Consider the following 288358-nt stretch of genomic DNA (forward strand, 5'->3'; position numbering starts at 1 on the left):
GAAAATCTGAGGTTGAAAACCCCGAATTTTATTAGTTTGATTTGGTGTATAAATTTAAAAACCCAACGCAATTGATTTAGTTTAGTGTTTAAAATATCCGAACCAACCTGGTCCATGTATACCCCTAACTCCATTCAATACTTCTATTTCTAACATTCGAAACTAATAACTCCATTAGCTTAGGGGTGGATTTATGTTAATGCTGAATAAATTTTGTCAAGACTCTATAGATATTAAGAAAATTCACTAAATATTGTATTGTAAACCTAATTATTATTATATAGTATGTAGGAACCATAAACTTTAAATTCTAATATGTTGATTGTCTAAAAAGAGAAAATATACGAGGAGAGAAGATGTGGAAAAGGAAATAAAGGAAAAATTAGGTCTCTCATCTCATCATTTGTCAAAAGCAAACATTTGAAATTGACAGCAACATATAACCGGTATCAATCAGTGGTCGAGGGTATATTTGTACTATTTTTGTTACGGCAAGAGCATACATGTATTACTTTTTTTAACGAGGGATATATCTATTAGTTGAGGAGTATAATTGCACCTATTCCCAAAAAATTTAAAATCAACCCATTTGAAGGACAAAAATCAAACTTCAGCCTATTTGAAGGGCAAACCGTGCAATTAATTAAATGAAAAGAAAGTTAAAACACCTGTAAGAAGTTGGAAATTAACCCTAAGCAGGAAACCAAAAGCTTAACCCAGCTCAAAAAAGCAAAAGATGAAAAACCCATTAATCAACAAGTAGTAAGGTGATTTGAGAGTACAATCAAGATGAAAAAGATAAAGTTACCTTGATCAAAGCTTGACCCATATCCGAAAATTTACTGCTATGTACAGTACGTTCTCTCTTCTCTTTATTTTTCTTTGTTTCAATTCTCCATACAATTTTCTTTGTTTAGAGATATGCTTGTAGCTCCTACCTGGTCGGTTGTTGAGACATTTGTTTGGTTTTGAAATAATAGTCTCCTTTTTTTTTGTTTGGTTTTGAAATAATAGTGTTCATGGAATAAGTCTAAATTTTACTGAAAATGACTGGGTGACCTTCTTGGAATTGAGTATTCCAAAGCTACAGAAGTAAATTTTTCTTTACTTTCTGCTATATATAACTCAATATTATTGAATAGAGGAACTCAGCAAAAAATTCTTGATTTCTTCTCTACCAACTTAATTTTTATAATTTTAGTGCAGAAATGGGTTATCAAAAACTTGCATTGTTTCTGCTATATATAGGCTTTCTCTGTCAACTTGTTTCCTCTTCATCCTTACCTCATTTATGCCCCAATGATCAAGCCCTTGCTCTTCTTCAATTCAAGCTCATGTTTATCATAAATCTTAATGCTTCTTATGGTTGTTTCGAATATACAAGCCGCCAAATGATTAATTCATATCCGAAAACACTATCATGGAACAAGAGCACAGATTGTTGCTCCTGGGATGGAGTTTATTGTGAGGAGACGACTGGACAAGTGATTGAGCTTGACCTCAGTTGCAGCCAACTTCAAGGCAAGTTTGATTCTAACAATAGCCTCTTCCAACTCGCCAATCTGAAAAAGCTTGATTTGTCTTTTAATAATTTTTCTGGGTCGCTCATTTCACCTAAATTTGGTGAGTTTTCTAGTTTGACACATCTTCAGTTGTCGGATTCAGGTTTTTCTGGTCAAATCCCTTCTGAAATCTCTCATCTTTCAAAATTGCGGGTTCTTCGTCTCTATTCTAATTATGATCTTAGATTAGGACCTCACAATTTTGAACTGCTTCTTAAGAACTTGACCCAATTAAGAGTGCTTGACCTTCAAAATGTGAACATCTCTTCCACCATTCCTCTAAATTTCTCTTCTTTTTTAACAAATCTATGGCTTCCAAACACACAGTTATTTGGTATATTGCCCGAACGAGTTTTCCACCTTTCCAACTTGGAATCTCTTCATTTATCATACAATCCCCAGCTCACTGTTAGGTTTCCCACAACCAAATGGAATAGCAGTGCATCTCTCATATGTTTAATTCTTAGCGGCGTGAATTTTACCGGTAGGATACCTGAATCATTTAGCTATCTAACTTCACTAAAAATGTTGGTCATGAGGTCTTCAAATCTCTCAGGGACCTTTCCTAAACCTATATGGAATCTCACCAGCATAGCAATTCTAGATCTGGGAAGTAATAATTTGGAGGGATCAATCCCCCAATGCTTGGGTGAGATGAGTGAGCTTTCGGTTTTGGATTTAAGCAACAATAGTCTAAGTGGGACAATTAATACAACTTTTAGAATTGGAAACCAACTCAACATCATTAAATTGGAGGCGAATAAGTTACAGGGAAAAGTCCCACCATCTTTGATCAATTGCAAATCTTTGGAAGTTCTTGATTTAGGGAACAATGAGTTAAATGACACATTTCCAAATTGGTTGGGAGCCCTACCTTATTTGCAGATTCTGAGGTTGAGATCAAATAAGTTGCATGGCACCATTCAAGCTTCAAGGAATGAAAAATTATTTGCTCAACTTCGAATCATAGATCTCTTTTCCAATGGATTTCATGGGAATTTACCCGTGAACCTTTTTGAGAATTTTGAAGCTATGAAATTAATTGATGAGAAAAACGGAACCCCAAGATATGTAGGAGATAGAAATCGTTACTATGATTGTTCTTTGATGATTACAACAAAGGGATCGTATCGTGAATTTGTTCGAGTTTTGACCTCAAACATAGTTATCGATCTCTCAAAGAATAGATTTGAAGGTCATATTCCAAGCATTATTGGAGATCTCAGTGGGCTTCGTACGTTGAACTTATCTCATAATGGCTTGGAAGGTGTTATACCAACATCACTGCAACATTTATCTGTACTTGAATCATTGGATCTCTCATTCAACAAAATTGGAGGAGAAATTCCCCAACAGCTTGCGTCTCTCACATCACTTGCAGTGTTAAATCTCTCTCACAATCATCTTGTTGGATGCATCCCTAAAGGAAACCAATTTGCTACATTTGAGAACAGTTCATACCAAGGAAATGATGGTTTACGTGGATTTCCGCTCTCAAAAGATTGTGGCGTTGATGATGGGGTACCACAAGCGACAACTTCAGTGGATCAAGGAGAGGAAGGAGATTCAGCAATAATCAGTTGGCAGGCGTTTCTCATGGGTTATGGATGTGGTCTAATTTTTGTACTCTCTGTAATATACATAATGCTGGCAACCCAAAGTCCAGCATGGTTTTCGAGGATGGTTGAAGAATTGGAACACAAAAGTATTGCTAGAATGAAAAACACAAGAAAAGATATTAGTGTGTAACATCTAGGTATTAACTTGATCTTTATCTTTCAGGTGATTATTTTTATATATTGATGTATTTGCTATCTCCTTCATCCTTAAAGCTCTAAACGTTATTTCTTCATCTTTGAAAATTGCAAGATTCAAGTCTAATACGTTGTTGGTGATGCAAATAAAAGCTATTACTTTCCTAGTTTGTGATGTTTCATGAAGTATTTGTTACCCTATGAATAAGTTTGTTACCTATGCGGCCTATTAGTTAGCTAATTGGATTCGACTGTAAAGTTCAGTTAATGAATTTATGAAGTTATCTTATCTTTTTCTTAATTACATTAATTAATTTCAATAGCAAGGCAAACCCTTACCTATTAAGTTTGTCCTTGAAGATGGGATTAATTGGCTTAAATATCCTTATGGTGTTAACTCGATGCAATAAAGATTGCTTTGGTTCAAGCATATTACTTCTAGATATGAGCATTTAACCCAAAATCTTAAGGCAATCAAGAAAGTAACTTAGGACTAATAAATCTCTATTAACTGATTTCATTGTTTATGACCCAACAAAGGCCCATAACTGATGGCCCAAAATCTTCAGCCGCGTCAGATTACACATCACAAGTTAAGGTTTTTGTAAAAAGCAAATTTATGTCTTCTATTCTAATTTAGAGCATGCTTAGCAGCGGTTAAAAAGATCAACAGCCGCTCTTGTGTGGATAAAATGTTGGTCTTTAATTGAACTCTACTACTGCCTGTTCATGATGGTTTTGCCTTCTATGTGGTCCGCACACTTGGTGGTGCTGTCTTTGTAACGATTTTATGTCTTCTATTCTAATTTAAAATGCAATTTCAGGAATGTTTTGCTCTGATTTATGTTGAGGTTCATGACAGTGCCAATTTATGGATCTTTGTTTTTTTAAAGCTTGTCTTCTTTTACAGAAGTTTGTAATTTTCTAGACTTCAAAATTGGTTGAAAGGAAGGTAACCTTTTTATTTGTCTATTTCAATTTTGGCTGGATTATGAATATAATATAGCTGGATATCTTTTAACTTGAAGGATTGGATTAGGAGATGTGTATTAAATGATCAGATTCTCTTAACATTCCAAGTTTTGCAAATTAGCCTTTCTTCCTCACTTTTTTTCTTCCAACAGTTGTTGCCCAGTAGCTGTTTTAGTGCCAGTATTATTTGTTTGACAAGAAAAATAATGGCATCATCTTGAATTTCTTTGAGTAATTGATTAGTGATTTTAGTAATTTTCAATTTGGTCGCCGCAGGAGGTTCTTAGCAGTTTGGTGTTAAAGTAAGACTCTTATGAGCTAATGCAGTAAAATTTATGTGTAGTTTCATACATATAACTTAAACCTTCTCACAAGGCACTCCTTTCTTTTTCTTCTTTGATTCTTATTTGTCTCTCAAAATTTCATTTACAGATATTTGTCAGTGCTCACTATGACCCAAAATTTGGACAAGCTGAGCCATGGACGAAAGTCTTTGGACCAGTTTTGTATATCTTAAATCTGTCGTTGGTGGAGAGGATCATCTTACTCTCAGATACGATGCCAGACAACAGTTGTTCTTATCATGACTTTCACCTACTATACAACATTTTTTGAAATTAATTGAATGCAATATGCCTATATTATCTAATTAACAACCATTTGAAGAGGTAAACAGAAATTTCAGCGCGGAAAACATGAAAGGGAGTAGAGGTTAATAAGCAGTCAACCACGTTTAGATGAGTTTGACCAGAAAATATGTAACTAACTTTATCCCTAACCCATGACCCATGGCTTCTAAAAACAAAAACTTACAGTTGCAATCACATCTTCTGATGAAAAATTACCACACACTCAAATATTTGAAGAACTTGATAAATCCACGTGAAATGTATATGGCATTCAAGCTGTTGATCATTGGTTGTGAGATTGTTCAAGAAGAAGTCCAGTGGGAAAAGAATCAGATCGAGATTTTTAACTATCGTAAGATTAACCTCTTCATGAGTAAATTCAAGCCATAAAGGTAAAATTCATGCTAGATTTTAAGTTTATGTATCATATCTGTGTTTCAAGGTACTAACTAGACGAAGCTGGTATAAGTGGCACCTATACATTGCTTCCATGCTGGATCTGCCAATTATTCGTAGATGCTGATTCTATGGTGAATTTCACAATTTCAAAATGGTTAAAGCAAAGCTTATTTTTTTAGGTGATAATTTGCAGCGACAATGACGAGAACAGAGGTGACTGAAGTTTCTGGAATTTAAGCACAAACGGTGCCAGTGAAGTACAAAAGGAATGAAGTGATGGTCAAATGCTTTATGTGAGTGTTGCGAACTGACAGGGTGGAAAACTGTGGTTTTATATTGATCGTCCGGGTGAGAAACCAAGTTGAGGGAGGAGTGAACAGTATCGTTCTTCTCTATTGGTGCTACAGAATGAAAAGACAAGGTAAATTTTCATCGGAAACCAATTGTCAAAAATGAATTGAGCATTTAAGCTACTGGCCAGGACACCTACTAAATGTTGTGTATTACTAATTTTCTTTGGCAGTATTGTGACGAATACGCAGATCTATATAGGATTTATACTAAAGAAGAATGGAGGAAATTACTCTTCCTATTAACACCAAGAATTGTGGATATGAACTTGGATACATATAGGAGGCAGGTTCAATTTTATGCCTATCATCCAGACTAGAATTTATCCTTTTACTTTATGCTCCTAGAGAATTTCATTATTGTGAAAGTCTGATAATAAAACGTATTTAAAACCTGAGGCTGTGTATGTTTACAAGGAAAATTGTGACAGAGTTACCATGGGCGGTGGTTTTAATGGGTTGCAGCGTCAACGCAACCCAATAGGTAGAGACTAATTTAGAATTTAAACCTAATGGAAGAACCAAGTGAAGTTGCATTTACTATTACCAAGCTCCATGCAGTGTGAATAGAGTTTCCTTCAATTCATTTTTCCCAGCTATAATTGTTTTACCTATCTTTCTCTCCCAAAAAAAAAAAAAGAAGGTTACCTATCTGTTCTTGATCTTTCGTGAAATAGTCGTCTTCCAACTATTGGTTGCATCTCGCTGCCTGAAATTTAAACTACAATAGAGAAGGGGTTTGTCTGAAAAGTAAGAGCTTGAGTAATATCTTCGGGAATTAGAGACTGAGTAAGACAATTGGACAAGTCATTTAGACGAGCAATATGTTGAACCGTAGAAATATTCCTCGTGGTTTTTAAAATTCAAAGAATGTGTTAGTCCATTGAAACTCGCTAAACGTCATTTTTCATGTCAAACTGTAACTCCATACAACAATTAAAGATTGTATATGCTCCGTAGTGTGAGTATCTTCTAAGTACTATTCAAGATTTGCAACTAGCCGTTCTTCTTTGTTTTGTCATTACTTTTTCTCGCCATGATTAAGATGTTAATTTGAATTCACATGTATCAAATGATTATGATCAGAAAATCAAAGGATATTGATGAGGAAAAAGTTGTTATTGCAGAAGAAGATGATAAACTCCGATTGTCAAGAACTATGGTTTGCTTAATGTTGCTTCAACTTCTTGGCCTGAGGCTTGATTTCTGACACCCATGGAGGAAAGAATAATGAATGTGAATTATGTCTTTGTATTTTAGGAACTTTAAGAACAAGTGCATAGACCTCTGGATCCTTCTAATCCCTTAGGATAAAAAGAGTGAGTTTCTGTTCCGTCATATTTGCTTTTGAAGTGACGTGTTAATGCGTTCATTAAGCTGGTGAATTACACTCACATCATGCCGACACGTTACACACTGGATGTGGATCTGAAGGATTTGGTGGATGTTGATGTTCTTTGGGCACGTGATAAGAAGTTTACTGCTGTAAGGAGACTAAGGGTAGGCTTGAGGAGAGGTTCAAGAATGGCAAAAATAGCTGGTTCTTCACTAAGCTTAGGTTCTAAGCGAAGGATGGTAATTTTGGTTTCGTTTTGTTAAGATTGAATCAAATTTTGATGAAATGGTAATGTTCATAGTATTGAAGAATTGACGGATTATGTTTTTACTGTTAAGATACTATTAGTATGCTTTTGTTGTTGAACATTTTTATTGATGGATAAGTAGACTTTCTCGCTTTCTCGCTTTCGTCATTTCTTAGTTTCATATTGTTTTCGATATGCTTGGTTCTATCTGACCTTTGTCACTGAAGACATTATCAGGCTTTGTATGAGTATCTTAGAGTTCAAGCATTTGATCAAATTGGATACACACACTGTTTGATACAAGTATAAAAATTTAGGCATGAAGCTTTTGTTTCTTTTCCAAACTACTTTAACCCCCTTCATGGTGTTGTCATTCATGTAGTCTTTGCTTTTATTTATTCTTTATTTGTGAATATTAGTATCAGCATGTAATATGAGGACAACATGATCGGTAGCAGAAATAATTTAGGGGATTTGGAAATAGGTTGCTTCAGTGCCCAAATTAGACTCTGAATGTTAATAAAAGGATATGTTGGGAGATTATGACCAGTATTCCTCGGACATGTTATCATTAAGGACCTCCTCACTAATGCTAAATGGTTATGGTATAGGTCTTACATTCTTGGTGAACCATTTCATTGGATTTAACAAGAAGTCTATACTTTTCAGATTCTTTAGTAGCTAGCTCTTTATCCAAAATATTGATACATATCTGTTTATGCATTTTCTACACATGTCCTAATGTTATAGGTTATTGAAGTGCAATATTTGGCTCGTGAAGAAATTGAAGTAAAATAGTATGTTAAGGTCGACTTTAACTTGGTAAACTTATAAGATTTTTTTTAGCTCTTTTTTTCATAATATTGATGCATATTTGCTCATATATTCTCTATACATGTCCTAATTTTATAGGTTATTGAAGTACACTTGGCTGTTGAAGAAATTGAAGTAAATTGAACCAGTATGTTAAGGCCAACTTTAATTGAATGACATTGTAACTGTGAAACAGTGCTATTTCTTGATTTGGGTTCATCTGGCTGTAACACATTACCATCTTCCATGTTTTCCTTCTAACTAAATGAAGAGTGAGTTGGTTGCAGCCCAAATATGGATCTGTTATACCTTTGCGATTTTACCTAATATCTTCCGCTGTTGCATGCAGTGCCCTTTGAGGAGGATGACAGGGATCCAATTATCTCCAAGTATCTGGTTTCTTGACCATAACTATCATGGTATGCTAATGGAAAAATTTAGTGCTTAGTAAAACTAATGTGTATATCAAGTACTGGCTGCACCAAGATTTGGAGTTGGATTTAAAGATTAAATTTGAGGTGAGTTTTGGGATTTTATTATTTGGGTGTGTTCTTGTTTTTTTCTGTTTTTTATCCATGGAAGAAGATGAAGCTAAAGCTTAATGGTGATGATAGGCAGGTCGGGCGGGGCGGGTCAACAAAAAAAGTGGTAATTTTTTTTGAAATTGGGTAATTTGAGAGGATTTGGGAATTTCCATCCAAATAGGGGCATAAGTGTGAAGTTTGAAGGCAGCAGGGGTATTTTTGTTAACGTTCACTAACAAAGGGTATATTTAACTAATAAAACAAAGTAGAGGGGTATATTTGACCCTTTTCCCTTGAAATATATTCTACCCTAATAAGTTTACAACAATATCAAATATTTTAATATAAGAATATCACTTATTATAAAGGTACTAATGTCATCTAGAACTGCACTTCGTGCAGCCACTTCAATATTGTAGCACTGGATGATATATTTATTTCCTCTAAACAAAATAAGTTTTAAATATTTTGTTAAAATATTATGGTTTAATATACTCTAAAAATAGAATTAAAAATTATAACCTAAAGAAAGAAATCAGTTGTTGAAGTAACTTACTACAGTGATTGATAACTGAGTGTAGATATTAAGGTTGCCTATAATGGTAAAAAATTATTCATATCCAGTATTTACACTAAATTATACTAATTTACTGTGTTAAGTTATAAATTAAACGGAAAATAGGTAACTAGTTAATGATTAGTGATAACAATGTATATAAATAGGTGCCAACTAATTTATTAGTTTGGTGTAAACATGGATAAATTCTGACCATCTGCTGTTTGTAACTCTTTTAGTTATGAGATACGTTGGCTAGGAACAAATTTCTATTTCCAATTTTATTAAAATAATTAGATTAATATGCTCAGACGAATAAGATAATAATTTTGACGACTAATTTCTTTTGAAATCAACAGCGCATTGCGCGGGTAAAAATACTAGTGTATATCTGCTATCATTATCAAAAAAAAAAAATACTAGTATATATAGAAAAATACTTTATTATCCCGACAGCAGTAGTTGGGAAGTTAAAAATAACTAAAAAGGGTATTGGGAATAGTGTTAGGTCTTTCAAAAATTTCACTTCACTTCCTCTTCGATCAAACCACCAAATTGATGGTTAGAGCTTTGTTTCACTCTCTTCGGTATATTTGATTCTATTTGTTTTGGTTGAATTCATTTTTATTAGTACGGTAATGATTTTGCTTCTTCAAATCTTTAAGGCGAAAAAAAAATAGCTTCATTTTTATTAGTACTGTTATAGTTGTTTGGTTGAATTCTTAGGTTCTATAGTATTGTGTTTGCAAGCAGGTGCAGCTAATAAAATAGCAATTTGCTGTAAACCACTACTCGTACGCCCTACAAACATAACATTGAGGAGGCATCCCACTGCAGTTCCAAATTTGCGGAAATCTGAATCTGGAAAAGTAATTAACAAACATTGAAGTGCTTCATGATCTATTTAGTTTTCCAGCTTTCAAAATATGACATTAAATTAATAATAACACAGCAATTGAGCACAAATCTATTCTCCCTTTGTTTATCCTAAATTCTGATTTTTTTGACCTAGTCATAACTTTTACTATTTTAATAAACATTTGAATTGAGCTTGATATTTTCATTGGAATACTCTCATTCTTTTGTTAAAACTTTGAATTTGCTAACAAACACCAGGTGACATGCTTACCTGTATATATCCTGAGGAGAGAAGAAGTTGGAGAAAAAAAAATAAAGTGATTCTAGATTGTGAACAGAAAGCAAAGTAGAAATTGTCATCTCTCTCTTATTGTGTGTGTGTGTGTCTGTGTAATGGAAGGGGAAAGTACTTGTTGACACCCAATTTTGTCCCGCCTCTCCTCCGAAATACCTATTTGCGCTTCTAATATTTTGGAAAAATAATAATAAAAAAATAATATATATTATTTTACTATAATTACTAGCCTCTTATCAATACCGACGTTTCATTATTCTATTACAGTTACTAGCCATTATTATTATTATTATTATTATTTATTATTATTATTATTATTATTATTATTATTATTATTATTATTATGTTACCAATATTATTATAATTCACAATTTTTATCATTTCGGTATTTAGTAATGAAAATGTGCATTTTGATAGGTAACTGTGGAATAATATACTCTCTTGTTTTATAGATTTCCCATTAAAATTTAAATTAACTGGATAAATTTGAAGTACTTTCTCAACGGGAATATATGTTTTCATTAAGTTTATTGCCTCCTTGGTTATTTGAAACAAAGGTGTTAATTAATAAGCCACATGCTAACATGAACATGATTAAGACTTTAAGCAATTGTTCCTTTTTTAAAAAAAACCTTAATCAGTCACTAGATTTAATTACTTCTTAACTGAACACTCTTTTCTTCATTCTCTTTCAATTGTGTCCTCTAGGTACTGTATGGATAAGAGTGTATTGTTGTGTTTTCTCCCTGATTAGAACGGTTATGAGGTTCCATCACTTCTTCTACACTGAATATGGAAAAGATAAAAGCTTGTCTACAGTGAGATATGATTTGTTTTATAGTAAATATCCATGACAGTGATTTGTGTGTTTTTTTGTAATTTTTGAATCAGATTACTTCCTTTTTACTGGAATTACCTATCCATGTTAAAATAGGAACTCATTTCCAATGTTGCATTTTCCTTTCAACTCTGTCTTGGATATCGGTTGGATGCATTTTTATTTTATTTTCAAATTCGGTATATCCCAACATTTTTGATTGAATTCAGGAAGGATTAAGGAAGTACCTCAAAGATAAAATCATGTCTTTTGTCTAGGTTTCCTTCTACACTATGTTGATGTAATCTTATCATGTTTAGCCATTTTTTATTATGCTTTCAATCAGTTCTTCTATGGATCTTTCCATTATCTTTTCCTTCTCAAAGAACTCCCTGTCTATTCAGATGGCTTTAATTTAATTAGATTAATCCATATAGGGCATGGGGTTTAATTTTCTTATGAAGAGCTCTGTATGATTTGATGGTGTGCTATTTGTATAAGAATGAATAATATCTCTGGAGCATAAGCAAAGAGCTTAAAGGATTTCCTTGTTTTCATGGAAATGTTGGTCTGAATATGAGTTAACCTTGGTTTCTTGCTAAGTAGTTTAACTACTCAAGTTTACAGCAGTTGTTTATTGAAGCATAACACTTTCTTCCTCCCAAACTATATTTGAATGCTAATATGTTTCCTTGGTTCTGATCTTTGTCGTTAGCGCATTATCATGTGAGCTTTGGGACTCTAATGAATAAAGGTGACCTTGCATGAATTAGCCGTAAAAAAAAAAACAGTAATACGTTTGAGAGTCTTAAGGCAATTGTGCTATGCTTCCTTTCATTTAAATTGATTTGAGCCCATCTGAGAACTAAAAGAGCTGATACATCTAATGTATACTTGACTGTTGTTGTGTGCCTCCTACATGAAATTGTGAGCTTCTGTTCGCTACGGCTGTTGGGCATAATCTTTGCCTTAGCATATTTTTGTCTGCGTGACTGCTGTATGGTTGGATATAGTGAATATACTTAGTCCATATTATGTGCATCTTCATGGGGGCGAAACATGTGTTGGCAGATCCCTAATACAGTCCATTGCCAATACAGTGTTTAAATTTGTGCATTGTTGCGAGCATACTTCATTCGAAGTATGTATATAAGTATGCTTAAATATACCTAGTATATATTGTCTACTGGGCTGTTTTCAGTTTGTATTTCTTTTGTTTAACCTTATTGATTGTATACTAATCTTTTACTTTCATTTTTTGCATGAACTCCGCCTACGAGTCCAAGGGATTCGTCTCCTTTCCCACATTCGGGGTTGGGCTAAAAGCCCAACATAATATTCTCGAGTCATTTTCCCATCAGGCCTATCCGCAGCAAAGAAAACAAAAATATTTGGGCCTTGGCCCGTACAACAGCAAATAGGTCCAGCAGTTCCCAAATGGGCTGGCCCATTCAATATTTTTTTTACCTCTTTTATTTTATTTTGTGCATTTAACTTGTGTTATGTAACTAATCCTTTATCCCGCTCTATTTTCTTAAATTAGCTGAACTTTAGTGTATTAGTGGGCTTAGTTTAGTAATGGGTAATTTAGTTTAAGAAAGACTAACAATTCATCCCATTAGTTTATTTCTCTTCTTTTTCATGCTAAATGTCTAATATTTTTCATTTGAGAATGATTGATTGGCAAAATGACATGACTATATATTTTAAGTAAAAGGAATCATACTTTCATCATAAACGTTTCCAAACGTCACTAATACGTAAATATAAACTAAGTATATTCATAAATAACTCTTCAAGTTCGAATCAATCATGCATTTAATTAAACATATCACATTATCTTATTCAAAGTTCAAATTTGCGAAGTCTTATATTAAAACTATTACTCATATGCAAATTATCTCTTACAAGTTTTATTTATTTTTTTATATTTTGAAATAGTATTAGCATTTAAAATCATATCAACATATCTTTAAGTGTTATTTAGCATTTCAAATCTTCTTTTGCTAAGCGGCATTTGAAATTTCCTTTCTATATAAATTATCATATTTTCTATCAGTCTTATTCTAGCTAATATTTCTCATTTAAAGCCTTAGTAATATCTCTAAGCATTATTTTAAATAGCATTACTATATTTTTATCCTTTTTAAACCTTAGTAATAATTTACAAAATTATTTTCTCAAATATTATATACGCATTTAATTTAATTAATTAACCTAAGTTGGTCGGATAACCGTAAGTTAACGGATTCTAAAGGATGCCTAACCCCTTCCCTTTAGGATAATATAGAGCCCTTACTTAGAATCACACTGGTTAAGCAGACTATTAATTGAGGTTCAGTTTTAACTTTGCCTTAGTTAACCTCTAGGTGTCCTAATTCACCGTTAAATTAATTAGGTGGCGACTCCTTAAATTAAACAAATAGGAATCACCAATACGTCATACCCCTAATTTTGACTCCGGTTAAAATGGGGTGTGACAGCTTGGCGACTCTGCTGGGGACTTTAGGTTCTTAACCATAACAACTTAGGTTAATAGTTAATTTGTTGGATATTTTGTTTGTTTTCTTTTTTTGCCTTTATTATTGCTTTTTCCTTATATGCTTTTGGTTGTTTTTATTTTATTCCTTATGTAAATTTTCTATGTAATATGTATGTTATTGCTTTCCTTAAATTGGCATTCCGCTCATATTTCTTCCACTCCTGGAAAACTCACACATATTCACACACTTAAAGCGGCTTCGCAGTTTGCGCCCGTGCACTACTAAATTACCCTTTAGTTGGATCGATCTTGTGGATTTAGTCGATCGGCGGTGCAGTCGACGGCCACGGACTTTTCACTCCCAAGTTGTCCGCTTGGGGGAGCCTTGTGTCATAGGAAAACCACTCTTAGTCTACCTAGGTAGAGCGAAAAACAAAACCTTGTAAGGACATGCATCATTTTAAACCTAGGAGGCTTAATACCCTTGGTGTATTAAGTTCATTAGCCAACCTTACCAAATGTCCAAATGAGTCTATGACTCTAAGTGACACTATTCACTATTTATGTGCATTATTTGAAGGACAAATATGTGGAATATGTGGATCTAATACTCTATAGATAAATATTTCAAGGAAACTGACATTTTGTTGCAGGTTGCCGTGGAGCATTAAATTAATGCCGGAGGTTGAAGATAACCAAAGGAAATTAGTGAAGTTGAAGTATTAGATATCTTAGGTTGATTTTGAGATGTATTATTGGCATGTAATAATTTTTATTCTTGCAAATTTAGTTTTAGGAAGAGTTATGGAATGAAACATAAAAGACATGTTTGTCCTTCAAATGTTCGTTAGGCCTACCTCTGGTATAAAAAGGTCTCTTGCATTATAGAACGCGATTTATTATGTGCAATAATGTATTTATGCAATATTATGTCCTTACCGTATACTGACTCGTTTTCTTTTTTCTTATTTTATCTTTTTTCTTTTAAACTTATTTTCAAAATTAAAAAGGTTGACTTGTGCTGAAGGGGAACTGACGGAGTATCCATATTTCACACGATCTAAAGCCAAGAAATCAAACTCTGACTCATCACTAATCACCTGGTTAACCAAAAGACTCGTTCTAAAATGAAGAAAAGTTTGATCAATGCAACCATTTCATCTGAGCCATCTCTTAGTTTACCGATCATAAGTAAGCCCACATCGGGTTCGGCCATTTTTTCAAAATATTTCAGTGTTTTGTTGTATGGGTGGAACTACGTGTGGCCTGATTTCCTTTTGGATACGTAGGCAACCCATATCGGGTTCGGCCCTCACTTTTATTAAAAACAAAAACTGAAAAGTTCTTATTTTGCTCACGAACTACGTCTGGCCTGATTCCTTTGGGATATGTAGGCAACCCGAGGCGGGTTCGGCCCTTTTATTTTGAAATTTTTAATATCTTCGGTTTGTCCAACCATTTTGGTTCCTATAAAATACATAAGGATTTTTATATAAGATTTTGGCCTTCCTACTTTTTAAATTCATATGTCCTAGTATCTTGAAACTGGGACAAATTTTTGAAATCGGTCAAATCACTTTAAAAAATTTTCATTACAACTTTCTCACTTTTCGATTGTTTAGAACCAAGTGCCTCCAGGACTTGAAACTGGGACAAAATTTTGAAATCGGTGAAATCGCTTCCAAAAACTTTCATTATAAGTGCTTACTTTTCAATTGTCCAGAATCAAGCGTCTCCAGGACTGAAACTGCGATAAATTTTTAGAAGTAGCATAAAAGTGGTCTTAAATGTTTAACCATTTTAAATAAAAATTCATTCATATTTCTAAAATGCGAATAAATTCAAAAAATCGAGTCTTCCTAATCATTTTACAGATTAGAGCCACTAAGTATTTCCTTTCGAAGTCACCCAAAACTCATTACTTTTATTTTTTCAAAATACACTTTGTATAACTGAAACTCCCCGGCAAAGCAAAACATGTGATGAAAATTGAAGAACGAGGGACGCGACCGAGTCAAAAATCAATTCAAGGGCCAAGTTCCCCGACATGCACAAGTCAATCAATTTTCTTTTAAACTCACAATTTTTCTTTGATGAGACAGGTTCGTATTTGGCTCCTCTTAGAATTTTAATTATGGACACGATCAAAGAGTTGACCTTCTTCAAAAGACAAATATTCTTCAACAGGGATGCAAAGGTAGCTTGCGCTAAACGGTGGACGTCGTGCCACTCGTCATGAAATTTCGATCACAGCAGTGGACACAAATTTATCTTCTCAACCAAGGGCTGTGAGCATAATTCTTTCAAACCCAGCTATTTACATATTCTTATCACTAACAGTTGTTTTAGCTCGTGGCATTTCTCGATGGATCAAGTGCACATAATCGTGGATTTAACCTTCTTCAAAGTGGATACTGACATTGGACACCTGTTATTGGTTTGAATTCCTCAACTTTGTCATCACTTTGTACATTTTTATTTATTTCAAGTCGCTAACAAGTTCTTTCAGAATGTGGTATTTTAATAAGATAACAAGATTGAAATCTTGCGTCGTATATTAAATTGTGGGGATAATTATGGATTTAACTTCCCTCACAAACGTAACACGGATTAAGATGTGGATATAAATGTGGATACCTTTCTACAATACTATTTTTTTTTTAGTGGACGTGGATTTACATTGTGGATGTGGACGTGGAAGTAGAAGTAGATTTATATCGTGGGAAAGAATGTGGATTCATATGAACATTGTGGACGTGGAAGTGGATTTATTTTTAAAGTTTGTGAAAGTGGATGTGGATTTACATTTTTGTACCGTGAAATGCGGACGTGGATTTATATTTTTGCACTGTGGAAGTGGACGTGGATTTATTTTTTCTGCACTGTGGAAGTGGATGTGGATTTACATTTTTTGTACCGCGAAATGCGGACGTGGATTTATATTTTTTGCACTGTGGAAGTGGACGTGGATTTATTTTTCTGCACTGTGGAAGTGGATGTGGATTTACATTTTTTGTACCGTGAAATGCGGACGTGGATTTATTTTTCTACACTGTGGAAGTGGATGTGGATTTACATATTTGTACCGTGAAATGCGGACGTGGATTTATATTTTTGCACTGTGGAAGTGGACGTGGATTTATTTTTCTGCACTGTGGAAGTGGATGTGGATTTACATTTTTGTACCGTGAAATGCGGACGTGGATTTATATTTTTGAACTGTGGAAGTGGACGTGGATTTATTTTCTGCACTGTGGAAGTGGATGTGGATTTACATTTTTGTACCGTGGAAGTGGACGTGGATTTATATTTCAGTTCAGGCGCCCACCTCCGAATGCGGGTATTTTATATTTCAGTTCAGGCACCCACCTCCGAATGCGGGTATTTTATATTTCAGTTCAGGCACCCACCTCCGAATGCGGGTATTTTATATTTCAGTTCAGGCCCCCACCTCCGAATGCGGGTATTCTATATTTCAGTTCAGGCGCCCACCTCCGAATGCGGGTATTCTATATTTCAGTTCAGGCGCCCACCTCCGAATGCGGGTATTTTATATATCAGTTCAGGCACCCACCTCCGAATGCAGGCACCCACCTCCGAATGCGGGTATTTTATATTTCAGTTCAGGCACCCACCTCCGAATGTGGATTCAACTTTCAAAACAGGGGTTGCAAGTGTAACTTCTCCAACCTCGTCTTATTTACACATATATATATTTTTTTATGGCTAACATTTGTTTTAGCTGGTGGCTTTGACCAATATCGAAGTTGGCATCACACATCAAATCGTGGAACTTTTTCTTCGGCAGCGAACTGGGGCAATTTGTTGGGAAGGATAATCAGACTTCCCGACATGGGTCAAAGATCTACCTCGAACACTCGTCTATTCCAGCAATTCAATTTTCAAGAATTCTCAAGTTTCTATCATAATACCCAGTGTTATCATAATTCAACACTGGGACAATATTTCGCAAGTTTCGCGCCAATCGGGGTTCATTAGTCATTCAGATGTCATAATTGTCCCAGAACTACACTCGACCTGATTCTCGTACAACCCGAGATATGTAGGCAACTCAGAGACCGGAGTTCGGTCATAATCCTCTCAAGTTTCCTTTAGCCGGGACAAAATAGGCTATTGAGTCAACGTCTTTGCCCGGCAACTCTTTTCATCATTACCGGGCAAAGAGGGACAAGTTGTTGACACCCAATTTTGTCCCGCCTCTCCTCCGAAATACCTATTTGCGCTTCTAATATTTTGGAAAAATAATAATAAAAAAATAATATATATTATTTTACTATAATTACTAGCCTCTTATCAATACCGACGTTTCATTATTCTATTACAGTTACTAGCCATTATTATTATTATTATTATTATTATTATTATTATTATTATTATTATTATTATTATTATTATGTTACCAATATTATTATAATTCACAATTTTTATCATTTCGGTATTTTACCAGCTTACGCACACACATCGCATTTATCTTTGCATAATTAAATAATAGTGTTTATTTACTGTGGATTTTCGAAATATTATTGCACGGCTATTACAACGCCATTTTTTATCTGAGCACTAATAATTGCATATTTTATGTTACGTAATATTTTAACGCAAGTTATTTAAGTAGGTCTTTATTTAAACGCAGTAGCCCAATCAACCCATACTATTTTCGGACCAATTCATAAATCAGTCCACATTTTAATTTACCAGCCCAATTTAATTCATCCTAGCCCAAATAATTAACCAACACTTCGGATCAGCCCATTCATTTAATACCCAGCCCAAAAATTGATCCAGCCCATTACCCACGTTACCCGACCCGGTCCAACCCCATTTCCTTATTCTTTTACCCTAAAACCCTTTCCTTCTCTTTCTTTCCCCTTCACCCTCATCGCCGCCTCCTTCGCCTCTCTCTCTCTCCTTCCCTTTCTTCCCTCTTCTCCGCTTCCCCCCACTCGTTCCTGTTCCCCACCACCGCCGCCCACACCCGCTCCCACTTCTCTCTGTTCCCCACTTTCCCTTGTCTCCCCCCCGCTCCTCTCTCTTTTCGTCACAAGAAACCCTAAATCGCTTTATAAATATCCATCTCCAAATCAGTTGAAAGGGGGGGATTTTTCGGGTTCACGAAGTTACCTCAAGAAGTAAAGGATTTTTTGGTGAAACCCCCTAAGAATCAAAGCTTTAGAAACGGAGAAATCCCCTGGAAATAGAGCTCTCCGAGTCATCCGAAATCCCCCTAAAAATAACAAATTTGCAGTGGTTGTGCTAATTTGAAAACATCGAGTCCAAAATATTAGAATATTTGTTTCCTGTTTTTTGTCTTCTTTGTTTGTTGTTGTGAATTCGAGCATCGCAAACTCTGGCTCAATAGTCTTCGAGGTAGATATCGAAACCTTCGCCTCATTTCGCTGCACTCGAAGAAGGTAATTCTCTATTTTTTTTATTTTCGCATTCGTTGTTGCTCTGTGTTATTTTGGTTGTTATTCTGGGATTAGAATATTTTAGTTTAGTTAAGCTAATTTTGTTAGACAAACAAGTTGGTTTGCAGGTTTTCTGTGTTGATCTGTTTGTATGGTTAAGTATGACAATTTGGTTTAGTTTGGCTTAAGTATGTGAGCAAATTTTCTTTGGTCAATTAATTTTGGTCTCATAGCTCAGTAGGTGTTGATGTATTCATTCAAGATTGTCGTCTCAGTTGGCTTGTGTTCTGTTTAGCTTAATTTAGTAGCGTTACACATATTCCTATTTTAATTAGTTTAGTTTCGTTTTAGTAGTGAAAATGTTTAAATATTCATGTTCAATGTGGGTTAGTTTCCAGTCTAAGTAGTAACAGAACCTATCTGTTCATGCCTTAATTCAGTTTCAGCTAATTTTAGTTTTATTAGCATGTTTGTGTCTGTATGTAGTTCATGTGAATATATTGAATGTTCATGCCTCTGTATAATTGAACCCTTATGCAGTATTGTATTTCTGTTCTCCTTTAACTTTGTTGAGCATATGAAGCCATGAGTTTAGAAAACTAAATCGTTTTATTTTTTCCTCTCCTTGTTCCCTAATTAGAATCAGAAAAAATATGATTGTGTGTTTTTTTTTGTTTGGTCTCAACATATGTTGCCTATTTGTCTATTTTAGAAAAAATAGAAGAAGGGTTAAGTGTGCTAATATCCAAATGTTAGAGTCTTTACTTGAATAGAAAATATGGGTTTGTTAGATGCTTTTTATTTAGTAATGAAAATGTGCATTTTGATAGGTAACTGTGGAATAATATACTCTCTTGTTTTATAGATTTCCCATTAAAATTTAAATTAACTGGATAAATTTGAAGTACTTTCTCAACGGGAATATATGTTTTCATTAAGTTTATTGCCTCCTTGGTTATTTGAAACAAAGGTGTTAATTAATAAGCCACATGCTAACATGAACATGATTAAGACTTTAAGCAATTGTTCCTTTTTTTAAAAAAACCTTAATCAGTCACTAGATTTAATTACTTCTTAACTGAACACTCTTTTCTTCATTCTCTTTCAATTGTGTCCTCTAGGTACTGTATGGATAAGAGTGTATTGTTGTGTTTTCTCCCTGATTAGAACGGTTATGAGGTTCCATCACTTCTTCTACACTGAATATGGAAAAGATAAAAGCTTGTCTACAGTGAGATATGATTTGTTTTATAGTAAATATCCATGACAGTGATTTGTGTGTTTTTTTGTAATTTTTGAATCAGATTACTTCCTTTTTACTGGAATTACCTATCCATGTTAAAATAGGAACTCATTTCCAATGTTGCATTTTCCTTTCAACTCTGTCTTGGATATCGGTTGGATGCATTTTTATTTTATTTTCAAATTCGGTATATCCCAACATTTTTGATTGAATTCAGGAAGGATTAAGGAAGTACCTCAAAGATAAAATCATGTCTTTTGTCTAGGTTTCCTTCTACACTATGTTGATGTAATCTTATCATGTTTAGCCATTTTTTATTATGCTTTCAATCAGTTCTTCTATGGATCTTTCCATTATCTTTTCCTTCTCAAAGAACTCCCTGTCTATTCAGATGGCTTTAATTTAATTAGATTAATCCATATAGGGCATGGGGTTTAATTTTCTTATGAAGAGCTCTGTATGATTTGATGGTGTGCTATTTGTATAAGAATGAATAATATCTCTGGAGCATAAGCAAAGAGCTTAAAGGATTTCCTTGTTTTCATGGAAATGTTGGTCTGAATATGAGTTAACCTTGGTTTCTTGCTAAGTAGTTTAACTACTCAAGTTTACAGCAGTTGTTTATTGAAGCATAACACTTTCTTCCTCCCAAACTATATTTGAATGCTAATATGTTTCCTTGGTTCTGATCTTTGTCGTTAGCGCATTATCATGTGAGCTTTGGGACTCTAATGAATAAAGGTGACCTTGCATGAATTAGCCGTAAAAAAAAAAACAGTAATACGTTTGAGAGTCTTAAGGCAATTGTGCTATGCTTCCTTTCATTTAAATTGATTTGAGCCCATCTGAGAACTAAAAGAGCTGATACATCTAATGTATACTTGACTGTTGTTGTGTGCCTCCTACATGAAATTGTGAGCTTCTGTTCGCTACGGCTGTTGGGCATAATCTTTGCCTTAGCATATTTTTGTCTGCGTGACTGCTGTATGGTTGGATATAGTGAATATACTTAGTCCATATTATGTGCATCTTCATGGGGGCGAAACATGTGTTGGCAGATCCCTAATACAGTCCATTGCCAATACAGTGTTTAAATTTGTGCATTGTTGCGAGCATACTTCATTCGAAGTATGTATATAAGTATGCTTAAATATACCTAGTATATATTGTCTACTGGGCTGTTTTCAGTTTGTATTTCTTTTGTTTAACCTTATTGATTGTATACTAATCTTTTACTTTCATTTTTTGCATGAACTCCGCCTACGAGTCCAAGGGATTCGTCTCCTTTCCCACATTCGGGGTTGGGCTAAAAGCCCAACATAATATTCTCGAGTCATTTTCCCATCAGGCCTATCCGCAGCAAAGAAAACAAAAATATTTGGGCCTTGGCCCGTACAACAGCAAATAGGTCCAGCAGTTCCCAAATGGGCTGGCCCATTCGATATTTTTTTTACCTCTTTTATTTTATTTTGTGCATTTAACTTGTGTTATGTAACTAATCCTTTATCCCGCTCTATTTTCTTAAATTAGCTGAACTTTAGTGTATTAGTGGGCTTAGTTTAGTAATGGGTAATTTAGTTTAAGAAAGACTAACAATTCATCCCATTAGTTTATTTCTCTTCTTTTTCATGCTAAATGTCTAATATTTTTCATTTGAGAATGATTGATTGGCAAAATGACATGACTATATATTTTAAGTAAAAGGAATCATACTTTCATCATAAACGTTTCCAAACGTCACTAATACGTAAATATAAACTAAGTATATTCATAAATAACTCTTCAAGTTCGAATCAATCATGCATTTAATTAAACATATCACATTATCTTATTCAAAGTTCAAATTTGCGAAGTCTTATATTAAAACTATTACTCATATGCAAATTATCTCTTACAAGTTTTATTTATTTTTTTATATTTTGAAATAGTATTAGCATTTAAAATCATATCAACATATCTTTAAGTGTTATTTAGCATTTCAAATCTTCTTTTGCTAAGCGGCATTTGAAATTTCCTTTCTATATAAATTATCATATTTTCTATCAGTCTTATTCTAGCTAATATTTCTCATTTAAAGCCTTAGTAATATCTCTAAGCATTATTTTAAATAGCATTACTATATTTTTATCCTTTTTAAACCTTAGTAATAATTTACAAAATTATTTTCTCAAATATTATATACGCATTTAATTTAATTAATTAACCTAAGTTGGTCGGATAACCGTAAGTTAACGGATTCTAAAGGATGCCTAACCCCTTCCCTTTAGGATAATATAGAGCCCTTACTTAGAATCACACTGGTTAAGCAGACTATTAATTGAGGTTCAGTTTTAACTTTGCCTTAGTTAACCTCTAGGTGTCCTAATTCACCGTTAAATTAATTAGGTGGCGACTCCTTAAATTAAACAAATAGGAATCACCAATACGTCATACCCCTAATTTTGACTCCGGTTAAAATGGGGTGTGACAGTACTCTCTCTGTGTGGCGTGTGTGTAGTGGGGTTGTTAAGAAAGCCAAAACAAATACCTTTTTGGTGATATCTTTGTTAAGGTATCAAACAAGATGCATGTGTTATTGTTGCTCCCAAACGCACACGTAAGTATACGTGGTTACAGGATTTTAAAGTCCAGATATTGTACTCACAGAGACTTAGATTTTATATCGTTCAACTAATTCAAATTCCGTTGTAACTATTCAAGAAAGTGATGATCAACGTTTTTTTTTTTAATACTAAACTACTAACTGCAAAAAACAAATAAAGACGATTGTTTTGTGATTGAGACACTTATAACGAAGATTATAAGGTTTATCATATGAGAGAAAGTTCCAGGGTCATGTCTTTCGACAATCCAGTTAGTCTTCTGACAATTCTACCTATCTTATTTCCTAAGTTAGTAGTTGACGAGTTAATTGTAACTTTATGAGTATCTTCCGAGTTGCTCACAAAAAAGTAACAAAAACGCATTTACTTCTACGTACTCAACTAAGCAAGGCTAAAGGGTATATTTCTATCCTCATTAGCGAAACGATTATATCGAACAAGCCCTATTTATTCTTATTACATATGCGAATTCCCTATCTCTAATTCAATTCACACACCATAGATAGTGTCTAATTAGAGATCAAGCAATTAAACAATTAAGTACAAGAATAAATATGCAACCCAAAAGATGAAAATTTAATAGATAATAATTGTCGCCAAACCAATTATCATGGCTTTTGCCACAACCCTAGAATTAAAGAGTTTAGCTCCACATAGATATGAAGGAAAAAATAACAAATCATTCGAATAAAAACGTAAAAATGAGTATTACAGAGGAGAAGATAAAACACTATAACTATAGCCTCTACGGCGGCTTCAAGCTCTCTCTAGATCTAAAGTTATAAACTTCGAGTTTCAAATTATCCAAAGATATATAAAAACCCTGTTTTATGGACTATTTATAGGTGTATTAAAACGAATTGGGAAATATTGTCTACCGCGTCAACATTTGACGCGTACCGTGATGCACATGCCCAGATAAGTCTCTTTCTTCATTGTCAATTTCAATTGTTTCCCTTTTTTCATTTGTTGTTTTCTTCTTCCATCATTATACTTTTATACTTTAATTCCTCCATCAGTATGTCTCCATTTTGTCTCCCCTCACCTTCTTTATTCTTTTCTTTTCTCACTTTTTATTCAATTTTGTTCTGAATTCTTTTATCGTCACACCGTTTTATTTCTACACAATAAAATATAATATTAAGCATAAAGTTATATAATAGAATTCAAAAGACAATTAAAAATATTAAGATGTGAGGAAAAAAAAAATATGTACATTTTTGGTTGAAAATCAATTATTACAAGTGTTAGGACTTTGTGTTGTACCTTTGATTTAAATCTTTCTATGCATTGACTTAAGAATATGAACAACTGATGGTTTCCTGCATTAATTTGAATTACGGTGCAAAGACTTGAGAAAGATTAAAAAGTCTTTACATATTGTGTGACACATTGAGATGGCTATAGTAATTTTTTCATGATAACAACTTCACTAGAAAATAAGCATATGTAATTGACAACTCTAAAAGTTTCCTCCACTAGCAACTTGACACAAACCTGTTGAATACAAGTAATTGTCTTCCGGTGAAGAGAAAGAGTGTTAATTTCTTAATAAGGGCAAAGCATCATAGTGAAATTATTTATCTTCCAACTTTACAAAACTTAAAGATAGTAATTCCTTTCTGACCAGTTGATCTTATCGCAACTTTCATCTAATAATGATAGTGCGTTAAAGTGAAAATATACAAGGAGAGAAGATGTGGAAAAGGAAATAAAGGAAAAATTATTGTTGGGAAAGTGATCAAGAAAAGTAAAGCAAAGGGGTGAATTACTGGAAAGTAGTCTCTCATCTCATCATTTGTCAAAAGCAAACCTTTGGAATTGACAGCAACATATAACCGGTATCAATCAGTGCCGGAGGGTATATTTGCACTATTTTTATTGCGTCAAGGATATACAGATATTACTTTTTTTAACAAGAGATATATCTATTAATTGAGGAGTATATTTGCACCTATTCCCAAAAAATTAAAAATCAACCCATTTGAAGGACAAAAATCAAACTTCAGCCCAGGGCAAACCATGCAATTAATTAAATGAAAAGAAAGTTAAACATCTGTCCAATTTTTGACAAAGTCAATAGACCCAAATAAAGAAGTTGGAAATTAACCCTAAGCAGCAAAATAAAAACTTAACCTAGCTTTATATTATATACAGATGCCCCTTTGCTTGTTTAAATTCACAACATGTTTTTGTATTTGTTCTTTGCTTGATGCTTTTGTTTCATACGAAATTTATGGTTGATCCAATTCTTTTTGTTTCGGGTCAGTGTTAAAACAGGTGGTTTGCAAGGGCGGAGTTAAGATTTTGAGTTTGTGGGTTCTCGTTGTAAATTAAATTACTTTGACATATTTAATGTTCAAAAAGTATATGAACTATCACTTTTTTCGAGTTTCACTTGCGATTTAGAGCAGATATACTCTCGTTAAAAAATAGTGCATATATGCCCCTGGCGCTACACAAATGGAGCAAATATACTCATTTTGCTGCCAGATTAAAAAAAGTCATTTAGCTTATCCTTTAATTAAGAAATATCATGTGACTTTAAAAAAATAAGTATATCTATTTTTATATTGGACTTATTTTCTAAAGCCACGAGATAATTTTTTTTATTAGTGGGTTGTCTCGTTCGTTTAAAAAAAAATATCTTCTTGACTTTAAATAAAAATAAGTCTATTTATTTTTTTAAATGAACTAAATCCGACGACTAGAAAAAAATTATGTCACGACTTTAAAAATCACAGTCCAGCCCATCTGAAGGGCAAACCGTGCAATAATTTGGGATCTTTTCCCATTTGAAGGTGTAATTTTGACCCATATCCGTAAAAGAAGGTTTTCTCCACAGAATTTGCAGAATGAAACAAAGTAGGTTCTCTCCTAATTTGTTTGTTTCAATTCTCCACACAATTTTCTTTGTTTAGCACTGTATTTGAATCTTACAAAATGGAACCTTGCAATAATACTGTGTGTGTGCTGATGGAAAATATTAACAACCTTCTCTGAACTTGCTTGAGTTTTTTGATTATTCTGTAAGTCAAGGTCTATACCCCCAACTTACACTCTCATCTTAACCGCTCAAAATTTTAAACCTGAAAATGACTAGGTGGCCTTCCTCGTATTGACTACTCCAAAGCTACAGTTGTAAAGCTCAGTATTATTGAATAGAGGAGCAGAGCAAAAAAATTCTTGATATCTTCTCTACCAACTTAATTTGTATAATTTTTAGTGCAGAAATGGGTTATCAAAAACTTGCATTGTTTCTGCTATATGTAGCCTTTCTCTGTCAACTTGTTTCCTCTTCATCCTTACCTCATTTGTGCCCCAATGATCAAGCCCTTGCTCTTCTTCAATTCAAGCACATGTTTACCATAAATCCTAATGTTTCTCTTTATTCTGAATGTTTCAACTACGCAATAGACCAATGGATATATGATTCATATCCGAAAACACTATCATGGAACAAGAGCACAGATTGTTGCTCATGGGATGGAGTTTATTGTGAGGAGTCGACTGGACAAGTGATTGAGCTTAACCTCTGTGGCAGCCAACTACAAGGCAAGTTTGATTCTAACAGTAGCCTCTTCCAACTCTCCAATCTCAAAAGGCTTGATTTGTCTTTTAATGATTTTTCCGGGTCGCTCATTTCGCCTAAATTTGGTGAGTTTTCTAGTTTGACATATCTTGATTTGTCGAATTCAGATTTTTCTGGTCTAATCCCTTCTGAAATCTCTCATCTTTCTAAATTACACGTTCTTTATATATGGCATACCGATCCATCTGGGCTTAGATTAGGACCTCACAATTTTGAACGGCTCCTTAGGAACTTGACCCAACTAAGAGCGCTTGACCTTACCTATGTGAACATCTCTTCCATCATTCCTCTAAATTTCTCTTCTTTTTTAACAACTCTACACGTTGTGGACACACAGTTATTTGGTATATTGCCCGAAAGAGTTTTCCACCTTTCCTACTTGGAATCTCTTTATTTATCATCCAATCCCCAGCTCATTATTGGGTTTCCCACAACCAAATGGAATAGCAGTGCATCTCTCATACAGTTATCTCTTTGCGGCGTGAATTTTATTGGTAGGATACCTGAATCATTTAGCTATCTAACTTCTCTGCGATGGTTGTACATGACTAATACCAATCTCACAGGGCCTATTTCTAAACCTATATGGAATCTCACCAGCATACAATGGTTAGATTTGAGCAATAACAGTTTCACTGGCAAAATTCAGGATTTCAAGTCCAAAACATTGTATTCAATTTTTTTAAATCACAATCAGCTGCAAGGTCCTATTCCAAAGTCACTTCTAAACCAGCAGCACCTACGAAATCTTTTTCTTTCTCAAAATAATCTCAGTGGACAAATTGATTCAACAATTTGCAATCTGAAAAAATTGATACTACTAGATTTGGGAAGTAATAATTTGGAGGGATCAATCCCCCAATGTTTGGGTGAGATGAGTAGGCTTCAGGCTTTGGATGTGAGCTACAATAGTCTAAGTGGGACAATTAATACAAGTTTTAGAATTGGAAACACACTCCAAATCATTAAATTGGATGGGAATAAGCTACAGGGGAAACTGCCACGGTCTTTGATCAATTGTAAAAACTTGACACTACTTGGTTTAGGTAATAATGAGTTGAATGACACATTTCCAAATTGGTTGGGAACCTTAACTTATTTGAAGATTTTAAGATTGAGATCGAATAAGTTGCATGGCCCTATAAAAGATTCAAGGGCTGAAAACTTGTTTGCTCAAATTCGAATAATAGATCTCTCATCCAATGGATTTAGTGGAGAATTACCGGTGAGCCTTTTTGAGAATTTCCGAGCTATGAAAACAATTGATGAGAACAATGGAACCCGAGAGTATGTAGCAAAAACTGGTTTTTACACAAGTTCTTTGATAGTGACAACAAAGGGATTGGATATTGAACTTCCTCGAGTTTTGACTACAAACATAATCATCAATCTCTCTAGCAATAGGTTTGGAGGTTATATTCCAAGTATTATTGGAGACCTCATTGGGCTTCGTACATTGAACTTATCTCACAACGGCTTGGAAGGTCATATACCAGCATCATTGCAACATCTCTCTGTACTTGAATCGTTGGATCTCTCATCTAACAAAATTGGCGGAGAAATTCCGCAACAGCTTGCATCCCTCACATCACTTGAAGTCTTAAATCTCTCTCACAATCATCTTGTTGGATGCATCCCCAAAGGAAAACAATTTGATACGTTTGAGAACAGTTCGTACCAAGGGAATGATAGATTACAAGGATTTCCACTCTCAAGAGATTGTGGCGGTGTTGGTGGAGTACCACAAGCGATAACTCTAGTCGAGCTAGATCAAGGAGAAGAAGGAGATTCAGCAATGATCAGTTGGCAGACGTTTCTCATGGGTTACGGTTGTGGTCTAATTGTTGTACTCTCCCTAATATACATAATGTTGGCAACCCAAAATCCAACATGGTTTTCGAGGATGGTTGAAGAATGGGAAGACAAGATTATTACAAGAATGCAAAAGCACAAGAAAAGGAAATAGTGTGTTACCTTGAGGTATTCAACTTGATCTTTATCCTTCAGAAGTTTTTTTTTCCCTTCAAAATCAATGTATATATTCTACCTGCTTCATCCTTAAAGCTCTTAACTTTAATTCTTCATTTTTGGAAATTGCAGGATTCAAGTCTACTGAGTTTCTGGGATGCAAATGAGAACTTTTACTTTCCTAGTTTGTGATGTTTCATAACGTGTTTGTTACGCTGTGAACAAAGAGATGAGTTTTCATTTATGAATGGTTTGTTACATATTCAGCCTATATTATTAGTTAGCTAATTGGAGTCAACTGTAACGTTCAGTTAATATGAAGTTATCTTATCTTTTTCTTAATTGCATTAAGTAATGTCAACAGCATGCTGAACGCTTAACTTTTAAAACTATCCTTGATGATATGATTGATTGGCTTAAATATCCTTATGTGTTAACTCAATGGATAGGATTGCTCTAAAGTAACTCAGGACTAATAAATCTGTATGCATAGGAATGTTCAAGTTTTGGAGCTTTGCACTTAACAAAGTACGTTCTCTCTTCTCTTTTATCTCTCTATTTATTTTTGTGTGCCCCTTTGTTTGTTTCAATTCTCCACAGAGTTTTCTTTGATTTAAATGGAACAATATCAAGTTAAATGGAACCTTGCAATAATACTGTGTGCTGATGGAAAATAAATTAAGATATGGCTTACACCTTGTGGTAAACATATTAGGAGCAACTGCAGAATTAGGCTCCTTCCCCGAACTTGATTGAGATTCTTGATTGTATAGAGAAAGCAGACTAAAAAGATTCAAAATTTGGAATATCTTGATCTATATTTAGGTGTCAAAGTCTTTAGCCTAGCTTTATACAAGATACAATTTCTTGGCGACTGAAATAGATCTGATCTATAATTTGGCAACCTATCTGGCTGAGACTGTGGTATCTGATTGCAAACCCATTGTTTACATCCAAGTAGATTGACAATGGATCCAGAAGGTGATGTTAAGTTTAGTTCTTGAAAGGAACAAATAAATACTCCACCTTTAGCTTGTTTATGCACAATTGCTCTTCAGATTGGCGTGATGATATCAGTTCTTGTCATTTTCCAATTTGGGTTTGGTGTTTTGATCAGTTAATTTGTCTGTGATGTTCCACTACCTTGTGCTCTGTGTCACTATCAGGTTGAAATGTTTGTAGTAATTTGTCAAGAACTGAACTTTAATGCTTTACAATTGTTTCTATTGAAATGCAGAAGTTGTTAGAATGTTTAGATCTTTGATGTGAAGCTTAATTTAGAATTGTTTTACTAAGCTTGAGTAGAAGTAGTTTGTCTGATCTTGTATGATATGAGATTGTAGCTTGCATCATAATTTAGCAAGCTTAAATATAAGTCCGGAAGTCTGTCTGACTGTGCTGATTTGTTTGCATAGGGAAAGACCTTAGGTGTTCAACTATGTCAGATCTGTGGTGATGGTGTTGGCACTAATGTGAATGGCTTGTCATTTGTTGCTTGCGATGTCTGTGCCTTCCCTCTTTGTAGGGCATGCTATGAATACGAGAGGAAGGCCTGGAATCAATCTTGCCTACAGTGCAAGACCAGATACAAGAAGTTATGGATGATTCTGATTTGAGCAATTGAGTTGAGGATCTAATAGATCAGTCAAGACTTGTTGGCCAAGAGAAGTAAGAGCCCTTAAGTTTTTGAATCTGGTGCATGATTTGTATATGCTGACAGGCAACTTTTTATATAAGGTGATAAGCTGGCTTTGCTAAAATAATTATTTCCCTTCAAGAGATTATGCTTGCAGTTAACTTGCCTTGATCCTAAGTGACAAAGAACACACTATAAGAGAGAGAAAAAAAAAAGGAGCTGCATCTTCCTAATTTACTGAATGATTTGAACGGCAATTAACTACATTAAGTCCTATACTATACTGATTGGAGATCTTAACGTGCTGTATTATTTCCAGACCCCACTTGTGGGATTACACTGGGTGTGTTGTTGTAATGTGTCGTATTAATTTGATTGTTATAGGAAGTCCTGCTATTAGTTGTGAAAGTGTAGAAGATGGTGATGCTGATGATGGTGCCAGTGATCGTAATTACTCTTGTGAAAACCTGAATGAGAAGCAAAAATTGGCTGACCGTATGTTGAGCTGGCACGCGACTTACGGGCCGAGTAAGGAGACTGGTGCTCCAAAGTATGATAAAGAGGTCTCCCACAATCATATTCCTCTGCTTGCAAATGGAACAGATGTATGATTTACAGGTGCTAGTTTTTCATATTATTATCTTCCCCCTTTCCTTGATTGTCTTGCCTGGTATAAGTAATTTATTCAGTGACTGAATGCTTGTTGGTGTCTTACCTTTAGGTTTCTGGGGAACTGTCTGCAGCATCAGCAGAATGCTGTTCAATGGCGTCTCCTGGACCTGCTGGTGGTGCAAAACTCATCCATCCACTTACATATTCAACAGACGCTAACCAATCACGTAAGTTCCTCGTTTGTTCTACAAGTGCTTACAGAATTATCTGTTCTTCACTTCTGGTCTAGATTTTTGAGGCATTACTTTGCTTATTTTGGCAGCTAACATCAGGGTTGTGGATCCAGTAAAGGAGTTTGAATCCCCTGGACTTGGCAATGTTGCTTGGAAAGAAAGAGTTGATGGCTGGGAAATGAAGCAGGATAAGAATGTCGTGCCGATGACCACTAGCCATCCTCGTTCTGCTCCTCCTTTGGAACGAGGAGTTGGAGATATTAATGCTAGTACTGACATTCTGGTGGATGACTCTTTACTGTGAGTTTTTTTTAAATCTTTTAGCTATGTTGATGTATTTTCTGGTTTCTAAGTGTTTGTTTTGGTAGATCATCTCTGATATCTCTCTTTACAAAGAAAAAGGAGGAGAAGAAAACAGAGTATCTGTATTCATGATATGTGCTGAATCAGCATTCTGATGGAATGTTGAAGTGGTTGTTGAAGCATTCGAATTTTGTGTTGTCCTTGAACGTAGCTCGGGTTTCTTCTAATGGTACATCTTTGTTGGTGCAGCAATGATGAGGCTAGACAACCTCTTTCAAGGAAGGTGTCTATTCCATCATCTAGGATAAATCCTTACAGGATGGTCACTATCCTCCGGCTTGTCTCTGTATTTTCTTGCACTATTAACGAACCCAGTGCCCAATGCATTTGCATCATGGTTGTTATCTGTAATATGCGACATTTGGTTTGCAATATCGTGGATTTTGGATCAGTTCCCCAAGTGGCTTCCAGCCAACCGCGAGACATATCTTGATAGGCTTGCTCTTAGGTTAGAGCTTGATAGTTTTCTCTTTGATTTTTCCCTTTTTTGTTTTGCGCGTTTCCATTTTATCTGTTATACTCAGTTTTAGTCATGATGTATGGTAGGTATGATCGTGAAGGAGAGCCATCACAATTAGTTGCTGTTGACATATTTGTTAGTACTGTGGATCCTTTGAAGGAGCCTCCTCTTGTTACAGCAAATACTGTCCTGCCCGTTCTTGCAGTTGATTATCCCATTGATAAGGTGTCCTGTTATATGTCTGATGATGGTGCTGCCATGTTGACATTTGAAGCCCTATCTGAAACAGCAGAGTTTGCAAGGAAATGGGTTCCTTTCTCTAAGAAGTACGCATAGAACCACGAGCTCCAGAGTGGTACTTTTCTCAGAAGGTTGACTACTAGAAGCATAAAGTTCAAACATCATTTGTAAAAGAACGTAGGGCAATGAAGGTCAGTTTTAGTTTTTGCAGTGTCTTTTGTTGTTTTACGTTTGTTGTGTGCTCATAATGTTTCTTGGAATCATAGAGGGAGTATGAAGAGTTCAAAATTCGCACCAATGCCCTTGTTGCAAAAGCTCAAAAGGTCCCTGAAGAAGGATGGATAATGCAAGATGGCACACCATGGTCTGGGGATAACACCAGGGATCATCCTGGGATGATTCAGGTAACTTTTAGTTCTTCTTTGTTGGATGTGATTTTTAGGACAAACGATATCAGTGTTGCTCAATAACTCTTAACTTGCAGAGGATTGGATCTTACTTTAGTCCACTAGTTTTGACATTGGTCTTGCGCACTTCTAATTAGCTTTCTCTGAAAATTCTAATTTCTGTTAACTGCATTGTCTCTGTTATTTATAGGTTTTGTTGGGACAAAGTGGAGATCTTGACTTTAAGTTTGGACATCCTCATCATATACAATGACTGTGCAGGTTCGCGTGTCAGCGGTTCTCACTAATGGACCTTTTATGCTCAATCTGGACTGTGATCACTACATAAACAAAACAAAGGCGTTGAGAGAGGCAATGTGCTTTTTAATGGATCCTAACCTTGGAAAATATGTCTGCTATGTTCGATTCCCTCAGAGATTCGATGGTATTGATAGGAACGATCGATATGCCAATAGGAATACAGTTTTTTTCGATTTAAGTTTGAACTTCAGTAACAGCGAGTGATTTATACTCAGTCAGAGGCTAGAACAGTGTTTATTTCAGTTCATGCACTTTTATGCTCAGATTAATTCATGTGGATCTTGATGTGAAATCACTGTTGTTTGTTGAACCAGATTAACTTGAGAGGTTTGGATGGAATTCAAGGCCCAGTGTATGTGGGTACTGGATGTGTATTTAATAGAACAACTTTATATGGTAATGAACCTCCTATTACGCCAAAGCATAAGAAAGCAGGGTTCCTCTCTTCCTGCTTCGGTGGATCAAGAAAGAAGAGTTCTAAATCAAGTCAAAAAGGCTCAGACAAGAAGAAATCTAGTAAGAATGTTGATCCCACTTTGCCAATATTCAATCTGGAGGATATAGAGGAGAGAGTTGAAGGTATAGTTTAAATTACTAATCTTTTCAGTTCATGCTTATTAATGTTATCTTTGTCTAAGTATTCGCCAATTCCAGAATGATCATTCTGATGCTTATCCTGTCACACCTTGCGCAGCAACTCCTTTTTTAGTAAGTTAATTGGCAAATCTATTGCATCAGGGAAAAAAAGAAGGAAAATTGCAATTTGCTAAATGTCTCTTGGATTTAGATACCAGTATTTTTTTTTTCCTTCTTAAAAAAATATCTACCCTGTTGTTCATTACTTCATATTTCCTCAAATATTCTTTATGAAATTACTTCTGAACTGGAAATAGAAGATAAACCCTATCTTTAGTCAGTAGTACTTGTAGAGTACTCGGAACACACCAGGTAATGGTTGATCAACACTGAGAACTTTGTCCTATATTATTTTGCTGTCTTTAAGAGTGAACAGTGTGTCTTTTCCTGCCTTCTGGAATCAGGTTTGCTGTTGTCCAATAAAGGAAGTCAAAATTGAACTTGTAGAACTGTTACATATAGACAAAATTGTCGTTTCTATTGTGTTGGACTTGCCTCTGCAAAGAGAAATATAGATAGGCTTGGAAATTTCTCCTTAACCTTTTTAAAATGGACCTAAGTTGAGACATGTTGAAAAGAGGAGATGCACATGGAAATTCTTTACACTGTTGACTAACTTGTAGAAGATTAATCAAACCAATTGTACTCTTAACCTTTATAATAAACAAAAGGTCAATCAACCAATTGTGCTTCAATCCATAGTGTTGCTATAGGTATTCTCCATATTGCTTTGAATTTCTTGGCCTTATCTGACCTCTTTTTATGCTTTCTATTGAGCCAAGGGTCTTTTGGAAACAGTCGTCCTACCTTGGTAGGAGTAAGGTCTGCGTACACTCTACCCTCCCCAGACCCCACGTTGTGGGATTTCACTGGGTTGTTGTTGTTGTTGATGAATATGTTTTTGTAAAATTTGTAACTCCTAATTGACACACATACTACAAGAAGCCAAGAAGTATTCTAGGTACACATACTACAAGAAGCCAAGAAGTATTCTAGGTACATGTACACTTACGTGATTTCTGTTGCTTGCCCTCACTATTTTCTTACTAATTAATAAAGCAGGAAAAAAATTGGTATGCAATATCTTTGTAAATGTAACCCATCTTCTTAAAAGTAAATGCTTGTGAAGAGTTGAGCTTTTAATTGCTCCTTGATTAGCATGCTAAAATTGTAAGCAAGAAATGCAACTCATCCTAGGCAGTTAGACACCAGTGAGACCTGAAAATGACTAGGTGACGTTCCTGGAATTTGATAGTAATCGCTAACAGGAACTTTCCTCACCTGTTTTGCCTGTTGAGAGGGCTAGATGTTAGCTATATCGTGAGTTCAGGATACAGGTTAGAAAATTTGATAGTTCTGTTTGGAACGAATGTTGTGAATTTGGTTTTTCTCATTGTGACGAATTGATTTTCATGCTTTGGTAGCCAATTAGCTCTCAGAGTCACAACTGTTTGGCACTGTTTATATGGCTATGCAATTGTTCTCTTCATGCTTATCCACACTTTTAACTTGTGTTTATCAATTGAATTGAGTTTTTTGTTACATTTTTCTATTTTTATATCAGTGATAAATATAATATCGCTTGCTAATCTCTGTAATGATTTGTATGTTTAATCATTCGGAATTGTTTTTGTTGCATGAAACAATATGGTAATCACAAAATTGAAGATTCCACTCGCTCTGTACATTTATGTGTATGTGGTGGTGGATAAGCCATTTGCAAGGGATTAGCAGAGAGTTTTTGAGAACCAATGTATATGAAAAGGTGGTCTTTAGTTGATTATAGGTTTTTTTTTTATTTCTTATATTTTCTATTTGTTTATTTAATATGTAAGAAATTATTTTCACAGTGGAGTACACAGTACCACTTATAAGGCGAGAATTAGGCTTTGCTTTTGTCTGATAAGAATGTGTCCTTGTTGGTTGTTGCTACAGGCTGTGTCAATGTTGCAGTGACTGTAATTTTCGTTTCTAACGTATCTTCTTTTGTATTAGGTTCTAACTCTTGTGGATGATCTAATATTGGTGTACCTCGATTGGAGCTCAAGATCAACAGAATGGTGACTTTAGCTCCAACTTAATTACCAGTTATGCTTGATCTTGAAGACCAAGCCAAGCAACAAGATCTAAGCCTTGGAGAAGGGCAAGTTCATTATATTCTCATTCTCTCTGATTTTTTGTTAAACCACGGATAAATATTGTACTACCTTAGCAAAATTCCTGTCGAAGCTTCATTTTTAAAGTGGGATGGGTCTGAGGTGGCCGAGAACAAGAAGTTGTCCTACTCTTTGTGAACTACGCATATATAAACCTTTATATTTTAATCTTTCTCGCCTTCTGTTAGTTGTAGAAGTCTAAATAGTGACATAAGAAATAAGGGCGCATTTCCTTTCAGGCAAGTTTTTGCGGCTGTAGGATTTATGTCGCCGGCTTCTTGTGGTTCACCTATCACTGGCATGCTTTTTTCCTACATGTTCTTAGGGATTAATGCTAGATATGTTGTTGTTTGGCTTTTGAAGACAATAAATTGTTATGACACCAGGGGATGGTGCGCTATTTCCTGAAAAGTTTCCTGCCTTTTCCGTGGAATTGCGTGTCTCATATCGACCATTTGGAATTTCCTCTTATTGGGACATCATAGTGCTGCTGCAATTCCTTTCTCTACACACATAATCTTGATGTTACTCTGATTTTTTTCATATCAGGTATGTCTTTTGCTCATAGGTGGACTAATCGGGACAAAGGCTCCACATCCATATTCACAATAATCAAATTCCTCGCAAAAGTGCAGCGAATGGATTCCCGACTTGGTTGCTGGCGATTGGAGCAGGAACCCTCCCTTTAGGAATTCTCCTCATTGAGCTATTCTTCATCACGTCTAGCGAATGGCTCGGTCGTGTTTACTATGTTCTTGGGTTTCTCTTGGTATTATTGATCCTATTGATAGCTGTCCGTGCTGAAGTATCTTTGGTCCTGACCTATATGCATCTTTGTGTTGGAGATTGGAGATGGCATAATAGTTTAAATTCATTTCAAAAGGTTGTATAATTGTTCCAATTTTCATGTTTCCTTGCAAATGCTTAATTATTTTCCCGTGTGTGGATTAGTTTCAGGGATCTGACAATGAATTTCGAAGTGAAGAATACGAATTCCTAAAGATGGGGGGATGGATGAATGATTCTTTTAGAGTTCTTCAGGATTACATTGAAAGACCTGAACTTCTCGGATTAATATAAATTGCATTGTAGCAGTCGTTGAATTTAAATTTTTAGCTTCGTCTATGCGAAACAACCTTTTGAGCCTTTTTAACGGCATAGAATGAAGATTATGATAATGACATTGGTTGTGGCTACCAAGATTGGCTAATTATGATAATGACATTGGTTGTGGCTACCAAGATTGGCTATAATTGTCGGGTTGATAATGATCTGCAGTTTCATGTAAATGTACTCTCTTTAATATATATACTTCCTTGGCAATTTGATTTTACAATGAAAAGTTATAATTTTATTTATCATTTTCCTTATGTGAATTGTTCCCTTGGAAGGAAATCGGTTCCTTCTTCCATTTGAATAGTACCAAACAGGCGAGGATGATTTTTGAAAAAAAAAAAAAAAGTACTCAACAGTTTTAATGACTTAAAAACGGTGTAACTATCAATTCATTTCCTAGGGAAGTGGAACTTCGTCCAACAAGCATGAAGATTTGTTTCCCTTTTGCACTGTTATTTTGGTGTTTAATCTATATATTTTCTAAATTTATAGCTTTTGAATTTAAATCCAAGTCCATCGATTATTCTTAAATATCAACTTATTTTGACTTGAGTTATTTACATTTCTTTATTAACTTTTGGAGAATTGAACCAGTTGTATTGAACTAGGAAGAGAATGAAATTGATTCCGAACACTAAGCTTGTATTTGAAATATGTAGCCACTGCTACGTTATCAAATATAATATGTGGTTTAGTTCTCTTGAATAAGATAAACTATTTACTTACACCCTCTTCCAACCCTTTATATCCATTAATGAAAACTTCAAAAAGTGCAACGAAACAGGGTGTTGCATTAACCCCAGAAGGCTATCTTGACATTGGCAAAATACGATTAATCGAATTTATCTTGGAATAAGTTTGCTTCTATTCACAGTTTTATTGCACCACTGATTTTCCTTTTTCTTTTTCTCTTTATTGGATAATGATTCAATAACTATGCATTATTCTTGCTAAGATGGTTAGCATAGGATATTACTAACCATCAAATATCTTTTGAATTTTAGGGGATTCATGTATCACAAGCTTGGAAATTTTTTAGTTGAACATTTTTTTTTCCTTAAGGACTGCACGAAGCGCGAGTTAATTTCCTAGTATGAAAGTAAAAGGAGTGAATTACTTGAACAAGTGGTCTCTCATCTTATCATTTGTCAAAAGCAAATCTTTGAAACCGATCAATCAGTGGCGGTGAGGATTTTCACCAGTAAGGTTCATCATCTACTATACATATATATTTACAGAAAAAATGATCACGTATATTAAGTGTGATTTTCTGGCAAAGGGGTTCGAATGAACGCCCCTCTAGCTCCGCCACTAGTAGCAATTGTTAAATGAAAATTGCTCCATAACAACATGAACGTCCAACAGTCACTAAAGTAACAAATGAAAAAGAATTGGTTAATATGTTAAGTACATGTGTTGATTCTCCTTTCAATCCACATATATATCACAAATCCATGCTGCTATATAAGATTGCAATACAAAATCGAAATTTTGATAACAGTATTAATGGAAAAAAATCGCCATCTCCAGCAATATCAATAAACCTTGACAGCTTGATCATCAGCACCTTCGTCTTCATCTACAGCTTTAGCAAATGGATTCCCCCCGATATTTACATAATGGCTCCCCAAACGACCCTATTTCCTTGTAGTTCTGAGGGCACTCCATTCTCAAGTTTTGTATAAGGAAATGATCTAAAAGGAGCTCATCATCGGAGAGAAGATCCTGATAAACCAACATGTTTGCATATGAGTTTTCTCTGTTTCTACCTCTGAAGAACTTGCTTAAGAAAAACGCAGTAAAGTGCACCCGCTTTTTTTCCAGCTTTCTAACAACTTCCTTTATTAGGATGTTGAGCAGGACCACCAGTTGCACGACTTTATGCAAAATAGCCGCTTTGATTCACTCGTCTCTCTTAATTTATTGACAACAAACCTGAGCTGAGAGAAATTAAAATTTCGTTGAATGATAAGGCCGACATTTGCACCATCACAGGATCTAATGGACCATGCTTCTAAAGTCACTCTTGAAATTGCACAAAAGTAGCCTTTATTTCTCTTTCACAAGTCAATTTTGCTAAGAAATTAGCAAAGTTCTCTATTCATAAAGTTCAAACAAATTGAAACGGAGGGAGTAATAGTTAACTATCTCCTATGGCCTATTCAACTGATAAACAGAAATTGGACGCAACTTGAATCTTTAGATCATTCCATCAAAAGATCGACAACACATCAAGAAACCATGGACCAAAGCAGCAGCAAATTGCCCAATCAACTTATCACGAAAAAAAGACTATGATCTCAGAAATGGGAATCTTCAGATCCGTAACTCAAAAAATCTAGTATCTAACAGAGCCTCATGGTCTCAGAAGGATAATCTTCTGTTACTATAATCAATAAATTTAACATTACAAGCCTCTCGTGATACCAGACTATAATATGGAGCAAAAGGTGTCACAAAATTAAACACTTACATGCCGCAACTATGAAGATAAAGCATCGCAACTTTTCATCAATAACGTCCGTACTAGAAAGAGGTTGATAAGGCCATTTGAGGCCACCACAAACTAGAAAGATGCCATCTTTGCCAAACACCCAGGCTTTTGGTTCACTGATAAGAGCACACCTGATATTTAAACGGAGAAGGGAAAATCGATAAGTCCATTATACAGAGAGTTTGAAACTTGTGTTGGCTGGCTCTCGTGAATTTCTAGGTTATTTAAAAAAAATACTATCAGAATCAAGGCATTGATAATCCTGAAGATAGATTTGTCGTCATGTTCTGCCACCGCATTTTCCTCATTTTTGTTCCTCGTGTCCTGGAAATCTTGTGCATGTTATAAGATACAATTTCATGTTATATTACTTGATGACATGAAAGAAAAAGAGCAACAGAGACATGCAACACAGTGATAAATCCAGACAGCACTAAAATATTTGCAGAATCCCATTCCAACGATTTTTTTTTTTTTAAACAATATCAAGGTGATACTGTTAAAAGTACACAAGAAGGCACTGGACTTGGTTACATTAAATAGCTAAGCTGTCTAGAAAGTCCAACAAATTATGCAAATTATGGGTTGCTCATAGCGCTTTGTGTCATTTAAATACCTAAAGAAGAACTTGAGAGTAAACTGGTAGAATTCTTGTCACGACCCAATTTCTGATCAAGCAGTGACTGGTACTCGGTGCCTTAACTTGACCGAGCAGATCATCTCGGCTTTCTAAAATGTTCTTATTTAAGAAAAATGTGTGACTCAATGCAATTCTCAATAAAATAAATAATATATTTGAGTCTCACGTTCAAGTAAACATTTTGAAAATTTATATAGATTTGTTTATACACTTTCTTATCATTGTACAACATAATGCATAATGTGAATACATAACTCAATTCTAAGACTATCGATGAAGCCTCTAAACTGAAGATAGTGACTACATAAAAGAACTAACTGAATAGGAATATGTGTCCCCACCGAAAGGAAGAAGTGGAGCTACCAAAAGCACGGGAGGTGAGGGATCTCTAGCCTATAGTCTGCTCGTTTGCAAAATTGGTCCCTACGTTGTACTGCAGACCAACGTAGGTTCCCAAATGAGAATGTCAGTATAATCCACCGTACTCACTGAGTCTCAACATCCCCCTCACTAAAGTTAAAACACAATTTAAACAAACATGTATGTAATAACATAAACTCTGAAAGAGAACGATTCATATAAACTCATCATGTAAATAATATATCACATTTAAGCTACCACTAATAAGCATTTCTTAGTTAAGTACATTCTTTCATTTTGTAGCTTTTAAATAGTTCCAGTCGACTGAACAACAATTAGTAACCCTTTATACGACTACCATTCATGTTGTACCTCATTATAGAAACTTAGCAACCCTTTATACGGTTACTCATAGCCCTTTATACAGCCACCAAGTCTTTTGTGTCTTATTATGAAAAATTAGTAACCCTTTGTATGGTTACTCATAACCCTTTATACGGTCACCACTATATTCATGTTGTGCCTCATTATGGCAAAATCAGTAACCCTTTATACGGCTACTTCTAACCCTTTATACGGTTACCATATGTTCATGTTGTGCCCTTGTTATGGCAATATTAGCAACCCCTTATACGGTTACCATTATATTCATGTTGTGTCTTATTATGGCAAATTTAGTTACCCTTTGTACGGTTACTCATAGCCCTTTATGCGGCCACCAAATCTTTTGTACTTCTTTATGCAATACTAGCAACTCTTTGTACGGTTGCTCGTAACCCTTTATATGGTTACCATTTAACTTCAACCTTAGTAACCCTTTATACGGTTACCATTTCATTAAATAGTGGATTAAATATTCAAGCTTTCAGCTTTAACAATGTTATAGTACTTAAAGCACATCATGGCGTTCTTTACTTCAGAGAGAAAAAAATGGAAAAAATATCAAATTGTTACACATTTCATAATTAGTGTAAAGAAACTTCAAATTTACATAATGTCATCAACAAATATGAACATGAGGTCATGGTTTTGAAAGCTTAAAAGAATACTTCTTTCATTAAGGATAACATGTAACGCTTAACTTAAATAATCATGGATGTTATGAGCTTACTCACTCTAATTAAACTCACATTATCATTCAAAACATTTAATCAAACACCTTATGGGCCGAACTTTCATGAGAAAAGAACTTTAGTAAAGGCAAGTCTTAACTCACCTCAAGATTCTTCCTTCCTAGCCTGTTAACTTCTACGCGTGCCAACAACAATCAACCATTCAATCTACATAATAACCAGGGATCAACGCAATCAATATTCTTAATTCGTCGTAGTAACTAATTGAAGCTGCAACCAGCATTTATTCGGCAGGTAATTAACATTGTTGCTGCTTTTGGACAATGATATCATCGCCTTCTTAATTGTTCTTTGCCGACATCTCTTAGCAGGTCATTGAAAGATTTTATTTCTATCAAATTTTGCCTCCTCATATTTGCACTACCCTAGTTTACTTGTTTTTCTCTTTTTCCATTCCCCAAAACCATCTGTCACATGAGGCATTGAAAGATGGGGCCTTGGCCCACTTAATCTTTAAAATTGTCATCCAAGACCATTTTGATCCATATATTATATGTAATGTGTTCATTAGCCACTTTAATTAATTCTTCAACTCTTACCATGAACACATTGATATATTCCTAACACTTTAGGCCTTGTGGGTCCTTATACCTCTCGGGTGCATCAATTATGTCATTAACTCGTTGTTACTAAAATTTAAGCATAGGAAATCTTACGGAGCTTTACAATTCTACTCGTTGATAATAAAATCTTTAGGGATCACGTACAACACACAAACACATGATCATAGTAAAACATGTGAAACTTGCAAGAAAATTGGAATAACAGTTGAAAGCACATTAAAATTCCTAAAACATTTCCAAAATCTTGTGTACTTTGAAATAGAGAAAGTATTCATCGATATTGGTCAACCTACAATAACTGGAATAGCGACGATCACAATGGAGGTGGTATAGCAATTGAAAAGTTGGAGAAACAACCTCGGATACTAAGACTCAAATACAAGCAGAGGTGAAACTAGATATCACTATTATACGGCAACAACTATATCTTAGTCCCAAACAATAACTTGCATACTGATAAATACAAAATCTGGGAGTGCAAGTAATGTTCAAAGCCCAAAATAAGATAGACACCGACACAATTGAGTGATGGAATTGCTAGTTACCGAAATCCATATGGATTTGACACTTCATTTAGGAAGAAATCAAGCAGAACAGTATCGTTGATCAACTATTGTTCAGTTTAATTGATTAGCAGACCGCTCCATAAATTCAAAATTTCGGGCCAAAGAAAAAGACTACGGAAGTAGAAAACAAAAAGAGATACCTCGTCAAACAGAATTGGGAACCATGCAACTTCACAAAAATCTACAATTTTGACTGCAGCTTTCTTTAAGCGGTGCTTCAACCTCTGTGCAAAAATCTATATGCAGTATTGCTGATTTTAATGAGTCGAGCTAGATTTCATCACCAAGCAGACTAATGGACAATTTTGCAAATAAAACTGTGGGCTGGAACCTTGTGTATTCCATCATATAACATTGCTTTTCTCAAGGCAGCAGCATGGTCCAACCTCTCAACGCCAGCATAAATGCTAGAGAGTTGCACATATCACCTAGAATGACTCGGTTGCGACTTAAGCAACAGTTGCAGTCTGCTATCTTAACTTTTTTACTGCAGCAGCAGTAGATTGCCCAATCAACATATCATGAGAAAGAGACTATGATCTCAGAAATGGGAATCTTCAGATCCGGAACTCAGAAAATCTAGTATCTAACACGGCCCATGGTACTATAATCAATAAATTTAGCATTACACGCCTCTCATGATACCAGACTATAATATGGAGCAAAAGGTATCACAAAATTAAACACTTACATGCCACAACTATGAAGATAAAGCATCACAATTTTTCATCAATAATTTCCATACTAGAAAGAGGTCGATAATGACATTTGAGGCCACCACAAACTAGAAGGATACCATCTTTGCCAAATGCCCGGGCTTTTATAAGTACGCGCCTGATATTTGAATCGAGAAGGGAAAATGGGTAGGTCCATTATACATAGAGTTTGAAACTTGTGTTGGCTGGCTCTCGAGAATTTCTGAGTTGTTTAAAAAAAAAAATACTATCAGAATCAAGGCATTGATAATTCTGAAGACAGATTTATCGTCATGTTCTATCACCTCATCCTCCTCATTTTTGTTCCTTGTGTCCTGGATATCTTCGTGCATGCTATACTACTTTATCACATGAAAGAAAAAGAGCAACATAGATATGTAACACAGTGATAATTACAGACAACACTAAGGCTGGCAGTTTATCTAATACTTTTACAGAATTTCATAATCCAACGATGTTAATAATGAGGTATATTAGCGAAATTCGTATGCTGGGTTGCTCATAGTACTTTGTGTCATTTAAGTACCTAAAAAAGAACTTGAGTGTAAATAAGATGAATTGGTAGAATTATACTGGTTGATAATAAAATCTTTAGGGATCATGTACAACACACAAGCACATGATCATAGTAAAACATGAGAAATTTACTAGAAAATCAGAATAACAGTAGAAAGCACATTAAAATTCCTAAAACAGTTCAAAATTCTCGTGTACTTTGAAATAGAGAAAGTATTCATCAATATTGATCAACACAACTTGAAGAGCGAAGATCACAATGGAGGTGGTATAGCAATTGAATAGTTGGAAAATCAACCTCGGATACTAAGGTTCAAATACAAGCAGAGGTGAAACTAGAGATCACTATTATACGATGACAACTACATCTCAGTCTCAAACAATAACTTGCATAATGATAAATGCAAAATCTCGGAATGTGGGTAATGTTCAAGCAGAACGGTATCATTGATCAACTATTGTGCAGTTTAACTGATTAGCAGACAGCTCCATAACTTCAAAATTTCAGGCCAAAGAAAAAGATTATGAAATTAGAAAACAAAAAGAAATACCTCATCAAACAGACTTGGGAACCATGTTTGCCGTGCATTTTCAGAAAAATCTACCATTTCTTTAATTTTTATCTGCTATGACTACAGCTTTCTTTAAGCAGTACTTCAATCTCTGTGCAAAAATCCATATGCAGCATCCTTTTAGCTGATTTTGATGAGTCGAGCTAGATTTCATCACCAAGCAGACTAACAGACAATTTTGCAAATAAAACTATGGACTGGAACCTTGTGCATTCCAACATCTAACATTGCTTTTCTCACAGCAGCAGCATGGTCCCACCTCTCTACCCCAACATAAATGCTTGAAAGTTGCACATATCGCCCAGAATGATTTGGTTGCGACTAAGCAATAGTTTTGATACTTCATTTCCTAACTCAATAGCTCCATGAAGTCTACAAGTACCCATTAAAGCACCCAATACAGCGGCATCAGTTTCAAAAGGCATCTTTTTTATGAAGTCGTAAGCCTCCTGTAGTAGCCCAGCTCTCCCTACGAGATCAACCACACAACCATAATATTCCATTTTAGGTAAAAGTCCAAATTCATGTAACAGTTTTTCAAACAATACCCAAATCGACGAGCTTGGCATGCACACAAGCTGATAGAACTGCCACGAAGGTAATCTCATTTGGTTGCACCCCCTTTGCTCTCGTCTTCTCATACATTGTTAATTGCCTGCTCCTCTCTACTGTTAAAGCTAGGGAAGAAATCATAGCATTCCAAGGGCAAACATTCTTGAAAACCATTGCAGCAAATACCCTCGAAGCATATACCAAACAACCATCTTCCCGTAAAATGCGATCAATGCGGTCATCATGAAAATGCTCAACTCATTCTTTACCATGTAAGCATGTACTTTCCTCCCTAGATATAACGCCACACCGACATTCAAAAACGTGCAAGAAGAAAGAATACTAACAAAAGTACCCTCATTCAGCTTCAATAAACCGCACTTTAGATCCTCGTGCACCATCATTTTCTCGAAAAAACTTAACAGCAAGTCAGCAACCTCAGAGCACCCGTTCTTCACTGCATTCCAACAGACTAAACATTGTCAGCACCTAAGATAATTGGGAAATAATTAATAAGCAGTCAAAAGACTTTTTTTTTTTTTTTGGAAAATGGTAATTGGTATTCTTCAGCATCTCCATAGATGCTGGGGACCTTCAAAAGAAAAACAACGAGAGAAATACTTACAGAGATCCTAATAATTCTACCAACTGTTCTGTTTCCTCTATATCTTTTTCTTTACACCAGAAATAAAAAGATACAATATAATTCCACTTAACCTTCTGAATGGAATTGGACCTATCTACAAAATTTCTACTTTTCTTTTCTTTCCACACTGTCCACCATATGCAGTGTGGGATTATCCTCCACCATGCCTTCTGACTCTTAGTCCCCCCTCTTCTAATCCAACAACTTAGCAGATCTGCAGTATGTTCAGGCATGGCCCACTTTGTTTCTGTAAGACTAAGAAAGATGGCCCAAATTTGTGTTGTGAAGCTGCAATGCAAAAATAAATGGTTGTTGGTCTCTTCTATTTTCCCACATAATGAACACCAAGATACTACAATCATTCCTTTTTTCTTCAGAACTTCATGTGTCAAGTAAGCCCTCCTAGCAACCAACCATGTAAAGCATTTTACTTTGGTTGGTGCTAAGTTTCTCCACAAGCTTTTGCGTTTGTTGTTTTGCTGGTTGCTTTCCATTTTGTAAGCCCTGCTAACAGTGAAAGCCCCATCTTCACTATGTTTCCATCTCAATGAGTCAGGTGCATTGTTGGTGCCAGGAAACAACCCTATTTCTTCTGGCAATTTGGCCACTCTCTCCACTTCCCAATCATTTAGTAGCCTCCTAAAAGATAAAAGAGAACTGAAAAACCTATCCGTATCCGATGATTATACCAGGCCAATAGATGCATGAAATGTGTTTGTACACAAATTAGCATTTAATCATGGTTTGACCAGGTATTCAACTTATATGAGTACGTCTGGATTCGACTGCAAAGTTCAGTTAATAAATTTCTCGTCTTTTTTCTGAATTATATCAAGTAATTTCAATAGCAAGATGAACATTATCCTGTTAACACTATCTTTGATATGCTAGATCACTGACCAATAGATTGAAAGTCAATTACAAGAGCTTGAGCTTCACTCAGTGAGCATTTCTTCAACTTATCCTCCAAATTTCTCTTCTTATGTAACAATGTAAACACACAGTTATATCATATATGGGATATTACCTGAAAGAGTTTTTCACCTTTCAATGACCAAACGGAACAGTAATATATCTATCTACCTATAAATCTGAGTACATCCTACACTCCCAGACCCCACTTGTGGGATTACACTGGGTACGTTGTCGTTGTTGCATGCATTTATATCTCTCTGTTATGAATTTTACAGAAATATACGAACCAAGTGACTATCCCCTACACCTATTTGACTGATAAACAGAAATTTTACATAACTTGAATTCCTAGACCTTTCATTCAATTCCCTAGCTGGTCCAATTACTTCCAATGTTAGTGGACTATAATTATATGATACACACTGGATATCCTCCCTATGATCACTAAATTATTTAGACTCGAGGACAAACAACAACAACATAACCAATGTAATTCCATGAAGTGGGGTCTCGGCAGGTCGAGTGTACTCAGATCTTAGCCCTACCCCAATGGCGGAGCCACAGCCTAGTAATTACAGATATAAATTACATATTGAACACCCTTAAAATATATGTTATATAAATTCGAACAACCTTGACAAATTTTCTAGCTCCGCTACTGCCCTACCTAGGAGGTAGAGAGGGTATTTCTGATAGACCCTCGGCTCGAAGAATCCTGGATATCCTCCCTCCGATCACTAAATTATTTATGTGACGACAAAAATAGTTTTGTTGTTGGCCTGTTATAGTAGGTAATATTTAGTTTGTTTAATGCAAAAAAAAAAAAAGTGACTTTACTGTTAATTATAGTGGACTCGACCCTATTTTTTTAACCCTACTTTTTAGATGTATTACAACAACAAGTGAGGTCCATGGAGGAGGGTAAGATGCGTGCAGATCTTACCCCTACCTTTGTGGGGTAGAGAGGTTGTTTCCAATAGACCCTCGATATTTAGAATCGAGGAAAAATAATTAATTTCATTGGCTAAGTTGAGGAATTCACGTCCAAAACATAGTCTTGGATTGATTTAGGGCAAAAAAAATCAGTTGCAACATCTTATTCCAAAATCCCTCCTAAACCCCACCAAACCAAAAAGTTCCAAACTTTGAAACTTTTGCCCCATAAAGTTCCAGACTTTTCAATTTCACATTCAATACTTCAAAAAATCTCATTATAAGTAAGGAATGAAGCACTGAAGAAGAAAAAAAAGTTTACCTTTAAGCTGCAAATTCTTGAATTTTATCCAAATGGGGTTTCTATACTATGCTTTTTTAAACTAAAAAAAAAAAATTAAAAAAAAAATCCCTTTTTGGTCCACTGATTTCATTGATGAAATTGGTTCAGTTAGGGCTCCACTATTCACTCGGGTTATGGGTAATCTGTTTATTATGATGTAATTTAAAATGCTGAATAGGTCCTTTGTCTTTTCTTTATGTGAACTTTGACCTTTGATATATCTAAGAATTGTAGTGGAGTAAATTTTAAGTACGGTTAAAGTCCAAATATGTCCTTAACCTTTGCAAAATTGTACACATTTTCCCTTCATTAAAAGGTTGGTGCAAAGATGCCCCTAACGTTTTTTTTTTTGTCATACATGCCCTTGAATTAACGGAAAATATTAGAGGGCATATTTGTTCAGTTTCGCAAACATTAGGGGCATATTTGAGCCTTTGAAATTCCTGAATATTAGGGCACAAATAGTTCTCAGATTTTTTTGTAGTGCTTTTTAAGCTAGCCAATAATTTATTACAACTGCATTTTAAAACTCTACACTTATCGTACAACCCCTCACTTTTCTCTCTTATTCTTTCACTTGTTTATGAAATGTCGGAAGCTTCGAGTTCTTCAAATAGTTGTGGAAGGGTTTGTGGATGTGGAGTTGTGGAAGGGTTTGTGGACGTGTAGTTACTTCACTCTATCTCACTTGTGGACTTCAAATCATTCTACTAAATTTCGGTTATGCGTGAAATTCACGAAAGAGCCAAACCACATTGAATGTTATATAAGAAACTATATAAATGCTTAAAATGTGATACTCTTTCTATTATTATTATTATCAAAATTTTGAGCATCGCGGGATATATTTTTTCATATGTCATAAGTCTAATATAAGTTATCTCCTTTTTTATGTTTACGTTTTATTGCGGTAATTGTTGCATCCATTATTGTGTAGATATTGGGACTGAGAAGACAAAAAATATCCAGAAAGAACAACAAATTGAAAAATAAAAATGGTATTATCATTAGTAAAAAAAATCTTTTGAAAAGGGAAGATGATGTTCTTGTTGTGAAAACAGTATTTAAAAGATGTTTGTAATTGCATCTGCTCTTTTAGTTGTATAATTTTGATGTAATACAATGGTGGATGGATTATAATTACAAATATTTTTTTATGTTTTGGAATGCAATGATATTTTGTGCCATAATATTCAAGAATTTCAAAGGCTCAAATATGCTCCTAACGTTTGCAAAACTGAACAAATATGTCCTCCAATATTTTCCGTTAACTCAAGGGCATGTATGGCAAAAAAAAAACGTTACGGGCATCTTTGCACCAACCTTTTAACGACGGACAAATGTGTAAAATTTCACAAAGGTTAGGGGCATATTTGAGCCTTTGCCGTTTTAAGTATTTTACTTAATTTTCTTCTAATGAGTAAACTTATATAGTAAAATCACTTATTTTGTTTTTATACATACATTTTTTCCCTACAAAGTAACTTTCACCGGAGAAATTATTTTATCGAAAAATTGATTTGGACGGCCCCAAGAAGTAAAAGAAATTTCTAAGAGAGCCAGCAAGCAGGTCAAGCTGACATAGGCGAGAGTTTAAACCCTTTTGAATTAAAGGGCCGGGTCAAAAGGATTGAAGTCAACCGAAATTGATCTCGAATTGGAGTTGGTAGACTTTCATTTATCGAAGTTGCGATCCAACATCGCCAAATGATCAATATGAATGGTGTTATATTCACCTGGAGTCTACCATAAATTTTAAATTGGGAAAGTGTTAGATAGAAATGCCTGCCTATTACTTCCTCTATGTCAAATTATCTGTCGTGCTTTTTAAAAATAATTGTCTCAAAGTATTTGTTATTTTAGAAGTTCAAGACAAAATTTATTATTCTTTTCCCATTTTACCCCGGGTAGTTATTGTTTTTGAAAACTACATATACCTTAATTATGGAGAGATGATAAATAGAGTAAATATTAAATGAAGAGAGATTATATTGTAAGATATAAATAAGTGTAAAATAGTCAAAATTGCTCTTAATTACCCCCTCTGTCGCAATTTATGTGATAAATTTTCCTTTTTAGTCTATAAAAAAATGATATATTTCTGCATTTAGAAATAATTTAACTTAAAAATTTACAATTTACCCTTAATGAAATGATTTACATCCACGCAATATTTATGACTTATTTTACACCAAAAGTTCAAAAGTTTTCCTCCTTTCTTAAACTCCACGCATACTTAAACTATATCACATAAATTGGGATAGAGAAAGTAGTAATTAAGGACCATTTCCATTTAGGAGTGCGTATATCAAAGGGCAATTTGCATGATTGTCCTTATTCGGGGGTGGTCTTTAAATTTTGTCCCTCAAATTGTGGGTCTTTAATTTTTACCCTTCACCTAAAATACCCCGGCTTAGTCAAAAAAAATCGCAAGGTAGAGTTCGCTATAAAATTAGGCCTATTCGGGTAATTCCAACAGAGTTTTTATTTTTTTCCTTAAGGCAAACCTAGAATTTTAAACAAATTTTGCTTTATGAGGCAGACATTTCGCGAAGTCTTACCTTGTGAAATTATTATTCTTTTGACTAAATGGGGGATCGAACCTAGAACCTCGGGGTACTTTCTGCTACTTTTTTAAGCGAAGAACAAAAATTACAGACTAGCAATTTGAGGGGCAAAAAATAAAATCAGTGCCTTTGAAGGACAATCCATGCAAAAAAAACGTATATCAAGGACCAAAAGTCAAGCCCAATATATTAAGGACCATTTTCTCATTTCTTAAACATTTGCCCAATATCTACGTAACCCACCCATTAACTTTGATCCACACCCGCAAAAAAATGGGTCTAAGTATGCTTCCTTTAAAATTAATTATCAAGGACCATCAAATTATATTGTTGCACAAGGCGAAAATGACGCCACTTTGAATAAAACACAAAGACCACTTAACAAAATCAATAGTACTTTTCTGCAAAATACGTTCTCTCTTCTCTTTTATCTCTCTACTTATTTTATTTATTTTTCTTGTTTATTTGAATGAAACACAGGGCCCCTTTTCTTGTTTCATTTCACCATAGATTTTGTGTTTGTTCTTTGCTTGATGCTTTTGTTTCGTATGAAATTTATAGTTAGGATTTTGAGTTTATGGGTTATCTTTGTATCGGGTCAGTGTTAAAATGGGTGGTTTGCAGAGGCAGAGTTACGATTTTGAATTTAGGATTTCTGTTTATAAATTAAATTATTTTGGCATATTAGAATTAAATGGTCAAAAACATATCTAAACTATCACTTTTCTGCGAGTTTCATACTCCAGTTAATAGTTGTTCCCTTTTCCTAGCTACCTAAACTATCGCTCGTCTATGTATTAAAACAGATCTCGAAGCTGTCCAGGTTAACTATCGGCTATTCCTTTTTCCTATCTGAACTATCAGGGAGGTGTATTTTAATATATAAATGGTAATAGAAAGGGAAAGTTTCGTGTATGTGTGTGTGGTGGTGAGGGGGTGTTAAGAGAACCGAAACAAAGACCTATGTTGTGACATCTTTGTCCCATAAGGTATCAAACAAAATGTATGTGATAGAACTTTGTGTTGTAGCTTTCATTTAAATATTAATTTCTATGCGTTCACTTAAGAATGTGAACTTTGGATTTTTTTTCAGCATTCATTTGAATTCGGCGCAATGACTTGAGAGATAAGAATAAATAGTCTTCGCATATTGTGCGACACATTGCATGTGATATGTAATTTACAACACTATATTTGACTGAAAATGACTATGTCACCTTCCTGGAATTGTTTACTCCAAAGCAACAACAGTAAACTTTCTTTGCTTTTTGCTATATATAACTCAATATTATTTAATAAAGGGATAGAGCAAAAATTTCTTGAAATCTTCTCTACTAAGTGCTTAGTTTTGATATTTAGAGTACAAAAATGGTTTATCAAAAATTTGGATTGTTTTGCTATATATAACCTTTCTCTATCAACTTGTTTTCTCTTCATCCTTGCCTCATTTGTTTCCCAAAGATCAAGTTCATACTTTGCTACAATTCAAGCACATGTTTACCATAAATCCCAACAACAACAACATACCCAGTAAAATCCACCAAGTGAGATCCGGGGAGGTTAGAGTATACGCAGACCTTACTCCTAACTTTTGACTGGTAAGGAGGCTGTTTGCGATAGACCTCCGACTCAAAGAAAGATGAAACGGTATCAGTAACAATAAGCAGTAATAATAAGCAGTAATAACTCAAGATAATAGGACGACATAGTAAAAAAGAACAAGCAATCCAAAGTAGTATAACAAGACAGGGCAAGCTACTATTAAACACAAGGGCCTACAAGTGTAATACTACAACAACCAGTTTGCAAGGATAAGCAGAAAAACACTTAACTACTAACTAACCCTGTACCCTAATACGTGACCTCCATAATCTCCTATCTAAGATCATGTTTACCATAAATCCAATGGTTCTAAATATTGTGATTTTTCTCATCCAAAAATAGTTACGTGGAATAAAAGCACAAATTACTGCACATGGAATAAAGTTAACTGTGACGAGACTACATGCCAAGTGATTGAGCTTGATCTTAGTTGCAGTGGACTTCAAGGCAAGTTTCATTCCAATAATAGCCTCTTCTGACTCTCCAATCTCAAACGACTTGATTTGTCAAGTTATAACATTTCCGGGTCATTCATTTTGCCTAAATTTGGAGAGTTTTCTATTTTGATGCACCTTGATTTGTCGAATTCAGGTTTTTCTGGTCTAATCCCTTTTGAAATCTCTCGTCTTTCAAAATTATACGTTTTTGAAAGCTGTAATTTTTCCCCATATGAGCTTAGAATTGAACCTCACAATTTTGAACTGCTCCTTAAGAATTTGACCCAGTTAAGAGAGCTTGACCTTACCTTTGTGAACGTCTCTTCCACCATTCCTCTAAATTTCTCTTCTTATTTAACAACTCTACACCTTCAATACACACAGTTATTTGGTACATTGCCCGAAAGAGTTTTCCAACTTGAAACTTCTTGCTTTATCAAATAATACCAAGCTCACTGTTGGGTTTCCAATGATCAAATGGAATAGCAGTGCATCTCTCATGGAGTTATATCTTAGTGGTGTGAATTTTACTAGTGAGATACCTAAATCATTTAGATATTTAACTTCATTGTAAACATTGTACATGAGTTCTTCAAATCTCTCATGGCCCATTCCTAAACCTATGTGGAATGTCACCAGCGTAACAAGCTTATATCTTGGGAAAAACAACTTGAATAACAAAATTGAGTGCTTATCAAAGCTGGTCCAACTAGAGCAGCTAGATTTTCATCCAAGTCCCTAACTGGTCTAATACCTTCTTATATATTCTCCCTGCTATCTCTAAAAGAGTTAGATTTGAGCGATAACAATTTCAATGGAAAAATTCCAGAGTTTAATTCCAAAACATTATTTTCTGTTATTCTAAAACAAAATTAGCTGGAAGGTCTTATTCCAAAGTGTCACGCCCCGAACCTGGGCCTGGACGTAACACGGCACCCGGTGCCTAACTGCATGTGACCGAGCGAACCAACTGGCTGGCTGAATCAACATGTGATACCAAAACATAACTGACTTATAAAATAAAACTAACACATGCTGAATAACTGAAAGTCTGACTGAAATATCATAATGCGGAAATACTTAGACAATCTGAAGATATCTGTAAGTAGCCAACATGGCTAAACCAAAACAACTGAGGATAACTGTCAACAAGACTATCATAACAAATATGTGACTGTCTGAACTGTATCTATGAAGCATCTAAGAATACCGAATAATGTAACTGTCTAAAAACTGAAATAACTGGATAGCTGATAACGCCCCGAAGGAATTTGGGGCTTACCAGTAGTTGATACGTGCACTCCTAAATAGCTGAGTCGTCAACCTGTATATCATCGCCTGCATCGCGAGATGCAGGCCCCCAAGCAATAAAAAAGGGACATCAGCACATTTGAATTGTACCGATATGTAAAGCAACTGAAGCAATAAAGTCCTAAAACTGAAACTGAAACTAATAACTGAAATAGAAGGAAGTAGAGATATGAATACTCCCTGCTTTGTGTCTGAATCTATATTATCTGTGTTTGTATATGTGGGGCCTTGGCCCAATAATAAATGCACACTATGGCCTCGGCCTAGCAGTGCATCAGTCAATGGCCTCGGTCATGTATACATATACACAAGACTGTACCCTTAGGCAAAATCACATATGTTTAACTATGGTTAATTAATAAGGACTGAGACTATAATAACAATGAACAATGCTGAACTGAAATAGACATGATGGATTGAATGAAAAACACTAACTGTTTTTTATCATACTGAATTTCTAGACTGAGACTCATGTGGTAACAATACATAAGTCTATAAAGATTACGTACTGAGTTCATGATATTCAAATGGACAATCATGAACGAATTATCTAACTGCAACCCTAGAAGATAACAGTTCTACAACATATCATGAAACTAGGGCTAAACTGTATTTTGAGTCAAATTACTGACAAGTATGAAGAATAAGCCGTAAGGAGAATTATGAACATTCCCTAACGTAGATAGTTAGTCTCACATACCTTAATTCTAGCCTTTGAGTGTAATACAATGTTCGTCAATATTTTCAACTTTGATCTATATCAATACACGTCAAAGGGATTCTATATTAGCAATAATATCGATGCTTTGGTCATCCAAGCATTTTATAAAACTCTTGGTGGGCATAAAGCTCCACAATCTCCATTAATGGTGTTTTCCTCACCCAATTCCCATTCTATTACTTCGAGGTGATTCTACAATCTCAATTAGGTGTAATTAACATCATTTTCCATCACCCATATGATTATAACAATACCAAGTCAACAACCCAAAACCCTACTATAGTTCGCGTAATTCTCTTTACTAAACTCATTTACTATTCCCCCAAGAACTCATCAATTCACTATTATGAATGATTAGAGTGCAGAAGCATTACGTTTTCGATGTTCAATTCTCTTGAATTCGAGTTCAAGGGTTTCCACGCACAACAATAATGTTCCACTCACAATTTTATCGATTAGAAGGGTTTACTCAAGTTAGAAAGGGATTAGGGACTTGAATTCAACCTAGAATTATGATAAAACTTACCTTGAGGGTTCTTGAGGCTTGGAACTTGTTCCCTCTTATTTTAGGGTGATTTTTCGTGACTGTTAGGGAAATAAACCCCAAACATAAATATAACTTAAAACGCGAAATCTCGACTTTTGACCTGAAACCCGACCTTATACGCGATGGGCCAGCGACGAACATACAGTGCACAACCCTCTGCAGGTCAGTATTCATAGAGGGTGTTTTCGTGCGATCAACCCGCGACGCGGGGCCATCGCACGCGCCCTCACAAGCGACCTGTGTTGGCTCTGCACAATATTCGGTAAAATGGGCATAACTTCTTGTACATAGCTCTATTCAGGATCCATAATATACCATTGGAAAGATATTTCAAAGGGCTACAACTTTCATGTTTTAAATTTCCTCAAATTATCAATGGATTTGCACGAAATTGGACTGGAAGGCAGACGTATCGAAAACTTCGCTGATTTTATCGAATCTGAGCACCCCTCTCTTAGCCATTTTGAGACGATCATATCTCTTTGATCCGGACCCCGATTGGCCTGATACTTATATGCCTGGAAAGGTATTTCTACATACTACAACTTTTATTAAGGGTACTTTCCCAAATTCCTAACTAATAAAGGGTTTATGGTTTCCCAAAGTAGGCATGTCCACCATTTTCGGAAAACGTTCAAACCTTCGGTTTTTCCACTAGAACTCTAACGATACGGGGTGTTACACAAAGTCTCTCCTAAACTAGTAGAGACTAGAATTTCTTCTCCTTTCTTAGAATAAACTCAGTGGACAAATTGATTCAACTATCTGCAATCTGAAAACAGTGGAAGTGCTAGATTTGGGAAGTAATAATTTGGAGGTCTCAATCCCGCAATGTTTGGGTGAGATGAGTGAACTTTGGGCTTTGGATTTAAGCAACAATAATCTAAGTGGGACAACTAATACAGCTTTTAGAATTGGAAACCAACTCAACACGATTTAATTGGATGGGAATAAGTTACAGGGGAAACTCCCACCATCTTTGTTCAATTGCAAATATTTGGAACTCCTTGATTTAGGTAACAGTGAGTTGATTGACACATTTCCAAATTGGTTGGAAGCCCTACCTCATTTGCAGATTCTAAGCTTGAGATCAAATAGGTTACTTGGCTCCATTCACGCTTCAAGGAATGAAAAATTATTTGCTCATCTTCGAGTCATAGATCTCTCTTCCAATGGATATAGCGGGAATTTACCCGTGAAACTTTTTGAGAATTTTGAAGCTTTGAAATTAGTTTATGAGAAAAACGGAACCCCAAGATATGTAGCAGATAGAAATCTTTACTACAAGTATTCTTTGATGTTTTTTATTACACAAGGGGATTGCATCTTGAATTTGTTCGAGTTTCGACCTCAAACAAAATTATCGATCTCTCAAGGAATAGATTTGAAGGTCATATTCCAAGCATTTTGGAGATCTCATTGGGCTTTGTACGTTGAACTTATCTCATAATGGCTTGGAAGGTGTTATACCAACATCACTGCAATATTTATCTGTACTTGAATCGTTGGATCTTTCATTCAACAAAATTGGTGGAGATATTCCGTAACAACTTGCGTCTCTTATATCGCTTGAAGTCTTATATCTCTCTCACAATCATCTTGTTGGATGAATCCCCAAAGGAAAACAATTTGATACATTTGAGAACAGTTCATACCAAGGGAATGATGGGCTACGTGGATTTCCACTCTCAAAAGATTGTGGTGGTGATGATGGGGTACCACAAAGGACAACTCCAGTTGAGCTAGACCAAGGAGAAGAAGAAGATTCAGCATTGATCAGTTGGCACACGTTTCTCATGGGTTACAATTGTGGTCTAATTGTTGTACTGTGTGTAATATACATGATGCTGGCAACCCAAAATCCGGCGTGGTTTTCAAGGATGGTTGAAGAATTGGAACACAAAATTATTACTAGAATGAAAAAACACAAGAAAAGATATTAGAGTGTAAAATCCAGGTCTTCAACTCAATCTTTATCTTTTAGGAGATTGCTACCTCCTTCATCCTTAAAGCTCTTAATCTTAGTTCTTTTTTTTTTGTTGAAAATTGCAGGATTCAAGTCTAATATGTTGCTGGTGATGCATATAAAGGCTATTGTATTACTTTCCTAGTTTGTGATGTTTCGTGAAGTATTCATTACCCTATGCATAAAGACATGAGTTTTCGTATACTAATAGTTTGTTACATATTCAGCATAATTATTAGTTAGCTAATTGGATTCGACCGCAAAGTTTAGTTAATAAATTTATGAATTTATCTTATCTATTAAGTATGTCCTTGATGATATGATTCATTGTCTAAAGTATTCTTATGGTGTTAACTCAATGGATAAAGATTACTCTAAAGTTCAAGCATTTAACTTCTAAACGTGAAAACATTTGAGCATTTAACCCACAATCTTGAGGCAATCGAGAAAGTAGCTCAAGACTGATAAATCTCTATGCATAGGAATGTTCAAGTTTTCTTGAATTACACTTGGGGCTAAGTTTCAATGCAAGGCATTGATACGCTGGATCAAATTCCAAAGAAAAAATATGTTCTAGTATCGTTCAAAACTCAACTCTGGCGGAAATCAAAAAGAGAAAAAAATCATATCGTGATGATTAATACTTCTATTACTAAATAATTATTACTCCATGTGAGTCAAAAATTGCACTTGGCTATATTTTGCTAATTTTCCCTGTAAAAAGAATCGAAGATTTGTCCCTCTATTTTTTGTATTTTCCAATTTCTTAATAAATTTCAAATGGTTCTTTTAGAAAAACATCAAATATGCTCTTTTTGGTCGGCCACTTTCACTTGATCATGAAACAAATGCAAAACTAATAACTCCATTTCTTCTTTTGTTCAACGTGTCCTGCTTTTTGAATATTTCTGCTAGTTCAATGCACTTGAGTTCAGGTTTGCATCAAGCAAAGTTAATTTATAATGTTCACACCACTAATCGATTCTCAAGGATGGATTTATAGCATTCGTTATGGGTTTATGTGAACTCAGTAGCTTTTACCCGAACCATGTATATATATTAAAAAATTTAATATCTGGAAAGATTTAATTATAAATCTAATGATTTATATATTATTAACTTGATATCATTGTAGGAACTCATAAACATAAAAATTATGGATCTCCCGATTGTCTCAAAAGTAAAATGATACGAGAATAGAAGACGTGGAAAAGGACATCAAGGAAAAATTATTGTTGGAAAAGGATCAAGAGATGTAAAATAAGTTGAGAATAAAATGATCATGGTTCACGTACAATAATGAAATATACGATTAACCAATCTTTATCAAATTTGAAAAAGAGTCGGAAGAAATGGTTCAAGCCTCTTATTTTGATTTCTCGAATGGAGAGATCTATGAATCGGGATAAATTGTCCAAGGAGAGAATGAGTGAAAAGAACAGCAAAGGGGTGAATTATTGGAACAAGTACCAATCATCATTTTTTCCTTTTTTTTTTTAGCGAAAATTGCTCCACAACAACACGAACGTCGGTGCCAATCTAGTATCACTACTAAAAAGACAGTTAGTCGATAGCTGAAGCAAAACTTTGTCATAGCTCTACGACTAGTCACTAATGTAACAAATGGAAAATAATTGGCTAACATCATAAGCATATGTGCTGATTCTTCAACCAATCCACTTAAAGCACACAAACTCAAGCTGCTATTTAAATTTGCAGTACAGAACTGAACTTAAGATGACTAGTATTAATGGTACTAATCGTCATGCTCTCACCAATATCAACAACCTTGACTGCTTGATCATCAACACAATCTTCATCCGTACCTTCAACAGATGGATTCTTCCCGATATGAATTTGTGAGGAGCTCATCACCAAAGAGAAAATTCTGATAAACCAATATGTTTGCGCAGATAATTTTTCTCCCCCCCCCCCCCCCCCCCCAAGAACTTGCTTAACAACAACGCAGTAAAGTGCACCCGCTTTTATCCAGTTATCTAACAACTTCTTATTATTAGGATGTTGAGCAGGACCAACAATTGTACAATTTTTGTGCAAAATTAACTGCTTCGATTCACCCATCTGTCTTAATTTATTGATAAGAGATCTGAGCTGTGAGAAATTAACCCGTTTGGCCATGAGAATTTTTCACTTTTTTCGGAAAATATTATCACGCTATTTGGAAATCAACGTTTGGCCATGAAAATTCCAAATACAACTTCAGAATTTGAAAAACACCTAAAACCTTATTTTCACTTTTTTCACTTCACTACGTTCAAACAACCAAATATTCCTTGCAAAAACTATAACCAAACACAACTCCATCTTCAACTCCAACTTCGAAATTCCAAAAAAGTTGAAAAATATTTGGTTTTCATGGCCAAGCGCCTACTAAAATTTCGTCGAGTGATAAGGCCTACATTTGCATAATCCATCACTGCATCAAAAGGACCATGCATGCTTCTGAATTCACTCTTGAAATTGCACAAAATTAGTCTTAATAACTTCTCTTTTCACAAGCCAATTTTGTTAAGAAATTAGCAAACTTCTCTGTTTATGAAGTTCAATAGTCCAACTCAGTCCAACCCTTCAAATTTTTTGGGCATTTGAAATGCTAGTACATATCATAAAGTAGAAGGGAAATATAAGTAATGTCACTTCTATGGTGACAAGTAGTTTTTGGCATAAATCTTTTGGACAAGATCCGACACAATCATCCATCTATTCACATATGGGAAAAAAATAGAAGAAAAATTGATATTCAGGATAAAACAAAAATATTGGTACTAGTAATTATATAGAATGGAAAAATACAAATCATTTAAATGTATGCACTTGCTTCCCCAGATATAACGCCACACTGACATCCAAAAACGTGAAATAAGAAAGAATAATAACAAATGTAGCTTTGTTCGGCTTCAATATAATAAACCGTGCTTCACATCCTCATGTACCATCATTTTCTCGAAAAACTTAACAACAAGCTCAGAGCACCCGCTCTTCATGTACCCATGAATCATACCAGTCCATGAATAAACATCTATAACTGATATGATCCTAAGAAGATCATGATCGATTATGAGAGCTAAAATCCATGTTAGAGCTTTGGAAGCACATTTCCATGTCACACGCCCTTTGATGATGAAGATAGGTCCTTTGGAGGCCATGGAAGGACAATCCACAAGGGCATACATGGTGTGGATGATTTCTTGGAAGAGACATGAAGATGAGGGCCCAATGTTAGAAGCCACAAAAGTGGCTAAGAGTGCAATCGGACAGGTGAAGGCCCAATGTTGGGTTATTTCCGCAAAGGCCACTTTTGGACCTTTGTTATAATAGGAATAGCCTTTAAAAGCCATATGTGGCTAGAAGTTAAATAATTGTGGTATGGATGTAAAGGAAAAACTATATAAGTTTGCCTTAGCCTATTTTCATTCCTTAGTTGTTGATTGTTGAAAAAACTCATTGAAAGTAGTTTTCTCCTTGTATGGAGTTAGGTTAAGCTAGGATTAGCTAGTTTAGGTATTATGGTGGATTTTCTTAACTCTTATCTTGATCTCTCTTAGATAATCTAGGATTAGGTTTACATGTATGAGTTAAATCTCTTCTCACTTGGATTAATTTATCTTTTGGTTGTTGTATTAGTCACAATTTGAGTGAATGGATCCTTTCTTTCTTCTATTCTCATCTATTGATTTCTTGCTATCTTTAATTTCCGCATTTGTGGTTTGATTTGGTGTTTTTCTCAAGTCGAATCTTATCAATAATGCATATGAGAAAACATCAAGAACCCCAAACCCATATCCCCATTTCCCCCACAAGTATCAAATATAGTATTATACGATACGACACACGGTTCAGGCATTTCATCAAACACCTTGCGTTCGCTCTCCAATACAGCCTAATAAAAGACGTATACATATACGGGTCACTCAAGACCCCTCTTCTCATGACTTGAGAGTGAATCCCTTATGTTTGAGGTAGCTTCAAAATAGTCTCTTAAGTATGAACTTAACAGTTTTTGTCCCTAAGGTTTGCCAAAAGTTAGCACTTCTAGTCTCCGTCAAATATTTACTGAACTTTGTCTATTGGATTAAGCAGGAACTATGAAAATAGGAAATTAGCAGAATTTCACATTTAGAGGTAGAATTTTTATAGTTTCTACAGTTTAATCTATAAGTTCGTTAAATATTTTACAGAAACTAAAAGTATTAACTTTTGGCAAACTTAAAGTACCAAAATTGTTAAATCCATATTTAAGGGACTATTGTAAACCTACCCTCAAACATAAGGAACCTCTTCTGAAGACTTGATAATGAAGGTTCTTGCCTATATATGAAGCCAAACGGGGCGGGAAATACATGACAACTTTGCTAAGGGAAAGGAAAGTATGGCTATTAAGTTGACCTTGATGGAAGAGCATTTGGGTGAAAAGGATAAGAGTTGTTTGAGGCTGAGAAATATTGAGGTAAGCTCTGATGAGAGTCTTGTAAAGAAGTGTGTTGATCCATTGAGAGGTAAAGAGAAGAGGGCCACTGGTTGTGAGAAGTGAATGTATTTGTTTAATTTGGTTTGACTGTTTGATGAAATGCTCCAGAAGTTGAAGCATATGTTCAGGTTTTTCCGGCTTCGGCATTCTAACTTACTATAAGCAGTGGCGGAGCTAGGATTTGTTGGCAAATCTGTGTTCAGAAAACTAGAAATCAAAAATTGGAAAAATGATTAAATGCAGAAAGCCAGAAACTGGAAAATATCTGAGACCACAGAATTCACTGTGTGTCCTTAAAGAATTTAATCCCCTCATTGTACCACAGGTTAAGGATTACTTCCTTCTAGGATAAAACGGATATACATATTGATGGCGTTACAGTACCTCAAACCCCACCATCTTCGACAGACGCAAATTTGGCAACAAATCACACAAAAACTCGATATTTTGTTCTCACCCAAGCACTTAAGGGTCTTTAAAGCCCAACAAGATTTTCATTAGGGGTGTCAAAAAAGTACAAGCAGGGTCACACTCATGATCTTAAGGAATTTCACAACCCCTTAACCATTGCGTTGAAGCTTTAGCTTGTGTCAAGAGGTGTACAATGGTATATATACTTCTAAACAAAAATTTGGCCTATCTACACAATGTAATTTTTCGGCGAAAGGGTGTCGCTTGATACCCCTCCGGCAAGGGTAGCTCCGCCCCTATCTATAAGGCATGCAAGAAAACATCAAAAAATCCAAAACCTATAATCCCATTTTTCCCACAGGCATCAAGCATTGCATTATAAAAGACAATACACGGATCAGGAATTTCATCAGACACCTTACATGCACTCCCTAGTTCACCAGCGTGCAAGTGTAACCCAATAAAAGATTGTATTTATTTGATTTGGTTTGAGTGTTTGATAATATGTTGTAGAAGTTGAAGCATATGTTCTGGTTTTTTCGGGTTCGACATTCCAACAGACTAAACATTGTCAGAATTTGCAGTCAAATACATTTTTCATTGTCCAACGAAATAAAAGAGAACTTCTGAACAACCATGATTTTCACTAACCCCCTGTTTGGATGGTTGTTTCCTATGGTTCATTATTGTATTGTTTTCACTGATACCATCATTGTTGTAAAATATATTGTATGGTTTTGTAAACCCGTAATTCCGTTAGTATATAACCATGAAAAAGCTCAATATTTGTAACCATGGATTTGGTGGTTTTTGCGTGGTTACTATAAAAATGTTATTGAACTACAACAAACAATACAATCTGGCAAAACATTGCACAGTACAATACAATACGATACCAAGTCAAGGTCTACGTATTCTTTCTCTTCCTCCTCCTTTCCATGATTGAAATTTGGTATAAATATTAGATTGATCTTCTTACATATGATCTAATATTCATGTGAAGATTGATTTTAAAGTTCATGCTACAAGAGCTTGAAGAAGTTATGGAAAAACTGTATATGTTATTGTATGGTTGAATGAGCTTAAATACATTTTGTTCCTGAGAAGACTATTCTAACTAAAAGATCTCTAGAAACTAAAGGATAAAGCTAAGAGATAAGCATAAACGACATAAAGGATAAATATAAAAGACTCCTAACAATGATGAACAACATCTATATAATGATGTTCCAACACATGTATTGTAGTGCGAACTTTAGATTAATGAACTGAAATTTAGTTGCATTTCTTGGTTCATGCTAGAAAATTCTTGTAGAGATCAATTTCTCATGAGTCACTTGACAATTCTTCTAAGGAATTGTAGTCGGTGTTTTGCAACATTACAACATTTCCAAATAAATAGTTAAATAAGTTTTTTTATTTCTCATTCAGTATTTCATGCACAACAAAAAAAGTAAAAGGTACAAAAAAGGATATCTAGATCTTCATGACGCTATGCAATGAAACATATAAAACTGAATTGATATCAAGTATATTCGATGTGTTTAATGAGCATCATAGGTTTTCTATTCTTCTTGCTCAGTACTTTATGATATACAACTTAATCTAAAATATTTTTATTTTAGAAGGAAATTATATATGTTACGATAATATTCTATATGCTTAATGAAAAGGTAAGAGCTCCACAGTGAATTATGTAACCTTTGCAAAAGCTCCTTGAAATCGTAATGGAAAATATTTTGGACGATCAAACTAAAGTTTTAGAACAAAGTGAACTACCTATTACTCTCCCCATCCCAATAATGTGGCACCATTTGACTTGACACGGATTTTAAGAACGAAAAGAAGACTTTTGAAATTTGTTGTGCAAAACAAACATTAAATATTTGTGTGGTTGTAAATCATCTCATAGGTTTCTAAATATAGAAATGTGACATTTTTTCTGGGACAGATTAAAAAGAAAAGTGTCTCACATAAATTGAGGCGAGCAAGTATTTGTTTCTCCAAGCGCTTAGGCTATATTTAGGCTATACGTGAAAATCCTTTTAAAAAAGAGACAAAATAGACGGAGTGCCAGTGGCCAAAGAAAAAGGCTATTTAAGAAAATCAACCACATATTCAGCCAAATAATTGCGTGGTTTTCCTTCAAATAGGCTAGTCTTCAATTTTCGATCTTCAAAATTGAACTTATGCCTAGCGAGGCATAAGTTCATTAAAGGCGCGGGACATAACTTATCGGATATTATGATATGAAAATATAAATTTATTTCCCGCTAAAATATTATTTGCCTTAAAGACCAGCACAATGGACAAAAATGGAAATGACCCGTATTCAGTTCCACTAAGTTTTAGGGCCTAGTCCAACCTAAAGTGGGTTATTTGCACTTTTGATCATATTTTGTGCTGGTCTTTAATTTTTTCCTTCAAATGAGTTGGTCTTTCGTTTTGTCCTTCAAAATTGAATTTCTGATCATAAATTACACATCATAATAATCACAAGTTAACAAGTTATGAAGGACAGAAGTTAAAGACTAGCCCATTTGAAGGGACTAAAACTAAAGACCAGCCAATTTGAAGGCCACACCGTGCAATCATTTTTTTGCGTAGATTGTTCTTTTTTCGGGTGGTCTGTAATTTTGTACCCCAGATTGCTAGCCTTTATTTTTTTTCCCTTAGCTTAAAAAGGTAGCCGACAATACCTCGAGGTTCTGGGTTCGAACTCCCACTCAATTAAAAAAAAATGCAAGGTAATGCTTTGCAAAAAGTTTGCCGTCTCCGACAGATTTTTAGTTATCCCTAAGGCAAAGTCTGTCGTATAATGTAGATTTTTTGCAAAGCTTTGCCTTGCGATGTTTTATTTTATGACTAAGTCGGGGTTCAAACCCAGAACCTCGGGGTGTTTTAAGCGAAGGATAAAAATTAAAGACTAGCAATTTGAGGGACAAAAATTAAAGACTACTCCAACGAAGAACAATCGTGCAAATTGTTCTCCCTGCAATTTCTTCAGATTACCCTAAAAGATGGGCCTCTGAGCCCATTATTATCTTTTTCAAAATGAAAATCAAAATCAACATCTATTAACGGCGTGTTTGGCTAAAAAGAGATTTTACTGCTCTCTATTTCTCTTGGAGAACAAGTTTTTTCTTCCTTTCTTCTTTGTATTTCAATTTTCAAGCAATGAATGTAATAAAATCACAACAAATATCTTCAAAACCAATCGAAAAAGTGATAGTACATTCACTTGTAATATTAAGTATCATTGATCATTACAATAGAGTTGCGAGAGATGCAAGAAAACGTGTGGTTGGGGTTTAGAAATTATTCCTACTCTAATGCATTTATTCAATACTATTTAGAAATTGTGCAATGCATGTTACATAATAAAAAACGGTCAATAAAAAAATAATTCAACATAATTAATCTCAGCATTACTAATATATCATTTTAGTAATATTTAGAAATTATGCATAGAATATTATTTAATACAACAACCAAACAGTCATAAAAAGTAATCCAATATAACTAATATCAATATTATTAATCTCAGCATTATTAATACATCCTATTCAGCACTATTCTTTATAATCCCTACCAAATGACCCTTTAGGCTATATTGACAAGTTCTTTATAACATGGACACAAAATAGAAAGAATGGCCTTTGAAAAAGGCTATTTAAGAAAACCAGTCATATATTCAGCTCCATTACGTTTTAGGGCCCTTAGTCGAGCCTACTCCAAACAATGGCCTCTAAGCCCATTTATTCTCTCTTTCAAAATCAATATCAACATATATTAACGACGTGTTTGGCTAAAAAGAGATTTTACTCTTCTCTGTTTTCCTTGGAGAACAAGTTTTTTCTCCCTTTCTTCTTTGTATTTCAGTAAGTTAGCTTTAGTATAGATTTCGATAATAGTATGACATTAGGAAAAAACAATATCTGATATAGGAGATTGTGGGAGTTGTGGGGTTGTGGCTTGACCTATTTTTGTTTTTTTTTTGTTTTTGTTTTTTTGAGAAGGTAACATTAGTATGTATTTGACTAAATCAATACATAGGTTGTACTGAAACTATATTTTTACATCATAGCAGAATAAGAAAACTGGTCCAAATCATATTTAGACTTCAATTTTCATGATCTATTTGTGAACTTGCTTCGTTTAAATAGCTTTTTTGATTCGCTAAATGAGCAAGTAGGTTATTCTCATTTCCTTCTCTTTTTGTTGAATGTGTTTAGGAACAAGAATATTCAACTAAATACTATACATTAGATGTTTCAGTTCTTGAGGTATTTTTAGCCTTACTCAGGAAAGGCACTGCAGTTCTGAGTGAAAGACAGTTTCTTGACAGGTATGACAGTCTTTCTGTGTTCTTTTATGAGTTTGACATATGCTCCAAAGTCCAAAGGAAGAAAAAAATGGCCGCCAACAAGGTGTGAGTAATAGGTATATAAACAGCAAATAATTCTAAGCTACCGCAAGTCAAGCCCCAAATTGGAATTCTTTCTAGGATTCAGTGTATCCCTATCATGACGGGGTTATAAAATATACTTTTCAATTGTGGAAATTTGTACCATCCAGATGCATGTTTCTTTTAAAGTTTACCAAAATTTGGTATCATACACTGTTTTACAATATGAATATATTATTTATAGCTAGCAGATGCATTATATATACATATGAATAATAGTGCATAAGGGTAAATGTCACCATCAGGTGATGTATAGTCATTGTATAAACAATATATATTCAATGTGTGTGTGAGTATGTATGTATGTATATATATACTAGACGGCCTATGCCCGTGCTGCGCACGGGCCCAACATATTAGATTATAGTGCATCTATGTGTATGTAGTTGTCTTTGAATAGTGATTATATATATATATATATATATATATATATATATATATATATATATATATATATATATATATATATATATATATATATATATATATATTATGTTTAAAACACGATTAATATAATATTATAGTTTGTGCTCCGTATCTAAAATTTTATTATATTAATGTTTGCTACGAATACAAAATCGGCAAATTTATTAATATTTCTTAAAAGAAAAGACTTGTTTAAAAGGAAACTATTTTCTTCTCTTTGAGATAAAATAATAGCAATATTTAAGCATCAGTTATGTTGTCTTTTGCATGGGTTTTTAAGAAAACGTCGATTAGAATTATAATTTGAGTAATTTACCTTATTCATTATTTGAACTCCATTTGATTTTTTTTACGACATTAATCTCTTTTCACATTTATTAGAGTAAGAATAAAAATAAAAAAGTAATTAAATTCTATCTTATTTTAAAATATAAATATTTTAAGTATATTTATTTTAGCGAAGATAACAAATAAATGACATGGCGGAATAGCAAATACAACAGTTTAATATCTAGATTAGATCTAAGGCTATATAAAAAAAAACTGTATGGTTTGACTACTTAACTTTTTGAAGAAAAGCAATTTCATTTGCTCCCACTAATGGATTATTATGCACGTGGCAATGAATCCATCATTATTGACTTAATGAGATACCTTGAAAATTACATGAATATTTGATTATAATATGAGGTTCACTTTTTTTATAATATGGGGTTCATTTTTTTTTTATATTGCTTGATTTTGTTAATATGGGGTCCATTTTTTTTATAATGAGTTTGGAGATGGTGGGTTCTACATATATTTATTTTTATTTTTATTTTTATATTGCTTGATGTTGTTTAGTATGAGGTCCACCCTTTATGGGGTGCACTTTTTTTTTTTTTGACATTATTAGTTTGTACTATTTTATGCATATAATATATATACATATACTATGTTCAAAACACAATTAATATAACATTGTAGTTTGTGCTCCGTATCTAAAACTTTATTATATTAGTGTTTGCTACGAATACAAAGCCAACACTTTTTTTTAACACTATATTTTTTTTAATATGGGGTTCACCCTTTTTTTTTTATATTGCTTGATTTTGATAATATAGGGTCCACTTTTTTTTCCCATGAGTTTGGAGATGGTGAGTTCCATTTTTTTTTCTTTTTTTTATTACTCGGTGTTATTTAGTATGGGGCCCACCCTTTTTTTTAAGAGACAACGGACGGCGAAGCATGGGTCTAAACCCATGCTTTATATAGTTTCTTTTTTTTTTTTTTTTTTTTATATTGCTTGGTGTTGTTTAGTATGGGGCCCACCATTTTGGACATTATTAGTTTGCACTGTTTTTATGCATAATATATATATATATATATATATATATATATATATATATATATATATATATATATATTATATTCAAAACACGATTGATATAACATTGTAATTTGTGCTCCGTATCTAAAACTTTATTATATTAGTGTTTGCTGCGAATACAAAATCTACACCTTTTTTTTTACATTATTTATTTTTTTAATATGAGATTCACTTTTTTTTTTAATATATTGCTTTATTTTGTCAATATGGGATACTATCAAAACACGATTAATATAATATTATAATTTGTGATCCGTATTTAAAACTTTATTATATTAATTATTATCTAAATGGGGCTCACAATTTTTTTTATTATTAAATACGGACGACGAGAAAGTGAGCTTTAACTCACTCTTCTTAATAGTACTAGATGGCCTATGCTCGTGCTGCGCACGGGCCCAACACTTTGGATTATAGTGTATCTATATATATGTAATTGTGTTTAAATAATATATATATATATATATATATATTATATTCAAAATACGATTAATATAACATTGTAGTTTGTGTTCCGTATCTAAAACTTTATTTTATTCGTGTTTGCTATGAAAATTTATTAATACTTTTTAAAAGAGAAGACTTGTTTAAAAGAAAATTATTTTGCTCTCTTTGTGATAAAATAATAGCAATATTTAAGCATCAGTTGATATTTTCAATTTTAATTCGATTAATTTAAAAGTGTAAAATACTTATTATTTTTATCAAATTTTGATTTGGATGATTCTAATTCACATTATTAAATTAATTTTACATGTTTGAAACGAAACAAAGTAGAAATTAATTTTCTATTTAAACGAAGAAATGCTATTTTTTAATTTTTAGTAAATATTTTCGGTTTAACTCATTTTACTTGTCATGTTGTCTTTTGCATGGTTTTTTAAGGAAACGTGAATTAGAATTATAATTTGACTAATTTATCTTATTCATTATTTGATCTTCATTTGATATTAATCTCTTTTCACATTTATTAGAGTAAGAATAAAAATAAAGAAGTAATTAGATTGTATCTTATTTTTTAAATATATATATTTTAGGTATATTTATTTTAGTAAATATAATAAATAAATGACATGGCGGAATAGCAAATACAATAATTAAATATTTTGAAGAAAAGTAATAATATGAGGTTCATGTTTTTTGCTGTGCAATAATTTCATTTGCTCTCATTAATGTGTTAATATGCATGTGACAATGAATCAATTATTATTGACTTGATGGGGATACTTTGGGAATTACATGAATATTATTTGATTTTTTAGTATACAGGGTGCACATTTTTTTTTTGACTTTGCCTTTTTTTTTTTTTTTAAATATGGGTCCATTTTTTTTATATGAGTATTTTAAGTATGTTGTTGTACAATAATCTCATTTGCTCCCACTAATGGGTTGATACGCATGTGACAATAAGTCCTTCATTATTGATTTAATTGTTTGATTTTCTAAGCATTTGTTTTTTAACATTGTTTGTTTTATTAATATAGGATTCACTTTTTTTTTTAAATATTGCTTGATTCTGTTAATGTGGGGTCCACTTTTTTTTCCCGTGAGTTTGGATGTGGTGAGTTTCACTTTTTTTCTTCCTTTTTTTTATTGCTCGGTGCTATTTAGTATGGGGCCTACCTTTTTGGACATTATTAGTTTGCACTATTTTTATGCATAATATATATATATATATATATATATATATATATATATATATATATATATATATATATATATATATATATTATGTTCAAAACACGATTGATATAACATTGTAATTTATGCTCCGTATCTAAAACTTTATTATATTAGTGTTTGCTAAGAATACAAAGTCTGCACTTTTTTTTTTGACATTGTTTATTTTTTTAATATGGGATTCACTTTTTTTTTTGTATATATTGCTTGATTTTGTCAATATGGGATACTATGTTCAAAACACGATTAATATAACATTGTAGTTTGTGCTTCGTGTTTAAAACTTTATTATATTAATATTTGCTACGAATATACATGATGTTTAATATAGAGCCCACAATTTTTTCACATTCATTGAAGTAAGGAAAAAATAAAATAAAAAATAAATTCTATCTTATTCACTTGATTTGCAATGAAATTTGGAGTACAGATTACAAGGAAAACTTAAAATATAAAGTAATTAGTCACAAAAAGAAGTTTTAGGTGGGAGGGGCCCCACAACGGACACGAAGGAGCCCCAACCCATGCTTCTTAATAGTAGAAATATATATATATATATATATATATATATATATATATATATATTCAATATTGTGAAACTAAACATAAAAATAATAAAAAATACATGTGGAATATGTTTGTACAGCCTTTGAAAATGTAAACTTGAAATTGGCAAACGTTAAAAGGTAAGGTTAAAAGTGACAGCACTTCTTTTCAGCAATTTGGCTATTTCAAGTGCAAACATTTTTGGGCTATGCTAACAGTAAACTGTTTATTTGAACCGTAAATCTTCTTAAGAACCCTCTAAAACAAGTTAAAAAAATTTGTGTGGTTATAAATCATCTCGTTAAATATAAAAGGTAAAATTTATAGTTAAATTATTTTTAAATAAGAAAGTAATGTCATTCCTTTTTGAATTGAGTAAAAAGAAAAATGTGTCGTATAAATTGGGACAGAGAAAATACGTACCTTAAGGACCAGGACAAAATAGGGGAAGAAGCGCAAATCACCCATGTCAGTTTCAGTTAAATTTAAGGGCCTTAGTCTAAAAAATGGGGGGCAATTCGCAGAATTGTCCTTTTTTTGGGGTGGTATTTAAATTTTGCCCCTCATATTTGTGGTCTTTAAATTTTGCCCTTCGATTAAAGCCCATAGGTTCCGGGTTCAAATCCTCGCTCAGTCAAAAATTTAAAAAACATTTGCAAAGCAGAGTTTAAATTTCGCGATGCCCCTTCCGGCAGACTTTGCCTTGAAGCATATATATGTATTTTTTTTTTAACTTTTCAAGGTAAACTTTTAGTAATGCCTTAACTAAAAGTGTGTCCCATAAAACATAACTAAAAGCATGCCCCATAAAGCGTAAGTTTTCCTTAAGTCATAACTAAAAGTTTGTCTTATAAGGTAAAGTTTAAATTTTGCTATACCCCTTAGGGCAGACTTTTAGTTATATTTAATTAAAAGTCTGTCGGAGGGGGCAAACTTTGCCTTGAGACATATTTATATTTATATATATATATATATATATATATATATATATATATATATATATATATATATATATATATATATTTATTTTTCAAGATAAACTTTTACTTATGCCTTAACTAAAAAGTGTGTCTCAAAGACATAACTAAAAGTATACCCATAAGGCGAAATTTTTCCTTAAGACATAACTTAAACTTTGCCTTATAAGGCAAAGTCAATGCCTTAAGAAAAGTTCTTGCCTTATGGGGCATAATTTTGTTATGCCTTAACTAAAATTTTATCCCATAAGGCATAACTAAATTATGTCTTAGGAAAAATTCTGCCTTATGCGACAGACTTTTAGTTATGCCTGATCCAGCATAACTTTAGCTTTTCCTTAAAGATTATATGCTGGATTCGGCATACACTCCCCCAGTCCTGCCTTTCGAATTTTTTTATTTATTTTATGTCCGAGCGAGGGTTCGAACCCAGAACTTTATGTATTCACTCACCTTTCTAAGCAAAAAACAAAACTTAAAAGACCATAAATATGAAGTTAAAATTTAAAGACCATAAATTTGAGGGTCAAAATTTCAAGACCACCCCAAAACAAGGGCAATCCGCGCAAAAATAAAAAATAAAAAAAAAACATGGGCCTCTAAGCCCATTTATTACCTCTTTCAAAATCAAAATCAAAATCAACATATATTAACGGCGTGTTTGGCTAAAAAGAGGTTTTCACTTGGAGAACAAGTTTTTCTGTTTTCACTTTCAGATTTCATCAAATCGCTCAACGAAAATGGATGTAATAAAATCACAACAAATATCTTCAAAACCAATCGAGAAAGTGATAGTACATCCACTTGTACTGTTGAGTATTGTAGATCATTACAATAGAGTTGCGAGAGATACAAGGAAACGTGTTGTTGGAGTATTGCTTGGAACTTCATTTAAAGGCACTGTTGATGTTACTAATAGTTATGCAGGTAATCATTAATCACAAACACTTCTCAGATCTACGCAAATTTTGCTTCGTTTTTAGTTTTTTTTTGTTGATGGAATTTGGAGTTTTTTAGGTTTTTTATGAACTAATTTACGATTGGAACTGTGAATACGTAACGAATGTGCTGTGAAATTGTCAATTTTGCTTCGTTATGAGTTAATTTTTATTTATTTTGCTTTTTGATGGAATTTTGAAGTTTTTAGGGTTTGTATGAGCTAATTTATGATTTGAACTGTGAATAGGTATCTAATGTGCTCGGAAAATGTCAATTTTGCTTCGTCATGAGTTTATTTGTTTTTATTTATTTTGCTTTTTGATGGAATTTAGGGTTTGTTAGGTTATGTATGAGTTAATTTATGATTTGAACTGTGAATAGGTAGCTAATGTGCTCGGAAAATGTCAATTTTCCTTCGTTTTGAGTTAATTTTTATTTATTTTGCGGTTGGATGGAATTTTGAAGTTTTTTAGGTTTGTATGAGCTAATTTATGAGTTGAACTGGGAATAGGTATCTAATGTGCTCGGAAAATGTCAATTTTGTTTCGCTATGAGTTAATTTTTATTTATTTTGCGTTTTGATGGAATTTTGAAGTTTTTTAGGGTTTGTATAACCTAATTTATGATAGGAACTGTGAATTCGTAACGAATGTGCTCGGAAAATCTCAATTTTGCTTCGTTTTGAGTTTATTTTATATATATTTTTTTTTTTTGCTTTTTGATGTAATTTGAAGTTTTTTAGGGTTTTGTTTAAAAAAAAAAGTTTTTTAGGGTTTGTATATTTCTGATTGGAACTGTAAGTACGTAACTTATGTGCTCGGAAATTGTCAAGTTTGCTTCGTTTTGAGTTTTTTTTTTTGTTTTTTTTTAATGGAATTTAAGGTTTGTATGACCTAATTTATGATTGGAACTGTGAATAGGTATCTAATGTGCTGTGAAATTGTACAATAGTTTGCCTTTATTTATGGAATTTAAAGCTTATTATGTTTCATATGAGCTAAATTTATGATTGGAGCTGCGGATAAGTACCTAAGGTGCTGGGAAATTGTAAAATAGCAATCAGTTTGCCTTTATTTAAGGGATTTTTGATGGAATTTAAAGGTTGTTAGATCTTGTATGAGCTTATTTTAGGGCAAAATTTGAAGGAAAAAAAAATAAAAATAAAAAAATAATTAAAAAAAATCAGTAAGTGAGATGGAAAAAAAGTGAACATGTTTTGAGGTTTTTCATGGCCAAACGCTGATTTTCAAATAAACTGAAAAAAAAAATCCGGGAAAAAGTCCTTTCAAGGTCTCAAGTTCGAAACCCATTGGGTGCAAACAATTTCTGAGGGCCATCGGACTGGGTAAAACCTGAATTAACCGTGGTGCACTTGCGGGAAACTCCTTGCCGAGGGCCTGTGCACCCCCGGGATTAGTCGGGGCTCTAAGAGACCCGGACACCCGGTGCTTAATCAAAAAAAAAAAATCCGGGAAAAAGTGAGTAATTCTCATGGCCAAATGGCTCGTAACATTGGGACTGGAAATAGGTATCTAATGGGTTGGAAATTGTAAATTAGCAATCAATTTACAATCAAGCTACAACATTTTTCCTTGTATATTCGAAACCAATCGAAAAGGTGATAGTACATCCACTTGTACTATTGAGTATTGTAGACCATTACAATAGAGTTGCAAGAGATACAAGGAACGTGTAGTTGGAGTTTTGCTTGGAACTTCATTTAAAGGCATTGTTGATGTTACTAATAGCTATGCAGGTATCATAGTTACAAATCCTATTCAGATCTGTTCAATTTATGCTTCATAGGGTTTTGAGTTTTATTTTTTTGTTATTTTGCTTTTTGATGGAAAGGTAGAGCTAAGGTCCGTGTACACTCTACCCTCCCTAGACCCCACTTTGTGGGATTACACTGGGTATGTTGTTGTTGTTGGTTCGTCTTAATGTTCGTCTTAATGTTCTGGTTTCTCGCTATTTGCTCGTTATGTTACTGTGTGGATCTGTACTTACAAAATGTTAGTTACATTGTTAAATGAAAGTTACAAATGATCACCCCCTATTTTATTTAGTACATGTGTATTTGTTCTTCACTACTCGATGGTTATAAACTTATGATACATATATTCAAATTTTGCTAAATAAGGTTTTGAGTTTTTTTTTTTTGATGGAATTTAAAGTTGTTAGGTGATGTATGAGCTAAATATAAGATTGGAACTGGGAATAGGTATCTAATGTGCGGGGATATTGTAAAATAGAACCTTTATTTAAGGGTTTTTGTCTTAAAAAAGTTCTATTTGCTTTTGATGGAATTTAAAGTTTGTTAGGTTTCTTTTGAGCTAAATTTTAAGATTGGAACTGGGAATAGGTATTTAATGTGCTGGGAAATTGTAAAGCAATCAAATTGTCTTCATTTAAGGGATTAATTGGGTTGCTTTTGTACCTTTTGTTCTTGCCTTCTGATGGAATTTAAAGTTTGTTAGGTTTCTTATGAGCTAAATTTCAGATTGGAACTGTGAATAGGTATCTAATGTGCTGAGAAATTGTAAAATAGTAGGAGTAATCAGTTAGCCTTTATTTATGACATTAATTAGGTTGATTTTTGTTCTTGCCTTTTTATTTGGTTGGAATTGATCTGAGTAGAGTGGAATGGACACGAAGATCATATAGCTGATCTCAACTAGTCGATTGATATTGTCTTTTTGTCTTCTGATCAAAATAAAAGTTAGTTGGGTTTCATTTGAACTAAGTTTGTGATAGATAATGGGTAAAGTTCTTTGCTTTTTTAAAAAATAGAAAGATAATGACTGAACGTCTTGCTTTGAAGTAGGTTTAAATCTCGGGGAAATTGTAAAATAACACTTAATCTGCCCTTTTTTTTGGGTGAATTGTCCCTAGGGCTAGAGGCTTTGTTTGGTGGTCAATGTTGAATTGAAGATTAGATGTATGCTTGGAATTTAGAGAAAGAAATGGTTTTTGAAGTGTATCTGCTTTTTCTTTCTGTTGGAAAGCCGTGCCTGAAGCTGAAAAAAGCAGTAAGTTTTTTGGGTCCAGAAGGGGGAACGCGTAGCTAGATTTCAAGTGGATATTTTTGTTAGTTTTAATGTTTCACATGGATTATCGTACATTTCTGGAGGGAGGAATTGGTGTGCTCTTTGTTCTGATTATTCCTTAGATTTGTCACTTTATTGGAAGATGCTCTTGCTTCTTTGTTAAGCTTGTCAAGGAAGGAAAGAATACTCATGATGAAAGGTTATGAATCTGTTGGCTTTATTTTGTAAATCATATTCCAGAAAATTGAGAAAATCTATGCTGCTTTGGGAAAGATAAGTGTACGGCTAAATACCTGTCAACTCCTCAAAATTATTCTCACTGAAGTGAATGGAACTAAGAAACTTGGAACATACTCTTGTCACCAACAACAGTTAAGTGTTAATTGCTGAATTTTGAGGAAAGGACTGACATCTAGCTTTTCTGTGGAGATATATAGCAGTATCAATTAGACGGCCTAAATAAACTCATACTTAATTGAATGACATTGTAACTGTGAAACCTGTGCTATTTCTTGATATGGGTTCATCTGGCTGTAACACTTTACCATCTTCCATGTTTTCCTTCTAACTAAATGAAGAGTTGGTGCAGCCCAAAGATGGATCTGTTATACCTTTGTGATTTTACCTAATATCTTCTGCTGTTGCATGCAGTGCCCTTTGAGGAGGATGACAGGGATCCAAGTATCTGGTTTCTTGACCATAACTATCATGAGTCTATGTTTTCCATGTTCCGAAGGATAAACGGTATCATTATTCTTTACTTGCGTGATTTGTGATTCATGAATTTTTTAGAAGTACCGTCACTTGTTTGAATGTTCATACTTACTTTGACTTAATTGTATCAGCCAAGGAGCATGTTGTTGGTTGGTATAGCACTGGTCCAAAGCTTCGGGAAAATGACCTCAACATTCATGGGCTTTTTAATGAGTAAGGACATTAGTTATGTATTGTTTGTTTTCTTTCATTCAGAGATCCTATTTGGCATCCTTAGTTTGGCAATTTTTGGTGATTGTTTAGTGAAGTAATTAAATTTTATTAGAATGGCATCGAGAAATGCAGATGTTATAACTCAACATACTGCTGCTGCAAACAAGAATTAACATGAAGAACTTTTGGTGATTGATTATGCCTGGATGGTTTTCTCAAGCTACAAGTTTTCCTTGTCAAATGAATCTGTTAGAGAGAGAGAGGGAATCGGAAAAAGAGAAATTGGGGAGAGAGTTGTTTACAGGACTAATGAGGGGTATAGACAAATGGTTGAAATGCACAAGTGAAACAAGTTTATTTCCCTCTTGTTCTTTTACTAGTCACTCAACAGAACAACTTTCCATGTTGACCTCTCAAGCCATTAAGGCAATTTTAAATAGCATTTCATGGATGTACAAAAATTTCAACTCAAACAACTTTTCTTTTGACGTTAAATTTCTTGGTAGTAAATCACCTTCTGATGCCGAACTCAAAACGACTTATACGTGACAATTTTCTAATAAATTTCAGTAAGTTAGCTTTAGTATAGATTTTGATAATAGTATGACATTAGGAAAAGTGATGTCTGATATAGGAGATTGTGGGAGTTGTGGGCTTGTGGCTTGACCTGTTCCAATATATATTTTTTTTTTGAAAAGGTTACATTAGTATGTATTTGACTAAATCAGTACATAGTTTGTACTGAAACCATATTTACATCATAGCAGAATAAGAAAACTGGTCCAAACTTCTGAAATTCTAACAAGAACCTAGGATATCTATTATGGACTCCGTATCCTCTAGATAAATCTGCTTGCACCAAAAACAAAAAAGCTTAATGCAGTTCAATTTGATCTTCTATACTTCACTGCTACAGTCTTCAAAGCACCTGGAATTCCTCTCTTTCCATATTGTCCACCAAATGCAAGCTGGTACAATCCTCCATCTATCTCTGTCTTGAAGCTCCTTTTCCCGCCTCCTCCCAACTATAAAGTAGTTGAGTAATCTTTTTTGGCATTACCCAAACAGTGCCCCTAGACCTGTTCCTATTTGCTAGTTCATTTTAAGGAACAACTTATATGCAAAAGTTTAAGTTGGTCATTTATTTAAGTCTTGCACTTTTTATTAGCTTTGACTACATTTGTAAGGACTGTTTGATTTGGTTTGAGAAAAATTTATAAAATAGCCGTAGGCATCATGCTTAGTGAACTTTATTAAAAAATCAAAACCCCTAAATGCCCGTTAAGGCCTGGGGGAGTTGCTCAGCCCCTGACCGCCACGAGGGGTACTCTCCTTGGGTTAGGTCGTTAAAATAATGAAAAAATATAAACCTAAACTCGAAAGAACCCCGAAACCCTGTCGTCTCTTGAGAGCTTCTCTCTCATGCGATCATAAACCTTATGACCAAACCAAGCTTTTCTGGCCTTCCATGGCCACTCCGGCCACTGGGCAACCTCCTCCTGAGGTTGCTCAACCCAAACCACCTGTATATTACTCAAAAATCCTACTTTCATCCTTGCAAAACCCTAGCAGTTCTAACACTGTCCCATTGATTCCAATGCCAATCAAATCTATCGTCTATTTGCATGGTGAACTAACTATGCAATGAAGCATGGAGGAGATTGAACGCATGATTATTCAAGAAAACCTTCAATATGCCGTGGTTGGCAAATTTAGTTATGGTTTGCCCGAAATTCAAGTTGTACCTAAACAATATGAGCTTAAAGGAGACTATACCATTGGTTTTCTTTGCGATCGTCATGTTTTGATTGGGTGTAGTTTGCTTGAAGACTATGTTACACTCATCTCGAAGCCTGCTTATTGGATTAAGGAGAAATAGTGGTATTATTAAGAACCCTAAAATGGGATCCATGGTTCATATCGGAGGAAGAAATGAGTATTGCGCTTGCATGGATCTCTTCCCTACGTTAGCTCCCAATTATTTTCGTCAATCACAACTTTTCTCAATGGTTTCAGCAGTAGGAGCCATTAGCACTAGTGTGGCAACTACGGATAAAACTAGACCTAGTTGTGCTCGTGTGAAGGTGGAGGTAGATTTGCTTGTTGAACATCCTAAGCGTGTGCAAATTCAAGCAGTTGATGCTACTGGGGAGATTAAAACAAGATGGGTGAAGATTCAATATGATTTTATGCCAAAGTATTGCAAAGAGCGTAGTTTACAACTAGTTGAAGCTACTAACTTTAAATGTTACGTTTGAACAATAACTTTAGTTGGAGCTATGTTACGTTTGGACAATAACTTTAAATGCTACTAGTTGTAAACTACACTCGTTGCAATACTTTGGCATAAAATCATATTGAATCTTCACCCATCTCGTTTTAATCTCCCCAGTAGCGTCAACTGCTTGAATTTGCACGATGTTCAACAAGCAAATCCACCTCCACCTTCACTCGAGCATAACTAGGTCTAGCTTTATTCTTAGTTGCCACATCTAGTGTTAATGGCTTCCCCACTGCTGAAGCCATTGAGAAAAGTTAATAATTGGGAGCTAACGTAGGGAAGAGTCCATGCAAGCGCAATACTCGTTTCTTCCTCCGGTGTGAACCATGGATCCCATTTTAGGGTTCTCATTGGATAATACCATTGTTTCTCCTTAATCCAATAAGTAGGCTTCGACATGAGTGTAACATAGTCTTCAAGCAAATTACGCCCAATCAAAACATGATGATCGCAAAGTAAACCAACGGTACAGTCTCCTTTAAGCTCACATTGTTTAGGTGTAACTTGAATTTCGGGCAAACCATAACTAAATTTGCCAACCACGGCATATTGAAGGTTTTCTTGAATAATCCTGCATGCAATCTCCTCTATGCTCCATGCAAATAGACGATAGGTTGATTGGTATCAATGGGGCAGTGTTGGAATTGATAGGGTTTTGCGAGGATGGAAGTAGGATTTTTGAGTAATCTAGGGGTGGTTTGGGTTGAGCATCCTCAGGAGGAGTTTTGCTCGGGTTTATGGTCGTGTGAGAGAGAAGCCCTCAAGTGACGATGGGGTTTTGGTTTTTCTTTTTTAACGACCTAACCCATGGAGAGAGCGACCCTCTTGGCAGTCAGGGGTTGAGCATCACCCCTAGGCCTTACAGGGGTTCGTTTTTTTTTTTTTTTAAAATAAAGTTCACTAGGGCTGATATTTCTCAATCCAACTCAAAGAGTCCTTACAAATGTAGTCAAGGCTAATAAAAAGTGCAAGAATTAAGCTAATGACCAAGTTATATGCAAAAGTTGGGTAGACGTCTCCATTGAGAGATCTCTAAGAAACGGTTCTCAATATTTGAGGGTAGGTATGAGTTCCATTGTGCCGAGGGTCTTTCGGAAACAGCCGTCCTACCTTGGTAGGAGTAAGGTCTGCGTACACTCTACCCTCCCCAGACCCCACATTGTGGGATTCCACTGGGTTGTTGTTGTTGTATGAGTTCCATTGCATATACAATTTTTTGAATCCCCTGAGCAAGTACATTGCAAAATCAACCTGGCCAAACCAAAATTTCAGCTATGCTGGCATTTACAACTGAACTGAACTAACCATGAGATACAGACTATTGTGTAAGTACATGTGTGTGTGTGTATCAAAACTGGATAATAAATGTATGTAAAGCACATGGTACAAATTAGAGTGTGATTGAAATTGTTCCTCCTTTTCAAGAGAGTAAATTTCTTTAACTTGTGGCTACAATGTTTTAAGCTTTACATCGTTTGTGCTATAAGGTTTTGCATCCAAATATGCTCTTAATATTTTTGGTGTCATTGCAGCTATGTCCCTACTCCAGTCTTGGTTATAATTGATGTCCAGCCTAAGGAGCTAGGAATACCAACTAAGGCATACTATGCAGTTGAGGAAGTTAAAGAGGTAACAACTAGTAGTTGATTGTCTAGAAGGGTGTGGTGCTTGTTGATATTCTTAAGCTGTTTTTGCAATGTACTTGATGTGCTGGATGGTGGGTATACTTGCAGAATGCAACTCAAAAAAGCCAGAATGTGTTTGTGCATGTACCTTCAGAGATTGCTGCTCACGAAGTTGAAGAAATTGGTACAACTCCAAGATTGATTTTTTACTCTTTAGTTAACCGTTGTTTTACACACAAAATTTCAACTTATTCTCTTGCTTGAATTGTTAGCAGCTTCCAATCTCCTCCATTGCAATTGACATTTTCACTGCTTGTATTCGCATTGAAAATTTAAGTACCATTTATTCTTATTGACAGGCGTTGAGCACTTGCTAAGGGATGTGAAAGATACTACAATCAGTACCCTTGCAACTGAGGTTTCTTTCAGAACCTTCTTAATGACCTTTCAGTTATAGAAAATTGATAATGATAGGTTTGGCTTCTTAGCAAGTAGAGGGCAGTAAGAACTTTGAACACTTCCAATCCAGGTAACTGGGAAACTGGCAGCTTTGAAGGGATTGGATGCTCGACTTCAAGAAATTCGGGGTTATCTAGATCTTGTCATTGATGGGAAGCTTCCATTGAACCATGAGATTCTATACCATTTGCAGGTTAGCATTAATATCAACTTTCCTTCTCTTTTTCAGACTTTATAATCAGTCTTTCAGCTGCCAACTTCTATTTTCTGAAGGAGGTTAATGTTTGTAGGGAATTCTTTAAGTAAAAAAATTCTAACAAATTTGTAGGTGTAGTTCTTGCAGCTTCTCTGCTTAAGGACCTTATCTTGTACAAAAAATAAGCTGTTAGATTATAGGAATATCTCGTCCTTGGCTAGAGGTGGTGACGTTTTTCTTTAAAGAATTTTCTGAATGGCAGTTTGGTTGCAGACAGCGATTGCTTGTTCCAATCTTCTGAAATCATCATTGTGATTTTTGTTTTGATAAGATGTTGGAAATCACTTTAATGTTTGTAGGGAATTCTTTAAGTAAAAAAGTCTAACAAATTTGTAGGTGTAGTTCTTGCAGCTTCTCTGCTTAAGGACCTTATCTTGTACAAAAATTAAGCTGTTAGATTATAGGAATATCTCGTCCTTGGCTAGAGGTGGTGATGTTTTTCTTTAAAGAATTTTCTGAATGGCAGTTTGGTTGCAGACAGCGATTGCTTGTTCCAATCTTCTGAAATCATCATTTGTGATTTTTGTTTTGATAAGATGTTGGAAATCACTTTCTGTTACCATTCAAATCTAATACATACACATGATTTTGACATAAAATGCTGAAATGACTCCTATTCTGCATTCATCAGTTGATCCGCCAACTGCTGCCACTGTTTTCTTCGTTTTGATGTGGATAGGCTGATTTTTGATAGACTCTTCGTCCAATTCACAGATGCTAACATGTTGAACTTTAAAAATAATAAAATTTCGTGCAGGATGTCTTCAACCTATTGCCAAATCTAAATGTTGCTGAATTAGTTAAATCGTTTTCAGGTAAATTAAGCTGCAATTTCATCTCTGTTTCAATTAGAGAATCTCCCACCACATTATATTGTCTTTCAACCTTTTGAATGCCTTGTTGCAGTGAAAACAAATGATATGATGTTGGTCATTTATCTATCTTCACTTATCCGAAGTGTGATTGCTCTCCATAACTTGATTAACAACAAGGTACTATTTAGTTTCACTTGTTTGTTTGTCGTTATGTTTGGAATAACTCTGTTTTCTGAGATAGCACTGATCTAAATGAGTGTTCAATGACTTATCACAAGAAAAAAAAAGATAGTTAAATGATGAATTCCAGCGACTTGTTCAGTTGGTTAGTGTCAATGCTTTTAATTTTACTACAACTGAACATGGTTAGCAACCTCTTGTTTACCTTTTAGTCTAGTAGATACAGCAGTCCTTTCACCGGGTCCTGGCTCTGCAACTTTCCCTGCTTATATTCCAAGAATTTTAATGATGTTTCTTGGCAACCCTCTAGCGTGACTCTGAATCTTGTGACATCCATTTCAGATGCTTAACAAGGAACACGAGAAGGCTGAGGACTCGAAGCCTCTTGCAGTGCCAACTGCAGCTGGAAGCTAAGTTCCCGGTTCCCCCCTCTCCCCACCCCCACCTCTCTTGGTCGCCAGCACTTGCAGCTAGTTGCAGTTGGAACTTGAATCTGCCTTGTGACAATCTCGCACGTGGAGGAACTCTTCATGTTTTCTCATCTGTTATGTTAGCATTGTTACTCGAGATTTTAGAAGTTCTTGTCCAGTGGGATTTAGATCGATTGATAGACAACAGATCTTTTTCCTTTGTATTAACGGATCAAACGTCTTCCTTTATATTCCTTCCTGAATTCTGTTAAAACATAGGATCGACAAGAAGGTACATGTTGCCTGTGTTGTGTATGAATCCATCACTAAGTACCTAAAATAGATGAATGTGACCTCTCTTTAATTGCACTCAGCGGGTGTTTTGGTGTTTGGAGTGGCAATTATGTGCATGCACTTTTCCCATTTAACGTGCTATGGTCTCAACGCCTTACAAGGTAGTAAATGAGATTCACACGCTCTAAGCCCGACCTGTGAGGCAGGTTGATGCAAGCTTAGCTTTTTCTATTTATAGTCTGCTAACATACCCGCAAGATCATGTGTCTAATTTTCCTCAATTCACCCATTTGAACCTTAGTATGTTTATTTTGGCATATTTATTACCAATCGTGAATGAGAGATCATTATGCAACAGTATGCCCAATTCTTGTGTTTTCTGTTTAAAGCTCCACAACTCTGCTTACCCACGCTTGGATAGCGAAATTGAGCAAATATTAATGCATAACAAGAAAACCTTGTTCTTTGTTAGTGGCTATTATTTACTTTTTAGGTGAATCTGGCTGTGTCAGGAATGTAATGCTTATACATTTGAGACTTCTTCATTGGCTAGTTGCGAATGGCCTCAAGACTGTGAACATAGAATAATCACGGACAAGCCCCGTGAATTAATGGCGATTTTTTTTAAATCTTAGATCTTGGACACAGAATGATGCATTAGTGGTGATTTTTTTAATCTCATAATAGAATGTGATAATGAGAAGAAATGTGATAGAACAAAATAGATCACAAGTAAACTGGGCAAAGCGAGTTCCTTTATTTTGGATGAAGGAATTAAGAACCAAACCCCCACCACCCAGGGGATCAATATTCGTTGCTTCGTCATGATTTATGTCACTTTTTTTTTTTTTGGCATTTAGGGGTCACGAAACAAGAGTCTGGAATCACTTCAACTTTCTAATGGTGTTAACCCATGAATCTTGCGGGATTTTTTCGACTGATTACGTTTGGACCCAAACTCGCCTGGTCCATCCGAAACGACATGGTGTGAGATCACATTGACTTTTCATGTGTGTTAGCCCATGAATCTTGCGGAACATTTTCGACCGACTCCATTTGGACCCAAACTTGATGGGTCTATCCGAAATGACCTAGGTACCAATACTCGTTACTTCATCATGACCAACATCACTTTTTTTGGGGGGCAGGGGTGGGGCGTTCAGGATTACGAAACAGGAATTTGGGATCACCTTAGCTTTTTGTGTGTGTTAGCTCCTGGATCTTGCGAAATTTTTCAACCGCCTCCGTTTAGAACCAAACTTGGTGGATCCATCTGAAATGTCCTAGAGACAAATACTCATTGGTTCATCATGACTAACGTAGCTTTTTTAGCGTTTCAGGGTCACTAAACAGGATTTTGGGATTACCTGAACTTTTCGTGTGTATTAGCCCATGAATCGTGCAAAATATTTTTGACCGACTCCGTTTGGATCCAAACTTGGTGCGTCCATCCGAAACATCCTGGGGACTAATACTGGTTGGTTCATCATGACTGACGTAGCTTTTTGGCGTTTCGGAGTCACGAAATAGGAATTCGGGATTACCTCAACTTTTCGTGTGCATTAGCCTATAGATCTTTTGAAATTTTTTCGACCGACTCCATTTGGACCCAAACTTCGTTGGCCATCTGAAATGTCATGGATACTAATACTCGTCGGTTCGTCATGACCGACATCGCTTTTTTGAGTTCGGAATCACAAAACAGGAATTTAGGATCACCTCAGCTTTTCGTGTGTGTTGGCCCATGGATCTTGCGGAATTTTTTCGATTGACTATGTTTGGACCCAAACTTGATGGGTCCATCCGAAGCATCCTGGAGATTAAAACTCATTGGTTCATCATGATTGACATAGCTTTTCTTGGCGTTTCGGGGTCACGAAACAGGATTTTGGGATACTTTAACTTTTCGTGTGTATTAGCCCATGAATTGTGCAGAATATTTTTGACTGACTCTGTTTGGATCCAAACTTGCTCGGTCCATCCAAAGCATCCTGGAGACTAATACAGCTTGGTTCATCATGACTGACGTAGCTTTTTGGCGTTTCGGAGTCACGAAATAGGAATTCAGGATTACCTCAACTTTTCGTGTGTGTAAGCCCATAGATCTATCGAATTTTTTTTCGATCGACTCCGTTTGGACCCAAACTTCGTTGGCTATCCGAAACATCATGGATACTAATACTCATTGGTTCGTCATGACCGACATCGCTTTTTTGGTGCGGAATCACAAAACAGGAATTTGGGATCACCTCAGCTTTTCGTGTGTGTTTGCCCATGGATCTTGCAGAATTTTTTCGATCTACTCTATTTGGACCCAAACTTGGTGGGTCCATCCGAAACATCATGGAGACTAATACTCGCTGGTTCATCATGATTGATGCCGAAATAGGATTTTGGGATTACCTCAACTTTTCGTGTTTAGCCCATGAATCGTGCAGAATATTTTTGACTAACTCCGTTTGGATCCAAACTTGGTGGGTCCATCCGAAACATCCCGGAGACTAATATTGGTTGGTTCATCATGACTGACGTAGCCTTTGTCACGAAATAGGAATGCGGGATTACCTCAGCTTTTCGTGTGCGTTAGCCAATAGATCTTTCGAAATTTTTTCGACTGACTCCGTTTGGACCCAAACTTCGTTGGCCATCCGAAACGTCATGGATACTAATACTCGTTGGTTCGTCATGATCGACATCTTTTTTTTGTGTTCGGAATCACAAAACAGGAATTTGGGATCACCTTAGCTTTTCATGGATCTTGCGGAATTTTTTTAATCGACTCTGTTTGGACCCAAACTTGGTGGGTCCATCCGAAACATTCCGGAGACTAATACTCGCTGGTTCATCATGATTGACGTAGCCTTGGCGTTTCGGGGTAACGAAATATGATTTTGGGATTTACCTCAACTTTTGGTGTGTATTAGCCCATGAATCATGCAGAATTATTTTGACTGACTCCGTTTGGATCCAAAGCTGTCAGGTCCATCCGAAACATCCCGGAGACTAATAATGGTTGGTTCATCATGACTGACGTAGCATTTTGGCATTTCGGAGTCACAAAATAGGAATTCGGGATTACCTCAACTTTTCGTGTGCGTTAGCCTATGGATCTTTAGAAATTTTTTCGACCGACTACGTTTGGACCCAAACATCGTTGGTTATCCGAAACTTTATGGATACTAATACTCGTTGGTTTATCATGATCGACATCGTTTTTTTGCGTTCGGAATCACAAAACAGGAATTTGGGATCACCTCACCTTTTCGTGTGTGTTAGCTCATGGATCTTGTAGAATTTTTTCGATCGACTTTGTTTGGACCCAAACTTGGTGGGTCCATCCGAAACTTTTTGGAGACTAATACTCGTTGGTTCATCATGATTGACGTAGCCGTTTTTGGCGTTTCGGGATCACGAAACAAGATTTTGGGATTACCTTAACTTTTCGTGTGTTAATCCCATGAATCGTGATATTTTGACCGACTCCATTTGGATCCAAACTTGGTAGATCCATCGAAACATCCCAGAGGCTAATATTGGTTGGTTCATCATGACTAATGTAGCCTTTTGGTGTTTTGGAGTCACGAAATATGAATTCGGGATTACCTGAACTTTTCGTGTCCGTTAGCCCATAGATCTTTCGAATTTTTTTTGACCGACTCCGTTTGGACCCAAACTTCATTGGCCATCCGAAATGTCATGGATACTAATACTCGTTGGTTCATCATGACCGACATCGCTTTTTTGCGTTCGGAATCACAAACAGGAATTTGGGATCACCTTAGCTTTTCGTGTGTGTTAGCCCATGAATCTTGCGGAGTTTTTTTGATCGACTTTGTTTGGACCCAAACGTGGTGGGTCCATCCAAAACATCCTAGAGACTAATACTCACTGGTTCATCATGATTGACGTAGCTGTTTTTGGCGTTTCGGGGTCACAAAATAGAAAATTGAGATCACCTCAGCCCACGGATAAAAAAATTGCCAGTTTATTTACTGACTCAAAAATTATAGATTCCACTGTCATTGCTTATAACATTCATCCAGAGGTTTTAACTGTAGACATTACAATGACTAATCTGTGAGAGTTTCTATATGATGAGCTTACTATTAGTGATGACTTTAGAATAGCTAAAAAAATTAGGTAATAAAGCTTGGGTATTGTTTTCAGATTTTAATCGACGTTTATATTTGTTTTTCTTCATGAAATGTCTAGAAAAAAAAAATGAGCCAACATACTAACTTCAAATTAGTTGAATGATAATTTCAATAAAGGTCAAAATATCCATAGCGATAAAGGAAAATATAGAAGAATTTGTAATAGGAAAACACACACGAATATTTGTAATTAAATGATTAGCTCGTAAATAGACTCCTACTTAGTCTCCTAATTAGTGATGCATCGTTTCGTTGCACATCTTGCATACATAATGTCACTTCTCCACTATAAATAAATCATAGTATTTTACTTATTTAATATTGAAAATTATATTAGCATTTCTTGAATACCAAAATATCTTTCAGCAATACGTTGGCCAACCAATATTTGTTTAATTCCAAAAAAAATTGAGTGAACTAATCTCACATATAGTAATTACTGAACATTATATTTTCCAAAAAATCATGGCTTAGTCGCTTTCATAATTTTCATTTCCATTTCGTTTTGAATTTCTTCGCCTTATCTAACCTCTTTTTATGCTTTCTATTGAGCTGAAGGTCTTTCGAAAACAGACATCCTACCTTGATGGGAGTAAAGTCTGCGCACAATCTACCCTCCCCAAACCCCACATTGTGAGATTTCACTGGGTTGTTGTATATTTTCCAAAAAAGCAAAATAAAAAGAACAACTTTTATATCATGCATCTGTATCTGCTTCTTAAATAAGAAAATAGTTCTTCTTTTAACTTCCAAAATTTTTTGTATGATTTTAAACTTTAGGAGTTTGCATAAAAATAACTACTATTTCAATGACTCACTGTCACAAATAATAGACCAAAAGGTAATTAAAAGTTTTAACTTTTAATATTGGTTTGGGCCTAGTGCCACTAGTAGGGAGGAAAAGGGGGAAAACAACAACCCACAAAAAGAGAAGATTTAGTGGTGTTTGTTTCAAGTATATTGCCAAAACTGAGTTTGCAAACTCCATTTTTGAGTTTTTGCCAGAACTGCAAACAAACAGTTTCCACAGAAAGAAAACAAATAATTCATACTCTAAAGTCTTTTCAAACTTTAAAACAAATGCCACCTTAAAACCATCAAAAGAGACTGGACCACTGTGAAATTCTAGCACAAGAGACAGTATTAACTAGTCAGGAAAAAAGTTCAAACAAACTTAAAAATCAAGTTGGGAAAAGTAACTCTGCCCATTTCCAATCTGAAGGGAAAAGGCAAAAACAAAAAAATTACCAAATGTTTATCCAACCAGAAAATGGGACATCCCAAAACTAACACAAGTCCCCAGCCCTATAATGCCACAAATCTTGGGAATTGAAACAAATTCGGCAATCTAAGAACACTGGATAAGTGCATTCCCAATTCAAGTGGAGAATATATAGTTCAAAAAGGAATGGAATGTGGAAAGACATTGTAGTGCATCTCAACAAGAAGTAAAATCTGCACAAGAAGTTCCAAGCTAGGATTTCCGTCTTTATGCAGAAACTCACAGAAAACAAGTTAACCAAACTCAGTTAGAATCCAATACCAATACATATCAATATGCTCTGGCACAAAACGACCTTAGAAATAGAGCCAAATGCAGAGCCAATAAACCATCTGTTTAGTTCAAACCAAACTGCAATAGAAGTTTGTTGCAGTTTGGAAGTATTCCTTTGCAGATCTACTAGCATTCAAACAAGACAAAATATTGTAGAATGTTGCAAATCTTGGATCCCAAAACAAACAAAACGACCTAGCAATTTTCATCATCTACCATATAAGGAAATCTATTTGGAAAAATAGAGTTCATGACATCCTAGGACATGGTCTACATTTTCCAACATCTTCAATGGACTTTGGAAAAAGAGAAACGACCTTTATATCACCATCTATCATATGCTTATGCTACATCAAAAAAAAATAAAAAAAAATTCCACAGCAAACTAGGACCGGGGAATATCCCTCCATGCACTCCAGCATGGATCTAACATCATTTAAAAACTCTAATTCCCAAATATTGCATTTTCAGTTTCCGAAAGAAGAAAAAAGTCTATAATAGAAAAACTCTTTAATTTAATTTTCCTATTGTACCCTTAATTGCATGCTCTTATAGGATTGACATATCATGTTAAAAACAAGATTTAAGGATACTTTTGATAATTTTTATACATTTAGCTTATGTGTCAAAGCCTTTCCTTCTTTCTTGTTCTTCGTACTTAGTCAAACAACGTCATATAAATGAAATGGAGTGAGCAGCATGTACATCGTATTCAGAGAAAAAAGAGAGACATCCGAACATTAATCCAACTGTTTTTCACTTCTGCTACTATAGCTCAAAACTGGAATTGAGACATTCTCATTATTGTTGTTAACAACATACATTGTTATGCAAGATATAAGCAAGTTTTACTTGCATGAGATTACCCTATTCAAATTAAGGAGGATTACCCTATTCAAATTAAGGAGGATTACGCTATTCAAATTAAGGAGGCCAACAAAGCCTTCATCAACTCCCAAAAAGTATCACAGGTTAGATATTCTATTAAAACGTGGGGGGAAATCATATATAATCTTGTTTTCATGTTGAAACTTCCATAAAGACCCTAGAATTGTTTTAATGATAAAGGTTCAACTCAATCATGAGCCAAAATCATAACTACGTTCAGGTGGAAGTCAGACAACGTGACAAACCAATTAAATCAGCATCCCAGCTCTCCTTAACTACAGATAAAAATTCAGAATGATCTAGCCAAAGATTAAGGACAGGCTTCATGGCTACAAAGTGTCTGCAAAGCTCATGCTTGTTGAGCAACCACTACCTTCATTAGCATATACGAAGGATTGTAATCAGTGTATCGTGCTATTGTAATTGAATTATCTAACAATCTCCTCTTGTCGGCTATTAAAGGAGCAATATATCTAGATATAGGTATTCTAAAAAAAAGATATCTAGATATGTGTCTATGGTCTTCACTGTCAAAATAGAAGATCAGGATATCGGCAAAAGATGCTAACAAAGTTACTGGTATTAAACTTGTCGGGAAACCCATCTTCGCAAGCAGCCACTTGCTGCGACTTAAAACAATCCAGAAATGCCTTTTAACAACGAATGTGTGGAAGCCCAAGGTACAAGTCGCCCACACAAACAAACGGATTTGTCAAAAAGAGCATGAACATAGCATTACATACACAAAGAAACCACACAGTAAATGCACTCGTCATAAGATATTAAGGTAACTACAGCAAGGAGGAAAGACAAAAAAACATCATGATATAGGTAGAAACATCTGACAACATACAATCATCTCAAAAGCTATCCATTACAAACTTCCGAAAAGATAAAGCACTAGAAACTACTCTTTCTGATATTTTGGGGGCCAGGGCACGTTTGATCAGTTTCCACAAAAGGTGATGCACGCCTTGCTAAGACTGGCTCAATTTACATAATTAAGGAAAGAAAACAGTAAGAGAAGTTTCCCTATCACTTATCTTTGGGAATACCATACTTTTCCTGAAGCTTCGTTATCTCATCCTCCTTCTTCTTCTGGTCAAATTTCTTACTCATCTTCGCTTGCTGGTAATACAGAACTATCAAGTATCTGCCAAATAACAGAAACACCAAATATAGATCAGGATAAGTATGTCGTAAAGAGCCCCCAATATTTCTGGAAAAATAAGTCCAAATATAGCAGAATAACAGCACAAGTGACATCCATATAACTAATACTAACTAGTTCAGAATCTACACCAAAGATACTTAAAATAAGTAGGGTGGTACCTCTAGTTTCAGAAAACTCCTGGTTTATATTAAGAGATAATCTAGCGACTATTCGGATCGAACTTGTCAAAATCTAGCAGAATAAAATCAAGGACTCATAAAACAGACTCCAACTAGTTCAGAGTTAAAAACACTTTCTCCGACTATGAATTCTACATACATACTTTAGATATTTTTTAATTATTTTCTCTTAATAACCGTGGTGTCCGGGTCAGCTTTCGTGAACCTCGACTTATTCCACGGGTACCTGCGACCAACATAGGTACCATGTAGGTAACTCTATCCACCCAGGCATTTGTCACCAAGGCTTGGACAGATGAGAAGAAATAACCTAGTGTTTTTGCCTCAGCTGACATGCGAACCTGAGTTCCCATGGTTCACAACCTACTTCATTGACCACTAGGACACAACCTTGAGTGCTTAATGTAGATTTTATGTTAAAAATAGACTAGTGATTGTCTAAATTGAGAAACGAAAACTGAATAATTTAACCATTGTACTCCGAACGTCAATCTATTGGATAATTGATCATCATTCAGTTCAATTCAAGCAAATAAACCCTAGTGATATAAGACAACAGAGGGTAAAGTTTTTTTTTTTTTTTTTACTGATTAGCAACATTGAAGCTGGAGACGTGGTGGACGGCAGCTTTTGCAATTACAATACTCCCTCCATTTCAATTTATGTGAATTGACTTCCTTATTAGTCCGTGGCAAAAAGAATGATAACTTTATATATTTGGAAACAATTTACGTTTACAACACATATGTGATTCATTTAACACCACAAGTTTAAGAGTTCCTCTTCTTTCTTAAATTCCGTGTCCAATCAAATAGGTCCTCATAAATTGAACCTGAGGGAGTATTTATTAGTACAGATTTTATGTAAAAAAATAAACTAGTAATGTATGCATTGAGACCAAATTAAATAATTTAATTTAACCGAGGGTCTGCCGGAAACAACCTCCCTACCTCCCAAAGTAGGTGTAAGGTCTGCATACACTTTTTTTTTTTTTAATGACAAGGTAACCCGCAGCCCCTACCCTTTGGGTGAGCAAAGGGTAAACCCCGCTCCTGTGCAATAGCCCGCAAACCACACAGAAGAGGTAACCCGCACTAGTCAAGCCTGGGACGACGAGCTCGACCCAAAAGGCAAATCCCCTGTCGTAGGCAGGGGGTTTCGAACCTGAGACCTCCATTATGAAAGCCCCGTGCTCAACCAACTGAGTCACCCTTGCGGGTAAAGGCCTGAGTGCGCTCTACCCTCCCCACCCCAGACCTGTTTTGTGGAATTTCACTGGGTATGTTGTTGTTGTATATCCAATTCAAGAAAATAAACCCTAGCGAGATTAAGACATAGAGGGGAAAAGGTTTTTTTTAGATATTTTGCAATTATAAAAATTATTAGTGTAGACTTATGCTAAATATAAACTAGTAATGTCTGAATCGAGACCGAAAATTGAAAAAATTAACCACCGTATAAACCGCAAATAAACCCTAGCGAGATAGACAAAAGGTAAAAAAGCACCAAAAATAAAATACCGATTAGCGACATTGAAGCCGGAGAGATGATCGACAGCAGTTTTAGCATCGTAAATATCTTCATAAACAACGAAAGCAGTACCACGTGTATCTTTGTTTGTACCTAAACGAATCTGCCTTATAGCACCGCATTTTCCAAAAATATCGTACATCTCCTCACTTGTGATACTTTAATTTCTAAAATTATTACTGTAGCTTTAATTTCAACAATAAACCATACTTTAATGTTGAATTAAGACCTAAAATCGAATAATTCAATGTATCCAATCAAATAAACCCTAAAAAAAAAGAAGTAACAAATTTTATTTTTTTTAAGAAATTAGCCACATTGAGACCAAAAATTGACTAATCTAACCACCGTATATCAAATAAACAGCAAATAAACCCTAGCGAGATAGATAAACGGTAAAAAGGTTAAAAAACTAAAAATTACCGATTAGCAACATCTTTTAGATTTTTTTAATTATAACATTTATTAGTGTAAATATTATGTTAAAATTCACTAGTAATGTCTAAATTGAGACAAAAAAATATCACATTCAAGCAAATAAACCGCTTTAATGTTGAATTGAGACTTAAAATCGAATAATTTACTGTATCCAATCCAATTCAACCAAACAAACCCTAAAAAAAAAGGGTAAAAACGGTAAAAAAGTAAAACAATAATAATTACCGATTATGTTAAAATTCACTAGTAATGTCTAAATTGACACAAAAAAATTCACATTCAAGCAAACAAACCGCTTTAACGTTGAATTGAGACTTAAAATCGAATAATTTACTGTATCCAATCCAATTCAACCAAACAAACCCTAAAAAAAAAGGTAAAAACGGTAAAAAAAAAAAGTAAAAAATAATAATTACCGATTAGCGACGTTGAAGCCGGAGAGATGATCGACAGCAGTTTTAGCATCGTAAATATCTTCGTAAACAACGAAAGCAGTACCACGTGTATCTTTGTTTGTACCTAAACGAATTTGTCTTATAGCACCGTATTTACCGAAGATATCGTACATCTCTTCACTAGTGATGTTGAATGGAAGATTACGAACGTATAATACACGGTTTACTTCTGGTGGTAGACGTGTATTTCCCTTTCGTAGACTTAACGCCGCCATATTTTCGCCGGAAAAAAAGAGAAAGATAGAAATATAGAGAGATTTGATTAGCCTTTTAGCTAAGAGTTTTCTAGAGTAATAATACTCACTCAAGTTTCAATTTATAGGGCAACTTTGAAGGAGTTTCATTAAAAGTTTCTTAATAACATCTTTAGTCCAATTGTTTTTTCGGAAAAGGGCCAAAACTACCCCTAAACTTTGAAAAATAGTTTATTAATACCCTTTATTATAATTTAGGGTCAATTATACCTTTATCGTTATATTATGAGATCAATTATACCCTTATGTCTGACAGCTGCCACGTGGCATCATCCCAGCCCTTCAAAATTATTTTCTTCCCAAATACCTTTTTACCCATTAAAATAACTCAACCCGACCCGAATTTATTTTTCAGCCAAAATAATACAGACCCAACCCATTACCCCTTGGCTGGAAAAAAAAAACTCGGGTCGGGTTGGGTTATTTTAGTGAGTAAAAAGTTATTTGAGGGGAAAATAATTTTGAAGGGTTGGGATGATGTCACGTGGCAGCTGTTAGACATAATGGTATAATTGACCATAGAGTATAAAGATAAGGGTATAATTGGCCCTAAAGTATAACGAAAGGTATGAATGAACTATTTCTCAAAGTTCTAGGGTAATTTTGACCCTTTTCCGTTTTTTGTTTTTTGTTTTGTTTTTCACTGATTGACTGGTACTCGTACTACAACTCGATTATATTTAGCTTCGCACCACGTAAGACTTTTTTTTAGAAAATCACTTCCTATCAAGAATTTTTTCATACCAGATCTCAAATCTGAAACCTCGTAACTCTGATTAAGGGAGGATTATTCAATGCACCACATCCTTCGGTAATAACTTCTTTAGTCCCTTAATAATTCATAGATTCTAATTTTAGTAATATTTGAATATTACTTGACATTCAATAATTGCACCTGTACATAACAAAAAAAATTATATTTATTCTTTATTATATTTATTTGACATATTTGCTCTTGTCATTCAATTTTTAGGCAATATATACACTTTGACCATTAAAACCCCATCTCCCCACATAGAATTACTTATGTAACCCCTTTATTTCCAATAAAAAAATCCAAATTTTAATTAATTAATTAAATGTAAAATGCCTGTCATATTTACATCACGTGGACCAATTTACCTAGCAGTTTGAGCGCCCAAATTTAGAAGGTTTAGTCAAAGTGTGAGTGATACGGTCGTCATCGGAGAATATAATATATAGTTCGGATATCAAATAAATTGTACGAAAATAACAATTCAAGATAATAAGATCGTTGGTTTTGAGTGATTTATAATATGTAGCAGTATAAGATTAATTATTTCTCTGACCATATGATTTACTATTATTCGAGTGAACTCAAGTTTTTAATTTTAATTCTAATAAAATTAATGAATTAAAAATTATGTTTCGACTTTCTTAAGCGCTGAAAGATTCACTAGTTTACCTAATAGTTGAGGAATCGAAAGTGTCATAGTTTAAAAGTTCTCTATCTCTTTGTGCAATGAATCAAAAACAAAATGTTGCCACGTAAACAAGTACTCCAGTAGTTAAGGCTTCAACTAGTGATTATCGACATTTGAAGCCAGAGAGATGATCGACGACAGTTTTAGCATCGTAAATATCTTCATAAACAACGAAAGCAGTACCGCGTGTATCTTTGTTTGTACCTAAACGAATTTGTCTTATAGCACCGTATTTACCGAAGATATCATACCTCTCTTCGCTAGTGATGTTGAATGGAAGGTTACGAACGTATAATACACGGTTTACTTCCGGGTGGTAGACGTGTATTTCCCTTTCGTAGACTTAATGCCGCCATATTTTCGCCGGAAAAAGGAGAAAGACATATAGAGCCCGTTTGGATTGACTTATAAGTTGCTTATAAACTAAGTGTTGTTCCTATTAAACCTCTGACCACTCAAGTGTATCTATCAAACAGAATCCAACTTGAGGACGAGTTAAAAGGTTCAATAGAAAAATACTTGATTGAGGTGTCAAAATGAAAAAAAAAAAAAAAAAAAAGGGCAAGTTTAGGCCCCATATGCATTAAGCCAAAAATATACCTGCAATGCAAGACAAAAGTAATAAATTCACGCACAATGTCTTCCTTAACATTAAGTGTTGCTCGATTCAAGATAGAACGCACGGGCCATAAGGTTTAAAGCAAGACGAAGCAACCTCTAAAGATTTTCTGAGTTTTAAGGAGCCTTCGACAACACTGGAAAAGTCTCCGTTCTTTTTGTCCAAATCCAACTACAAAAATTTACAAATCTGTTGAATCATAACTCACCAAATTACTCAACCAACAAATAAAGAGAAGTACTCATACTTCACTTTGTGCTAAGCAGCAAAGAAATATGCTTTATTTGAATATCTTCGGATAGGTCACAGAGACCAGAAGTGTACAGCTCACCAGAAATTGCGAAAAGTTGGTAAAAAAAAATTGATATTGCTTGTGATAAAGTTCTGATGCAGTCAACACATCTTTTTTAAAAGCACTCCCAGTTTATGAGCATTGTAGAAACTAATAAAGAGTAATGCTCATTCTATGGCAAGATCACTTGCGACAAAGTAAAAGTTACATGTTGATCAACATAGATAGCAAAGCCTGTGACCCAGAATTGGAAGTTGAAACAACTGAGATTGTTTTCTGCTGCAATCTTTTACATTGGCGAAACGACTTTGAGATGATATGCCCAACCCTGATAGATGAACAGCAGTTTCTTAGGCACAGCATAAGAATTTGACAGAATCTCTTTAGGCAATAAGATAGAGCACGCATTTCTATGTACCTTCCACACCAGCTTAGTGTTTTTTGAGGGCGTTCATTTTATCCCTGAGATAGTATAGCTTGGCCCTCCTCACTTTTTTCTTGTCCAGCACCTTTATCTCCTTCAGATTGGGAGAGTACCTGCAAATTATCAAATCACTTAAACATTAGGAGTCATCCAATCTCGTGAAAGCTCTATAAACAGATTATGCAGTGCCTCCACAATCACCAATTACAACCTTGCTTGACACCCACATATTTACAGGAATCCAGTGTCAGTACGTGAATTATACATAGCTAAACAATTTTAGATTTAAATTATGCCATTTTTTTTTTTTGATAAGGAAAAGTTACATTAAGCTGATACATAAATTGTACAAGTTAAAGAATGCCTTTCTAAATAAAAAGAGAATAAGAAATGCATTATGAGTCCAATGAATAGAAAACTGCGCACTCAAGAAAGGGGATGTCACCAGTATAAGCATTTTCCTGAAGCAGAAGAGTTAAGGTTCCTCCCCTTTGACAGACACAAATTGGATAAAACAAAAATAGTCGACGAGATATTGATATACACGTAGGGAGTCAAGTACGAATAGTAACCAACACTCCTTGCATGCTAACATTCTGGCAAAGGCCATAATAGTTCTGATCACCTTATAGGCTTATACTATCCACATCTTTTTAAGGTGGTTATGAACTTAATACTTGTGATATAACCGAAAGCACCATTGCTGTTTTCCTAGAAAATGTTCTTAGGCCCCTAAATTATCAAATTTTAAACACCCCACCTCAAAACCTTCTTTCCTCTTGAGTGTTACCCTCTCACTACAAACCAAATGAAATATCCAGATTTAACTACTTCCGGGTGAAAATTGACCTGCTTTTCCAAGAGAGTGTTTTTGGCACCTCAATTACCAAATGCTAAAACACCCCACCGTAAGCGTCTTTCCTCTCAGCTTTCACCACCTCCCTGCAAATCAAAAGAAATCTCCAGATTCAACTATCTCTCTGGGTGAAAATGGTCAGGTTATTAGCACTCTCCACTCTCTAGTTACCGTAACAGAGATAACGGAAAGGAAAATGTGCGAAGTAAATGTCCTTTGTATTGAGATGTGCAAAATAAATGTTACTTATATTATCAGCTGAGGATCATTCCACAATATCATGCCGGTTCCAATCATTATTGGCAAGCATCACACTTGTGACTTTTTCTACCACAACAGCTCTTATCGTAATGACTGCAATCAGGTTGACTTAAATTTGCTGAAGTGCAATAACATAAGGAAATAGCAACATAACCTAAATCTAGCAAGTGCAAGCATGCATTCAATTAAGAATGCAACAAACACACAAACCAGCCAGTGATGACTTACAGATGAAATAGGTTTTCAACCCCAACTCCAGCCACAAGTCTTCTTAATCTGAATGTAGTATTTAAACCCGCGTTGCGCCTTGCTATCACTATGCCTTTGACAGTTGAAACACGTCTCTTGTTCTCCGGCACTTCCTGCAATATAACCATCAACATACACCAGTAAAACAACAATTTCCTTTTTCTTTTTCATTAGTATTATACTTTCTTTTAAAGATAGGCAGGCATACATGAAAGATATATGCAGGAATTTATTTCTACCAAATCAGTCCAACCATACTATACATCATATGTGCACCAAACATAAATTCCACAACCAAAACAACACCATCTGGTCAATGCTTGCTAAATAGGAATTGAAAAATGAGACATGATCCTTTTAACAGAAGCTTCTATACCACTTTGAGCTGGATAATATAACCAGGCTTTATATCAGGAATCTCGCTCTGCGCCCTTACTTCTTGAACAGCTTCCTTATCAAGAATCTACATCACAATAGAAATAGGACTTCCATTAGACATTGATGACATAATTAGTCTCTTAAAATTTTTAAGAAGGGAAAAAGGCCAACAACATAAACCATCAGAGAATGACGGAAGCTATATTTGGTAAAATGCTCCTATATTGTATACCTGCATTATATGTGCTGCTGTTTTATCAAGTCTCTTAAATTTGATACGTGGAGTTGTCAAAGAAGAAGCAGAAGCATCTTCAGAAACTTGGGAAATAGCACCTGTCGTAATGAACCTTCTAGGGAAACTTGGGACCATGGTAGTATCTTGTGATAAACATGATCCATAAACCTTGTAAGGCGATGTCAGTGAAGCATGTCTGTTAACAGACACGTTCAATCTGGTCTCGAACAAGTTCTGAAAGAAGTTCCAGATACAATAAATCAAGCATGAGAACTTCAGAAGAAAACAATACTAATTTAATTTAATGCTAGAACACTATTGATTAACGTATTCCGTGGAGTAGAACCACCTTAACGGCATAAAATGTAATGTTTCATTCAAATTATTGGACACTGCAAAAGGCATGCAGATCCATATTCCATTAGCCACAACATATTCATGCCATTATAACATAACACATAGTCAGCTTTAAATCACTCCATCAAGAACATACAGATATTCAAGCACGTGTGCTTATGGAGCCTGAACGATACTAATATAAATCATATTCAACTTCTAACAAACTCAATCCTATGTAATTAACAGACTAAAGAAGTTCCAACAAATTCTGATATTGTAAGTCGCTCATTCAACACTGACAATCAAATACAAGTAACAAGCAAACATCATTCAGGATTTTCTTCGACAACACACACCATAAGACCAACACATTGTTCAGTACAATCTAACAGTCAATATATAAAATATTAAGGAGATAAGAGTGATGACAACTTACTCCAAGCTCAACTTCCTTCTTCGTAGAAGCATTTCCTGATTTACAAAATTCAAATGAAAGATTTTCAACTCATTGCCATTCAATATACAATAAATACATACAATTTCACAATAGATAAAGGAAATCAGACACAATCCAGATCTTATGTCTCCACACACGCGCACACAAAAACACAGACACACGTACACGCACACACATAAATGGGCGGAGCTAGGGCGTCGAAAACTTACACAGCATATATATAAGGTCAAAATTATTTTTAAAGTATATATGCCATATGTTGAATCCCTTGGCTTCTTCGTCTGTTTACTTTTTTATATTTTGGATCTTGGCTCCTCCACTATATGCATATACATATATCAATCGTTCAACTCTATAGTTCAAGCTAATGACAGTAAATACATACAACATCATGACAGAAAATCAGAGATAATACAGATCTTATGTCTCCAATATACACATATATTATATGAATTTCAAACTGAAATTTGGATGAATAATCCGTTTATTTAGTTTTTATCTTTTTTCCCACCTTCAGAAGGATAAAGCATAGGCATTTCCATATGTATATATTAATCGTTCAACTCTATTTTTCAAGCCAATGACAGTGAGGTAAATAGTACGAGAAAGATGTGAATAATACTAGCGTACCAAATTCTAAGCTAAAATGTCTCCACACCAATAATACATACAACATCACAAAACAAAAAGGATATCAGACACAATCCAGATCTTATGTCTCCACACATCTAAAATAAAATAATCAAAATGAATTCATTGGCTTAATACATAGCCAGCCTCTTAGACAGCCAGAATATTCCACTTAGACGTTCGAACTAAGCCCTGTTTCAATTGAACACCTCAACTCCTAGTAAAGTTTCCAACTAGACACTTTCGGTTCAAAATTTGGAAAAACTTTTGTGCGTGTTTTCATTCGTCTATTAGGTAGTTAAGTTAACTAGATAAATATTTCATCTCCTTAAATTATATGCATCAACCTCAAGAAGAAAATGTCTAGAGTTTACTGCTTATTGAGGCGAACGCGTATAAAAATGCAAAAATAAAAAAGTACTATAACTACTAGATTTCTAATGGTGATTCTAATGAATCAAACACACACACACACACAAAAATCGATATAATGATCGTTCAACACTATAGTTCAAACCAATGACACCGAGGTAAATACTAGGAGCAAGATGTTTAATAATACAAATTCAGAGCTAAAATGTCGAACACACACACACACACACATATAGGCGGAGCTAGGGTGTCAAAAAATTACACTTTTATTTATATACTAGATGTTGAATCCCTTGGCTTCTTTGTCCATTTACCTTTTTATATTTTGAATATCCTTATTAAAAATCTTGGTTCCCGGCACTATATACATATATTAATCGTTCAACTCCATAGTTCAAGCCATGTTTCTAATGAATCTCTCACACACACACACACATACACACATGTATATATTAATTGTTCAACTCTATAGTTCAAGCCAATAACAGAGAGGTAAATAGTAGGACACAGGAGTGAATAATACAAACGTACCAAATTCAGAGCTAAAATGTCTCCACACACACACACACATATATATATGTATATATTTAATCGTTCAGAGATAATCCAGATCTTATATCTCTAATACACACACACACACATATTAGTTGAGTTTTAAACTGAAATTTGGATGAATATAATGAGGTAAAAAGTACTCGAAATATATGAACAGTAATAGTAGCGTACCAAATTGAGAGCTGAAATTCCGCAAATACAGAGCAACACAAGGACGAGAAATCTCTGATGAAACGTTGCATTTTGGAGTTAGGGCTCGAAGCTGTGAAGGTACTCTTCTCCACATTTCTTTCTGGAAAAATCTAGAAGCTTCTAGAAGTTTCGGAAAGTGAAACGACGTCGTTTACAGAATCGCCTGTGATTGACGGCGGTGAACGACCGAAGTGTGTGTGGGGGTTTAGAAGCAAGTACTTTGGGGTTTAATACGAATATTTTCTTAAACTATTTTCTCAAAATTAAATTTAAAAAAAAAAAAAAAAACTTTTCTAAATTATTTTTAAAAGGCAAAAGGACCAAAAATACCCCTCAAGGGGAAATAGAGCAAAGTTGCGCTATCACGTCGGTGAAGAGGAGCAGTTCAAGAAGCAGCTATGGCAGAAGTGAAATAATTGGACAACAAAAAGCAGATAGGGCAAATCGTTGCCCTTTGGACAATACTTTCTTAATTCTATCTTTGTTTTTTAATTGCGAATTGCTCTTTTTTTGGGGTGGTATTTAAAGTTTGTCTCTCATATTTATAGTCTTTGAATTTTGCCTTTCGGTTAAAACTCATAGGTTTCGATTTCGAACCCCTGCTCAGTCAAAAATTTTAAAAAAAATTGCAAAGCAGAGTTTAAATTTCGTTATGCCTACTCCGGCAGACTTTTAGTCATGTTTAACTAAAAGTCTACCGGAGGGGACAGACTTTGCCTTGAAGCATATATATGTATTTTTTTTTTAACTTTTCAAGATAGACTTTTAGTAATGTCTTAACTAAAAATGTGCCCCATAAAACATAACTAAAAGTATGCCCCATAAGGCTTAAGTTTTCCTTAAGGCATAACTAAAAGTTTGTCTTATAAGACAAAGTTTAAATTTTGCTATGCCCCCTCCGGCAGACTTTTAGTTGTGTTTAACTAGAAGTCTGCCGGAGGGGGCAGACTTTTGGTTGTGTTTAACTAAAAGTCTGCCGGAGGGGGCAGTCTTTTAATTGTGTTTAACTAAAAGTCTGCCCCTCCGACGGACTTTGTCTTGAAGCATATATATATATATATATTACTTTTCTAGGTAAATTTTTAGTTATGACTTAACTAAAAAGTGTGCCCCAAAGACATAATTAAAAGTATGCCCATAAGGCGAAACTTTTCCTTAAGGCATAATTTAAACTTTGCCTTAAGAAAAGTTCTTGCCTTATGGGGCATAATTTTGTTATGCCTTAACTAAAATTCTGCCCCATAAGGCATAACTAAACTATGTCTTAGGAAAAATTCTGCCTTATGGGACAGTCTTTTAGTTATGTCAGATCCGACAGAACTTTAGCTTTTCCTTAAAGATTGTATGCTGGATTCGACATACACTCCCCAGTTCTGCCTTGCGAAATTATTTTTTTATTTTATGCCTGAGCGAGGATTCGAACCCAGAACTTCATGTATTCGCCCACCTTTCCAAGCAAAAGGTAAAATTTAAAGACCACAAATATGAGGGGCAAAATTTAAATACCACCCCAAAAGAAGGGCAATCCGCGCAAAAAAAATCGTTTTTTATTTGGAAGTTTATTGTTGATTTTGGGCTGGGTCACTTTTGGGCTTAGTCATTTTGCTTCACGTTAATAAAATGCCCAAACGGGCTTATTTAAAAAAAAAAAAAAAAAAAAAAAGAGCAAAGTTGCGCTCATTTTAACTTTTCGTAGTCCCAAACATACCCTTATCTTTGATTGATTGGTTCAGATTTCCCCTCATATATGGAAAACAGAATACATTTGCCCTCCATTTAAATTAGCTTATATTCAACCCTCAATTATTTAGTTATTCTCTATAACTAATTCTTATATTATGAATACCTCCATAACTCTAATCAGCTGTCAAACAACTCCTAATCGTCCAACTCTGTAATTCAAGCCATGACAGTGAGGTAAAACGTTTTAATTTGAGTACTATACATAAAGAAAAATATATGTATATGTGAATTGTGACACCAATTAATTGACGATATGTTTTAGTCATGTCAGTATTTTATTTGGGTCCTATACTTTCTAGGAGTGTTTTTCACCATATCTAAAATTTTGAGACCTTGAGAATTTATATAGCCTTGAATATAGGTAGAGGTGGGTCGAAAAAGTATTGGAGAGAAGTGATTAGGCAGGACATGACGTAGTTGCAACTTATTGAGGACATGACCTTAAATAGGGGGTCGTGGAGGACACGAATTAGGTAGAAGGTTAATAGGTAGTGAAGCGTTATTTCGTGTATCCTTCCATACTAGTTAACATAGTATTATCTTTGTTGCTCCTTGTCCTTGATAGTTTGTTTCATTTACTATTACTCTTTTTTTTTTTTTTTTTCATAATGCTTATCTATAGTATTTTAGATGACTTTTTTAGGTTCATCAATCCTTGTTTGACCTTTTTGTCGTGCTTTCTCTTAGCCACTTTTTTGTCATGTTTTCTCTTGCGCGGAAGGTCTTTCGGAAACAACATCTCTAGAGATTACACTGAGTACGTTGTTAGTTGAGAATTTATATAGTCGACTATAACTTATTAGAGTTGATGCCCGGTGTAAAATCATGCAGTATCTAAGATCCACTGTCCTGACTAATTCGAAGTCGTGGCCTGATAGACCGTCTTGAGTAAAACCTCTATACCATCTCCTCTCTTACTGTGTTCCAGAAGAACTTGAACATTTAACCACACATTGATTCCATTGAAATCACATAACAAGGCAATGACAAAAAAAGATTAGAATTTCATTCAATCTTGTGTATCTTAAAACACAACCAAGCTAAGATTATGAGATAAATGTTATATTCAAAACTGCAGTCACTTCAAGATCTAATGGGACTAATCTTCTCTCACTATATTCACTGATGAAGGAAAAGGATCAAAGAAGAAGAAAAACAAAAGAATAATTAAGTATTGGAATTGATCAGCTCCTTGGTTGCTGCTGGAACCATCTGCTGAGGCTGCAATCACAAAGTTGAAACATCAACTTACACTAGTGAATAATGAAATTTACAGCGTTGCTTCATGAAAATGTAGCTTTCAAGAACAATTTTGTAGCAGTCAAAACGGACGAAGAAGATAGTTATGTTGTAGGTTAAAGGCTTAAAGATGTCAATTCCATTACTTACCGGAGCTAATTCTTCCTCATGCTTTGGAATAAAAGCAGTATCAACTTTCCCGTTCTTAAAGTCCTGAACGGACAAAAAGCAAATTTAGGTTCGTCAAAGTCTCCTAAGTCGGTACACACATTAAGAAGATGGCAGTCCACCTACCTCGATATCAAGGATGAGTTTATGGTACTCTATTGTGGTAGGAACTCCTGTCAAAAGCAAATGTAAATTTAGACAGAACAGATATACATATATCGGAGAGGTAAATGAGACTTCGATAACAAAAATATCTACCCACAGCATGCAATATAGCAGGCAAGATTAATATCCTATATGAATGCCAAAGTCCTTTCCTGTGGCAGCTACCAATTGACTTTCGAGAAAATGGATGACAAAAGAAGATTGGCCACAAAGAAAAAGGACAAAATGAAAGACAGGCGATGAGGATCTCAATAAATAAGGTTTGACAGAAGACAGACACAAACTGGCAAACCCAATTTGAGTGCTGCGTGGATTTTAAAACTCCCGTGACAAGTTAAAGGACCAACCCTACTCTCCGGTGCAAATAAGCACTCATCAATTAAGGAAACCGATAGAAGGCTGGTCTTACCCGCAATAATGGTGTCATTAAGTGCTCTTTTCATGCGCTCAATAGCCTTCTCGCGTGTTGGAGCCCATACGATGAGCTGCAACAGTTTTTAAAATTATTTTTTTCATTGGGAACAAGAAGCTATGTTAATAGAAGGAAAATATGTCAATGGATGAAGGGACAAGTAAAGAGAAACCACCTTTCCTAGCAGGGAATCGTAGCTAGGTGGAACGACATAGTCAGGATAAACGTGGCTATCCATACGCGTAAATGGACCTCCAGCTGGCAAATATGAAGTGATTCTCCCTATTCATGAAGAAAACAAGCTTCAGTTTCCACATATATCACGTTAACAAAACAGCAAAAGTAATGTCTATTCTGATTTAGAATCTGGCTTCCATCAAGTAAAACAAAACGAACATATCCAACAAAGTGCAATTTAGTCATACAAATTGTGAATGTTATTTTTCTTCTCACAAATTTCACTTAGTAAAGACATTACTTATGTCTATATTGCTAGGGCATCTGCACTGTTATCTCTGGCAGCATTCACATGGAGGGATAAATATTATCTTATAAAACATCTAAGGATTTTTTAAATGTCATGTACGTCTAACGTCATTCTGGAAACATAGAGTGATTCGCTTTACTTGGAAATAAAAAAATTGACAGAATTTGCCTTAGAGGGTCATTAATCATGATATAAACGAAAAAATTATTGTACAGACAGAAAATTCAATAATACCTGGGCCAGGTCGGAAATTTTTGAAAGCATCTTCTGCGTTTATACGACATTCAATTGAATGTCCTCTAAGCACAATATCCTCCTGCAAACAAGAAAACAAAGATAAACAAAAGAAACAAATCAATCTTAGTTCTGTTTTTGGCAATCTTAAAGATATCATCACTCCTCAAAGAAAAAATTCATCATTTTGTCTCTTTTTCTCTAACATTATATAATTCAAAGCAATAAACAGGAACCTTTTTTATACATTACAAAGTTACTTTTGTACACCCAAATTACTAAGAACTCAACCCTCAAAAGTTGGACTCACTTATCCTTGCAAATCACTTTAAGCAATACAGATTATTGAGCTCTCATTTTGACAATGTGCAAAAGTCGAAACACAATCTTTCATTGAAATGGATAGTAACTGATTTCCTTGTTCATCCTTTTCCAGAAACATAAGTCCAATTTAAAAGAAAAATTGACTGTTCTCTGTCACCTGTTTGTATCGGAGCTTTTCTCCCATAGCAACACGGATTTGTTCCTCTATCAAATCAACAGAGGATATCATTTCTGTCACTGGATGCTCCACCTAGATATTCAGCAAATTGACATATTACATTATTTGCTAAATAACATTATAAGAAAAAGACAGATTACATTGTTATCATTGAACTTTCAACTATCTGCAAAGCCTAATAGCCTGTTTGGCAGAACTAAAATCAGCTAATTTTTTGAAAAGTGTTCTTCAGAAAAGTACTTTTGGTGAGAAACAGTTCGTGTTTTTCTAATCAATTTGAAAAACACTTAGTGTTTGGCCAAGCTTTTAAAAAGTTCTTCTAATTGAATTTTCTCAAAAGTGCTTTTCAAAAAAGCACTTTTGGGGAGAAGCTACATTTTGCAGCTTCTGCTCCTACTCAAAAGCACTTTCTCTTCTCCTAAAAGCTTGGCCCAAACACAAAAAAGGCACTTTTGGCCTTGGAGAAGCTTGGCCAAACAAGCTGTAATTCTTGAACTGAGCTTCTTTCACCTGAATACGAGTGTTCATTTCCATGAAGTAAAAGGAACCTCTCTCATCCAATAAGAACTCTACGGTACCAACACCAATGTAACCTATGGAAGCTGCTGCTGCAACAGCTGCATCACCCATGGCTTTCCTCAGTTCTGGTGTCAATGCAGGCGAGGGTGCTTCCTCCAGCAACTTCTGGTTTCTTCTCTGCACATATAAGCCATTTCAAAGGTGCAGTTTGTTAGTGCATGCGTCGCAAAGTAAGCCCATGAAAACATGACCTGCCCAACCGGTCAAGTTTGGGTAGGGTCACCGACCTGCCCATTTATTAGTTCAGCCCATTTTAACCCAATTCATTTCAGCCCATTTAGTATTTGGGCTGATATGTAGCCCAAATTGACCCATGAGAAACCTCGTCAAAATATTTTCAAAAAGACATTTTTTTTGTTTGATATGTTATATATAGCCATAATAAAGAAAAAAATAGTTTTATTAGGTACTTAAGGAATTGTAAAAGAATAAACAAATAAATTAAAACTTAGTAGGAATTGGTCGGGTTGGGTTATGACCCGCTTTTAGCCCAACCAATTTGAGCCTAAGTAACTTTTGATTTATTAACTCAGTCTGTTTGACCCACCCAAATTGAGCCCAACCCGCCCATTTGATACCCCTAGTGTATGCCACTTGACCTAACTAGAATACTTACTAATAGAGCTTAAGAATGGAATGAATTCCTTAAACATAATTAATCAAACAATAAAGACAGGAATTTCTGACCATTCAACCAACCATGTTTAACAACAAAATGAAGCATAGTGAATAACTAACAAATTTTTAAATACGGAAGAGCTTTTTGGTCATGCAAATCACAAAGATGCAGAAGATCAGTAATAGATATTTGTCTAACATTCTACCTACCTGAATACTGCAATCACGCTCTCCAAAATGTACAACATTACCATACTTGTCTGCCAATACCTGCATATAGCATAAAGCTGTGAATCAGCATATTAAATCAGAAATTTAAAGAATATTAACTGCAAAATACAATGTCCATTTTAAAACCAACAAGGATTACCACCTATTAGCAGATAAACTATTTACAATACATTCAATCAAAGGATTATATAACTAATAGATCAGCCTTAAGTATTAGTCAGATTAATTAATAGTTCTATCGAGCAAAAAAAAAAAAAAAGATTAATTAGTAGTTAACAAGTGTCAAATGTCATTATATGTTTAGCACCTACTACTAAATCAGCTAAGAGAAGACACTGGTACTGTCCTGATTCTGCATCTCATTGCATGGAAATCCACCACCGCTGGTTAACAACTTTTAAATGGTATGTTTAACATATATAGTGTGTGTATTCTAGAAGTTGTTTGTGATTGTTACACCAACAGCAAAGCTTTATTTCTTTTCTAAGATTTTTTGTCAAATATATGTGGGAACTTCAAGTCCCAATTTAAAGAAGTAAATGTGTCACTACAAAAGAAGCACAGATCCATAGCTTAGATACTTTATGTGTGCACAAAGCCTGAGACAACAGCACATGAACAGTTGTAAGATGTAATGTCCAACATTTATGAATTGTCCGTTACTTGATACATGTATTCCAGTTCTTCCCAGAACAGGGTGGTTTTCTTATTATTAAAAAATGTATTCCAGTTCTTTCCAAAAACTCATGTGAAAATTCGATCTCTAAGGCGTCAAATTCTTTTCTCCTCAGTTAGAATTTTTTTTGGTTAAATGAAGTAAGGCACAACAATACCTGAAATTCAATGTGCCTAGGATTTTGGACGTACTTCTCCAGATAAACGCCATCATTTCCAAATGCAGCTCCTGCTTCACTCTTAGCTTGCTGAAAGTGAAAAAGACCAAGCTTAGAAATAAATAACAACTCTGGCTTAAAGCCATTATACTTCATGATAGGTTTTGTGGGTCTGCTAGATTACGTATTATTCATAGAGAAGGATGACTAGAAACTATCATGGAAGAAAATGTTGTGCAAAGCGTATCTAAAAGAGTTTCCATTCATGTGCAGGGGCATAATACGGGAGTTCAGACTACACAAGTGATATGAGATATTATCAAATGCTTATGGTATAATAATATTATCTGAACATAGCAAGTGCAGGGAAAAACTAAAAGAGGATATGCAACAGCCACATCAGTTTCCTCGATAACAAAGTACAGGAAGTACAACTTTCATCTATATAAAAATTCCAAAAAATTCACTGGATGAATCTCCAGAGATTAAAGAAGTCAAAAGCAAGAGACTAATCTTCACCTACTATGTTTTCGAGACTTAAAGATTGACATATGATGCAAAGAAAAATACCTGCAATAATTTTACAAACTCATCAGGTTCTTTAGCAAGACGCATTCCACGCCCACCACCACCAGCTGTTGCCTTCAAAACAATAAAAGCTTCACAAGTTCAGTTACAACTCTTCAGACGCTCAACAACTAATATCACTTTATTTCGAGCCAATAGCTTCCTGACTTATTCATCAAACATCCATTTTTGTTTCCCTTTCATATATACTGATATAGTCCCTAGAGTAAAGGGATACATAAGATACCTCACAGCACAGAGCATTTGATGGTACAAGCTACTTCAGTTTTGAGAAAAGTTACCTTAATCATCACTGGGTAACCAATCTCCTCGGCGAGCCTTACACCTTCTTCAGTGCTCTACAATGGGGAGCATCTAGTTATTGATAAGTAGCCATGAAAAAGTAACACTTATACAACAAATATAAAAGTGTGTACGTGCATGTGGATGTCCCAATGACAGGAAATGACTCAAAAAGATTATCGCATGACACATGGTGATACCTGTAATAGTCCGTCACTTCCTGGCACAGTTGGAACACCAGCATTCTTCATTGTATCTCTAGCAGTGGATTTGTCACCCATGACTCTTATACTGTCTGGCTGCAATTTTAAGACAAATCTTTTAAAATGAAGTTTCTACATTTCCTCATGTTTTGAGTAAGCATATGTGTTTTTTTATATTTGTTGAGTCGGAACCAGCTTTGCGCACCTCGACCAATCCACCCGGTCAGCCCACAATCACAGATTACCAAGGTGATCCTACCCACCAAGGCAGCAAATGGGCTCACACCAAGTGTCGCTGCTAGTATTTAACCATGTTTATTATGGCTCTCTAGGTTAAGTAGAATGTATGATATTGTCCTTTAAAACTTTTTTTTTTTGGGTGGATGGGGTTGGAAGTGGATTTTACAAAGCTAATATTTTACTTAAAAGCCAGAGAAAGCTATCGCTAAAAGACAAAGGATGTAAGATAACCAAAGTAAAAGATAGAGGAACCCATTCGGAGGCGAATGATACAAGTCACTAATCGCAATACAAAAACTAATGTTCATTCTTATCATTGCCCGGGAGTGACAGATTAAAACATCCAGATTATACTGAAACAAATATCTTCTGATCGAAGAACTACCAGAAAATATCTTTCTGTTCCCAATTTATTCTTACCTACTGAATACAACGCGGATACCAAGGCAAAATACCGATGCCTACAGGTTTAATAAGATAATGACATCTGTCTAAGAATTAAGAACTTACATTCGGCCCAATAAAGTTGATTCCATGCTCTCTGCACATCTCAACAAAAACTGCATTCTCAGCAAGGAAACCATATCCAGGATGCAACATTGTACATCCGCGACTAATAGCAGCAGACAAGACATTTGGGATCACTAAATACCTGTACACAGTAAATTGAGATGTAAATGTCATAATTCTTGGATATGAAAACTATGAAATGAAGATCAAATAGAGAAAAGGAAATGCAAAGAATTTTAACTTAGTTATGTCTAATCAGAACAGAAACTTTGTGACAACTTACGATTGATTGCTTGGTGCTTCTCCAATGCAAACAGATTCATCAGCCAGTTTCACATGTAAGGCATCTTTGTCTATAGTCGAATAAACCGCAACACAAGGAATACCCATCTCATGGGCAGTTCGAATCACACGAACAGCAATCTCTCCTCGATTTGCCACCAGAATCTTCTCGGCGCGACATGCCACAGCAAGAGCACCACCACGTTTGCTAGATTTAGTAGTTACTTTGTATGCTTGAGCTGTCTGCCGCGGAAAGTTTATCCTATTTCCTGCCATAAAGCTACATTGCGAGCTCCTAATACCACTTGCTCTCCCCAAAAATAAACCCTATTGAGAAAATGCAGTCAAAACTTAAGGTTATCTAATAGCATCAAGATCTGCACTTGGGGACTAGAAAAGAGCAAAGAAGCAGCATATATTTCAACTCATATAGACAAAACCTACTCGCATCAACAAAATGCGCCGTAACATCCCTCTCTGACTCTCACCTCAAGAGTTTGTGCAAGAACAAGTACATATAAAGAGACAGAGACAAATGTGCTAACATAGAAGACTCCAAACAAGGTGAAAAGCAAATACTCCCTACCTCTCCTTTAAAATGAAGATGTTTCAAGTAGTTTTATGAAAAGAAAAAAAAAAGAAGAAGAAGAAACGCCTTTAACGCATAAACTAATTTTTGTTAGTTAGTATTAAGGGGTCGTTCGGTAGCAAACCAAATATGGTGTTCGGTTCTCATTTTACAATCCCACATAAATAAAAAACATGTACTACTATAAGGTATGAGTCAATTTATGTTTTATTTATGCATGGTAGAAGATGGAAAACTAGTGCATGAATATGAATAACTAATCCCTGCATTACTAGTCCTGCATAACTCTAACAAGTAACCAAAGGACCCCGAAGTACCAAAGGTATTTTCAGTATATATTGGTATTCAACCTATCATGTCAGTTCTCATAAGAGCATATCATTAATGGAAAAGCAGGTTCTTAAGATTAAAGAAATTCCAAACATATGAAAAACTGTCAGTCTTTCTAGAGTGGACCAAAAGGGTTTGTGTCATATAAAATGGAAATGGACCAAAGGGAGTAAAACACACATTACATATAGAAATGGTCTTACGGGAGTAGAGCAAAGAGTAGATTTGCCACAAACGCTAGTCATGGCTGCGGAGTCCATTTCCTAATCAATGTAATCCAATTCCTGCGCTCCTTCCAACAACTGAGGAAAAAACAGATCTTTTTAACATCGATGGAAGACCCGCAAAGAACAACACAAAGCAAAACAAGAAAATGAAGAAAACAAGCAATTAGAACTTAATTTAAAGTGGGCATGCAAAAAAAAAAATCTTTTTAATATTGAATCAAGACCCACAAAGAATAAAACAGTACAAAACAAGAAATGAAGAAAACAAGCAATCAGAACTATAATTAGCTTAGTATAGACCCATTACTTTGACAGATATGGGGATAAAAGACTAGGTGGGCATGGAAAAACAAATCTTTTGAACGTTGATTAAAGACCCACAAAGATTAACACAAAGCAAAGCAAAGAAACTGAAGAAAACAAGCAATTAGAACTGTAATTGGCTTAATATGTTCCAATTACTTGGGGATAAAAGACTAGGAGGGCATGGGAAAAAAACAAATCTTTCAAGCCTTGATTCAATGCCCACAAAGATTAAAACAATACAAGACAAGAAAAATGAAGCAAACAAGCAATTAGAACTGTAATTAGCTTAATATGTACCAATTACTTGGGGATAAAAGACTAGGTGGGCATGGGAAAAAAACAAATCTTTCAAGCCTTGATTCAATGCCCACAAAGATTAAAACAATACAAGACAAGAAAAATGAAGCAAACAAGCAATTAGAACTGTAATTAGCTTAATATGTACCAATTACTTGGGGATAAAAGACTAGGTGGGCATGGGAAAAAAACAAATCTTTCAAGCCTTGATTCAATGCCCACAAAGATTAAAACAATACAAGACAAGAAAAATGAAGCAAACAAGCAATTAGAACTGTAATTAGCTTAATATGTACCTATTACTTGGGGATAAAAGACTAGGTGGGCATGGGAAAAATAGAGATCTTTTGAACATTGATTCAAGATCCACAAAGAATAACATAATGCAAAACAATTTGACATAGAGAAAGCATGCTAAAAAACAAATCTTTGGAACATTGATGCAAGACCCACAAGTAATAACACAATGCAAAAACAAGAAAGTAAAGAAAACAAGCAATTACAAGTAGAGATGGGGATAAAAAATGAGGTGTACGTGCACAAAAAAAAAAAATATATATATATATATATATATATCTTTTTTTTTTTTTTTGATTAGCGCCGGGTGTCCGAGTCTCTTTGAGACCCGACTAATCCCGGGGGTGCACAAGCCCTCGGCAAGGAGTTTCCCGCAAGTGCACCACGGGTAATTCAGGGTTTCCCCAGTCCGATGGCCCTCAGAAATTATTTGCACCCAGCGAGTTTCGAACTTGAGACCTTGAAAGGGAGCACCCCAAGGCTCAAGTCAATTGCCACCAGGCCAACCCCTGAGGGTAAAATATATATATATATATATATATATATATATATATATATATATATATATATATATATCTTTAGAACATTGATTCAACACACACACAGAATAACACAATTGCAGACAAGAAAAATGAAGAAAACAAGCAAATTAGAACTGTAATTAGCATTGTCTATACCTATAAGAAAACAAGCAATTAGAAAGAACTGTAATTAGCTTAGTTAAAAAAACAAATCTTTTTCACATTCAGTAAAGACCCACAAAGGAATAAAACAATACAAAACGAGAAAAACCAAGCATTTAGAACTGTAATTAGCTTAGACAAGGCAAGCATGCAAGAAAAAGAAGATCTTTAGAACATAGATTCAAGACCCACAAGAACAAAACAATGCAAAACAAGGAAAATGAAGAAAACAAGCAAAATTAGAACTATAATTAGCTTAATCAGTACCTATTACTTGGGAATGAAAGACTAGATGGGTATGGAAAAAAAAAAACAAATCTTTTGAACAATGATTCAATACCCACAAAGAATAAAACTATACAACACAATGCAAAACAAGAAAAATGAAGAAAAGAAGTGTAATTAGCTTAGTCAAAAACAAATCTTTTAAACATTGATTCAATACCCACCACAAACAAGAAAATGAAGAAAAGAAGTGTAATTAGGTTACCTATAAGTTAGAAAAGAGAAATGGGAAATGAAAGAGAGGAGGTAGATTTGAAGGAAACTTTGGTGTCGATGAAAACAAGAAAGCAGAGACAGACTTATTGAATGGTCCGCCAATGCTGAAATAAGTGAGCTTAACTGTGTAACAGGATTTAGCTGCACCTGGGCTATTGTATGCTATTTAATACTCCCTCTGTTTCAATTTATATGAAGTCATTTAACTGGACACGATATTTAAGAAAGAGAAGACTTTTGAGACTTGTGGTTCAAAATAAGCCTTGAAAATTTGTGTGGCTGTAAATCATTCATAAAGTGAATTTGTTTCCAAATTAGGAAAGAGGTCATTCATTTCAGTACGGACTAAAAAGAAAATAGGTTTAAAGAAATTGAAATAGAGGGAGTATAATTTTTTGGAAAAGGTCTAAAAATGCACTTTGATTATGAGAAATAGTATAAATTTGTTATTCGTTTGAATTTGGTCATAAATACTCCCTCCGTCTCAAGTTATTTATGGTTTTTTTTAATTTTACACATCCCTTAAAAAATATTAATTAAGAAGGATATTTAACTTGTTTTTATTTATGCTTAAGTTATAATCTATCTCCATTAATTATTTAGTCTATTTATGTGTTTTTCCATTAATGTAAAATTCTATTAATGGTAAAAGAGAAAAGGGTCAAATTTACCCCTCTAATATGTGAAAAGGGTCACATTTATCTTATTACGTGAAAAGGATCACATTTACTCGTAGTTAATGTATTGGTATAAATATACTCTTGACGTTATACAAGTGGTTCATACATACCCCTTTTCCTTTAAGTTGTCCAAGGTGGACGTTTACTCCCCGACGTTATACAAGTGGTTCGCATATACCCCTCTTTCATTAAGTTGTCCAAGGCGAACGTTTACTCCCATGTGGCATTGAAATTTTGATGACGTGGACGTCACGTGACATGTCAGCTCACAACCCCAACCTATTTACACCTTCCACTCAACTTCTTAATTCTTCCACCATTAACACCTACACCCCTTCCTTTACTGTCACCACAAATAATTTGAGACAATTATTTTTAATAATCACGATAAATAATTTGAGACAGCGAGAATACATATCTATCATTAGTAATAATTTGTTTCTCAATTATGAAAAAATATATTAATGATTTGTCCTCCATTTGAACTCATCCCTAATATGTCCTTACCGTTAATGGAATGACTCAGATTTGCCCCTCAAAATTAAAGAATTGACGTTTTTTCACATTGACTCTTATTTTAAGGCCAAAAATTTATTTGACTCTATTCTCTGAAACAAAGAGAGGACAAAAAAAACAAGAAAATCAAATAAATCAGAGATAAAAATTAGAAATACACATTTAAAGTATAAAAATGTCAATGTATCTCTTAGAGATACAATAATTAGGAGTCAAAATTAGAACTTTGTCTATAATCTTATTTTCCTCAATGTAAAATATCATTGAACGAAGTCCAAGAAGAGCATTCAGCTTATAATGATCCATCGCCTCGACTTGAGTCCCAACCAAATTATTTCATGCGTGTTTGATGACAAGAAGAATGGAGGATAAATATGAAATAAGGAAATGTCGCAACGAGGAAAATGACAATGAATTACATAAATTAAGCTGCATATTGATACATTCTAACAGAGCTATATTTACATGTCAGTGCCAGAAATTCACATCTAAAAACAAGTATACACAAACGGCTCAAGTCACATAAGCATATCCTTTTTCACTTTTTACACCGGAAGACCGATCTTATGCTTCTCATTTTCCTTTCGAGACGGAGATCAATCTAACCGGAGATGGTTAAACATCACGGATGCAGAGATATGCCTTCGTTCACATCAAATTCTGCAACCAGTATACGGTATTTCCGACCGCGCCTCACAAAGGAGCCCACCACTTGAATGAAGGACAAGTTGAGCATCGCAAGTGGCAAATATACTTCAACACTCTCCTTGAAGTAACATAACTCCAGAAATGGTATTTTCTGCACCTCTAGTCGAAAGAGATCAACATGATTCACCACTTCAGAGTTTTCCGGGCTTTGTGAGAAAAACTTTTCACAGTTACTTTGTCCGCAAATGTTAATGGAAATTCTTCATCAGCCTCCTCTCTTTGATCAGACCAGCTCACTGTATTTCTATCATCCTTTGAACTTCCCTCCACAGGTTCACAGGACGAGTAGGAATCCTCTGGTATATCCCGGTACAAGTGTTTTAGCATAAAAAGAGCTGTATCTTTATCTCTCCAGTAGTTCCTGCAAAAAGTTAAATCATTTAAAAGATTTGAATATACCATAGAACAAACGGAACATCTTGATCAAAAGCTGCCTTAGAGATGAGATTCATGAAGCAATGTAGTACAACGGTTGGCAAGCATTTTTGACCTAACACATCTCACCAACAAAACTATCTGCAACAGAGTACAGAATGAACCATAGGCAATCAGGATTTGGATCCCAGCAGAGACGATAAAAACCCTAGATGATTTCTTACTATTCTTCTAAGCCTTGGTAGATAGATTACCTGATACCTATGCTGGTACTAGGTAGCAAGTACCCAATAGATTAGTCGAGATGTGCATATTCAGTTATCCAAAAAAAAAAAAAACAGGGTAAAAGAACCATACCGCTTAAAGCTGAGAAACTAAAATAGAAGAGCTAATTGTAAGGTCAAGTTTGGATTCAGCTTTCTTAAAAGACCTTCACATATATGCAGAAGAATGCAACAAATTGACATTTACATATTTTATTTTTGAGAATGGTAACAGTTAATCTATATAACTACATCCAAATACGTAGACCCCCTTCAAAAGTATTACAGCTTACATTACTTTCCTATTTCCACTAAATTACAACCAGTCAATAGCTGGTATGTGAGAATATTAACAACTCTAAATTCGATAGAGTTTTCTAAGGATGTTGAAAGGCTTAATCAAAAGAAATGTTGGTTATGACTCAAGAAGCTTCAACGATCTCCTAAAGGAGTCAAAAGCCAGAGAATCATACAAGATAGGCAGCATGAGACCACATTCGCCTCGTTAACGAACAAGGGAGAACACAAGCACCACATACATGTTAGAATATGTCAAGGTTCATTATACACAGAAAGTCACATGTATGCTTTCTGATTAGCTAACTGCTCAAGTAGCAGGCGTTTAGACATACATTATTATGCAAATATCGTTTGTAAAGCATATTCAAATTGGTTTTCCTTTGGATAATATTTGGTTGAAATCGAAAAAACGAGTATTTTAAGTTTAAGTTAAAAGAAGAATATTTGCGAGTTGCCATTGTGTTTAGCTGCATCAAGAAAAATACTTCTGGCGTAATATTCCGCATAACTAATACTCCATGACATTTTTTTGCAACACAAAACTTTAATTACAAATGTTATTTCTGTGTAAATAACACAACATTTAGTATCCCTACTTTGTTACTAAAATCTCTGAACTAGTTCTTGAACTATCAACTCATTCTCTTGACTTTCAATGTTATGCATTAACTAGTCTCACGTAAACAGGATGACAAGGAAGGAAAAACTTCTAGTACTAGGATAAATTGACCAAACTTTTTGCTCTATCGATTTTTGGTTGGCAAGGATGGTACATAGACATGCATTTCTAGCCAACAACAAAACCATCCTGGACAAATTTTGCTCCTAGAAAGTTCGACTGACACAGCCAGATAGCAGGGGAATTCATATTTCTTTTAATGCTTAATTAATGACTCTAGTGGGGTACTCTATTGCATAAAAACTATTTTGAGTTACAGAAAAAGTCCACTACGACAAGGACAGATTTGATGGAGTTCCTTAACGAGAGGAGACTTGTAGCGAGAAGTACTGGATATTCCAAGGAAAAGAACCTTAAGTAGTGGAGTCAGTTGACCTAATAAACCCTCTTAAGTTGATAAGGATACTTACGTGTGCGCTCCAAGGGTTGAGATGTATGCATGCCGAAATGTTTTATCCTGCAGTAAAAAGAAATAAGAACAAAAGGCAATTGTGACTGGTGAGTATAAAATATATGGAGAACACTGCCAGCTGTTAAAAGGATCAAATATGAAGAACCTAATGATTTGTACAACATATATATATATATGTGTGTGTGTGTGTGTGTGTGTGTGTGTTTCATTTCTTACAATCATGTGGATTTCAAGAAGGAAAAAAAACTTTGATCCAGTTTGCTGGACACTAGAACTTCACACGTGGACATACAGTAAAGCACAAAATTTGATTAGTAGATCGCGGAACACCCAATGCTCGTAAGCTTTTAAAGCTTGATTCCTTACAGTAATCCTAATTCTTTTAAGCTTTTAAAATTATTGAAAAGTTTCTTTTGAGGGTCTTTCTCTAATTATTAGTATGGGAACAGGAGGTCATACTTCCGCTTTTCTGCATAACGTAAAAGCTAAGAATTCAGTTTTCCTAACGCATGCTGAGAGAAGATGACTTCTTCTGTCATTGATTTTATGCGCAATCTCAAGCCAATCTTGCCTATTATCGATGGGGATTTTATCGATGGGAATGATCGGCGTTAGTTATCAGAGATTTTACATGCTTTTTTATAGCTGGCAAATTCATATTTCCACTTAGTTTTGTCATCAATGGTGAAAATGTATAGACCCATTCAAACTAGTTTCCCGATCATTTTTTTTTTTTAAATGTATAGACCCACTCAAACTGGTTTCCCGATCATTTTTTTTTTTTTTAAAAAAAAAAATGTATAGACCCATGAAAAAGTCAATGGAGAGGAAAGGTGAAACTTTTTTTGAAAAAGAAAAAAGAAGAAAACATAATTTAAGCTTTTCACGTGCTCAGATGTTAGTGTAAAATAAACAATATGCCATGTCAGCGCAAGGTGTACACGAGACACACCTCTGTAAAGTGAGGTGTCTAAATGGTCACTAAGAAAGTTGAGGTGTCTAACTGAAATTTCGTGCCAAGGTTATGGGGCTATCTATGTATTGTATAACACCAATCTGAATACTGAACCAGCATCCACATAAATATGAACATCAAATGACTAGAACAGCTACAAAAAAACAATGGAAGGGTACAAAGAGCAAAAGAATAGGTAGTAACACAGAAGATTAAGCCTTCAATTGCAGAAGAAGCTGGGAAGATATGACGTAAATAGCACAACTATTTCAAGGTCTACAGGCGAATGAACGTACTTGTAAAACATGATCTACTCGACCATCTTCACTTCCAGTTAATCTCTCCATCATAATTGAACCATATGACCTCTCTTCTATCTCCTGAGAATCTTGGGGACCCTCTGCAAGAAATTGACATAATTACCTAAAAAGATAGGAAGTAAATGGTGTTTGATGGGTTGGGGGGAAGAAGCTCCAGCTTGATTTAGAGCTGATAGCTTCTGTGACAGAGAAAAAGGAAGAGGAACGATTATTATCTAAACTGGAAGAAAGCACATGAATAACAGATGCTTGCTTTTATTACCATCTTCGCCATCCTTGTCTCTCGATTGACAAAGAGTAATCACCTTTACCTAATCAAAAAGCATCATTAAGATCCATAACTCATTGGCATCATGAGACCTAATTGAAAACCATAAAATAATCACAGAAAATAAGGCTAAACACTAAAACAAGCAAATCTACCCATTTTCTGTAAATGACTTTTGAATGACACATGAAGTTCACACCCACACCAACCAAATAAGAAGGAAAAAGTAAATGTGGTACCTTATTCCCCACAAAGATATGATGATAATTCAGGATTCAAAGTTTCGAACTTGTGGAGAAAATGCATGTCATAAAAAGCATCAGATGAAGACGACATGTTTCCAGCATGATAATTGAAAGGGGAATATAAGGTTATAGAAGCATAACCCAAGTCGTTCAATTCATGGTTTCAACAAAAAGTTGATTTAAAATGAAACAAAGAATTGTTTTCCATTTCAAGCTATCTGTTCAGCAGGGATCTCTACTTTCTTTTTTTCTTTTTCTTTTTGATAACTGTGGTGTCCGGGCCAGCTTGCGCGCACCTCGACTAATTCCACGGGATACCTGCCACCTCCCACCAGCAACAAGTACCAAGCAACTTTGGCTTTATAATGTTGAGACCATGCACAGATCTATACTTTAAACAACTGTTCTCTGATTCTGTTAAGGTCATTTAGGATCCAACCAGCAGGTTTCATTTATAGTAAGCCAAATAATAAATTCTTCAATTGTCTATCTTTAGATGATTACAGGACATCGAACATCCTAAGGATTGACATCAAATCTAATCATCTCAACTAGAAACATACAACCCTTATGTGCATGTAATGTCATGAACACAAATAGGGAAAAACACACCTTTACAGTATTAATATTGTTCACAAAAGCCTGTGAATGCAAAGCTACTTCTTCTTTAAATTCCTGCACCAAGTAGTATCAGAATACACATTAATACAGATGGTAGAAGGAACCTAACACATTAATTACGTATTATGGAGGCCTTACCTGAAAACCAACATGCAGTCGTTTCCCACCTCCGTGGTAGGGTATAATGACGGGGCGTTTGTTGAGATATTCCTTACAGACGAGTGGTTCTATTCTGAAATAGGAGAGAAGCATGCATGAGCTTGTATAACAAAAAGTTGACAAAAATTAGCAACAATGACGACAACGAAACCTGTATGCCACCGGATCAAAAGGGTGGAATATGTTGAACATTTGTCGACAAGCTGGCATCTCTTCAACTATATTATCCTCTTCCCAGTATTCTTTCCCCCTGCCTGTCATACCAGGATAAAACAGAAAATAAGAAATGGAACTAAGTGCAAAAGATGCACCACCATCTTTAATGTAGAGAAGAAAAAGAACGGGCACATTTCGAACTCCCATGAGTTTCCGAGAACCAACAAAAAAATGAATTAACCCCTTAAAAAGTAAACATCAAAAGGCACCAGCCACCACCAACATACAGAGTTTATAGTATCCTAAGTTGCTCAGACTCTCCAAATATGTTGCCGCACCCGTGTCGGATCCTCCAAAAATACACTATTTTTTGGAGGATCCGACACGCACCCCTCGATAGTTTTGAAGAGTCCGAGTAACATAGATAGTATCCATAGAATTCTTGGAACTTGACTAAAGGCAACATAATGCACCAGGAGGATTTGACAAATATTTTTTTAAAAAGTTAATTTGACAAACATTTATTTACTGCTTCTGAAGTAAAAAAGCAAATCTTTCGGCTGAGTGATATATAAAGATTAGGTTTATACTGCACAAGAGTCAGCAGATTCTGATAGTAGTTAAAGTAAACTTATACTATCTATAGAAACAAACACTAGATGTCAATTCAATCAAACAGACAACAATCTTACAGGCTTACTAGTAAAATATTCAAGAGATTTGTGACAAAAATATAAATTATACACCCCACTACCTCCAAAAGATTCAGAGGAAAAATAAGCAATGAAATCAACTGCGCTTAAATATAGACAGTAGAAGAATTACCAATCCCAATACGGACATTGCGGAGGGAAAGAAAAACACCAAGAGGGGATCCAACAGCGAAAAATGTATCGACCTTTTCATGAAAGAACCAAAAGAATGAAACAGCCAAAGTTAGAAGATGTCTTGGAGTATCCAACAACAGATGGAGAATAATCGTGAAAACTAAAAGATCGAATTATCAAAAGCAAGTTAATGCATTCAAAGAATATTGGTAATCACACTATACTTAGAAGGATAGTGAATATTGCTAGTCCTCTACTACAGACATGATGAAAGCATATTAGAATTTAGAAGCCCTTAGAGTGATGAAGATATCTATAAGGTCAATGACTTTCTTCTAGGAGTTTTTAAAGAACAATGAAAGTCCTTCTCCAACATCCAAACAAGACTCGCCCAATCACACCCAGAAAATAGTAGCATCTTACAATGGAGAAGTATTACCTTAAATTTCAACTTTGTGTATCTTATTTGCGGGGTATAACTCTTTGCGGAATCACTTTCCTCAGGAGAAAGCCTTCCAGGAGTATATTGAATTCTCGTAGCTGAGTTCGTTCCTCCCTTTTCTGCTTCCATTACACATACCATCCCAAAAGAAATTTATAAGGACCATTTAAGTTGATACTCAAGCACAAATGCTTTAAGTTGGGGAAAGTTAAAAACTAAGCTCCATAAATGGTTATTTATTCCTTCAGGCTGTACCTTTCTTTACACACTCGGATTCTAATTCTTGGAGTTTTGCTCTCAGCATATCAATCTGGACCAATCTCATTGATGGAGAAAAATAAGTAGATAGAAAATATTACAAAAATGAGAAATGCATGCAGAAAATGACATGTCACCACCTCTTCCCTCAGGGAAATGATTGTTCTGTCTTTTTCCTTTTCAGATGCTCCCTCATCAATATTTTGATCAAACTCAACTATTCCATCTTCCATTTTCTCGGCATCATTTATGGTGTCCCTTTCATCAATAGGAGGTTCGTGAGAATTTTCATTTGCTGAGGAATCATTAAGTTTCTTGAAATCATCGGTTGTGGCTGTTTCGTCTGAGTCTGATGAAGCAGGAGGGCCCACTGGATGACAAACATCTTCAGTACGATCTTCCACAGAATCTGATGAGCTTGGTTCTACATTCATTTTGTCTTTATCTGACACATTACTTTTATTTTCCCCCCTAATATAGGTTTCATCATCTGAACTGAAGGCAGAGTTTTGGTCTAAAGATAGGTTGCTTTGATCCTGCTGAGACAATTTATTCTCATTTTGTTCTTTGTACAACCACTCCATGGGAAAAGGGGAGGACAGTTTTGTTTGATGGCATAGGATATCATATGACAAGACACTCCCAAGGGAATGACCATACAAGGAAACCTGAAAATTTTACAAAATTTTAATATCTTTAACCTAAAATGTATACATCAAGTTCTTAAATAAATAAGAAAGGACACTTTGCATGCTCAATCACCTTTATACCTTTCCACTATAACCGGGATTCCTCTTAAGAAACTTCAAGTATAACATATTCAACTGGTTGGAGACCTGGCAACGGAATAAACAATTAGCTCCAAGCACTAATGAGATGTTTTTCTATTGATTTGTGCCGAAATCTAAAGGTAGGCAATAGATTGACCATAATGAAGTGCCAATGCATATCATATGAAGCAAAAACAAATTAACTGGTGAAAAATGCTAAAATGTAATATACAGAATGACCTGGCAGAAGTGAAGAAGAGGAAAACAACAACTATACTTCAACAGGAGGTTGTGGTCAAGCTACATGCATTCTCAACTACATTTCCAATATTCAATCGTTTGGAGTACTAGAGATTATCTATAATTTCTACTGACATACAACTCTTTAAACTAACATTGAACCTAAGTTAAGCATATTATCATGACTAAGCATTAATTCCAACTAGTAGGTATCGCCTATATGGATCTTTTGCTTCCATTGTGTTCTATATTCTGCTAAATATGTATGGATTGCAAGTAGGTCTATCTCGCCCCCTTTTAACACCTTCAACCGTCATGATTACAAACCCATAGACTGGTGCGTTTGGAGGTATTCATAGGTATTTTAAACCTAATTATTAATGACTGACACGGCTAAATCAGGGTAAATTAATAGATAACGAAATAATTCAGAAAACATAATAAAATGCTCTTCAAATCAAGATGAGCAAATCTTTTGCAGGAAGTCATGCAGTTTCCCTGAACATACCTTAAGTCACACAGGAAGGTCAATAGAGTCATTTTCTAATTGTCACTATCCTTACGCTTGGGAAGCCTTGTACTTGGACTTTTATTTGGTAAAATTGGTTGAATCGTTTGTGGTGCCTTTAGTTTGGTTCCACTAGAGGTCATTGTTGCTTTGATAAGAAGATCTCCGATGACTGAAGTTAGAATGGACTACCTTCGTTTTCCCCCCATATGTTTCTATTCCAGCATTACACTCTATCCTGCATGCCTAGTGCCCATTCAGTTCTATTACAAACAACATTGTTTGTGTAACTAAAAAATTCTGAAACTACATTACTTTATGATTTGTAGTTATATTCATTAAATACTTCAGAATAGGTTAACTTATAGTTCTTTGAGTGATTTACACGTGTATGATTTCACTCTAAAAACGAACTACTTCTTCACAACATTATAGTAGATTTGGCACTAGTTATGCAACATATGAGGATTTCATCATGAAGAAAAATACAAATGTGGACAAATCCTCTCCATCAAAGCAAAATTTAAAGAAAACTAGATATAAATTACACATTCAAAGACAACAGTAATTCCTATGATCACATATTCATTACAATTATCCATTAAATGAATTTACCCGTCTTTTGAAAATTTAACAAATACAAGCTGACAAGAATACACAGTTAATTTCTAAAAATAGGTTATGTGAACCACTTGGTTCACAGATCAACAGCCAGGAAGTGAATTCACGGCCTAGTGTAAACAGTGTTATAAGGGTAGTAAGGATTTAAGGAAGATAACACCAGTTTGACATAAGGAAATTACTAATAGTGCATTGTATCAACAACCAAAAATCTAATTAGAAAGGTGCATAGGGTGCTTGGCCTTAGGGCCATACACCACATTTCAGAGAAGCATAAATTTCCACTTAGTTACCCATTTGTGTTCCACAGTAACTGTAACAAAAGTTATGTGAATTAAGACCCCTCATTCTACAGAGCCAAAATAGTTTGGGCCAATGGAAGTAAGAGACTTGTAAGTTGAAAAAAAAAAAAAAATATATATATATATATATATATATATATATCAGTAGAAGTAAATTTTATTAAATAGCAGACAGTCCCAAGCTGGTACTGCAGCAATACAGAAATTAACTGGACATAGAGTCCTCAAAGCTGAAGGAAATCCAAGAAATCGAGCAAAACATCAGTTCCAAAATCAAAAGAAGTGTAACTTGAACGTTTGAATAGAAGAAAGCAGTGCAATAAATCAAACGCAACAGCTGAGCAACATCAGGAAGAAAAAAGGATAGCAGGGAAAACTTGAACTGGATAAAGCACATTAGAAGTACCGAGTCAATAATAGTCTGGCAGTAAATGGGGCTCATGTAATACAGCACATCATGCACCGTAGCACTCAACACCTCGCGCAATCCCCGCACACCATCTAAAGTACATTTTTCAACTGCAGCCTCACCACCAAGCTTTAAGCCCTTCCTCCACTGGTGGTACCCACAATTGAAACATAAGAAAAATTGGCGTTAGTTCACAATAACAAATCAACAGGAAACAGATCAAGGGACAGACCTACGAAGAAGAAAACCCCAAAATATCACATGACAGGAATGCAGAAGATAAAACGCATAAATGTGCTAAGGGACAAAGGGGGGAAGGTGTGGCTTTAATTAACAAGAAAATCATTTAATCGAAAGAAAAAAACATCATATTCTATAGCTGCAGTAAGGTGATAACTGGAAACAGTTTTACCGAGCATCACTAAGCATAAACAATGTAAATTCAAATACAAACAGCAGGCCTGCTTTTTTGACATAGTGCCAAGTAGACAGTGTGAATGTACCTACTTGGTATCCTCGATTTGGCCTACTCCTCTATCTTTTGCCTTTTACGGTCTGGAGGAGGACCCCTAAGCATTGGGGAAACACTTGTGGTCTCAGATTGCTAGGCCCTAAATCACATATCCTATAGACGATTTTACCTACTACTTTTAGATGCTTCTAGTGTTCATCGTTATGATCAACATTTGCTACTAGCCCTTATGTTGCAAAAAAAAAAAAAAAAGGACAGAATATTAGACTAAGGAAAGCAACATATTGCAACTTGAATGACAATGTTGTAACTTTTTCTTTCCTTCTGATTTCTGAAATGAATTTCCTATATTTACCCACCCAAATTTGTGGCTTGGAAGTTGGAGGTTGTTCACCTCGTGCTTAACACAGTTAAGGGGTCGCTCTCCTGCATTCCAAAGATGAAACCATGTTCCAAGTATACGAAATCCAGGAGATTCCGATCCAAACATAGAAGATTGGATGTTTTTCATAGAGAACATACTATTAGATGCCTTGCTAACATAATGTCTCTATTTCCAATGCCAGGGGAGATTATTACAAAGCTGGATACCATCAGAAGAAATATTCTACAGCAAGGCAATTGTGAGACAAAGAAGATTCATTTAGTAGACTGGGAAATTGTCATTCCCAGCAAGCAAAGAGGTGGATTGGGAGTTAAGAACCTGAAAGTTCACAACCAGAGCCTTTTACTGAAATGGCTATGGAGATTTGCATGAGAGGAACAGTCTTTGTGGAATTTGCATGAGAGGAACAGTCTTTGTGGAAAGAAACTATTATATCTAGATATGGGATGGAAGATCAATGGATTACCAAGGAAGTGAAGAGTCCTTGTGGAGATCCATCAGGATGTTTTGTGGCCCAAAATTTGGCATAACTCCAAGATTTGAGTAGGAAATGGAGGGAAAACATATTTCTGACATGTTTCAATAGTCTTTGAAGCATTTGTTCCCTGAGATTTACAATTTGAACCAACAGAAGATGGCAACTATTTGGAAGTTAGGGATAATTTTGGTTGGAATCTCAGTTATAGGAGATTGCTCAATGACTGGGAGGTGGAAAGGTTGACAGAATTTTACAACACCATTGAGCAGTTCAAACATTTTTCCACTAATGTGGACAGTTTAGTTTGGTTGAAGGAAAAGAAGGGGATAATTTCTGTCAAATCAGCCTACAAATGCATTCACAACAGATATACTCAGCTGGGATTCTGGCCTTTGAAGTTGATTTGGAAAGTTAAGATTCCTTACAAGATGGCATGTTTCACTTGGTTAGTGGCTAGACAGGCTGTTTTAACTCAAGACAATGTGACGAAGAGGGTCTTCAACTATGTTACAGATTTTTTTTTTTTTTTTTTTTTTTTTTTGGTGAAACTGAAGCAGAGACGATTAATCATCTTTTCTTACACTGTAATGTGGCAGGACAACTTAGGCAGATTTTTCTTAATTTGAAGGGTCTAAACTGGACAATGCCAAGGAGTCCAGTTGAAGTTCTAGCTTGCTGGAACAGAGATGGGAATCTGTGGAGAGATGGAAGGTTGTCCCAGCCTGCATCTGGTGGACAATATGGAGGGAGAGGAATCAGAGATGTTTTGAAAATAAAAGTATCACTTTCCAGAAGTTAAAATGAACTGTCTAGTGGTTTTCTATTTTTGGAAGGCAGAGGATATAGCTAAGATTTTAGATAGCTTATGAAGGAATAGCTGGTAGGTTTTGCTTTTGTGACTACTACTTGTAATTACTACTGAAGTACAATATTGGTGTATTTCTTTGTGCATGATAGAAATGTTAACTGTTCAAATTTGTAGATTCTCTATATTTTTTATACCTCTTGTATACGGAAAGCTTTTCCATTATCAATAAGATTATAGTTGCAAAAACAAGATTATTTCTACGCTTTTAACAAAGAGGCTCAGGCTAGTCAGCAGCAAACTAATTTCAAGCACGCCGAGTGATAACCAAGCGGCCCTTCATATCGCATCAAGTCTGGAATTCCACAGGAGTCATCAGATTCACTAAAATGGAGATGGCACCTTCATATCGCATCAAGTCTGGAATTCCACAGGAGTCATCAGATTCACTAAAATGGAGATGGCAAAAAGATGGAAAATTCTCTGAAAAACCAGCCTATAAGCTACTATCCAGTCCCTCACCCCCAGCACACTATTTGGCCATGGAAGATCATTTAGAATTGTCTGATACTCCCTAGAGTGGTTGGGCAGCAACACATGTCGATTGTTTGACTCACAAAAACTAGCAAATAAAGAGCTTCAACATATGCAGTAGATGCTTGTTATGTGAGGCATCTATGGAGGCAGTTAATCTATCTTTTGATCTGTTGAAGAGTTCCGACATGTTAATGAGATGGGTGGTCTCTTTATATGGGCTTAGGCAATCCTCCCCTCATAAGCTAGCTTTTGGGGTTGAGTTAGGCCCAAGATCCATTTCTTTACATGGTATCAGAGCAGGACCCGTCTCACCCGATGTTGGGCCCCCATATTAAATTACCCATGCTCCAGATGTCCAGCCTTGAGCGTGAGGTGGGGTGTTGAAGAGTTCCCACATCAGTGGTTAATGAGATGGTTGGTCTCCTTATATGGACTTGGGCAATCCTCCCCTCATGAGTTGCTTTTGGGGTTGAGTTAGGTCCAAGATCCATTTATTTACATGATCCACTGTAGAATAGCATCGCAAATATAGAGTATGTTATCGGGCATTTTGGAGTACATTAGGTGATGACTTAAACTGTAAAGGAATTGAAATAAGCTGGCATGGCAGGAAACTGAAGAAGGAAATCAAAAAGATATGGAATTCCACCACCAAGTGTCTTCTCACTTCTGGGTTATTTGGCGGGAAAGGAATCAGAGACCAACTAACAATGTATACCAAATAAAGAAATATAACAGACCAACTATGGAAGCATTTCCGGAGTTCATTATGTATCTTCATAACAATGTATTTTATTTGGCATTGGTAACATATCTTCTTAACAATGTATACCAATTAAGAAATGTAGCAGACCAACAATGAAAGCATTACCTGGCATGGGATGAAGAGGACTCTCTGAGTGCCACGTTGGTACGAGGTTAAGTGTCGTTCAGCAAGGATTGACGTGATATGACGGAAGTCACTAACATCATCTACAAGATTTGATTTTTCCAACCTTTGACCAATACCATGAACCATGAACACCAGATGTCGAACAGGGACCTATGCACATCAGTATCAAGTTACAAAGGTTGCACTAAAAAGCTACCATAGAAGTTCAAAAGAGACCACGCTACATATGGATGTCAAAAGTGGAAAAGATGCATGCTACCTTTTCCGAAAAAAAAAAAGAGGGTGGAAAAGATGAGTGTTGTATATAAAACTGCACATCATGAACAAGTCAGTGGATATTTTCTTTTCAGGAAATTTTAGTAATCTCAACTAACTTGATCAGCAAAGGAAAAAGAAAAAGAAAAACAAAGTCAGGGGAAAATTGGTTAAACACTAATTATTGAACTCTAGCAAACATGGATAGAGAGACATATCATGCAGATAGAACCACCTCAACGATTTGGACAAGATTAGTTCATCTTTTGTGCACATAAACTATCATGATTGTCAATCAAAAAACAATTTGAATACGTGCCCGAAGATGGCGAGATAGGAGGAGGACAAAGCACGAAGCCATATACAGAGGCTGAACTAGATAATAAATGCAGAAACCTTTACGGCTAAAAGAACTTGTGCTTCTGGGGTCATTTTCCTATGTAGCATCTCTCCCTAAGGTCATTTTATTACACACACACGTGTAGCAAACAAGAAGCACTTGGCCTACCTGTGAGCAATAATCATCCATTTCTTCTTCCTTCCGTTGACGTAATTCGTCCTAAAAGAAACAGATGCATGAGTGCAATTTCAGCAACGAGGAACAAGAGAAACAGATTAAATTCTAAAAGATCAAGCCCCCTTGTGCACCACAAGCCAGTCTTCACTCTTTATAATTAGCAGAAGGCATAAAAACAACTTGCTTATTGTGAAGAAACGGACCTTGGGCCTAACTCAACCCTAAAAGCTAGCTCAGGGGGGAGGATTGCCCAAGACCATATAAGGAGACCATATGAGGTCTCCCCCCTCTATGCCCACTCAGGAAACAAGATTCAATGACACTGAGCACCAAGAGACCATCAGTAACAAAGGAAACCAACATCTGTAAACTTGATATCAGAACAAAGAGAACCGACACTAGTAAATTTGATAGTGAGCAAATGCATGCCTGTGTTGGTTTTGATGACTGAGGAAGAGCATATCCACGCCTTAGCTTAACACCACTCCCCCCAAATCCTATAGCACCAGCGAAACCAGAGGCATCAGCATTTAGCCAGGCTTCCCAAGTATCATCTTCTCCAGTAAAAATAGCATGCAGTCCCTGCATTGTAGCAAGCAAGTACATCAGTAGCAGTTTAACTCAAAAAGCATATAAACAAAAGTTCCATAAATTCAGTAATCACATACTGGGGAGAAGCCTTGCATATCAACTCGAGCTGCATAGAGCCCTGATGGCTGAAAGGTTCTTCTATGCCAAACCTGTGGCAGCCAACCAAGACTCATCAACTAGTATTGAGGGAAAATTTGAATGATCCACATAAAATGAGGAGGAGCATAAAACATCAGATAAAAAAGGAAATGCACAATTTGGATTAGTAAACAAAAAGATAACAAGGTAAAATTTTCAAATGCATTTTATGTTTTATAGTAAGTTGTAGGAATCCATCTGCCACATGCTGCCACAAATTCTCTAGAAGAACATGTAGAAACAAGATGGTAAAACCAATTACATATAAATCTTTGCAGTCAACATCAGGGAAGTATATATCAAAAGTGCCACCCTTAGTGCTTCACTTCTGCCAAATACCTTACTGCGATATGCAAACTCCAACTGCTCAGAAACATCTTCACGTAGTGGAAGCCAATCCAGACCCCCTTTACGAGCAAACCAGTGACCTCTTAAGACACGACGATTTTCTCCATTCCAGTAAACAGGAAAACAATGTCTCTTCACCAAATCTACCTGCAGATATGATGACAGTCATTATTCAGGATTATTTTCTTTCCAGCAGGAGGCAGAGCTGGAGACAGGAAGCCTGCAAGACATTTTAGAGAACCATAACATGGGTAATTTTTTATTTATTTTTTATGAAGTAATAGTTTTATTTATGATGTGGGAGGTCGCACTATACAAGTGGTACACAAAAAAGCAGTGGATTACATAAAAGACTTGATTCACCACAAAGGATACTCAATCATCAACATTAACAGAGACCGCATAGTTGCACGATAAATTCACTGAAACCCAAAGACAAGTCCTCAAATTTACAAAACCATCGTTTTTCCCCTTCAAATCTCTCTTATTCCTCTCCATCCCAAGTACCCATGTAAGGGCCAAAGAGTTACGTCAGATACTCGCCATATTATATTCTGCTTCCCAGATAATAGAGCTTTTTATAACTTTTGCAAGGTTCAAGAGTTCAAATTCAATTAAAGTTAAACAACCAACTCAACTAGGAACTTTTGTACTCCCTCCGTCCCATTTTTTATATGAAGGTGTTTGATTGGGCACGAAATTTAAGAAATAAAGGAAGACTTTGAAACTTGTGGTCTAAAACAAACCATAGAAATTTGTGTGGCTAGAAATCATTTCAATAAGGGTAAAAGGATAAATTTAAAGTTTGAAATGTTACTAAATATAGAAAGGTTTCATTCTTTTTGGGACTGATTAAAAAGGAAAGAGTGTCATGTAAATTGGGACGGAGGGAGTAGTGTTTTTCTTCTACCACCAAAGATATAAAATGTAAGTAAAAGTAATTTCCTCATCCTTGCTCCCAGTTAAATGACGTCACATGATACGGAAGGGAAGGAGTAGCAAAACATAATGATTACACCAATAAATTCAAGAATATATAGTCATGTTGAATCGTAATATGTCTTACACATCTGATAAGTTTATACTGTTCAATTACAGAAACAACATGCGCAAGTGTTTCAAATGCACATCCCATAAGGTCCTATACATCCACCAAAGCATACATCTGTAAGAAGATGGTTAAGTAAACAGTAAATATTCATTAGTTCATGCTTCATGTGTTAAGACCAGGTTGTATTTTGTACTGTCTTTTATTTACCCTCTTCCAGTTAATCTCTAATGCAGAGCTTGAACCAAATTAGTGAACCATATAAGAGTCCTGGGCAAAAACCACAGTCCATGCTATGGCATGCATAATTTACATACATCACATGTTGTACCCTAAGATTTTTGCCATCGGCAAACATCTTTATATATTTTATCTTAACCCACTCCTCTTAGCAGGGCTATATTCTGCACTGCAACAGGTTCTCTTTTTGTTTCACAAGTATTATGACAGTGCAAAAGGAAGTAGTCTTCCTTGATGGATTAATAGGCAGCAATGAATATTCATCCAAAGAGAGAGTGAAATGGACAAAGGATACCTCATAGAGGCCACCCTTTACGGGGACCCCGACTCTTTCTTCTTCAACTGAATACTTTTCAGCTGCTTGAGAGCTCTCCGGAGAAGATATTTCTGATGCAGGACTAAATCTATTTGGAGCCCCTTTTGGGCCCTCACTGCACTCTGCATACTCTTTCCACCAACAAGAAAGCAATTCATCCTCTCTCTGTAAAGGTCAAACCAATTAATACCTCAGATATCAAAATACAATATTTCAGACTCTAATATCAGCACAAGTTATACCATGATGTCTTCTTGGTTTCCCTTTTCTCAGACAGTACATGATGACCATTTTTATACAAGAACTTAAATTTTGCATAATCAAGCAGAGGTGAAGTAAATAAGGAGCAATAATTCTTTATCTCGTACCGACAATTGCTATACTAACTGGGTCATAGATTAACTATTTACAGATGATAAGTAATCTAAATAAACAAAACTCTTCAGAAAACATTACCTGCAAGAAAGAAGCCTCAATTGCAAGAGAATCTCTCATGCCAAATCTAAAGTAATCACCCTTTCCCACTATCTCTGCTTGGGGGACTGCGGCAGCAGGTTCTGTGCAAAAGTGAAATCCACAAAGGACAACCTAGCTTTATACATGAATACGACAGCTCATGCTCACAGTAATTGACAAATCTATAAATTTGGACTCACAAGTTTAAAGAAGATCTGCATCTTATTGGAGAATTTATGACTCATCAATACATTGTAAACCAGACACTACAAGCTGACTCATCAGGATTAAAGTTTCTGATGATATAATGAACTCCTTTGTAGACAATTAACTCTACGTTTGATGCTTCGGACCCTGTTGACGGGGGATGCTTTGTGCACCGGGCTGCCCTTTTACAATGTTGTTGCTCAGAAAAATTATGTAATTTTTTTAGTTCCGACATCTTTTATTTTTAAGCTGCAGAAATCGCGTTCAAAAGGAGTGCAATGTTTGGAGGACAACAGATCTTCTGAATCATATAATCAACAGCAAAAGCGTAAACAACAAAATAAACTAGCGAGTTGCTTTTTCAATTGATTGTTCCCAAGGTAGAATCCCAAAGAGGAAAGATATCCATGACTCAGGAGTCAAGTTTGTGGCCGTACTCCTTTGAGCCAATACATTAACGACCTTCTACTTCAATTCAATTATTCTCACTTAACTATGCCTCAATCCAAAACTTGGGGTTTGCGACATGACTCATCTACATCCATTCAGCTCTATTTGATCTTATTTCATTTTAATATTCTGTCTTACAATATTCTGTCTTTTGAGGTAAATTAGGGCCTATGGATTCTCTAAAACTAAGGAGTCCATCATCAGATTACAAAGCTGTAGCCAAAAGTGACAATCCCAAAAACTCCAAATTTTGAAATATATTCAATCATCCTATTCCTACACTAAAAGTATAAGTTCTGTAAACAACTACTTTTAGCACGATAAATATGAAGCCTTTGGTTTTCAAAGCATCCAGAAACTCCAAATATTGAGATATATACTCAATCATCCTATTCCTATACTGAAGTGCAAGTTCTGTAAACGTCTACTTTATTTTTTATAATGGTAACATAAAACGTCTACTTTTAACAAGATAAATATGAAGCCTTTGGTCTTCAAAGCATCTCTTATTCCTCTCTAACCATATAGTTCACATGATGCATAAAGGAATGGTTTTCAAATCTGTTTCAGGCTTCTGCTCACTCTCTGATTCTGCCTTAACCATAAAAAAGAGAATGTGCCCGCATCCTACATCTGCTGCAAGCACTTCAACACAGTGACAGAGATGGAATTTTATTTTCACTAAGGGGATTCAAAATATGAAAAATTAAACATACGAAGAAGGCAAGGGGATTCAACATATACTATATATACATCAAAATAACTTAAAATTGAATAATTTTCCGCCAAAGGGGGGCCGGGTTCCCACTTGGCTCTGCCACTACATTAACATACAGAGAACCGAAAAGCAACATGTAGCAACACATGACATGTGGAGTTCATATTTCAAATTCAATGATATCAAAGCAAGGAACTCAAGCAACTACTAGAGCAGTGTGCAAATATGCATGCCAACACGGGGACCTACAAGATTTACAGTTAGAGTAGAACATACGGTTTACTGCCAAAGGCATCTTGTTGAAATACCAACGAACATCACCACCATCTGAAGGACTTCTAGTCTGAGCAAGGTACTTTTGCCTACCCTCTAAGTGCTCAATCTCATCTGCTAACCTCCTAATATTTGACGGTGTGTTCTTCAACAAGTCAGGAGAGCTTTCATCAATCCAACTTTTAGACCCAGAAACAGATGCCATTTGCTCCTACCAGTCAACTATACCTTCAAATGAAAAAATAGGTATGCAGCATCGATGTTAGCAAAATACAAACTCAGAAATCTTAGTCAAGTGGTATGAACTCGAATACTTATAGATATTGCCCAGCTGAAAACTCTAGTTCATCTTTGTTTACTGAAATCTTCTACACAAATTCATCAAACAAATGCACAACTGATTTGAGGGCATTAATTAAATCTGTCCATCAACAGAAAAAATGCTTTGGACATTGAAATTTTTGAAATTGGAAATCCTACTTATGTGGGTTATAGATGACTATTAACCAGAGAATTGTGCTAATACCCAAAGTCCAAACACTCTCTACCAGTCAACTATACCTTCAACAACAACAACAATAACAACATACCCAGTATAATCTCACAAATGGAGTCTGGGAAGGGTCTATGTATGCAGACCTTACCCCTATCTCGTGGAGGTAGAGAGGTTTTTCCAGAAGAATTTTCTATTTCATATATTTTATTTTACTTTTATATAAAAATGGAATTTTTTTCTTACCCCATCACCCCGCCCTGGCCCCCACCCCCCTCGAATTTTCTATTTCATATAGTTTATTTTACTTATAGAAAAAATGGGAAATTTTTTCTTACCACCATCGACTCGAGTGCATCAAAGCAAGGTAATTATGAAAGAGGAAATGCGGCAGCAAAGAAAACATGACAACTAATAAGGAAAGCAGTACACAGCATTCAGAAAAAGAATAGTAACAACAGCAAAATATTGTGTAACCATAACACCAGTAAACAACAAATGTATGCAGCATCTAGTATTAGCAAAATACAATTTCAGAAATCTCAGTCAAGTGGTATGAACTCAATAAACTACAGCCCATCATAAAATATTACGCCACGTAGCCCAATATACAATATTATACAACATTATGCCTGGTGGAAAGCATTATACATAATCTATCAACCTTGTATAATAGTGTATAAAAGGTGTTTATACACAAATATGGATTAAACCAGATAACAAACTCAAAATATGGGCTACGTGGCGTAAATATTTCCTCCAAGTAGACATAGACCATAATTTTCCCAATTTCTCAGAAATCTCAGTCAAGTGGTATGAACTCAATAAACTACAGCCCAAGATAAAATATTACGCCACGTAGCCCAATATACAATATTATACAACATTATGCCTGGTGGAAAGCATTATACATAATCTATCAACCTTGTATAATAGTGTATAAAAGGTGTTTATACACAAATATGGATTAAACTAGATAACAAACTCAAAATATGGGCTACGTGGCGTAAAGATTTCCTCCAAGTAGACATAGACCATAATTTTCCCAATTTCTCAGAAATCTCAGTCAAGTGGTATGAACTCAATAAACTACAGCCCAAGATAAAATATTACGCCACGTAGCCCAATATACAATATTATACAACATTATGCCTGGTGGAAAGCATTATACATAATCTATCAACCTTGTATAATAGTGTATAAAAGGTGTTTATACACAAATATGGATTAAACCAGATAACAAACTCAAAATATGGGCTACGTGGCGTAAATATTTCCTCCAAGTAGACATAGACCATAATTTTCCCAATTTCTCAGAAATCTCAGTCAAGTGGTATGAACTCAATAAACTACAGCCCAAGATAAAATATTACGCCACGTAGCCCAATATACAATATTATACAACATTATGCCTGGTGGAAAGCATTATACATAATCTATCAACCTTGTATAATAGTGTATAAAAGGTGTTTATACACAAATATGGACTAAACCAGATAACAAACTCAAAATATGGGCTACGTGGCGTAAATATTTCCTCCAAGTAGACATAGACCGTAATTTTCCCAATTTCTCAGAAATCTCAGTCAAGTGGGTATCAACTCAAAAAATTACAGGTTTTGCCCAAATAAATTCTCTAAACTACGTTTATTGGATTATTCTATATAAAATTCATCAAACAAATGTTCAACTAATTAAAAGGGCATTAATTAGAACATTGAAAAAATGGAAATGTGAATTGTTAATTTACCTGAAAGGAAGGATTAAAGGGTTTTGTTGGATTCTAAAAGAGGAAATTTGTACTCTGTTTTTTCGTGTCTAAATTTGGAAATTGAATCGTGAGGGAAAAGAAAAATTGAATTGTAAAATTGTAATTGAAATGATGAAAACAAACTGTGGAAAAGAAAGAACCAACGAGAAGGGAATATTCTGTTAAAATCCATCTGAAAATTAAATATTGAAAAAAGAAATGCTGCTAATCTCATTAAAAATACTCCCTCCGTCTCGAATTATTTGCCGTGGTTATAAAATTATTGTCACAAATTAGTTATCGTTTTAAAAATTCAAGACATAATTAATTATTTTTTTCACATTTTAATGGAGATAAGACATACATAGAGTAAACATTTATTAAAAAGATATTATACTTTAGACATGAATAAGGGCAAATTAGTTAAATATTTCTTTTAATTAATATTTTTTAAGAGCATGTAAAATAAAAAAGCGACATATAATTTGAAATGAGAGAGTGTAAAATATATCCACAAAATGAAATAAAATAAAAAATGATTTTAAAAAATGATAAAAAAACATATTTGAACTATCTCTTTGTCACAAATTTAATACCTTAACTATCGGTGGTTCCTTTTTATACTCTTATTTCCGTGTCGAATTTAGAATCTAACTGAGGAAATTGAATCGTGTGGAAGAAGAAAATTGATTTGTATTGCAAATTGAAATGAAAAGAACGGTGGAAAGGAAAGAAATAACTACTCCCTTTGTTCAATTTTACTTATCCAATATTTTAAAAATATATTTTTACTTTTACTTGTCACTTTTAACATATCAATAAAAGAAATTTTATTTTTTCTTGTTTTATCCATAATATTAATTACTCACTTTAAATCATTTTTCAAATCTAATAAAAATATGCACCTATTAAAATGGTACATTGGTAAATTATACATTTCATTTATTATTCCTTAAGCAGCTTGAAAAGTCTAAAGTGGATAGATAAAAGTGAATGAAGAGTAGAAGGGAATTTATAGTTAGAAGGATATATTCTGTTAAACCCATGAGAAAAAAAAAATGAAAGGGGAAGTTAACGGTTTAATTAACCTTGTGCAATTTTAATCCAGTCAGTTAATTGCCCTCGAATAGCCGCCTTTACATCTACTTTCCAGATTTGTATGGACTTCTCTAATCAAACAATATCTCATTTATTCAAACGTAAGAAAAGAGAATGGTGCACTTAGTTATTTCATCATATTTTGGAAAAGAAAATTTAAATAGCTAGAAAAAGAAATAACTAAGAAGAAGAAAGGATGAAGAAGAGTCTAGGAATTATTGGTTGTTCAGTGAAAAGGAATATTGTACTTTTTGTATGATAAGTACGTATATAATGTGCATTTATGATGGATGACTAGAAAATTATTAATTATTTCCCACATCGTTTTCTTGTTTAGTTTATCTAGCAGTATCCTATATCTCTTTTGGCATCAATTAATAAGGTCTTGCACAGTTGCACTCAATGTTTGATCAAATTATTGAAATTGAAAAGGAAGATGCGACAAGAGGAGGTTGCTCATGTGGTACAGCACCTTCCATTTCCAATCTTGTTGTGAGTAAGAGCAGTAGCTTCGAAAAAATAAAAAAGTACACATGAAAAAATCAAGAGGGTTCAATATATACTATATATACATAAAAATAATTTTAACCTTGTATACTAGCTCTGCCCCTGTATTTGAACCATTGAGGGAGCAAAAATGTGTGAGCTCCTAGGAAGAGGTGAAGAAAAAAAAGATGTGAAAAAAGGAATATTGTATGTGATATAATTCGTAATTATGGAACATGCAATGTGTGGATGAAAAGAAACTTATGTATTATCTCAGGTTGTATTCTTTCATGTATATCTCCGGCATTCAAGATCTAACCAACTTTGTTTTTATTTTCAAGCTATAAAGGAGCCCGGTGCATTAAGCTTCCGCTATGTATGAGATCCGAAGAAGGGTCGGATCATAGGGCTATATATATTGAAATTGAAACTAAAAAAGATGGAAACGTCATGGAGGAAACGTCATGGAAAGCACTGTATGATAAAATATGTAGCAAGCAGAGTTATAGATTCCTTCCATATCTTCCAGTATCTCTGATGGGATTCTTAAATTTTAAAGGCCATGCCAACTTTCACTAGCAATAGATTTTAATCTAAATTAGTAATCTCCAAAAGCAATGGAAAGAAAAGTAGAGACAATATCTCAAGATTTGATCAAACCAATTGTTCCTCAAACTTGTGAATCCTACAATTTATCAGCTCTAGATCAACTTGTTGATTTTTATCCCTTTGCTGGAAGATTAATTAATGATAACACTTCAATCAGTTGCAATTCCAAAGATGATGATTTTGGAGTAGTGTTCATTGAAGCTTTTGCACATAACTACAATCTCCAAGACATCCTCTCAAATTCTGATCAAACAATAAAGATAGCAAATCACTTCCTCCCAAAGCTCGAGGATAATTCACCTGCTTCCACCACTATTGTTTTGCTTGTTCAACTCACATTCTTAGAATGTGGAGGCATGATTCTTGGTTGCTCCTCTTCTCACAAGCTCGAGGACGTGGCGTCCTTTGGCGCTTTCGTCAAATGTTGGGCAAAGGCAACAATGTTGGCTCTAGGAAATAAGTCATGTTCTCTGTTCAGCCTGATTTTATAGCGCTTACAAAAAAATATATTCCCCACCTACCGAATTGACATGGCCACCTTTGCCAGTCACGAGTAAGAGCCCGTTTGGATTGGCTTATAAGTTGTTCAGCCTTTTTGAGTGTTTGGCTGGCTAGTTTAAAGCCATTTTATGCATAAATAAGCCCAAAAAAATAATTGGGCCCATTTGACTTAGCTTATCTAAAGCAGCTTATAAGCTGGAAAAAAAAAAATTACCCTGCCCCAATTTTTTTTTTTTGGCTTATAAGCTGTTTTCAGCTTATAAACTGCTTATTTTAAACTCATCCAAACAGGCTCTAGTACTTGTACGTTCATGCCACGACCCCAATTATCGTGTGTCATGAAAATCTTCGTCTTCAATGCGTCTAGCGTCTCGAATCTCAAGTCTGATATTGTCAGTGAGGACGTGCTGGACCCCACGCACGTTGAAGTTGTGTCAGCTCTTATATGGAAATGTGCTACGACTTCGTCATCATCATCATTAATGTCCTACTTGTCACACACGGTGAACTTGAGGAAATGGTCCGTTCTAGCTTCATTGTCCCACGAAATTGTGGGAAATTTCATCACGTTCTATTGGGAAAATAAATGTGAAAATGACAAAGACTTGTCAAATTTGGGTGCAATACTAAGAAAAGTTTGTCACAATTCCATAACACTTGTAAAAAGTATTTAACCTCTGCCACGAAATTGTGGGAAATTTCATCACGTTCTATTGGGAAAATAAAGGTGAAAATGACAAAGACTTGTCAAATTTGGGTGCAATACTAAGAAAAGTTTGTCACAATTCCATAACACTTGTAAAAAGTATTTAACCTCCGGCTCAGTTGTTGATAATTGGAGGATGTTTGAAGATTTGATAACAAGAAGTGATATAGAATTGTATACTTTTAGTAGTTGGTGTGGGATGCCATTTTATAATGCTGATTTTGGATGGGGGAAGCCTGTTTGTTTTAGCATATCAGAACTTGGGTACAAGAATGTCATCATACTGTTGGATTCTAAATATGGTGGAATCGAAGCCTGGATTTGCTTGGAATCAAAACATATGGAACAATTTGAACAAGTTCCTGATTTACGAAAATTTTCCAACATTAAATGCAACGACTAGAGCCACCCTTTCAGTCTCGAAAAAGTTGAAGTCAGCTATATGATTATGAATCATGTTGATTATATTTTGATATAGTTTTAAATTCTTGCAGTGTGATTTGTCCATCAAATAACAAGAACAACAACTACTACTACGTATCAGTCCTGAAAAAAGTTGAGATCGGCTATAAGAATCCTCGTTGATCATGTTTGGATATAGACCTCAAAATCTGCAGTGCGATCTCTCCATAAAATTCAACAACAACGACGGTTCAGTCGCTGGAAAGTTTGATCCGCTATATAAATCTTCGTTGACCATATTCGAATACATCTTAAATTCATGCAGTGTGATTTCTCTTTGAAAGCATTTAGATTCATGTCACCAATGTGTATCGACTTTGATTAAGGTTCAGTAAAAAAATATCATTTGCTATGAATAAAAGAAATATAACTCACTTTTTCTTGGGAGAACCTTTAAGAAGATTGTTGCATTGTTCGTTTAAACAATCTTCTTCAATTCGCGTCATAGTAATGGAGAAACTCCTAATACGGAGTGCTTTCTCTTTTAGCGGAGAAACCCCCTTACTACATTGATATGCTAAGTACGACCCACACAATGAATGGAAAAATTACATCCACTGATCAAGAACATGTTAAGACCATTCTCGGTCTAATTTTTTATTAGCATGTCATTACTTCTGCAATTTGCCACCAACTATTGCTCCACATAATGAAATGTGCCAATCAACTCACACGCACCTTTGAGCAACATATATGTTGCACAATGTAGGATGCTCGTACACATGCCGAATTGATGCAAGTGAAAGAATCGCTCCCATCGACCTTTTTCCTTTATGAGTCTAAATTTTTCGTATCGTTTTAACTATCTTGTCCAGTAGATGACTGAATGTCTATAAATAAGAAATAAGAAAAAAAATTGCTGCACAACTCTTCACAATAACTCGATAGTGTTATACACCGTTTAAGCATGACGAAACTAAAATCACACATGATGACATATTGATGTAAAAGCAAAAATGATGTCCAAGGTTTAGTATGCTTGAGACATTGGAGAATCACTCTTTACATGTTTCACAATGTTTGAAGTGCTGAAAAATTACTTTAGTTATTTTACTATAATTTTGAGATTAATTCTCATGACAAAAATGTTAGAATTTAGTAAAAGGTGTTGGATAAGATACCATTAAATTCAATTATAGAGACAACTAGGAAAAATACTTTTGATTAAAGGCTACAACTAGAATTCAACTTGCTTTTAATAATTTTACTATAATTTTGAGATTAATTCTCATGACAAAAATGTCAGAATTTACTAGAAGGTGTTGGATAAGATACCATTAAATTCAATTATAGAGACAACTAGGAAATACTTTTGGCTAAAGGCTACAACTAGAATTCATCTTGCTTTTAAAATCTTAAATTATAATCATATTAAGAACAATCTAACAGTAGTGTTACTTAGTAGGTGTTTGGCCATAGAAGCCAAATACTATTTTCAGTTTATTTGGAATTGAATATGGAGTTGTGTTTGTTTATACTTTTTGAAAAGAATATTTGATTGTTTGAATGTGTTTTTTTTTTTTTTAATATATTGAAATATGATATATACCCCTCAATTTCTAAAAACTAGAAAACACCACCCAACTTGATTAATTTACCTAAAACATAAAACCAAATTTAATATCTGATAATGGATAATCACAAATCTCAAAAATTGGATCCCATATTTTTGTTTAAGTACAAAAAAATTGCTTCACTAGTTCAAATATCACAATTAATATATTTTTTTAAACTTGTTAGGTTGATTTTTGACTAGCGCGGATGAAGAATGTTGAAGTGACAACCACATTAATTCATATATTCACATAAGTTATTCAATACATGATATAATTCATAACTCTGATAGTCGCTCTGTGCAACTTAATTATTTCATAAGCACCTATTAACTTCAACTCGTGCAGATATCGAATAACTCCGTCCTACAAATATATATATATTGGAAATCAATTAGGACAAAAACCACTTTAAATTAATTAAAATGATTTATTACAAATAATTCTATAAAGATTCGGTTTAGGGAAAATACATTCTACCTCTACTTGGAGAAAATATTTACCCGAAATGGCCCATATTTCTAATATTACTGAAATGGCCCTTTTATACATTATTATATACTTTTATACAAGGTTTATACATTGTCTATAGTAAATGTATAATGTTGCATATATGATGTAATATTTTATCCTGGACGGTATATTTTTTTTTTCCCTATTTTAAAATGCCAACTCAGAAACCCCCTCCCCCCCCCCCCCCCCCCAACCCAACAGAAGCCCAATAACACTGCAAAACGACTCGGGTAATTCGCAAAATTGCCCTTCTTTTGGGATGGTCTTTAAATTTTACCTCTCATATTTGAAATCTTTAAATTTGCCCTTCGGCTAAACCCCATGGGTTCCAGGTTTGAACCCCAACACAGTCAAAATTTTAAAAAAAATTCGCAAGACAGAGTTTAAATTTCGCTATGCCCCCACCGGCATACACTTGTGAAGGAATTACCAAAGTTATGCCGGACCCGACATACTTATTCCTTATGGGCAGGCTTGGCATAAGTATACCGGGTCCGGCATAACTTTGGTAATTCCTTCACAAGTTTATGCCGGGTCCGACATAAAAGTTTGCCCATTAAAAGTATGCCCCCACCGGCATAAACTTGTTAAGGAATTACCAAACTTATGCCGGACCCGACATACTTATGCCTTATGGGCAGACTTGGCATAAGTATGCCGGATCCGGCATAACTTTGGTAATTCCTTCACAAGTTTATGCCGGGTCTGGCATAAAAATTTTCCCATTAAAAGTATGCCCCACCGGCATAAACTTGTTAAAGAATTATCAAAGTTATGTCGGACCCGGTATACTTATGCCAAGTCTGCCCATAAGGCATGAGTATGCCAAGTCCGACATAAATTTGGTAATTCCTTAACAAGTATATGCCGGGTCCGACATACACGCGACCCAAATCTTACCTTGAATTTTTTTTTAATTTATGCTTGAGCGGGGATTCGAATTCAGAACCTCATAATTTTTACGTGAATGCTTAGAGTTATAATGTGAAGGGCAAAAATTAAAGACCAGCAATATGAGGGGCATAATTTAAAGACCACAAATATGAGGGGCAAAATTTAAAGACCATCACAAAAGAAGGGCAATCCGCGCAAAAAAAAATGAAACGACTCCCTATGTCCAAAACCCTCAAAGCTAAAATCCCCAAAACATTTCATAATCGAACTAAACCACAAACCAAACACGACCTCTTTCCCCATTTTTCTCAAAATTGAGGAGCAACAATGCCAACTGTTAGTGTTGGAAAAGACCGTTTATTCGAAGCCCTAGGTTCTACTTACAGTAAGTTTAATTCTCTTTCACTATCAAAATTACCGCATTTTAATTACTTTTTTTTTACCGTTAGATTGATTTTTTTTTGTTGATATGAATTTGCAGCTGATGATGAATTTGATGAATTGTGCTTTAAGTTTGGTATTGAGCTTGATGATATAGTAAGCACTGTTCAATTCCGCATTTAGATGCTATTCTCTTTGTTTTTTGGGATAATTTCAATAATATACAATCCAGCATAAAATATTACATCCACGTAGCCATATTTTCTTATTTACATCTGCATAGCCAACTTTTCTTTTTTTGCAGCAGGGTTTATATAAACTATGTACAACATTATACACTTGGTGTAGACAATGTATAAACCTATATAAAAATGTATAATGATGTATAAAAGGGCTATTTTGGGTAATATTAGAAATATGGGCTATTTCGGGTAAATATTTTCTCCAAATAGACATAGTATTTTCCCTTTATTTTTTGGTTAGAAAAGAGTGTCAACTTACCAAATCAATAAAGTTTTTCCAAATTTGTCCTTATTAAGTGTTAAGTGACCAAATACCAATACCTATTTAATTAGGGGTAATTTAGTCAAATTACCTATTTTTGCCTAGGAGTTAGTATTTTCTTAAGGCGCGTGCAAATAGCTAAGTGGACATTCTTTTTGAACCGGAGAGAGTAACATATTTGTATATAAAAAAAGTTTAACGACTTCAAAATCAACTTCAGACGTACAGATTAAAGTTAAAAAATTCAAGTCTGAAATTACAAATTTCATATATACAAGTCTAAAGTTAAGCTTGTCAAAGCCAAATTTCAGACAAGTTAAATTACGAGTCTTAAGTTTTGGATTGCCGGACCAAACTTTAATCTCGCAATAAATGCTAGATATGCTTAATTTATAATCAACATAGAACTAAATCGTGTTCTCGATCACAAATCATCCAAAAAATGTTGTACATGATTTGTTTGTTCATGGTAGTATCAAATTTCAGGACCTCCACAATTTTTTTTTTCTTTTAAACGAATTGACCCTTCCCTAGGCCCTGCTAACTCGGGATGCTTTGTGCATTGGGCTGCCCCATATGTTATTTAGTAAAACTGTTTGTAGTTTCCAAATATGTAAATTTTATATCCAAAAACTTGTGAATTGAGCAAATTTGATGCTGCTGTTATACTTTGGATCAGTAACATTCTGGGGATGTAAGAAGTAATTTGTATAGTCATATGTGTTTTTCTCTCTTCAGCAAGTTTATTTGATCCAAGCATTGAGTTGTTGGTCTCCTATTGAGTCTATGCTTGTTTGAAAAAATGTAGACAACAGAAAAAGCAATTCAGAGAAAAGAAAAGCATTTGGAGGAAGAGGGAACGGACGACGATGGAGAGACCATATACAAAATTGAAGTTCCGGCAAACAGGTGGTCTTGTCTGCTTTTCATAATCACATTGCAAAATCAATTTTCCTGAATTTGTAGAAACTTTTGGAGATTTTGATTTTGCTTTGAATATTTGGAATCAAGTATAACTGATTTTCTTTGGTGGGCTACTAGCATTTTGCACTTAGTTTAGTGGAGTGATGTTAAATTGTTTTTTATTTGGAGGATAACAACGTTGGTTTTAATTTTGGCACTGGTAGTGTAACATGTCTTCATTAAAACTGGTATTGCAGATATGATTTGCTTTGTCTTGAAGGACTAGCGCAAGCTCTCCGAATATTTAGCGGGATTGACCCAATCCCAACGTATAAGGTGGCGGATATTGGTAAAGATTCTATGCTTGAAGTGCATGTCAAAACAGAGGTACTAATTTTTAATACATTTTATTACTTGATCCCCCCCCCCCCCCCCCCCCCCCCCCCCAAAAAAAAAAAAAAGTGGTAAAGAAACTAATTAGTTATAAAGAAATTTCTTATTGCATTAACTATTGTCTTTCCCTGTTTAGACATCCAAGATTCGCCCATATGTTGTATGTGCTGTCTTAAGAGGTGTAACATTTGATGAGGCTAAATACAATAGCTTCATTGATCTACAAGACAGGCTGCATCAAAACATTTGCAGGTATTGCTAGACTATAAAGCGCAGTTTGAGATTCCTGTTTATCTTTTCTTTTTCAACTGAAATTTCTATTGTTGAGACGTAATATAATTAAATAATCGCCCCAAGCTTTCTATGTAATGGTTAGAGCGCAACTTCTGAGTGTGGGTTAGGTGCACGTTACTGGCTGGGACCATGCTACAGACAGAAGCATGGTATTTAAGTGGGGAAAGTTAGAGGGACGGGCTTATTATTCCGAGTTCCGGATGCGCCATTGGCCCTTAAGATTTCTCGATTATAAAAGAAAAATTAGGTAACTAAAAGTGTTTTTTCTAATATAATGTGATGGTCACACACTTCAACATGATATTAGAGCTGACATAAATGTTGGGTTCAAACGCACCGCAATAAAAATAGATCTCCACTGTTTGGCCCATGAATAAGAATCAGGCCACACATGACGGGGCCTGTTGAGACATAATATAACTAAGTGATTAAAAATGTGTTCTCTTTAACAACTTAAGCTTAGATGGAAAGGTTGCACACTTCAACACCTATTTAACTCTTTTAGTTTCTGTTAGCCCTACTTGATGTTAAATTTTGTTTAATGACATCTTGAAGCATGGCGGATCACTACTCGGGTGGAATTAATTCTTATATTTTCCTATTATCTTTTTGTTTCTCGGCTGTAAAGATACTGTAAAACTTTGTACTTGTGCGGTCTATTTTCAGCTTTCATGAGGAATCAGTGAGTAGATAGCTTTTACTGGTTTTCCTGAACTTATGAAGCTTCTGTACATGGTTGGATACCCTTCAGTTATTCTTTTAAAGGGATTTGACTTGTAAAGAAATTATATAGAAATCTTAGCTTGTTCAGTAAATGAGACTAGGCGAAAGGATTACTTTAATCATGCGAGTTAACTTATTGTCGCCAAAAAAAGGAATTTTCTTTTCAAAGTTTTTTAGAGCTTATGGGGGATAAGATATGCAATTTATTTCACCTAAATGAGAGCATGATTCATTATTTTGGGATAGGCATAAAGCATGTTTCATATCTTGTACTAACAACTTTATTATCTAAAAGAGTCCTCATGTGTTTTCTCTTGCTTACACTTAGGTACTCATTGTTTGTTCTCCTTTTTGCTTTTTCTAGGCGACGAACCTTGGTTGCAATTGGTACCCATGACCTAGATACAATTGAAGGACCTTTCACATATGAGGTATATGTGAATTGTATACCTAGCTTGATTCAAAGTTTTTCTTGTATTACTAGCTCTAAATAAGAGTGACAGCCTGATTTTTCCTTGTAAATCTGATTCTTGTGTACTGTATTCTTTTCCCTAAGTAGTTTTTGATGGGGGATGCTTAAAATTTTTCCCTCTAATTTCAGGCTTTGCCTCCTGCAGAAATAAATTTTGTGCCATTAAAGCAGGTAATTGGTTTATTTTAGCAGTTGGCCTAGGTTATGATGGTGTTAAAGCTGATATTTTGTGGTTGTTTTTTCAGACCAAAAAGTTCAAAGCTGATGAGCTGATGGAATTTTACAAAGTGAGTTGCAACTTATCCTTTTCTTCTTTGTCTCTATTATTGTTCTTGTTATATCTTGAAGATTCACTTAGATTAATTTTGTACTTTAAAGACATATCTAACACATCACTGCGCTGATTTGCAGTCGGATTTGAAGCTGAAGAAGTTTCTGCACATAATCGAGAATTCACCAGTGTACCCTGTTATATATGATTGCAAAAGGTATCCAGCTCACAAATGAGCCTACCCGTCTGGAGCTATCTTACTGCATTTATTTACTTCGTTGCCTGTCCAATGACCTATATGTTTTTTTAGATAGAGTAATAACTTTATTGATAAAATTTGGAAACAAAAGACTTGTTGGAGATAAAAGTCGAGGCTGTTGTGGTTAGAAGAAGGGGATTCGAACACAATTCTTTTGTAGAGTAGCAGTTGCAAACAGAAAGACAGATTTGAATGGGGGAATGGAAGTGCACAAGGGGGTGGAGGGGATAGAAGAGGCGACTATAGGTTCCTGTGATCGTTTATTTGAAGAGGAATTGTGGTGGAGACCAAAATTGGCGGTGTTGATTTTTAATCAGGTAAGAGAGGAAAAGAGGGGGTGGTTGGAGAGGGAGATTGGCAAAGAGGAGGTGAGGAGCGTTGGTTTATTGTGTGGGGGATAAAGCTTCGGGCCAAATGGGTTCACGTTGGCACTCTTCCAGCAGTGTTCGGATACATTTAAAGGTGAGGCGATGGAGACTATTAGGGAGTTTCAGTGGAGTTTAAAACAAGTATTAATGCATCTTTATTATCATCAATCCTAATAGGGAAGGAGCAACGAGCATCAAGAATTATAGACTTATTAGTCTAGTGGTAAACATCTATAAGATAAATCTCTGAGGTGCTTTCCTTAGACTAAAGAAGGTCTTGGTCGAGACTATGTCTACTTCCCAAAATGCTTTTGTTGAGGATAGACAGATTCTAGATGAATTTTGGCCACTATCTTTCTACAACTCATTAGTCACTCTCTGTTCTGCAGGACTGTTGTATCTTTACCCCCCATTATTAATGGTGCACATTCAGCCATTTCACTGAAAACAAAGAATGTGTTTATAGAATGTACAGCCACAGATTTGACGAAGGCCAACATTGTTCTGAACACAATGGTAGGAGCTAGAAGCTCTTTTTCCTTTCCTCCAGTTTGCTGGGACTCTGACTAATTAAATATTACATGTAGGTAACCATGTTTTCAGTGTACTGTGAGCGGAAGTTTGAAGTCGAACCGGTTAAAGTAACATATCCTGATGGAAAATCATTTGTTTATCCCGATCTCTCAATCTACGACATGAATGTGCCTTTGTCCTACATTACTGGTATCATTGGAGTTCAATTGCCAGAGGATAAGGTATTATAGAGTTTGCTGTTCATCCTCTCTTCTTCTCTCTTCGTCATGTAAACAGAAGTTTCTGTCATTTTATCATCATTTTTTTTAAAAGAACTGGTAACTATATCTTTTATATGGCAAATATAGCAAAACAGTACTTAGGTAGTACTGAAACTATATTTACAACAAACTCTAAATCTTACTGTCCTCTTTCTAGATTGAATCTAAAACATCAATAATAGAGACAGTATCATTTGAGTAGATCTGATTGCACCAAAAACACAGAAGCAAGATAAGAGTTTAGCTTAATCTTCTGCAACCCACTCTCCACATTCTCAAAACATCTGGAATTTTCCCTTCCAAATTGTCCACCAGATGTAGGCAGGGACAATTCTCCATCTGCTCCTGTCCTTTGCCTGTAAGCCTGTTTCCTCCCAACTTTTGATAGCATCTGTGGCCTTTCCAGGCATGGTCCAAGAGATGCCTTTGAGTGTACGCAGTCCTTACCCCTACCTTGGGAGGTAGAGAGGCTGTCTCCGAAAGACCCTCGGAGTTGCCAACAGATCCATATTCCATATTTGTAAAATCATTAATGGGGTATAGAAAGCTTTTCCTCCAGTTAATGTCATTTTATCATTGTATCTTCATGACAATTATGATGTTGGTCACAAATGTTCTGTAACTTCCAATATTTAGGACTCCAGCATTTAGTTGACCGAAACCGGTGCCTATGGCAACTATACCAAGTCCACATGGTTGCATAAACTACACTAGTGTGTGGTAGTAGATGTCATTATGCTTCAAACAGTATCTGGGGATTTTTCTTGACCTGTAATATAACTCATCCTAAGCTTGAATATTTTTTTTTTGCTCTTGCTCTAATTCAATGCTCCCAGACACAGATTCCCAGGTAAGCAAAATAGATCCAGATCTGATTCTCTCTCCTCAAACCACCATCACAGCCCTCACTCCAGCATGACTCCAGCTCTCTCTCTCTCCTCCATAGCCTCCATCTACAGCTTTTTCTCTCTCCTCCATAGCCTCCATCTACAGCTTTTTCTAGTTCTTTTGCTTTCTCTCTCCTCCAAATCTTTTCAGATCTACCCTCTGTCGACATCGGCGACCTCTGACAGTGCCGGATAAATTTTCCGGCGACCTGTCAGTGCCGGAAAAAAAAAAAAAACTCCGGCGACCTGAGTTGCTGCCGGCAGAATCACCAGTGACATCTGACAGTGCCGGCGACCACATCAATCAACATAAAACTCCTTCAGTGGTCATTTCAGTCTCTTCAGTGACTTTCATTAGAAACATGCAGGGCTCACACCTTTTTTTCATCAGTGGGGATAAATCCTTTGAACTCAGGAATACGGGGGATAAATATTATAACTGGTTTTCATTAATAGAAAGGGGCAAGAGATATACAAGCAAGATCAATATGGATATTCAGAACCTGAGATGGGTGTGCGAAGCGCTTATTCAAGCATCAAAAGGCACTGGTCGACTATATAGAAGGTGGGGTAGAAAACAACAACACAATCTTTTCAGAGTTTACCAAAACTTCAATGTTTATGGTAGATTTGTTCGCATAGAGGTTTGGCATGGTTCATCTAAAGCAGCAGTGATAATCCCTGAGATCAGCCTCAACAGTGGATGGTCAGATATTGCGAAGAAAATCCTTCGATTTCTGAAAGAATTCAGCGAAGCAGAGCCACTGCTTCCTCCTCCCCCATTGACAAAATCTTATCGTGCAGCTGCTAGCATTGACAGATGGCCAGATATAAGTCAAGGAACCAACAAAGGAGAATTGAATGGAAAACATCCTCTGCACAGAAGCTTGGTTGGCACCTTCAATGACCCATTTCATCACAGTCCCAATCCCGAAACTATTCAGAAATGGTTCATTAGTAGATTGAGAGTTACTGCTGGCATCAAAGTCATACCTTTAGACCACAATCAGTTCCTCTTTGAGCTTCCTTCCAGGCAAGAGGCAATAAGGGTAAAGGCAGGGAATTGGTTCTGGAACGGAAGACATCTTTCTTTATCTTGGTGGTCGCATGACATTTTCTCATTGCAATCTGGTAACTGCTCGGAAAACATATGGTTGAAAGTTTTTGGAATCCCCCTAAATGCTTGGTCAATGGATACTTTTGAACATATAGGGGCTCGTTGCGGGGGTTATGTCGGTGTTGATGAAGATACGAAGAACAGAACCCACCTGATCTGGGCTCGCATTTGCGTCAAAAAATCAGCTATGAAGTTTCCGGCAAGTTTGAATTTTGAATTTGATGATAGGATCTTCGAATTGCCAATAATTAAGGAAATCCGGTCTTTTTCTTTACATGCTGGTCCTTCAACTGGTTTGCCCGAGGTTGGTAATAAGATGGGATCAAATTCTCTCTCAGCTCCACGTGTTAATACCATTAATGATTCACGTGACACACGTGTGGAAGAACCTGTGGAGAAAAGAAGGAATTTGAAGGATTTAAACACAAATGGGCCGGCCTTATTCTCTTATAATAGTCAGGGTAGTAAGAAACACTACAAAGGGAGAATTTCATTAGCTTTGAACAACGGTTACTACACTAAAGGCCCACTTACAAGCAAACACTTCAAGCAACACAAAAAGAAGCAAGTGTGGAGATCATCTGTACCAAAGCTGGACCCATGCTGCTTCAGAGCTTCATCTTCCTTGAATGCTTCATTCTCTTTTGATCCTTTTGAACTAGAAATTCAAGCTTCTAGTCTCAGGGATTTAGAACTCATGGAGGGGACACTATCCGAGCCTGAAGCAGATGATGAAGCGGTTCACGCAGGACACTTGATGGACCCACATATACCCAAACCGATATTCTCAGCACTGTCAGTTTCAAATGAATCTGACTCTGGTATCTCATCTCAGTCCTACAACAGTTTTCTTCCTTTGCCTTGGCATGATCCACAAATTCAAACTGTTGATATCCCTGATGTGGTGGAAACCTCAAAATGGACGAAGTTGACAATGATGAAGGCTTGCAAAGTGTTGGGGGTAAATGTTGCTGGGTTTGAACACGAACTTCTGGGAATTATTCTGAGAATGGAGGAAAAAAGGAAAGTGCAGATTCTTGAGCAAAAAAATAAAACAGGAGAATTAAAGAAAGGGAAAAGCAAAGCAGTTACTGAACTTAAAAGATTGGATTGGGGTCTCCAGGACGGGAGTGGGAAGAAAGAGAGGGGCAGGTCTCACAAGGCTCGTTCCAGATGAGAGTTAAAACACTCAGCTGGAATGTGCAGGGTCTCAACAATAAAGACAAGAGAAACACTTTGAAATCTCTTATTCACAAGTGGGGAGTTGATATTATTTGCCTGCAGGAAACCAAAATAGAGACATGGAATCCATCTCTAATCAGGAAAATTTGGGGAAACAGATGGATCTCTTGGGCAGAGGATCTTTGGCTCGAGTTAGCATCTATCAGGGGATTGTGGTCTGACCTATGGGTCATAGGAGGGGATTTCAATGTGTGCAGATTTGTGGGGGAAAGATTGAACTGCGTTAGAAGATCAAGGACGATGCTGGGCTTCTCCAACACTATTCTAGACCTGGATTTGATTGACCCTCCACTTCAGGGAGCACAATTTACCTGGTCAAGAGGGGAGGAGTCTCTCCAAGCCTCTAGAATTGACAGGTTCCTTATCTCAACAGAATGGAGCGAGATGTTCAATACTATCAAACAGTACCCCTTGCCTAGAGTTTTTTCTGATCATAAATCAATTATCCTGGAAAGTGGAGATTGGGAGACCACACCTTCTTATTTCAAATTTGAAAACATGTGGCTTCAAGCTGAGGGTTTCATGGACATGATAGAAGGATGGTGGATTTCTTACACTGTATTAGGCACCCCAGACTTTGTGCTAATGCAGAAACTAAGAAATCTCAAGAAAGACATTACTAAATGGAATAGGGACGTCTATGGAACAATCGAGACTCAAAGGAACAAGGCACTCAAAGAACTTTGGAAGCTGGACCAGTTAGCTGAGCTCAGAGCTCTCTCTATAGAAGAGAAAGGTCAGACATTGAATCTCAAACTTGAACTTCAGCAAATAGCAACCGCTGAAGAGATCTCATGGAGACAAAAATCAAGATGTTTATGGTTGAAAGAGGGGGATAAGAATACAAAGTTTTTCCAAAGAATGGCCAACTCTCATAGAAAGGGCAATACCATTGACAGACTCAAAATAGGGAATGAAGTAATTGAAGACAAAGGAAGGATCAAGGATGGTATTCTGGAGTACTATCAACAAATTTACAAAGAAACTGAATCTTGGAGACCCTCAGCTGTCTTTGAAGGTCTGTCAAGTCTCAACACAGTGGATAAAGAGGACCTTGAACTTCCTTTCACCGAAATGGAGATTTTAGAAGCTCTCATGACTTGTGCCCCTGACAAAGCTCCAGGCCCTGATGGTTTCACTATGGCTTTCTTTCAAAAATCATGGAACTTCATCAAAGCAGACCTGCTAGCAGCTTTTAATTTCTTTCATCAGAATTGCCAAATGGTGAGATCATGCAATGCCTCTTTCATTGCTCTTATCCCAAAGAAGAAAGGGGCCGCAGAGCTTAGAGATTATAGGCCTATAAGTCTTATAGGCAGTGTCTACAAATTGCTGGCCAAAATTTTAGCTAAGAGGCTCGGAAAAGTGGTGGATTCCTTAGTTTCTGGATAGCAGAGTGCTTTTCTGAAGAATAGACAGATCACTGATGCATCTATGATTGCCAATGAAGTGCTAGACTGGAAAATTAAAAGTGGTGAGACTGGGATCCTATGCAAATTAGATATTGAGAAAGCTTTTGATCAGCTTAACTGGGCTTATTTAGTCAACATTTTGAAGCAAATGGGTTTCGGGGAAAGGTGGATAAGGTGGATTTATTTCTGTATTTCGACAGTGAAGTTTTCAATTCTGGTGAACAGAAGTCCAGTTGGGTTTTTCTCTTCTCAAAAGGGACTCAGGCAGGGGGATCCATTGTCCCCTTTCCTCTTTATCATTGCGATGGAAGGATTATCTCAGCTGTTAGCAAAGGCCAAAGAACTTCAGTGGATTCAAGGGTTCCAAGTGGGCAGAAATCCTTCCACCTCAGTCTCAGTCTCTCATCTACTCTATGCAGATGACACCCTTATATTTTGTGGAGCTGATTGTCAGCAGGTCTCTAATCTCAACACCACCCTCATGATCTTTGAGGCCATCTCTGGACTTCATATCAACATGCTTAAGAGCACTATATATCCAGTGAATGAAGTGACCAACCTAGAAGCTCTTGCTGATATTCTTAGCTGCAAAACAGGCTCCTTTCCCACCACCTATTTGGGACTTCCTTTGGGTGCTAAATTCAAATCATCTGGGATATGGAGTGGGGTCATTGAAAGAATGGAGAAAAGACTAGCCACTTGGAAGATGCAATATCTCTCATTGGGTGGCAGGCTCACCCTCATCAAAAGTGTCCTAGACAGCATTCCCACTTACTTTATGTCACTCTTCCCTATGCCAAGCTCAGTTCTAAAGCAAATTGACAGGCTTAGAAGGAAATTCCTATGGGAAGGTAACAGTGTTACTCATAAATTCTCTTTGGTCAAATGGCAATCAGTTATTCAACCCAAAGGCCAAGGGGGGCTGGGGATTAGAAATCTTAAGTTTCATAACAACAGCCTACTCATGAAGTGGCTTTGGAGATATGGTCAAAATGAGGCAGGGTACTGGAAGGAAATCATCAAAGCTAAATATGGTATTCAAGACCACTGGACTGCAAAGAAAAGCAATGAACCACATGGTGTTGGAGTATGGAAACACATCAGTAGTCTCCAAGAGGAATTCTTCCAGGCTGTCTCATTCAAGGCTGAAAATGGGCTCAAGATCAGATTTTGGCAGGACAAATGGCTTGGGGACACTTTAGTAAAAGATTTATTTCCCTCACTATTTCTGATAGCTTCTAACAAAGAAGCAACATTAGCTCAATATAGAGTTAACAACTGTTGGACACCAATTTTAAGGAGAAACTTACAGGATTGGGAAGTTGATGATTTTCTTTCTCTATTAGAAAGTTTGGGACAAAGTACTTTGGTGGCAGATTTTCAGCACAGAATACTCTGGGGCAATTCTAAGAAAAAGATTTTCACTGTGAAGGAATGTTACAACAACTGGTGCTCTCAAAATAGCCTTTTAGAGGTTTGGCCTTGGAAGCTTGTATGGAGAACCAGACAACCTCTCAGAGTTACTTGCTTCACTTGGACTGCACTGAAGGAAGCATGCCTAACACAAGACAATCTTAGAAGGAGAGGTGTAATAGTTGTTAACATGTGTACCATGTGCAAGCAGACCAATGAATGTGTCAACCATCTATTTTTGCACTGCCCTGCAGCAGCTAGCCTCTGGTTTTTCTTCTACTCTATGCTTGGTCTACAATGGGTAATGCCCTTCAACATCAAATATGCATATGCTAGCTGGATACTCTGGAGAGTTGACAAATCCATTAAAAGAATTTGGAGAATGATCCCAGCAGTAATATTTTGGACCCTATGGAAGGAGAGAAACAACAGATGCTTTGAAGGAATCTCAACTCCTATTTGCTCTCTAAAGTCTAGGTGTTTAGTTAGTCTTTTTAGTTGGCATTTTTTTGCCCCTGTAAACAATGTGGGTAACTTTCTAGATTTTATCAGCTCCTTTTCTCTAGTTCAGTAGAGATAGGATATCTTTAGATTGTTCTACAGGTTTTGCCAAGCTTGCCAGCTTTTCCCATCTGTAACCTTGCATCTTCTTGATGTTTTACTAATGAATTTTATTACTTTACCAAAAAAAAAATATAACTCATCCTTATAGCGAAAGTAGGATATCCAAGAAATGCATCACATACACTCATAATTGATTTTCAGTCACATAGTTGGATACATCTCTTCTTGTTTCTTTTCTTCCTTTACCAGAAAACAATGATAATTGATTTTTTGACTACTTCCATGCTTGTTTTGAAGCACCGAGTACAAATTCCCTTCCATCAGATTGGTGGAAGCAAAGATACCACTCGCTGTACTAGAACATCTCTCTATTAGCTGCCGCTAGATGGTATTTTTCGGAAATTCTCTGTAGCCTGGCTTATTTGGAAGGAGAATTGAATAACTATATGTCCATTTGGATGAAGCTGCTTTGAAATTTGTTCATTCACACACAAACTTTGCTTGGAATAAGTGTGAGATTTAGAGATGTATAGTTTTGGAGAACCAATAATTTGCTTGAACTGTCAAATTGTTTAGTATTGGGGTGGAATAGGTCCAAATGGAATCAATGGATATAGGGGATTCATATATCTAACCAACTAGTTTTTGGTTGACAAACGTTGCAGCTCTTCTTGCTGACATTTAAGCATATTCTTGGTCGCTTTAATATGCTTTCAATGGATTTGTGATTTCCACAATTTTAGTGTCCTTTAAAAATTGAGTCATATAACTAGAACAGATGGAGTTAATTTTCTATTTTTTCTTAATAGGCAATGTACTTATGAATAATGGAGTCATCAATTTATGATCTTATCCTCCCCAACATCCCTGGTAAGGTCCGTGTACACTTTACCCTCCCCAGACCCTACATTGTGGGATTTCACTGGGTGTGGTGGTGTTGTTGTATCCTCCCCAACATGAAGTTAATAGATCCAAATGCTGTCTGAAATACTTTGATAGTTGTTTAGTTTAAAGGGGGATTAGGTGGAGAATAATGATTGGATCCATGTTTGGCATATTGGATTAATGAATGATGGCACCAAGGGGGAACGCTCCAAAAGTTTATTTGGGTTCCAAAGCCTTATGATATCTGAAGAGGATGACAAAACCGACTTGGAAACTGTTTTTTTTCCGATTTAATCTTGAATTCTTACTAATAAGTAATACCTACAAAAACTTCACTGTTTAAGAAATAGCATTTAAGTTCAACAAAATAAGTGAAAAACAAATTTGAGTACCCGAGTTGCTAATCCTAATCAAGAAAGCTTTTTATGTTGCTTTGAATTGCTTTCCATGTCTTAAGTGTGCTTCAAACAGTAGCATCAAACATAAGTCTGTGGTGTGATTTGATCCACTGGCTTAGAGTTTAGACATCTCATACGCTCATGGTACTTTTATTGACTTTAATAACATGTCCTTTCTGGTTCCGCTGCTATATTTTGGATGAGAAGGCCATTTCAGAATTTTCAGTTCATTGTTTAAATGCTTCTCAGAAATTTCTTGCAGACTTGCAGTAGTTGCTTGCCCCATTTTGCTTTTATGTGAAAGACATTTGTTGCTTTTACTGCTGTATTGTCCTGTGAGTAGAAAAGAAGATGGAACTTTTATCTAGACTCTGAACAGCTAAACAACATTTCAGGTGGCTAGTTTGTTGCAAAAAATGCAATTGCGTGCAGAGAAATCTGTATCAGAAGATAAAGAAGTCAAGTTTGTTGTATCTGTTCCTCCTACAAGAAGTGACGTTCTTCATCCATGTGATGTAGCGGAGGTATTTGCTTAGAAGCATTACTGCTTATAGTTACTATCCCACCATAGCTTTTCTGCTTATAGTTACTATCCCAACATCTTTTCTGAAGGATGTTGCTATTGCTTATGGCTACAATGAGATCCCAAAGAGAAAACCTGCATCTTTGAAGCCTTTACCTCTCAGTCAATTCAGTGATCTACTGCGTACGGAGGTAATGTGCTTATAAACTTCTTTGTTGTTCATATTGCTAACACCGGCTTGGGACTGTCATGGCCATTTATGTCTTTGCAGAAGGCAGCATCATTTTCTATTGTGTTCTGTGTAGTCTCTGTGACATGTAATCTTTAAGAAAATTATTTCTTCTCTTCATTCTCAAAAAAAAATTCTTGTCTAAGCCCTCAATACTTTTTTCTCAGACTGCTTTATCAGGGTTTTTTTCCCTGCTTTTGTTAGTTGCATTTTCATATTGTTTTGAGCTATTTGTGCTTATTTGGCCTTTTCTCGTCATGTTTTCTCGAGCCGAGGGCCTTTCGGAAACAGCCTCCCTATCTTTCGAGATAGGGGTAAGGTCTGCGTACATGTTACCCTCCTCAGACCCCACATTGTGGGATTTCACTGGGTATGTTGTTGTTGCCCTCAATACTTGGAAATGGAAAAATATAGTTTGGGACCTTTAGAGTTCGCAAACAATTCAGTTCTAGTCAGCAAGAGGGGGGGGGGGGGGGGGGAGGGGGAGTTTCAATGTCTCAGTTTTAGTTCCAATGTCTTTTATAGTCTGGTTGGATTATAACCCCTTCTCTGAGCTATACGTCCCAACTTCATTTTTCTTTCTGATCACGTACTTCCCTTTTTGGATTTTGGACTTCGATATTAAAGTCCTTTTATTAAGGTTTTTTTTTTCTTTTCATAGGATGATGTCATAGACAATTAATGTGTATTGAGGTGTTGTCTTATTGAACTATATATTTCAAATGCAGCTTAGTCCAAAAAACAAATGCAGCTTAGTACGTCAGTATTCGGTGGTCGTCACATAAGTTTTTTAAAAAAGAACTAACTTGTTCTTTCTTCATGAAGTTTTCCACTCTGTGTGTTCTCGATTACGTTCTTGATTCATAAATTATTTTTGATATCTTTGCTTCCCATCTAACTTAATGTTCTTCCTATTTTAGATTGCAATGGCTGGTTATACCGAGGTGTTAACATTTATCTTGTGTTCCAAGAAAGAAATTTCCTCCATGTTGAACCATGAAGAGGATAACTCTGCTGTGATCATTGCTGATTCCCGTACTTCTGAATTTGAGGTGAGTCTGCTCTGTCTCGAAAAAAAATTAAGTCGTCAATCGACTCTATGGCTTCCTTGCCAGAAACCTCTTATTGCATGGTTTAGCCTGTTATTTTGGAAGAAGAAAATTTAGCATACCACTTTGAATATTGTTCTTGACTAAGAAGACAACATTTAATTTAAAATCTGGGGCATGTGCAACGAGATAAATAAAATGCTGATTAAACCACATCAGTTTATATCAGTTGTTCTATACAATGTCTTGGTGGGCTAAGATAGCCTTCCCCCCCAAATGACCATCTCACCCTCAAAGATGCAACAAATAGCCAAATAGGATGCTCAACTATCTTTTGGGCCATGGGAATGTTTTGACATGATTTGGACGGACCTCCTATGAAGGAATTTGGTATTTGGTACCGAACCCTGTTAGGTTTTAACAATATAATGTAATTAAGAATGTTCCAACACAATATGCCCATGATCTCTTTCAATATCCAAATACAGCTTATGTATAATCTTTTATGCTGACAATTAAGCTGATAAGCTTCCCCACGGTTCAACCATACTCTTCGTATTGTATTGAATTTAGCCTTAAAGCTTTTCTAGGTTAATCCTGATTTGCCAGACTCTAGATATTCTAATGACAGCTCAAAGAGCACCAAGTAGAATGAATCTATCGGATATCCTACTGATCCACAGAATGTAGCCCCACTCAAATGGCTTTAGGCCCAGGTGGGACCTTTTCATCAGCAATGGAGCACGACACATGCACATATGTGCAATCATGTTTCTAAGTGGCATGTAGAAGTAAGAATTGTGATATGGTTTTCATCTGGAGATTGAAACGCAAAATAAGAAGTGAGTAGTTGAACCTCTCATCTGTGCTCTTTGCATCTTATAGGAAAATTGTTGTTCGTCAAAATTAGATATCGATTCAGATTTAAACATGTCTCTTCCCTAGTAAAGGGAGAAAGTACTTGCGGAGGTAGTTAAGGTAGATGATTAAAAGTCCTTTTTGTTGTACTCCCTTGGTCCAGTCTATTAATTTTTTTGATTACTTACTTAGAAGAGATGCTGCTTTGTGTAATTATTCTGTTGTCCGTGATTTAGATTTAATCAAATGCAAACTGCAAGCCTTTTTAATTTGTATAAAGTTCCAGGTTTCTTCTATTTGCATATTTTTGTTCATAGTTATTATGTACCATATGCCGGTAATTAAAACAGCTCGCTCTTTGCAGGTTGTTCGGCCTAGTCTCATGCCTGGACTATTGAGAACTGTGGGGCATAATAAGGACCATCCAAAGCCTATAAAGGTAAATGAAGATAACTAACTTCTGCATGGTTTCACCTGCCATTTACTCTGCCACTGAGCTTACTTTTCAACGTGTGAAGTAAGCTCATTTGCAATTAGTGACAGTTTTAAGTAAATAGCATTTCTCACCAAGTCGTCGAATAGATTGTATTACCTTGTGAGCTATTTAAATCTTTTCAGAAGGAAATATGCTATAAAAGCGTAATTATGTGGAGGATGTTTGTTAACAACCAGTGAAGGGATTTTCTGCTAAGTTTTAAGTGAAACTTGTTAGTTAGTACTACTTTGCTATCTCCAAGTATTAAGTTATGTGATTTGTCATTGCTATTGTTTTGGTGTAGTTACTGCCTTGAATTTTCTCCTTTGCCAATCCTTTTGTGACTGACTTCTGCATGTTAAATTTAATGACTTCTGGAGAATGATCCCAGCAGTAATTTTTTGGACCCTATGGAAGGAGAGAAACAACAGATGCTTTGAAGGAATCTCAACTCCTATTTGCTCTCTAAAGTCTAGGTGTTTAGTTAGTCTTTTTAGTTGGCATTTTTTTGCCCCTGTAAACAATGTGGGTAACTTTCTAGATTTTATCAGCTCCTTTTCTCTAGTTCAGTAGAGATAGGATATCTTTAGATTGTTCTACAGGTTTTGCCAAGCCTGCCAGCTTTTCCCATCTGTAACCTTGCATCTTCTTGATGTTTTACTAATGAATTTTATTACTTTACCAAAAAAAAAAAAATGTCTTTATTTCATTTTTGGTTTCAGATTTTTGAAGTTGGTGATATAGTCCTATTAGATGGCACAAATGATGTTGGTGCAGTAAACCGTCGCCACCTTGCTGCTCTGTATTGTGGCGCAACCTCAGGATTTGAGGTACAGATTTGCCACATTTGTAGCGCATACAGTGGTAGTTTAGTAGTTCTGCTGCACATTACTAGCTCCAGTTGTTGGAATATGTATTCTAATTTGGACGGATATTTTACTTGTAAAGGAAGCTCAGTTCTAGGTCTTTACTTTTCTTCAGGAAGAGTTGATTGCCAATGAACGTTTAAAACGGGAAGGTTGTTGGGCATATGAAAATAGTTCTATTGCCTCAGTCATGAAAGTTATTTCATAATCTGGACCTTATTAGCAAACCACCTCTGCCGTCCAGTCCCTGCAGATCCTCTTTTGGTCTTCCTCTCAGAGTGACCCATTCCTTGTTGGCCCTCTGTTGCAATGAGATTGCCCTACTTTATGATGTGCCCTAAATAGCTTGACCTCTCTTTAAAGGGAAATTTTTTTCTCCCTCCATATTACTTCAAATTGGATGTGACATTTTTCAGTTGAGTTCTCCACTTATATAGATGATTGTTAAAGCACTTATTTACCAATTCAATGTAATAATCAATTCAAACAATTTGATCTCAAGTCTTGTGCTAGTTAGTTAGACTATTGCTATATTGGGATGAAGGGAGTATCTTCTTTAGACATGGATCATTGCAAGTACCGTTCTCCTTTTGCAAGAAGTCTTGTATGCACAGAGAGAGTTCTGGAGAAGTCCATCGTTCGCTTAGGTGGCAGAATGATTTTTTCCCCTGCTTTGACATCAGTTGTGCTGTGATGATTTCTGCAAACTCTGAACTTTCTGCTTCCACAAATACTTTTTATCTCTGGAGAAAAAGGACCAAACTTGGAAGGTTCTTGAATAAAATATATTTTGCTATTTTGCTTATAGGTGAAGTTCCCCCATAGGATTATCTAAAGTCGAACTTCTACAGACTTCCAAGCAATGATTTGATTGCTCCACTGTTATCAGAGTCATATATATAATTATAATCGTCCTGTAGGTTGCGCACTAGCTTCTAGGCACTCAAATGTTTTGACTCTCTTGATAATTTTTTCCAGCTAATACATGGTCTAGTCGACAAAATCATGGAAGCAAATGGTACTAATTTTGTATCACCTGGAGACAGCGCAGGCTACTACATAGAAAGATCAGAGGTAACTGTTTGCATTTTTCCAATTTGCTTCCTGTTACCTCATTATGAGTATTGCTGTGTGTGCTTATTTCTGTCTTAATGTGTTGTAGGAGCCTGCATTTCTTCAGGGAAGACAAGCTAGCATTATTTACAGAGGAAATCGAATTGGAACATTTGGCATTGTGCACCCTAAGGTATTTCAATTGTTAGGCATTGATTTTGCATACAGAACTTGTCAACTAATTTGGCACGTATTCTAATTATTTTCATCATCATATTAAGCATCTCGAGTTTGGTGAAGTCCTATATAAATCTTTTACCCTTCTTGTTGGGCTGTAGGCAATTTGTTTCTGCATATTTTCATTTGGATTCATGGTCAGTGATTCCCTTCTCCAAAATAAAAATAAAAATTATGGTGCTGATTTGAAAGCATCTCTTTGGAACATTTGAAAGTAATTGTTCTCAAGCAAAGACTAACAGGCATAGGTTCCCGGTTATGCATTGAATTATCATCCCGATACATAAGTTTTATGTTTTGCTATTTGGTTTCAGGTCCTCAAGGAGTTTGACATTCCAGATCCCTGCTCCTTTCTGGAGCTTGACATGGAGTCTCTCCTATAGTCAGGTTTCATGATACAATGTACTTTTACGCACTCACTTCTCGATTTCACCTCCCTTTTCTCCTGGAATTAACGCACCTATAGTTTATGTTTGCCGGAGCATCAGCTACCATGCCCTTATCCTCCTGGGAGAGCTTATTCGCGTTTGTTCCATGAAGTACGCTGCTTTTGATGTCAGCACCTGGAGCTGTTAGAATGTGGAGAAAATTTTGACAGTGATACTTGGTAATTGAAGAAGACAGATGATCCGCGTACATTTATTTGATTTCTGTCTGACAGAAACCCTCCCCTCAGGCAATGTGTTTGATATAATCAACACTGAGATTATCATTAGTTGTTAGCCTGGTTAATTCACTTTTTTGAGCAAACATAAGATGATTTTTTCAATGAAGCTGTTCACTTGTCCCCCTCTTATATCTGAATGATTTATTTGTTTTAACATGAAAATAGCCTAACCACTATTGGTGTTGTCCAATGTTGTACATTAGGAAGCTAAACCCGAAACCCAAACTTAATGTTGGTTAAACATAATAAAGCTAGCTAATTAATAGAGTTGGTTTGATTCATCATCATCGGTGTTAGTAATTTGCTACCCAAGATTCTAGGTGTTTCTTAAGGATTTAAATAAAGTACGACCTTTATATGGTTATTAGATGTAGTAAACTAAGGATAATGTTATAACTATAACTAGTATTGAGGTAAGTTCCATAACTGAAAAGTTATACCACTAGAGACCACTGATATCATGAAGCTTGTGTCTGTCTTTTAACTCCGTAGCAAAATTCATCCATACTTGTCCTTGTTGACTCAAAGATTGAGATTATTTTCCCCACTACTCAAAGATTGAGATTGATTCATGAATTATTAGTGTTAGCGCTGCTTATCAGACGGATTGGGCGGATAATTACTCTTAGTGGTTCGGCTTATCGGTTGTCGGCTATTAAATATACTAATCCGCTAGCCAATCAAGAAGATATCATTTGGTTCGGTATCTAGTTAGCAATTATCTAACGGTTATCGGTGTATCAGCCAAAAAACACATAAATATTGGCTCTCTGTGTTTAATCGTATATTTTATGCCACCGAGAACAATAAGCTAGAAATGATCCAAATGTCAATCCGTTCACTAACTGTTAACCCGCTAACTCAATATCAATAAGTCAATTTTGCGGTTGGATTATTTGTTACGGTTCGCTTTTGAACAACCCTAACTAGTGTAGATAGGCATGGTATGAACTCAGAAGCCCGATAAGGGAGAGTCTGGTCCACGAAAGGAAGAGTGCTTCTAGGCATTACGGAAATTGGAATTTTTGAAGCAGCTCTTTATACTGGAACTGAATCCTACACATAAGAGCATTTCGAATGCTAAAAAGTTTTGGTTCATTTTATTTTCGATATAGGAGATTCTAAAAAAGAAAGGAAGGAGGAGTCTTCTTATATGGGGATTGCAGATCTGGCTAGTTATTTAATTTTATAAATAGCCATCACATACTGGACTACTACATTCCATTAGTTTAATAAAGTATTAGGGGCAATTTGCAGGATTGGCCTTCGCTGGGGTGGTCTTTAATTGCCCCTCAAATTTGTGGTATTTAATTTTTGCTCTTCGCTAAAAATTTCTTAGTTTCAGGTTCGAATCTCCCGCTGAGTAAAAAAATTAAAAAAAATAAATTCGCAAGGCAGAGTTTTGCATGCTTCAAGCAGAATTTCAAACTCTACCTTAAGGTAGAGTTTTGGGCAAACTCCCCCTCAAGGCAAAATTTACCTTCAAGTAAAATTCTGCCTTACGAATCCAAACCTCTGCCTTTCAAAATTCCTTCATTTGTTTTCCACTTTTTTCACTTTTGGGCGTTTGGCCATAAATATTCCGAATACAACTTGAAGTTGTATTCCAGAATACCAAAAACTCAAAAAATTTATTTTTCAAAAGAATTTCACTTTTTTCACTTTTTTACAACTACATTTCACCAAAAACTACAATTTCAAAAATTATGGCCAAACACAACTCCAACTCTAACTCCAACTTCAAAAATTCTAAAAAAAGTGAATTTGTTTTTTGTATTTATGGCCAAACGGCACCTTAGAATTGGAACCACTGAGTTCCAAGACTTGTACTTCTAGTTGAGATATTTTATTAGTTTGAAAACTCTGTATAAGTTGAAGGGGATATTGAAACCTCCAATAATTGAAAGAGAAAGGGACAGACCATTGAATATGAGATTGTCCTTCAAAGATGAAATAAAACAACAAAAGAAGAATAAGTAGACATTTTTGCTGATTTGACATGTCTATTTAGACTTTCCAGAGTCAATTGATGTAACATTTTGATGATAAACAGGACTTTAAAATTGTACAACTTTTTCAAACTCAAATTACATTCAATCATTCTCTGTTCTGTTACCATTGCCAACTTTTCAGACAAATAGATCTGTAGCCTGCAAAAAAAACCATGGAGAAAAAGGTAGAGATAATATCAAAACAGTTGATTAAGCCATCAGTTTGTCATGTTGAATCCTTCAATATGTCTGCTCTAGATCAACTAGCCCCTCCTACTTACTATCCAATTTTTCTATACTATCCAAATGATCAAGAATCAACCAATTTATCAACTAGATCCCTACAACTAAAAAGTTCCTTGTCCAAAATTCTTGCTGATTTTTATCCCTTCGCTGGAAGATTAATCAATAACAACACTTCAATCAGTTGCAATAATTCTAAAGATGATGATTTTGGAGTGTTGTTTATTGAAGCTTTTGCACATAACTACAACCTCCATGAAATTCTTCTTTCAGGGAGCAAAACAAACACCTTAGGACAATTTGTCCCATCAATGGATTCACTATTGAAAACTCATTTGCTGATTGTTCAAGTCACAGTCTTTGAGTGTGGAGGCATGATCCTAGGTTGTTTGGTTTCTCACAAGCTATCTGATGCTACCTCTATTTGCACTTTCATCAATAATTGGGCAGCTGCGGCTCGAGGTGCTAATAATTCGAATTCTTTGACCCCTGATTTTACATCAGGGGTCAAAGTCTTCCCACCAACTAAACAACCGCCGCCATTGCCATTTGCGAATCCTGTTGGTGGTCAAGAGAAGCAAATCATTACGAAGATTTTCTCGTTTGATGGGCCTAGCATAGCGGATCTCAAGTCTAAGGCTCTAAGTAAGGATGTACCGGGTCCCACACGTGTCGAAGCAGTGTCGGCTCTGATATGGAAGTGTGCAACCGTCTCATCTAAAAGCAGTACTAGTACGTCTACTTTATCCCACGTGGTGAACGCCAGGAAAAGGCTTGTACCTTCATTGCCCAGTGGGACCATTGGAAACTTCCTTGCCTTTTTTGTGGCTACTAAAAGTAATGAGGGAGACAAAAATGACTTATCAAATCTTGTGACCATCTTGAGAAAAGGTTTATTAGAGTTCCCTAGTTTAAATTGGGATGTGGCTTTGGACCAAATAGTTGAGAATTGGAACATGTTAGGAGATCTTATATCAAGAAACAATGGCACAGAATTGTATAATATTTCTAGTTGGTGTGGGGTACCATTTTATGAAGCAGATTTTGGATGGGGGAAGCCAAAATGGATTAGCACTATGTTTCAACACAAGAATTCAATTGTGCTAATGGATGCCAAAGATGGTGGGATAGAAGCCTGGGTTAGTTTAGAGGTAAAACATATGTCAGAATTTGAACAAAACCCAAATTTGCTAGCTTTTGCGACCACTAAATAAGCAATTATGAGTTAATTTTCACAAGTCTCCTGTCCGAGCAATAGGAATGGAGCGCTTCTCTCTTTATGGCCGTATCCGGTGCAAATCTGGACTTTGGGGGCAAAGAGTTCTGGATACCATATAGTTAAGGTTCTTCATCTATTTATATTTTTCCATTTCTTGCGCTTTTGTTTTGTCCCCGTACTTTTACCTTAGGTGATATATGAGAATCAAAGATCAAGCTAATTTCCTTTTATATTGGAACAAATATCTTGTGTTTGCATTAGAAAATAAATTTTGCACTGTCAGTGTGCATAAGTTAAATCCTTGAATATTAGATTAACAAAACATTACAATCTAGAGCTCATAGTAATTTTCATCTTTTATGATGTATAACTGATTGCCGAACGATGCGTACGTAATAAGTTACTAAAAAAGTTATCACATGCTAAGCAAAATGAGACTAAGGATGGTCTTAACATGTTCTTGATCAGTGGATGTAGTTTTTTCATTTATTGCGGGATTTTCATAAAGGAGGATCTAGGATATTAACTTTATGCGTTTGGAATTTAGGATTCTGGAATTGTGACATCAAATTAACATATAATGATAACTGAAGCAAGTAACGAGTATTAAGAATGTAATCCTATGCTTTATTTCTCTTATTCTTTGGGTTGATTTCCTTGATGACCCTGATTATATGCAATTTCTTCCAACTTCAAAAATTTCACACATGTTTGAGCAGCTTTTGATCTTTTTTGGGAAAATCCATTTGTAGTCTTTGAAATTTAACTTGACGCATGATAAGCAGTTGAGAAACCACGAGTTTCAAAGGGCATTTCAAAACGTTTTGACCAACCAAACATAGAAAAATTAGAAAACATTTTCCAATTTTCCTCCATACCACACACCCCTAAACTAGCATGAAGGACAGTCACAGAATCTGTATTGCAACTAACCATCACCACACGCTTAATGGCGTCATAAATTTTTTGCCTTAAAAGACTCACACAAGTATACACGATCGACAAGTAATAAAGTGATAATAAGATCAAGTATCGTTCCACGTAGTTCTATAATTGACTATTAACTATATCAAGCAATTCCTAATTATCTAAACAAGGAAGTTTCAATAGTTTGTTTTGTAGTTATTATAATTAAATATTAAACAACAAAATTAAGGAATTAACTAATAAATTTGGATATTAATGTGGGGAAAATATTTCAGGGTTATGGAATATCTATCAACCCTGTTGAATTTTTCAGCTAATTTGACTAATTAATTTATCTCAGTATTAATGAAAGATGTAAAAAAATGAAGATAAGCACCAAAAAGTTTAATAGTTTGCCAAGTCCACCCACACTCATCTAATATCTGATGTTTGTACGTTGACATGGGTGATATGATATCCAAAATGTTGGACATATTAATTCAATTCATTAATGAAAAACCAACTAATATGTGTATGTATTACTTCCTCTGTCTCAATTTATATGACACAATTCAGATTTCAGAGAGTCAGATTTTTCGATTTCGAACGTAAATTAAGACATGCAATCTTTAAATATTTGAAATAAAATTAATTATATATTTGGAAACAACGTCAAAAGTATTATAAGTAATAATTACAAATATTTGTAAGGCATATGAAAACAACTACAGGCAAATAAAACTTGTTTGACTCTTGAAATTCAAACGGTGCCACATAAATTGAGACGGAAGAGTGATTCTTGATGTCGCAAAACCAGTTGGTTGGCATCTACGATTAAATTATATGAATTTAGTTAAACATAATGACAGTTTTCATACTCGTCTAATAATTACATTCATCACATGAGATCTTAATTTCCACAATATTTCTGTAATAGTATATCATTTGTAGAGAAAAATTTCACGGTACAAAGTTCTAGGCAAGAAGATTGTTTTTAAGAGAAGTGAAAGGGACTTCAGCGTATAAGTTAAAATATCCAAACTTTTAGATGGCAAAAATGATGTTGGTGCAGTAAACCGTCGCCACCTTGCTGCTCTGTATTGTGGCGCAACCTCAGGATTTGAGGTACAGATTTACCACATTTGAGCTTCTTATGATACTAAAGATGAGATGTTTTCTATGATGAACATGATGATGATGATGATTTTAATTCTAAAAATTTCAACGCTTATGATTTTAATGCAATTATGAGATTATTGAGCTTAGTTCATGATTTTCTCGATTTTACTCATTGTAGCTCGTACAGTGGTAGTTTAGTTGTTCTGCTGCACATTACAAGCTCCAGTTGTTGGAATATGTATTCTAATTTGGACGGATATTTTACTCGTAAAGGAAGCTCAGTTATAGGTCTTTACTTTTCTTCAGGAAGAGTTGATTGCCAATGAAAGTTTAAAACGGAAAGGCTGTTGGGCATATGAAAATAGTTCTATTGCCTCAGTCATGAAAGTTATTTCATAATGGAAAGCTGGACCTAATTAGCAAACCACCTCTGCCGTCCAGTTCCTCTTTTGGTCTTCCTCTCAGAGTGACCCATTCCTTGTTGTCCCTCTGTTGCAATGAGATTGCCCTACTTTATGATGTGCCCTAAATTGCTTGACCTCTCTTTTAAGGGAAATTTTTTCTCCCTTCATGTTATTTCAAATTGGATGTGACATTTTTCAGTTGAGTTCTACACTTATACAGATGATTGTTAAAGCACTTATGTACCAATTCAAACAATTTGTTCTCAAGTCTTGTGCTAGTTAGACTATTGCTATAGTGGGATGAAGGGAGTATCTTCTTTAGACATGGATCATTGCAAGTACCATTCTCCTTTTGCAAGAAGTCTTGGATGCACAGAGAGAGTTCTGGAGAAGTCCATCGTTCGCTTAGGTGGCAGAATGACTTTTTTCACTGCTTTGACATCAGTTGTGCTGTGATGATTTCCACTCTGAACTTTCTGCTTCCACAAATACTTTTTATCTCTGGAGAAAAAGGACCAAACTTGGAAGGTTCTTGAATAAAATATATTTTGCTATTTTGCTTATAGGTGAAGTTCCCCCATAGGATTATCTAAAGTCGAACTTCTACAGACTTCCAAGCAATGATTTGATTGCTTCACTGTTATCAGAGTCATATATATAATTGTAATAGTCCTGTAAGTTGTGCACTAGCTTCTAGGCACTCAAATGTTTGACTCTCTTGACATTTTTTTCCAGCTAATACATGGTCTAGTCGACAAAAGCATGGAAGCAAATGGTACTAATTTTGTATCACCTGGAGACAGTACAGGCTACTACATAGAAAGATCAGAGGCAACTGTTTGCAATTTTCCAATTTGCTTCCTTTTATTTCATTATGAGTATTGCTGTGTGTGCTGATTTCTGTCTTAATGTGTCATAGGAGCCTGCATTTCTTCAGGGAAGACAAGCTAGCATTATTTACAGAGGAAATCGAATCGGAACATTTGGCATTGTGCACCCTAAGGTATATCAATTGTTATGCATTGATTTTGCATGCACAACTTGTCAACTAATTTGGCACATATTCTAATTATTTTCATCATCATATTAGGCATCTCGAGTTTGGTGAAGTCCTATATAAATCTTTTACCCTTCTTGTTGGGCTATAGGCAATTTGTTTCTGCATATTTTCATTTGGATTCACCGTCAGTGATTCCCTTACTCCAAAATTAAAATTAAAATTATGGTGCTGATTTGAAAGGATGTCTTTGGAACATTTGAAAGTAATTGTTCTCAAGCAAAAACTAACAGGCATAGGTTCCCGGTTATGCATTGAATTATCATCCCGATACATGAGTTTTATGTTTTGCTATTTAGTCTCCGGTCCTCAAGGAGTTTGACATTCCAGATCCCTGCTCCTTTCTGGAGCTTGACATGGAGTCTCTCCTATAGTCAGTTTTCATGATACAATGTACTTTTACCCACTCACTTCTCGATTTCACCTCCCTTTTCTCCTGGAATTAACGCACCTATAGTTTATGTTTGCCGAAGCATCAGCTACCACGCCCTTATGCTCCTGGGAGAGCTTATTCGTGTTTGTTCCGTGAAGTACTTATATATTCGTTTATCAAACTTTGATGCTTTTGATGTCGGCACCTGGAGCTGTTCGAATGTGGAGAAAATTTGGCAGTGATACTTGGTAATTGAAGAAGACAGATGATCCGCGTACATTTATTTGATTACTGTCTTGACAGAAACCCTCCCCTCAGGCAATGTGTTTGATATCATCAAGAATGAGATTATCATGAGTTGTTAGCCTGATTAATTCACTTTTTTGAGCAAACATAAGATGATTTTTTTCAATGAAGCTGTTCACTTGTCCCCCTCTTATATCTGAATGATTTATTTGGTTTAACATGAAAATAGCCTTACCACTATTGCTGTTGTCGAATGTTGTACATTAGGAAGCTAAACCTGAAACCCAAACTTAATGTTGGTTAAACATAATAAAGCTAGATTATTAATAGAGGTGGTTTGATTCATCTTCATCGGTGTTAGTAATTTGCTACCCAAGTAGGAGGGCTTTAGATGTTTCTTAAGGATTTATCTAAAGTACGACCTTTATATGGTTATTTAGATGTAGTAAACTAAGGATAATGTTATAACTAGAGGATAATGTTATAACTAGAACTAGTATTTGAGGTAAGTTCCATAATTGAAAAGTTAAATTATTAGAGATCACTGATATCATGAAGCTTGTGTCTTTCTTTTAACTCCATAGCAAATTTCATCCGTACTTGTCCTTGTTGACTCAGATTGATTTTTTTTTTTCCCACAACTCAAAGATTGAGATTGATTCGTGAATTATTAGTGAGGGCTGCTTATCGGACGGATTGGGCGGATAATTACTCTTAACGATTTGGCTTATCGGTTATTGACTTTTAAATGTACTAATCCGCCAGCCAATTGATAAGATATCGTTTGGTTCAGTATCTGGTTAGCAATTATCGGACGGTTATCGGGCGGTGTATCAGCTAAAAATCACATCAATATTGGCTCTCTGTGTTTAATTGTATATTTTGTGCCATCGAGAACAATATGCAAGAAATGATCCAAATTTCAATCCGTTCACTAACCGTTAACCCGATAACCCAATACCAATAAGCCAATTTTGCGGTTGGATTTGGCTACGGTTCGCTTTTGAACTACTCTAATTAGTGTAGATAGGCATGGTATGAACTCAGAAGCCAATAAGGGAGAGTCTGGTCCATGAGAGGAATACTTCTAGGCATTTTGAGAATTGGAATTTTTGAAGCTCTTTATACTGGAACTAGTGAAAGTGGTTGCGGTTCGCGCGGTGATAAAAATATCACCAAACTTGTATCTTTATAAATTACATGTGTTTCATAGTAAAAAGTAAAAATATAAAAAAGTTATTATTGTCACGTATCTTAGAGACATTAATTTATGATGCCGGAGGTACCCTCTTTGATCAACCATATTGTTAGTATATTCTTCAGTCATAACTATCAGTATTAAAATAAATGTTTTCTCAAGGTTTATTGTTCTTTTTCAGATATTTAACCCTCATTTTTCGAATTATAATGTGTAACTAGTGTTATTTGACCCTTGCTAAGCCCGGGCCCAAATTACATTAAAATTTACATTTACAACTTTTTTTTTTGCTACTCTTACATTTTATCTTATTTTTGTAACACTATATCAGTTGTAAAGGTAGTTCGACAAATTTCTCAAAGTTTCTAAAATATTAAATCATATAAAAGTTTTTTTAAGTTAGAAAACAACATTTTTCATAAAGTATATTTAGACTTCATTTTTACAAATAAATGCATGCACCAATATTCTTCTCCTTTTTATTATACTCAATTTTTTGGGGGCAAAGTCTTTAATGATTCAAATTGAGTTTTATCTTATGTTGGATTACTTAATTATTTTTTCTCAGTTAAACTTATATTAGCTAACCCTTTTTTGGGAAAAAAAATATTTACGGTATTCAAGTAATATAAAAAATATTTGATGCTACAAATTGTTGTATGATGACATCAATGAAGTTAACTTTTTAATAAGGATAGCATTTAAAAATAAATAAATAAAAGTCTTGATATGACGAAATGCTTTTGTAGATGTTTCTTCCAATTAAATCATACAAAAGAAATTGAAAAGTTAATGAAATTATTTGTGTTTCTTATTTTAATCTTTCATTTCCTTAAAAAAAGCATGTTAATAAATGACGTATTTCTCTCTCATTAATTTAGTTTATTCTTAAAGAAATTTATATTGTAATTTCTTAAACGTGTATGTAGTTTAGCCATTTCATGTTTAACTAACTATTTGTTCTAAATTATATAAAACGCTGATTGTCTCCTCTTCTGTAAAATATTCCAATATCCAAAAAATCACTCTCGTTTGCAATTATTTAGTATTTTCATTATTTGGAGAGCTAAACTGTATTTTTTAATTACCCTTTTCAAATATTTTTAGCTATATATAAAAAATAATTTTTAATTTAATAATTAAACATGTACTAAGGTAGAAAGAGAACGTTACGATAATATTTTTACTTGTTTATGATAAATTTTATAGGAAAAAAATAATTTGAAACAAGTTTAATAATCACTTCCATATAAAAGAAAGACAACAAACTTTTGGATCAATTTTAAGTTTGGTTAAATAAATATATTTTTTGTAGTGCCACTATCACCTTTTCCTCATCATCACTCCTTGTAGCATTGAAAAAACCCATATAGTTAATCAAATTTACCAAGATAGGTGAAAACTTGCAATGTCATTAGAGCATCTATTAAGGGTAAAATTGACAAAAGAAATTCATGTGAGGACAACAAAAGTTGGAGATTCTCCCTTATATATATACTAGTGGCATTTGGCCCGTGCTAAGCTCGGACCAAAACTAAGATTAAAAGTTAAATTTGTAATTACTTATTATTATTTTTTTCGCTTCTTTGTGACATTAAGTTATTCAAAGATTAGTTCGATATTTTCTGCAAACTCTAGCACGAGCCCAAAACTAAGATTAAAAGTTAAATTTGTAATTACTTATTATTATTTTTTTCGCTTCTTTGTGACATTAAGTTATTGAAAGATTAGTTCGATATTTTTTGCAAACTCTAGCACGTGCCAAAAAGAAAGATTAAAAGTTAAATTTGTAATTATTTTTTATTTTTTGCACTCTTTATGACATTAAATTATTGAAAGATTAGTTCGATATTTTCTGCAAACTCTTAAGAACTAAAGCTTCCCATATATTTAAATTGCGTAAAAATATTAGAAAATTGAACAATTTTTTTCCCATTACTTTAGACTTTTTGTTTTCTCTTTACCTTCAAACAAAAACATGACATAAAATATATTAATTTTTAATAACATCCAATATGAACTATACCATTTTTTTTTTTTTTTTTAAAAGTTCAGCTCTAGAGACATCAATTAGATATGCTATATTTATGCTTTTGTTGAGATTTTAATGAGGTTACTTATAAACAAAGATAACTTTTAATAATAAATTAAAATTTTATACTTTACAAATGTTTGTACATGTTAATTCAATTAAATTATACAAAGTATATTGAAAAGATGAAGAAAATTAATTACTTGTCTTAATATAATTAGACTTTCCTTTTACTTTCTAAAAACTTCCGTGATGAGAAAATGATTTTTTTTCCTTTTGTTAGTTTAAATGGTACATTATTTTATAAAATGGATATTTTAATTATTTTCTCAAACACAAATGAAGATTCAATGCTTCATGATTCATTTAATCATGTTTCGCTATGCTAACAAACACTGTCTAACATAATTTTTCCCCGTGTAAGAAAAAATGATACTCGAAAAACATAAAAAGTTTACTCTCTTTTGTCACAAGATGTTTGACATTACAACTGCTGGAAAACTAAAAGTAGTTTCATTAGCTAAATATTTTTCAAAGATGTTCGCAACATTTAAACTACTCCATCAAGTTCACATTATAATTTCTTTTTTTTTGTAATTTATATTTAAGAAATATTTTTATGAATTCATGCCAAAAATTGAACTGACTGACCGCATAGTACGCTGTGCAAGCGTGCATTTTTTTTTTTAGATGAATGTAGTATAAAATACAACTTACATTGTTCGTTATGCATAGAAAATACAATTAAGTATGCGTGCATCAAATTTAAAAAATAAATTATTATAATACACCAAATAATATCCAAAAAAAAAAAGTACTACAAAAAAGTTAGATTGACTCTTATTATATGTAGTAAAATTAATTGACATCATCGCAATTCACAATTTCTTAAGCATTTTAAGCGGACCTTAAAATTTTCTAAATTTACCAAAATTGGATGTGGCGCCTTAAGTAATCTATATATAATATAAAGTTGGGCATAAACAAGGTGATGTGGCACCTCTCTATGGTCTCCATTCATATTTATCTTTTTTCTCCAATTTTTGTCTTTTTATATCATTTTCCCCAATTATTTTATTTTAAAAAGTCATCTCCATAACTCACACTTCATCTTCATAACTTCTACTCTTAATTAGTATTAGAATTATGACTAATTAGTAATATTCATAATTCTCAAATCTTTTACATTCATAACCCCCTAATTATTTAATGTTCAAGTTTATGACACCTTATATATATATAAGGTGAGGGGGCATGTCTCTAAAGGCAGCGTTAGTATTTTTTTTTTTTTTTTTTTGGCATTTTTTTCCTTTTTTTGTTTCAATGATGTTATATTTGTTATGCATAATGAATGAAAACATACCTTTTGGATACAACAATTACTACATTTTACTGAGAGAAAAGGAATCATAAATTAAGGTTTACTCGCACATCAAACCTTTTAGTGCTATTATTATTTGCTTCTTCAACTTTGTATCAGTTACAAAAATAGTACCTATAAACCATCACGTTGAAACCTTCTATTGCTTCATATTGTCTCTTCTCCATATCTACATCCCACAAACTTAAACCTTGACAAAATATTTTTATTACAGATCTGATATTGGTTTGATTTTGAATTTTGGTCCCCGTCGACAACAATGATGTAGTGATCCGAAGTTCATGGGTAAGATGAAAAAGGAAAATTACAAGCATTGAATTGAAATTTCAGACAAGGATCTATATTCTTTTTCTTCTCCCTTTTTCATTTACTTGTATAGTCTCTCTGAATTGTCAAAAGAGTTGATTAGTGTATATTTTTAGTTAGGTGAAAGAAGAAAAATTAATTGCATGATTATATTATTTTACAATATTTTACTAGAAAAAGAATCCGATAAAGCTTAGAATACATAGTTCTTTTCTCTACAAATTGAGTGTTAACTTTTCTTCCCCTTCGAGAGAATTGTTCTTCGAGATCTTTATAAAATTACGAAAACTCGAAAAGCCAGTCTATTTTCTATGATGAATTTGCTTTTCTATTTTATTTCTTCCATATGCATTTTTTTCCTTAATACGTTTTCTTTATTTATTTTTCCTTTGCAAGTTTTGGATTATATAATTGTTGGTTTTATTTTTAGCACAATTAAAGTTTTCTCTCTTCTATATCGATAAATTTATACAATCAAATAAGATACCGCGCGAAGCGCGGATCAATTAACTAGTAAAGAAATAAAGTAGGAGTAAAAATAAGCCATATGAAGAAGTTATAGCACATGCCTTCAAAAAGTTAATCTAAGAGGCTTTCTATAATAAAAAAAAAAAGGCTTGAAAATGCATTAATATTTCTAAAACACCTCATAGTAGAGGAAATAATAAAAGACAAATTTAGGGGTAAATTTGAAAAAGAAACCTTTAGTTGACAACCCTTAGTTGTAATGTAACCAAGGACTCTAACTAAGTATTACAAAAAAGTTATATTGACCCTTATTATATATAGTAATATAGTAGTAATATCAAGCAAAAAACTTTCCTAATCATATGACACACCTATAGAGAAGTAATATGTATTTGTTACGATCTTTAAAAGACACGTGCATCTAAAATTGCTCGTTAAACTTGATCCTCTAGCAAAATATCATAGCCAAGTAACTCTACTGTCATTATATGCTAATCTTGTTTTAGCCAAATAGCCAACCACTAACATTGACCTAAGTTAGCAGGGAGTAGAAACATACAACAATATTTACTTGTATAGATGCAATAGTTGGAACCATCATCTATGGTTAATTGGCAGTCTTCTTCGCGATAAAAAATAATGAATAAAAACATGTAAATTAAGACACACATACAAATAGAAAAATATTTAGAAAATAAAAATACCACAAATAAATTAGTAATTATCTCATAATCAAGTAGCACATCCAAAAAATTATGTGCTCCCTATGCTTGGTTTCTCTCCTTTCCTTAATTCTTTATTATTGAGTCTTGAGGATTTTCGTGGATGCAATGGGTGATGACCCAACAACTACAAGTTATATATATCCCTCCATAATTCATATCTTTCCAACTTCATAACCCCCCAATGAGTTTATTACAATTGAAAGTGTGTGCCGTTTTATTCCCCCAGGGTCACCACGTTAGGCATGTTGGAATAATGCTCCAAATAAATCTAATTAATGGGGTAGTTACTTTTGTAACATCTTGAATAATAGGACGGAAGAAGAACTAAAATATTGAATAGGAATGAGTGGAGTAGTAAATACTGAGACATTTAAATATAAACATTAAAGAATAAGAATGAATCGAGGAGTAGTAATTGACACATTTATTTTTGTACAATAATAAGTAATAAAAATGAAGGAAAAAATGTAAAAAAAAATGAGAAAAAAGATAAATATGATTCTTGGTCAAAGAGAGGTGCCGCATCACATCTTTAATTCCTAGCTTTATATTATATATAGATTGGAAGTTGGAATAGGTTGTCTACTGTAAAAATCAAGAGGCAACGTGTAGTTATTGCTTTGTTATTTTTTTAATTAAGGGAAGAAAAATGAGCTAAATGAAGTTTACAAAAATCTTGTGATTTAGAAATTGAATGAAAAGTGCAACAACTATTAGGCAACACATTTGATAAAATTAATTAAAAGAATACGCTTCTAAAAAGAATAGCAGTTGTACAACATTTCAGAATCTTTCTACAACTTTACTTCATATTTTTGCAACAAAATATGGAAAAGCATTATAAGCAAACAAACATACCACGATACCATAATGGTCAGGGGCGGAGCGAGGAAGGGTCAAGGGGCCTTCTTCGATAGAAAATTACATTGTTTATACATGATTAAAATTATTTTTTATGTATAGGTAAATATTGAACCCCCTTTGACTTCTTCATGTGTTTATTTTTTCATATTTTGAAGAGAAAATTACACTGTATGTTCATTGGGGCAACAAAGTTACCAAAATTGACCCCTTTTTTTAATTCTTACAAAAAATGACCCAAACTTCTCTCTCTCTTTGCCTTTGTATATATGTTTGTATATGTTGGTATAAGTGTCTGTATATGTTTGTATATATCTGTATAAGTTTGTACTATTTCTCGTAATGTAAGTTTTGGGCTATTCTTTTGCAATGTAAGTGATCAACTTGTATATTTCTGAAATTTTCCCTATTTTGAATCCCCTTAATAAAAATCCTAGTTCCGCCACTGATAATTATTGTGCCCACTGGAAGACATCAAGACCCTTGCCAAAGGGGACGCATATAATGCCCTTTGATGAATTACAAATGGCTTCTCAAAATCAATACTTATTTCTCGTGCTAATTTATGGCTTTAAAACAATTAAGACATAATTGCTTATGATTCCAAATTACTATTAGAATTGTTCTACATATGCCTAGCTTCTAGGATTCCAATTAACACATACATTTCGAGAAAAGAGAGAATCGAAAGAAATGAAAAATCAACTAAAATCAATTATTTTAAAGAGAAAAAACAAAGAAGAGAATTTAAAAGAAGACCATTAGCCTTGCTGCAGTACAGAGAAATATTTCTTTATGTGCCAATTTTACATACGATTACATCTCATTCTGGGGTGTTCCAATTTGACGCTATTTTACTAATAGCTTTCTTTATCTAACTTCAATTGCGTCCAACAATAAATTTATTTAACTATAGAAATTTTACAGTTTGATGTAGCTTCTCTTTATTTACAATTTAATTTTGCATAATTACTTATAAATACCAGCTTAATTACTACAACTAACATATAATAGTCTAAACTCCATTTATATCCACACAAAATTTTCATATCAAAAGCATAGAGGTGTAATTCTAAATTCAAGGGAGGAAGTGGAAACCATATTCGATCCACATCTACTAATCAACGTTTTATAGAAACATTAAACCAACCTTTCTTCCCAGAATGGAAAACTGAACAGAGAAGGGGCTAACTGAAAATGAATAATTGTTTTTGCCTAATAAAAAGCAATGAATACACGAGCAGAGCCCAGATACCAATTTTGTATAGAAAATGAATACAACATGTAATCCTAACACCGCAGAAATTTGAAGAGATCAAGTAGAATGTTTTCCGCGTCATATAGCAGCATTCCATATCTCATTTCTTCACAGAGGTTATGGGATAAAATGTTTAAAGCCTTTATAAAGTGTAAATATATAATAGTATTATCTAAAACATTGTGTTGGAGAACAATCCATGAGTCATTTGAGCAAAAGAAGATTGGCCTTTAGATATCTTTTGCATCACTTACATTTTTTGGCCCTTTGATTTTTGTAATTAATGTGAGCTTTATGGGACCATAAGTAGGAATACCAAGGGAATCAGAAATCACTACCTGCTTATGAATTTTGATTTTCAGTAAAGAATATGAATAGTGGGAGAATAAATGATAATAATTGTGACTTTTATTCTTAACTAAAATAATAAGATAAGATAAATGAAAAAATAGGATAAAAATTCAAAAAAAAGGAGAAAAAAGATAAATGTCAATGGAGGCCATAGAGGGGTGCCACATAGGATTGTCTATGCCTAACTTTGTATTATATACAGATTGAATCCTACACATAAGATCATTTCGAATGCTAAAAGGTTTTGGTTCATTTTATTTTTGATATAAGAGATGCCAAAAAAGAAAGGAAGGAGGAGTCCTCTTATATGGGGATTGCAGATCTGGCTAGTTATTTAACTTTTTATATAGCCATCACATACCGGACTACTACATTCCATTAGTTTAAAGTATTAGGGGCAATTTGCAGGATTGCCCTTCGCTGGGGTGGCCTTTAATTGCCCCTCAAATTAGCGGTATTTAATTTTTGCCCTTCGCTAAAATTTCTTCATTTCGAGTTCGAACCACCGCTCAATAAAAAATTATCAAGGCTGAGTTTTGTACATGCAAAATTCTACTTACCTTAATGTAGAGTTTTGCATGCTTCAGGCAGAATTCCAAATTCTACCTTAAGGGCAAGACTCTGCCTTAAGGCTGAATATTACCTTCAAGCAAAATTCTGTCTCAAGGAAGAGTTTGAAGGCAAAATTTTGTCTTGCGAATCCAAGCCTCTGCCTTTCGATTTTTTTTTTTTTTACTGAGTTGGAATTCGAACCCAGAACCTCGAGATATTAGGCGAAAGGCAAAAATTAAAGAGCACCAATTCGAGGGACAAAAATTAAAGACCAGCCCAAAAGAAGGATAATCCGCCAAAAAAAAAAAAATGAAGTATTAGACTTAGAATTGGAACCACTAAGTTCCAAGCCTTGTACTTCTAGTTGAGATATTTTATTAGTTTGAAAACTATGTATAAGTTGAGGGGGATATTTAAACCTCCAATAATTGAAAGAGAAAGGGACAGACCAATGAATATAAGATTGTCCTTCATAGATAAAATAAAACAACAAAAGAAGAATAAGTAGACATTTTTGCAACTGCCAATGAGGGTGGCAAAACAGAAGGAGACAAGGTCAAATTACATCAACAAGGTCCAATAGATCCAAGAAGATTTGATGAAGTATAAAGAGATTTTGAAGCTGTTTGGAAGAAGAAGAAGACAAGGTGAAGAATCAATTTTTTATCGGTCTACATCTCCTTGAAGAATTTACAATTCCAAAAAAAAAAAACAAGGGTCTGACTCTATATTCTTGCTTATTTTAATATTTTACTATTTAAGTATTATCAGTTGTAATATCATCATAGAGTGTGTTATAAACTCTGTGATGATCATATAATATTTAGTGCTTTCTTCTTATTATTTTTTACATGCATGTTAGTTAGTAGAGATTTTTTACGCCTCAATAGGATTAGTAAGGTAAGACCTAGCTCATTTGCTTGTACTTGTCCCTTGCATATAATTAAAAAACTAGCCCTAGGCACCTCGCCTGGTGGAAAAAAGAAAAAAAAAAGTAGACATTTTTGCTGATTTGACATATCTATTTAGACTTTCCAGCGTCAATAGATGTTTTTTTTGGACATTTTGATGATAAATAGGACTTTAAAATTGTACAAATTTCTCAAACTCAAATTACATTCAATCACTCTCTGTTCTGTTACCATTGCCAACTTTTCAGACAAATAGATCTGTAGCCTGCAAAAAAACCATGGAGAAAAAGATAGAGATAATATCAAAACAGTTGATTAAGCCATCAGTTTGTCATGTTGAATCCTTCAATTTGTCTGCTCTAGATCAACTAGCCTCTCCTACTCATTATCCAATTTTTTTATACTATCCACATGATCAAGAATCAACCAATTTATCAACTAGATCCCTACAACTAAAAAGTTCCTTGTCCAAAATTCTTGCTGATTTTTATCCCTTTGCTGGTAGATTAATCAATGACAACACTTCAATCAGTTACAATAATTCTAAAGATGATGATTTTGGAGTGTTGTTTATTGAAGCTTTTACACATAACTACAACCTCCAAGAAATTCTTCTTTCAGGGAGCAAAACAAACACCTTAGAGCAATTTGTCCCACCAATGGATTCGCTATTGAAAACTCATTTGCTGGTTGTTCAAGTCACAGTCTTCGAGTGTGGAGGCATGATCCTAGGTTGTTTGGTTTCTCACAAGCTATCTGATGCTAGCTCTATTTGCACTTTCATCAATAATTGGGCAGCCGCGGCTCGAGGTGCTAATAATTCGAATTCTTTGACCCCTGATTTTACATCAGTGGTCAAAGTCTTCCCACCAACTAAACAACCGTCGCCATTGCCATTTGCGAATCCTGTTGGTGGTGGTGAAGAGAAGCAAATCATTACGAAGATTTTCTCGTTTGATGGGCCTAGCATAGCGGATCTCAAGTCTAAGGCTCTGAGTAAGGATGTACCGGGTCCCACAAGTGTTGAAGCAGTGTCGGCTCTGATATGGAAGTGTGCGACCGTCTCATCTAAAAGCAGTACTGGTATGTCTACCTTATCCCTCGTAGTGAACCTCAGGAAAAGGCTTGTACCTTCATTGCCCGGTGGGACCATTGGAAACTTACTTGCCTTTTCTGTGGCTACTAAAAGTAATGAGAGAGACAAAAATGACTTATCAAATCTTGTGACCATCTTGAGAAAAGGTTTATTAGAGTTCCCTAGTTTAAATTGGGATGTGGCTTTGGACCACATAGTTGAGAATTGGAACAAGTTAGATCTTATATCAAGAAACAATGACACAGAGTTTTATAGTTTTTCTAGTTGGTGTGGTGTACCATTTTATGAAGCAGATTTTGGATGGGGGAAGCCAAAATGGATAAGCACTATGTTTCAATACAAGAATTTAATTGTTCTCATGGATGCAAAAGATGGTGGGATAGAAGCCTGGGTTTGTTTAGAGGTAAAACATATGTCAGAGTTTGAGCAAAACCCAAATTTACTAGCTTTTGCAACCACCAAATAAGCAATTACGAGTTAATTTTCACAAGTCTCTTGTCCGAGCAATAAGAATGGAGAATTTCCTGGTAGGGACTCTTCCCTCTGTATGGCCATATGCGGCGCAAATCTGGACTTGCGGGGCAGTGAGTTCTGGATACCATATATTTAAGGTTCTTCGTCTGTTTATATTTTCCCATTTCCTGCGGTCTTGTTTCGTCCCCATACTTTTACCTTATAGTAGTAGCAACGGACTTACACAAGCTTTTATTTTGTATTATCAGAGCAAAATATAATTATAGACTTACAAGTTTATCAGAAGTCAGAAAATTTTGACTCGAACAGCGTATATGCAATAAAAGTTTCACTAGATAAAGTACAAATAATAGAATTCGAACCCAATAAATCAAATACCTTGTGGAAAAATTCCAACCTCGAAATAATATACAAATCCTAGATCTGCCTCTTTTTGGTCCTTAAGATTGAATTCACGCAAGTTCAGTCTAGACTCTGTCAAGTGAGCCGGGCCAGCCCAAACCCGGCCCACCACCGGCCCGGCCCAAGCCCACTAATAAGTGTAAGGGGCTGGGCTAGGTGGGTTTTATTAGGGGGCTGGGCCGGACAAGGTGGACAGCCCACCAGCCCGGCCCACCATAAGCCCGGGTGATGGCCCACCGGGGCACCGGCCCGGCCCAGCCCGGCCCACTTCAAATTAAAAAAAAAGAAGATAAGTATTACATTTATTACTAATAATAAGTATTTTAAAAAAATTGTATCCCAATAAAATAGTTGTAGCTATAATTGTGGGATTCTTAAAATTTTGGAAGCAAATATATGAAATATTTATTAATTATTCAAACCATAGTTAGAATCTTACTTTAGTTAATTAAAACTTAACCATTAATTTTAACTCATGTAATGTGTCTCTTATTCAAGTAAGAACTTGAGAAAAATGGAGACAATAAAAATGAAGAGGAATCGAATTCGTTAATATTTAATTGCTACTAAATGAAAAATAATTTACCTCTGAAATTGCTGATGCGTGAAATAAATCAAATACCCCTTTTAAGTTACTATCTTGCTGTTGGCTTACACAAGTTCAAAAATATTTCAATAGGTTATACAGTATACTATATAATAATATAAACTATTAGTTATATATATAATAATATATTAATATAATCTTATTAGTTTCAAATATTTTATATATAATAATAATTAAATATTTTTTAGCATATTGAAATGTCTCCACCGATGATGGAGACGTGACAATCTGCACATGACATTAGGACTTAGGATCAGATGAGATAATTAAATTAAGAACTTTGGTTTAGTATCAAAACTCATGTGCATTGTTCCCATTTAGTTCCCATTTAGATGAGTAGGAAATTTAGAGAAAGAGGAGAGTAGGGAATTGTGAGATAATATGGAGAAGAATGAATGGTATTTATAGTTTGAAAATAGGGCCAAAGTATAATTTAAGGAACTTGAAGGTTAAAATAAAGTTGACAACAACTAGATTTTAAAGTATTAAACTTAATAAATTTTAGCATTAGAATTTTTTTTAAAAATAATTAAAATCCGGCTCGGCCCACTAACTAAAACCCGGCCCGGCCCACTAACTAAAACTTGGCCCGACCCACTAACTAAAACCCAGCCCGGCCCACTAACGGGCCCGGTTAGCCCGACGTGTAGCCCCTATCCGAGGTGGGCTGGGCCGGACACCCTTTCCCTCTTCAAGCCCGGCCCCCAGCCAGGCCCACTTAACTTACGGCCCGGCCCGGCCCGGCCCACTTGACACCCCTAGTCTAGAGTTGAAAACTTATTACCAAACACGGACAAAATATAAACAGTGGCCTCAAAAGGTGCTATTTGGAAAAATCAACCCTTTGTCGATAAAGCACTAGGAAATCCAACTAAAATAGTCTATGAGCAAGAATTCACCATTTCCTTTCACTTTGTGTTGTGTGGATTTAATTCCATATCAAGAATAATCGCAACCAAAGATACAAAATTTTGTTATTATGTTACATTGCAAAAATATGGGTCACCTGCCACATCCATAAATGTCTAAAATTTTGGTAAGACATCACAAATTATGTAGCACATGACACGAGGCAAAATAGGAGGGGACCAAAAATTCCATTTATTAGAAGTGGCAAAAATGTGATCATCCCCTCAAAAAGCTCAAATGACTGGTTGAGTACATCGAAAATTATCTGCAGTCTGCTCCAACAGCCTTGTGGTCTTTCATTTTTGCCCTTCGCTAAAAATTTCTTCGTTTCGAGTTCGAACTCTCGCTCAATAAAAATTAAAAAAAAAAATTCACAATGCAAAACTCTGCCTTTGCGAATCCAAGCCTCTGCCTTTCAAAATTCCTCCTTTTTTTTTTTTTTTTTTTTCCTGAGCTGGAGTTCGAACCCAGACTCGAACTATTAGGCGAAGGGTAAAAATTAAAGACCACCAATTCGTGGGACAAAAATTAAAGACCACCCCAAAAGAAGGATAATCTGCGCAAAAAAAAAAAAAAAAAAGAAGTATTAGACTTAGAATTGGAACCACTAAGTTCCAAGCCCTGTACTTCTAGTTGAGATATTTTGTTAATTTGAAAACTATGTATAAGTTGAAGGGGATATTTAAACCTCGAATAATTGAAAGAGAAAGGGACAGATCAATGAATATACGATTGTCCTTCATAGATAAAATAAAACAACAAAAGAAGAATAAGTAGACATTTTTGCAACTGCCAATGAGAGTGGCAAAACAGAAAGAGACAAGGTTAAACTACATTAACAAGATCCAAGAAGATTTGATGAAGTATCAAGAGATTTTGAAGCTGTAATTGGAAGACGAAGACAAGGTGAAGAATTAAATTTTTATCGGTCCACATCTCCTTGAAGAATTCACAATTCCAAAAAAACAATGGTCTGACTCTATATTCTTGCTTATTTTAATATTTCACTATTTAAGTATTATCAGTTGTAATACCGTCATAGAGTGTGTTACAAATTCTGTGATGATCATAGAATATTTAGTGTTTTCTTCTTCTTATTTTTTACATGCATGTTAGTTAGTAGAGGTTTTTTACGCCTCAATAGGATTAGTAAGGTAAGACCTAGCCTCCTTGCTTATATTTGTCCTTTGCGTTTCGTTTTTATTATATAAATAAAAAATTAGCCCTAGGTACCTCGCCTAATGAAAAAAAAGAAAGAAACAAAAGAGTAGACATTTTTGTTGATTTGACATGTCTATTTAGACTTTCCAGCGTCAATAGATGTTTTTTTTTTTGGACATTTTGATGATAAATAGGACTTTAGAATTGTACAAATTTCTCAAACTCAAATTACATTCAATCATTCCCTGTTCTGTTACCATTGCCAACTTTTCAGACAAATAGATCTGTAGCCTGATAAAAAACCATGGAGAAAAAGGTGGAGATAATATCAAAACAGTTGATTAAGCCATCAGTTTGTCATGTTAAATCCTTCAATTTGTCTGCTCTAGATCAACTAGCCTCTCCTACTCACTATCCAATTTTTCTATACTATGCAAATGATCAAGAATCAACCAATTTATCAACTAGATCCCTACAACTAAAAAGTTCCTTGTCCAAAATTCTTGCTGATTTTTATCCCTTTGCTGGTAGATTAATCAATGACAACACTTCAATCAGTTACAATAATTCTAAAGATGATGATTTTGGAGTGTTGTTTATTGAAGCTTTTACACATAACTGCAACCTCCAAGAAATTCTTCTTTCAGGGAGCAAAACAAACACCTTCGGACAATTTGTCCCACCAATGGATTCACTATTGAAAACTCACTTGCTGATTGTTCAAGTCACAGTCTTTGAGTGTGGAGGCATGATCCTAGGTTGTTTGGTTTCTCACAAGCTATCTGATGCTACCTCTTTTTGCACTTTCATCAATAATTGGGCAGCCGCGGCTCAAGGTGCTAATAATTTGAATTCTTTGACCCCTGATTTTACATCAAGGGTCAAAGTCTTCCCACCAACTAAACAACCGTCGCCATTGCCATTTGCGAATCCTGTAGGTGGTGAAGAGAAGCAAATCATTACGAAGATTTTCTCATTTGATGGGCCTAGCATAGCGGATCTCAAGTCTAAGGCTCTGAGTAAGGATGTACCGGGTCCCACACGTGTTGAAGCAGTGTCGGCTCTGATATGGAAGTGTGCGACTGCCTCATCTAAAAGCAGTATTGGTACGTCTACCTTATCCCACGTGGTGAACGTCAGGAAAAGGCTTGTACCTTCATTGTCCGGTGGGACCATTGGAAACTTCCTTGCCTTTTTTGTGGCTACGAAAAGTAATGAGGGAGACAAAAATGACTTATCAAATCTTGTGACCATCTTGAGAAAAGGTTTATTAGAGTTCCCTAGTTTAAATTGGGACGTGGCTTTGGACCACATAGTTGAGAATTGGAACATGTTAGGAGATCTTATATCAAGAAACAATGACATAGAGTTTTATAGTTTTTCTAGTTGGTGTGGGTTACCATTTTATGAAGCAGATTTTGGATGGGGGAAGCCAAAATGGATAAGCATTCTGTTTCAATACAAGAATTTAATTATGCTCATGGACGCCAAAGATGGTGGGATAGAAGCCTGGGTTTGTTTAGAGGTAAAACATATGTCAGAGTTTGAGCAAAACCCAGATTTACTAGCTTTTGCGACCACTAAATAAGCAATTATGAGTTAATTTTCACAAGTCTCCTGTCCGAGCATTAGGAATGGAGAATTTCCTAGTATGGAGCGCTTCCCTCTTTATGGCCGTATACGGCGCAAATATGGACTTGGGGGGCAGTGAGTTCTGGATACCATATAGTTAAGGTTCTTCGTCTGTTTATATTTTCCTATTTCCTGCGCTCTTGTTCCATCCCCGTACTTTTACCTTAGGTGATGTATGAGAATCAAAGATCAAGCTAAATTCCTTTTATATTGTAACAAACATCTTGTGTTTGCATTTGAAAATAAATTTTGCACTGTCAGTGTGCATAAGTTAAATCCTTGAATATTAGATTAACAAAACATTACAATCTAGAGCTCATAGTAATTTTCATCTTTTATGATGTATAACTGATAGCTAACGATGTGTACGTAATAAGCTACTACAAAAGTAATCACATGCTAAGTAAAATGAGACTAAGGATGGTCTTAAGATGTTCTTGATCAGTGGACGTAGTTTTTTCATTTATTGCTGGATTTTCACAAAGGCGGATCTAGGATATTAACTTTATGCGTTTGGAATTTAGGATTCTGGAATTGTGACATCAAATTAACATACAATGATAACTGGAGCAAGTAACGAGTATTAAGAATGTAATCCTATGCTTTATTTCTCCTATTCTTTGGGTTGATTTCCTTGATGACCCTGATTATATGCAATTTTTCCCAACTTCAGAAATTTCATTCTGACATATACATGTTTGAGCAACTTTTGATCTTTTCCGGGAAAATCCATTTGTAGGCTTTGAAATTTAACTTGACGCATGATAAGCAGTTGAGAAACCAGGAATTTCAAAGGGCATTCCAAACATTTTGACCTACCAAACATAGAAAAATTGAAAAACATTTTTCAGTTTTCCTCCATACCAAACACACCCCTAAATTAGCATGAAGGACAGTCACAGAATCAGTAGTGCAACTAACCATCACCACACACTCAATGGCGTCATAAATTTTTTGCCTTAAAAAACTCACGCAAGTATACACGATCGATAAGTAATAAAGTGATAATAAGATCAAGTATCGTTTCCACGAAGATCTATAATCGACTATTAACTATATCAAACAATGCCTAATTATCTAATAATTAAATATTAAACAACAAAATTCAGGAATCTATATATAATATAAAGCTAGGCATAAACAATCCTATGTGGCACCTCTCTATGGCCTCCATTGGCATTTATCTTTTTTCTCCTTTTTTTGAAAATTTTCCTCCTTTTAAAATTAATATATTGTATGTTGAATAATTCAAAGGTCACCCTCTTAATTCTCTTGGTCACACTTCTTAATTCTCTTAATTACACCTTTTTCCACCCTTACTACAATTGCAGTTAGTGATGACTGATGAATGTATGGGAAAAAAAAGGGTCAGCAGACAAATGCTTAAAATTTGAGGGCCAGACTTATAACGCCCATCTTCATCATTTATTAGCAAACAAAAGTAATGACTATATAGAAGATTAAGGGTCCGCCAAATAATGTTATATAGTTGAGGGGTATATTGAGGAGGTTCTTCATCATCATTGAATAACAGTGGAGCAAGCGCAAAGCAACGGCAAAAGCAAGAAAGTACAATTCAGTAAATTTTACCATTTGAATTACATTTGGAAGAGGTATACCCTTTTTTCTTTTTTTATATTGGTAAAAAGGTATACCCCTTTTCTATTTCTATTATTTCATGTTATATACGGTAAAAGACACCCTTTTCACCAAGTATCACATTTCGCCAATTTGGATATTGGTTTAAGTGGAATTTTCCGAATAAAAAATAATATAACTACGATCGGTTAGAGATTTTTTTTTAAATTAGAATTATTTATGAAAGGGGTGAATAATTTAGTTGTTTCATAGTTATTATTACTAATAAATTATTATTTTAAATTCTTATGTAATTCCCATTTAGCTATCCTTGAAACATTTTTCGTCTGGTATGCAACTAACATGCCGTTATCATCTATATTTTGTTAGCCTAGCGATATAGTCAATTTAGAGCAGTGATTAAATGAATATAATGACATCTTATTCTTTTTCCATATTTGTTTTGCATATTTCCATTTACCTGTTTGTATGCTTGCTATTTTATATATTTCATTTTTCTCTTCATTAGTGTTGCAGGAGAGAATGGAGAAAGAGATGAGATTACCCTTCTTATATGACGAGGAGAGTTATGATGTTTGGCCTTATGATATCCGAGATAGCTAATATTGGAATATATTATGTTCTTTTTTGCCCTTATGCTTTAAAAAAAAAAAAAATATCAGCTGAATAGTACTTTGTATCTGTTTAGTTACATGTCACTGTTATGCCTCGAGTCTCTTAGGTTATCTATATATCTTACCTTTCTTTATTTTTGATAAATCAAATAACCAAAAAAGGAAAAAAAAAAAAAAGAAAGAAAGAAGAAAATTTGACTTCTTTTTTAATTATTTTTTTATAATGAACGGGTAAGGAGTAAGAAAGGAAAAAGGGAAAAGGAAAAAAAAGTGATGAAATAGAAGAAAGAGGTAAAGGAAACGTAGAAGGACGAACGACGCGGAAAAAAAATGATCATAGAGTTTGGTTGCATTAATTTTGGGTGATGAATCGAGTGTTACTTCTGTTGTTCAAAGTTGAAGGAAGAGTTCAATTTTTAAAGCAAAGTTTAAAGATGCAAATTGATTTCGCTCAAAGATTCTACACTTGTGTGTACATATATTAAGTGCATAAAGGAATAAAAAAAAGCATAATCACATTTCAAATTTTATTTTTTATTTTCCCATATACACACATAAATTGACCGATTTTTCTTGGATGTTTTGCTCTCATTACACGTCTCAAAGAAATGATGTATTATATACCTAAATAGATTATACGAAAATCAAGTGCCCCCAGATTCAAGGAGACCAAAATATTTAAGTGGTAAAAAATTAGAAGAAAACTAATTGTAAATATTGAAATGGATCAAACCCTGAAATTTAAAGAAAACTCTTAGCACAATTTCTATAATTGGGTATTGGAAGATAGTTATTTTTATATGACAAAATTTTTTGATGATCGCGCGAAGCGCGGACAAGTTTACTAGTCTATATATAATATAAAACTAGGCATAGACAAGGTGATGTGGCACCTCTCTATGGCCTAGAATCATATTTATCTTTTTTCTCCTTTTTTTGGCATTTTTCTCTCTTCTTTGGTTTATTTTCTCTTCAACATCATTATTATTTATTTAAACTGCAATTAAGGATATGTCAGCATTGAATTTTAAGGTGAATAATCATATAATAATAGCTTTATACGGTCATTGTGCAAAGTGGGTATATGGAGAAGGAAGAGATTTAAATGCCTCAATTATCACATATGTTACTAATCCACCATTTCCTCTTCCCTCATTGTAACTGTAGACATGCATTGATAGTGAGAATTGAGAGGTTTGAGTTTAGGATATATAGTAAATGTTTATAATTTTTAGAGTCTCGAGAACATGACACTCAAAAAGATAAAAAGAGATGCTAGATTATATCGCTCCATTAAAGAGGATAGGATAAATTTTGGTGCATATTGTGGAAGGAAATTGTCACTGAAGTGTGAAAATTCAAGCCATTGAGAACAATAACTAAAGATTCTGGTAATTTTCTTCATAGTTTCTTTTAAAAGTTCTACCATTTTTAGCTTTTTTTTGCCCTTAACCTTTAAAGCATTAGATATGCTTAGATAAGAATCTCGACTTTCCTTCTTGCTGGATATGAGGAGATGAGATGATATCCATACTCTCTTAATTTTTGAGTAACAACAAGCTTTAGAATCGCAAAAGATGTGTTTGCCGAGATTTAACGAGACAAAAAGAAACTCCTTTATAAAGAGAAATAAGAGAGAAGATTGTATGAAAAGGCTGACGGAACCAACTGTTGTTCTTCCAAATCTTCTTAATTTCATAATTCTACTCCAAAAAATAAAACCGTAGGTGTTATTCAGTGTTAATCAACTGTCGCTTTTTCTTGTGACTCTTCAAATACGAAAAGCTAATGTGTTCACTAGACAATTTTCATTGATAACATTTAATACACGATTGAGTATTTTCTTCTAATATTTTTCATTTTCTAATATTGTGACAAGATGAGTGTTCTTTCTATGTCTCAGATTTTTATATTAGATATTGCGCAAGACTTCCTTAATAACAAGCGATGATCGAGGTTTTAGTCAGAAATCTTGACGAATCGCCAGGATTTTAGTCACAAGGCTTGCCTTAGCCACAAATGAATCGGGATGATGACCATAAGAATTTAAGCAACGCATTTTGTTTTAAAATTTGTTGAATTGTTCTAAATGTTTCATTTAAAATGAGTCAATGTAATTTAATTTGTGAGTGAAGTAAGTATATTAATTCATTCGCTTATATTCAGATTTTAGAAATATTAAAAAAATCGTTGGATGAGTTAGAAAATAAATATTTCACGTATTTATTAGTAAGATTTTTTATGACTGCGCGAAGCGCGGACCATTTCACTAGTTAACTAATAAATTTGGATATTAATGTGGAGAAAATATTTCAGGGTTATGGAGTATCTATCAATCCTGTTGAATTTCTCAGCTAAATTGACTAATTAATTTATCTCAGTATTAATTAAAGATGTAAAAAAATGAAGATAAGCACCAAAAAGTTCAATAGCTTGCCAAGTCCGACCACGCTCATCTAATATCTGATGTTTGTATGTTGACATGGGTGATATGATATCCAAAATCTTGGACATATTAATTCAAATCATTAATGAAAAACCACCTAATATGTATATGTATTACTTCCTCTGTCTCAATTTATATGACACAATTCAGATTTCCAAAATCAAAATTTTCGATTTCGACCGTAAATTAAGACATGCAATCTTTAAATATTTTGAAATGAAATTAATTATATATTTGGAAACAATGTAAAAAGTTTTATGAGTCACAATAATTGATAATTACAAATATTTGTAAGGCATATGAAAAAAACTACAGTCAAATAAAAATTTGTTTGACTCTCGAAATTCAAACGGTGCCACATAAGTTGAGACGGAGGAGTGGTTCTTGATGTCACAAAGCCAATTGGTTGGCATCTACGATTAAATTATATGAATTTTAGTTAAACATACTGACAGTTTTCATACTCATCTAATGATTACATTCATCACATGAGATCTTAATTTCCACAATATTTCTGTAATATATGATTTGTAGAAAAAAAATTCATGGTACAAAGTTTTGGACAAGAAGATTATTTTTAAGAGAAGTGAAAGGGACTTAATCGGATAAGTTAAAATATCCAAACTTTTAAAAATTATGAAATGTACGCCATGCCCCCTTTTCTAAACTCTTATCCGGAAAATAAATGAAAAAATGAGTGGCCTTATTGCAAATTAAGACTTGAGAGTGGCCTCTTTGCTAAATCTTCTCAAGTCTCTTTCTTCTTTTTCTGAATATATGTATATTCTCAAGCTTTGTTAAATAAGAAATTTGATAAAATTAATTAAAAAGTTTAATATTAGAAAAAATAAATTAGTCAAATGATAACTCTTTTAAATTAAAAATAAACAAATTTAAAAAAATTATTGTGTGACAATTAAAATAAGGGGTGTAAGCGTAACATTGTAAATCACGAGAGAGGTTGGTGTAAAATTACCCTATTTATGTTTATTCTTTCAACGAGAATCACACGGCAATAATTTATACAGCTTGTTGGGATAGTTATTGTATTGCATAGCATTGTTACTATAAAGACAACGTTTATTATGATATTGCTTAAAGTTGATTTTGTCGTATCTTTAAATTTATCATTATGTAACAACGAAAAGTTTCAAATTTATGTCATGAGTGAGTATGTAGTTGTCTTCTTCTTTTAGTCTCATTTTGACTCAACTTATTATTTAGACATTCTATTTTATCCTTCGCCTTGCCTTTTTTTTTTTTAAGAGTTAATGGTCAAAACCACACTTAAACTATAACTCTTTCGCGAGTTTCATATCTCAACTATCCCTTTTCATTTTACTTACCCGAACTATCACTCCTTTCGTATTAAAACACACCTGTATTGTAGCTTAGATATGTAAAGGCAACAATGTTGGTTGGCCAACTCTGCATCGAGGTGTGTTTTAATATAAAAGGAGTAATAATTTAGGGAGGTAAAAGACATAAATTAATGGACAGTTGAGGTATGAAACTCGCGAATAAAAGTGATTGTTTAGGTGTGTTTTTGATTACTATTTTTTTTTTTTGATAATAGCTCTACCCAATATCCTATTTCTTTTTATAATAATATTATAGGTTTATCCTTCAGTTGTTGTGTGACATTATGCAACAACGAGAAATGAGACAATTTATTCAAACGTTTTATTCATCAAAACAATACAATACAATATAATATATATGATACATTATTGAACAATATGTAACAATTATCTAAATAAGTTGTAAGACATATATTTGAACATGACCAGCGAGGATTCATGTAGCCGATCCGAACTCATTTGGATCTGAAATTTTTAATTTTTGATGCTGGCAAATTTTAGTAAATCAGGGTGTTGTTCAAATTGTTCCATGTGTTTTGCTTCCAAGCAAATCCAAGCTTCTATTCCACCATTTTTAGAATCCATCAGTATGATGATATTCTTGTACACAAATTCCTTCATGCTAAACCAAACAGGTTTACCCCATCCAAAATCTGCATCATAAAATGGCATCCCACACCAACTACTAAAAACATACAATTCTATGTCACTTCTTGTAATCAAATCTTCATGCATCTTCCAATTTTCAAGAATTGGGCTAGAGATTAAATTCCTAGTACAAGTGTTATGGAATTGTGATAAACCTTTTCTTAGTATTGCCACCAATATCGACAAGTCTTTGTCGTTTTCACCTTTATTCGCCCAATAGAACGCGATGAAATTTCCCATGATTTCGTCGGGAAATGAAGCTGGAACAGACCATTTCCTCAAGTTCACCGCATGTGATAAATAGGATAATGAGCTTGTAGGGGAATATGTGGTACTAGTAGCGCATTTCCATATCAGAGCTGACACTGCTTCAACACGCGTGGGGGCTGGTACATCCTTACTTAGAGCTTTAGACTTGAGATCCGCGATGCTAGGCCCATCAAACGAGAAAACCTTTGTAACGGTTTGCTCCTCTTGACCACCAACAAAACTCGCGAAGGGCAATCGCGATGGTTGTTTGGTTGGTGGGAAGACTTTGACCCCTATTTTAAAATTAGGGGTCAAAGAATTCGAATTATTAGCACCTCGAGCCGTGGCTGCCCAATTATTGATGAAAGTGCAAATAGACGTAGCATCGGACAACTTGTGAGAAACCCAACAACCTAGAATCATGCCTCCACACTCAAAGAATGTGACTTGAACAATAAGCAAATGATTTTTCAATGGTGAATCCATTTGTGGGACAAATTGTCCTAAGATGCTTGTGTTAATGCATAACAGAATTTCTTGGAGGTTGTAGTTACGTGCAAAAGCTTCAATAAACAATACTCCAATATCGTCATCTTTATGACTATTGCAACTGATTGAACTGTTGTTATTGATTAATCTGCCGGCAAATGGATAAAAATCAGCAAGAATTTTAGACAAGGAACTTTTTAGTTGTAGGGATCTAGTTGATAAATTAGTTGATTCTTGATCATTTGGATAGTATAGAAAAATTGGATAATGAGTAGGAGGGGCAAGCTGATCTATAGCAGATAAATTGAAGGATTCAACATGACAAATTGCTGGTTTAATCAACTGTTTTGATATTATCTCTATCTTTTTTTCCATGGTTTTTTGCATGCTACATATCTATTGTAAGCTGGCAATGCATGGCTTTATAACAGTACAGAAAATGCTTGAATGCAAGTTGACTCTGAATTTTTAATTTTTATAACACAAGTTCCGAATATAACTTTAATTTTCGAATACACTTTTTTAACTTAACTTCAAATACTATTTATTTTTATCATTTCTTTTTTATGTCTGTACGCCTACTAATACAAACTACTTTGGTATTTGACCCCCTTTTTTCAAGCTAGTGTATGTCACACATCAATAAAGTTGTGACATGTGTCATTAACTATAAAAATAAAAAAATACTTATATTTACGCCTTATAAAATTCCATGTGACCTTTAATCATCATCATCACATGATTTAAATTTAAGAAAATCACGAAGTTCCTTCACGAGAACACAATGTTTATCAAAGTAACAATTTAAAAGACGACACTTTGTTGTGGTAATTAAGTCAATATTCTTCGCCATTTAATAACATAAAAATTATATGACTTGGCATATAATTTGTATAAATACACAAATAGTGTAATTCTCTTTACATCATTAACGTATATATCTCATTTCTTCCTCTCAACGTGATCATATACATATTAAACAAATGACACTTGAGAATTGCGAATTACGGAGTATATTTTAGTTGATTTTATAAGGAAATAATAAAGTGATGATTTGCATATCTTTTGCCTCTAATAGAAGTTTGAAACCTGAGATACTGGAAGATATGGAAGGAACATGCATAACTTTGTTTGTTACATGTTTTATCATGCCATGCTTTTCACGTTTCTATCTTTTAATTTTAATTTCAATATATATATTAGCTTTAAAGTATAGTAATAAAGTTGGTCAAATCTTTAATGCTGGAGATCTTAATTGATACATCAAAGAAATAATACAACTTGACTTAATTTCTACATCATCATTTCCTTTGTGTTTTTGCCTTCAGAGACAACAGGTTCTGATATTTCAAATATTTACAAATCCCATATAGTTGAAAGTTTCTGTGATGATGACCTGTATTATAGAGTAAAATTAAAAACATCAACTTGATTTGAATTTAGAGATAATTTCAAAAATCTCCCTCCAGATTTCTTATAATTTTAAGTACTTTGTTATTTTTATAGTTAATAACACGTGTCATAGCTTCATTAGTGTGATATACACTTGCTCGAAAAAACTAGCCTATACCAAAGTGGTGTGTACTATCAGATACACTTGAGAAAAGGTTCGTTATGCATAAAAAAGATGCGTCAAAGGGATTTTGTTACAAGTTGGGAGAACAAAGTATGTATTAAGCAAAAACTTAACAATCGAACTTCAAAATGTTAATTGTCTACAAAGAGCATATCTAATTATATTAGTGCCTATAATTAATTTCTTTGTGTAATACTAATCGATAGGACCTCATTAAAAATACGGGGATGCCTCATTGCCTTGTGGCTAGGGGTGAAAGGCCAACCAAGATCGCATATAGCTTGTTTTCCGCAAAATCTATTTCAGTAGAGCGTATGATGTCATCGGCCCGAAGTAGACCACTCATCACGATTTTCTCTTCGAGAACACTCGTCTTCCTCCGTTCTTATTATCTTTAACATTTAGATGTTCATCCAAAGCATAGGCTAAACAAGCATTATATTGAACTGCATGTGCTAAATATACATGTGTCATGTCTCATTTAGTATAGTGTATAGTGTCATGTCAAAACTTTAACGTCGCTCTTCTCTCTTTTCTTGGGGGGTTTCTTATCTCAACATCTACCCTTTTCTCATCAAAGTCTAATAATTACATTCATCACATGAAATCTTAATTTCCACAATGTAATGAATTTTGTAATACTTAGTTACATTGTAACTATTTGGTTGGTCCAACCAAAATGATTTGCTTTTTCAAATTACCTTTGAATTTGCTATTTACTAGTATTAGCACTCGCGCATATAAAATTTAGTTAAGGTTTGAAAAGCACTGAACCTATCAAGTTATGTTTCATAGGCATATTCACCAATAGCTAAAATAATGCCGTATATAGCTGACTATTTTATATATCATTTATTTGCTTCTTTATTTATACACGATATATATTTAATTTCTATCTGTTTATACTTCATTTTCGTTCAGTATTTTTTTTTCTAGAGAAAGAAATAACAATTGCTATATTAATCATATGTGAGTATCTAATATTTAGGCCCAATAATCTTCTAATGTTCTACTAAACCATTATCGTCTAACTTTTATTCTTCAGATGAATATGAATACACTACAACGAATGCCTTGTAATGCATTGCATATGGTAGATTGAAATATACCATGTCATTTTATTTTTTATAATATGCATTGTATGAGTTATGGCGTTCTAGAACCTACTACAGTTGCATCACATCCAAGATTAATTCCCATACGATCTTGCCGTCTTGGATTGATTCTATTTGCTTTAAAAATGAAATAATATCTGTATTCATTATCTTTTCAACAGATGTTAACACAAATGCAACACACGAATAATATTAGTCATGTTAAATTGTAGCCTGACTTATTAATTTGAGCATGTTAGAGATCATATTATTTTAACAATATTACCAGTTTTTCAATGCAATGAAATTAAAGGGAGTGATCATATAGTGATCAATTAATCACCCGATAAATTTATATTATTTATTTTTATTTATTACATTAGTTACTATTTAGTAGCGGCAAATTCAAGATCTAAATTTTATGAGTTCGAGTTTGAAATTCTACCACAACCCATTTGATTTACTGTGTTGAACTCTATTATTTATAGTGTAATTTAATAGTATAATTAGGACTATAGCTTTATTTTCTCTACCAAATCTTTTACAAAATACAAAAAGTTTATGAAATGAAAGAAACGAATTATATGGCTAGTTAATATTTTGTGAATAACATAAAAAATTATCATCATCTCCAAAACAATTCACGTAAATGTAATTTGTTTTGTAGGGTTTTTCAAAAAGTAATACTCCAATGAATTACGTAAATCAATCACATTCTTTCACTTATTTCTGACTTACAGTGTCAACTTCGTGTTTTACTTTATTTACATACATGAGCTTGAAGTAGTCCCTTTCTTTTTCCTATATGTTTTCTGAATCTCAAGACATCAACATGTTTGATATTTGCAATAAAATATCTTGTTAATATGCAAAGATTTCACATGAAACAAAATATTTATGAGAAACACGAACCCATATATGCAAATGAGAAAGTAAAAAAAGATGTCTAGAATGTAGATACTGACAAAGAAACACAAAAGATAATGATAATAATTTAAAAATTACTTATGCAAAAGAAGAGAACAAAAGAAATCTACAAAAGTGCTGTAAGTGTCGTTCATTTTTCCAAAACCACATTTTCAATTTTTATATGTGATACTTGGTTAAACTTAATGAGTCTCCATTTCAATTAATGAGTCTTGTCTTCCGAGATAAAATGTTATCTCAATTCAAATTGAATCCATACATATATATGATTCTTATATTTTTAAGTTGAAACCGTATTAAATTATGCGGTTTATTTTTGAAAATTATTTTCTTAAATTTGGCGGAATTATGATTTATCAACAAAAATAGTTTTATCTGGATATATATGACAAAGAGCTTTCAATCCAAGTACCTAATGCTTTTTTTGTTTTTGCTTCTTGTATATATATATATATATACTAGTTTCTCGATACGTGTGTCGCACGTGTATACCGAGTCATGTAATATACGATTTTGTAAAATCATATTAATATTAGTAAAACAAAACTTTGAGTAAATAATTATACATGAAAAAAGTATAAATTTATGTGAATGATCTGTATGGTTTGTGATATGGTGACTTGTTTATTGATGTCAAGATGATGGATATCATTTGAACCTATGAAGATGAACAATCAAAGTTTAATTAGGTACATGCGATTTTGGAATTATTGTTGACAACGTTTTCTTTCTTTCATTTAATGTTAAAAGTATTAATTCATTATCTTCATATATCAAACTTAAAAAAATAATAATATGTTTTGGTTTTACATTTTACCAGTCCACTATATAGCCACGATAGCATTTTTTTTTTTAAGTTAAGAGCTTTAGTAATTGTTATGTGTGACTAAATTTAGATTCGGATCACTTAATGATGAAAGTTTACAATTTGAATCACAACAACTCGAATATTAATTAGAGTTAGAAATATGCAATTACTTGTTTGACATAACTATAAAAAAAACTTCAAGTCGCATAATCGTTAATATATAAGCTGTGCCTGTATGCATCGCTTAGTTTTTTTGACAGTTAATTAATACTTTCTTTTATATTTTCTGATTGTCAAATGAAAATTATCAAAATATGATTTCTAAAAGGAATACCAAGAGCTTAAAAGAAGTAGCATAATCATCAATTAAATCAGATAAAGGAACACACAAATTTTGAGATTACACTAGGTATGTTGTTGTAAAGTAACACACAACTTGAAGAATCGTATTAAAACGCACAATGTACTATAAATGGGAGTTTGCATGACAAAGGAAGAGAAAGGAATCCGTGAAAGTCTAACAATCAAGTACACAAGAGAGAGAAAATAATTAAGAAAAGAAAATAACTGTTTGAAGTAGATAAAGTTCGCACAGTATTGAAAATAACAGTGACCAAACGTAAAAGGATAATAAGAACAAAGGAGGTTACTTTGTTTCTTTGTATTAACAGGAACCCGTTGGAGTATTACTGTAAAAATTGTTTGCAAGTTCTGAAGATAGCCTATTGTAGAAAAGGCTTTGTTGCCCAATTTTAAAAGGTTGCCAACGATTTCTGTATTGTTATTTGAATAGGTATAGTTGAAAGAAAATTTAAAATAGGAACCAACCGTTTAGTTAGGATTAATAACTATACAAAGGATTGCACCCCTTCAAATAAATTTGTTGCTTTATTTTATTTTATTTTTATAAATAGATAGTTAGGTTTTTAGAAGGGTATTTACGTAATTTAACTTTCAAGTTTGGGAGTTCATGCTTTTAATATAATTTAGATACATTTGTTTTTGGTATAATGTAATTGCTTCCACGTTACCTACAACACAAACAAACACTCAAAGAAAATATAAATTATGGTGACAACTTAAGTGAATAAATTTGCTATTCCCTACTAATATGAACAATAAAAAACTTACAGTTGAAACATTCTTCACATTAGGATTCTCCTTTTTAAATGGCTTCTTGAAATTAATTCCTCGCTGCAATAGCATGCATGGTCATTTGTCATATGCCACTGGTTAAATATAGTGTATATATTTTTGTATTGGTCAAAGGTGATAATTAGCCTTCCTGATTATCCGTCACTATCTTCCTAGAATAGTGCCTAATTATTAGCATATTGTCGCCACTAGAGATTGGCCAATGATGATGGCATGTCAATTGTATATATACGGCTCTTCCCTTTGTCAATAGGGGGGGGGGGGGGGGGGGGGAGATTTTAATAATCTATTATGGTATCAGAGCCTAGGGATTTTTTCTCTGTCTTCCGCTCTCCCTAGCTCGAGTTTCCTTGCCCACCATCTTCTGTCTTCTATCTTTTTTTTTTTTTTTTTTTCTGTCTTCTATCTCTTCTGGCTTCTATCTTCTGTCTTCTCGTTTTTTCGGCCATCCTAAATGTCGGACAACAAGTCCCCTTTTCACCCGGCTCTTGCCGTCTCAAATATCAAAAACCACGTTCCCATTATGCTTCAAATGGAAAACGTTCAATACTCTATGTGGGCGGTACTTTTCAAGATTCACGCACGATCTCACAAGGTTCTTAATCATATCATTCCTCCGAAAGCCAGTCAGAGGACGATTCCTTCTACTGATGAAGAAAAGGAACTATGGTCAACCTTGGATGCCACGGTTCTTTTGTGGATTTATTCTACCATTTCTAACGACCTATTGCACACCATTATCGAGCCCGATTCAACGGCTATGGAAGCTTGGGATAGATTGCGTGATACATTCCAAGATAATCAACATTCCCGTGCCATTGCCCTTGAACAAGATTTCACCACTGTCTCTATGGAGCATTTTCCTAATGTCTCTGCTTATTGTCAACGTCTCAAGTCCCTTACGGATCAATTGAAGAACGTTGGCGCACCGGTGTCGGACAGTCGTATGGTTTTGCAATTGGTAGGTGGTCTTACAAAACCGTACCGTGGTGTGGGTACGGTAATCCGACAAAGTAATCCTCTTACTCCTTTCTATAAGGCTCGGTCTATGCTTGTTCTTGAAGAGGCCGGGATGTCTAAGGAAGCAACCACCGAATCAGCTATGGTGGTCACTTCAAATGATGACGGTCCGATTACTTCTGAAAAATCAGGTCGTTCTAAGGGGAAGCAAGGTGTGCAGCACTCTGGTGGTCGCCGCAACAACGGTGGCCGGAAGAACAACAATTCCGATGGTGGCGGACGCGACTCCAGCAGCGGCAAAGGTGGTGGCAGGGGACAGAACTCCGATGGCCAAGGTGGGAGCTCGCCATTCCCGTAACAGCAGCAACATCAACCTTATCCTTGGGGTTGGTATGGTCAAGGTTGGCCCATTCCACCTTGCCCATTCCCAACTCAAGGTTGGGCCAGACCTCCTGTTCCTCAGCAGCGCCAGCCCAATATTTTGGGCCCAAGACCTCAGCAAGCCTATGTTCAACAACAAGCACCACCTAATTTTGGGCAGCCCATGTCGTATGCTCCTACGGATATCGAGACAGCAATGCATACTATGTCTCTTCACCAACCCGATCCGTCATGGTACATGGACACCGGGGCTACATCTCACATGACCTCCTCTACAGGTACTCTCTCGTCTTATTTTAATTTGGGCAATCATCCTAATAATAATATTGTGGTTGGTAATGGTCATACTATTCCGATTCTTGGCTATGGTCACACTAAATTATCTTCCCCGAGTCAATCCCTTTCCCTTCAAAATGTTCTTCATGCACCTAAACTGATTAAAAATCTCATTTCTGTTAGAAAGTTTACCACTGATAATTCTGTGTCAGTTGAGTTTGATCCTTTTGGGTTCTCTGTGAAGGATTATCGGACGGGGATGCCAATAATGAGATGTGATAGTCGAGGCGACCTTTATCCCATTTCTTCTATCAACAATCAAGCTTCCTCATCTACTTTTGCATCCATCTTTCCTAAGATCTGGCATGATCGTTTGGGTCATCCGGGAACTCCTGTCTTAGATGTGCTTAGAAAAAATAAAAGCATTGATTGTTCTAAAATTTCTAGTTCTAGTATTTGTGGGTCTTGCGTACTTGGAAAACATATTAAGTTACCATTTGGTTCTTCTTCTTCGAGTACGACTATGCCGTTTGATATTTTACATAGTGACCTTTGGTCCTCTCCTGTTTTGAGTTCTTCCGGACATAGATATTACATTTTATTTTTGGATGATTATTCTAAGTATTTATGGACTTTTCCTTTGGCACGAAAATCTGATGTTTATGATATTTTCTTAACCTTTAAAGCCCATATTTCCACTCAATTTGAACGTCATATCAAAAATGTACAATGTGATAATGGAAGGGAGTTTGATAATGGTCCTTTTTGGGATTTTTGTAAGACTCATGGCATGTCTTTTCGCCTTTCTTGTCCACATACTTCCTCTCAAAATAGGAAAGCCGAACGTAAAATTCGGACTATAAATAATATCTCTCGTACTCTTCTCGCTCATGCCTCTCTTCCATTATCTTTTTGGCATCATTCTCTCCAAATGGCAACTTATCTTCTTAATGTCCTTCCAAGTAAACTATTGGGAAACAAGTATCCTCTTGAAATTCTTTACAAAAGGGTTCCGTCTTATTCTCATCTTCGGGTTTTTGGTTGTTTGTGTTATCCTTTATTTCCATCAACAACTATTAATAAGTTGCAACCTCGATCTACTCCTTGTGTTTTTTTAGGGTATCCAACCAACCATCGTGGCTACAAGTGTTATGATATGTCCTCACATAAAATTATTATTTGTCGCCATGTCATTTTTGATGAAAATAATTTCCCTTTTGCAAAATTGCATTCCCCGCAATCCCAACCTTATGACTTCCTTGATAATGATTTATCACCTTACGTGATTCATCATATGCAACAAACAAGGCCCATTCCCTCTCCTGAGCCCATTTCACCTCCTAGCCCTCCAGCCCCTCATCTACCCAGCAGCAGCACTGAGCCTAGCTCTCCTGCTGGGCCGTCTGCTCCTTTGGGCCCAAGTCCTCCTCCTTGCTCTCAAAATTTCCCAGCCCAAATACAAGCCGATATCTCAACTCCAACTCCACAAAATGCTCAACTCCATCAGCCAAAGGTAGTGACCCGTAGCCAAAATGGGATTTTCAAACCTAACACAAAATATTCTATGCACACTACGGTTGAGAGGTCACCTTTTCCTCGAAATCCGATAGCGGCTCTTCGTGACACGAATTGGAAAATGGCCATGGATGATGAATATAATGCTCTTATTAAAAATAAGACGTGGGATTTGGTGCCCCATCCTCCGGATGTTAATGTGATTCGGTCTATGTGGATTTTTACTCATAAGGTCAAATCTAATGGTGTTTTTGAGAGGCATAAAGCCCGTATTGTAGGTGATGGTAAAACCCAACACGTTGGCATTGATTGTGGCGAGACTTTTAGTCCGGTGGTGAAGCCTTCTACAATCCGCACTGTTCTTAGTCTTTCTCTTTCGAAGGCATGGCCGATCCATCAGCTGGATGTTAAAAATGCCTTCCTACATGGTGAGCTTCAAGAAACAGTTTACATGCACCAACCTCTGGGTTACAGGGATCGTGTTCATCCTGATTATGTATGTCTCCTGCGTAAGTCATTGTATGGACTTAAGCAGGCGCCACGGGCTTGGTATAAGCGGTTTGCTGATTTTGTTCTATCTATTGGGTTCACAAATAGCAGGTGTGACAACTCTTTGTTCATTTTCAGCAAAGGGTCTGATATGACTTACATATTGATGATATTATCCTCACTGCTTCTTCTGATGCTCTCCGATGTTCAATCATGGATCTTCTTAGTTCTGAGTTTGCTATGAAGGATCTTGGTCCTCTAAATTATTTTTTGGGTATTGTTGTGACTCGACATAAGGGTGGTATGTTTCTCTCACAGCGCCAGTATGCCGAAGAAATAATTGAGCGTGCAGGGATGTCTTCTTGTAAACCATCCCTCACTCCGGTTGACACTAAATCAAAGGTCAGTGCTACATCTAGTACTACTTTGATGATCCTTCTCTTTATCGGAGTCTTGCAGGGGCCCTACAATAACTCACTTTTACACGACCGGATATCTCTTATGCCGTACAACAAGTTTGCCTACATATGCATGATCCGAGAGTTGATCATATGTCTGCTCTTAAACGTGTCATTCGGTATGTTAAGGGTACTTTGGATCACGGGCTTCATTTATACCCGTCTTCTTTTTCTACTCTTATCTCGTATACTGATGCAGATTGGGGTGGGTGCCCTGACACTAGACGGTCTACATCTGGTTATTGTGTTATTTTGGGTGACAATCTGATTTCTTGGTCGTCTAAACGACAACCCACTTTGTCTCGGTCGAGTGCCGAAGCCGAGTATCGTGGGGTGGCGAATGTTGTCTCCGAATCATGTTGGATTCGAAACCTTCTCTTACAGTTGCATTGTCCGATTAAAAAGGCTACTCTTGTTTATTGTGACAATGTAAGTGCTATTTATTTATCCGGAAATCCAGTTCAACATCAACGTACAACACATATTGAAATGGATATTCATTTTGTCAGAGAGAAGGTTGCCCGTGGGCAGGTCCGTGTTCTTCATGTACCTTCCTGTTATCAGATTGCGGATATCTTTACTAAAGGTCTCCCGCGGGTTTTATTTGAAGAATTTCGGGACAGTCTTCACGTTCATAAACCTCCCGCTTCGACTGTGGGGGTGTGTTAAATATAGTGTATATATTTTTGTATTGGTCAAAGGTGATAATTAGCCTTCCTGATTATCCGCCACTATCTTTCTAGAATAGTGCCTAATTATTAGCATATTGTCGCCACTATCTTCCTAGAATATTGCCTAATTATTAACATATTGTCGCCACTAGAGATTGGCCAATGATGATGGCATGTCAATTGTATATATACGGCTCTTCTCTTTGTGAATAGAGGGGGAGATTTTAATAATCTATTACCACTGAACTTGGGAGGCCTCTTAGGCTTATTAGGATCTTTCTTGGCCTTTTTGTCCTCCTTGACCGTCAAATTATCGTCTTTCGATGTCGCTTTTCTCTTCTCCATCTTTTTGAAACTAAGAGAAACAAACATTATCCAACACTAAAATGCTCATTTTATCATTGTGCCATAAAACAATGTGAAAATTAAAATCAGAGAAACTTCAAATATGTAACCCAAAGGTCTATGCAACACCAAAATTACATCCAAAATAACAAACATATTGATCTTCATGTGATATAATTTGGTGTATACATGAAAGAAAGAATGTCAAAACTAAAAGTTCATTTGAAAATGAAACAGAAAAAGATATAAAGAAGAATTAAAATATTCCGTAAACAACACAATACTTACCTTCCAAAGTTATCTCTTCGTGTAACTTTCAACATGAGTATATAATTTGTATCTCACGATGGAATGGGAAAATGAAAAATAGGGAAGTTAGGCAGAGACGTGGGTGAGTGGTTTGGGGTTGGTTTAGGTTAGTAACTTCTTTTTTGGTCTAGGAAAATAACCTAACAATACCTATTTAAGACTTTATATTACAAAACATAAGAATACTTTCCCTTATTTACAAAACATACCAACAAAATTATAAAGTATACCAGATTTAGGCTTAATGGGATACCCACGATTTTAGGCTTTTTTTAAAGAAGAAAATCTGATTTTAAATGTGGACTTAATTCTAGGATAGTTACCATTCAACTTCTTCTTCTTTTTAAAAATATTTCTCTCTCTCTCTCTCCCCCTATGATAGACACCATTTTCATACCTAAAATTCATCTTCTCTCCTAGTATAAATTTTCAAACCAATATTACAAAGTATTTTTTATTACTAACTTGTGTATTAATTGTATATAAAAATTGATGTGCATCGTTTTGAGATATATATGATCATTGTGTGTTTTGAAAATCTGTATAAATTATATAAACTGTGATTTTAAAAAATGTTGAAAACATATATACTTTCTCATAATCTATACATACTTTGATTAGATTTTATACAATTTATATGTACTTTATCATAATCACAATATACATACAACTTTTATACATATTTCATACGTAGAAATTGTAACGAATTTATACATATTGCATACAACAATTAATATATACTTATTTTCTGGTGTATGAACTTTGTATGGAATCCGGTTTGTATCAATTACAAGTTTATTATACATATTTTTCTCAAAATTTATACATACTTTGATTAGATTTTATAGAATTTATATGTACTTTATAATAATCAAAATACACATACAATTTTTATACATATTTCATATATAAAAATTGTAAGAATCTATACAGTTATTCATATCGCATATGAAAATTATACATATATGTTTATTGGTGTATGAATTTTTTACATAAAAATTACCGATTATAATGGACTTTTTGAGTAAAAGTTGGAGTAAATTAGGTAACAATATCTCTTAATTTTGAATGGTGAGAGAAAAGTGGATGAAATAAGAAAGCAAAAGTTGGAGAAAATCAGGGAACTATATCTCTAAATTTTGAATGGAGAGAGAAACATAGATAAAATAAGTAAAACAATTTCCTTACCTTATTTAATGTGTTTTATTTACTTCTTTTTAATTTACCTAATTCGTATAGATTTTGTAACAAGTCTATTGATATATTTTGTTAACTGAAAAACTGTAAATATATCCTCTTATCATGTACATATATGTTTTTTGCTTTATTTTAGCATGTAAAATTTGAATATAATCTTTCATCTCAAATTGAAATTGTACTTATCTTCTTATGCTAGAATCTGAAATGGTAATTTTAATTTAAAAAAAAAAAAAAACTTGAACTACTTTATCTCCAAAAGTTCTTTGATACGCGCATTTTGGAATACAAAATTTATTACCAAATTTAAAATTTTCATGTAAAAATTCCGAAAATTTATAATAACAGTTACAAAATTTTAATTGAAGTTTAAAATTTTCATGTAAATTTTTTGAAAAACTGAAACAGCAGTTAACATTTTCAAAAATTTGTAACAACAGTATTATTTTTTGTTCTAATTATTATGCGACTTATAATAGAAAATAAGATAAGGAATGCACCCTTTAAATCAAGCTTTAAATTTCTCTACTGGTAGGGTAGAGATCGTTTCCTACTTTTCTGAATTGGCATTTTTTTTTTTATTTCTATTTTAGAATACTCCCTCTGTTTCAATTTATGTGAACCTATTTCCTTTTTAGTCAGTGCCAAAATGAATGACCTCTTTCTTAATTTGGAAACAAATTCACTTTATGAAATGATTTACAGCCACACAAATGTTCAAGACTTATTTTGAACCACAAGTTTCAAAAGTCTTCACTCTTTCTTAAATATCGTGCCCAGTCAAATACGTTCACATAAATTGAAACGGAGAGAGTATTAGTTTTGACACTTGGCATCTTAAGGTGATTACACTTGGTAGCCTAAAAACATTTTGCCTCTCCTATTATATATAGATAGATTACTTCATGTACCCAAGTATATTTTCAATAAATCTAGATTCAAACCCTTTTTGATAGCATATATTTTTTCTAGGGAAAAGTGTTCAAAAGACACTCAAACTATGACCAAAGTTGTCATAACACACCTGAACTTTGCGGGGGTCCTATGACCCCCCTGTACTTATTTTTTGTGTATTTTGTACGCCTTTATATGGTGACCTGTACAAGCGATTGTATCTACTCTCTTTGAGCGCGTAAGATTCCATATAAAAGTGTATATAATACACAAAAAATAAGTCCAGGGGGGTCATAGGACCCCCGCAAAGTTCAGGTGTGTTATAGCACCTTTGGCAAAATCTGGGCAACAAATTACTGTTCATCTTCTTCATAGAGAATTGGACTGAAATTTGATCCTAATGCACTTCAAATCTCAAACAAACATCACCAAATTTCAGATTCGAATTCCTCTCGACGTTCCGGTTCTTTTGATATATCACCCACTTGAAATGGAGCTCATTTGTGGCAACCCGAAAATTCGAGTTCGAAGCTTCAAGCTTTGTTCATGGCAGTCATGGAGTCGTTCAGTTCTTCTTCATGTTCCATGTTATAGCCCGTATTTTGTACGTTTGGATATTTCAAAGTCGTCGTGGAAAGTTAAGGGCGAGACCATTTTCAAAATTATTTTAGTGCATAAGTTGGTTATGAATATTATTGGACGAAAATATCGAGAAAGCTTAAGGGTAAAAAGGAGAAATTGCAAAATGGTAAATGGTAATATTGAGGAAAGTCGAGGGGCTTAAGTGTATATATAGGTAAATGGTGGACAAAATAATAATAAGACATATGGACAAAGCTTATGAGATAAGTTAAGTGGTCATCGTTTTATTTAAGAAAATTTCAAGAAAATGGAGGAAAATTCTAGAGAAAAAAAAAAAAAAGATGACAAAATAAGTCATCTTTCCTAGAGAAATTTCTAGAGAGGGCATGTGCCCCTCACATGACTATGGGAATTATATATACATGAAAGAGCTTACCAAGCAAGACCAAATTGTCATGAAAATTCAAGAAATTCCAAGAGCAAAAACTTAAAGGCCATTCGGCCATAGCTCCAAAAATTTACCCCATGGGAATTGATCAAGAAAAATTATTTCCTTCTAGTATTCCAAGCAAGTTGAAGGCCCTAATTAACATGGAGTGATTGTTGGAACAAGAAAGCTATTTATTCTTGCAATCTCAAGCCCTATCCAAGTTGGAGAATTAAGTGAAAAAGGTGAGACTCAATCTTATTTTACATATGTATGGATGATTTATGCATGTTAGAGTATGTGGGAATGAATGGAATTCTTGAAAAAAAAAATGATGTTGTAAGTGGTCGTGTATATGTTTGGTGTTGGCCGTGGATATGCCTTGTTGTATAGGAAAGATGGACTAATTTTATGAAGCATATTGGGTGTTGTTGTAATATATAGAAATGGATGAAAATGCATGAAAATGTGTATGTAGTGTTGTGGCCGAGTACATGCCATGTTTGGCCGAAAATGTGTTGTATGGTATTGAAGTGATGAATCCATTTTATGTAGTATGTTGGTTGTTGTTGTAGTGAAATCTATGGTAGAAAATGGAAGCTTAATAATTTTAGTTTAAGTGGTAATTGTTGGAAACTTGTTTTAGAAGTTTATGTAAATTGAATATAATGTTCTTGCGTGCATGAAAGGCAATGTTGTTAATGTGGTGTTGTTAATAGGATGTTGCTATTATGTAGTTCATGAATTTGAAAGAAAAGGAAATGTGTTGTTATTGTTTTTATTGGAGTTGGAAGGTGTTGGATGGAGTAGTACGTTGAATTGAATTGAATATTGAAGTGTTGCTAGAATACTTGTTGGTATTGTTGATAATAGTTTGGCCGGGTTGAATTCCCGGATTGTTGTTGATTGAAATTGGCCAAGATAGATTCTTGGGGACGGTGTATTTACAGGGGAAATGCTGTCGAAATTTCGGTAGACAATGTGTTACTTTAAGATTCAACTTCTAAATGCCCTCATTAATATTTGGTAAATGTGACCAAATGTAGATTTTGGAGAATTTGGAACTTGAATTTGGAGGAGCGTAAGAAGCGGAAAAAGGTATGTAAGGCTTTACCCTTCCTTCTTTGGCATGTCTTAGGCATACTAGGTTGGATACGAGCCTCGGGGACAACTCTATTCTCCGGAATCCGCACCTAAAGTTACCCCTTTTTCATTCAGTAGAATTGAATTAGAAATTGTGTGAAATGTTGGAAAAACTTCCCAAACATCTATAACTTGCATAAATAGGACCCGACTACCTTAAAACCCTCACAAGTGACGTCATGAAATGTAATGTACGTAAATTTGGTACGCCGCCTCATTTGATCCGAGGTGGGCCCATTGTTCCCGGATTCTCCTTATTGTTCCGTTTATCAAGTGACAAGTACCGCAACTATTCTAATGAGAATATTTCTATGATGACAATGATAACGATGATGATAAGGAAGAGAATATGTCTATGATAAGTATGACAAGAATGATTCCATGACTAAGAGTCTTAAGTTGAGGATTCAATATGAGTATGAAAGTATCAAACTAGTTCTTGATCTTTAATTCTATTCCTTGGCTATGACACTATCTTCTAAAGATTCCAAAGCAGATGAACTGATTCCTATGACATCCATGACTTCATTCTATGTTTCTTTCAGCGCTATTCTTCGTTGATAGTCTCGCCTTAAAATACTCGTTCCTTCAAGGTGAGACAAAGCGATCACGGTTATCCCATAAGGTAATCGGAGGTCACCGACCTTACGTCACTCCGATGGATACATGATTTTCTTTGGGCTCTCCTGCATGCTTATATGACATATGTATATGAGATATGTATATGTAAATGGGGTGGGGGAAGGGATACATGGGGGATGGGAAGGGAAACATGTTTCATTGCCACCTGGTCAACTGGCGTTATCATCCCGGACGCGGGATATATGGGCGAGCCGACGTATTTCGGCACTATGTGGGCGAGCCGGCATTGTTCGGTGCTATGCTATGACATGATATGATATGACACGACATGACATGACATGACATGCTATGACATGATATGCTATGACACGACATGACATGATATGATATGATACGATATGATACGACATGAGATGATATCATAAGATATGATATGACATGACCAGATAAGTATGCATGGTATCCGCCCTCAGCGGCACTCATATGTACAGGTTACTCTTTCATTTTATGACATGTTTTATGTTTCCATGCAGTTATTATTCATACGCATATTTCTTACTATGTTACTATTCTTGCCTTACATACTCGGTACATTGCTCGTACTGACCCCTCTTCTTCGGGGGTTGCGTTCATGCCGCACAGGTACACCCAAAGGATGCGAAGTTAGCATAGAAGATGTTCCAGCGGAGTTGGTAGGCTCCACTTGTCCTGGAGTGCTGCCAAGTCAGAGTATATGTACTATGACGCTATGTTCGAGGTTAGAGACTTTGCAGACAGAGTCGTGGGTATAGAGTGTCAGCTTTGTAGACGGCTTCGCCAGTCGATATGTTATTATGTCTCATGTCACGGGTCCCACATGATGATAGACTTTACTTATGAAAAGAAAAAGAAAAAAAAAGGATTGGAGAGCTTACTATGTATTTATTTCTTAATTGGTTCAAAAGATTATATGTGTAATAAGAGTCAGCGGGTTCGCTCGGCTCCGAATATGGGGTCGGGTGCCCATCACACCCTAGTAAAGTCGGGGTGTGACATTCCAGACGTCTTTTAAGCTCGAGTTCAGCTTCAAACAATCAGTAACCAAGAATTGTATTCATCAAATCCGGAATTTGAAGACCCAGATCTGAAAGCTTCAAGTCGAAACTCGACGTCCTTAATGGAGTTTTTGTTTACTGGTTCTACTCTCTTAATCCACTATTATTAATCATGTTTTCAATGTCGACAATGTCACAAATCCTATATAATATCGAAAAAGATCCGTTTGATTTGGTCGTTACAATGAAGTTTCTTTGGGTTTGAAATTTTGGAAAGTGGAGAAATGAAAAATACCCAATTGAAGAATAATTAAATCTTTTAAACTCAACACAAAGGAAAGCAAAAGGCACAAACTCAACACAAAGGAAAGCAAAAGGCACAAACTTAACACAAAAGGCACAAAGCAAAAAGCATGATAATTGAAAGAAAAATTAGCTCTAACGATTGGAAAAAAAAATTGGTCACTATAAGTGCACTTATAACGACCGGATTCATCTCCCTTCGTTAAGAAGTGGTCGCTAAAAATCAAATTTCCTGTAGAGGAGCGTGTGCATACACTCAAACGAGTTTGGGTGACTTTGTCCATTTGAAAGCGTAGATAATACACAAAAAATAAGTCCAGGGGGGGTCATAGGACCCCCGCAAAGTTCAGGTGTGTTATGGCAACTTTAGCCATAATTTGAGTGTGTTTTGAACCCTTTTCCCTTTTTTCTATGTCTCTTTTTGCCCCTACTTTATTTTATTTTTACTTCGGCTGACATAATCAATTTGGTAAATATAATCAATTTTGAGCCCTTTAAAAATGCTTAAAAAGTTGTGAAAAGTGATGATGTCATCTGATAAAAATGACTATGCACAAAAATAATCTGAAATGGTGATGATAATAACTTTGAAGAACTCATTTGGTACTGGAAGAGCACTCGGTCGATTAAATTTTCTTTAGTAATTGTTAATCACCACTAAATTTCTCTTGATCTTATTTTTAGTAAAAATAAATTATTCTGAAAATATAAAGTTAGATTTAATGATATAATACAATTATACAATAGAAAATAAATTTTAAAACTTCTTAACAATTAATAGATTAAAATCTTGGAAAATAAAAGAAAAAACTTTAAATTTTATTCAATTTGCTTAATTAAGTGAGATAGAAAAGAGGAAAAGATGCTTACCAAGTGATCAACTCCTTAATATATTGATAATGGCATCCTTCTTTTGTTACAAATAATTTAAATTGTCAGAAATCATGTAATCCTTAATTGGTTGAGTAAGGAAATTTTCTTTTAAGAATAAAGCATCAATGAGTTAATGAAAAACTAAATTAATTGTTAAACTTTATTTTAATGAATTCAATTCTTTTTTAATTTCATCTAAACCTAGACTTTAATCACCATCTTTGTTTTAGCATAAACCATTGTCACCTGAAATTATGAGTAATTAATCAATAAATACCAAAATAAGCTATTCCTACCTCTAACTAGAAATTATATGCTCACAAATTCATAAAATATTAAAATGTCCTTTTCAATTTATGATTATAGTCAGTTTGAAATCATTTTGCATACTTTAAATTATATTATTAAATATCAAGTTATCTCTGCCTCTTTGATATCTGTTTATTCCCTAGCAAACCTGCTTTCCTATAGCAATTCTTTCAGTAAATTATCTAATTATGTGATTAAAACTTGAAAAATCAACAAAACATAATTAAGAAGTTATCATCTTAAAAGAGTTGTGCCCAAGAAATGTTCACAAATTATTATTTTTTCAGTTAAAACCTATGAAGTGCATTATTACCTTGATCTTGGGCCCGGGCTCAGCAAGGGCTTTACTGGACTAGTTTATGTAATATATGAATTATAGAGAAAATATTCAGGGTCTATGTTGTAACAAAATTCTAGACAAGAAAATTGCTTAAACGGCCAACGCAAAATAATCTCTTCACTTTTCTAAGGAAGCTCATTGGTTCGCCTTTGACTCTAGTCTCTCATTTAACTCGCTAGTTCGTAAATTCCTCAGTCCGCCGTGAGTGTGGCACGGACCTCTGAATTCAAAGATTTTGTATGTTCTCAATTATTTATGTGGATAAGCCGTATGTTATAGAGTATATAACTTTGATCATAGAGATCAATTTCTAGTCGCACGGCTTCATAATAATTCTGCAAAGCTTCCGTGAACACATCATTGACTGATATGTTCATTGCATGGAATGCCACACTCAATTGTTAGAGCAACTGGAAACCCGGTCTTCATTAGCAATTTATGGAATGAGTTATATTTCTTTTGTAGTAAATGATACTTATATTTATTCATTTATTTATTGAAAACATTAATCTAAGTTGATACATATCGGGTGATGTGAATCTAAATCTTTTAAAAGAAAATCACGCCGCTAGAATATAAGACATATATCTGAACATGATTAGCGAGGATTTATATAAAAGGTCCGAATCTAAAGCTTTTAAAAGAAAATCATTGCTAGAACCTTTTTTTCCCTGTTAGAAAATCAGGGCGGATCAAAGAGCAGGACTTATTACTGGAATTACCTGACATTGTCGCCTTTGCCCAACCTCTAACTAACACGCAGAAGGAAGCCGCATCCGCGAGCTTGTGAGAAACAGAACAACCAAGAATCATTCCTCCACACTCCAAGAATGTGAGTTGAACAAGCAGAACAATTGGTGAACTATATATCCTCAAGCTTTGGAAGGAACTTATTTGCAAAATTTATTTTTTCAGAATTTGAGAGAATGTCTTGGAGTTTATAGTTACGTGCAACAGCTTCAATAAACACTACTCCAATTTCATCTTTATTGTTGCAACTGATTGAATTGTTGTCACTAATGATCCTTCTTGCAAAGGGATAAAAATCAACAAGAATATTGGACAAGGAATTCTTAAGTTGTAGGGATCTAGTTGATAAATTGGTTGATTCTTGATCATCATGAGGATAGTATAGAAGGTATCCAATATGAGTTGGAGGGGCAAGTTGATCTAGAGCTGAAAAAGTGTAGGATTTCCAAGTTTGAGGAACAATTGGTTTGATCAATTCTTGAGATAGTATCTCAATTTTCCTTTCTATGATTTTTGACACTAAAAGATTTACTATCAGTGGATGTTGACATGACCTTCTATTTATAAGAATGAGGGACCCCATTTGGCTATATGCCGTATTTATCTTTAATTAGACGTCTCAAGTTCGAGCCCTGGACATGAAGTCGTCTTTCGTAAGGAGCATTGACCTCCAGTGTGGGACTTTCCGGTGTAAATTCGCCGAGTGAGAAATCAAAAAAAAAAAAAAAAACTTGATAAGATAGGATGCACGAGATTCTTTCATCATAAACAATAAGCAAATTTAGCATGTTTATGCATAAGCAAATGCATTGCATCCATCCATGATATTGGATGCATGAAAATCATCTTTTTTCTGAAATTCAGCCGAGATTCGTCCACTATGACTTTGAATTTTGGCATGCAGATGTATCTTCTGCCATTTCAAAGCTCTAGCTGACACATGATATTTTTTTATTTTTTTTTTTCATTATCCTTTATTGGAATTGGTGATTGAGTTTTTCCAGAAAACAAGACTCCATTACTTCTATTTATTACACTTTTGGATCAAAATCCACAACAATGCAATTGTGGATTCAGCTTCTTCTATTTTTTCTTTCGTTGAATATCATTTACAACTCTTACTTTTACTTGCCATTACCTTCTTCTTTTAAAAAGAAATTGCAACAAAAAGCGGCCTATTATTAAATTAAATTAAATTATATTATTATACTATTAATAAGGGAGAGTTAGTTTGTTATTTGGACATTATCAATAACTCCAGAAAAAGTTGTACCTTTCCGGTCATTGAATATCGTGGGGCGGTTGAACTTTCATAATACATATATTCTTGCATAACTTATTTAGATATCCCTTTCAGGTCATTGAATATGATGGGGCCGTTAAACTTTCATACTACATACATATTTTTGCATAACTTATTCAGATATTATTTGTGAGGAAAACGAAAAACTAACGACCAAACATTGCATTTGTTGTGTGGATTGTGTGGATATTAATTTTTTCAAACCAAACCTAACATGATACAAAATAATACTGAACTAAATAGAGATTAAATCTCCTCTGAGGCTAACGGTTTAACCCAAACCAAGCAGTCCCTTAGTATACTAACCACTTACTTTGAATCTTTAGTATTGAGTTCCATTTACAATTAGTTGGCGTTCTTTTGGACATACCTTGAAACTTTTCCAGCTTGAGGGCGACCAAATATGAGATAGGTTACAGTCATAGTAAAAACGAAAGCTAATTCTATGATGTGGACCCCAGATAGTAGTAGCAAAGGACTTACGCAAGCTTTTTATATTATCAGAGCAAAATATAATTATAGACTTACAAGTTTATCAGAAGTCCGAACATTTTGCTCGAACAACGCATATGTAGTAAAAGTTTCACCAGATAAAGTACAAATAATAGAATTCGAACCCAATAAATCAAATAACTTGTGGAAAAATTCCAAACTCGAAATAATATACAAATCCTAGATCTACCTCTTTGGTCCGTAAGGTTGAACTCACAGAGGTTCAATCTAGAGTTGAAAAAATTATGACCGAACGTTAGACGACGATATAAATTTGTGCTGAACCAGTAGTTCCCACTCTTCTTGCGTAGCTCATGAGTTGCAACGACTTTTAAAACAGGGACAAAATCAAAGTAGTGGCCTCAAAAGGGGCTATTTAGAAAATAAACCCTTTGTCCATAAACCACAAGGAAATCCAACTAAAATAGTCTATGAGCAAGAATTCACCATTTCCTTTCACTTTGTGTTGTCTGGATTTAAATCCATATCAAAGAATAATCGCAACCAAAGATACAAAATTTTGTTATTATGTTACATTTCAAAAATATGGGTCACCTGCCACATCCATAAATGACAAAAATTTTGGCAAGACATCACAAATTACGTAGCAAATGACACGAGGCAAAAGGGGAGGGGACCAAAAATTCCATTTATTAGAAGTGGCAAAAATATGGTCATCCCCTCAAAAAGCTCAAATGACTGGTTTGAGTACATCGAAAACTATCTGCAGTCTGCTCCAACAGCCTCGTGGATCGACTTATAACCATCCTTTTCTAAGCAACGGGCGAGCTCAGCCTATAAATAGAAAGAGAGAGTGTTGCAAAACGTGAGCAGAATGTCCGTTAATCTATAAATGAGAGTATAAACAAAGAAAACAATATCATTGCAAGACGAGAGCAGAATATGTTTTCATATGCAGATGAGAGTGGGAAAAATGTAACAACTAGGTTTGAGGAAGATTAAGCAACTCGTATATATAGCATCAGTCTATCTAAAAAAGGATTAAAATTGGAGTTGAACGTGCACTTCCCTAAGCAATCACTAAACTTCATGCAGTAAAATCAAAGACAGCGTGAAATTTACAGTCAAACTCGATGAATCCATCAGGTATAAGCGCTCTATGGCGTATAAAAGAGATCATGTCTTATGTTCCAGGTTAAAATGCAAAACCCTGTGCAATGAAATGTGGGTGAAGTGTCCACAGAAATACTCCAGCACGCTCGCGCACGCACCTGAAAGGAAGGGGGGGGGGGGGGGGGGGGGGGGGTGTTGCGATCGAGTCTTCTTGACCAAATGAGACCTCAGTGAGGGAGTTAAAGACTTTGGATTTGATTTGTCTAATGCTTGATGTCATTGTGATGAAACACGGGGTGGATTATCAATCCTTCATGTGGTTGTATTTTAGTCCCAACTTGAAAATCGGCCTAGGCCTTTATCCCATGAACGAGATGTAAGAGATACTTTGAAATGCATGTTAGAATATCTGTCGGAATCAGGGTGTGCTATCTTGTACCATATTTCTTCTATACTTGGTACATTTTTTAGAAACCCTAACAGGAAGAATATATGACAGATATCAAAACTCCTTGAACACCTCAAACCAATACCTTTATATCGGGGATAAGTGCAGGTCCTCCATATCCAAATGCTGTATACAGCTGAACAAGAGTGGCACCAGCTCGAATTTTCTGGTAAGCATCCTCGCCACTGCAACAAATTCATATTCCAAGTAATTAAGTATTTACCAGAACATCCAATAATAAAAAATGTTAATACTTGTTACAATCAGGGATGAGGGAGTGGCGTACCTGCTAATACCTCCACAGCCAATCAAAGGAATCCGTCCCTGTTAGAACAAACATATTGAGATTATCCGTTGCATCAAATAATGAACAACGAAAGATATCCTTTCGCACTTGCTAAATGAAAATACTAGGCAATCATGTTGAGGATAAGAGTATAGTCAGAGACAGACGTGGACAGAACTAAAGCATAATTTGAGGTAAAAAATTGCAAGAGTTGACAAGAAGATCTAAGAATATGATACGCCATGCTCAATAGAACAATAGTCATGTACTCCACAGATAACAACGTTATGTGGTCAAAGTTAAAGGAATCCGCGTTAAGAAATAACAGGAAAAATTATAAGAGGAAATTGAACAAAACTTAAACAGCTCCACCATGGTGCATTTTTTTTTTTTTTAGAGAAGAACAGTGACACTGGGAGGACCAAAAGGAACCAATCCACTTGTTCCACTACAATTTGATAACTAGCACTGTGCATATATTCCTGATACAATGGGATAGAATACATACCTTCGTCAGAAGGTACATCTCCTTCAGTATATCTGTTGACATTTTAAAGAGTGGTTTCCCACTCAAGCCACCAGTCTCTTGAGCCACAGGGTTTTGACTTACGGAATCTGGTCTTTGGATTGTAGTATTTGATATAATCTACAAGCATCAAGCATACAATGTTGGCCTTCTTGTTAAAAAATAAATATTTTTGCGGAATGTGGTGGTCAAACATGAAAATAAGGAAGCATAAACCTCGCCACTCATATCTGCGTGTCTGCGTTTTATTTCTCCTTTCTTTTGGGGAAAGGTGAGGAGAGGGGAAGAATGCTCCTACCAACAGTTATTTTTTCATGGATACAGTACACACTAAGCATTTGAAAAATGTAAACGGCACTTTTTTTGTTAACAAGAAATAGTTCACACAGAAACTTTATGCTAGCTTGATGCCTGAAGCAACCATGAATGGCATATGTAACTAGTTGACGAAGTTACGATATCAAGATAACAAAGCTTTTTTTTTTTTGTGTGTGTGTGGGGCTACTACATCAATATTTCTTATCATTGGGGATTGGCACCATCTTGGCGTCGATTACATAGAAATCCTGATACGTTATCTACAGAAAAGCCAAGATCTTAAAATGTTTAAATGTGAGCATTATAGCACAAGTGACCAGTTGATCCAATTCTGTGTCAGAATGTTCCCCAATCCGAGTTCCCAACAAAAAGTGTCATAGAATGTATCCTTTTCCTTGTACTATCGTCATATGTCCTCCCAACCCTGAACTCTAAAAATGTAACAAACAGTTTGCTCCTTTGCCTATAAAAAGACAAAAATATATCTCCCTTTATCTGGCCATATATCCCCAGCAATCTTTTTATATGGCGGAATCCTATTATTTCACTTACGTTAATATATAGTTTTTGCTCACGCTGAAGTCATATTTGTGTAATTAAGATGTTTGCTCACAAAAGCTGTTTGCATCATCCAAGTTGGCAACAATAAGGAAAAAGGAGGAAAGGAGTTAAAGATATGTCTAAGCTTCATAATATATCATATTTACAATTTTTTTTTGAACTTTTTATGAGTTAAATATTTATAGTCAGACAATTACTTGACTAATGTTAACCTAAATTGGGCTACTACCTTACAGTCTGATATTTGGGAATAAGAACAGTTGTATATGAGTGGCAGCAGATCTGAACTATATATTCTTCAGATAAATCCAATATCTTAACCTCAATAATAAAGAAGTAAACTAGCATTATATATAACCTTCTCTTTCGCTTAACAACATCCCTTCCTGCTAGCCATGGCAATAGTTGCTAGACTATAGGAGCAAGAGAGGACAACTTTCCCTAGTGTTGGCAGTTTCTTTAAGTTATTTCACATATTATTCTACTATTCTACTTGTTACTGAAGGGACCAAGTAGGAGAAGGAGGAAGAGGAGGGAATGTAAGATTCCGCTGAAGAAATACTTTAGATGCAATTGTGAAGCTACGAAATTTGACCAACAAGATACAATTTGGAGTTTTATAGTCTTTAGATAGAGTGAACAAGCTGAACAATAAGGTCTGCTCAAAAGGCTCACGCCCTGAAGCTGAAAGCTTGAGATATTTTGGTGGATAAAGTAAATACCCTCAAAACTTGACTATGTTTCAAAGATAAGCCTACAACTGAAAGGTAAATATCAGTCTAATAGGCCATCAAAAATGACAAAAACCATATCTTCCCAAAAGAGATGCGATGCATTAGCACAGTAACCATAGTAAAGAAAACTGCACTAAAGCAACCCATCCAGGAGATTCCCAATTTTCTCATACAATGAAAGTTGGAAAAAAAAGAAAAAAAAAAGAAGTTAACTTAGACACCCCAAATTCCTAAAATTGACAAGTGAGGGATGACTCAGTGGTTAAGCACCTCCACCCACGACCGGTAGGTCCTGGGTTCGAGTCACATTGGAGGGGAAGTGTGGAAACACTATAAATCCTCCTAAAATGGGAGGGGGAAAAAAAAAAAAATCCTAAAATTTAACATAGCAATTTACTAGAGTCAATAAAAGCCAGGTAAAGTTACACATAAAGGCACTGTACAGGAAAATATTTCTTTTAAAGCCACAAAAGTAGGCTGCTGCCAATTCGAAAGAAAATATACACTCATCCATATAACAAGCAGGTCCTTGATTTTCAAATTTGAGCTGCTCGGCTTTAACAATTATTTGAGGATAAATTAAACAGCGGAACCAAACATGGAATAAACGGTCACTATTGGCTCAGTGTCACAAACCAAATAGTTCTTTTTTCCCCTTTCTGGATAGGCAGTCAGAAACCAATTAGATATTGTCAGCCAAAATCTCCCTAACACCAAAGTGCTCAAAATCCAACACTAAAGGGACTCACTAACTTATTAAGAAAACGCTAAAAAGAATACTAAAAGTTTTTCTTTCAAACTGTACCAGACCGTCCACACGAAGAGCAAGAGCCACCTGCAATAGTACAAAGAAAACAAGCCATAAGAACAAATCAACAACTACTACACCTCAATCCTAATCTAGTTTACGTATGAGTAGAAATGTTTCCATACCGCTGCAATATCTTCAAGATCTTGTTTAGATAAATCTGGAGCAATTTTCACAAGTAAAGGTGGAGGTCCTTCCTCACCCCACTGCATTTCATCACGAGCCGCCTGAACCTAAATAGAAGTACTGAAAGGACTTAATCTAGTACTAGGTGATATGTTCTCAAATATTACCAGAGGTAAATTAGAACAAAGAGACAGAAAGGCATCAGGCAAAAACCTTCTTCACAAGATCTTTCAACTGCTTTCTTCCCTGAAGCTGGCGTAGTCCTGGAGTATTTGGGGATGAGATATTAATTACCTAAAGCAGTAAAGGAGACTATGAATCAGTCTTATAAGCAAAACTACGAAGGCGTCTCCAGAAGCTGGTAGAAAATGTCTCCTTTCATCAAGAGAACTTCACTTAGAGAAAGTTTACCTAATTGTTCTCACACATATAAACAATTACTATGTTTTTTCCGCTTTATCAAGTGATGAAATGGAATGTGAGCATTGCCAGCAACACCACGTGTAAAATATCAGAAAATAAAAGAACCATGGAAAAGCTTACAAAATTTTTAGTCAGTAAGTATTTTTCTGGAGTAAGAGGGTAGGGGTGTTCTTTTACATCTTCCTATATATTTTGATGAGTTAGTCTAAAGGGTGTTTAGGGAAAGTGCAAGTGTCCAGCTCCTTCAAGCTGCAAAATGGCAGTCCAAGACATAATTTCTTTCATTCTAGAAGATAATTAAACAATAAACAAATTTATACACATTTGTAGAAATTACATCACAAAAGAAAACACATTAAAAAAAAAAAAAAAGGAATACCAAACAGGTGTAACCCAAGAACATGCAAAAGAATATCCAAACAACAGAGACATTTAGATTCAGACATTTACCAAGTAGTCAGCATACTGAGATAATGTATGAACTCCTTGCACATAATCTGCTGCAGCATCTTCACTTGTCTTGTTCTTTCCAAGGTTAACACCAAGAATACCAGGACCAGCTTTTCCTCCATGCTTGACTTCATCTCCAGCAGGAGACGAAGTACTAGATGTTTCCAACTTTCTCTTACCATGCTGAGCACCCAACCGTTTGGCAACCGCAACAATTCCTTCACTATTGAAGCCACACCTATTGATTATAGCACTGCCACCAATAAAAGGATTGATTATAGCACTGCCACCAATAAAAGGATTCTTACTTTTTTCAACTTTCACAATCAAGCATTTTTTATCTTTTATTTTCTAAGGATAAAAACAGCCAAGATCAGAAAAAATAATATATGTTGATGCTAACATAATCTGATTAGACATACATTCTTACCCTTCATTCGGCAACCTAAATATACGTGGTTTTGGGTTGCCTTCCTGTGGAATGGGAGTTACTGAGCCAACCTCAACAAAACCAAAACCTAATCCAAGCAAGCCTTCAACTGCCTCGGCATTCTTATCAAAACCAGCAGCAAGACCAACAGGATTTGAGAACCTTCTTCCCCATACATCAAGGCCCAGTATAGGAAGATCGGGCCTCTTCTCCCTTGGAACCCATCCTCGGGCTGCAGCAGAGACTGCCAATCTGTGAGCAACCTCTGGATCCAGAAATGCAAAGAATGGATTTACAAGCTTTGTTGCTGAGAATAGCCAGCCACTGCATATTTTTAGAAACATAAATGTTATATTTCACCCAAACTTCGTAATAAAAAACAGTAGATAAAGGTCACATTATTTTCCTTTGTTTGGTTCACTACATGATTTATGAAAGGAAATCTACACATTTATTTGTCTCTCACTATTCTAAAGTAAATATCTCAAAGATTTAAATTCATTACCAGAAGGTGGCCTCATCAACCGTACTTGCATAAGCTCCCCCAGCTATAAGTAGACCAATAGTTGCTCCTGTAAACAACCTTCCCTACAATTTTAACAAAGATACTGAATTGAAATACAGGAAGCACGCAGAAGAATGTTTTGGAAAAGAAAAGGAAATACAAGGAACACTCAAAAGGATTCAATATCCCCAACTTGATTGGATAAAAAGAGGAATTAAATACTTCTTCATGTCCCATTTCTATGTCATTTGAAGTTACCTTTTTTTCTTAACTGCATGATTTATGCTAGTGAGTCCAAAATCTTGTCGCAAAATCCAACCTTTTTTATGGTAAGTTACTCAAATCCAACCTATTTCCAATCAAATACAAAATTTGATCATTTGTCACTCTATTTCAACCATATAGATTCTCTACATGACTCTTCCTATACTTCCAAGCAAGAAAATTACTCAATTATCAAAATACTACTCTAAGTTGACAGAATAAAAATAAAAACTATATAACCAAATGATTTACGCTAGCGAGTCCAAAATCTTGTGTCAAACCCCAACCTTTTCATGTTAATTTACTCAAAATCCAACATAAATCCATTTAAATACAAACTTTGGCCGTTAGTGCCACCCTATTTCTACCATATAGATTATCTACAGAACTTCTCCTATATTTCCCAGCAAGAAAATTACTCAATTATCAATACTAAGTTGACAGAATTAAAAAACTAAGTATACAACCAAATGCTTTACGCTAGTGAGTCCAAAGTGTCAAAATCCAACCTTTTTTATGGTAAGTTACTCAAAACCCAACATCATTCCATTTAAGAAAACTTTGATCATTTGTATCTCTCTATTCCAACCATATAGATTATCTGAGAAAATGATAAAAATGGTCCCTTATGTTTGAGGGTAGGTTCAAAATAGTCCCGTAAGTATGTTACTGAACTGTTTTGGTCCGTTAAGCGTGGCAAAAGTTAACACTTTTAGTCTCCGTCAAATATTTACCGAACTCTAAATCAGCGGGAACTCCCATTTAGAGGTATAATATTTGTAGTTTTTTCTTCTTCTTCTTCTTCTTCTTCTTCTTCTTCTTCTTTTTTTTGGCAGCATTTTCTTTATCCTTTTTAGTGTCTAGCACAGTTTTTTGTGTTGCATATTTTAGGATTTGATAAGACTTTCTTCTTATACTTCCTAGCAAGAAAATTCCTCTATAATCAAAATAGTACTCCAAGCTGATAAAATTAAATATACAAAGTTCCTTATCAAAGATACATAAATTAAAAGATACAAATTTACACAACCAAATAGAAAAAAGTTACCTTTTTTGAAGAATGAGCAACTTTATGTGGAGATATTGGAGGAACATTAGTTGAAGAAGAACAATAATGTCTAGGAACATAGCTTGGTTTTATTAGCTTATGATATAAGCTTTCTCTAATCAATGCAAATCCAACCCTTTGTTTCATTTTTCTTCAAACACAATAAAAAATAAAAAATCTTTGCTAACCAAACAAACACCTTCAAATTTTACAACTCCAAATGCTCAAGAACAGCCCAAAATTTGTCCAGAAAGTTTGTAGAGATACAGAAACTGTTGATGCTATTATTCAAATGAGTGAAAAGGGTATATTGGGAACAAGAAAAGAGTGAAAAATGGGATTGTATGGGGGTGGGGTTGTGGGGTTTTGTGGGGGTGGGGGGGGGGGGGGGTTTCTTGAAGGAAGGCTGAGGTTTTAGCAGAGGAAAGAAAAACCCTTTCTGCTTTTATTAGGCTTTGGGTATATGCTTTCTTGAAAAGTTATCTCAATTTTTATGCTTTATTGCTTTTATACTTTATTATTTATTGAACATGGTACACTAGTGTCTTAGTTTGAGTGTTCACAAATTTTAAGGAATAATAAATGACTTTTGAATTATCTAGTTTTAAATTAAAGAAATATGTAATATACTAAAATGTTTTTTAAATTTTGTGTTTTTAAACTTATCAGGCAGAAGTGTGAATTGTTAATTTACTAAATATAGAAAAAGATATTATTTTTTGGACAAACCAAAAATGCAAGTAAAACACTTAAATTGGATGGAGGAAGTAGTAATTAAATTATAAATTATTTTTTACTGTGAAATTAACTCTTTAATTAAGTACTACAACAACAACATACCCTGTGTAATACTAGAGGTGGGATCTGGAGAAGGTTAAGTGTACGCAAACCTTATCCCTAACTCTTTACTTAAGTAGTAGTTTAATTTTGAGATTTATAAAGTGAAGCTTTAATATGACATGGCATGCCGATTAAGAAAGACTGAAATTTTCGTAGTGTTTTTTTATGGTATGAGAGAAATAGCAATAGTTAAATGATATTATTGTCCTAATTTAGTAGGCAAACTCCCAAAACTTGAATGATGATTCAAGAAATTAACTCAATTTTTATTATTGAAGGACTACGAATCAAAAGACTAAAAAGATAATAATTTTTATGATTGTGAATTATTTTCATTGTGTAGGTCTTTACTAAAGCTTTTTGCTTTACTTATATTCATATTCTTCTTCTTCTTTTATTTGATTTTCTTGCTTTATTTCCCCATCTCATTCGTTTTACAAAAGATATACTATGAACCACTTTCTGAATTCTCCAAAGATTAATTCTCACGTAAAAATTATCTCTAAAAGATCCTTTGGGAACAAAACAGATTTCGCCAATTTCAAAAGTTTCAAAATGACATGAAAATTGTTTAATAAAACATAGAGTTATTTGGCATTCCCATTTGCTAAAATAAGCACACTTTATTCCAAATTGTACGAGGGTTTGTTTAAACGCTCTTAAGTCTATAAATGGATATCAATTTACTCATCAATTGCGTATAATATATTAAAATAAAACGTAAGTGATGTTTTTCCTAGGAAGATTACAGAAGTTTCTTCTAGGACATCTCGTCACCCTCACCTCATGGCACGAATCCAAATTAATCAGAGCCCCAAATGCGAGTACCAAACACCGCATTGGAACCCAAAAAGGAAAAAAGTTGTCCTACAAACTTATGTTGCTGTTTTAAAAGTATCCCATTAATAAGATAAAGATCATAATTAAAATTTTCTAGCATCAAAACATATAATGAAGCTGATAATAAATTTCACACGAAGAAAATCATTTTTCTCTACCACAAAATGGCTCCAAAATATTTAAAGATGCTATTATACTATTATACTAAGGACAGGAGGGTAAATAACTATTATACTTCCTCCAGGAAAACAGAATTCCATGGTATTTGTCACAACTCACAACTCACAAGGATTGCAGAGACATAGTTGACAGTGTTAGTTGGCAATACAGGCCTCCTAGGAGGTAATTGTCTAAGTTTAGGCAACCACTCTGCAACTGGAGTATTTTTACTCATAGCATACTTTTACTCTAGGGACAATAGTCAATAAAGGACTGTCTAGCAAAGCACTTTAGTCTATCAAATACCCTCAAGATCATTTTTAACAACAATATCCAAAATCCTGACAATAAGCCGGTGTGGAAGGTAGCAGGTACTCGGCAGAAGCAGGTTGATATATTAGAAGCATCAAATGTTGTAGATATTTGCTGCCAAAATATTAGAACGTGTCTTTCCTCCATCACTATGTAGCTGCTGGTAAATAGGAAGCTATCTATGACTAACCCATGGTTCAGGAAAAAGACCTACCAGCACACATCATTCCCTGGATGAAGAAGCAAAGAAAATTAAGGAATATTCAGATATTGCACAGATGCCAGAGAATCGTAATAAACCCGAAATTTACCTACAAAAAGTAAAGAGTAAGTAGAATGACTTGGGAAAATGCGAGATATACAGACGAGAAAGTAAAAGATTCATAAATTGTTAGTATGATATATTAAAAAATATTAATGCATCTCATCGATCTAGTTGTTATCTTTAGAACAATGTTCCCACAATGTACCAATATTAATTATCATGTTAATGACCAAGAATCTAAGGAGATACTACAAAGAGAGAATCGCTGCAGACAAGAGGTCCATAATTAAATGTGCCTATCATAAGCTGTATTCAGATGTTGAAAGAACTTGTACTGAGGGGATGCTAAATCTGCACTTTTTGATGGCTGGAGTTGGTGAAACAATTCAGAGTGGAGAGACTCTGCAGGAAATGAGTCATGTTTTGGGATTTGGTGGTCAATTGTAACAAGCTAACGATTTTTTGATCGGAAAATCGCTAGCCTCTTGTGACAGGCTTTACTATGATGGTCTTGGAGCAGAATGCTTTTTGGATTATAACCGGATTGGAAAAGCCATTATTATGATTATAACTCTTATCAGCTCAAGCAGCCGACCTGGTCTGGATTTTCAGTGATAATTCAAAGAACTCATTTCCAGTTTATCCATAGGAAAAGTCTATTTTGATCGCAGCAAGACGCACTCCTTTGAAAATCAAAGAACAAATAGGAAAGCCGAAAATATCCAACCTACATTCCCACTTTCAGTCATATTGGAAAGAAAGAACTCATTGTGATTTACAATTCAACTTTTGACTATGGTTTAAATACCGTAGATTGGATCTCCGTTAGGAGTCATTGGAAAAACTGAGACTTTTTCCTTATGGCAAGGATAATATTAGACCAAAAGTCTAATGTAGGGCAAAGTTTCTCAATCCTTTCAAAAGTATATTGAATTTGATCTTCCAATTTTCATCTCAAAACTTTCTGCAGTACGTTCAGTGTAGGAATATTTTTTTCCAATTCGAGGATTCTGTATATTGCATAAAATTCTAGTATCTTGAAAGTTTAGCACTACACATTGGGTAAGAGAAACTTCTTCTGCTAGTTAACTTTAGAATCCTAGTTGGATCAAGTATGCAATTCCAAACAAATTATGTGATGTCAAATGGATTTGAAAGAGCTCCTGAGTTGTTTATTTTCTAGCTCTGAACTTCATCAACTCATCAGCTCCAACAAGGCCACCTTTAAATATTTCCCCAAAATCGCTTCATTATTCCAAACCTCCTCTAATCACCATTAAACTTTTTTTTTTTTTTTTTTGAGGGGGGGCTGATAAAATCAGTATCAGCACTATCCATCTACAGCTCCAACCAGATTTCCGTCCATAATTTTAGCCACAAGAACCAGCACAAAAATACGGTTCTCTACCACAAACACCCAATTATCTATGCCCCCAGAAACTTCAAAAGCCCCCAGCTATACAATGTCATATTCCTCCACTTCAAAAGCTCCCATGTTTCTTTCCCTGCAAATATCCACATAAGCGATAGTGGCGCAATGTCTTTTACTTCTCCTTCTACTCTTATATGCCCAACTTTGCATTACTACTTTCACTATTTTGGGAATTCCATTGTATCACAAACAAAATAATTCTAGATTTATCGATGACAAAACAACATCCAGAGAGACAACAGAAATAACTTTGTCTAAGTTATCGGGTTCCAACCTTCTACCATTTTCTTTCTCAAGTACTAAATACTCCAAATACGTCAGGACAAGATGGTAAAGGATAATTACTTACTACCAGTTGGTTAAGGTTTCATGATGAACAACTAAAAATCTAATGGAGTAATAACTGATCCCTGAAAAAATGGAGAGTTAAAGGCTAGCAAAGGCATACAGAAAAGAAATACTTCTTGTATAAGCAATATATTTATAAAGCTTAGAAAAGATGGTGAAAATAAGATGCATACCATGGGATAATGGAGCCAAAAAGGAAATGCTGCATGATAGGAACCTTTTGCAGAACTTCAATCTTGTACATCTTAAGTAAGCCACTGTTTACCTTGTTCCAATTGGGTACACCACTAATGTCATCTAACATGGGAGAATGCTCGGCAAACACACCCTTCTTCACCTTCTTTATGAATACAATACATGAGAGATACAAATATTCATTTGCAAAGTTCTCCAAGATATCTTCGTTATGAATAGACTTTGGTTTCATGTACTTGTGATCAATCAACTGAGATGACCCAAATATATAAGGTAAAAAGTGGTAGTCATCTAGTCCCCACACTCCATGAGACCCAGCAGGCTCTAGGGAATAGGTTATTTGCAACTTCCTCATCAATTCCAAGTACTTGATGAAGACCCTTGACACCAGAGCTTGATAGTCCTCTTCTTTCACAACTCCTAATCTTGCTAAACAATACAACCATGCTGCAAAATTTGTCTCATGTCCAGTACCTGTATAACAATAGTGATTAGTTCTAGGAATAAAAATATTAGTTCTAGGAAGGTCATTTTTCAACACCAGCAAGCCTGTGCACTTCAAGGTTCTAAACGGATAGTAAAAACGTATAAAATAATTCTATACCATAATCCAGCAAAAGTGAGAACTCAAACCAAAGGAGTAGTAAATTTCTTTAATTAGATTGATAAGGACAGTCATTTTCAAATATCTTTTATATCATTAGTACTTCAAGAAAAGGAATCAACGATGTTTAGATAGGTCACTATTTTCTCCGTCAAGGCTGTATTTAAATCAGCAAGACAGGAAACCAAATTTTTTATGCTCATATCACTAAACATAAACACAAAATGCAAATGTGCCTATAAACAGGGGCAGATCCACTATTGTTTCCCAGAGGGGGAAAGCTTTAGAAATGGTTCATGTTATACCCGCTAACATGATTAAAGAAAATATATGTTAAAATATTTGTTGATGTATCTTCACATCCACCAACATTATCTCACAGGATGTTAACTCTGCCTATGTTAGCTTCTCCAAAAATTTAACGTCATTTAATAGCACATAGTTAACTTTGCCTATGGGAGCTTCTCAATAGGGGATAAAGGAAAAGGGTCTCCATAAGTTGACAGCTAGTAAAAATAAATGCATACAGAGGATTTACGTAGCTGATCCCAACTAATTTGGGAAATAAACCAAAAGTTTTAGCATCTCTAATTAAAGAAAAACATCAAAACTCCAAAAATTTATAGCACATAGTTAACTCTTTATTTGAATGGTAATAGCACATAGTTAACTCTACCTATGTGAGCTTCTCATAGGGGATAAAATAAAGGGTTTGCCATAAGTTGATAGCTAGTTAAAAATATACAGAGGAATTACATAGCTGAGCCCAACTTATTTGGAATTGAGGTTAATTGATTGATAACGGCACATAATCGAAACAAAATTCAAAAACCATACCATAATCAATTCTGCTAGGGGTCGTTTGGTTTAAGGTGGGATATTCCAGCACTAATTTTTATACCATGTTTGGTAGAAGATATAAATTTATCCTGGGATAAATTTATACCTTGTACCAAACATGGTACAAAAATTAGTGCTGGGATATCCCACCTTATACCTTCTTATCCCACTTATACTGGGATTATTTTATACCATCTTTTAGATGGTATAAAATAATCCCAATAGATGGGATAAATTAGTCCCGGGATTATAATACCGGGACTAATGAGTCAATCTACCAAACAACCCCCTAGAGTTCCCAAAGCTATCAGTAAAGTACGGAACAAGCTCAACACTAGCCTCCTGAAGATCCTAAGGCAAAAAATCGAAGCAAAAAATGACAAAAAGTCCCATTTTATTTATAGTATCGTTAAATGCATCGTTATGTAACGACGAATAGTCCCATCTTATGTAACGACCGATTTGGTGTGATCGCGTGGTTTTCTTCTTATGTTGTCGTTGCTTATTATCTAATGATCCTATTTTATCATTTACCCTTCCTTTTTTATAATAAGCTCTAACCCCCCCATACCCTACTTTTCTCGTAGCTTTATCCTTCAAATTGCTCATACGTGTGACATTATCTAACGATGTGAAACGATACAACTCTATCCAAACGTTGTATTCATCAAAACAATACAGTACAATACAACACAATTTAATATAGAGCCTGTTTGGATGGGCTTATGCTTATAAGTTGCAAACAGCTTATAAGCTAAGAAAAATAAGTTGGGGTAGTCTAACTTATTTTTTTTGGCTTATAAGCTGTTTTCAGCTTATAAGCTGCTTTAGATAAGCTAAGTCAAATGGGCCCAATTATTTTTTTAAGCTTATTTTAAGCACAAAATGACTTTAAGGTGGCCAGCCAAACACTCAAAAAAGCTGAAAACAACTTATAAGCAACTTATAAGCCAATCCAAACAGGCTAATAATACAATACATTATGAAACGATATGTAACAAAAAGTTTATATGCACATAATCGAAACCAAAAATGTCGAAAACGCATACCATAATCGATTCTGCTAGAGTTCCCAAAACTATCAGTAAAGTACGGAACAAGCTCAACAGTCGCCTCCTTCATCTCCAAAGGCAAAAACCTCACCATAAACGACTCGGCATCACAACACATCCTTTCATGCCAAGTCCTATACGCCAAATTCCCGTATCGCGACGATTGAGGCGCTAAAGGAATCTGATCAACATACACAATTAGGGTTTTCAAAATCTCAACAATCTCAGCCACAACACCCGACACGTGGCAGTGATCTGAGAGGTTACGCGAACGAATAGATTCCGATAACGAAACTATAAACCCTAGAAAGTTAACACAAGTAGATGAGTTTTGGAACGAAACGATGTCGTTTTGGGAGTGGATTTTTTTAGTTGGTGTTTGGAAGTGGTAAGGTGGAGTTAAGGGAATGATCGGGTGTGATTGAGGTACAGGTGTACGCATTATGATCTCGCGGTTATTGGCTGGTGGTAAGTTGACAGCTGGTGCACGGATTGGGATGTAATTAGGGATTGTATCGGGTGGTGGTGGTGGAAATGCGGTGGGGCCGCCGCAGTTGACGCAGGTTGCGCCGCCGTGGTGGTGGTGGTGGTGAGGTGGCGGTGGTTGCATTTTTTTTTTTTTTTTGAGGGATCGAATTAATGGAGGTTTTGTTAGAGGTGTGTTTGGATGAAAATGATGAAATTTTTTTGCTGCTGTAAATATGAAAGAGAGTATGATTATATATGGAGAAGAAGAGTGAAAGGGAAAGATGAGTGAGGGAAATGACGAAAATGGTCACTTATGTTTGAGAGTGGGTTCAGAATTGTGTATTATTGGGGCAGATTTGGTAAGCAATTTTAGGACCTGTGTGGCCATAAGAATTATTCACTTTTTTCGATTTTTTTTTCCATTTTTTTTAAAAAGTTAGTGTTTGGTCATGAAAATTACAATGAAATTTGAAAAATCAACCAAAACGAGTACATTTTAACAAAAAATACTATTTGCAAAAACTATGGCCAAACACAACTTCAACTCTAAAATTTCAGAAAAAGTAAAAAAGTTTTTTATTTTTATGGCCAAACGCCTACTTAGTGTATATTGGATACTTAGTAGGTTCAAAATAACCTCTTAAGTATCATTTATGCAGTTTTAAAGTCCTTTAGCTGTGAGGTATTTACCCAAATTCTAATTATTAAATTTAATCGAAACTGTAAAAATAGAAATATTTAACGAAAACTCACATTTGGAAGTACAAATTTCGTATGTTATGTTACTTTTGATCTATTTCAAGAGTTTGTTGCAACTTTTTAAAGTGTTATTGTTGTTAATTTTTTATCTATTTTTGTATTCGGAGGAGTTTTTTGTGTTGCGGTATCAAAGTTTTTCATGTCTTATGTGCAAACAAATTAGTGATCATATTAAGGAAATGACTCTTTTTCAAATTCGATAAATGTTGATTGACCGTATATCATATACTTCAATTATTCTGAAGTATTTTCTAATCAAAATTTTATATCCAAACAAGTCAAACCAAGAACTAAATCTCCACCTTGTGCATGAAATATTAAGATGAATATTGATGGCAATCTCAATAATCAAATCAGAGATACAGCTTTTGGAGGGATTTTAAAGATGATACTGAATAATATGATATTCTGGTAAGTTGAAACCTCCTTCCAAGTTTCATTAAAGAACTATGGAGTATTAACCAAGGACTAAAATTAGTAAAAGAAAGAGGACATAATGAATAAAGAGTATTAATAAAGGACTAAACAAGGACTCTTGGCGATGCACCTTTTAGTTGTCACCTTTGATCTTCAAAAATATGCACTCATCACTTGAATCATAATTAAACGTTCAATGAAATATTTTTCAATAAAATGAAAAATACATATTTATCACCTAATGATTAAACATCCACATCTTACTAAAGGACATTTATCACCCACATCTCATGACCTTCAAACATCTCTACTTTAAAGGTTGTCATCTCTCTGGATCACCTCTACAAAAATTAATAATCTTGGTTTTTAGTTAAGAACTTCAATGAGCAACACCTTTCCTCTGCAACACACACAAAAACACAAACACAGATAGATGAAATAGAAGCTCGAGTCGCAGTAAAAGTAGAACCGTATCATGGTTTCACCCCCTAAAGGACATTCCAAGGTAAATCATAAACTTTTTGAGTCATCAACCAATGTTACTACAATGGAACAGATGATCAAACATCTGTTTCTCGCAAAAGGCAAAAAGAACAGCGGAAAATGGGGTGAAATGAAGGGAGGTACGTTGAATACTCATTGAACTTCTGCTTCAGCAAAATACTAATTTAGACAGAATTTGGTAGTTGTAAAGTTCGTTGAGGCGCATGAACTTCTTGAGTTATCAACAAAGGAAACTCCGTGCGGTTGATCTTTAAAAACCTTATAAGTAGGTCGCCCAGAAGGGGAAAAAGCAAGTGTGATCTACTGCGCTGGAGCAAGTTGTCTCAATTTAGCTTGCAAGATAACACCAGTTTCATCAGCGATACTTTTCTTCTTCGTTGCAACCTGCATTTGAACGAACGAATTATTGAATGAAGATGGTGATATCCGTAAGAAACAAAAACATAACAGGAGCTATTTGTTATCAAACAATAAACCTGAAAGACCACATCTTATTATCAATGACGTAACATATCTTAAAAAAAGGAAGATACTAGAGTAGATTCTTCTTCTACTACGAGAAAGAAAAAAGATATGTGTTGGTCTTTGGTCGTTAGATATTATATGATGGTAAAAGAATGACCAAGAGCACATAGTTGAAAGCAGGGTCATATGATAGCAGCTCTTCCCTTGGTTTAGTTTCTATCAAGCAAAAGCAGCAAAACAGCTTTCCAAATAAGTTGGGGTCGGCTATATGTCCTAACTGACCATATTTCTCAATTTAGGTTCAACTCATGTCATCATCATACCAAATAATAAAGTAGAAAGAATCAGAAATTTTCACCAAAAGGGACACTCTTTTTATCATCTCTTGTAACTTATAACTTTTTAGACCACAGTCTAAAGATTCCTTTGAGAAAATTGAATATCTTATGAGAAAACGTTAGACCATGGTCTACAATAGAGATCAGCATTCTCTAATAGCTACCACCTCAAAAGTAGTAACAGATCACCTCCCCCATTCCACGAGAGGTTAGCATTTCTTTCAAGTGTGTGTAGAAGCAATTCTCAAGATGGCGCGAGATATTTCAGATAGACTGATGGAGGAGACGACATAGATGAAGAAGTGCCAAGTGTTTTGTGACCGATTGTGTTAGATCCAGCAAATCTCTTTCTCATGTTTTGGCATAACTACCCTTGTCATGTGCTAGGATGAACCCTTGTCATGTTCTGGGATTAGGCATAAGAAAAATGTTTGAAGTAATAAACTCACTCTACGAACCCCTAGGTCATTCAACTTCATTGCAAACATGAAAACCAAGAGGTATAAGCTTTCGCTTTAATGATACCACATCTCAGTTAAACCCAACTTCCTGATGTGAAGCTAAGCAAGAGCATAAGAAATGCAAGGAAAAAATAATAGTAGATAAGAAGTATAAGAAGGAAAACAAAGATGTGATAACTGAAGGAAAACCTGAATTAGAACAGTTGGCACATAGAGAAGGGAAGAATCTGGCAAGTCAAGAGGAATAGAATAACAATAAATCGATCATATGAAGGACTATAGACGCTGCAATTCATACTAATGGTAGGCCAGGTGAAGCTAGGATGAAACTTTGAATTTAATGATGGTTCCTCATGCCCAGGCTTAATATATTTCAGGTAGACCTTTCACAGGAAGGGAACTACGATAGCGGGAAGTATAAAAAAGAATAGATGTAGTTAGCACCACTCTTAAGGTCAGCTTAAACATCTTAGGTTAAAAAAATTCAAATGAACATGGGTTAAACAGCTTGCTAAGCTATCTGCCATGTGATGAGGACAAAGACAACATATTCTTTCTCAACCACATTCCATTTACTGAGAAAGGCTGCTAAACACTCATAAATCTTTTTGCGGATATGAAAAGTACAAGTTATTTTTCTGAATTCTCTATGATACAAATTAACCTTATGCCAGTAACCACACTGTTCGGATGATTTCATCTTAATGAGTTAAGCAATGCATAGTGTGTATGTACTGCCTGTGTGCAAGTATATAGCACCTGTAAAGTGGGAGAGGCCACTTGACATCCTCATTGAAACCCTTTGAAGAATTCTTTTTATTCATTTAATTTCCTCACATTCCAAACCCACTTTGGGGGATTACACTGGCTATGTTGTTGTAAATGTCCTCACATCAAATGCACTGAGTATAGACAGTTTGGGCTAATTAGACATATAAAATTTTACAAATCTCAAAAAGTCAGAAGTATCAGGCAGACAGGATTGAGATAGATGGGGCACTCAGTACACCAATCATGAAACCCTTGAGTAAGGCTTCTACCATGTAGAATTTACATTAAATCAGAACACAAATAAACTAATATAAACAGCTCAAGGGTTTTTGATTAGCCTCAGGGGTTGGCCTGGTGGCAATTGACTTGAGCCTTGGGGTGTTCCCTTTCAAGGTCTCAAGTTCGAAACCCACTGGGTGCAAACAATTTCTGAGGGCCATCGGACTGGGGAAACCCTGAATTAACCGTGGTGCACTTGCGGGAAACTCCTTGCCGAGGGCCTGTGCACCCACGGGATTAGTCGGGGCTCAAAGAGACTCGGACACCCGTGGCTAATCAAAAAAAAAAAAAAAAAAATCTGCCAAAAAAATCACTTTACCAAGTGAAAAGGAAACGGATACTTACATCAAGGAGCTGTTCATAATTGGACTTTAGCAGGCTGATTTTCCGCTCACAGTACTCTTTTCCTTCTGTCATAGTTTTCTGTTCAAATAAAGAAAATAATACAATCTTAGGGCTTGAACCTTCTAGCAATAGGACCATCTGGTAAGATAAAAGTATATGACTTTCCATAAATGAAATAACTGAAGCATAGAATAACGAATATGTTCTTTTTGATAATGCTCCAACTATAGTCCCTTAGATTTGTAAGACATCACCACTTCATTTCTTTAAAAACAAAAGGTAAATGGATGATCCGGGAACTACATATAACATACTGTGATACAGAAAGATACATCTTTAAAGAGAATATAACTTACTTAGACCTAGCAAGATCAGAAAATCTAGAATATCCAACTATCTAAAATAAGAAAACCAAGTAACTAGAAATGGTACAAATAAGTGTCCACTAGACTTCACTTTCAGTCCAAATAAAAGATCATAACCATAAAAAGATACTTTACTTAGCATGTTGAAAGAATTTTCTGAATTAATCATAACTATGTTGCTTCCAGCATATATTATAACGATATCCATTACACTTTCTTGGGAATTAAAGAAGTCATCAGCACAGAAGAAGACTCACTCTCTGCAAAGATCACTCCTCAAACAGACAATATCAGTTATGAGCCCCATAGAGAGAAAGGGGGGAAAAAAAAAAGGGGAAAAAGAATCTCTGCCAAGAATGACCCAGAATTAAACAAAATCTCACGTTCCCCAAGAATCCAAAGCAAGAATGTCAGTCACAACCAAGATACATCACCAATGAACTTACAATATACTCCCCTATATGACTCTCTTTCCATTTTGCAACACTTCAAAATGTTTGACATCAACATATCTATACAACTTACTCAACTTTCAAAAATACAGGTCCATTAAACTATTCAATAATAACCTTCTGATGATTTTCTTAAATCAATCTAACTTTTCAACTGCTATGCTTATGTTCTTTCACTACACCTATATAATTCATAAGTCATATTAACTCCTTAAATTCCATGAGAAATCAAACACTTACATATAAAATAAAACTGTGATATAACAAATAACTACACATGAAGAAACAAAGTTCTCTTTAGTTTTAGTTGCATATTTAAAGAAGCATCTCCCTATGCTCACCCCATCCTACGTCACCCTCAAAACCAACCACCACCACCAAGTCACTAACCACCAAATACCACAAAAAAAAAAAAAAAAAAAAAAAAAAAAAATCTAGATTGAAGATTGTAAATTTATCGACTCAATTAGGCAGAAATAGACAGCAATCCGAAGGTCTCAATTACAGATAAATACAAACCTCAACAAAATATCCAGTGCCGACATCTACCAAAACCTTATCAGCATCATCTAGGGTCCCAGGCACATACAAAGACGCCGTTAAAGGAACCAACATTTTCTTCCCTGCACAAGAAAACCTAGTTAAAATAACCAAAACCCAAATCATAAATTTCACAATGAAGTCAAAAGAACACTATTTTTCACCTAATTCCTCCCAGTAAAAAATAAAAAAGCAAATCCCAAATTATAAATATCACAAAGGGCAGTCCGGTGCACTAAGCTCCCGCTATGTGCGGGGTCTGGGGAAGGGCCGGACCACAAGGGTCTATTGTACGCAGCCTTACCTTGCATTTCTGCAAGAGGCCAATCTTGCAGAAATGCAAGATTATAAATATCACAGTAGTTAAAAAAAGATCAATCTGTTACAACTAATTCCTCCCAGTACAACAACAACAGCATACCCAGTGTAATCTCACCAGTGGGTTTGGGGACCGTAGAGTGTACGCACGCCTTACCCCTACCTTGGAAGGTAGAAGAGATTGTTGCCGATAGACCCTCGGCTCAAAGAAAAACAAACCAAAGCAGTCGGGAAAAAGAAATGACAGAAGCAATGGCATTACACGTTATAAAGCATGACAAAGCAGTCTGACAAAACAAAAAAGGGACAATGTCACAATACCATAACTACCACAAAATCATACAATACTCGAATTACAAAAAACAAAGATACTAACAGACCTAATTCCTCCCAGTAAAAAACCAAAATCCAAATCATAAATTTCACAATAGAGTCAAACGAACACTCTTTCACCCCTAATTTCTGAAAAAGGAACGCTCTGATACACCTAATTCTTCCTAGTAAGAAACCAAAATCCAAATCATAAATATCACAATAGAGTAAAAAAGAACACTCCTTTACACCTAATTCCTATCAGGGTGCTTACACCTCCAAGTAAAAAAAACCAAAACCCAAATCATAAGTATCATAATACTTAAGTCTTTTACACCTAATTCCTAAAAGGATGTTTTGCAGAACAAGAGGGACACGAACCAACACTTCCTTTTACATCTAATTCCTAAAAGGGTATTTTGCAGAACAGGCAGGATATAAATACCAAAACCCATATCATAAGTTTCACAATAAGGCCAAAAAGAACACTCTTTTACACCTAATAGGGTGTTTTGCAGTACAAGAGGGACACAAACCAACATTTTCTTCCCTGAGCAAGAGAACACAGTAAAAAACCCAAAACCCAAATCATAAATATCATCACAATTAAAAAACACTCTTTTACACCTAATTCCTCCATGTAAAAAAAAAAAAAAAAAAAAAACCTATCACAAATTTCACATTAAAGAACACCCTTTACACCTCCAAGTAAGAAAACCAAAACCCAAATCACAATTATCATATTAGTTAACAAAGAACACTCCTTTACACCTAAATACCAAAAGGGTGTTTACAGAACAAGCAAAACCTAAATCAAAACCAAATATCATAATAGTAAAGAAAGAACACTCTTTTACTGTTCAAAAAAAAGAAAGAACACTCTTTTACATCTAATTACCAAAAGGGTGTTTAAAGAACAAGCAAAACCTAAATCATAACTAAATATCACAATAGTAAAGAAAGAACACTCCTTTACACCTAATTATCAAAAGAGTGTTTAAAGAACAAGCAAAACCTAAATCATAACTAAATATCATAATAGTAAAAGGGTATTTCCTGAGCAAGAAAACACAGTAAAAAAAAATCAAACCCCATACCACAAATATCATAATAAAGCCAAAAATAACATTCCTTTACACCTAATTACCAAAAGGGTGTTTCCTGAGCAAGAAAACACAGTTAAAATAGCAAACCCTAAATCACAAATATCATAAAACATAGTTAAAAAAAACAAAACCCAAATCACAAATATCATAATAGTGAAAAAAAAAAAAACACTCCTTTACACCTAATTCCTAAAAGGGTGTTTCCTGAGCATGAAAACACAGTAAAATTAGCAAACCCCAAATCACAAATATCATAAAACACAGTAAAAAAACCAACACCCAAATCATAAATATCATAAAACACAGTTTTAAAAAAAAAAAAAACATATCATAAATTTCACAATAAAGCCAAAAGAACACTCTTTTATACATAACTACCAAAAGGGTGTTTGGGGATACTAACCTTGAGGTCTTAGAGACAGATCTTGAAGGGCATTAGATGCAATTTCAAGACGAGAAGTTGCTGTACGGATGTTATTAAGGCTATCTTGAAGGAGATTAACTTCAAGATCAGCTTGTTCTTTCAGTGCTTTAAGTTGCTCAACACTCATCTTTTCTATTTCAAGTGTTCTTCCTCCACTGCCAGGACTTGCCATTTTTAGTATTTGCCCTTCTTCTTGAAAACCCTCTTCTTATGATTTATGAAGAGTTCAGCTTATTTGTGTAGTTTTTACTGGCCAAAAATGGAAAGAATGACAAAAATGGTACCGTATGTTTGATGGTAGTTTTAACTAGTCCCTTAAGTATGCACTTAATAGTTTTGATCTTTTGAGTTTGGAGTAAGTGTTAAAGTTGTTGATCGTCTGATTAGGACGTCACAGGTTTAAGTCGTTGAAACAGTCTCTTACACAAATTCAAGTTCAAACTGTGCAAACAGCAAGTTACATATAACAAGTTACATATAATAAACGTCATAGGTTTAAGTAGTGGAAACAGTCTCTTACACAAATTCAAGTTCAAGCTGTGGAAACAGCAAGCTATGTATAATAAATCCTTATGAGCCAATTCTTTTCTTGTCTGGTTCTTTCCTAGATCCCGTGCATAGCGAAAGCTTAGTGCACTGGGCTGTTTTTTAAGTGTGTCAAAAGGTATATTTTTTGTTTTCTTTAAATATTTATCAAATTTTATTTGTTAAATTTGACTAGAAATATGAAACAATGAAGATTAGCGGAATTCACACTTAGAGATATAATTTTGTTAAGTTTTACTACTTTTAATTTTTTTTTGGAGTCTAGCACAACTTTGAAGTGTCATTTATGCAAATTTTTTCACAACTTTGAAGTGTCATTTATGCAAAAAAATTTATATATCTTAAGGACATTAGATGCAGTTTCAAGGCAAGTAGTTGCAGTACGGATGTCATTGAGGCTATCTGAGTTCTCTGTTGGGCGAAAGTGCACAAATAGTTTGCTCGGATTGCTATATAGTACTCCCAATTGACGGGATATTAGTTTGATTGGGCAGAAAGTCTAAGAAATAAAGAAAATTTTTTGAATATTGTGATTTAAAATAAGTTAAGATATTTGTGTGGTTATAAATCACGTCGTTAAGCGTAAAAGATAAAATTTAACATTATATTGTTGTCAAATAAAAAAACGTGTCATTCTTTTTTAGACTGACTAGAAAAGAAAATGTGTTGTATAAATTGGGACAGAGGGAATAGTAGTTTTTACTTAGCACATGTTCACTTCAGTAGTAATTTTTTAAGGATCTACCTTATAAATTATGCTTTAGAAATTTAAGTTTGAATACTAAATACTTTATGTAGTTATTTACAGTGACGAGTAAAAACAAAAGTATATTGTATCATAAGAGATGAGTAAAAAGGAACGGAGGGAGTAATTAAGTTATGAAGGAATCAGTAAGGCCAAATACAGTAGTCCTTTAAACTTGTTCGCATATTCCATCTAGCCACATAAATTAAACTTATGACCACCTGAACACTAACCTTTACCTTGTCTAATATTGAATAGTCACATGTCTTGCTCTTTTGAAGTTTTGAACACTCTATAGTAGTTAAAATTACACTACATAAAGAAACCTTACAGCTCAATATTTTCAGGGGTAATCAATCTTCCAAATGACTTAATGGCTCCATTACAAATCAGAAGAGATGAATATCATTCTTGTTTCTCTTGTATCAACAAGTGAAAAATATTTGTTAAATTTTTAAGCTTATTCAGTTCTATAGACCTCTGGTTTTAAATAAATACTCCATATAACTTAATTAGAAACTTTACTATTGCTCAAGAAAGAAGTGATCATAACTCTTTAAGTAATCAATCTGTCTCTGGTCAGTTTTCAACTTGGTCTCCATCATTTTGTCATACATACATGAAGTAGACCATCCTCCATGAAGAAGGAAGCTTTTGCTTTAGCACAAACTGCAAATTTTTGGCAGTCCAATATACTATTAAAAACACCCTACCAGAAAAAGGATAAAACAGAAACAGAAAATGCCCGTCGATCCCTTTAGTTTCTGCAATGCACAGCTGAAAACACATGTTAAACAGACTATATCCTAAGAGCTTAAGCCCATTTCAGGAGGAAGAGCACCAAGTCGATCAGAGCATTTCACTCCTAGCCCAGAGGGAAAGAGTTTGTTTCAGACTAGCTATAGGAAGTAGCTGGCCACCGTCTTTGACACATCAAGACTCACTAGGAATAACGTTAAGGAAATGATAGACCTCTTCTTCATCGATGACTCCAACATCCGTTGAACAAACTGAACAACATACATGTTTAAATGTCTCGCCCGTATCAGAAACCGCTTCAACATCAGAAGATCCACGCCCTTTCTTACCCCTCTTTCGTTTGCTTCCAAGCTGTGCCACCACTTGTTCACTCTTGATCTTGCAATTGACCACAAAAATTGCTCGGTACTGTGTAACATTCTTTTCATGCCTGCATTATCAAGATTACATCAATTCTAAATTGCAGATATATTATCCCACCCACTAAAAAGCTACAAAAAGGAGCAAAGAAAGCTCGCATCAGACATAAAATGCACCAAAGGCACTTTCTTGATGGTGAGTCACTAGGATTTCAGCTCACGGATGTGTTTTGGTATGGAGGGAACTATTATTCAGAAAATGTTTTCCAATTTTCCCATATTTGGTTGGTCAAAATGTTTTGAAAAATATTTTATCTAGGAAAATAATTTTTCTAATGAAAGTACTAGTTCCATAGGTGACATTCCGAATTCATTGTCTCCTCCCCACCCACCCATTTCCCCCAACCCCCCACCCCACGCCACCCCTGAACCCCCACTTCCCACCCCCATAGCATTTTGCTAAATTACATATAAATGCTCTTGCGGTAACCCCTTTTTTTTTTTTTTTGGTGGCTTGCTTACCATAACACTAGAAAATAAGTAAGAATCTCATTTATTTTTCAAGAAAACATTTTCAAGGAAAACATTTTCATACCAAGACACCCTACAAGTCGAATAATAATAAGTAAACTGGGTAATGACGTAAAGGTGCATTAGTTCGATGTATAGTAAGAAAATGATACGAAAATCTGTCCTCTAAAATGCATCCAACTCCTCAAAAAGTCAATTTCTTTTTCAAACATTTATTCAATTATTATTAAAACAAGGATGAAGAATGACTCTCTTTACTACTGTTATTGCACTATTGACCCTCTTGTTCAGAGCTAAAAATGACAGATCCATTTTGTAAATGTCATATTTAGCAAGATCTCTAGCACTTCAAGTTCAGGTTTACAGAGATTCAGCAACACAACTAGCAAAAGAGAGGTTCCACATTCAAATTCAGATTCGAAGAGATCAGATATTTCTGGCTGTTCTGGTAACAAAAACTTTCAACTTGCGGTTCTCTCTTTCCTAAAGTGAAAGAAAACCAGAGAAAATGGAAGAAGAATCAAAATGAGTTTATGGTTCAGCTGGTTCTTCCACTTTGGCTTGGTCAACATAGATTGGATTGCTTCTTGCTAATATTCTTTCCTAAAGCGAAAGAAAACCAGATTTAAGAGGTAAGAATCAAGACAGATTTGATCGCTTGTGGCGTTATTGACCAACTCTGACTGGATAACTGGCCAGTTCCTTTAATGAAACTTCTCTAGACTTAAGTATTTGATCATTTCTCTATTAGTCTCCTAAATCTATCCGAACTCAAAAACTATATCCATGTATCCTCTTCTTTCCCTTTCTTTAAATTAAAACCATTCATTTAGGGGTTGTTTGATTGCTGGTTAGAGTTATGCAAGTGATAATAATGTAGGAATTAGTTATTCCATCTTCTATCCTGCACAAAATAACACATAGATTCCCCTCATAACTTATACATGTATTAGTTATGCAGGATTCTAAATTGCTAACCAAACACCGTATTTGGTGTGTTGAGTATACATAGCAAAAAAAATGCTACCAAACATGGTACAAGTTATGCAGGATCTAATGCATGAATAAATCATTTCCTAACCAGCAACCAAACAACCCCTTAACAATCGACAGCCAGACAAACCACCTTGAAACACCCTTCCAATTGATACTTAATACCGTCTCAAACTCAAAACAAGATTTTCTGGACATAACATCATGTTGTTTATCCTATAATATATGTGCTGATTGAAATGTTCAACGCGACCTATCTCTGTTCTTGAAAGATTGAGAGGCGTCTTCTCATGTTCTAGTTAAAAATTGACGTTGACCATGCTACAGAAAAGGAATGATTTTGCCAAGCATACCAGCATAGCACACAGATCAGACAAACCCCTTAACCGTCCAAACCCAGAATACCGTGACAGCAACACAAGTAAGTAAAGGATGTTAAATGAGTATTCTCCTACGTTCATGGAAAGAGTTGAGAAACTCAAAAGACTGAGCAGATGGATATAGATGATTGTACAGCCTACACAACTCAATCGGGATTGAACATAGTTGACTGATTGATTGGTTAAAGAAGATCTAAAAATAGATACCAACAATTCCAGTAGTAAAGTAACAGAAACAGGCAATCAAATATATTGTTTTTTATATTCGAATATATTCTAGAAACAGGAAAGGTCATACCTTTGGCAATCTAGACAGAGTGTGGTAAAACAAGCTGGACAATTAAGGATGGCATCAGAAGTACGCCCACCCCTTTTCTTTTGGACCCAGAGTTCATCTTTGTGATCAAGTTCTTCATCATAAAATTCTGGCTTGATGGAGTAATCTATCTCATCATCAGAAGAAACTGACAAAACAACAAAGTAAATACAAATTAGAGAATAACCCAATATTACACTACAATAATCAAGGGTGCATCCAGGTATAAAAAATGGGTCACGTGAACACATGGTTACCCGACTAAACTCGGTATCTTATGTATATATTCCGTAAAATATATTTAATATTAACTAAAGGAACACATGCTCAAACTAGACTGAATGGAGCACTGGCTATGTGCTACCTTCAATCCCTTAAGGTTGTGGGATCGAACCCTACTAAATGCACTTTTGCGTATTTTTCTAAAAAAAAAAAAAAAAAAAATCTAAAGTGAACTCATCCTCTTGAAATCCTGGATTCGCCTCTGAAAATAATACAACAAGAATGTTTCATCCAAAGGAAAACTTTCATATCTCAACAGTCCTGATGATTTGGCTTTTGGATTGGACAGTATAAGCAACGAATTATCCTCTATACACCCGAAAACAGAAAATATTAGGAAAAAAGGGATATTGGGGAGTCCATAGCACTAATTGGTACAAAATCAAATTGGAATATTCAGGGTTGCTATATGATATGATCTGAATTTCTAACACGTGACTACTCACATGAATGGCCATCAAGAACCAAGTGGTTTAGCTGATTTTAGCAAAATTATTCATGGACTAGATTAGTGTTACGACCCAAGCCCATGACACGTATTGCCCGCTTTTGATCTACGCCCGCATGGGTTTGTCTTTTGGGCTACGCCACATCGAGCCCCAAAAGCGTGTGCAACGTGTGAATTTGAGTTATACCTTATAAAACTCTTCACTTTCCTCTCTATTCTGATGTGAAATTCGCCTAAAGTGTCATGTGCACCTCATCTTCAAAAATTGTTAGCCTAAAAGCCTTTCAATCCTACTTGACCTGCCCTCGGGCCGCCTCCGTTAAGGGCATCATAGTTAGTAGTGCATTTTAGCTTCTCTAATAACTAGTTAAGACTGTATACAACAACAACAACAACAACAACAACATACCCAGTGTAGTTAGGACTGTATCTTTTTGATGTATGAAGCAATCCTGTTTTAGCTTAGCCTTTAGACTCTTTTTAGTAATTCCTTCTCTGCTGTAGTTTTTGTTAAATTTTAGTGAGCTCCAATTATTTTTTTGAGCTTATTTTAAGCACAAAATGACTTTAAGCTGGCTAGCCAAACACTCAAAAAAGCTGAAAACAGCTTATAAGCAACTTATAAGCCAATCCAAACGGCTCCACATACTTTCTAAATATGTGATTTTTATTTCAAGAAAGTTAAAGATTTTATGTCTGAATTCACACCAAATATTAGTTAGTTTGACCCTCGTAATCCACGAAACATGACAATCTTTCTTGAAACAATATATGTTCCATTGGGGTTTAGGTAATCATGAAAAAATTGGTATTGATGGGATGAGAAAAGATATGTTTACCTGTTTGCTGTGAGTGAGATGGTGATTCTTCTCCTTCTTCTTTATGCTTTTCTTCTTTATTGTTCATCTCTCTCTTTGTCTCCAGTGACGGTGTATGGATTTTAGTAGAAACGTTAATGCTAATTTAGTGGCAAATTTTAACTAAAAATGGTTCATTAAGTTTGAACAATGCTTACCAGAGCCCTAACGATTTATTAAAGAAGTTAATACTATGTGACGTACTTTGAACAAGTTTAAGAAATATTTGTGGTCTAAAATAATTCATAAATATTTGTGTGGTTATAAATTAATTAAAGGGTAAAGTTTAAAGTTAAATTTGTCAAATAAAAAATGTGTTTTTTTTTAATGATTAAAAAGGAAAGTGCGTCATATAAATTGAGATAAAGTTGGTAATAAAATTAGGACCTGTTTTCCTGTGAGAAGTTTTTTTTTTTTTTTAATTTCAATTGGTTCTAAATTTTTAAATTCAACTTGGAGTTGGATTCCAAATTTGAAAAAGTGTTCCAAATCCTTTTTTTTTTTTAATTCCATCTCCTTAAATTCCAATTAAAGTGTTTTATTCTCTTTGTTGAAAAAAAAAGTAATTAAACACGCCTCAGTATAATTAAACACAAACCATTTGAGTTGTTCTGCTGGATTGGTCGCTCAAGATCTTTGGTCTTTATCCAGACCCGATAAAAAAATGGGGTCACTTTCTATGGACTCGTTGAGAATGATTCTGACCTAGTTCATGGCCTATTAGAAGAAGGCGGCGCTCTGGTGGGATCTTCACGAACAGAAGAGAGATTTCATTGATTCTAAATTCTTTATTTTAGAATAAAGGGGCTCGTTTTGCCGTTAAGAATATGTAACACATTCCTTGTCTTTGTTTCTATTGCATTCTAATTCATCGTATCACATTTTGTTGGTCATGGTTTATTCACTATCGATATTCTTTTTTTTTTTCGACCTGTTTTGATATGCTTTTTCCTTGAGCCGAGGTTCTTAGCGGAAACAACCTCTCTACTTCTTAAGATAGGAATAATGTGTGCGTACATTATACCCTCTCCAGACCTCACACGTAAAATTACACTAATTATAAATTATGATACTTAAAATTAAAAATGTAATAAACTTCGACAAGTTAATATTTCAAAAAAAAAAAAACTCGAAAAGTAATACTACCTCACATAAAAATGGTACATAGTAGATTACCCAAAAACGAAAAAAAAGTACTCGTATAAAAAATTGTACATAGTATCTTACAGTAACAGAGTCAGAATTTTCATTAAGGGGTTCAAAATATAAAAAAGTAAACATACAAAGAACTGAAGAAGCTAAAGGGGATTCGATATTTACTCTATATATATAAAAAAAATAATTTTAATCATATATAAATAATATTTTTTTTCGTCGAAGGGGGTTCGGATGAACCCTCGGTCTTATGTGGCTCTGCCTCTAGTATCTTAAATTCTGATGCTCCTCGTGTCACTTTGAGGACATAATAGCCACTCAAATCCAAGCTGTTCTATCTCCACTGTAGACTACTCCCCTGTTCTTTATTATCTAATAGAACCCTGCCACGTACTGTGTCTAACCACCATAACTGAAGTAATTTTCTCGAAGCATTCATCAATGGTGATAATGGCTTCCACCACTTCAACTTCAAGGCTTCCTAATCCTTTACCATTAGCTACAACACACTCCCTCAATACAACAACTTGTTCCTTCACTTCTTCTTTTCGTTCTACTTCTTTTGGTTTCAAGAAACTAAGTTTTTCTACTAGAAATCCAGGTTTTCGAAGTTGTTCAACGTTTAAGATAAGGTGTGGTGGCATAGCAGAGATTAAGGAGGAACAGTTCTCCGAGGTTGTCTTGAAATCTGATCGTCCTGTACTTGTGGAGTTTGTTGCAACATGGTGTGGACCTTGTCGTTTGATTAGTCCTTCTATGGAATCCCTTGCTGAGGTTGTTGTTCTTCTTCTTTTCCTCTCTTTATGTTGTGTTCTTTGTAGTTTATTCAATTAAAGCTTCAATTTCTCCTTGTCAATTCCTTCCTTCAATGAGCATGTTAAACTTGGTTAAATTTCTAAAATGGCCAAACCTCTGTATAACAACATTGTTTATCCCGATATTTTTTTGTTGTTATAGCAAAATGTTGTTAAGGGGTCGTTTGGTACGGTGGATAAGGTGAGATATCTCAGGATTAAATTTGGGATTATAATTTATACCTTCTACCAAGGATAACATAATATGAAAGGATTGGTTCCACAGTAAACATGATTGTTATAGTGAAATATTAGTATAGAGGATGACTATTATAGAGAGGTCTGAATGTGTCTAGTTTAGTTAATTTTTCTTTGTTTTATAACGATTAAATCACTTAACAACACGGGAGAAACCCACTTTAGATATTAAATGCTTTTAAATTTATGAAGTTGAGTAACCATTTGAAGAATTTACAATGTTAAACTGATGAAGGCGTGTTTGCAATGAAGGAAAAATATTTTCTTGCCAAAAAATCATTTGTGATGTTTGCTTAACTTGAATTATTGATATGTTTTTTTCAAGAATCTCCCCACCCCTCCCACCCCCGGCATGTAGTGTTTCTCGAATTCTATTCCATTATAGCTTCAATTCTGCTAGCCTTGGGTTCTAAATTAGTAATCTGTACATATCCAATCGATTTTTAAGACAAATACGTGATTGAATCAGAACTATTGGGTTCGGCCGAACATGTAGCCAACACTCTAGCTCCGCGTGCCTTTGGTATGAAGGAATTTTTTTTTTTTTTTTTGCTGAAAGATCATTTCTGATGTTTGCTTAACTTGAATTATTGAAATGTTTTGTTCAAGACCTCTTTTTCCCCTTTTCATGTAGTGTTATTGGATTAAATTCAATTAAAGCTTCAATTTTCCGTTGTCAATTTGTTTTTTTAATGAGCATGTTAAACTGGAGAAAGGTGTGTTTGGTATGACGGAAAATATCGTTTTGACTCAAAAATCATTTGCGATGTTCGCAACTTGAATTGGTGAAATGTTTTGTTCAAAACATTTTTCCCCCTTTCATGTAGTGGTGTTGAAAATCTAGTTTCATTAAAGATTAAATGACTTTCTTCAATGAGCATGTTAAACTGATAAAGGTATGCTTGATTATGATGGAAATTTTCTTTTTTGCTAAAAAAAAAAAAATCTTTTGTAATGTTTGCTTAACTTGAATTATTGAAATGTTTTTTCAAAGGCCAAAATATGGAAACTTGTCTCCCAAGATAAAATAATTTTCACAGAAAATCCTCTATCAAAACATACCGTCATGAGTAGTACTAGGTGTCACATATACAAGTGTGATAGTTACAAAAACACACTGAGATGCATTGGGTTAAGTTCTATTGGTATATATCAAGCAAGTTGAACATTCTGCTGTTGCAAACAAAACGTAGAGCTTAACCGTAGCCTTAGTTCTGAACTACTTTTTCCATTCAGGATTTAAAAGGTTCATCAGTTTTTCATCCCAAGCATTGAGGACAAGTTATGAGTCGTTTGATTTGTACCCTTTCCTTTTATATCCCATATAGTATAATGCAATAAATGTAAGATTTACTCAAAAATAACTACAATCAAATCTCTCTATAATGGCATCATTTGTCCGGATACTTTTGGGCTGTTATAGAGAACATGTAATATAACGCAACATGAAAAATCAGTTCCAAAGAAAATTTGACTGTTATAGTAAAATATTGTTATAAAGGATGAATGTTATAGAGAGGTTTGATTGTACAACGATCATGCCCTTTTCCATAGAAGACACTTGGCTTTATATGTTTTGCACACTTCCACATAATTATTGTCATCATTTTAAATCACTAGCTAGAGGATACCATGGATTGAGAATCTGTGGTTTTAAATAGACCTTCAACAGTGGAAAGATTGAGAAATTTTTATGCAGGAGTCCACTGAGTGAGAGCTCTTCTCATTTTAATATACTCCATCCGTTTCAATTTGTTTGTCTTAGTTACTCCGCACGGAGTTTAAGAAAATAAAGACTTTTGAATCTTGTGGCCTTAAACTAAAAATGTGTGTAATGTACCTAAATGTCCTTTGAATCTGCCATGTAGGATGTTGGGCGTAAAAAGTTACTAAATATAGAAAGTGACATTCGTTTTTAAACACACTAAAAAGAAAAGTAAAACCAATTTAACAATTGAAACTGATGGAGTAATAGTTTAGGGGGTTTAAACCTATTCACTCTGTAAAGTAGAACCTTAACAGTGGAAAGATGGAGAAGTCTTCATGCAGGAGCCAGTCAATGAGAGCTCTTCTCATTTTAATATAGCTCCTTTTCATTTGAATAAATCAGCATAATTATATAATTATGCCTTCTTGTGTTGAATCTAGAGTCACTAAGCGATTTCAGTCTTTGATCTTTCATATTCTTGATTTGAAGTGAATGTTTTCCCTAAAACAGTATTTCCTTTACTTTTAAATTTCAGGAGTATAAAGAAAAGATCACTGTTGTTAAGATAGATCATGACTCGAGTCCCAAGCTCATAGAAGAGTACAAAGTTTATGGATTGCCAACTTTGATTCTCTTTAAAGATGGAAAGGAAGTTCCGGACAGCAAAAGGGAAGGTGCGATAACAAAAGTTAAACTCAAGGAATATCTTGAAGGGCTTCTAAAGACAGTTTCTATCGCGTAATATATGGGAAAAAGTTCAGCGGTTCTGGTATCTTCATCAGTTTATAACGTGAGACATTTCTTGTCTTGTCAATATTCATTATCTTGATATTGCCTATAATTTGACATACTTCCTTGATTAGCCGAGAATAGTGGGGATGCATTGCATATTTTAGCAGTCTGGGGGCGAGAACCTGTTTGGATTTGTATATTTGAGTTGTCTATAAGATAAAAATAATTGCATATTTTCAGAGTTATAAAAATAATTGCATATTTTCAGAGTTATGTAATTTGGTTCATTCGAAGAGCATCATTGCTTTATGTATTTCCTTTTTCTTCTAAATAACCTGTACCTGGTAGAAGCAGTTGACTCTTATCTTTTATTTATCAGCAACAGATGGGTGCCCTTTCAAACGCTTGTCACCATTTTTCGTGGAGTGTCAATAGGTTCTCTTGCAGTTTTCTTTCGTCTTTTCCATTTCAAGCTTGTCTTCGGAGTTGCAGATATGTCTATCTTTCTTTTTCCTCTTAGTAAGCATAATTTATCTGATCCAAGTGCGAGGAGAATTTCTCTGGTAAATACGTAGATACTAGTTTCTGTCGGCTTTATACTCTTTCCTAATGGATTAAGAAACTGTAGTACGGAATCATCCCCAAAGATCTCGGTCAGAGCAAGCATATGCCAACCGTGAATTCCTCCTGAAGCCACAGGTAGAACACCTGGTAAATAGACCCAATCTTGAGTGAAATAAACACCGCAACTTCCATCTTGTTCAACAAAATCATCACGCAGTAGATCAACAGCACAGTTTGGGGGGGGGGGGGGGGGGGGGTGCCTCTATGATAGAATCATTCTGGGCCTTACTTGTAAACTCTCTATTCCTTGGTAATCGAAATCTATGAATTAGCTCATGCTTGACTAGCCAAGCAGACAAACGAACCTACATCTTTTTTATGCTCCCGCATTTTTATTTATACAAGCATTTCACATTTATGATGAAAAGAACAGTTTGATTTATTCAGAAACCTCACGCGCTAGGACTGTACCCTGTTAAGAGTTACAGTGATCTTCTGCTACTTTTTACTCATTCAGAAGCCTAGAGCGCTAGGACTTTACCATGTTAGATGTTAATGATCTGTTACTCTTTGTTGCACAATCCCTGAAGCCACCAGCTAGCTAGATTTATACATTAAGATTGGAGGATTACTTTGCATCTGATTACTCTTCTGCAAGCTAAATGAGTTTCCAATCACACTATTATTAGGTAGTGTATGCCCAACCATATTTTCATGAGCAAAACTCAATGTAATTTTTTCTGTTTTCACTGGTTCAATGTTCGAAAGCTTCACAATGAAAAACATTTCATCCAGTGTAACTTGATCTTTGAAGATTACATTCTCTGCTGAGATACCGGGATGATAATGATATGTACACATGATCTGTGAGCATGAAAAGACTGTTTCAGTAGCGATGCAGATGTCCTCTTTCACTGTGTTTTTACTTTAAGAATTCAATCTCGATAGTATCAAATTTAATGATGTTATATTTTGTTAATATCAACCACATTAATAGCCAAAAAAATTAGATCCTGTTTGATAGGATGCCTGTAATTCATCAAGTATATTGTACCATTTCAAGCAAAAGAAAAGCATAGCTGATAAACACACTGCCAAATTAGGCGTCTCTTGACATCATTATCATTCTAGTGTCGTTTGAAAAGACAATATATATATAAATATAGAAAAACTTTAATGTCTTGTATTACATGAAACCACACAAAACTCAACAGCAACAATATACCCAGTGATATATGATTGTTTTCCTAGCAACAATAATAGCTTTCCCACTTGCAAGCTCTCAAAATAGGAAGCTCAGCTTAAGCCTTCTGGATTGTTTGCCAGCAGGAATGCCATGTTCATTGTCTTAAATTGTACTAGTAAAAGTGAAAAAATAAAAAGACTTTCAGGCCTACTTATAAATTGTTGAGTTTGTTCTTTGTATATTAGTTTCTTGTATTAGGTCATTATCATGATCTTCCGGTCAATTCAGTAATAGTTAGCCCATTCACACTTTCGCGACTCCTGCTACTGTGTCTCTACTGCTTCGAGAAGTAAGGTTTTAGGAGCACACAATTTAACCTTGACAGTTCGTTCTCCTCTAGTAAGGAAACCACCCGAACCATTGAAGGTCTGTCTTGGGCACGACGTTGACAACACAAGAAGCCAACAAGGACACATCCGAACACTTCATTCCAATCACTTGGTTTTTCTATCATTGCATCCAGTAGTTCTATGCCCTTCCTTTCATTCCAAATTCTCCAAGCCTGACCATCAAAATATCATACATGTACAATGTTTTAGCCCAAGGTGAAACTTCTATGTAACCAATTTAAGAAAGTGAAATAGTGACCATACCCAGGGAAAGATATACTTACATAGCCTTCAAGATCTATTGTAACGACTAAGTTATCGACGTATAAAAAGATGTAACTCTCTGACTCTTCTCCTCACGGCCGTCAATCAAGGGTTTTGCTTGTTTCTTGAATCGACGTATTACTTGTTGTAATTTCGCCACGAATGTGGAGCCAAGCTTTAATCACAAACGTGGAGGTATGAAGACTTGTGGCTCACCATTTGGAGACAAAGACTTCTTAGTATGCGGAAGACTTGCGGATCACCCTTGGAGCTGAGAGCTTCTATATGTATTTTTCTTGATGTCTTTTGGCTTTATGAAGACTCCTATTTATAGTTGCAGGGGAGAACTGAGGTACGTATATGATTGGTTGAACCATGTCATTTGAACACTTGACGACATTTGATTGATTCCTCTATTGACTTGGCATGCTGCATCACTTATGCACGTGACACGATTTTATTGGTCCTTGACTTGACTTGGCGCACCACGTCATTTGACACATGGCATTGACCTTGGGCTAAGAGAGCGGGCTCATGTGAAGTCCAATAAGATAGGCTAGCCCAATTAAATTGCTCTTTCAATTAAATCCGTATATATTGAGCTTAAGATATAAATCTGATTATATTAGCCCATAATAGTTGTTTGGACCAATACATCTCAAATTTTGAATATGATGCAAATTAATTTTTGGATTTAAGTCCGACTAAATTTTAGTGCCTACACCTATATTATTGATCGGGTGTCGATTATAGGAACAATATCAACAACTTAAGTTCATATCTGAAAATTATCAACAGGCTGATTTCAGATCTGATTTGATCATATTTTGTAAAGATCTGATCTGATTTTATTGATTGTAATTTGTTAGAATTAGGAATGTATCTCTGTAGTTTAATATCCTTCCTTTACCTCAACTGTAATCTTGGGAAAATGAACTCTAATATAAGCTCATTAAGGTGATGTGTACATGCCAATCCAACAAGTTTGACCAATTGGAAGCATCCGCGTGGTTGCTATTCGTCATTGTTTCTCTTTAAGGACCCTCATCAAATTGGCGGGTATTAGGTGATGTGAACACGTCAAACCAACAAGTTTGACCAATTGGAAGCGTCCACATGGTTGTTATTCATCATTGTTCTCTTTAAGGACCCTAATCAAATCAGTGGATATTAGATGATGTGCGCACGTCAATCCAACAAGTTTTACCAATTGGAAGCTTTTTACGTACTTTTTACGTGGTTGTATTTTATAGTACTTTTTACGTAATTTTCAAATATACTAGTCTCTGGCATGTCTGTTGCACATGTATCCTATATCAATTTTACATAATATATATTTGAAATAGTTAAAAGTTTGTGCATATATATATTCTAAAACCTTTTAATTGAAATATAAATTAGAAATTGAAATATCCAAATAGTTAACATATTACATATACATAATACTTTCTATGAATGAAGTCATAGTGTTTCCCAACTCCATCTTTGTTATAATTTTCAACGATAACATTATGAATTACTAATTAAATTCTGAACAATAGACAGCGTCACTTTTATTTTTATTTTTTCAAATACGTGTCAACTAACATTTGTTCAAATAATTATGCGATATTATCACGCGTTTCTTATTGTCACATGCAACTATTAAAATATTTTTCTCCAACAATGAGTTAGTAGCATTCTATTGTCGTTTGAAAAGACGAAATATATATATATATATATATATATATATATATATATATATATATATATATATATATATATATATATATATATATAAACTCTAACGTCTTGTATTGAATGAACCCTTACAAAACTCAACAACAACAACATACGCGGTGATATATGATTCTTTTCCTAACAACAATAATAGCCCTAGAATTCCAACTTGCAAGCTCCCAAATTAGGAAGCTCAGGTTAAGCCTTCTGGGTTGTTTGCCACCAGGAATGCTATGTTCATTCTTTCAAATTGTACTAGTAAAAGTGGTAAAATAGAAAGACCTTCAGATCCACTTATAATTTACTGCTACTTATAATTTACTGAGTTTTTCTCTGTATACTAATTTCTTGGTATTAGCTCATGATCATGATCTTCCGGTCAAATCAACCCTCATAATCTTGCTTGTTGAAACTTCAAATAGTAGTCCTCCTGTAGTTGCTAATAACTAGCTCAGGAGGTAACTTCATAATAGGGGAGTGACTTCAATGGCCATGTCGAGAACTTCTGTTGATAATCCCTTGATTCTTAGGAAGCCAGTAATAGTTATCCCATTCACTCTTTCGCGACTCCTGTTACTGTGACTCCAGTGAACCAGGGGCAGTTCTGTGGATGTGAAAACCAATAGCTCTGCAGTTGTCACAACTGCTCTGGAGAGCGAGTTCTTCACCAATCATCTCCTCAACCAAATGATCATAATCCTGCTCGGAGAAGTAAGGTTTCAGGGGGGCACACAATTCAACCTTGACATTCCTCTCTCTAGAAGGCAAACCACCAGAACCATTGAAGGTCTGTCTCTTGGGCACGACGTTGATAACACAAGAGTCAACAAGGACGCATCCTAAAACTTCATTCCAATCACCTGGTTTTTCTATCATTGGATCCAATAGTTCTATGCCCTTCCTTTCGTTCCAAATTCTCCAAGCCTGACCATCAAAATACCATACATGTACAATGTTTTAGCACAATATGAAACTTCTATGTAACCAATTTAAGAAAGTGAAATAGTGACCACAACCAAGGTATGATATACTTACATAGTATACAAGACCAATATCATAGATCGGGTGCCGCTTAAAGGAACAATAGCAGCAACTTAAGTTCAGATCTGAACAATATCAACGGGCTGATTTCAGATCTGATTTGATCAGAAAAAAAAAAAACCTGATTTGGTTTTGTTGATTGTAATCTGTTAGAATAGGAATGTATCTCCTGTAATTTAATATCCTTGCTTTAATATAAACTCAGATCTATTCAAGTGATGTGTATACGTCAATCCAACAAGTTTGACCAATTGGAGGCATCGACATGGTTGTTATTCGTCATTTTTTCTCTTTAAGTGGACTCTAATATAAGTTCCGAGTTATTAAGGTGATGTGTACACGTCAATCCAACAAGTTTGACCAATTGGAAGCATCCACGTGGTTGTTATTCGTGATTGTTTCGCTTTAAGGACCCTAATCAAATTGGAAGCGCCCACGTGGTTGCTATTCGTCATTGTTTCTCTTTAAGGACCCTAATCAAATTGGCCGGAATGGGGGGCAAGTGCAAAGATAGCCGGTTGGAGGTCTTCTATTCATGATATAGCCAAAAATTATAAAGCATTTACTGTTTAGCCTCTAAGAATAAACTTTAGACCTGTGAAACTTAAGCTGAAAATTTTGGATCTAAAAGTTAAAATTTCATACGTGCAGATTTGAATTTTAGCTAGCCAAAGCATAACTTCAAATGTCATATTTCAGATTTTAAATTTTGATTTGAATGAAGTTCAATTTCAGACATTCAGGTCTGAGATAAGCAGTATAAATAGGAAACCATCATAATACAATCACACAACTTGTCACTCATTCATCTCTAACTCTCTTATGATATAAGAGCCTCTAACACTCAAAACGAATTAGTTGATACCCTTCATCTCAATGGATAACACTCACCAATCTACAGCTCATGTCACCAACTCTTCAAACTTACCAACCATAGTTCAAGCCATCAACGCCTCTCCAAACCAAAACAACCAGATTATCCAATTCAACCCGGCTTCACAACTGCCTATAAAGCTTGTGGGATCCAGTAACTTCGGCACATGAAAAGCACAAGTTTATACTCTCACGTGTGGGTATGATCTTGTTGATTATCTTGATGGTACTGCTGCCATCCCTCCAAAAATCATACGAAAAGATGATCAGGATATCTCAAATCCTGAGTACTGAATCTGGTTTCGTCAAGAGAACATTATTCGGAATGCTCTCATGGCGTCATGTCAATCCTACCATCACTCCACCAACCGCTACTGCTGCCAACTCCAAAGAAGCATGGGATCATATGCATATCACTTATGCAAACAAACCCAAACATGCATGTACAGTCTGAGAAACATCCTTGGCAAAAGTCTCACGATATCATAAGACAATTACTGAATATCTTCATGAGATTCGCTCTATCACTGATGAACTTGCAACTGCTGGAGCACCTATCAGTAATGAAGAACTTGTGATCAAAATATATCTTCAACAGTTTAGAACCAGAGTATCGTGAAATTAGTGCTGCAATTCGGGCACTTGACATCCCAATCACATACGAAGAATTGCGATAATGGGTAAAACAGTATTTCCTTTACTTTTAATTTTCAGGATTACAAAGAAAAGATCACTGTTGTTAAGATAGATGATGACTTAAGTCCCAAGCTTATAGAAGAGTACAAAGTTTATGGATTGCCAACTTTGATTCTCTTCAAAGATGGAAAGGAAGTTCCAGATAGTAAAAGGGAAGGTGCAATAACAAAAGTTAAACTCAAGGAGTATCATGATGGACTTCTAAAGATAGTTTTATCGCATAATACTTTGCAAAAGAGTTATGATGGAAGGCATATTTTGTCTTGTCAATATTGGTTTTCTTTGTTGTTTGTCATTTGATTTGCTTCCTTGATTAATCAAGAATAGTGGGGATACATTGTATATTTTAGCTGTCTGTGGGCGAGCATCATCATTTTTATGCATATCCTATCTCTGCTAAATGACCTGTACATGCTAGAAGCAGTTGACTCTTATTCAGAAGAAGCCTAGAGCGCTAGGACTGTACCCTGTTAGATGTTAATTGTCACCACCCAAGTCCATGGCAAGTATTGTCCGCTTTGGGCCTAGGTTTGCACGGATTTGTCTTTCGAGCTACGTCATATTGAGCCCCAAAAACACGCTAACGATGTGAACTTGGGCTACGCCTTTGATTTTCCTCTCCCATTCCGATGTGGTATTCGTCTAAAGTGTCACGTGCACCTCATCTTCAGAAACTTGTCAGTTTAGAAGCCTATCAGTCCTGCTTGATAGAGGCATCACATTAATTATTTGTTACTCCTTGTTGCACAATCTCTGGTGCCACCACCAAGCTAGATAAATTGGAGTATTGCTTTGCATCTGATTACTCTTCTGCAAGCTCAATGAGTTCCAATTATACTATTATATGGTGTATGCTCAGGTGTATTTTTATGAGTAAATGTAAAACTCACTGTAACTATTTCTGTCTCAATTGGTTCAATGTTCGGAAGCTTCACCACGAAAAAAACATTTCATCCAGTGTAACTTGATCTTAGAATATTGCATTCTGTGCTGATGGACCTGGATGATAATTATATGCACACGTACATAAGAATCGTAAGACCGTCTACTTGGTTTACCTACATTTTAATCAAGGGGAAGATAGGCAGTGGTAAGGGCCGGAATGTTATATTGCACATACAGGGCAAAAACGTTTGTTTTGTTATATATTAACTGTTGAAATAGAAGGGAAGATTCTAGTGTAGTGGCAGCGAGAGTTAAAAAGTAGTCTAGGTGTGATAAAGCCATAATAGCCAAAGCCAAAAGAAATGGAATAATGAAAATAACGTAGAGATAATATGAAGTATTTATGCTTGATTAAATTTAAAATAAAAATAAAGCAAATAATATTAATATTTTTTAAAATAACTATTTTCAGGTAATTTCTTTTTGTCCGTGTTGCATCCGTGTTAATTTCCCTTAATTTTATCCGTGAAACAAGAGCTAATGTCACTACCATTTTTCATGGTTGAAATGAAGGATCTTCACTTCTTGAGCTAGTATTTCTGGTTTCAGTATTTAATTTATTTTTAACTTCACTTCTTGAGCTAGTATTTCTGGTTTCAGTATTTAATTTATTTTTAATTATCATTAATAATTAATATCATCCACAAGCATTTTGCATGGATTAAGTTTCACTTTTGACTTTTTATCAATTCTCTCCATCCTCACATTTCCTAAGACTTTTCCCTATTTTGAGGAGAATTTGTGATTTTCACCTCTTATAAATACCTTAAATCCTTTTGTTTGTATATATATATTTAAAAAAAAAAAGATAAGCAAAGCAAAAAGAGAGGGCAGGCAACAAGTTTGCCGCGCTCATGTAGAACAAGGGAAAAAATATTATAAAAACAAAGCAAAAAAAAATTCAAAAAAAGTTCAAAGGCCTCTCTCAACAAGAATAAAAAAAAAAGATTATTGAGAAAAAAGGCCTTTGTTTCAAATATCCCTTGAAATTAATCTTGTGTATCCACCACTATCAAATAGAAACTCACAAAAGAATTTGTATATACATTATTATTACTATTTTTAAATTTTCGTTAAAAAAAGTTAGAAATTTTAATTTGATAAATTCATCATAAAAGATGGCTGGAGGATTTGCAGGAGGTGGAAATGGAGGTCCTGAATATGAAGGAAAAGTTACAACCTTTGTTATTATGACATGTTTGGTTGCTGCCACTGGTGGTCTACTCTTTGGTTATGACATTGGTATCTCAGGTAATATATCTTTATCCATTTTTTTTGTTTTCTCTCCATGTCTGGTACCTGTTCTGGACCTGATCGGCTAATTCGATACCCTTCTTTTACTTGTTTTTTTTTTCTTACCGGCCTCTATGTTTGATACGACAGAAGTCATTTTCTTGTAAAACATATTTTTGAGAATATTTTTCAGTGTTTGGTTGGAAAGTGAAGCATACATTTTGAAAAAAATATTTATCAAAGATTGGTAATAAAATCAGCAAAATCCAGAAAAATGACTTATTTTCTGAAAAACATTTTGAGTCGTACCAAAAACACCCTTTATCTACTCGGATACTACAGCGAAAGTGTGTTGGATCAAGAACAGACAGCAAACGCCTTTATTATGGACTTCTTCGAGTCTCTCTCTTTTCGTACCTTCGCCTATATATTTTGCTTGATGATTTGATCCAAAATTGCAGGAGGAGTGACATCTATGGATGAATTCTTGCTCAAATTTTTCCCAAATGTCTACCACAAGGAGAAGGCCTTGAAAGCCGGGGGAAACCAATACTGCAAATTTGATGACCATATGTTGCAACTCTTCACTTCATCACTTTATTTAGCTGCATTGGTTTCTTCATTTGCAGCTTCAATAACCACCAAAGCCTTTGGCCGCAAAATCTCCATGCTTATCGGAGGTCTAATTTTCCTAGTAGGTGCCGTCCTGAATGGTGCGGCCATGAACTTGGCCGCACTCATCATAGGGCGCCTGTTGCTTGGTGTTGGCATTGGTTATGCCAATCAGTCAGTCCCCGTCTACCTCTCGGAAATGGCCCCACCTAAACTCAGAGGAGCACTCAACGTGTGCTTCCAAATGGCGGTCACAATTGGCATATTCGTCGCGAACTTGGTCAATTACGGTACCGCTCAAATGAAGAAAAACGGGTGGAGAGTTTCGCTCGTGCTCGCAGCGGTCCCTGCTGTTATCATGACCGTTGGAGCGGTTTTCCTACCCGACACACCTAATTCCTTGATCGACAGAGGCCAGAAGGAGGAAGCTAAAACCATGTTGCAGAAAATTCGTGGTACCAACAACGTGGACAACGAATTCGAGGACCTTATCATAGCGAGCGACATGTCTAAGCAGGTGGAAAATCCATGGGCCAACATATTGCAACCTAGGTACAGACCACAATTTACAATCGCGGTCCTAATTCCGTTCTTCCAGCAACTCACCGGTATCAATGTCATTATGTTTTACGCACCTGTCCTTTTCAAGACTCTCGGATTTGGTGACGGGGCTGCCTTGATGACCGCGGTTATCACTGGACTTGTCAATGTCTTTGCCACCGCTATCTCCATATTCACTGTGGATAGATTTGGCAGGAGAGCCTTGTTCCTCGTAGGTGGTTCATTAATGCTCGTCTGCCAGGTAAAAAGAAGAACATTTAGTTGTATACATAATTTTGCATCTCCCTAACCGCATCCGCCTACATTAGTATTACTCGTTAATGGTTGATCAAAATTGATAGATTCGCCCTCGGATTAATAGAATACTCCTACTATAAAAGTTACTACTCACATATATATATCTGCTTCCATTGACAAAACCATGAACTTTAACAAAGGTGATTCATGATCCAAAGCAATTTTTTAAATCACTTTTGCCTCCGTTATATATACAAAAAGATTATCCTATTTCCACAGTATCTATTACTTCCTCCGGCTTTATTTTCTTTTTTGGTTTGTCCCAAAAAAAATGTTTCTTTCTATATTTAGTAAGTTTTTCAATTCCAACATTCTACATGGCAAGAGTCTCCCTTTATTTCTTAAACTCCATGCTTAGTCAAACTAAGACACTTCAATTGGGACAGAGGGAGTAATATTTGACTGTAAAGTCAGTTATTATTATATATTAACTTGATAGTGTCTCTTGCTGTAATCTTGTTACAACTACATTGAAAGCAGACACTGACTGAAATTTGAACTCTTTTTTTTTTTTCTCATTTGTATAGATTGCTGTTGGTGCCATCATAGCCAGTGTGTTTGGGATGGATGGCCTGGGATCATTCAGCAAGGGACTAGGAAATGGTACAGTGGCCTTAATTTGCATATACGTAGCAGCATTCGCGTGGTCATGGGGGCCATTGGGTTGGCTCGTGCCTAGTGAAGTTTTCCCTCTGGAAATCCGATCAGCAGGGCAATCAATTAACGTTTCCGTCAATATGTTCTTCACCTTTGTGATCGGTCAACTCTTCCTTACGATGCTCTGCAATTTGAAGTTCGGTCTGTTCTTCTTCTTTGCTGGATTCGTCGTAATCATGACACTATTCATCGCCTTCTTCCTCCCCGAGACCAAAGGTATCCCTATTGAAGAAGTGAACAGAATATGGAAGAATCATTGGTTCTGGAAAAAGTACATGCCAGTTGATGAGAATCACGCTTAAATGACGATCAGTCTGGACACCTAGCGATCATGTACTATCATATCATATCATATCATATGGGGGAGGGAAAAAAAATTAAACGGAAGATTGTAAATATTAGTTTTTGGCCCTCGCGTATGCTGCTACTATTATAATTTTTATTTGTTAATTTTCAATATGAATAAACTACTCTCTTTTCTGCTTGCATATACTATTGAATAAGATCAATTTCATTTCCATGTATCCTTCACTTTTTTTAATTATAGCAAATGGTTTCTTAATATGTGATTGTGAGCTCAATATATCAGTGGGACACCAGCGGTCCTGTACCATCAGATCGCTCCCCAAAGTCCTACAACACTACAAAGTTCCAAGCACGTACATCATGATTGAAAGTTTAGATTTTACAGAAATATAATTGCGTAAAAAACATAATTGAGAAGAACAACTCCGAGAGAATGAGAAGTTTTTTCAAATCTGATAATTTACAGTGAGAGTTGCTTTTATAGGCCAAGTGCCCAAGTTGCTGAAGTTGCTACAAATAAACATTTTAATTGGGAGCGGTAATAGAAATTAAACTTTGTTGGCATAGACTTTAATCAAAATGTTACTTAAAGCAATTACACATTGCTGACACCGACAAGGAAAAAGAGTTGTCACTGGACAACGAGATAGTGTGTGGTTGTCAAGTTTCAACTCAACAAGTATAGGAGGAAACTCAACTATATAAAATGTTCAAAATGATTTTAATCTTTTTACGTGAGTCTTTTAGGTGAAAAGATAAAATTAAAGTTAGAAAAGGGACCCATATTTTTTATTTTTATTTTTTACATTACCAACAAAATTAATAATACTAACAATGAATGGTAATTCTTTAATCCGTTTGAATATGCTGACCTTTGATAGTTTGATGTATTGAACAAGTATCGTAAAACCTGAAAAACTCGTGAAACACATGCAACCTTTTATTGTTCACTTTAGTTAAAAAGAGAATATAATAAGAGCCCGTTTGGATTGGCTTATAAGTTGGCTTATAAGCTGTTTTTAGCTTTTTTGAGTGTTTGGCTGACCAGCTTAAAGTCATTTTGTATTTAAAATAAGCTCAAAAAAATAATTGAGTCAATTTGACTTAACTTATCTAAAACAGCTTATAAGCTGAAAACAACTTATAAGCCAAAAAAAATAAGTTGGGTTACCCCAACTTATTTTTTTTGACTTATAAGCTGTTTTCAGCTTAAAGCCATAAGCCCATCCAAACAGGCTCTAAGTAAACTTTGCATTAAAGTTTATTCAAACCCCAAAAAAGGGATAAAAGTTGAGTATAGTTACTACAACAAACGTGTCATTCAATACAAACAAGAATGGACCAACAACTTATCAAGAGAAGAACGGAGCGTGATTGAGAATCTCCAATTAAAGGCGGATTTAGAATTTAATATTTATAAGTTTAATTTTAAATTTTTAAGCATTAAATTTTTAATATTTTTAAAATTATGAATTTATATCTATTTTTATTATTATTATTTTAAATAAATTTTTACCTATAAATTTATATTTCAAGTGAATTCACATGATGAACTCAACATTCTAATGCTTATTTATAACTTTTGTAGGACCAACATAGACCCATAGTAGTAGATGAAGTAAGTGACCTGTTTCAAATTTTAAAAATAAAAAATTTATGCACTCTGGATTGAGCTTTGTGGGTCCCTAAAATGGACCCCCACTCTGACAACCATAACTTAAATTCCCCCTTATCTTTTTTTTTTCTTTTTCCAATTTTCTTTTTCGCACGCTTATATGAAATTACTTTAGAGTCTGACTAATTTGAATTTCCATAAGAAAGTCTCGCTTTGAGAAGTGACATACTTTCTATTGAAGAAGGTTTTATTCTTAGAGCTCGAATCCGATACTTCTGACTAAAAATGAAAGATATTTAGCATCCATTCCAATATATATATAACAAGGTAAATATACAAAAAAAAATCAAAAGAATATTTGTTTTTGTTATAATACATAACAAAAGTTGAATCCCTTGCGCCCGTCTCTGCCGCTGTTTGATTGAAGCGAACAGTTTTTTCCCTTCTTTTCAATTTTTAAAAAATATTTGTCTAGTCTTTTAGGAAAACAAACATTAATTACACAACTTAAATGTTTGAAAATAAAAGAACTTTTAAACAAAAAACACTGGGGCAAAATATAGTCTTAATTTCATGGTGTGACTGTATTTGAGATGGCAAACATGGTCTTAATTTAATCACCATGAGGAGGTAACATATACTAAAATTATTAGGACAACTGGAATGTTTTGCACGAAAGAAGCCTTAATCTATGTAATTTGGAATGATATAATCTGAAGGTGCATTAATCTATGGTCTTGATTGGGCCGACATGTGTTGATCTAAGGATTTAGCTCAATTTTGGGCGAACCATTACTTTTTTAGTAAGGAATGCAAAAATACGTGTAGCTATCATACTTAATTGCTATTGATTTGATTAATTCAAATTTACTTCACGTCAGCTTATTAAAGGACATAATGTCTTTTAATCGAATGTCTTAATTTCTTAAGTTGAAGCCAAGATCTTTAGTATCTAAATTTAAGGATTCGACTGTTTTAAATTTGCATTAAGTACATTTATAGAAAAATAAAATGCTCATTCTTTATAGGTTATTCATTTCCTGGTGTTGAAGCTGACAGCTCTTGGTATCCGAAATTTAACTAGTTTTGCTTCGCATCTAGTAAGATCACTAAAAGTTAAAGACCTATTTGTAGAAATTTGTTTTATTAAACATGACGTTCGCGCCAATTTGTGTGTATCTGTTAGTTTCATTGAGCACATGTTATCTCTCACCAATATAGGTATCGAATAATTCTGTCCATTAAAATTTGAATAAATAAAAAAATCACCTCGTAATATTTTTGCTTTCGTTGGTTGAAAAGTTCTTTTTACTTACATAGTCAAAGTCCAACCTCTTATATTATTAAACTAGATGGCTTATGCCCGTGCTGCGCACGAGCCCAACACTTCGGATTATACTGTATTTATGTATATGTAGTTGTGTTTAGATAGTGATAATATATATATATATATATATATATATATATATATATACACTATGTTCAAAATATGATTAATATAACATTGTAGTTTGTGCTCCGTATCTAAAATTTTATTTTATTTGTGTTTGCTACGAAAATTTATTAATATTTTTTAAAAGAGAAGACTTGGTTAAAAGAAAGCTATTTTCCTCTCTTTGAGATAAAATAATAGCAATATTTAAGCATCAGTTGATACTTTCAATTTTAATTCGATTAATTTAAAAGTGTAAAATACTTATTATTTTTTATCAAATTTTGATTTGGATAATTCTAATTCAAATTATTAAATTAATTTTACATGTTTGAAACGAAACAAAGTAGAAATTAATTTTCTATTTAAATGAAGAAATGCTATTTTTTAATTTTTGGTAAATATTCTCGGTTTAACTCATTTTACTTGTCATGTTGTCTTTTGCATGGTTTTTTAAGGAAACGTGAATTAGAATTATAATTTGACTAATTTACCTTATTCATTATTTGATCTTCATTTGATATTAATCTCTTTTCACATTTATGAGAGTAAGAATAAAAATAAAAAAGTAATTAAATTGTATCTTATTTTTTAAATATATATATTTTAAGTATATTCATTTTAGTAAACATAACAAATAAATGACATGGCGGAATAGCAAATACAGCAATTAAATATTTTGAAGAAAAGTAATAATATGAGGTCCATGTTTTTTGCTATGTAATAATTTCATTTGCTCTCACTAATGGGTTAACATGCATGTGGCAATGAATTCACTATTATTGACTTGATGGGGATACTTTGGGAATTACATGAATATTGTTTGATTTTTTAGTATATGGGGTGCACGTGTTTTTTTTTTTTTTAATATTGGGTCCATCTTTTTTTTTCATGAGTTTGGAGAGGGTGGGGTCTACTTTTTTTTTTCATGAGTTTGGGGAGGGTGGGTCCAATTTTTTTTATTTTTTTTTAAGAGTGACTGTCGACGAAGCATGAGTAAACCGATGCTTGTATATAGTAGAAAAATAGAAATATAATAAAGTATTTCTATCTATACTTTTTAGAAGAGTTGGTAATATAAAGTATAAAACGTCATTTTTTTGCCCTTAAATAAAAAAGTGGGTGGGACCACAAAAGATTTTTTTACTCTTAAATAAAAAAGTAGGACAAAACACGGACGACTATTTTACCTCTATAAATCGGCTCTTCTATATAGTAGTAATAGTAAAGTAATACATATAATTTTTTTTATCAAATTTTGATTTGGATAATTCTAATTCAAATTATTATATTAATTTTACATGTTTAAGATGAAACAAAGTAGAAATTTGATTTTTTATCTAAATGAAGAACTTCTATTTTTTAATTTTTAGTAAATATTTTTTGTTTAACTCATTTTACTTATCATGTTGTTTTTTACACGGTTTTTTAAGGAAACGTCAATTAGAATTATAATTTCACTAATTTACCTTATTAATTATTTGATCTCAATTTAATATTTTTTTTTATAACATTAATCTCTTTTCACATTTATTACAGTAAGAAAAAATGAAAAAGTAATTAAATTCTATCTTATTTTAATATATAAGTATTTTAAGTATGTTGTTGTACAATAATTTCATTTGCTCACACTAATGGGTTGATACGCATGTGACAATGAATCCATCATTATTGATTTAATTGTTTGATTTTCTAAGCACTTTTTTTTTAACATTGTTTGTTTTTTTAATATGGGGTTCATTTTTTTTTTATTAATATTGCTTGATTTTATTAACATGGGGTTCACGTTTTTTTTCCCGTGAGTTTGGATGTGGTGGGTTCCATCTTTTTTCCCGTGAGTTTGGATGTGGGGCCATGGGGATACTTTGGGAATTACATGCATATTGTTTAATTTTTTAGTATATGGGGTGCACGTTTTTTTGTTTTTTTTTGACGTGGCCATTTTTTTTTAAAATATTGGGTCCATCTTTTTTTTTCATGAGTTTGGGGAGGGTGGGGTCCAGGTTTTTTTTTTTTTTTTTTTTAAGAGTGACTGTCGACGAAGCATGGGTAAATCGATGCTTCTATATAGTAGAAGAATAGAAATATAATAAAATATTTATATCTACTTTTTAGAAGAGTTGGAAATATAAAGTATAAAACGTCAATTTTTTGCCCTTAAATAAAAAAGTGGGTGGGACCACAAAGGATTTTTAGTAAATATTTTTTATTTAACTCATTTTACTTGTCATGTTGTTTTTTACGCGATTTTTTAAGGAAACGTCAATTAGAATTATAATTTCACTAATTTACCTTATTAATTATTTGATCTCCATTCAATATTATTTTTTCTTTTATGACATTAATCTCTTTTCACATTTATTAGAGTAAGAAAAAAATTAAAAAGTAATTAAATTCTATCTTATTTTAATATATAAGTATTTTAAGTATTTTACTGCACAATAATTTCATTTGCTCCCACTAATGGGTTGATACGCATGTGGCAATGAATCCATCATTATTGATTTAATTATTTGATTTTCTAAGCACTTTTTTTTTTAACATTGTTTATTTTTTTAATATGGGATTCATTTTTTATATTAATATTGCTTGATTTTGTTAATATGGGGTCCACTTTTTTTTCCCCGTGAGTTTGGATGTGGTGGGTTCCACTTTTTTTTTTTTTTTTTTAATACTAGTTGGTGTTTAATATGGGGTCATGAAGAACTTCTATTTTTTAATTTTTAGAAAATATTTTTTGTTTAACTCATTTTACTTGTCATGTTGTTTTTTACACGATTTTTTAAGAAAACGTCAATTAGAATTATAATTTCACTATTTTAGCTTATTAATTATTTGATCTCCATTTAATATTATTTTTTCTTTTACATTAATCTCTTTTCACATTTATTAGAGTAAGGAAAAAATGAAAAAGTAATTAAATTCTATCTTATTTTAATATATAAATATTTTAAGTATATTGTTGTACAATAATTTCATTTGCTCCCACTAATGGGTTGATACACATGTGGCAATGAGTCCACCATTATTGATTTAATTGTTTGATTTTCTAAGCATTTGTTGTTTAACATTGTTTGTTTTATTAATATGGGATTCACTTGTTTTTTAATATTGCTTAATTCTGTTAATATGAGGTCCGCTTTTTTTTCTGTGAGTTTGGATGTGGTGGGTTCCACTTTTTTTTTTTTTTTTAATACTGGTTGGTGTGTAATATGGGGCCCACATTTTTTTTAACATTGTTTGTTTTTTAATATGGGATTCACTTTTGTTTTTGATATTACTTGATTTTGTTAATATGGGGTCCACTTTTTTTTCCTATGAGTTTGGATGTGGTGGGTTCCACTTTTTTTCTTCCTTTTGTTTTAGTACTGGTTGGTGTTTAATATGGGGCCCACAATTTTTTTTGCTTGATTCTGTTAATATGGGGTTCACTTTTTTTTCCCTGTGAATTTGGATGTGGTGGGTTCAACTTTTTTTTTTCTTCTCCTTTTTTTTTTTTTTAATACTGGTTGGTGTTTAATATGAGGCCCATAATTTTTTTAATATGCGATTCACTTTTTTTTTAATATTGATTGATTTTGTTAATATGGGGTCCACTTTTTTTTAATACGGATTGGTGTCTAATATGGGGACCACAATTTTTTTTTAATATTAGTTGTTGTTTAATATATATGGGCCCACAATTTTTTTTGCTTGATTTTGTTAATATGAGGTTCACTTTTTTTTTCCCCGTGAGTTTGGATGTGGTGGGTTCAAATTTTTTTTCTTCTCCTTTTTTTTAATACTGGTTGGTGTTTGATATGGGGCCCACAATTTTTTTTAACATTGTTTGATTTTTTAATATGAGATTCACTTTTTTTTTTTAATATTGCTTGATTTTGTTAATATGAGGTCCACTTTTTTTTAATACTGGTTGGTGTTTAATATGAGGCCCACAATTTGTTTAAATATTGCTTGATTTTATTAATATGTGGTCAATTTTTTTTAATACTGATTGGTGTTTAATATGGGCCCACAATTTTTTTTTACAATTTGTTTTTTGGACCTATTTAATATGGGGCCCTAATTTTTTTTATTTTTTTTTAAGGGCCCTTAAATAAGGGCTCACAACGGACGACCAAAAAGGCACCAACTGGTGCTTCTATACAGTAGTAAAGTAAAGTGGAAATTGTTTAATCATCGTACTCCTATTAGCATTTCGATTTACCATATGAATTTTAACATGTTTAAAATATGAATTTTCAAAATCTTATCACACAAAATAAAATCGAGAATATTACGACTTTTTGGATGGTGCTTTGTAGCAAGTATTAATTATTAAACGTGGTCCCACAAATAAGAGTTTGTGGTATAGTGATATAGTCCTTCGGTTCATAATAATTTTTTTATTTTAATTTAAAATAAGTGTCCACACGTAATTAAGAAGGAATTAATTTTTATTTTTCAAATTTACCCCTATTTAGATAAATGAGTTTCTACGAAATCAAAAAACTATATTAACTACAGGATAATATTTACAAGTAGTTTAATCAAAACACCTATTTTTTTTCCAGGAATTAGTATTTTTTAAGGGGTATGCTAAAGAATAAGTAGACACTTATTTTGAAGGAGAATTTCAAGAATGTACAATCCAACATACAAAATTACATCCACATAACCATATTTTAAATTTACATCTGCATAACCAAATTTTCACAGTATACAACTTTATACACATACTGTAGACAATTTATCAACCTTGTATAAAAGTGTATAATAATGTATAAGACGTGTTTATACACTCTTTTACACTGGTATACAATATTATACAAACTTATATAAGAGGTATGTATAAATACATACTTCTACACTGTATAAAAATGTATAATAACGTATAAAAGGTGTTTATAAACACTTTACCCGGTTGTTTTTGCTAAGATCGGATCAAATTAAACTCAAGATCAATGACAGGGTAAATCGAAGTGAAAATGAAGATTGGTGGTTTATGGGTGGAGACTCTTCGTGAGTTGAAATACTTATCATGAAATATATTTTGTCCAAAATCTCCCCAAGAAATTTTCATATTCACCAAACACCGAAAAATCAGAATTACATCAAATTTGCACCAGAAAAGCACTAAAATTGCACATAAACAACAACGAAAAGCACCAGAAAAGCACCAACGCTATGGGATTGGACCAAAACAACAGCACCAGATTCGCACTAAAACAACACTAGAAGTAGAAGCGGTAGTTGTTGTGCTCTCAGCGGTTCCAGCGGCTAAAAGGGGTAAAAGAAAAAATGTTGCCCAAATCTGGTAATTAGTTTGCCTTAGTTAACATAGAAGGTAAAAATCCCTATTTTTGAACCCGATGGAGTACTATAAATATTCATCCTTAATCAGAGATTTTCCATTTGAATCCTACTCGATATAGAGTCGCTCTTTATCTGCAGTTTAAAATTTTTTGGCGGGAATTTAAAATGAATTGGCCGCATCAGTTTAGGAATATCCATGCTTAATCATATATTTTCTATTTGAATCCTACTGAATATAGAGTCACACTTTATCCCCAGTTTAAAACTTTCTGGTGTGGATTTAAATTGAGTCGGGCCTCATTAGTGTAGGAATATCCATCCTTAATCAAAGATTTTCTATTTGAATCCTACCGGATACAGAGTCACACTTTATCCCAGTTTACACTTTCTAGCACGAATTCAAAATTTAGTCGGTCGCATCAGTTTAGGAATATTCATCCTTAATCAAAGCTTTTCTATTTGAATCCTATCGAATATAGAGTCGCGCTTTATCCACAGTTTAAAACTTTTTGGGGTGGATTTAAATTTAGTTGGCCGCATCAGTTTAGGAATATCCATCCTTAATCAAAGCTTTTCTATTTGAATCCTAACGGATACAGAGACGCGCTTTATCCATAGCTTAAAAGTTTCTTGCGCGGATTTAAATTTAGTCGGTTGCATCAGTTTAGGAATATCCATCCGTAATTAGAGATTTTCTATTTAAATCCTACCGGATACATAGTCGGGCTTTATACCTAGTTTAAAATTTTCTGGCATGGATTTAAATTTAGGCAGCCGCATCGATGTAGGAATATCCATCCTTAATAAAAAAAAATCCTATTTGAATCCCATTGGGTACGGAATCACACTTTATCCCCAATTTAATACTTTCTAGCGCGGATTCAAATTGAGTCGGCCTCATCAGTTTAGGAATATTCATCCTTAATCAAAGCTTTCCTATTTGAATCTTACCAGATACAGAGTCACACTTTATCCACAGTTCTTAAACTTTCTAGCGCAGATTTAAATTTACTCAGTCGCATCAGTTTAGGAATGTTCATTCTTAATCGAAGATTTTCTATTTTGAATCCTACTAGATACAGAGTCGAGCTTTATCCCCAGTTTAAAATTTTCCGGCATAGATTTAAATTTAGGCAGGCTGCATCAGTGTAGCAATATCCATCCTTGATCAAAGAATTCCTATTTGAATCCTACCGGATACAGAGTCGGGCTTTATGCACAACTTAAAACTTTCCGGTGCAGATTTAAATTTAGTCGGACGCATCAGTTTAGGAATATCCATCCTTAATCAAAGATTTTATATTAGAATCCTACCGGATACAGAGTCGCGCTTTATCCACAATTTACACTTTCTAGCGCGAATTCAAAATTTAGTCAGTCGTATCAGTTTAGGAATATCCATCCTTAATCAAAGCTTTTCTATTTGAATCCTACAAGATACAAAGTCGCGCTTTATCCACAATTTAAAACTTTCTAGCGCGGATTTAAATTTAGTCGGCCGCATCAGTTTAGGAATATTCATCCTTAATCAGAGATTTTTCTATTTGAATCCTACAGGATACATAGTTGTACTTCATCCCCAGTTTAAAACTTTCTGACGCGGATTTAATTTGAGTCGGCCATATCAGTTTAGGAATATTCATCCTTAATCAAAGATTTTCTATTTGAATCCTACCAGATACAGAGTCACGCTTTATCCACAGTTTAAAACTTTCTGGTGCGGATTTAAATTGAATTGCTGCGTCAGTTTAGGGATATCCATCCTTAATCAAAGATTTTCTATCTAAATATATCCTACCGGAATAGAAGTCGCGCTTTATCCACAGTTTAAAACTTTCTGGCGCAAATTTAAATTGAATCGACTGCTCCTTAATTAGAGATTTTCTATTTGAATCCTACCGGATAGAGAGTCGCCCTTAATCCCCAGTTTAAAATTTTCTGGCGCGAATTTAAATTGAGTCGGCCGCATCAGTGTAGAAATATCCATCCTCAATCAAAAGATTTTCTATTTGAATCCTACCGGATACAGAATCGCGCTTTATACCCAAAATTTAAAAATTTTCAGCGCGAATTCAAAATTTAGTCCGCCGCCGCATCACTTTCCGACGCGAGTTTCAATTCAGTTGCGCCCTAATCTGGATACCAGACACCGGACCGAAAATAAAAATAAAAATAAAAACTTATTAAACGTGGTCCCACTCAACCATGTGCCCTCTTCCTGTCTCCACCAGCTCCTGCCTCTCAATCATTTGACCCCCCCTACCCCCTTGTTCCCCCTTCTTCCCTCTGTATAATAATTGCCTTTTTTTTTCCCTAAAACTATATCTCACTACTCCCAAAAAAAAAAAAAAAAAAAAAAAACTATATGTCGAGTTCAGTAGAACAACCTAGTAATGGCGGCGCTATTACCGAGATTAATAGTAACAACGGTGCTTTAACGGTGAAGAAACCGCCAGCAAAAGACCGTCATAGTAAAGTTGACGGACGTGGACGTCGTATAAGGATGCCAATTGTATGTGCAGCTAGGGTTTTTCAATTAACACGTGAATTAGGTCATAAATCTGATGGACAAACAATTGAATGGTTATTAAGACAAGCTGAACCTTCAATTATTGCTGCAACCGGTACTGGTACTATGCCTGCTAGTTTCTCTACTCTTTCCGTTTCGTTACGAAACAACGGAAACAGTAATAATAATAATAACAACAACAACTGTGCGTTGTCGTCTTCGGTTTCATCAATGAGTTCAGGTTCACTCAATCAAAAGATGCTGTCTTCTCAGTCTCAGTCTACTTCTCCGGCGCCGTTTTTGCTAGGGAAGAGGCTACGGTCTGAGGATGATGATGATGGAAGTGGGGGGAAGGATGACGTCAGCAACGGCGGAGGTAGGGCTGCTTTTGGTAATTTTGATTTTAGTTAGTCTGTGTGATTATCTGATTTGCTTTTATGCTTTTCTTGAGCCGAGTTTCTTTCGGAAACAGCCGTCCTACCTTGGTAGGAGTAAGGTGTGCGTACACTCTACCCTCCCCCAGACCCCACGATGTGGGATTTCATTGGGTTGTTGTTGTTGTTGTTGTGTGATTATCTGATTAACCACATTGAAGGTTTAATTAGTTGAATATTAATGAATTTAGTGCAATTACTAAACTATTCAAGCATTTAATTACTCATGTATTGGGCGAAGGATGACGTAAGCAACGAGGGATTGTACAGTTTGTAGGTCTTGTTGGAATAACATTTTAATATTAAAATATGTTACTCTCTCTCTCTCTCTGTGTGGGGGGGGCTAATTTATGTGATATTTTGCTTTTGGAGAGTCAGTTTGGACTAAATTTTGATGCTAAATTGGATTAGATTAACTCAATATTCTAAAATTAAAATTTTTGTTTGAAAACTACATGAAAAGTTGTTTGGTAATTGTGATTTTAGTCTTTATGACATCTGACTAAGCATATTAAACCTTCCGATTAGTTGGATTGTGCAATTTTGAATGACGTAAGCAACGGTGGAGGTACGGTTGTAGGTTCCCTTTGGAATAGCACTTTTGGTTCCTTAGTTATTTGGTAATTCTGATTTTAGTCTTTGTGATATCTGACTAAGGACATTAAACCTTGGATTAGTTAGAATTGTGCAATTTTGAATGACGTAAGCAACGGTGGAGGTACGGTTGTAGGTCTTGTTGGAATAACACTTTTGGTCTCTTAGTTATTTGGTAATTCTGATTTTAGTCTCTGTGATATCTGATTGAGCACATTAAACCTTCAATTAGTTGAATTTGTGTACTTTTAATCCCTTATTTTGGGGAGATTGTTTGACATACGCACCAATTTTAGTCCCGACTAAGAACATTAAACCTTCTATTTGTTGAATTGCGCACTTTTGATTCCTTTGCTTGTCAATATTCACAAATTTACTATCATTATTAACCATTCAACCACTTTAATTACCTATGATATTTGACTAAGCACTTTAAACCTTCGATTAGTTGAATTGTGCACTTTTGGTCTCTTTGCTTGTCAATATTTGCAAATTTAGTATAATTATTAACCGTTCAACCACTTAATGACTCATAAATTATGTTAAATTTGTACTATTACACACGATTTAATTAATTGAAGGTTCATGTTGAGTAATATATCACAAGGACCAAAAACATAATTTTCTTACTGACCAAAAGTGCTATTATGAATTATCCCAACATTTTAATATTAAAATATGTTCATATTTGTTGGTGGCCGTAACTCTGGCGTAGTGTAAAAGGGAGAGGAAGATGTCCGTTTCTCAGCCTGAATATTTATTTATTTATTCATTTTTATTTTTCAACGGTAATTTATTGTATATTCACCAACAGGTCCTACTGCTGGATTTTGGGCTGTCCCGGCTAGGTCTGATTTCGGACAAGTTTGGAGCTTCGCGCAGCCGCTGGAGATGGCGGCTGCGGCAGCGGCAATGAATTCGCAGCCTTCGAGGTTTCTTCAGCAGCATATGGAAGAAGCATCGGCTGGTAGGGTTGGGAATTACTTTCCTATAGCTCAAGGGCATCTGAATTTGCTAGCTTCTCTTTCGGGTTCTGGACCGCCGAGAAGAGAGGACGATGGACATTGAAGATATGAAATATTTATTTGCTGTTTATGATATGTATAAAATGAGTATTATTGTTGTTCTTTGTTTGTTGTATTTGTTCTGTTAGAAGTGACATTGTTGTTAATTTTAGGCGTTTAGGTAGTGTAGTGAGTGAGAAATGGAACTAGGTTTTGTGCAATTTGTTGAATTACTGCTAGGGTTAGATTGTTTGGTTGTTCCATTGCATTTGTTAGGGTTTCAGTTCTTAAGTTATGAGTGCTGTAGCCATGAAGAGATAAGAAAAAGATAACACAAGAATCCAAGGGAGCTTCTTGTGTTGAATTTGGTTGGAAATTGGAACTCTCAATAAGTGCTTGACCATTTCGATAATGGTGGAGTGGAGAAGATAAGTATCGGTGTGTGGTCTACAAAAACCTGTAGTTCTGCATGATTGTTTTCTGTAACGAAACCATGGAGGTTTCTGATGAATTGAATTCTGTAATTTGTTGAAACTATCTGCGTGAGAAGATAATCTTTCAGACTCGAAAAGAGTGCTATGGACTTTGTTCCTTAAGTACATTGTGTTTCTTGATTGGATGATGTTCCCCGCGCTCGTGTGTGTGTGTGTCTGTGAAGATTCAATTGCAACTGTCGAAGTGATGCATGAAAAGGTGTAAATTTGTCCCTAAGATACATTTTGTTTCTTGATGGGATGATGTTTCGCGCGCTCGTGTGTGTGTGAAAAGGTTCACTTGCCATTGTCTAAGTGATACATGAAATCAATAGAGTGCTATGGACGTTGTAAATGTGACGTTGAACATGATAAATGCTTTTGAAGTGTATTAGCTGATTTTGAACCTCAGAGACCATAATATATAGGAATGGAAAAAAGGAGATACCTCGGATACCTACAATTAATGCTTTCTTTAATTAGTCTTGGTAAATAAATGTGAGATTTGGTCTCTGTTCCAATATATTCACTTGCAGTGGCCAGTGAGTGCCACATTTTGAAGTGGAGAAGCTTGAGTTTCAACTTGAAAACTATTTGATGTTATAGAAGTCTTTATGATTATCTTCATGCTATTCATTGCTCAGTCATTCTGAAGCTAGTTGTTGAGCTAATGTAATATTCCATATGTTTAGTAGTATCATGTACACTGCAGCATGCTGTAATTTTTTCTTAAAGCAGCGGGAGAATTCTGCTCTGCAGCATCTGCGATTAAGGATGTATTTCAGCTTTGTGCGTTTGATTTGGTAACAAATCTATTATGTCTATCTAGTGATTGTAAAAGATTACTTGGCTTGAAGACTATTGCCCAGATTCTCCAAAAATAGTGCCATACCCATATCGGATCCTCCAAGAAAGCACTATTTTTGAAGGATCCGATACGCATCTGTTGACATTTTTAAAGAATCCGAGCACAGAGCTTGAAGAAGGGCTGATATATAGAGGACTCGCATGAGTTTGCAAGTTTCACCTCTTTACTAAAGGTTTCAAGTTTCTGTTTTTACTGTCTATATGTAATGATATTTTTTTAAATGAATTGACTACTAATAATTTCTGATTGTATTCTTAACTTCCAATGAAAATTTGGTTATGTTTTGAATTGAATTGGAAGAATCAGATTGAACTCTGCAGCCGGCATCTGTTGGACTTGTGGAATTGTTTTCAGACTTCAGCAGGTAAATATCCTTTTAAGGGGGTAAACTAACCGTAAATCTTTTTAAATAGTTAAGCAGATTCTAAGAGGTTGTTAAATGCTTTGAGGATTGGTAATTTCTTTTTGAAATCTTAGAATTTTTAGAGGATATCGAGCATCTATTTAGTAATTGGACCTCAAAAATAAAAAGAAGAGAATGATTTGCTTACACCTGATTTGCTGAAAAAGAATTTCTATGCTTCTTAATAATGCAGGAAGAAAAAAAGAAGATAATTTTCGTCTCAAAGACGTGTGGATGGTTCTGTTTTCTGGTACATTGGTTTCCTTGTATAAGGTGCTGCAGAGTGTTTTTCTCCTTCCTTTGTTCAACTGAAGGCTCTCTTTTACTGCTTATCCTTGGGGTGCTGTACCATTGTGATCCTTCTTTATAAAACAAGACACTATTTGCAGAATCCGTACTCTTTTTTGTGAAGATTGCTAATATCTGAGAGATTTATTAGATTTAACTCTCTTGTTTGATACTACTATTTTCAGGAGGCTTGCAGATAAACCGTCCAATAGGAGTCACCAGTAACTCAATGTGTGCTAGCTTTTACGTTAGTCCAGTGGAAAGGAATCCATTTTAGTATCAGAATCGGAAATGTGTTGGTAGCTATATTCTAACCGAGGGTTTATCGAAAACAGTCTCTCTACCTCCCAAGGTAGGGGTAAGGTCTGCGTAAACTCTACCCTCCTCAGACTCCACTTGTGGGATTACATTGGGTATGTTGTTGTAATCGGAAATGTGTCAGTTGGTAATAGAAGCTTCAGAATGTCAAGAGTTTGTTGCATCTAGACTCTTTTCGAATGCCTCTGCTAAGTCGCGATATCTTTTGCATGATTCTTTATGTGGTGCAATCAGTGTATAGGGGAAGTTCTTGGAGCAGTGCATTTTTGAATTTTGAGTGGAGAGATTCTCAAGGAAGAGCATAGGTAAGAATTGGGAAGTTTAAGGGCTTTGTTAGTCCACAATCCACAAGGGTTAGATATAAATGTCCTTTCTGAACCTTATGTGGAGACTCTGCATTTTCCCTCCTGCCTAAGCATTAGGTGGGCAAAGTTGTCTCTGATACCTGTGTTGGTGGGAGGTATCAGGTACCCGATGGAATAATTAAGGTGCAACAAGTGTCTCTAAATCATACATTGAGCTATGCTCTCTTGATATTTCATGAGCAATACACTCTTGATGGTTCAGTGGATTGTTTCGTGGATATTCATGTGTTTTATTGACCGGTTTTTTTGGTTCAAAGTTTATTGAATAAAAATTTTGATAATGTAGTGGATCATTAACTTGTAGAGAGAGATGGGGATATAAGAAATCTAAAATGATACTCCATCCGTTCCATAATAAGTGATTTTTTAGGCTTTTCAATTTTTTTCAAAATAAGTGGTGCTCTAGGATTTCAACAATACTTTAGGCAGATTCTTTCAAAATTACTTTTATTTAAATAATCAAGATTCATTAACTACCTTTTCTTTTTCTAGGCTTTTAATTATATAAGCACAATTTGATTAGGGGTAAGTTAGTAAAAACACTCCTAATTTTATAGAAGTGAGCAATTTCTTAAAGGGTGTGCATGAGCTAAAAGAATCACTTATTATGGAACAAAGGGAGTATTTGGTAATCGATAAAAAGCTTAAGAAATTAGTAAATATAGTTCAAAGAGAATTGCCTAGAGGTTGAAGCATGAGATTCAAGGATCAAAACCAACTACTCCCTCCGTCCCAAAAATATTGTCTTAGTTTGACTTGGCACAAAGTTTAAGAAACAAAGGAAGACTTTTGAAATGTGTGGTTCAAAACAAGCTTTAGATATTTGTGTGGCTGTAAATATCTCATAAAGTTAAATTGTTTTTAGAAAGGTGTCAATTTTTTGGGACAAACTAAAAAGGAAAGGAAGACAATCATTTTGGGACGGAGGGATTATTATTTTGGGGTCAGCTCATGTCAGTAGAGGTTGGATTTAAGATTTAAGCTCTATGGGTTTAACGTTTAAGATTCTTCACCCGGAACTCACTATACTTTTAAAGTTATGGTTTCATATCTACTATCTATATAAATTTTAGTGAAAATTTCGTAATGAATTTAAGTTCTCTATTTGAAAGTACTGGATTCAAATGAATTTGGTACTGTGCTTGAGAGCACGCATGTACTGCTTACCAACACCACAATATAGGTAATATTATAGGTTTAGTGATAATACGATATTTAAGTTTTCCTATAAACCTCTGATATCTATGGTCCAACTTTAGTGAATAATATTACCTAGTCAATTTGTACTTTAGATTAAAAAACGAAGAAAAGAAAGAAACAATTACTAGTCCACAAGATCCAGGGAGAAGTAGTTGGATTAGTTAGAAAGCTAATACAATTCAACTCAACTTAATTAAAAATATATCGTGACGTTGTAGGTTAGAGAATATCATAATATATAAATCTATACCAGACTCTTCCAAGCCGTATTTTAATTATACTATCGACATCTCAACACAGGTGGAAAATTGAAATTTGTTGATATAGTGTGTCCAACAAGTCGTGTTTGCGTTTCTTTAAGCATTTCAAAAATCATTAATCTTGACCTACTCATAAATTTATATATGCTGATAACGTGAAGATTTTTTATCATATTATTAAGTACTTAAATACTTTAGTAATATAGAAATTCAACTTGTACAAAATAAATGACCTGATTGAAATACTTATTTTCAAATCAGTGCAAAGCAGTACTTAAACTCAAATTAACTTTAAATTTTATGCATTGCTGATGCAAATTCTTTTTAACCTTATTATATCAGTTAAAAGACAATGGCAAATGATTCCATTCAATAAGTACGTATTATTAACTTGAAAAATACAGCAACTAATCAGTTGGTTGTCACCATAAAATCATGAGTTTAATTTAAGTTATTATAACATATTATTACCAATCAATATTATAAAAGGGTTACCTGCAAGTGCTTTTATATCATTTACACAGAGCTTAAACTCAAAACTTTTAAGTGTTAAGGTCAGTTTAAATATATCTCCAAAGAATGTAGTATGCAAATCATATAATATTATACTTGTCTTGGTTAAAGGATAGTATTTAGCTGTACACGTGATAAGCACGTAAGAGTAGCCCATAAATACACGGGATTTGAAAATATCAAACCATATAGTAATTTCCAAACAAACAAAGCTCATTTCTGATATAACAATCAATTTTTTGGTTTCTTGTTAAAGTTGCACACACTGTAAAATGGCAATGAATCCTAAAGTATTTCCTCATGGAATGCCAGTTCCATTTCTCAATGAATTGTTTGTCTTAGCTAATGATGGAGTTGACTTTGAGATTGATCACATTCCAAGGTAACCATTAATTCTTCTTTGAATTCTTCCATTATGTTGTCTTTATTTTAATTTGTTTAATCTTGTTATTTGATTATTGTTTCGACCCAAAATACTGATATAGTTGTGAAATTAGAATCTTGGGCATAAAAGTTTTAGATAGGAAGTTATGGAGGACATGACTCTAGATAGGAGGTTATGGAGGACACGAATTAGGATAGAAGGTTAGTACGTAGATTATTGTTGTCTTACTTATCCTTTCATACTAATAGTTGCAGAGTAGTATTATTCTTGTAGGTCCATGTCTTTCGATTCCTGTTACTATTTGTTGTTGCTTGTTCTTCGATTATCATATTATTTTGCTTTCTCTAGTATTTCACCATGCCTGTTTATACTGCTTTGAATTGCTTGTTCTTGTCTCTAGTACTATTTGATTGTTTCTTTGATTATGTTCTCCTATCTTGCTGCTATTACTGCTTATTATTATTGTTTATTATTCCTGATGCTTTTTCATCTCTCTTTGAGTCGGGGTTCTATCGGGAACAACCTCTCTACCCATCAAAAGGTAGAGGTAAGGTCTGCATATACTCTACCCTCCCCAGACCCCACCTGGTGGGATTATACTGGTATGTTGTTGTTGTAAAAGTTTTATAAATAACTGTATGGATTGAAGCATGTATTTGTACACTTTTTTCAGTTTGGAAAGTAGATGCATTGAGTGTGTGTTTGGTATGAAGGAGAATGTTCTTCACGGAAAAAAACATTCCTGTAAAATAAGTTTAAAAAAAAAAAGGGGCAGCTCGGTGCAATAAGTTCCCGCTATGCGCTGGTCCGGAAAAGGGCCGGACCACAATCCTGAAAAATAAGTAATTTGCTTATTTATTTTTTGGTGTTTGGAAAGTAAGCCGAAAAGATATTATCCCTAAGACATTTATATGTCATCTAGAATAACACCATGGAGGTGAGGTGGGGAGTGGGGGGTGGGGGTGGCGGGGGATGGGGGATGGGGTGGTCAAGGGGTGAGGCGTGGGGAGGAGACAATGAGCTTGGAATGTTGCTTATGAAACTTATTTTCGCTTTTCGCACAAGGGAGGAGCTTGCTTTTCTTGAGAAAACATTTTCCAAAACATTTTGACCAACCTAATATGGGAAAATCTGAAAACATTTTTGAGGAAAGTATTTTCCTCCATAGCAAACACAACCTAAGTTTATTGTGTGTGGATGGAGTGGCTGGGTGTTAATTTGTTGTTCTGTATGATTTGATTTCTCACTGTATTTTTTTTTCTCCCTTTTGGGCTTTTTAACCAGTTAATGGGTTGACATGAATTGTGAATATTTTGCTTTTGCAGTTTAGGAGTAGTACAAGCAAAAGGAATCATCTATTTATCGAATATCCGTATGGTCTTTGTTGCAAAGAATCCTAGGGACAACTTCACTGCTTTTGACATTCCGTTGGTATGTATAGTGCTCATCTTTCTAGCTTCTACTTGCCTGATTTTTGTAGGAAATATATGCTTTTTGAGTCGTGTGGAATTGGTTCCTGCCCCAGATTCATACCATTGTTCATTTGATTCGTTACTTGTTTATATTTATTTGAATTTGTCTGGTAATATTGCAAAATGCAGGACTGATGTCTTTAGGTTCCAGGTTAACAATATGCCCTCTTTTGTTCAAATATCTCACAAATCCATGGTGATTAGTCAGAGCTAGAGCTTCCCCTATGGGTTCGGTGGAACCCAGTAGGCTCAAATCCGGTATTAGCATATAAAAATCCGCTTAATATGTATAAATAATTTATACCCAGTAAACTGCATTTTCTAGAATCTAGAACCTACAAAGCAAAATCCAAGTTCTGCCTCTAGTTATAGCCTTATAGGATTTTTCATCTCTTCTAAAGCTACTCTATATTTCAAGTTGGTGTACAAAATCCAGAGGTACTAGACATTTGAATTTTCCCATACTGTGTTCGTGCCTATAGCTGGTAAATGTTATCCGGTTACTTCAAGGTAGCTTCACTTAAGCATTACCACTTGTGTTAAATTCTGCATTTGTTGTCTATACTTGGGGTAATTGTCTTAGACTTGTACAGTTTTCTTGAAGGCCGTTAAGCGTTGAAGCTAGGTGCAAAAAGGTTGTCCTCGCTAAATGGCGCTTCTATATAGCCAGTAGCCACAAGGCGTTATGGTGCGCATCTGATTGCCCACAGGCTCTGTCTTTATAGTTGCATTCTGCTTAAAGCACTAATAAGCTTCGGTATTTTTTCCCCCACTGTTCACGTTTGATAACGCTGGACTTGGATGACTATCTTGAGGTGATGTGAGACAGTTCAAACATTTAGTTCAGTTCAATCTTTTCTTAGTCAAGTTGTGCTTCACTACTTGGTTATATCTTTGTTGTTGTTGTTGCTGTGGCATACTATCTAGATTTTGCTATATTTTTGTGAACCGATTTAAAAACTGGTCGAAGTAGTTGAATCTGAGCAGGTGGATCCGGCGTTAAGAGTTAGTCGGGTTCAAAGGAGGTGTGTTCATACATACAAACATACACACATATCTATGTGAAGATTTTGTAATTCTGTGCATTAAATTGATACCAATTCATGGGTGTTTGTGAGGAGTGGAAGAGGACACAATTTTTAGAACCGATAAAAGCTTCTGCTGACTCAAATTTACTTCATTCTGCAGCTTTTTGTTCATGGTGAAATATTAAATCAACCAATATTCTCTTGCAAAAACATTTCTGGATATGTAAATCCGGTAAGTAGAATAGATAGATTTACTTATTCATGGACCATATAAGCACAACCTACTTCAGATGACTGATTCTTACCTATTTCAGGTTGTTGTACCAGCTAATGAAAACAATGTCATTCCTCATTCGTTTAAAATTTTGTTCAAGGAATGTGATTGTGAGAATTTCATCCCATTATTTTTCAATTTAATTGGAAAAGTGAGACGACGCTACCGACGGTCAAGGGCAAAGGCTCGTGTAGATCCTCTTCAAGAAGCAAAAGCATCGGTCGATGAGATGACGAGATATGCGTACGTCACGTTTCTTGCTTTTTGTCTAAGACTTGTTTTAGACCACAAGTTTCAAAAGTCTTTCTTAACTTTGTGTTCAGTCAAACACCGTCACATAAATTGGGACGGAGGGAGTATTTGATATCATCTTTTCAATATCTTCACTATAAGCATAAACTTGAGATATTTCGTAAAATTCTTATTTTGGTAAACTTTGCAGTTATGTCGACCCCAATGATCCGACAAGTATCTTCTTGCAGCAGCCTACTCCAGAGCCTTGACTAGGGTGTCGTACCTACAGTTCATAGCCTACTGAAAGTTCTATATAGCTCTGGTTTCTGGTTAACCGGATAATGCAACTTGTGCACGAGATACATCTTTTTGCTTTATTGATGCCTTCAGATCTGTCCATATGGAGAAGAATAGTAAGTTTGTTTTGCAGATGATGCAGGGGCGGAGCTAGGGGCGCAAGGGTGTTCATCCAAACCCCCTTCCCCGGAAAAAAACATTTGTGTATATAAGCTTAAAAATAACTTTTTATGTATACATAGTAGATGTTGGATGCCATTGGCTTCTTCGTGTGTTTACTTCTTTAAATTTTAGTTCCTTTGGCTTCTTCGTGTGGTTATTTCGTGTGAAAATCCTAGCTCCGCCACTCATATGATGTATATACCATTAACTTCATTCTTTTATGGGTCAGCAGAGGTCCCTTTTCCTGTGTGATTTTATGCATAAGTATTAGTTCTGCTTTCTGTTGACAAAGTGAACATTTTAATCTCTTAGCAAATATGTAGCCTGCCCTTTGTGTGAGTAGCACCTTCTGAAGTTGTTCTACTTGGTCAGAGGTACACACAGAGTCCTCGACTAATGTATTATCAAAATACGGTCTTAAGTAATTTTCACCTCGTGAGCTAGCTTTTGGGATTTAGTTAGGCCAAAAGTTTCTTTCCTTGATCATTGTGTTGAGCCCTCATCTTATATTATTCACGCTCCAAAGGTCTAATCCTGAGTGTGCGGAGGGTATTGAGTCTCACATCAGCGCTTTAGGGATGGAATGGTCTGTTTATATGGTCTTCAGCAATTTTCACCCTTGTAAACTAGCTTTGGGAATTGAGTTAGGCCAAATGTCTATTTCTTTATTGTGTGAGAGTCATGCCTAGTGCAACTCATTGTTTGATGTTGAGCCCCCATCTTATATTATTGTTCACGATCTAGATGACCAGTGTCCTAAGCTTGCAAGGTGTTGAGTCCCACATCGGAGCTTCAGCAGTGAGATGGTCCCTTTATACGATTTTAAGCAATCTTCACCTCATGAGCTAGCTTTTGAGATTCAGTTATGTCCAAGGTCCATTTCTTTACCGGAAAAAGTAAATAGAAACTATCTCGAGCAATCCTTGAACACATGGTTCATTAGGCCTTAGAAATGTTTACTGCAGCATTTGTTTAGTCCAAAAAACATTAATTCATAGTGAACCTTATTATGTGTCCATAAAAAGCAACTAAAGGGAGTACTTATTACTTCATGTCGAAAATGCAGCCATGACAAAGAAAACAGCACATAATTTCAAATCTCAGGATACGACACTCTTTGTTGAAGGAGTAAAAGTTCCACTTGACAAATACATGACACATGTTTTAACCAAAGGTACATATAGCAGATGTTTTATTCAAATAAAAATAGAGGTTTCCTCCAATATATTCTCCTTTCATGTGATCAATGCTTCTTCTTAGCTTTTATCATTATATGCAGCACATCTCTGAGCTACAACCTCTGCAGTAACACTGAAAAGTACCACAATTATAGCAAGAACAAGTAGTCTCTGGCCTTTTACGCATGCCTACTCCGCTCAGCAAATTCGTTAGCTTTTCTATTTCATGCCCGTTCCGTTCAGGAGAAACTTGTACACCAAATCCGATTTCATCCCCCCTCTGCTCAGGAATGAAGTCTACATCAATTACTTTAGAAGGCGTAGACGCGTAATTAGCTACAAGTTTGTCGTCACCAATGCTATTGGATTCTGCTGCACTCGTAACGTGAAAGTAATTAAGTGCCAAAATCATCATCAACAACATCATGGCTGCTGCCGGTACCTTTTTTGCCATGGTTAGTAGTACTAATTAAGTTGATGAAAATGAAATTTAACCACTGATGTCAATGTGCTTGGTCCAAACTATTACTTGGATCAGTTTATATACAAAATTTAACATATATGATTTGGCCGAATTGTTTATTAAGAGATTCCTTAGTTCGCCTCGACAAGCGAACAGCTCAAGAAATGCTAGCAAAGCATGCGAATTATGCATATAGAAATGTACGTTTTATGCTGTCAGCCGATCACATGAAACAGCTCAAGAAATGTACGTTTTACTACCCTCCCCAAACCACACTTGTAGTGTGATTACACTGGATATGTCATCGCTGTAAATGGTTCACTATAGTTCTTTACAATTTGACTAGGAGAAAATAACTCTGCAACGATCTATTGTGTTTTATTTTAAGATCTATCTCTCCACTCTGTGTAAGAGGGAGTTAAAAACTTTATCTGTGTTAAAAACTCTATTTCTGCCATTAAAGAGAGCTTCTTCTCCGTATTCATATTCATAATGCATAAAAAAAAAGAAAAAAAAAAAACTTCCTGTAAGCAGAAAACCGAGCGCAACAAGAACTACAGCAACCATTACTGTCAGGTTCAAAAATGAGCTTTATTTAACAAAAATAATGTCAGTTAAAATACAACTGAATTGTTGTGTGTTTCTTGTATAACAATCTTTAACATTGCATGAATCACAAGAACACCAACAGAAGCAGAACATATTGAACTAATTAAGCTCAATATGGATGAAATCCAGTTAGATTGTAATGCCCTTTATACATACAAGCTCTCTTCCAAGTCATAAGTCTCGTCACCCATACGAAATCTATTTAACCAAATATACTTGTTATAGCTGCATCACCAACTCGCCAAGAAAATATACAGGCTTCTTTTTTAGTGATGCCAGACCTTAAGAGCTGTTTTCCTCTTTTACCTCGGCAATCTCTAAATTTGCTTTTTGTGCAGCTCTTCTTCTGTTTTGGATCTGGCTAACATATTCAGCAACAATAACATGAAACTTGGGGGCTAGTTTACTTGTGTTAGAGACGTTAAGGCCTGCCTTCTTTAAAGCCCGTGTCACGTGCTTTTCAGCCTTCTGAAAATGAAGAGCGCAGTAGGAAGGAACGGTAGACCTCAATATTGGCTTTCCACAAAGTATGGGCCCCGTTGGCGAACTGCAAAATGAAGCGATCAACAAGCATGATCAATAAGTAATATTACCTCTCATGGTCAGTCACCTCTCCCTGATAGGCTCATATTACAGTAAAAAGGTGCAAATTAGCTATATGAGTGAAAAGTCTGCTCATGTACTGGATACCAAAACTAAATCATATCAAACAAAGCATATATATTACACCATAAAGACTATATACAAGAAAAAAGGAGAGTCGCAGGTTGTAGTCCTACTATACTCCATGATTCATAACACGAGATGTGCCCTCTCATACATTCGACCATGCCTCAGTGTGCAAGCTACCACAACACCAAGCATCACATGTTCTTAATGTGCTCGTGCGCCCATTGGCACCACTGGCCTGCCGATAAACCAACTGACCAGCCAGCACACACCACCAATAAGAGCCAACGTCACGCACAAACAGCAACAAGACTAGCACACTGTAGTGTGTCGCATTGAGGCAAGCGCCCTAAATCAGGCCGCTCACCCACAGCGCTCTACATATTGAGGGAGTTCACTGGCACAGCCCTAGCTCCAGCTTTCTTGTATATACCATTGCTTGTACATTCTAAAGTCTAGTACACCTATCACTTGGATTAGTTGTTAAAAGGAAAATCGAGTAGTCTTCTAGCAAGTGAAATAAGTAATTTTTACACCTAATTGTGACTCTAAAGCAACTCCGCCTGTGTGAGCTCGCTCACATTGCCGGTCCCAAGCCCGGATAAAGGAGGAGGGTTGCCGAGGGTCAATCGGAAACAGCCTCCCTACCCAGGTAGGGGTAAGGCTGCGTACATCTTACCCTCCCCAGACCCCACTATTGTGGGATTACACTGGGTAGTGACCAAGACCAATTGTGACTCTAAAGCATCAAATTATTACACTAATTTAATTTTTACTAATTGCACATGTTTAGTAGGATGAGAGCTACCTATAGCTATATCCATATCCATCAAAGAGATCTATTTAGTTTCAAAATGACTCTGGATTCTCGTCCTGCATCTCAGTTAAGGATGGACGGGAAAAACAGAGAAGACAATGTCTCCCGAAGGATTATCCTATTTCCAAGTGCAAACAGACCTGTCTAGAAGGACAAGATGAAGGCACAAAGGTAGGCATTCTACATACTTGGAATATTGCGGCGGAGTCCCAAAAGTTGAATAACAGTGGGACTTTGCTGGTAACTTCAGCAAGAGGTTATGACGGCCAGGTAATTTAATATTTTGCAAGAGCAGAAGAGTGACGTAACTGGGAGGGGTGCACCTCAACCTAAAAAAAGAATTTAAATGACTAATACAGGTGGAGAATTACGAAATCCACAAGGGGCGTTAAGATTTTACATGGATCAGAAAAAGACATTTCATTGTGGGGCTCTTCCTACACTATAAACCATCCAATTTTTTTTTTTTAAAATCAAGTACTATAAACCATCCAATTATGTTCAACTCGATTGCTTAGAATCAGGAAATTAAGTAAACCCAACATGAGGAGGGTAATGGTTCTTAAATTATGGGTTAAGGATAATTCCAAACCTAAAGACATGACATATTTGCCTCCAACCAAAAAAGAACGGAAGATACTGATGCCAGTAATCCTAGCACTGCAGGGACTAGGGAGTCACAGGTAGCTTACTCCAGGAAAGGCGGGTTCAACCTCAAAAACTTCATACGAATAAGAGGTACTAGGTACATACGTACAATTTTCTTTGAGAAGGTGCATCCATGAAGTTACAACTATGGTGATCGCTAATAGATGAGAAATGTAATTAGACCTCTCAATTGAAAAGCCAAAATGCTTCCAAGAGGAAGATTTTAAATGTACAATGCTAGTACACAAAACAAACAAGGTTCGCGTCTCAATGGCAGAGGTAACACAAGACGGAATGTGTCTTAGACGTACGCCACAAGTTCAAACGCTGGTTAGTGAAGAAGCTTTGCATTTAAGCTGATAAGGAAGACCCATTATCCACCGAATTCCAAAACTGGAAACAACGGAATTCTCAGTTATCAAAAAATAATGAAAACACCACATTTGGGAATCTCTCCATTACTTATACAAAGCATGGGGGTTTCAGCACCTTTTAGGATCCAATTTAGTGCAAAATTTGGCGTTGAATTTGGCGAACATTTATGGGTTTAACCATTAATGATGGTCAAAATCTTAAGGAACGTTTAAGAATAAACGGGCTGGAACAGAATGAATAACAAGAAAGTAGTTGGTAAATCCGAAGAGAAGGAAAAGATAGAACTCTAGGAATCAGAGCTAGATCCCACGGGCATCATCCCATAAGGTTGGAAAGTTAGAATTGCATGACATAATTCAAAACTAAAGATAGCTGCTGAGGAGTGAACTCCAATGATCATACTACTACTACTACTACAACAACAACAGCATAACCAGTGTAATAGGAAGGGGATGTGGGGAGGATGTTGTGTATGCAGCCTTACCCCTACCTTGTGAAGGTGGAGAGGTTGTTTCATAGACCACGGCTCAAATAAAGCATATTGAAATCAGTAAGAACAGGAAATACAATAGTGAAGAAACCATAATAAAAAAAATGGAAAAGAGAAACAATAGCAACAACAAATATTACGATAACCGAAGCAAAGGATACACCAGGTAATAAAAAATCAAAGCATAAGATAGCAGGAGAGTACTAATAGCACTAATAATAGGGGAAACTAGACAACGCTCAACTACCTATCCTTCTACCCTAATCTAGGGTCACGTCCTTGGTAAGCTACAGGTGTGCCATATCCTGTCTAATCAACTCTCCCTAATACTTCTTCGGCCTACCTCTACCTCTCTTAAGACCCACCATAGCCAACCACTCACACCTCTTTACTAGGGCCATCTATGATTCTCCTCTTCACATGCCCGAACCATCTCAGTGTCGCCTCCCTCATCTTGTCCACCACGGAGCCACTCCCACCTTAACCCGAATAACTTCGTTCCTCACCCTATCTCTCCTAGTATGCCCAGACATCATCTCAACATCCTCATTTCTGCTATGTTCATCTTCTAGACGTGTGAATTCTTGACCGGCCAACTCTCCGCCCCCATACGACGAACCCGAATGATCATAAGGCATTAAAATGATATACACGCACCATACAACCTAATCCTAGCAGTAAAGGCTATCAGAACATAAGTGAACCCAACTACCTTGCTTCTACTTAGCTTCCAAGCCTTCCAGAACCATAACTACTCTCACATATTACAACAATCTTTGCACAAGGTAAAATATATCGGGAAATCCTCACAAAAGATTCAGGAAAAATAGAGAGCATTAAAATAGAAGAAAAAAAGGAAATACTTTGGAGTTTAAACTAATCATGTAAGCTGCAAACACCCATCTTCAATAAAATAGTTCTCACATTTTGCTTGAACCTTTGGGCTACCCACATTTTCCAGCCTAATCTGTTATTTTTCATTCATTTTCCTGTGCAACATATGAAAATTCAAAAATTCAAATGTAAGTGACAGGAGACTTTTTCTAGCTGTAACTATTTTTTGTGGTCCAGTTTGAAAGAGCAACAACAAACACTTTGAAGATATTAAATTGCATATAGTGCAATTTGAGTACATTAGGCTATTATATTGTAGCATAAGAGTCCATGGAAGTACTCGAACATATTTGGAACTTCCCAAAACTTCCTTTCATTGCAGTGACTAAACTAGTCTTTGGATCCCATTGATTTAGCTTTTCCCTCAAAATTGTCGCCATCTATGTGCATGTATGAGTGTAAATATGATTAGTCTATCTCATTCCCAATGTCGTCTTTACTTTATCTAACACCTTGGTGCAACCATTTAGGTTTAACTTTTTATATTTTCACTTTACCAATCACCCAAAAGAAGGAAACAAATACTACTTCCCCCACCTTTTACAAAGTTTAAATGAATTTTGTCATCAAATCCCATTACGATAGGTTAAATCTACTAACAGGATATTTCTGTTTCGATGAAACAACAAAGAGCACATGATTTATCAAAGTTAACCAACAAATTCCCGGCTGCTATTTTTTTTTAAAAAAATCATTAAATAAAGGGCAAAGCGGGCCATGTACAAGAAGTATACCGAAAAATAGAAACCTTACAAAAAGACATGATTTTCTACGAATGAAACCCAATCTTCTTTACATATAGGGACCTCATGGGTGCATCCTGCTCCTATCCTATTTCAACAGGTCAGGTATTATAGTTGATTATATGTTTTCTGGGTAAATTGGCTTAGAGATATAATGGAAGAAGGCAGATCATGACACTAAGTAATCACCTGCAAATATGAAGCAGATAAAGGAAGATGGATTAGTGGTTCTAACACTTAAAAAAAAATGGATGGGTTAATGGTGCCTGCACTAGTTCTTATGGAAAGTCATAATGAAAGGATGGGATCTTCATAAAGCAGCCAGCTTCAAGGTAGGGAAGAGATGCAGGTGAAAAGTTTGGGATGATCATTGGAGAAAGAAGCTCCCGTAAGAAACAACTTGTCATTGCTATACTATGGTAATAAAATAAGTCAACGGTTCTACGTCCATGGTAAAGTCGAGAACAAAGTGTTGAATGCACACCCATCTCCATAGAATCCTTTCAAGACATGGAGACATCTTGAAATTCAGCAAATAGAGTACTGACAAGAATTTAAATTTTAACTGAAAAATTATATGTTGCTATAATATGGATTTTCAGACTGAAGGAGATTTCTTTTAAGGCTAAGCTAAAAAAGAGCGGAGACTTTGATGGTAGTCCAGCTTGATTTTGGAGAGATTACCCAAGTGTTTGCTTGGCTGGTTCGAGCTAGACAAGACATGTACTAATTGTAAAACAGGCAATTGAGGACATCCTTAGGTTTCAGTACTTTAAGTTTGAGCAAATAAAAGTAAAAGAACTCCCAATAAAATTGATATATAGTGCAATTTTGTTTAGGAGGCAGAGCACAACTATACATGCAACTGTTTGATACATTTTGAGGCTACCATGGACCAATGGTTCTTTCAAGCTGGTGTTTTAG

At 34.9% G+C, this 288358-nt stretch overlaps 23 protein-coding genes, 1 long non-coding RNA gene and 3 pseudogenes across 55 annotated transcripts in view; 15 read left to right on the forward strand and 12 right to left on the reverse strand.

Annotated features, from left to right (window-relative positions):
- The first annotated feature begins 606 nt into the window (after positions 1-606).
- Positions 607-9839, forward strand: LOC132625105 (receptor-like protein 9DC1). Of its 13 annotated transcripts, none has more exons than XR_009576654.1 (7): positions 955-3318; positions 5496-5737; positions 5840-5956; positions 6794-7241; positions 8000-8071; positions 8162-8334; positions 8412-9801. XR_009576654.1 is itself a non-coding variant. In XM_060339936.1 (2 exons), the coding sequence occupies exon 1, from the start codon at positions 1209-1211 to the stop codon at positions 3309-3311; it is 2103 nt and encodes a 700-aa protein (XP_060195919.1). In that variant the 5' UTR covers positions 955-1208; the 3' UTR covers positions 3312-3318; positions 4721-5417. The 13 variants fall into 13 exon arrangements, 1 of the variants encoding a protein (XP_060195919.1); XR_009576660.1 differs by having other exon boundaries at positions 6927-7241; XR_009576662.1 differs by lacking the exon at positions 955-3318 and adding an exon at positions 607-854 and having other exon boundaries at positions 5510-5737; positions 5840-7241; positions 8412-9839.
- Positions 9840-25609: 15770 nt separating this feature from the next.
- On the forward strand, positions 25610-28771 carry LOC132625156 (receptor-like protein 9DC1). 3 transcript variants are annotated; one of them, XM_060339981.1, is made up of 3 exons: positions 25610-25734; positions 26287-28441; positions 28562-28771. In XM_060339981.1, exons 1-2 carry the CDS (start codon positions 25725-25727, stop codon positions 28425-28427), a joined length of 2151 nt encoding a protein of 716 aa, XP_060195964.1. In that variant the 5' UTR covers positions 25610-25724; the 3' UTR covers positions 28428-28441; positions 28562-28771. The 3 variants fall into 3 exon arrangements, with proteins under 3 accessions (XP_060195964.1, XP_060195956.1, XP_060195969.1); XM_060339986.1 differs by having other exon boundaries at positions 25618-26526; positions 27028-28441; XM_060339973.1 differs by having other exon boundaries at positions 25617-28441.
- Positions 28772-29397: 626 nt separating this feature from the next.
- On the forward strand, positions 29398-36566 carry LOC132624238 (cellulose synthase A catalytic subunit 3 [UDP-forming]-like; annotated as a pseudogene).
- Positions 36567-43275: 6709 nt separating this feature from the next.
- On the reverse strand, positions 43276-61324 carry LOC132625174 (putative pentatricopeptide repeat-containing protein At1g10330; annotated as a pseudogene).
- On the reverse strand, positions 45018-47675 carry LOC132625182 (uncharacterized). The gene is made up of 3 exons (XM_060340004.1): positions 47517-47675; positions 45326-45985; positions 45018-45157 (listed from the first exon to the last, which is right to left on the reverse strand). Exons 2-3 carry the CDS (start codon positions 45838-45840, stop codon positions 45139-45141), a joined length of 534 nt encoding a protein of 177 aa, XP_060195987.1. The 5' UTR covers positions 45841-45985; positions 47517-47675; the 3' UTR covers positions 45018-45138.
- Positions 54845-56833, forward strand: LOC132629181 (receptor-like protein 9DC1; annotated as a pseudogene).
- A 10386-nt stretch (positions 61325-71710) lies between the features above and the next one.
- LOC132625189 (26S proteasome non-ATPase regulatory subunit 7 homolog A) lies at positions 71711-82362 on the forward strand. Its single transcript, XM_060340017.1, has 10 exons — positions 71711-71981; positions 75692-75784; positions 75886-75967; positions 79781-79877; positions 79982-80057; positions 80233-80291; positions 80403-80525; positions 81346-81403; positions 81495-81580; positions 81926-82362. Exons 1-10 carry the CDS (start codon positions 71795-71797, stop codon positions 81995-81997), a joined length of 933 nt encoding a protein of 310 aa, XP_060196000.1. The 5' UTR covers positions 71711-71794; the 3' UTR covers positions 81998-82362.
- Positions 82363-89688: 7326 nt separating this feature from the next.
- LOC132625197 (splicing factor 3B subunit 6-like protein) lies at positions 89689-92954 on the reverse strand. The gene is made up of 2 exons (XM_060340030.1): positions 92622-92954; positions 89689-90037 (listed from the first exon to the last, which is right to left on the reverse strand). The coding sequence occupies exons 1-2, from the start codon at positions 92873-92875 to the stop codon at positions 89920-89922; spliced, it is 372 nt and encodes a 123-aa protein (XP_060196013.1). The 5' UTR covers positions 92876-92954; the 3' UTR covers positions 89689-89919.
- Positions 92955-95230: 2276 nt separating this feature from the next.
- On the reverse strand, positions 95231-100716 carry LOC132625205 (large ribosomal subunit protein bL19cz-like). Of its 3 annotated transcripts, XR_009576698.1 has the most exons (8): positions 100198-100716; positions 98449-98483; positions 97671-97916; positions 97437-97523; positions 97040-97173; positions 96544-96636; positions 95689-95807; positions 95231-95598 (listed from the first exon to the last, which is right to left on the reverse strand). XR_009576698.1 is itself a non-coding variant. In XM_060340041.1 (7 exons), exons 1-6 carry the CDS (start codon positions 100310-100312, stop codon positions 95702-95704), a joined length of 723 nt encoding a protein of 240 aa, XP_060196024.1. In that variant the 5' UTR covers positions 100313-100709; the 3' UTR covers positions 95231-95598; positions 95689-95701. The 3 variants fall into 3 exon arrangements, 2 of the variants coding, with proteins under 2 accessions (XP_060196024.1, XP_060196033.1); XM_060340041.1 differs by lacking the exon at positions 96544-96636 and having other exon boundaries at positions 100198-100709; XM_060340050.1 differs by lacking the exon at positions 96544-96636 and having other exon boundaries at positions 97671-97907; positions 100198-100707.
- Positions 100717-102945: 2229 nt separating this feature from the next.
- LOC132625221 (biotin carboxylase 1, chloroplastic) lies at positions 102946-112911 on the reverse strand. Of its 3 annotated transcripts, none has more exons than XM_060340063.1 (17): positions 112754-112911; positions 110657-110755; positions 109536-109861; positions 109253-109394; positions 108500-108598; positions 108299-108355; positions 108000-108071; positions 107430-107519; positions 106576-106635; positions 105679-105864; positions 105148-105240; positions 104667-104748; positions 104121-104227; positions 103943-104018; positions 103495-103541; positions 103351-103413; positions 102946-103182 (listed from the first exon to the last, which is right to left on the reverse strand). In XM_060340063.1, exons 2-17 carry the CDS (start codon positions 110711-110713, stop codon positions 103129-103131), a joined length of 1611 nt encoding a protein of 536 aa, XP_060196046.1. In that variant the 5' UTR covers positions 110714-110755; positions 112754-112911; the 3' UTR covers positions 102946-103128. The 3 variants fall into 3 exon arrangements, with proteins under 3 accessions (XP_060196046.1, XP_060196065.1, XP_060196055.1); XM_060340082.1 differs by having other exon boundaries at positions 110657-110745; positions 112754-112898; XM_060340072.1 differs by lacking the exon at positions 112754-112911 and adding an exon at positions 112713-112734.
- A 1442-nt stretch (positions 112912-114353) lies between these two features.
- LOC132625237 (phospholipase SGR2) lies at positions 114354-135316 on the reverse strand. Of its 3 annotated transcripts, XM_060340092.1 has the most exons (22): positions 135168-135316; positions 132928-133152; positions 131277-131377; positions 130800-130985; positions 129208-129363; positions 128808-128879; positions 128569-128721; positions 128131-128181; positions 127347-127517; positions 123796-123945; positions 121719-121784; positions 121089-121616; positions 120946-121000; positions 120688-120809; positions 120247-120319; positions 119417-119519; positions 119245-119338; positions 119098-119160; positions 118226-118283; positions 117949-118052; positions 116696-116742; positions 114354-115029 (listed from the first exon to the last, which is right to left on the reverse strand). In XM_060340092.1, the coding sequence occupies exons 2-22, from the start codon at positions 133127-133129 to the stop codon at positions 114792-114794; spliced, it is 2793 nt and encodes a 930-aa protein (XP_060196075.1). In that variant the 5' UTR covers positions 133130-133152; positions 135168-135316; the 3' UTR covers positions 114354-114791. The 3 variants fall into 3 exon arrangements, with proteins under 3 accessions (XP_060196075.1, XP_060196082.1, XP_060196091.1); XM_060340099.1 differs by lacking the exon at positions 135168-135316 and having other exon boundaries at positions 118235-118283; positions 132928-135155; XM_060340108.1 differs by lacking the exons at positions 132928-133152; positions 135168-135316 and adding an exon at positions 131477-132880.
- Positions 135317-137343: 2027 nt separating this feature from the next.
- LOC132624243 (tabersonine-19-hydroxy-O-acetyltransferase-like) lies at positions 137344-137851 on the forward strand. Its single transcript, XM_060339050.1, has one exon. It carries the CDS (start codon positions 137369-137371, stop codon positions 137849-137851), a length of 483 nt encoding a protein of 160 aa, XP_060195033.1. The 5' UTR covers positions 137344-137368.
- A 4360-nt stretch (positions 137852-142211) lies between these two features.
- LOC132625250 (phenylalanine--tRNA ligase beta subunit, cytoplasmic) lies at positions 142212-161355 on the forward strand. 4 transcript variants are annotated; one of them, XM_060340118.1, is made up of 20 exons: positions 142212-142374; positions 142471-142526; positions 143683-143783; positions 144035-144164; positions 144307-144422; positions 145552-145618; positions 145789-145830; positions 145905-145946; positions 146071-146147; positions 146947-147073; positions 147145-147312; positions 155665-155793; positions 155882-155983; positions 156942-157073; positions 158293-158367; positions 159126-159233; positions 160248-160343; positions 160432-160515; positions 160874-160961; positions 161026-161355. In XM_060340118.1, the coding sequence occupies exons 1-19, from the start codon at positions 142317-142319 to the stop codon at positions 160940-160942; spliced, it is 1779 nt and encodes a 592-aa protein (XP_060196101.1). In that variant the 5' UTR covers positions 142212-142316; the 3' UTR covers positions 160943-160961; positions 161026-161355. The 4 variants fall into 4 exon arrangements, with proteins under 4 accessions (XP_060196101.1, XP_060196102.1, XP_060196103.1 ...); XM_060340119.1 differs by having other exon boundaries at positions 161048-161355; XM_060340120.1 differs by having other exon boundaries at positions 160874-160946; positions 161048-161355.
- A 1794-nt stretch (positions 161356-163149) lies between these two features.
- Positions 163150-169024, forward strand: LOC132625296 (stemmadenine O-acetyltransferase-like). 7 transcript variants are annotated; one of them, XM_060340121.1, is made up of 5 exons: positions 163150-164611; positions 164719-164797; positions 167844-167883; positions 168028-168111; positions 168623-169024. In XM_060340121.1, exons 1-5 carry the CDS (start codon positions 163391-163393, stop codon positions 168723-168725), a joined length of 1527 nt encoding a protein of 508 aa, XP_060196104.1. In that variant the 5' UTR covers positions 163150-163390; the 3' UTR covers positions 168726-169024. The 7 variants fall into 7 exon arrangements, 3 of the variants coding, with proteins under 3 accessions (XP_060196104.1, XP_060196105.1, XP_060196106.1); XM_060340122.1 differs by lacking the exon at positions 168623-169024 and having other exon boundaries at positions 163156-164611; positions 167844-167939; XR_009576758.1 differs by having other exon boundaries at positions 163158-164611; positions 164719-166710; positions 167844-168111; positions 168623-168686.
- A 9383-nt stretch (positions 169025-178407) lies between these two features.
- LOC132629192 (stemmadenine O-acetyltransferase-like) lies at positions 178408-180667 on the forward strand. The gene has a single exon (XM_060344912.1). The coding sequence runs from the start codon at positions 179106-179108 to the stop codon at positions 180387-180389; it is 1284 nt and encodes a 427-aa protein (XP_060200895.1). The 5' UTR covers positions 178408-179105; the 3' UTR covers positions 180390-180667.
- A 3018-nt stretch (positions 180668-183685) lies between these two features.
- Positions 183686-185384, forward strand: LOC132629193 (stemmadenine O-acetyltransferase-like). The gene has a single exon (XM_060344913.1). The coding sequence runs from the start codon at positions 183781-183783 to the stop codon at positions 185062-185064; it is 1284 nt and encodes a 427-aa protein (XP_060200896.1). The 5' UTR covers positions 183686-183780; the 3' UTR covers positions 185065-185384.
- A 5867-nt stretch (positions 185385-191251) lies between these two features.
- Positions 191252-192889, reverse strand: LOC132624249 (stemmadenine O-acetyltransferase-like). The gene has a single exon (XM_060339057.1). It carries the CDS (start codon positions 192887-192889, stop codon positions 191603-191605), a length of 1287 nt encoding a protein of 428 aa, XP_060195040.1. The 3' UTR covers positions 191252-191602.
- A 13594-nt stretch (positions 192890-206483) lies between these two features.
- Positions 206484-209696, forward strand: LOC132629194 (uncharacterized). Its single transcript, XR_009578142.1, has 3 exons — positions 206484-206823; positions 207625-207676; positions 208946-209696. It is a non-coding gene; the product is annotated as an uncharacterized LOC132629194 (long non-coding RNA).
- Positions 209697-214139: 4443 nt separating this feature from the next.
- Positions 214140-222106, reverse strand: LOC132625353 (dihydroorotate dehydrogenase (quinone), mitochondrial). Its single transcript, XM_060340124.1, has 11 exons — positions 221709-222106; positions 220397-220479; positions 219892-220215; positions 219462-219714; positions 218802-218882; positions 218588-218695; positions 218460-218489; positions 216024-216161; positions 215516-215553; positions 215315-215414; positions 214140-214502 (listed from the first exon to the last, which is right to left on the reverse strand). Exons 1-11 carry the CDS (start codon positions 221853-221855, stop codon positions 214428-214430), a joined length of 1377 nt encoding a protein of 458 aa, XP_060196107.1. The 5' UTR covers positions 221856-222106; the 3' UTR covers positions 214140-214427.
- A 1447-nt stretch (positions 222107-223553) lies between these two features.
- LOC132625369 (uncharacterized) lies at positions 223554-229301 on the reverse strand. 2 transcript variants are annotated; one of them, XM_060340126.1, is made up of 3 exons: positions 228593-229301; positions 226078-226573; positions 223554-224170 (listed from the first exon to the last, which is right to left on the reverse strand). In XM_060340126.1, the coding sequence occupies exons 1-3, from the start codon at positions 229203-229205 to the stop codon at positions 224167-224169; spliced, it is 1113 nt and encodes a 370-aa protein (XP_060196109.1). In that variant the 5' UTR covers positions 229206-229301; the 3' UTR covers positions 223554-224166. The 2 variants fall into 2 exon arrangements, with proteins under 2 accessions (XP_060196109.1, XP_060196108.1); XM_060340125.1 differs by having other exon boundaries at positions 223554-224089; positions 228593-229300.
- A 1354-nt stretch (positions 229302-230655) lies between these two features.
- On the reverse strand, positions 230656-237232 carry LOC132625395 (prefoldin subunit 5). 2 transcript variants are annotated; one of them, XM_060340127.1, is made up of 4 exons: positions 236899-237200; positions 234739-234842; positions 233403-233480; positions 230656-231127 (listed from the first exon to the last, which is right to left on the reverse strand). In XM_060340127.1, exons 1-4 carry the CDS (start codon positions 237089-237091, stop codon positions 231044-231046), a joined length of 459 nt encoding a protein of 152 aa, XP_060196110.1. In that variant the 5' UTR covers positions 237092-237200; the 3' UTR covers positions 230656-231043. The 2 variants fall into 2 exon arrangements, with proteins under 2 accessions (XP_060196110.1, XP_060196112.1); XM_060340129.1 differs by lacking the exons at positions 230656-231127; positions 233403-233480; positions 234739-234842 and adding an exon at positions 235719-235939 and having other exon boundaries at positions 236899-237232.
- A 1482-nt stretch (positions 237233-238714) lies between these two features.
- Positions 238715-243286, reverse strand: LOC132625421 (uncharacterized). The gene is made up of 3 exons (XM_060340130.1): positions 243118-243286; positions 241531-241696; positions 238715-239399 (listed from the first exon to the last, which is right to left on the reverse strand). The coding sequence occupies exons 1-3, from the start codon at positions 243182-243184 to the stop codon at positions 239144-239146; spliced, it is 489 nt and encodes a 162-aa protein (XP_060196113.1). The 5' UTR covers positions 243185-243286; the 3' UTR covers positions 238715-239143.
- Positions 243287-244594: 1308 nt separating this feature from the next.
- LOC132625437 (thioredoxin X, chloroplastic) lies at positions 244595-248077 on the forward strand. Its single transcript, XM_060340131.1, has 2 exons — positions 244595-245064; positions 247586-248077. Exons 1-2 carry the CDS (start codon positions 244732-244734, stop codon positions 247790-247792), a joined length of 540 nt encoding a protein of 179 aa, XP_060196114.1. The 5' UTR covers positions 244595-244731; the 3' UTR covers positions 247793-248077.
- An 8174-nt stretch (positions 248078-256251) lies between these two features.
- Positions 256252-259343, forward strand: LOC132625453 (sugar transport protein 10-like). The gene is made up of 3 exons (XM_060340132.1): positions 256252-256710; positions 257154-258106; positions 258690-259343. Exons 1-3 carry the CDS (start codon positions 256578-256580, stop codon positions 259119-259121), a joined length of 1518 nt encoding a protein of 505 aa, XP_060196115.1. The 5' UTR covers positions 256252-256577; the 3' UTR covers positions 259122-259343.
- A 10444-nt stretch (positions 259344-269787) lies between these two features.
- LOC132625469 (transcription factor TCP7-like) lies at positions 269788-272607 on the forward strand. The gene is made up of 2 exons (XM_060340134.1): positions 269788-270352; positions 271819-272607. The coding sequence occupies exons 1-2, from the start codon at positions 269833-269835 to the stop codon at positions 272070-272072; spliced, it is 774 nt and encodes a 257-aa protein (XP_060196117.1). The 5' UTR covers positions 269788-269832; the 3' UTR covers positions 272073-272607.
- A 4197-nt stretch (positions 272608-276804) lies between these two features.
- Positions 276805-280787, forward strand: LOC132629195 (UPF0664 stress-induced protein C29B12.11c-like). The gene is made up of 5 exons (XM_060344914.1): positions 276805-277078; positions 278407-278512; positions 279742-279813; positions 279896-280098; positions 280298-280787. Exons 1-5 carry the CDS (start codon positions 276969-276971, stop codon positions 280356-280358), a joined length of 552 nt encoding a protein of 183 aa, XP_060200897.1. The 5' UTR covers positions 276805-276968; the 3' UTR covers positions 280359-280787.
- Positions 280788-282761: 1974 nt separating this feature from the next.
- Positions 282762-288358, reverse strand: part of LOC132625477 (uncharacterized) — an 8755-nt gene continuing 3158 nt past the window's right edge. Inside the window, exon 3 of the mRNA XM_060340140.1 lies at positions 282762-283345. Within this exon, the coding sequence (XP_060196123.1) occupies positions 283081-283345 (265 nt within the window). The 3' untranslated portion in view covers positions 282762-283080. The remainder of the gene's footprint in view (positions 283346-288358) is intronic.

Source organism: Lycium barbarum, chromosome 2, assembly GCF_019175385.1.
Source record: "Lycium barbarum isolate Lr01 chromosome 2, ASM1917538v2, whole genome shotgun sequence".
Lineage (NCBI taxonomy): Eukaryota > Viridiplantae > Streptophyta > Magnoliopsida > Solanales > Solanaceae > Lycium > Lycium barbarum.

Coding starts and splice junctions, on each gene's coding strand:
- LOC132625105 (XM_060339936.1), top strand. CDS start 1,209: ATGGGTTATCAAAAACTTGCATTGTTTCTGCTATATATAGGCTTTCTC.
- LOC132625156 (XM_060339973.1), top strand. CDS start 26,103: ATGGGTTATCAAAAACTTGCATTGTTTCTGCTATATGTAGCCTTTCTC.
- LOC132625182 (XM_060340004.1), bottom strand. CDS start 45,840: ATGGAAAGCAACCAGCAAAACAACAAACGCAAAAGCTTGTGGAGAAAC.
- LOC132625189 (XM_060340017.1), top strand. CDS start 71,795: ATGGATGTAATAAAATCACAACAAATATCTTCAAAACCAATCGAGAAA. Junction 75,968..79,780: donor ATTCATGGGCTTTTTAATGA/GTAAGGACATTA, acceptor GTGTCATTGCAG/CTATGTCCCTACTCCAGTCT. Junction 81,404..81,494: donor ATTAGTTAAATCGTTTTCAG/GTAAATTAAGCT, acceptor GCCTTGTTGCAG/TGAAAACAAATGATATGATG.
- LOC132625197 (XM_060340030.1), bottom strand. CDS start 92,875: ATGGCGGCGTTAAGTCTACGAAAGGGAAATACACGTCTACCACCAGAA. Junction 90,038..92,621: donor GGCTTCAACGTCGCTAATCG/GTAATTATTATT, acceptor GTTATTTGGCAG/ATACTTGATAGTTCTGTATT.
- LOC132625205 (XM_060340041.1), bottom strand. CDS start 100,312: ATGTGGAGAAGAGTACCTTCACAGCTTCGAGCCCTAACTCCAAAATGC. Junction 97,174..97,436: donor ATATTATCCAGCTCAAAGTG/GTATAGAAGCTT, acceptor GTTATATTGCAG/GAAGTGCCGGAGAACAAGAG. Junction 95,808..97,039: donor GTTGAAAACCTATTTCATCT/GTAAGTCATCAC, acceptor GATAATTTGCAG/GTACTCTCCCAATCTGAAGG.
- LOC132625221 (XM_060340063.1), bottom strand. CDS start 110,713: ATGGACTCCGCAGCCATGACTAGCGTTTGTGGCAAATCTACTCTTTGC. Junction 108,072..108,298: donor GTTACCCAGTGATGATTAAG/GTAACTTTTCTC, acceptor ATTGTTTTGAAG/GCAACAGCTGGTGGTGGTGG. Junction 105,241..105,678: donor AAATGAACACTCGTATTCAG/GTGAAAGAAGCT, acceptor CTGAATATCTAG/GTGGAGCATCCAGTGACAGA.
- LOC132625237 (XM_060340092.1), bottom strand. CDS start 133,129: ATGGCATCTGTTTCTGGGTCTAAAAGTTGGATTGATGAAAGCTCTCCT. Junction 120,810..120,945: donor ATCCGAGTGTGTAAAGAAAG/GTACAGCCTGAA, acceptor TAATGGAAGCAG/AAAAGGGAGGAACGAACTCA. Junction 119,161..119,244: donor GACTGCATGTTGGTTTTCAG/GTAAGGCCTCCA, acceptor TACTTGGTGCAG/GAATTTAAAGAAGAAGTAGC.
- LOC132624243 (XM_060339050.1), top strand. CDS start 137,369: ATGGAAAGAAAAGTAGAGACAATATCTCAAGATTTGATCAAACCAATT.
- LOC132625250 (XM_060340118.1), top strand. CDS start 142,317: ATGCCAACTGTTAGTGTTGGAAAAGACCGTTTATTCGAAGCCCTAGGT. Junction 142,527..143,682: donor GTATTGAGCTTGATGATATA/GTAAGCACTGTT, acceptor GAAAAAATGTAG/ACAACAGAAAAAGCAATTCA. Junction 158,368..159,125: donor ACCATCCAAAGCCTATAAAG/GTAAATGAAGAT, acceptor TTTTGGTTTCAG/ATTTTTGAAGTTGGTGATAT.
- LOC132625296 (XM_060340121.1), top strand. CDS start 163,391: ATGGAGAAAAAGGTAGAGATAATATCAAAACAGTTGATTAAGCCATCA. Junction 164,612..164,718: donor AAGCCTGGGTTAGTTTAGAG/GTAAAACATATG, acceptor TCCGAGCAATAG/GAATGGAGCGCTTCTCTCTT. Junction 167,884..168,027: donor CAAAAGCATGGAAGCAAATG/GTACTAATTTTG, acceptor AATGTGTCATAG/GAGCCTGCATTTCTTCAGGG.
- LOC132629192 (XM_060344912.1), top strand. CDS start 179,106: ATGGAGAAAAAGATAGAGATAATATCAAAACAGTTGATTAAGCCATCA.
- LOC132629193 (XM_060344913.1), top strand. CDS start 183,781: ATGGAGAAAAAGGTGGAGATAATATCAAAACAGTTGATTAAGCCATCA.
- LOC132624249 (XM_060339057.1), bottom strand. CDS start 192,889: ATGGAAAAAAAGATAGAGATAATATCAAAACAGTTGATTAAACCAGCA.
- LOC132625353 (XM_060340124.1), bottom strand. CDS start 221,855: ATGAAACAAAGGGTTGGATTTGCATTGATTAGAGAAAGCTTATATCAT. Junction 220,216..220,396: donor GTTGATGAGGCCACCTTCTG/GTAATGAATTTA, acceptor AAAAATATGCAG/TGGCTGGCTATTCTCAGCAA. Junction 218,490..218,587: donor ATCTTGAAGATATTGCAGCG/GTATGGAAACAT, acceptor GTACTATTGCAG/GTGGCTCTTGCTCTTCGTGT.
- LOC132625369 (XM_060340125.1), bottom strand. CDS start 229,205: ATGCAACCACCGCCACCTCACCACCACCACCACCACGGCGGCGCAACC. Junction 226,574..228,592: donor CTCTAGCAGAATCGATTATG/GTATGCGTTTTC, acceptor ATTGTTATACAG/GTACTGGACATGAGACAAAT.
- LOC132625395 (XM_060340127.1), bottom strand. CDS start 237,091: ATGGCAAGTCCTGGCAGTGGAGGAAGAACACTTGAAATAGAAAAGATG. Junction 234,843..236,898: donor TCTGTCTCTAAGACCTCAAG/GTTAGTATCCCC, acceptor TTTCTTGTGCAG/GGAAGAAAATGTTGGTTCCT. Junction 231,128..233,402: donor ATTATGAACAGCTCCTTGAT/GTAAGTATCCGT, acceptor GTTCAAATGCAG/GTTGCAACGAAGAAGAAAAG.
- LOC132625421 (XM_060340130.1), bottom strand. CDS start 243,184: ATGAACAATAAAGAAGAAAAGCATAAAGAAGAAGGAGAAGAATCACCA. Junction 241,697..243,117: donor ATCTCACTCACAGCAAACAG/GTAAACATATCT, acceptor TTGTTTTGTCAG/TTTCTTCTGATGATGAGATA. Junction 239,400..241,530: donor CTCTGTCTAGATTGCCAAAG/GTATGACCTTTC, acceptor TTGATAATGCAG/GCATGAAAAGAATGTTACAC.
- LOC132625437 (XM_060340131.1), top strand. CDS start 244,732: ATGGTGATAATGGCTTCCACCACTTCAACTTCAAGGCTTCCTAATCCT. Junction 245,065..247,585: donor CTATGGAATCCCTTGCTGAG/GTTGTTGTTCTT, acceptor TTTAAATTTCAG/GAGTATAAAGAAAAGATCAC.
- LOC132625453 (XM_060340132.1), top strand. CDS start 256,578: ATGGCTGGAGGATTTGCAGGAGGTGGAAATGGAGGTCCTGAATATGAA. Junction 256,711..257,153: donor TTATGACATTGGTATCTCAG/GTAATATATCTT, acceptor CCAAAATTGCAG/GAGGAGTGACATCTATGGAT. Junction 258,107..258,689: donor CATTAATGCTCGTCTGCCAG/GTAAAAAGAAGA, acceptor TCATTTGTATAG/ATTGCTGTTGGTGCCATCAT.
- LOC132625469 (XM_060340134.1), top strand. CDS start 269,833: ATGTCGAGTTCAGTAGAACAACCTAGTAATGGCGGCGCTATTACCGAG. Junction 270,353..271,818: donor TGACGTCAGCAACGGCGGAG/GTAGGGCTGCTT, acceptor ATTCACCAACAG/GTCCTACTGCTGGATTTTGG.
- LOC132629195 (XM_060344914.1), top strand. CDS start 276,969: ATGGCAATGAATCCTAAAGTATTTCCTCATGGAATGCCAGTTCCATTT. Junction 278,513..279,741: donor CTGCTTTTGACATTCCGTTG/GTATGTATAGTG, acceptor TTCATTCTGCAG/CTTTTTGTTCATGGTGAAAT. Junction 279,814..279,895: donor TTTCTGGATATGTAAATCCG/GTAAGTAGAATA, acceptor TACCTATTTCAG/GTTGTTGTACCAGCTAATGA.